Raw genomic sequence first — 258,073 nt, forward strand, 5'->3', positions numbered from 1 at the left:
AAGCAATTCTATGTCAAATTGATTCTTTTGCTTTTGTGAAAAAAAAAAACGAGATACGAGCGAATTGTTAACGACCACAATCGGGATCAATCGACAGCTGCGATGGATTTCACATTGACGATTCGGGACGAGAGAGAGGGAGACTTCCTCCTCGGCCGTGGTGAGTACACGTATGGTCAACGTAAACATAAATTCCCCGTACACGCGTATCCGGTAACCACGATTTATTATCCGTGAATCGAGCCGGAGGGGGCGGTTTACAATGGCCCGGCAAATTGCGCCCGTTTATACCGATGGAGACGTTATAGCGAGTTCGGCGATGCGGACGAACAAGTGTGAAATCAGGTGCATCCATAATGCAAAGGGGTGGGTGCGAGATCTCACCCCCGGTGCTCGCGCTCCCGCGCGTTGTAACCTCCCCTCGTTCCCTCCCTCTCCCCTCTTGCGCCCGCCTGCATCCCCCTAGTGCACGCTGCAAATCAATTAGACACGCGGCGGAACGTTACGTTTATTGTCGATGTATCGAAAAACAGAACGCCCCGTCGCCGACCCTCCGGAAATATCGCGGATTTCGCAGAAGCGCGCGCGCGCGCGTGGATGGGTGGCGTGATGAAACGCGAAATCCACTCGTGGTCGATTTTTCGGAGTGTTTACGGATTAATCGACGAATACGGTTTCTCGTCGACTTCCACGAGGGAAAGCTTTTATTCTCGAAACAAAATGATATTCTCAACTCTTACGAGAATTATATTCACCAGAGAGAAGAGCGCCACATGTATAGAGATTATCTAAATGAATTAGATGGAAAAGAAATTAAAGTATTGCGTAAAGTAGTTAGATATATTATAAATGTGATGAGAAAACGAGTCTTTAGCGTGTAACATAGATACATTATAATTTTTTAAATACAACTTTCGCAGTTATTCCTTTTCCCGGCTTGAAATATGTGTAATATCCTTGCTCGCAAGACCAAACATTCACGATTATGTCTCTCAACATACAAAATAACTTTGCAAATAATAAATTACCTTTAGGGAGCTCTTATCGCGCTGTAATTGCACTCTTCGCGTCGCCTTAACTGTAGTCGATGTTCAATGCTCAACTGTAGGCGTGGTGCTGAACAAAGTGCAAAGTGGCGCAGATCGTTGGGGATGGCCTTAACTTGGTAAGAATTAAAGCGAACGGCTCGAGGGGGTAGCTAAGGGTCGTAGCCTCCAGCGATTATACTAATAGTCGGGGCGTAGATAAGCTGACGGGGGAGCGCGGAGAACGGCTACTAATTGTTTTCCGCCGAAGAAACTTCGTTCAAACGATTCCCATCCGCGTTAAACCATCTATATTTCTAGCGAAAAAAATAAGACCGATAATTATGAAGTATTAGCCGTATCTCCGTTGCGACGAGAATGTGACGGAGAAGCCGATTGCGATGATAAGCAAAACAAACGCATATCGAAGCGATTATATATATATATAATGCGCTACGAAATTAATCTTCTTTGATAAATACGAAGCCTGCGTTTTCGACGCAAATTATACTTGATTATACCACTTATTTCGTCTGATTCTTAGTCTCAATTTTATAAACGTTCTATTATTAAATTTGTCTCCATTTTTTTGATTAATTACATCTTATTATAAAGAATGGCAATTAATAATATACAATTATTGAATTAAAATCTAAAATGATAAAAAGATGTTGTGGCTATTATTATTAAATTCTACTCACAATGTGTAATTGTATAGGAACACAATAAGAAATTTTAATTTCAATAACCACTCGTTATTATTCGAAATTATTCAAGTCTGAAAGTAACTTTTACCGGACCGTAAAGGTGATTAAAAGCGGATCCCTTCGAAGCGATTTAGATAAATCTACGTAATGTTCTCGTGTAATGTTCTTTACATCTCCCAAAATATTCTACGCACTTGACACTCAGCTAGACAACAAAAAGAGTTATGTATCTCGATAACCGAGCCAGATACGATGGTGTACCGCCGATGCGGAAGAAAAGCCCGAGGCGTAAGAGCGAACAATGGCCTCTTTCCTGGCAGGTTGATCCTGCTTGAGTAATGTTGAAATCTGGGGCGTTGCTGGGAAAGACCACCTGACCTCCGCGTCCCTCCATCAGTCGCTGGACCCTTATGGGCGAGTCACGCCCGGTTATAGCAGAGATCGAATGCGCCGCTAATGACGCTGTTGTGATAATGACTATTAAGTCGAAGCTCGAATAATGGATATTGCCCTAAAATCTTCGATAATGTGCACACCAAAGTACACGAAGCGTAGACATGTTTAACGTCGAGTAGCTATTTTATATACATAAAAGAAAACGCATTGTGTTTTAGGTGAATTTAATATTTTTCTCTGGACGGAAAACAAATTAACAATCAAGAAATTACGTTGCTGCGTAAAAGTTCGAGGTATTTTATCGATAATCGAATTCTTCAAAAAAAAAGATATTGCCGAGAAATCCATCACAAATTGGCTGAAAAGTAGCGCACTACTGACCTGCTTGTACTATTTTCCATAAGAGACGCTTCCTCTTTTATACATCGATGTATCATGCTTCAGTAAGAAAACCGCCAGCGTCAAGATGGCTTACACGATTACAACGACGTGACATCGATCCTGAGAAATTGCAGGCGTTATATCGTAGCGCGCGCGCGAGCTCCTGAATATTATCGCGCACGCGGCACATCCTTCTCCCGGAAGTGAAATTAAACCAATATCCGCATTTGCGGGCGCGGTGCCGCATTGCGCTATTTCGACAAAAGGCGCGAGAAAGGGAACATGACGAGACGAAAAAAAAAAAACTGCGCGGAGGGAGCTCACGGCTCCTTCTTACCGTCGCCGTCCGCCGTCCTTGTTCGAAAGTCAGGAAAATATCGGAATTTCGCACGGAGCGCGGGCGTGCGAATGTGTCCCGGGGATCCCGGGAAGAAGTCGTTCTGGGATGGACACGCGGCCGGGTAATGGAAGATGTGATAATTTAGTATGCACGATCGGAGTTTATTTGAATTTTATTGGCGGACTCGCTGTCACGCGGCCGTGGAAGAGTGGCGGCGGCGATGCCGCAGGGGGGAGGGTTCCTTTTTCACTTTATCGGATCGGGGACGAGACGACGCTCCTCCCGTTTTCCCGAGGGGACACTTCCGTCCGACCAATATCGCTCCTCTTCCTCCGTCGCTCGGGCCCTCTCGCTCCCGGCCCGTCTCTTCACCGCCGCGCAACCTCCTTAACCAGCTCTCCCTTGCCTCTTTATCCCTCTCTCTCTCTCTCGCCTTCTATCTTTTACTCTCTCTCCCGGGGCGCTTCCAATATCTTTCTAAGTTCTCGGAGCCGGCCATGAATAAACTATTCTCCGACTTTGAATATCTGAGCGTTTTGCGCGGGAATGGGACCGCCATCGAGGGACCGACCGCAGAAAGGACGGGAGTGGGCGATATCGATTGATCGACATTGCTCGTGGGACGGGAAAATGCCGCAGTTGAAAGTGCGACCCTTCAATTTTTGGAAAACGGTTCCCTCTTAAGGGAAAGAAGAGAGATGATGTATCGTTCGCTTCAACTGTTAACAATTCGAATTCTCTGTCGCCACGAGAGTTAGTGCGACAGCCGATCTTCCGATTATACAGAAACGCATTGCACGGCAAGATGGAATCTTCATTGTCTCTGCACGATAGAAATTATTTCACACGATGCGTATGCCAACGTTTTTTATGTGCAAACAAAAGGTGTTAAAATATGGAATATTTAATTACTTTCGCGCAAGAGAGAAATTTCTATCCACACACTTGCACGACACGACTTAATCTCCGAAGATTCCGTGGACAAAAGATTCAGGGGGGAAAACGTCGTATTTATTAACGCGTCAACAAAATGCGTTGTTAATGCCGAACGACAGGATTCTTTATCCCCGATCTCGATAGCGGGGCGATTAATTTTTCGTGCCGTCGAGGATGATGAAATCAAGCAGTCAGCATAATGAGTAGCGTTGTCTGCCGCGCAATTCATCGGATGTCGCGGGAGCAAGGGGCGCGGGGGTGGCGAAGGACGGTGGGGTTATTAATATTCAGAACGAGAAGCGGGAGTCGAGAGCAGTGCCGAGTGACAAATACCTAGCGCCTCAGCCCAACCCCGGCACGGCTCAACTCTGTAATTAACGCTAATCTCCAGGCCGTTTCTGCGACACCGTACCACCCACTTCGTCTTCTCTCTTGTCTCTCTGTACTTACCGGGGTAGAGGGTGGCTTTAAGCGGGAACTCGCCGGTCGGTTCTCAGACGAGAGAAACTTCGATACTTTCACGTCAAAAAAAAAATAAGCATTGTCGCAAATTTTTTTTTTTTTTATCGCGTATTGCGCACCTTCGTGAAGAATCGATAGTGCAATCGACTGGTCATTTCTTCAGAATTTTTTATCATGCAGCGAAGAAGTGTATTTATTATTTTTAAAGATTTAATAACTGTGGTAGAGCAGGTGCAACGTTGAAATATATTATTTGGTGTTGCATTTGGATCGGCGATAAATGCAAATACTTGCGCATGTAGAAATAGCTGAAAAAATTCACATACCGCATAGATCTCGTACTGTACGAAGCTGGAAAAGTCAGGAAACCAACTCTATTGTTTGTGCATTCCTCCTTCCAGTAAAGTAAAAAAAAAAAAAAAAAGAAAAAAAACAGGAAAGGACGCCGCATGAACGCGGCATCTCGTCGCAGTTCTTGAATATTTTTGCGAACATTACCGCCCCGCCGTTCATTCGTCATGTGCGGTACGCATTTAAATTTACAAAACTGTGTACTGTATTACTAACTGCATACGTGAACTGCGCATAAATTTCTTTCGCCGGCTCATAGAACTCTGTGAGAAATTTTGCGGCGGATGCATAAACTTCAGTTACAAATTATTATAAAAAAAGTTCATATTGCAAAGTATTATAATAATCAGATAAGAAAGGCGAGACATTTGAAAATCCAAGAAACGAGATAACGCATGCGAAGCCACTTATCGAAAATCATAAGTTGAAAGCGTAATGCGTTTCATCGCGCAGTCGACGCAATTTTCAGATTTCATGATCGGATAAATAATCGAAACATCGAGGGAAATGTCTGTCCGACAATGGTCGGTCGTAAAACCAGTTTAACTCCGTTAAGACTCCGAGCATTTTCCCAAAGCTGTGCATCACGCACGGCGAGCAAAACTCGTGGTCGGTTTGAAGCACGGAAGTACTTGATTAAAGATACACACATTCAACGGCGTAAGACCCCCGAACGAGCCAGCGCACCTCTTATCACGAGAGAGATTACTCTGGACAGTGTACAACAATTTAGGCGGAGGGACGAGCGCGGGGGGGGGGGGGGGACGAACGTGCCCAGGTACTTCTGGCCGTCGCAAGCTGTTCTAATCGAGTCCCCCCAAATGCCCGGAAACCGCCGCTGCTTCTTCCGCCGAACGACGCGAGAGCGAGAGAAAGAGGAACCGTAACCGAGAGGGTGGGATGCGAGCGAGAGAAAAGGCGGCCAATCCAATTCCGCGCTCAAGCCCGACCGTCGTGATGGCGGAGGGTGGCGAAAAAACGCAGCCACGGTCGAAGCGCAAGGCGGGCGGTAGGTCTCCGGGCTTTTTTGCGTTTAATCAAGGATATTCGCGGTCGGCTGGCTCGCTATTTCAGTCCGCCGAGTGTTAACCGAGGCGCGCAACCACCACCGAGTATCATACCGCAGAAAGTGGATGAAGGAATCTTCGTCCTTTGACCTCCCGGGGACCCGCTCCTGCCTCACAATCGCCCGTAACGGTCCTTGTTGTAAATTACGCTGCCTCGTTGTTTTTACTTCTCGTGTCATATTCTTGAGCTTTTCGGAACGATCAGTTAAAACGGTATTCGGCGTTGTTGACATATAAAGCGGCTGTAAAGGAACAAAATAAATAACAGATGTCATTGTGAAATCTCGGGATTATGTATTCTCTTTATCAAAATACTATTTTAATACTATACTTAAAATATATATAAGACATAAATGACATTAATAATGTTTTCTAATTTATTTTCATAATCAGCATTTATTAAGCGCGAGGATAGATCATAAACATAACGAGGATCCTGTTCCAATATAATGAATCGGAATCGGATTAATTTTGTTGAATTGGATAAAGACCTCCTGCAAGACGCTAAGGAATCATTCGATTCGTAGAATCTAATAAAATCGATTAGAGGCGCGACACCCCTTTCACTGCCATCATGATAGTCTAGACGTGATGTAGCAGGAGACGACAGCTCTAATTTCGTCCTTAAGTATCAAATATCTTCGCTGTCACTCTCGTAAATTACTTTATCCCGATGACGCGTTGATCGTCGAAAACACCCTCTGAATTTTGAATGGGTCACTGACATCTTTTCTATCGTGAAAATATAATTTTCTATTGCGGAGATTTCACAGCGATCTTCCATAATAATTGTTTGAAATTGTACGTCGCAATTCAAGGAATAATCATGTTTTATCGTTTATTACAAATGTGAAAAATTCTGCGAGAAAAATATGTGATAGATAAAATAACGCAGAACAAACAAAAAGTTTTATCATTACATTTATAAGAGAACCGTCTTCTTTTAAACATGTCCACTGTCGAATTACAAAACAAGGATTTATATAGGTACTGTTTAATTAAAAATAAATTAAAATATGGAAGTTATAATTAAAGAGCACCGCTTACAAGATAATCTCCATTAAACGCTACTTTAGTACAACAGGAAACAAGTGGCGATAATACCCGGATTCCAGGAGTATATCAATGCTCGGATAATGGTGCGAAGGAGCGAAAGGGTTGCTCCTTCAAGGGTTAAAGCCGTGATAATCATGGATGACGCTGGTCGAAACAATGCGCCCGGCATCCGTCGTCCCGGTGCAGGGCGTGAGTTTCGTCTACGGGTTGGGGGGGGGGGGGAGAGGTGAAAAGCGGGGGTGATGTCAGAGTACGGTGATGTATGGCTGAAGCGAGCTCAGGAAATACCATGTGCCCTGCCACCTAGCACACAGCAGTCCGTAAGGATTAGGGTGGCGACCTACTATATTCTGCAACGCACCGTTTCGCGATGCAATTGGATTCCTTTGACCGTCAGCACCCTCCCTTGCAACCCTTAGATCCGTCGTCACCGACCATCGCTTTAACTGCGGGATCATCGTTCTCATATTTATGGAATTTTTTCTGTTGAATATTTTATGCGGAAGGGCATAACTGATTTAGCATTGATGCGATATAATAATCTCTACAATCAATAATAATCTAATTGAGTATTATATATTAAATAATGATATAGGTTTCACGGCATTAAATTAATCTGATATCTAATTCATTTTTTTAGTCTAAAATAAAGTGTAATTAACATAATATTGTTACAATTATAAAATATGTGCAGAAGAACATATTTATGTGCTATATTTTATGAATACTTGAAGACAGATTTATGCATGACTCACACCATTTTTACGGAGTAAGTATCATTCGTTGATAATATTGTTTTTGTTCTTACCGACCGCATTAAGCGCGTACAATTTCTTTACTTCGCCGCAAATATATATTGTAGCGCCACAGGAAATGTATTGAATTCATATATGCCAAGTAAGAAAATAAGAATGCCAGAGGGTCAACACAGAGGGACATTACAGTTTCATATTGCACCATAAAAGAATGACTGATCGAACATCTGTGATAAACATTTATTTCATTTTAGTTTTCTTATTATCGTACAATGAAGCAAAATCATATCATGCTGTGGTCATTATCCATGGAGTGCTCACTGGAAGTGATAGCATGGAACTTATTAGCAACAGAATTCAGGAGGTAAGCAACAAGTAGAGTAAAAATAAAACAAAAGCTGTTATATATATATTGCAACATCATTGTTGGATTCATCAAAATGGCACATTGATTTCCCAATTACAATTCTGCATAACTTAGGCAAATGAATATTTTTGTCTTATTTTTATTTATGATAGAATGTTTTATTGGAATTGGAAATTACTTTGTGTTATTTGTGTGAGTAAATGTACATTATATGATATTTTATTATCCATATGAGTGGCTTATCATCATTCATATATATGTATGTGTTTTACACAGTTTTGCATATCACTAATTGTGAATTATTCATATATTTTTATATATGTTATGGCCATTGTTCTAAGTAACTTATAGATAGATTAGTAAAAATTTTATCTTTCTAATTGTGATATATTTTCACAGATTCACCCTGGAACCCCAGTTTACAACACTGTCAGATTTGCAGGCTGGAGCAGTCTGGAACCAATGTGGCAACAGGTAGAAGAATTAGGCACAGATGTACTCTCCATAAGTGCTGCATATCCAGAAGGAATTAATTTAATAGGTTACAGTCAGGGTGGTTTATTAGCTAGAGCAATATTACAAAGGTTTCCTATGCATAATGTGAGAAATTTTATTTCTCTAAGCTCGCCACAAGCTGGACAATACGGAAGTATGTAAAATTATAGTGTCCAAAAAGAAAGGAACAAAAGCTTTATTCTAATTATAAAATTTTTTGTTTCAGCACGTTTCCTGCATTTGATTTTCCCAGATCTAGTTTGCGAAACTGCTTACGAACTCTTCTATTCACGACTTGGACAACATACTAGTATTGGAAATTACTGGAATGATCCCCATCATCAAGTTAGTATAATCTATATTATAGAATGCATTATATTTTATTATATTAATATAAAAATTTGTCTTTTCAGGAACTATATTATAAATATAGTAAGTTTTTACCATTTGTGAATAACGAATCTGATGGTTTCAACAATTCCGATTATAAATCAGGTCTAACCAAATTGAAACGTATGGTACTTATTGGAGGACCAGATGACGGAGTTATTACTCCATGGCAAAGTAGTCATTTCGGATATTATGACAACAATGAAACTGTGGTAGATTTGCGTGACAGAACTATTTATGTGGACGATACAATTGGTTTGAAAACATTGGATAAGCAAAAGAAATTAAAAATTATTACTGTGCCAGGAATTCCTCATGCTGAATGGCATAAAAATATTTCTATAGTAGATCAATTTTTATTACCGTATTTAGATTAGCTCAATGATACATGGATAAAATTAGAACAATTTTTGCCAAATATAATAGGGAACTTAGATTATTAATTGGGTAAATAATTAAACAATTGTAAATTTATTAATCTATTGCCATGACATTTCTTGCTCTCATTTTATATGTAATCAAATTATAAAATTGTAAAAAATGTAACTTGAGTGTACATGTACAGCATGCGTATTGAGAGATTATGTCATATCATGTCAATAATATAATTTAAATGATATATCGGGAGAGAGAATATAAATCTATTTTACGGCTATGAAATATTCGAAATTAAGAGGCAGAATTATTTGTTATAAATGTATATACTTCGCAAATTGTTTAGGTGTACGACATGTCAATAAGAAAACGTTCATATTTTTACTTATTAATAAATTTATTAATTTTTCTATTATAAAATTAGATCTGTGTTCTTTTGTCTTGGCGAAATTTTTCAGAGTATTTTACATATCGCTGATAAACGTCGTAATATATTTAAATATTAAATATTAAATATTTCACATACATATTCTTATAAAAAATTTTTCGAGAGAATTCTTATTACATATATTCAGTACATTCGCATAATTATTTAAATTTTTTATTATGAGTAAAACGCGTGATGAGGTCTAACGCCCATTTTGGCTGATCTGAAGGAACCATGTGACCTGCATTTCGTACGAGAACCTCGATTAAATTATCAACAATTTTTGTATAACCCGCTATTTCGTTTCCAACCTTCCACATTTTTCTAGGCGTTCTCGCATATTTCTTTGCTCCCGACCATTGTAAATGTTGTAAGAAGTTCTCCGTGAGCGGGTATGCGACGATAATGTCCAATTGTCCGTTGTAGATAAGTACTTTGTAGTGTTCCAGAAGATCTGTCAAGAGATCTGTTATGGATCGCATGACGTCTGCTTTCAGATATTTCTCAACGACGCTGGTTTCATAATGAAAGGTGCTGTTACCAACATGTATAGCATGTCTAACATCGTCTCTTTGAATCCATTCAGACATCCAATCGGAATCATTGCCGTCTTTTGTATTCAAATAGTTAAAATAATAGTCGAAGCCAGTTAAATTGTGAAACAAGGATGGAGTGCTATTTAAATCGCCGTTAAGGAGCAGGTCAAATATTTCAAATGCTTCGACGTATTTCTTCTGTTTAATCAAGTCGCGACCTTTTTGTTCATACATTTGAAACTTCTGTTTTCCATTTAAATCAATCAGACCGATTTGATACAAATAGTCGCTGTACAGCAATTGATTCTCAGGATCGCACAATCCATTGCCGATAGCTAAGCCTTTCAAGTTTATTTTTGTATCTGTTTCGGCATTGAATTCTTTAATGGCATGCGATACTGCTGGCACATATTTGCCAGCATATGATTCACCGGTGACAAAGAAATCATTGTTTTGCAGCTCTGGGAATAACTGAAAGAATTGCACCAGAGCAGTGTGAATATCTTTTCCTACATGAGATTCATTCGTAGCATATCCTTTCTCGTTATCAGTGAAACTGTAACCAGTGCCGACTGGATTATCAATGTAGATTAGGCTATGTCCCAAGTTCCATGAGTATTTCCGCTTCTCTAGTCTTATGTTCTTGTTCACTAAAAATGGACCATTTTCCATAAAAAGACCAAACATAGAAGTTGCTCCCGGGCCACCTTGCAGCCATAGTACTACTGGCGCATTCTTTGGATTATACTGTAACATACAAATTATTTTTATGCAATTTTAATTTGAACAATTTCAGCTTATAGCAAGTATTATTTATATTATTGTAGGATGATTAACTCAACGGCGTGGATTGACAGTAGAAGATAACGATTCGTGATTCTGTGACCCTCGCTCACCTCAGACAAGATGAGACCGGAGGTAGAAATAAAATAAATACTTTTTTTACAACACACTGTAAGTCGTTATAACTTGAACTTCTATATTATAATTACTAATGAAAAGTATAAAAATTTAACAGTCTCTACACATATCACATAATGTCAGACTTGTAGACTGCACGTTGTAATGCATACAGAAGTATTTTCAAGATTTTTGTATTACATGTATATGATTTGTAAAAATACAAGAATATTTGAGGATATTTTATGTGATCGACTTTACAAGCAAATTTTGACGGCGATGAATCTGCTTATTATATGCAAGATTTGATGCAAGATTATTGATTACTTACCATAGCCGGAAAGAACCAGAAAAAGAGATTGGAGTTGTATTCTTTATTAACTGTGAGATAACCCGCGTAACTGCTAACATCGTACATTTCTTCATGCGAGACGATTGCCTTTACTCGCGCTTCCTCAATCTTTCCATTTTCTATTAAAGGCGTCAGAAAAAGCGGCGCACCAGGATTTGTTTCTTCAGCGAGGGGAAATCCTTTTAATTGTGGATATATTTTCATGAATCCATTTGCACTTTCGTGTGATAATATAAAGAGCAATGTGCTCAAAATTAGAACGAATGCACTGATCATGTTGCTGGTTGCGACTGATGCCGCGTCTCGCTGTGAAATTGCTTGACTACACGAACAACTTATCGGCGACTGTCGCCAATAAACTGATATCACGATTCTCTTTGTCCTTGCCGATACCACAGATGACACGCGGTGAGCACGAACAATAACATCCGTGATGACTAAACACGCCGCGCCAAAACATCGCGTTTGTTGGATCGCGTGAGAAAAATTCCTGCAATTAAACAATTATTGGTCCTCATTATTCGAATTTGATGAAAAAACTTTTAGCCATCTAATGTAAATACTTACTAAAATTTACTCTATTGATTTCCGCTAAAGTCCGAGTACACAAAATTATTCTTTGAGGCGTCGAATTTTATCATTCAACGATGCTATTATTTTTTGGTATGATACAAAGCTTTTTATGCGGCACTTTGATGAACAACGTGTAACTAATCAATCTTTCTTTGTTATAAATTAATGTTACAGTATAATATAAGGAGTAATTGCCCAGTGCATCAATTTTCTGATCTCGAACATGGCATTGCCGCCCAGTATGCGATCAGCTGATCGTCTAACCTAAGTTTTACGCTTCTTCGCGTTCAAGTTCACGTTCGCAGGCGAGAGAAGGTTAGCGCGACGTTTACTATATTTAATTCCGGATGTAGTTAATTGCTCACATTGTGCGTTGTAAATTTGCGAATGCTTTGTATATCGTGTGTGCTTGACATCACTAATTCAGTAACAAGATATTTGTGTTTTGTAATTTACGAGTACTGCATTTTTTTATTTGTTATTGTAACTTTATTTATTATGTCTAAGAATGTATTATTATTTTATATTTTTTTTACCTTTTCAGTTATCGTGGTATGTCTACTGTAGACATCACAAATATTTACATACGTTCATCTACAGACATCCAAAATGAATGATTCCTTCTTGGAAGAGCTGGAGTTATTACCCAAAGAAGCAAAGAAAAGCAGTCAAGTGGATCGTCATATAACTACCAGGCATGCTACTTCATCTCCATTACTTCATTTTTCTGAACAAAGTGAGAGGGATAATGTAAAACGATCACAAAAGGATCCTGACATTGTAACAACTCCGATTATTCCTGATGTAAAAATTACAAGCAGCAAAGATTCCTCTAGGGATTCCAAGAAACAATTGGATCAGAATGTAAAAAGACATTCTGTAAATATAAAAGTATCAGAAAAACCTGACAAAGTTACAGGAAAGCCTGTTGATGTGAGAACAAAAATGGACAATGAGAAGCAGCAGAGTATTAGCGGAGAACACAAAGTAAAATCGCAAGATGTAAAATATCTTAAAATGCCTGAAAACAAAATCAGAAACAAAGATCGTAATCGACATTCTGGGTCACATAAGGAAACCACTCATTCCCTGAATACTTCTACTAAAGAGAACAGACGTTCCCCTGACTCTCTCAACAGTCATTCCTCGGATACTTCTAGTAAGGAAAATAGCCGACCCTCAGATTCCTCCAAAGAGACCGGTTTTCGGGATTCAATAAAAGAGAAGGGAAAGTTACCTGATAAGTCGAAAAAATCAGTTTTCAAAATACAAGACCAAGATCCAGTCGCTTTGCTTACAGCTATCAAAGAATTGATAAGCACATATACCAAGCAGGAAAGCACAAAGATTCTACGTACCATGCAGGAGCTCCATGTCAATTCACAAGCAACTTTGATAAAAAGTCTCTTGGACCAAACAGATGATTTAATTATAGAAATGCATCCCAGCAAAGATTCCGCTAGAGTGAGAGCACTGGTTGAGGAGAATGAACGGTTACAGCAAGAGTTGATTGCTTTGCGAATGCAAAACGAGGATCTGCAGAATAAATTAGAAAAGCTTGAATTTTTGAAACAAGAAAATACGATGAATTAATATAAGCGTAATCGCGATCGCGCTTAAATAAATATTCTTTTAATACGCAAAATGCCAATTATGACGTTCATGATGCATTTTAACTGTTTGCCATTTTAAGAAACGTATATCGCATGTTGTAAGACTGGGAAAAAAAAAAGTTATTCTTGCTTGAGGAAATTATATTTACTATTTAACTATTAATATCCATATTTAACTTTATCTAATATTTAATCGTGATAATCTAAAAAATAATAACATGCTATCATTTAAGTATTAATCATTATAATATGATAAAGTATAAGAGGCCTTATTAAAATTTAATTACACCATTGTTAAAATAATTTATTTTTATACTATAAAATGTTAGATATAATAGCTCACATATACGCACACTTTTTAAGAAGAATGTAAGAGTTGTTTCATATTTTCTATAATAAAATATACTTAATAAACAAATTTATATTTGCTTATAAAAATTTATTTCTCTGATTACATTTCCAATTCCGTTTTCCACAGTTCCTAATATTAAGAAAAGTATTTAGAGAATGTATGTTTGAAAATGTTGTAGCGTTGCATTAATGAGCCGATATACATATATATGATATACATTTTTCTATATACATATTATTTAAATATATATTTAAATGTATACAAATATTTTTAATTTCTTTCTTGCGAGACACATTTTTCATTAAATATTTAAGAAGTGGACGTCATGACTAATTTGCCAAACTACATGGCTACATACTGAAACTTAAAAAAACGTATAAAAAAGTTTGAAAAGCCATCATATCGGTGACAAGAAATTCACGATCAATAGCTTACAAATAACTTCATATTACAATTTTAAATGCATATCTAAGCACATATTTCATTAAGCACACAAACTTAAATGTATATATCTAAACACATATTTCATTAAGCACACAAACTTCCACGATAAAAGCACTTCAAAATAATTGCACTGTTCGTTGATAGCTAAACTCATTTCTAAAAATTTTTTATGACGCTAATGTTAACATATTGCAAAAATTCTTGGAAAAAATTATAATGCATAGTAAAAATGCACGTATTATAATAATAACATTTTGTAACTAATAGATATGTGTATTTATTCACGAACAAAGATATTTCTCAAATATTTATATCTATGTTATGCTCTTTTTGGTATATAATTTTTAAGATAAGAACAGTCATTTCGTTATTTTTTATTTTACAACAAATAGGCTCATACTGAATTCCTGAGTTCTCTTACGATAAAAGCTATCTTCTTTTCCACATTTGAAAACTTATACACGAAACTATTATTATATGCAAGTTTTATCCACAACATCATTCACATTATTGAGACAAACTCTTAAATTATATTACAATGAGAAATATGCTTTCTCTTTCTCTTTCCCTCTCTCTCTCCTGCTCTATGTATGTTAACGTATAATATATTTTTATAAATAGCGTGATACTATTGTAAAATATGTAATCGCGAAACTTTGGTCGGAAAGCTAGTTTTTCAGCAATATAAGCTGTTGAGCTTTCTTTGAATTTTTGTGCTCGAAAAATCTTAATAATTCTTATCAACAAAGAATATTTATAAATCAGTATTCATAAGAGAAATATGCAAACATGCATAAACAACGCAAGTTTGTTGTTGCACAAATTCAAAAGTGTTTCTCAAGCTTGAAAGTTTAGTTTCTTTGGCAATTCCATTTTAAACAGGACGTGTGTCCTTGTATTTCTTAATAATGCGATTCTAAAAATGACTTTCATTATAAATGTTATTTTGTTCGTCTGGCAGAGAAAAACCTATTCCAAAGAAATGCATTCCAGGTTTCCCATATTGAGTAATATTTGCACACGTGCAATCAATTATTTAAGAACTTTCTTTTCCTCCTTTCGTTCTACGGTTCAGTCACGATGAGAGTGCTCTTCCTGTCTTCTTCCTTCTCGTCCTTCTTCTTCGTCTTCGTCTTGATCTTCGTTATCGGTTCTCTCCCCTTCTTCAGGTGGTCTCGTCCACCTAACAAAATGATCTTTTTAGAATGATGTTTGATGTATCATTAGTAATCAATTGTATCATTATTTAATCAATTATTACTCCGTCTATAAAGTCTTTTGTGTTAAATTTAAATCTGTTTCATGCATATTCCAAAATAGTTGTGCTTTTACATATAACAAAAATTATAAGCGTTCTTAACATCTATAATTCATACATTATATAGGACCAAAGTTTAACCTGATTAATGTTTCCGGTGATCTGTAGAGGAAGATTAATTTGGCAAACAAGTCTTCTTCGAGACACAAGTCGCCACTCTCGCGGACCAAGTAGATATCTAAGCAGAGACGAAGGATTCTGTCGACGTAAGGCAAATCGTCGAACATGATCTTGGGCGCCATATCACTGACAATCTTTCGCATCATCTGGCTTATGACTATCACCGCCGTGGTATATAATCCTAAGATCCTATTTGCCAATATATAATTTTTAATTAACGAATCATGATAATTAAAATTTTATAAAAATGTCATAATTTTTCGTAAAATTTTGTCGTAAGACTGTCGTTAGATTATCGAACTTACCCGAATCCACTGAAGAAACTTAAGCCCTCGGGGAAGGCTTTATCATTGAATAGGAACATCATGATATATTTGCAGTCATTTAATGGTACATTCATCAAGATGTCCTTGTACAACTGATCTGTGCATTCTTCATGGACTATCCACCATTGTTGATGAGCACAACAATCCTTTTCCGTCGATAACTGAATACTGATGTTTCTATAGATGTAACTGTCGTCTTCATCGTCGTCTATTAGCGCTAGAAACACAAAATATGTAATATTTTTGTTTTTAATACTGTTCTCCAATAATGTTCAAGTATACTTACATAGACGTCGCCCTCGCATTAATTGTGGAACAACATTGGTGGTTCTAGCAGTGACTTTGAGGAATTTCGGGAAAGCGCTTTGCAATGTTATGGATGCATTCATTCCGACAGGATCTTCTTTTAACATATCCACTAACGTTTGTCTTATAGGATTGAATTCTCCATTTACAAAAGGCGGTAATTTTATGTCACGAATTGTCGTGGTGATTCCAGTGGTATCTTTAGCATCTGTTTTTCTTGAAACCATCCATTCCACATGTATAACCACTGTCGTGATGTTAGAAGCCAGTTCTGCTTTCAATCTGAGAACAAAATTATAATTTTTTTTAAACCCTTTTATAGAATAAAAGCTGTGTCAATGTTATCAATCCCTTTTTCAAGAAAAATAATGAAACATTTCTGCTAAATATACTCAGATTTTTGATTATAGAACAAACCTGTTTCTATCGGGTGGCGAAATTCCCCACAGTTTTCTTGAAAAACCACTGAATCTTACAGCGGCTACGTCCGAATGAACGTAATTTTCGAAGAAAGTAACCGCTGATCTATCTGTAGAATATAAATCTGTAAGATGTTTGTATTCATCTTTCTTATATTCCATGATAGAACTGCCCTGCGCCGACATAGAGTAGATGGGCTCATACGGGCCGATTCGTATTTTCATGGATACATCGTAAGGCAAGTTTGATATGCCAACGGTGCTACCAAGCGCAAAGAGGAGCAGAGGGAACCAGATTAAACCGATTATGAGTAAGAGAGCACTCCCGCCTACTAAGTATTTGCTCATTTGTTTTTTCTTTTCTCCTCGTGGCTGAGGGAAGTCCGATTCGACACCCCTCATGCACTAAAATTTCACAAAATGTTATAATTTTTATGTGTTATACATGTGTGAAGAATATTATCATATAACTTAATGTTTCGACGTTGAAGAATAATTAATTGTACATTTTTTTCTATATATAAATATTAGATAGAAAGTGTTTCGTACAAATTATATTTTTTATAATGCGTACCTTGATTTGATAAATACTAGCAAAGATATCTTCCATTTTAAACCAGTCCATTATAGTCATGGATGTATCAGTCCAAATCCAATCCATCACTGCCCGAAGTTCGAAGAGAAACGGAACTAACATAAACCTGCGAGATTAATTTTAAGTCAATACACAGAAATAATGTAAGTACTCTTTAATAAACATTTTACCGACCCTTTGAATAAAACATAATTCACGATGCTGTACTTCTTGCACAGAAAGTTACCCAGAATTCGTGTCGGGTATCCTTGTCGCAATTGATAAGCCGCTAATAATAAATAGAAGCATTTCACCATGTACCATATTTGTGGCGCAAGTTTTTCGTTGAATTGTCTGTAATCATAAATATATGATGCATTCAATATATATAAACGTTTAGAAAAAAATAAAATAATACCTTACCTTTCCGTTACGCTCGGTAAAATGAAAAACATCCATAGATGAATACCAAATACCAAGCAGCACTGGAAAATCAATTTTCCCACGATAGACTTTCTAAGAAAGAGAGCTCTATCGATGACTATTAAAGCAAATTGTAATAATAGCATCAATAGAAAGGGCATAGGAACTCGATTTTCTTGAAAGTAAGCTGCTACTCCACCGTCGCCTTGTTGAGTCTAAAATTAATAAATGTTACATCAATATACATTAATAAATATAAATAATTTTCTCAATTTTACGAAGTGCTCTCTTACTCCGAATGCAGAGAATCCGAAGATCAGCAAAAGAAAGTTGAAGAAGTCACAAAGGAACATATAAGCGTAAACATTTGTTTTTTCTTTGCCGACTGGACTGATAATTCTCTCGAAAAAGTTTTTCATTGGTTCCGCGTATTTTGTCACGCTGCAAAATTAGAAAATTAAATTTTAACGTGTGTTTTAAGATGTTCAAATTCTTTAAAACACTATCGCTATCAATTTATTACACATACAATATTAAAAACTAATATCTTTTTTTTCAAATTAATAAATACACATGTTACACTTAAATGAAAATATATCAATAGCTATTTACGTCATATCCATCGTTTTTGAAAACGATTCACTGAGAGGATGCACTTCTTCTCCTTGCACAGCCACAAGTCTTTCATTATCGTCTGTTGTCGATGGGATACCGTCTGCGTTATCCGTTTCATGGACGCTCAAAATTCGCCCTTGTGGCGTCTTTACCTCCCCATGAGAACTGCATGATGAAAAATTAATAATATATTTACAATCGAAATTTCAGATATTGCAAGCATTAAACATTTTGTTTAGCCATAATTGCGACGTACTCGGTTTCTTCCTGCGTGCTAGGCTCTCCTTGTCCTTTGTCTGCAGACGGTGGTTTTGATGGTACCACGGTTAATTGAGAAGGAATAATTCTCCGCGGTTTTAACGATGGGGCTGTCCATTGACCCAAGGATTTTAGCATAAATCTACAAGTCAATCGTATTATAATATTTTTTATAAAATATGAATTGACGTGTTATTCAATGTATCTTATCATTTACCTATGGAAGAATAGCATAAGAAGTAGCAACAAATCCCAAAGAGCGTAATTTTTCCTTTTCAGAATGCCCATAATTCTTGGTAAATACAGTGGATAATTTGGCGGAGCAACTTGATTCCAAGGAATCAATTCCAATTGAAAAATGCATTTTATTATGACAATGGCCTGAAAATAGCGATTTTTATAGCATAACAGTTTGGTCCTTACACATTTGCATTCAGATTGCAAATTACAAAACTTATTTCTTACCTCGATATAAGCAATCAACGTCACCCAGAAAGTCTTCGAAGGTCGCGGAATTGTTAAAGAGCCCCACAAGAATACCATAAATGGCAACGGCGTGGAGAGTACAGAAGCGTTCTTAATTTGATGAAGGAACACCATAAAATAACAAAGTAAACTAGAGTGTGCCAGGATTCCAAACCAGATAGATGCTGCTAGCTGTATGATAGGCGGTTGATCCACTTCTGAGAGTTCTCTGACTTCTTCGTCTTGTTGAATCGCCAAAGCTTGCGAAAACAGCGTACTGCATACATAAAATCTTCCAATTAATTATATACTTTAGTTTAAACAAATTGTTTAACACAAATTCCTAGAAGAAAGATGATCTGTATATATTTTGGATTTTGTAGCAAAAATATCTTTGGATGCCAAAGTTATACAATAATGTATAAATTACAAGGATGCATCTTTCTTCTGTGGCAAATCAATATCAAAAGCACACTTAAAGCCCAGCTCAGGAACCATGAAGTCACACCTGAAAATAGAGCTGAAGACATTCGAAAAGATTACAGCATTTGCTACAGTGGACATCGTTGGTGTTTCTGTCGTCCACTGTGCTCGTCAAAAAAACACAGATTATTCATTACAAGCCCATTTTTTTGGCATGATCGTGTGTCAGGAAGCGATCCTTTTCCGTTTAAAGAAACGCCACAAAATGTAAATGTAATAAAAGGGAGGAAAGGATAATTGAAGAATTACGTCAATACGTGTTACATGCGAGGACAGGCGTGCAAATAATGCGTTTAAAACAGAAAAAAAGAGACCGAGCACATCGAGATGCCTGAGTTTCACGACACAGTTTTGGTACCTGGAGGAGGACATGTCCAATCCTCGCTCCAAACTCGGCGCCAGGATTCGGATGTGCGGTACCGTCAGCGTGCTCTCCTTCCTGACACAGACAACACCATGCTCTTTCTACGTTTACTTCGTACAGGTACATTTTAACCGCAAATAATTCTCAAGATATCCTCTAAGACATTTACAATTATTAATTCCACCAATCAGACATAATCGAATTTTAAGCAAAAACATAGATTAAGATAAGTGAAAGTAAAATAACGTTAAAGACAACGGAATATTAAATCAAAGGATGATCTGTATTTTTATTATCTCTTCGCCTTATTCTAATCTATCATTTCGGCTAATCGGCCATTATTTTGGATTTTTCTATAATACTTAAAGGACCAAATATCATAATTAAACGTTGATGTCTTGCAAATCATTTGAGATTAACAATTCTGTTAGATTGTTAGAGGCAACTTTGAAATAAAACTTATTTTTCATTCTTGTGACTTTTTTGTGCTAAGTCGATAACCAGATTATATCGACCCCTATCATATCAAGTAATTTTGATCTAGCCCGAAGCCGTTTGGGGTGGCGCGCTATGTACTCTAATAGTCTATCTATTAGGTCAACGACCGACCTTGCACATGGTCTTCCACCCACTACTGGCCATTGACCAGATGACGTAGTACGTAACGTCTACACGCACACACTCAAAAGTGGTGCGCCCGCGCTCGATTTTTAAAACGTTGTATCTCAGCGAAAAATTGACGTAGCGACATGCGGCAAAAACGGATCTTTTCTGCTTCGCGTCCCGCAGATGTCTATGATGAGCATATATGCTCTTATCATGACACCTATATATGTAGTATAATTATCAGTGTGTTTACTTACAGTATATTATCAGTATTATACTTCTGTAGGTACACGTAAAAATTTTATATAAAACAATGGATTATGAAATAAATATATCTAAAGATGTCATCCATCAGTTATACTATATTATACTTATTTGTTTACATAAATAATATTCACGTGTTTAGTTAAAGAGGATTCCAGTTTCTCAAAAATTGTTTAAGTATTGATATTAATCTATCAGTATTTGAATATTTTTTTACATTTTTCTATGTAACTTGTTAAAATTTATTATATATGCCATAGGGACTTACGACAGAGTCAATCCAGCATCCATGAATTGCTTCTTATATTTTTGATACCACGCGAATAGCATGCTGCTGGTCAGAAGGGACATCACAGATCTCACAATCAGCTACATGATTTGTCGTGATTTTTAATAGGGCTCGGATCTTTTCGCCGTAGATTAACACACTCGAGTTCGCGTGAGATATTCAAGCGTAATAAAGCATATTTTAAATGTTTTTTAAATTTTGCTTAACCTTAATTTTCAAATAAATTATGAAATTATTTTTATCAAAAACAAGAAAAATTGAATTTAGAAAATTAGTTTAAAATAAATAAAATAAATATTATTTGTTACAATTATAATATAATTTAAACGTTTAACTAAATTTATAAATAAAATAAAATAGACAAATACAGATAAAATTTAAAAGGATGCAAACATGATCTTGCAAAGAAATGACGACGTCTTATTTGCATCACCTAATACGAATAAGTTGAATGAATTTTTAATGGGGTTAGTATTGGTATAATAAAGTAGAAGTAATCTTAACTACATACAATAAACCATAATTTTACTGTTAAAGCATTTCACAGAAAATGTAAGCCCTTACCTTTCTTCCTGCGGGCGTGATTGGCTTGGACCTTCGCCAGGATCAAGCGTTTCCTCCGTATTGCCGTTCGTAGCCGATCTGTTACACAGCGAGCACATTTACTACTGGCATCTACGTATTTTCTTTTTATTTTGAAATCGCTAAACATTGCATATCGCTTTTTATACTTACACATTATTTAACCGGTATTAGAGTTTTTATTAATTTATGGACTAATAGAGAGGATACCGAAAAAAAGCAACAAAGTTATCACAAGTGTTCTTTGACGGCGACTAATTTTAGAGTATATCTACTTTGCGACATTAAATGCCAAGAAATTAATTCCTTATCGCATAATTTTGTCATAATAAATTATTCACTATCGTACAATCATATGTAAAAGTGAATAAAACAATATTTTTAATCGTTAGTTCACAAATATGTGAAATACATGCGATAAAGTATTAAAAAATAGGGACATAAATAAAATTATGTAATGTATCCAGATAAAGTCCCGACGTTTTGCAAAAGTGGACTTGTACGTCTGTTTATGTAAAACATATGTGCAAATAATAGCCATAAAAATGATAAATAATTTACGCAACTACGTATGTACAAGCAGATGCTTGAAAAGCCAGAAGAATATAGCGTGAAATTAATTAATATCCCTATGAAAGCGGCTTCTGACTAATAGATGATATAAATTTACCTAGATAGCAGGAGGATACAAAATTTTTCGCGACGCTAATAATAATAAATATACAGTCCCTTAATCTTGATAAATAAATTTAATCTTACGATTGGAAGAATTCATGGGAGCAAACTTACCGTTCTTGTATCATAGGTAACGGCTGCCACATTTGATTAATTCCTAGTCGCGTTCCCATTCTGAAATCTGGCTTCGCCTAAACATAATAATCGACACAGTATTGCAATGCGATATTTGACAAAATACGAATGTTTACGTGCCTGCAATTATTATATTTCTCTAAATAACGATTTATACATACCTTTAGAGTTTTTTTCTCTTTCGCTAAAACTTTGCGAATGTATCTGTAATCATGGGAGAATCGATTTAGGTATTTCGTCATTGAAATGAGGGTGCTGTTGATCATCACCAAGAGAAACTTGAAGTATGTAGAGAACGAAACTTTTTTCTTGTCCTCTTTCTCCTCATCGCTCTTCTTGTCTCCCTCTTTCTCTTCTTCTGCATCCGAAGGTTCTGGTGTTTTAGCTAAGTCTGTAATCTCTTTCTCTTCCGTTTCCATTTCTACTGAAGTGAGACTCGTCCGATCGGGACCCTAATGCATTTTTTTTAAATTTAGTTTAACATATTAAACATTGTCACACGGTGCTGAAACCGTGATAGCAAACTTGAAAATAATCAAATCTGTCGAGCGAAATGTGAAAGTGCATATTAAAGTGCATCGTGCAATAATGATTATTCGAGTATTAAGTATTCGAATAATTATTATTTTTCTATAAAAATTCAGAGATCAAAGTCAAGATTTTTAAATACTATTAGATTCAAATTAATATATTTGGTGTCTTGTTAAATTCGTTATCATATAATTTTTTATTTAAATAATTATATATGTAAAATATCGACAGTTTTTAATTATAATCAAGATTTATACAATTGATTATTTAATAATTGTTATATATGTATGTACTCTTACTGTACAATAAGCGTACAATAAGCGTGCAATTACAAGAATTACAATAAATTTAAAAACTGTGAAGTAAAGCTGGTTTGTGTACAATTTTTTTTGTACATCATCGACGAAGTACCTCGTCGTGGATTTGCGATTATAACATATAAATTAATTAAAAGTAAGTACGATGTTAAACGATGCGAAGGCAATAAAGACAACAGCAAGATTTCGCTTCCAATATTGCTTCTACGAAGCCGAGAGCTTAGGAGAGAAGAAAGGAATTCTCATCGAGAACTAAAAGCATCGTACAAATGTGAGTGATCTAATCGCCATTATCACAGAATACATTGTTGTTACCGTTTTATATTATGTGTTATCGTATTATATTATATTTAATAAAAATAATACCGCATAATATATAACAGTAAAAATACTGCAGAGAATATGCGTTAAAATATAAATTAAATTGAATAAAATTATTTTGTAAATTGTATTGGAAAAATACGAGAAGAATAATATTAAGGCGAAAATAATAAAAATACAATAAATTATGTTACTGTTAAGATAAAATAGAACTAAGATATAAATAAAATAGAGGGAATTCACAAGGAGCAGCACAGATTATTTTAACTGAACAAAAAAGCAATAATACAGTGAAACAAAACAAAAAAATACAGTAGCACTAAAAAATGATAAATTTTATAAAACAATAACCAGTAACCAAATCCTATTATTAATGAGATAGACCGCAGTTGATTTTTCTTAAACAGGGAGTTAATAATACATATATATATATTAAAGTTAAATATAAATATATATATTTTTTTAGAGTTTATAAAAAAAAAATGCAAATTTAAATTTTAAATTTGCATTTATATATATATATATATATATATGTATGTGAGAAATAAGTCTCCCTTAAGAAAGTCAACCGCACATTGCATCAACAGTGAGATCCGTCGTTTGCTCGACAGCTTTGCTTTTTGGAGACAGTATTATATAGAAAGGTAAAAAGAGTGACGATTATATGCAGATGAGTGCCTGCAGCGATCATGCAGCCTTTTAAAGGGAAAGGGGATGTCTCACATCGGTAGCCATGGCAGTGTCGGTCTCGGAGCGAGCGCTCAAATAGGACATGGACGATTTCTTCCGTGTCAAAGGTACGCTTCTACGTCGGAGTCTCAGGGCGTCCTTTTCGGTCCCTCCGTACATGGCGACGTGCGTCGCGATCTCAATGTCTGTCTTAATCAGCGTGTTCATCAACTGCAAGGAGACTTACGTGTCAATTCTCGCGATTCACCATCCATCGATCGATTTCGTGCATCGTTGCCGGCCGGACGTGTTGCGTGATCCCCTCCACGAGGAGGAGAGAGAAAGAGAAAAAGGGGGACAATGCGAACTGACAGTGCGAATTGTAGATTTAGAGCGAAAAGATGTGGATAATAATAGCGTATGAGGAGAGATTTTGGTTGCAATCATCACATGAAGAAATCCGCCTATCTTGCAATAGTCCATCCAAAATACTTTTTCGGAAAAATTTCAAAACATTTTTTCAGAGGATTATTATTTTGTAAATTGAAAAAAGAATAATGGCGCTTTCTTTCTATAGACACGAGAAACACACAGAAGATTTTACATGATTAATATTGAATACTTAATGATTTTCGAAATTTCTCCAGACAGCCTCGATGGACTATAATATCTTGATTAGAGAATTAGTAAAACTTAACAAGAAACCTTCATTGTTTCGACCGAATATTCACAGCATAGTCAAGTTAATACCGGAATCCTTGAGAAATCAAAATCAGTGAGTAATCCGATGCATATGTTTCTCAATTTTACATACCTCGGAGACAGTCATTCTCCTTCCCCGTTGCTCCTGTTCGCGGCGATGTTCCTTCTCCCTTCGGTCGGTGTCGCTGTCGGGAATCAAATCGGTGACGTCGTCATCATCCAAATCATCAAACATGTAGTAGTCGCCCGATCTGATAGCTAGTGAAAAAAAGAATTATCGATTTTTTTAACAAGTCTACTCGTGCTCTACATAATTATAAAAGCCACGATAGCCATGCATACTTGATAAAGATTAGAAAAAGGTGCGAGGACGATTAAGCACTTTTTGATTATTATACTATAATTATTACATTTTTCGTATTAAGAACGTACAAATATACACACAAATGTTAATAGATTATTAGGCAACTTATTTATCGATACAGAAGCTATTTACAGGGTACACAAACTTTACGTTAAACTGTTCATCTTATATACAAGTCAAATTGTGCGGAATAGATCTGGGATCATCAGGACATCGGATGTTTTTTTAGGACAATAGCTGTAAAGAATATACATTTACCCTCTCTGTTGGTCGTCGGCGCACGAATTCTATATAACGGCCGCGTTCTTGGATAGAGTTCATCTAATAAGAAAACACAAAACATAAAATAAAGATAAAAACTGAAGAAGATTGATGCAGAGCACATATATATTACAATATATTACACATATGTTATATCAGTAATTTTCAATTGAATCCTTCGATTCCACTCTTTGCAACTGGATTTTTGGGAAATTACGACCTATTAATAAAAAAAACTTTTTTACAAAAAATTTATGTTTTTGTAATCTCTTCTAAAATTTAGAGATTACAAAATAATGATAAGTATTATGAATAATGATAGAGCAAAGGAAGTAAGGAATAATGCAAAAGCGGATGGTTCCAAAAAAAAAAAATTAAAATAAATTAATAGAATAGAGAAATGTATGTAGAAGTATTATTTCTATCGATCTTCAGATAAATAGATAGACCTGCAAATGTATAAACATTTATATACAATGGTATTTTTCACGTTTAACACGAGTCATACTAGCGATATATTCTACTATTCACAAGAGAAACACCTAAAGACACGGCCGCTCTTGTGACAAGACGAACATCGGACAAGGTGAAGTGTTTCATAGAAGATTTAAGTGAGCGTGAGGAAGCGTATGTACAGGACACCGTAGCACACTGGCGACGAGGACGCTGTTGCTGACGAGTGATTACACGTGTGATGCGAGCGCGGGGAGCGGGACGTCGTCGAGATGATCGACTGGCGCGGAGTGTGCAGGCCGCTCGTCCACGGCGGCCCGATCGGGAAGCTGGACTGACGCCGATGTCTCATGGAGGACGTGAGCGACCGATCGGCCGGACCGCGATCGTAAGGCGGGGGCGAGAACACCGGGAACGTCTCGTCCGGCGATGGTCCCCGCGGATTCAGCTCGCTACTGGGTGGCGAGCCGAATGAGATACGGGTCGGCTCGAGGTAGCCCTCGAGACTGACCGTCATCACGGCGGAATTCGGCGTGGGCGCCTGCAACAGGGACGCCGCGCGTGGCGTCAACGGGGGCGGCTCGTCGTCGTCCTCGTCCAGAGGCGTCTGGTATCCTTGCGGCGGCGTGTGACCCGACACGCAAGAACTCACGCTGGGCGACCTCGCCAGCGGCGCCTGTCTCTCTTTTTTGACGCATTAAAGATACAGATATTTCGGGTATTATATCTGCCGCACGTAGTGATAGTGGAGCAATGGAGTGACAGTGATGTTAAGGAAAATGATGAATTTCGTGTTAATATGATGAAATTATTTGGAGATTAAGACGGTTAGAATAATGTCCTAGAGATCTTGAATGAAATTTGTCTTGCTTAAAATTAAAATGCTTGCAATAATATCACTGAAACGAAAGTTAAGTTTTACTTTTTGAAGAAAAGTGATATCCAGCCGGCGATTAATTCAAGATATCTCATGACCTAAATAAAAACTTGCAATCACTTTCTGAAGAACAAAGTTCATCAAAATTAGAGTTCTTCAAGATTGCTTTGACAAAACATTATTTAAAAACAATTGTCTTACCGACTTTGTGAGTCTGGGGCTCTTTGTAAGACGGTCCCTGTATCTTTTGTTGATTGGCCTTGATCTTGTCCATCTTGAACTTCAGCTTTTCTAAAACGGTCTTCTCCACATTCTCTTGGATTTCTATACGCTTCTGATGCAGCTCCTCGAGTAGCTCCGCGCCGCGAGACGCTAGAATGCTCATAGCTTTTGTCTCGTCTACTATGTGGAAGAAGTAGTAGCTTTTGAAGAGTCGTTTTTGTATCAAGAGAAAGCTAAAGCACAATCCATCCCAAACCATGCCGATGTCCTCACGGGAAACGTTACAATCGGCGGGACTCAACACTATGTCGCTAGAACTCTTGAACTTCTTCAGGCATGCGATACCCAGCAACTGCACCAGCCAGCAGCTCGAAGTTTCAAGCTAGTATTAAAATAATTTAACAATTTTTATATTTTTCTACACTTATAGCATGTTTTAGTTCATTATATTTTTAGTTTTGTGTTCAAATAAAAATAAAAATAATTTTTCACTAGTTTTAAAGAAACATGTAAATTACATTAAAAAAAAATTTACACAAGTAATATAAGTTAGTATTGTTGAAAAAAAACTTACGTCTTTGATGAGCACGCAGCCCACACCCTGAAGTAAAGCTTTCAAGAAAATGACAACGACATTATATCCGATCAGCATATTCCACCATTTTAAAATGGTTCTCATTGGTCTCAAGTAAAAATCGCTTCCTTGCCAAAGAAAAACGAACGCGCCAATAAGGTAGCCAAGCGAAAAGACATTTGTTCTCTTTGTTCCAGCCAGGAACATAATCGACAAGGTTACCCACATAAGACTCATCATGCAGCCACGTTTAAATACGTCCAGCCACGACTGAATGTGCGACACATAATCCTTCACAGGATTCACAAAAGTCGGCTTCTCCATATCTTGGAAGACGGAATAATTGTGGCCAGCTACGAAATCTTTGTTAGACTGTAAGAAATATTGGTGCTCGATGTGGAAGACCAGACTTTGCCGTACGATCATCATTAACAAAATAAAGTCACCTGTGTTCGAAATGAAAGAAGACAAAATAATTTCAAATAAAAATATTTTACAGTTCTTTTTTGTTAGTTCACAAATTAAACTTACAAATTAGTTTTTTGGGATTTGGCGGAGAATCTGGATCAGGAAGGTACATCCATTCCTGCAATCCCCTCATTACTTCAGATTCACCCCATGGATAGTCTAAAACAAAGAAAAAAAATTATTTATTATTTGTTCCTGCCTAATTTATCTTTGTGTCCAACGTAAAGACGCATTACTTTACCTATACAAAGCCACGAAGGCGGTGCTACGACAATGGCGTATTGAATAGGCAGAAAAATGATGGCGAAAAATCTGAAAAACGGCCAAATTCGCGCTACGGTTTTTCTTTTCAATGAGAAGAACAACAGCAACCAGATGCTGTACAGAACGGAATAAAAGTCCAGCCTGGTGCCAATCAGGGTAACGATTCCAATGAGGCACATTTCGAGGCCGAATTTATAGAAGCCATAGTTGAAGAGAAACTTGAAGCACTCCGGCAGTCCCTTGTCAGCGTCCGCCCTGGTGATAGTTGGAAACATCACTTGAGGAGTGTCCAATGATTCTCCCTTGCTATGGCGATAAAACCATTGGCGGACTCTGATGATTTTTCTAAAAGTCGTCACGGTAATGATGCCGATGTAGCCTTTCAGCAAATCCGGAAGTTGGCCCGGTCCTGCTTTCTTCATGCCGAACCATTCGGCCATGTTGTAGACGGTACTGCTTGCATTTTGTTGATCGTCATTTTTCTGAAATTATTTAAAATAATGAATTAAATCAAAATGAAAAATTGTATACAAATTTTTCTCATTATGTTATAACGAGATATTAATTTAGAGTCCTTACAGTGCAGTTGACGTTCCAATTGTCATGATTGATGTTCTGGATTTGATACAACATTTTCGTAATCGTAAGAAGCGATATTATGGAAGCTAACACGTTAATTGCTCTTATCTGTATGTTTCTTTTGAAATTAATCATCACGGCTACCGCGACGATGAAGAAGAAATTTATTGCACATACCTGAAACGAAATTATTTATTCATTAATCTTGAAATGCACGAGATAGATTGTGATAATTTTACTCACGTCGTTAGTGCACAGAAGAACGAATGAGATAAAAATAATCTTCTGCATATGAATTTCAAGGAAGAGCCAAGTGTAATTGTAAAAATTTACCAGATGCTTCGTCATTTTTCGAAATAGCGCGATTCTCTCTAATTTTGACATATCTGTAAGCAATTTGAAATAAATTTAATAAATGTATCATTATAATATTGACAAAATAGTAGTTGGTTAAAAAAATAATGCATACGTTTTAATTGTTTCAACGTGTACATCGTATATTTTTCGTTTTCAGTCAGCGTGACATCAGCCGGTGAGGATGTTGGCATATTTAAACTAGGAGAATGTCCTAGACTGGCTCGCTGAAAGCTTTCGGGCCTGAAATTGATAGAGATATCGTAAAATATTGTTATTACGTGTTAACATTTACAACTATTTATACAAACTCTAATCTGTCGATGTTGGTGACTTCGAGAAAGTCGTTGTGGAAATAATGAATCTGAAGCACTGTGATAATGACAAAGAATGTTGGCGTCAGCAATCTCACAAATAGATCTTTAATTTCGTAAGATTCTAGTCCAATATCCATTTGTCTGAATTGATAAAAAATAAATATGAACAGTGGCAGAAATGTAAATAATTAATAAACAAGATAATAATTGAAAGTAGTACTCACAAATTTTCGCTAACACCAATGTATTCCCAATATGCTGGGAAATTCTTAAATTGGTAAGTGTAGACGAGAATCAGCATGATGATCGAATATCCGATAACAGTTAGCCAAAATCCGTACATTATTCTCCTCCACGCTATCCACGATATCTAAAATTTTCCCGATATTCATTTCCGTCGACAAAGATTTGCGATTGACATTTATCGGAATACAATACCTGAAACGTGATAACGAAAACGAGGAACAATAGCATGTAGACTATTCTGAAGAGCGTCATGCGTTCGCCTGTTATGCCGCAGATGAACAGCATGATTGCCACCACGGCGATCCAGAATTTGGTTAATAAGTTTTGCAATAACTTCCCGACGTTTTTCATGAACTTGCTCTTGATCTCTGGCGTCTCGTGAGTCATGGCAGTCGTCGCCGTCGAGACGGACACGTGCAATGGTGCTACCATGTCGCGCAGAGTAGAAGACCGTCGCTGCTGCTTTCGTTCTACCATATATTGCCTCGTAGTGATCCAGAACATCGAAATAAATAGACACTGTGCAAGAACAAGTCGCGCATTAAGCATTATTTTACTATCCATAATGCAAAATGAATTTATTTTTCAAAAGAGATTTAAATTTAATTTTGCAGAAAGTGCACACCTTAACTATTAGATGCCAGCGACCGAGTTCGTCGGCTTTAGCAAAGCCGATTTCCAACATTTTCACGCCGCTCACCACCCTTGGCAATTCTTCGTCCGTCAAATCCATACTGTAAACGAATTGTCCGAGGAGCAGGAGAGTAGCATAGAACACAATAAATGGAGAGCATTTCATCATGGAAGCACGTTTGTTGGGAACCATCCATAAAATCAACGCCCACAGAAGTAAGACGAATGTCGTCCAGCTATGGTACATTATGCTCCACGTCTAAAAGATGAAAGAAATAACAGTTTAGTTACTTCAGTCCTTGAGTTGAATTATAGAATTTGTTTCTAACACTTACCATCATTATTATATTTGAGGCAAGATACGAGGAGTTAACTATTAATTGGAAGATGGAGTACACTGCCATGATTATTTGTTCCAGGATACCTGCCGACTCATCCGGCGCTCCTAATTTGCGAGATTGTTAATTAATTATTTCATTCAATTTTTTTACGCATGAAATCATTATACTTTTACATTTATTACCTTCGCTGAGACTCTGCATTTGTATGCTATCGTCCTGCTGACCATCCTGATTAACGATGATGCTTCCGGTGGTGGAATCTTGAAGAAGCCCCGTCCTTCCGGAACCAAATCGCATCAGCTGTGCATAAAATCAAACGCCTTTATTTTTCTAGTGCTTTGAATAATAATTATCAATGCTATCTTTTTACAAACTTTATCATTACGTTTCTTTTTCTAACTCAATTTTTTTAAAAACTTTTTTTTACTCGTCGACAATAGCAGGCTCATGCAAAGTGTAATGTGTTTACCTTTACCATATTATTAATGTTTATCAAAATCTTGTTAATAATGACGATTGCGTTGTTTGAGATCAATTCGTGCAAACGTACGCCAGATTTCGTGCCATTTGCTCGAATGAAATCTCGAGCAGCTTGGCGATGTCTATTTATATCACATGCATAGGAAGAGTGAATTGTTAATGAATAATTAATTAATCATGCATATTTAATTGGTATACGTACAGGCGTTCGCTCGTCGATTGTTGGTAACGACGAATCTACGACCGGCTTCTAAAACAATGGCAAACTAAACATAGCAGCACATCCAAACGGAAAAGGGTTTTTGCGCAGCATAAAACAACAACTGCACATCTGGAAGGCGACAGCAAATAAAAATACGGAGAGTATTTTTTAATAGGCAAACAATTAAAAAAAAATATAATTACAATTCGCAGACAGAACAGCTTAGGCATAAATTGACGATAAATGAAGCTGCATTATGACTGCTAATAGCGTTCCATATTAAAATCGCTTGTGCAATATTACTGATTGCATGCGTCACATAACTTGAGAAAAATGCGTAGATAAAATTTCCTACAAACAATTAGTAAAAATAAAACAGTAAATAATCAAAAATATTAAAAAAGAATAAAAATTGTAAACGCTCTGACGATTAAATAATTTAAATCACGAAAAAGAGAGCAAAAAAAAACTGCAGTCGATTGTTCGTACTAATTGTATTTATGTTACAAACGTTTCAGCCTATCACCAAGTTATCTTTAACGTAACGAGAATAGATAGAAATAACTAACAAACCACATTAGTATTACAAAATATATTAAAAATAATTACAGTACGGTAACCTACTTACAAACTAATGATGATCTGATGACAAGTTGAAACATTTGTAATATGAATAACAAATACATATAATCAGCACAAACAACCGATGTAACTTCTGTGTTTTATAACGAGAAAAAAATTAAAAAATTATAAATTTAAAAATATTATTTACAAAATCATATATTTAAACGCTTGACAGTTTAGGAAAACATCGAAAAGATAGCGATACTTTTACCGAAATTGACAATTAAATAATTAGAAAATAGAATTGGAATAAAAAATGTAATTTTGGCATTGTGAGTGCAGTACGTAATAATGCGATGCAATCTGAAATAAAATATAGCTGACAAAAAAAAATTGCATAATCAAAAATACATGTGAAAATATCAATAAAATAGTCGGCTCATGTCACGAATCCTTACGCGAGCCTTACGTCGCGCTGATTGCCATCGTTGGGAAGGTGTCCTATGTCTGACGGACACGTGTCTGGACAATGAAGTGTCCAGATTTTCCAGTTTGCCGCTTAATCGTGTTGCGTCCTTCGCCTGTAACGCCTTGTTAGTAAAAGCAAGATATTTTCAACAAAGTTTTCCAGAAATTCGAGTGAAAAGAATCGCCAAAGTTACATCACATTCAGGTATTTTCTAAAATTTTCTAAATGTTAAATAATCTTTTCTATAATTCGACAATAGTTTGATCCCTTTTTAAATTTTAATTTTGTAGAAATATGTATAAGCAATTTAATATTTGGCGATTCCATTTTTATGATCCACTTGACAATCTTGATTACATGCTGACATTTTAAGTTAGTTCAAAAAGTTCTTGTTAAACGTTCAACGGATATTCGCAGTAATATTAATTATTCCTTCCCCATAAATGGATTAATTGCGTTACACGCAATAGGCAGGTGGCGTATAGCTCGGGAAAGTAAAGGTGTCCAAGTTTAGAGCGTACCCCAAGCTCTAGGAAGAGAGCTTCTCAATGAAGAGAAATGCGTTCGATACATTATTTCTAATTCGATAAATTGTATGGACTACACAAAGATATTTAATTCTATCGCTATTCTATCGCAATTAAATCTTATTAATCACAACACCAAATTTCCATCAACCTATAGTAGTTTTTTTATATAGAAATTATTTAGCTTCAAGTATTAAATATTAATCTAACACAGAAATACCACAGTTGCGATAATGATATATTTTATTAATTATAATAATAATTATAAAATTAATAACACTATTACTAGAATATGAAAGATTCTAGATAATGAAGCGTAGGTGTTAAGAACATTTATGCTCTCTAATATACTTCGTAATATCTTTATATATTCTATTCTAATGTCGATTAGCGATTAACAGTGTTTCGATTCAGAAGAAATCATCATTTCTTAGAATATCGTAACCTCGATTAAATAGAAAAATGTGCGAACTCACCGGTTTTTTACTGAGAAACTGCGACTGCAATGCCAGGACGTAATACAGCCAGAAGAGCCGCAAAGCATATCCGTAAATCAACCAATCCGCATCGTCAGTATATTCCACGTCTCTCGGGTCGCTGCAGTTGGTGTGATAAACTGCGGCTAGGGCCAGGTAGCGCGACCAGGCGCTGGACACTGGAATAATCTCCTGCGGCCATTCGTTTTGATACGCGAGCAACGCAACGATGTGAACGATCACGATGACCATGACGATTCTGCAAATCACGGCGAAGCCCTTTCGCAGATTTCTGTTGCAGGCCCAGCACGTGGCGGCGCCGAGGAACACCAGGAAGTAAAAGGCCGCCTCTATCGACGGTTTCAAGGCCGCCGCGCAGCACAACGAGGCTAGGACGACGTAGGTGCCGATACCACCCAGGAAGTTGATTATCTGAATGCGCGTAGGTGTAAGTTATCTTTCACTGAACATCGATTTTTTTCTCGCGAAACGCTTATAGGACATGCTGCGTAGAGTCACATTTTACAGAATGTATGGTGTTGAAAGATTTGGAGATTGCATAAATTATATTAATCACTGAATAATTCACTTTTTAATAGAGACATCGGCTTCCTTTGATATGAAATTACCTTTGTGGTGCTGTCGTCCGTTTTCTTCCGCTGGGAATTATTCTCCTGACGAAGACCAGTCTCTTCCTCCTCCTCGCTAATACGTTTTTGCGTGAGGAAGCGACATATGAAATACACGGCGAGCACGGTGGGCAAAACAATAAATTCCGGAGTCAGCCAGTAGAATACTTCCCATACAGATGCGCTATCTAATCTGACGAAGCCTATGTGTCGGAAGAGTCTCTCCACGAATTCGCCTAAAAATGTATTGTTTTATTCTTTTAAGAATAAGATAATCTTGTGCATTTTATTGTAATCCTTAATCTAATATTTCGTTGTGCTTGAAAAAACATATTGTGCAAACTTATCACATTTACGAAAATTATAAAATGATTACAAACTGTGGAATTTCAAAGGCAATATAATATTTATGTCAGAGTATTGCTTACAATTTTCCAAAAAGTATCCGTAGGGTGGTAGCGCTAGTAGAGCGATATGAAAGGTGATCTGGGCTATAGCTACAAGAAAGGCTAGGCAGATGCAGATCTTTAGGTATATTCCCGTATGACCTGTCATGGTTCTGTGCGTCGGTATTGGGACCATCGGTGAATACAGCATCAGTCCCAAATAAATGATCGACAATCCTACTGGTCGCCATATTGTGCCTAAAAGATTAAAATTCATCTAGATTTAGCACCCAAATTTCGGTAAAATCAATAGTGTTTTAATTATCCTCTGACAGAATTATTTTTAAAATTATTTAATATATAAAAAGATTCATCAATTTTAGAGGTTTTTCAAAAATTGTTATGTACGTAATCAGCACATTATTAATTAGATATTGCGATAATTTTACGAATTATAATTACAGCAGAAATATTTATAGTACATTTTTCGACAGAACCTACTCTATTTCAATTACAAAGTGATTCATCCCACATTTGCTTTAGGGGTTTCATCAAAGAGACCTTTCATCGCCGATTTTACAAGATATACGATAAAGTACATAAACTACATGCAACTTTTGATGGCACGGTGACGACTATTTCTACGTTTGCGAAAAGGTCATTTACGATAGGAGAGAAATTGTTCGTGGGGAAAATTACATCCAGTCAATAACAAAGCCGTTCAAGAAAATGGCACTTCAATCCCTCCGAGTATTTTGTCAAGACCTTTGCTTTTTAATATTTTATTTAGAGCGCAATATATTTTTAAAGTTTACACGTTATGTCTCTATATGCGCTTAAGTTAGAGCCATAAAAAATAAAAGAAGTTTCTTAGATAAATATATTTTTGGCATAAATATATCCGCTATTAAATTAGCACCCGGTATATAGCTAGAACAGACGCACTTGGTTGATAATTAATGCGAATCATTCTGTGAAGTTTAGTCTAACAGCGATAATTACTTTCGCGTAACGAAGCCAGTATTTCACAAATGAGTTGTTTGCGTGCTGGTTCAGTTAGAATATACGTTCTTTGAGATTATCGTATGTATATTGTATCTCATTTTTAGTCGTCGTCTCTAGCGATTTACATATCTATTCGTGGCACGCGTTATATTTGTTCACAGATAAATAACGACATTGTGTCGTTGCCAAGTAAAGTTCATCTCAAACGTGCATAATTTGCGTTAATTATTGCGACAATTGCCATTGTAATTTTATTGATCAAAAATTTATATACAAATTACAGTTTTTACACTTTTCCTAATAATATTTAATTTTTATACAATACAATTGCTACGCGTTTAAGAAATAATGGGTTAATTACCAATTAATTATTTTATGTTACAGCAACGATATTCACTTTTAGTTGTTTGATTGTAATTTATTCGCGCTTAATGACCGTAGCAAGAACGTGAAGTCGTTATAAGCCTCCTATCATAACTCTTTTTTGTGAGGTCAAAGGCGTTCAGGCCTAGCCTAGAAGATTCCACGATCACGAAATTCGTTCCGGAAATAAGAAGGCCGCACGCATGAAATTTTCGCTAATGTTCCTTTCGTGAAACACGAAGCCAGCAATGTTGTAATTAATTATTATAGTTGTGATAGTTTCACAATTTGTTATTGTACACAATGAATCTTTTATTTTACTTATATTGAGTTAATGTAATTTGTACTTTGATAGATAAATAAATAATATTGGTTTTTATCATTTCAAAAATATTATGTAGTAAAAACATGATAATTAAAAACTTAATGTCTATTAATAAATTATAATTATGTGTTCTTATATCAGATAACATGTACAGTCTAGCAGACTAAAGTTAAAATATAAATAACTTTTTTTGTACAAGAGAACTCTTAAATTTTTTTCGTACTTATTTTCGAACTTATGCTTCGATAAAACTGTGATTGGACTTGTTTAGACAAAGTTAGTGAGTTTTGTCGTTTCATGATACGGATATGTGAGTTCAAGCGCCTATTCTCTAATTTTAGAATGTTCTTCAAGCCACTCAGAGACACATGTCCACGTGATGTCAACGTGGAATGCACGAAAATTCTTGCGTATTATCCTTCCCACATATTTTGTATTTTACATAGAAACATATTCGCTTTGATTATATCATTTATTAATTGCAATAATTCTTTTTGAGCGAAATGTGTTTTTTTAGAGTAAAACACATTAAATGCGTTTTGCGAAAAAAGAAAATCACTGAAATAATTCACATAACTTAAAGTCGTTTCTCTCTCTTGTATTAGGAATTAAAGTAATTAAAGATTACGGAGCATAGCAAAAATCATTAGCGATAAACGGCAATGTATTGAAAATATTTCAGCATACAGCAAATTGATAACGCAATGATAAATCTTGACAGTATTACTCTTTAGCTAATAATAGACGGATCGATACAAAAGGTTGATTCGATAAAATTTATTATCTAATTTTTTTGTTTACTTAAGAATACACATTTGTATTTGTAGAGAGATAAGTATTAAAATAAAAATTAGAAATATTTAAAGCATTTAAGAAGTGAAAATAAAGGAGAATGCGTATTATAAATAGCGAACACGCAATTTTCAAAGGAAGTTACATATTGTGGAATGTATTTAATTTATTATCGCGCGTAGCAATCATTTAGCGTGAATTCTGCATAATGTAGGCAGCCAACTCAAGTCGGACTTGTCGTCTATTTTTAGTTATTTTGTTCCAGCATGTTAAAATAGTATTTTGTATTTTTTATTTTACCGAAATATACATCGATACGCGCGAACTGAGATCATTACTCAACTAGAAATGGTGATTGTTACAAGTGTGATGTCACCGATGTTTTCATTATTGTTGTGTCAACGATTCCAGGTATTTCCTTAATGCAAAAGACTACAGCCTTCGACACAGCGACGAGTGAACTTCCTTCGTATTGGCCTTTGTAGCAGGTATTTTTTAATAATGTATATATTTTATTGTATAATACGGCAAAAAATGCGCAATAAAAAACAATATTTGTGTAAAATTGTAGAAAAAAACTTTTATTTTTTGCAGTAGTTGGCTATAAAATCGAATGACTAAGAATGAGTGAGCAAAGGAATGCAACGACTATGCAAAATAATTTAAACCCACCGTGTAAAAATACTTTACGCTTATCTTTGCCCACTCGTATGATGTCAAAGAAACCACGCATGCCATTACTGTCTGTGGGACGTAGAAAAAAAAGGAAAGGAGCAGTTATACGAATGGGACTTACATCCGGCTAAGATGACTGGTAGAACGACCCTGAGGAGGGCCACGTTCAGCCAGTATTTCGTCATGCCTTGAGCTGCCTGGACGGCTTTTCACCCTGAAACAAAGGAGAGAGAGGTGAATGACTCTTCATTTGAGAGTATTAAAATTTTTGGAAGTTCTCGAGTTGCAATGTAAACTCTTGTTGAGATCGATAAAACGCTGTCGTAGTCGGAGATACCTTTAACCTCATTTTGCCGAGAGACGCAGTGCGCTGACGTTCCGCACTACGCCCTTCGTTTTTACGATCACGTTGACCCTTTCAGAAATTCTTTTCTGCAAACCGGTTTTCGCCGCGTGATACGCTCTTCGACGTGTAATACCTACGTCACGTCAGCTGCTCTTACATGATTCTTCTATTACGCTGTCAGAATGCGAGTTTAAATTGACATTGGTATTTAAAATTTGTTAAAATTCCATAAATGTAAAATAATCTTTTCAATTTTGTGCAACAGAAATTGTTTATTTTTATCGATAATTATTGTAATTCAAGATTGCTATTGTCGATAACAATTCATGCATTTTGCGTATGAAATGAGTTGCGATTAAGCAGTCAGAACGAAATGATGTATGAAAGTTCCTGAAATAATTTATGATCAAGTAATTCTGGAAACAAGAGCGAGTATGTTTTGGTTGTGATGGGATTCAGTAAAAAAGAAGGCGCGTCCACCTTAATTACAGACCAATTACATAGGGACGACATTTGTGAGAGGTGCGCCGGTTACGCTTTTATCACATGTGAGTGTTAATGATGTATGCGCCAGAAAGAGGGAAAAACATGACGTTGCGTGACGATATTATTCTACCATATCAATCAATTTTGCTGTATAATTCTATGCAACCTGACAGCAGCTGTTACAATGTATGCGTGAATGAAAAAGAAATAATGAAAGAAAGTGAAATAATAGAATGGTGAAAAATAGATATGACGATTGAATGTGGCGTGTTTAGTTTTTTTTTTTAATTACAACTTGTGATTTGATATCTTGTAATGTAGAGAAAAATTATTTATGAAACACAAAACAAACATAAGCATAAAAAAAAGAAATAAAAAAAATATTGTGAGCAATTTATCGTAAAACAGCCTTAAAGAGTGATTTCTTTCTTAGTGAAGACAAGAAGGTATATAATCGGATGTTGTCAGATAACCCGTAAGGCGCGTCTAATGGCCTTACTTATTGGACTGCACATAAGAAGAATGGGTGGAGTATTATCTCCTTATGATAAATAATGTCTTGATTGAAAGGTATATATGCCTTGCGTGATTCATACTTTTATGACCGTTATATAAATTTCGTTATCAAAATTTCGAAGCTGCTATCGCTAACCTTTTTCCTTTATTTTTCGACGCGCAAATTTTAAGAGCTTAGCTAGCTTGAAAGTTAGATGTAAATAATGCCAAGCGTGACACGCATTGAATGCCAACACGTTCAGACCTTGTGACACGTGTATCGTATTTTAATCAACCATTTAACTTGATTGCTTATTTAAATTGTTAATAATCGAAGTGTTCTATTAAAATTCCAATGCATAGATATGTTGGAGTTTTATAAATGCAATGTTGTTCACACGCGCGCGCGAAGACATTTAAAAGGTTTTACAAAGTACACGTCGATGATGAATATGTTTGTTTATGTGTCGATTTCAATGTTATCTTAAAACATTATGTTTCGATCGAATTTCGCAATAATTATACGCGAAATATGCATACGTTGCGTGCCGAGTTGGTGTGTTTTGCGTACAGATGCGTGCTACAACGAGGAGTTAATTAAGAGAATGCACAACGCTAGTTAAATAAATTGCGCTAAAACATCGCACTGGATTTCTTTGTGTTTCTGATAAATGATGGAGATAGACAAATCATTTCGACGTTTACATATGTTCTACACTAAATTACAAATATAAATTTTTCTAACTCTTTCGTATGTACCTGATTTTTTAAAGCAATTTGGAGAAAGATATATTGAAAAATATATTTCAGGAAACTAACGCATTAGAGACCGTTCATTAATTAATCATTAAGTTTTAACGAAACCCGTAATTGACGTAATTATCATGATATAACTTGGGACATGTGTATTATTTTATAACTGTGAATAAAGTGAGAATAGTAAATTACAAAATTTGTAAATAATGTATTATGTTAAAATAAATATTACGTTATGTAATATTTATTAATAAAAAATGCAAAGAACACACGCAAATGAATTTATCGCTATTTTCAAAGCTCATTTATGTCACGATAGAACTGCAACTGATTCGTTGCGCGTTTTATGTTTCTCCTTATCTTATTCGCAATGATAATTACATGTGTACGTGGGAGGCCTTGTGCACGCAGTTGTGCGATAATCCGACGGTTATTATTAAGAGCGAAAGTGACTATGCAAAGCGTATTCGAAGTGTTTTCCGTTGGTAATTACAAACAACGCTTCCGTGAAGATATATCGCACATGACTCACAATAAGGCATGATAAAATTGAAATTAGATATGTTGATAGCTAAATTACTACGTAACACGACCTTACATCATGGACATTGTTTATTCTTTTTAATTGACGATAGTTATCAGTGTTATGTGATTTTCATTGACACATTTTGCTTTTATTTTACGGTTTATTCAGAGATTTTTGGCTTATTCTTAGAAAGAAATAAACGTAAATCCACAACCATGCCGAATGCTGACTGTACGAGAGAGAGAAAGTTTGCGAAAATTTTGTTTACGAAGTTAGTTTTGTTTTTCTGTCGATTTTGAATCATCAAATAATAATCCTTGTTAGCTGTGACATACATATGTTCGTAACAGTTCTTCCGTTTATTTGTCCACGTAGATTACATGTTATGATGATGGACGATTGTGATAGATAAATCATTTCAACGTACTGTTTTATCAATTTTATCAGTAATGTTTGAATGAATTACAGCAAACTTTATAAATTTGTTATTAATATAAATGTCTTCATTATTTTTTTATTTGTTACAGCAATTCTAGGCCGTTATAAATTTTGACGAAATATCACTCATACTTTTAAAATCGTTCCGTAACGATGCAAAAATATCAATTTTGTCGACAGGTGTTACAAGAAGAATTCTAAACCTGATCAAATAATAATTTTATTTAATCCGACAACACATTTATCATATGTTACGTCAAGTCATGTTTTTCTTCTGACATATTTTATATTCACTGATCAAACAAAATACCTCTCGACTACTTCAAAATCAAATACGCTCGCGAGCCTTTCGAGCACTTTTCTCCCATCATCACAGATCTGCTCCAAACATTAATAAATACTGGAGCAGAAATTCTCAAACATTCCGCGGCTATTTCCAAATCCGCGGCGTCAGCATCCGCATAGGCGTGAATCGTTGAAAACGGCGTGTACCTCGTGCGAGCAAGCTGGTACAGAGTGCGCGTCTCAGAGCATCCCCTTTCAAGGTCCTTTTTCCCTTTCTCCCAGCTGTCCTTAGACCGATCGAACTTCGAAGGGAGCAACATGCGCTTCCCGGCACACTTTTCAGCAATCGTAGATGTAACACACCACTCACTGAAAGTGCTTCACTTACACATTTTCTTATCCAAACACACTCTCAACCGCTGCTTCTTATGGTTTTATGAATGACAGCTCTCTCGTACGCCCACGTGTCATCCCGTACGAAATTGGAGCATCGACCGATACTCGACTCTCACAAACGACTTTGGCCGACTTCAGCCGACGTCGTTGACGTCGGTTAAAGGTACACGATGCCGGTTTGCCACCGACTGATTGGCCGCCCAGACGCCTAGCCAAGGCTAGGCCTGATATTCTCACGTACTCGGTATACGACATGGCTGTAGTGTGCATGCGCGGTATCTTTGTGCGTCATCGACACTAATGTGATTCACCCTTTTCTCATTGTCCGATATACTATCAATTATAATTTAATTTTAAAAATTATTTTTTTATATTTTTTATTTTTAACATATATTGTTATAGATAAAGCATAAATTGTTTGTTTTTATCATATAAAATACACACTTTATAGTAATATATTTTGTGAAACATCATAAAGACAAGCAAGCATGAGATCAAAGAATATCATTTTGTTTATAATTTTTTTTATATTATCAATTTATTATAAAATAAATTTCTTCAATAATAATGTCATGCTTTCCAGAGAGATGGCGCCTAATGTTCTTCATCTCGTACTGTTAAAGAAGCAAGCTGCTGTGTTGCTGTATCGGTTATCACACATGTGATAACTCTATTTTGAGAAAAATATTTACATATGTATAAATAATAAATGTACAATAGATTATTTTTTATAAAAGAAATAAATGTGAAATTTTTAGAGTAAGAATATGAACCCGCTTTTTCAATATTTAAGTCAGTCTTTTATATCAATACTTGTTACTTAAATATCCAACTGTTTCATCATGTAATGGAAAACTGCGAGTATCGAGAAGCTGAATCCCAATGGTACGCAGGTTGCTTTGATCCACGCCCATACACTGTAAATATGCACATTTCAAAATTGCATTAATGGATTGTAAACTGAAAACGCCGTGTCATTAAAAGATTATTTATCTAGTTAAATGCGAGCGCAGTACAGCTTGGAGAATGGATAATGCGTTAAAGAATATATTTTTCAAATACGTGTACATTTACTGATGTGTCTTTACGTGATCTTAATGTCTACTTTTGCATTTTGCATCTACTTGGCAGTCTTTTCGTTCACGTAGTCACACGAAACAGTGCAAAATAATATATTAAATATATAAATTGTTGTATAAAATGTGACTATGTAAAGTAAAGCTTCAAAAAAATGTATAAAAGTAGCTATTCTCATACAGTATTAATACTTAATTAACTAATTATTTGTGCGATCGTCATATTTGTCGACCTAGAAAGCTATTACGTAAAAATGATTGGCATATGTAGCCCTCATTAATACGGAGCGCAACGATTACAGTAACCTACAAAAGAGCTTGGGAAAGACGTGAGCGAATAATTAGGGTCACATCGAAAGTGTTGGATTACTCGTAAGGATTATCTGATACAGTAAACGGCTCCGTTGGAAGAGTTCCGCTGTCGTAAATTACTACGGGCGCGACTGGAACATCATCGCTATTCGTTTTGGTTTGTTCGATCTTAAAGACTACAGCTTCACCGTTAACCACCTACAAAAAAAAATATTAGTGAAGAAACAGTAATATTAAAATAAATCGTATCGAGATATTTCAATGACGCAAACTGTTATTTAACATTATTCAATTTGAAAAAAACTAAGACGATAGTTTCATATATTCTCACCTTTCCGAATACCGTATGGTGATCATCTAGCCAAGGTGTTGCTATAGTGGTGATGAAAAATTGACAGCCGTTGGTGTTCTTCCCAGCATTCGCCATGCTGACGAATAATGGCCCGCTGTGCTTCACCTTGAAGGTTTCATCGTCGAAGTATTTGCCGTAAATACTGATGGAGCCGGTACCATCGCCATTTTCTACATCACCGCCTGTAATACATGCGATTATGCGACAGCGCGTAATATCTGATAAATAAAAATTTTTTAATCAAAGAGAAAATATTGACCCTGAATCATGAACTTCTTTATCACGCGATGAAACGTGGTCCCTGCATATTTTTTCCCAGCTAGGCCAGTGGTAGCGAGAGTGACGAAGTTCTTCACCGTTTTCGGTGCGATGTCGCCGAATAGTCCAATAACTATTCTTCCAGCTGGATGATTGTCGATCATGATGTCGAGATACACCTGATCGGTGACTTTGTATGTTTCGGCCTGCAATAAAAAATGAAAATTTTTTAAAAATACGTATTTGTTTTCTATATATATTTTTTACGCTATTTTGTAGATAAAAAAGATATTAACAACAATTGCAAAGAAATAAATTAACATAATAAATGATTCAACGAGCGAAAGGGTGATTTGATGGCAAGTGTCTGAAACTAACAGAAGTGATACAGAATAGAGCTATTAATTTAGAATGCACTCGTAGCGATGTATTTTAAGTGGCATACATTCACAGAAGAATTGCTCGCGTGTAAACCTAATATGTGCGCGCACACGTGCGCTTACTAAAGCGTAACGACGAGGGAAACCTTATGACATATAAAGGCGACATATTCGTCTGACCTATTACCATTTTGTTGTATTTACTCATTTCTACAACGCGATTTTTCAACACCATTAAATTAAACAGTCCAAATTTCATGGTTTACACATCGATACAATATAGAAAAATAAAATAATAATTGCTTTGCAATTGGTTTAAAATCTTTATAATAAAAATTTAGCATAGTTTAACATGACAAATAAACGTTCTAATTAGTAAAATGTTTGTAAATTTTCTATTTTATAAAAATATATACGTGATGAAGACAGAGATCATTAAAAGAAAGTGTTAGGGATGCTTAGTCACAAAATTTGATACATATATGAATAAAAAACTAGTGCAATAAACAATCCATCCTTAATTTATTCAGACAGTCAGAGTCGCGTATTAACGGTATATCCGAAAAATGTAATTACGATTTGGCAAAATATAATAAAATCGCTCTGAGTTAATTAGCAAACGGTACCTCTGTGGTCGAGGTGGCAGCAGCCACGAGAACGACGATCGTCAACAGGCACTTCATGATTTCTTCCCGAATACTGTTTCGGAGTGATGTGGACGTCGCGACACAGTTTTCTTTATTAATCAGCCTCCGCGATGCGGTTGTATTAAGCCGCGACGCACGGTGCACGAACGACGTGCAGAAGCTGTGCGTCTACCCGCGACTTGCGCCGTAATCGAGAGCTGCGTCGGCGCTCTAAATTGAGTAAAGTAGCCGTGTATCAATGGGCCTACTGCGATAACAAATTCTTGCATCATGCGCTTAGTCTGCAGACGTCTAACGAAAAAATAAATAAAATAAATGGTAATTGGAACAAGCGAAATAGCGACATTTAATATTTTATTTATGTACATACTTCGACAAATTTTAGCTTACACAAGAACTCTTTAAAAAAATATACAAGTTTTTTAAGAAAATAAATTTTACATACGACTTTCTTTACTTTATAGCAGTTTGATGGTTCTAGAAGAAGCTAAGAAAAAATTAAAATTAAGTGTTATTCAAGAAATAAAAAATTGTCATATATTAAAATTTTTTTTTCGGTTTATCCTGCAAGATTATTCAGCGGATTGATTTCGAAAATTGATGATACAAATTGACCCATCTATTATATTGAAGAACATTAGAACATCTCTGATTTGGAGGTCAAAGATCTTTGGCGCAACGAGTTCGACAATCTTCGTATTCTTGATCGAGCGGTGCCGTTACTCCCGATCACCGGCCGTGGTGCGTATTATAAAAGCTGTGTAAGTTCTGCTTTCAAGAGCAGTTTCGGTGACGATGAACCACGACGATCACAACTATATACGAAGGCAGCGCGCGAGATGGGCGATATTGCCGATAATAGCAATTGTTATCTTCGCTGTCGACGCGTCCAGTCTCGGGCGTCAAACGAAAGAGGCTCCTAATGTCAGTGAGAGTGTTCAACAAGCGGATAAGTTGAGAAACGAACAAAAGGAATCGAAGGATATCCAGGAACAGATCACTTACGACGGCGATCAAGTCTGGAGGGTCTACAAGAATAACAGTTCCTTCGATGAATTGGTGAAACGTTACGACGAACACGGTTGTACGTAGCATTTATGTTGAAACATAATTTTTCCTTTGATTCGAAGTAGATTTATACGAAAGACAATAGCTGAATAAATTTCTTTTACACAGCATACTCGATATGGGCGAACAACGCGTCGATCACCGACATTTTCGTGGAAAATCACATGCTTCGAAATGTGAGATCTATATTTAAGAACCTCGGATTGAGACACGAAGTTTTGATCGACGATTTGCAACAGGCAATCAATGAGGAGAATTCTCCCCTTTCGCCGGAAGCGGAAGAGGAACTCGAAGGACGCAAAGGTTTGACGTTTTTATTATATTAATTTTATTTTACAATCATTTTATTATGAAATCGTATTCATTCAGCGTTTGCAATTTTGTCAGTTTTCGATAGTGTTTTTATTAACAGCTTATGGAATTAATTATTGCTTGTACATCGTTCATGTTGCGGCATTACATTCGCTCTTTACCATTTTTCTTCAATTTTTCGATGACGCACAGTGATGATAGAAAAAACTGCGTTATAAATAAATCTGTTTTCTGATTCTGATAATACTTTTAATTATTAAATAAATTTTTAATGATTTCTTGATTAGATTATTTATCGTATTGATTAGATTATTATATTGTAATCTCTATAATTATTAGAACATATCGCGTGTAGAACATAGTAAACACATTCTAAATCGTTGCTTAATTGCTAAAAATTAATTTCATACGGATTTTCCGCAAAAGATTAAAAAAATTACTGTGTTATATTTATATTTGATAAAGTCATAAACAGAAGCGATTTTATCAGAAAGATAACAACTTAAAAATTGAAAGATAACAGACGTTTTCCAATTAAATTCCACTCTTTTTCGACGGGAAGGAACGATTGGAAACAGATCGAGGTTATTGACCTCGAATGAATCCCACACCTGGTAACCCGGTTCCGCTTCAATGCTGATTAACATTAACAGTTATACTTCACTTGTACGTGCGTGTGTAAAGCGTTTGTAAAGCACACGCGTGTAGTCCTCGCACGTACACGCGTTCTGCGGCATTTCGACGTTTTCCCGCGCTCGTTTGCATAGTCGGTCGATCCGATCTCGATGCCGTTATCCGATACGGATCCGACGAGGTTTGATTGCCGATGGGAGTCGCGCGTGGGAAATGCATTTACAAACAACGTCGTTCTATTGCGAAAAATCGCTCGTACCGCTCGCTGCGAATTAAATAGTAATAAACATAAATACTCGCCGACTGTAGCAATGGACGCACATCGTTTCCGTCACCGAAGTGAGGTTTTCAGTCATTTTTTAGCTCGTTACGCTTGGTGGCAGCGAGTCAGAAGTAGTTATCCACGTCCTCGTCCTCTTCGTTATCCCGTAGCTAGTGTACACGGTGGAGGTGGTCCTTGGCATTTGAGGGGTGAGCTTTCTCAAGCGCGCGTAATCCGCTTCGTCGACTCAGAACTGCTCCGATTGTACGGATATGCAAAACATCGCATAACATAATGATTAAAAAAAAAAAGAACCGCTTACTTTCTATCGTGTAGAACTGAATCTACGAAGCGGCTGTTAAACAGACGCATGAGAGCACGGAGGGGGTGCAACCTTTGAATAATCTTCAAGGTATAATCAACAGGTCATCGCATGGAATGGACTAGCTATCATCGTTTGATTGACATTCACGGCTATCTTGATTACCTCGCGGAAACGTTTCCCGAAGTTTGTTCTGTAAGGACCATCGGCGAATCAATCGAAGGCCGTCCTCTTAAGGTTATTCTCGATATCTATTTTTAACATCTACGTTTCGATAGTTTAATTTTAAAATCACGCTGAGAGAAAATGTTGAAAAATTTGAAGGTTCTGAGAATTAGCAACGGCAAGCCGAATGCGCCAGCTCTGTGGATCGACGGTGGCATCCACGCTCGTGAATGGATTTCGCCAGCGGCTGTAACATACGTTATCGATTATCTCGTCGAGAACAGCGAGAAACTCGAGACGGATTATTATATTTTGCCCGTTGTCAATCCGGACGGGTACGAATACAGCTTCAACTCCGAGCGTTTGTGGAGGAAAAATAGAAGGAAGGCCAGCAACGTTGGCTGCTCAGGCGTGGACTTGAATCGCAACTTCGGTTATCGCTGGGGCGGAAAGGGAACGAGCCAGAACGTTTGTCACGATACGTACTCGGGTACAGGACCATTTTCCGAGCCGGAGACCGGTGCTATTCGAAACTTCTTTCAGACCAGCGCGGCAAATTTCAAGGTAAGTTGAAATATTTCACAATTTCCGCAGATTTTACATTGCTTCGATCGATTTTTGCATCCTAATTTCGAATTATAACATAATGCAGTCATCTTTACTGAAACATTTTCCTTGTAGGCATATTTGTCATTCCATTCATACGGGCAGTACATTCTGTATCCTTGGGGATATGACAAACGTGTGCCGCCAGATTACCTCGATCTCGACAGGGTTGGTCGTGCGGCAGCGGCTGCCATGAAGACGGCAGGAGGTGCGGGCAGTGTTTATACCGTTGGAAATAGTGCGACAACGCTTTATGCAGCAGCTGGCGGTTCCGACGATTGGGCGAAGGCATTGCTTAAGATCAAATACACTTACACGTTCGAACTGAGAGACACCGGCAGATACGGATTTATTCTTCCAGCTCGTTTCATAATTCCTACGGCGAAGGAAGCGCTTGCCGCGGTAGAAGTAGTTACGGAAGCCTGCAAGAAGGAGTGATTGTTAGATTGTATGTGTAAAATTGATTAGAGAAATTTGAATAGAATCTCTTCGAATCGAAATTGTTGTTCTATTTTATAGAGTATGCTTGGAAAACTTAAAGATAAGGATACTTAGTTATTAATATCCGGATTATTTTGTGATTTTCTTGTTATAAATGTATCTCTAATTGCAAATAATTAATTGCATGTATGAAAATTCTTAGTATTTTTATGGTACTTAAATATCTGTTAGGAAATATATATCGCAAATATTGTGTATTAAATATTTTGTAAAGATTTATAAATCGCATAAATTTTATAATTTCCATTTATTTTTTATTTCAACTTTCCAATAACACACATTTTTTTGCAATAATTTTTTTCTTACTTATTGTTAAAAACTGGATTTTAGAAAAATTATTTACTTTAATTGTTTTATTGCTTCTATACATATATCATATTTTATCGATAGAGCGTAATCATACTTAAAGTGAATTTAATTTACGAAAACAGTATAAACAGCACGTTGGGGGCAAGTTTCTTTTTCGAGCTTCATCAGCGATAATTTAATGAAGCTTTGTTGATGGACACATTATCATAATTATGACATTTACGCTGTTCATCATCTCATTCTTTTATAGTCATTGTAACACAAAAAACCAAGTATCTTGGGACCACTCGTCATCCACAGACAATGTGCCTGCCAATTTCATCAGTCGGGGAAATATGACAATTAATATTCATCTAGATAATAGTGTTTTTTGCACATTATAACTTAATTTATTAATATTATATGTGTTTCGGTAATATGTGTCGAAGTGTTTTAAAATGTGCAAAATAGCACTCCAGTGTTCAATATTATACACAAATTAACTTGAATTTATTATGTTCTAATAAACAGCGGAAACATAATTTTTAATTTAACTATTTGTACAAATTAAATACAAAAAATATATATTAATAGCAATATGTTTTTGTTTGAGTGAAAAACATATATTAGTGATCATTTAAAATTATCAAAATAAAACCAAAAATGAATCAGTAGAACAAATTTTAAAGTCATTTCATGAAAATGCCGAATATTGGACCTGTGCAACAAAAATATGGATTTTGGTATCAGACAGTCGCTTGTTCGATCTTTGAGAGCTACTAATTCACGTAGACATTACGCAGCCAATGCTTTCTGTTTCGTGTGCACACGATAACTCGCATTGTACTCGATTTAAAAGCGCAAGATGATGAATTGTGTGTCAGCAATTACACATCATTACTTTATGCGTTGCATCCCAAGGGTGACAAATAGTCGATCGAAGAGAGCACCATGGTTACTTCACGGCTAACAAACGATCTCTGCGTTCAGTTTCGCTACGCGACGCGTGAACCTCTCGCAGTTTTCAACTTAAACTCACTGTGAGAGTAGAAAAATCAGAGCGCGTTTATCTTGCTTCGTTTATTCATCGAGAAAAAAACAAATTCAAAAGCTACATTTAGGAAAAAAAAGTATCGGTACAAAACAATCGCGTTGATTTTTGAATGCACGAGTAATGTGATGTATAATTTTTAGATTGCAATTTATGATTTTGATTGTTGTTTTTCGATGACACTTCACTGATCATGTTTCGTCCGTCGTCGAAGTTGCAAACGCGAGTCAAGAACAAAATGCGCAAAAAATGGCGACTGTTTCACGCTACGGATTTTCAATCACTGATGTTTCCCTGCTTCATCATCTGCCGTATCCTCGGGATATTCCCGTACAGTATCAACGGCTCGAATTTCCAGGCTTCCAAATGGCGCTGTATCCTGGCGTCCATCAATATCGTCATTTTATGCGTTAACGTAGCAGAAATATTGTACGAGATGAACATCACCAAAAGGATTAACTTTGCGAATCCAGCCAGGATATTTCAAAATAACTGCTATTATCTTTCTGGTGGTTTCATAGCGATTATCACATACATTCTGAGCGGTCCGCGAATGCGCTTACTGCAGACTGTGATGGAAGTCTCCTCAAGACTGCCGCCAGAATCGTATCAGAAAATAGCCAAGTTCATCCACGCCAAAGATATCATCTTCTTTCTGTTTCTAATTGGGCAAATGTGTCAGTATCATTATGGCAGTGTTTTCGACGTTCTGTACTATTTTATCGGACTGTACATTACACTAGTAGTGTCTTATATGGACATACTGTACATGAATTGTGTTTGCGTGCTGAAAGCCTGTTTTGAGAGGATCAACGACAATCTGGCGAGTCTGCGGAAGATTGCGATGAACGATGAGCCGCATTTTCTTGAGCAGAATCATTACAATCAGAGAAATCCGTTTCTACTGATGGAGCTCAAGGCCCTGAAAAAGCAGCATCTAATAGTCAGCGACGTTGTGCAGAAGCTAAACATAATTTTCAGCCTGCAGCTTCTCGCCACCATGGTCATAAATTTTACCCAGCTCACTTTTAGCATGTATTTCGTAGCAGAATATGTGTTCAAAAAGTACTATTTCGGCCAGGAGAAATCAGTTTTAGATATATATTTATTAATATTCATATTGTTTCATTCGATAAGAATGGTGATGGTGGTTTGGTCCTGCGAGACGGGCAAGAAACGAGCTATGGAAATCACTACCACCGTGCACGACGTGCTCGTCAGCGCCAACGACAAGGAAGTAAAAAACGAGGTAGCAACATGCAATGCGATTTGTGTATTTTTGTAAAAATGTTTTAAAGTTTTGGGACTGACGCGTCAGTTTTTTATGAAGCTGTCATTTTTATTTGAGCCTGTTAGATTTATATAATTTTTTTTCAAGACTGTATTTAACTATTTTGCGATTTGACGTTGCAGTTACAATTGTTTTCTCTGCAAATACTGCATCGCGATAATACATTTTCCGCAAAGGGTCTTACTGTGGACGCGACGCTTCTCACTGCGGTGAGTAATCGATATAAATTACGTTAAATACATGTGTGTTATTTATTCTATGATTGTATTTTGCAGATTGTGGGCAGCATCACAACTTATCTGTTAATCTTGGTACAGTTCATGAATGCGGCGTCTATTTGCGATAAACTGCCATCAGGCAACGCTACGTCAAGTATTTAATGCAAAAAATAATAATTAATCGAAGAAAGGAAAAATGTTTATAGAATATTAAAAATATCTTTTGTTTATTATTGTAAGTAGAACATTGTTGCTGGATTATTTTATGTGCAAATACATTTATAAATCGATTATGTATTATATTAACAATTACTTGTAAGTAAAATTTTAATAAATTTTACTTACTGAAACGCACCGTGTGAGATAAAATAAATATTTTTGAAAAGTATCGTATTAGCTTCATTAAACGCAAAACCATTATTACAAAACTTCGATTTGTCAAGGCCTGTAAAGTATCGGTCAACTTTTCCTCCCAATTTTTGACAAAAATCTTTTTTCAGTAAGAATTTTTATTCGTGAGAATAGACAAAAGTCATGTTTTAATTAATATAACTAAAATTGCATAAAATCTACTTAAATAATAACAAAAAAAGTTTTTTAGTCCTAATCTTGTTCAAGTTAATCATGATGTATCGTTCGGGATGTCCAATGAATGAGCATCTTGCGATATCGTTATCTAATTGCGATTAATTTTTATCTCATATGAAGTAAACGGAAAAAATATGCGGAAAGCTAATAATCTGACTTACAATAGTGTAAATTGATTAATTTTTTTATAAAAGCAGACTTTTCGATTTTAAATTTTAACGAAACAAATACAATTATCGAAATTTGAAGTAAAATAATTATTTTATATCAGGTTAAATTAATGCTTAAGGTTTTGTTTTGAATATGCTTAAAATAAACAATATTAAACTTTTAAAATGCAAACAGTTTATTTTTTTTTACATTTTTCTCTTGCATTGAATAAGATATAACATTTTTTGTTTTCGGTATTCATTGATACGTCGTCGACACAATCGTTACTAATTATTAGACATTTTCTCGTGAAGCCAATCGTTGAATTTGGACACTTTGGTGTATACAGATGGAGCACCCACGGTACCACATGGAATAATGCCCCAGGATACGATTCCAGTGATCTTCTCTTTATTTCCGTAACGCTTGACTAGAGGGCCGCCGGAATCACCCTAAAAATGCGTTAAAAATTTGACACATTAAATTGTCGCATTAATATAAAGTAAAAAAATTAAAATTTTCTGAAAGTTTGCAACTTACGCTGCACGCGGAGATTCCACCAGTCAACGGTCCGGTGCAAACATTGGTCTCATGAACGGGTGAAGATCCTGTCAGGCGCTCGACCGCTTCGTGGCAGGTTTTACGATCGACGTAATGCAAATCGACAATTTGCAGTTTATCTGGCATGTTTGGAATACCGCTTCGGGAAGTGGAGCCCCAGCCGATAAGAATTGCATCTCCAGTTGGCTCGCTTTCTGCCTCCGGCAATTCGATGGGTTGTACTTCACTATTCAGCTCTAATGGAGTACTCAGCTTGAGTAAACCGACGTCATACGGGCCGACACCACTGAAAATTGCAAAAGAAGAAAAATATTTATACAGAAGCAATATATACTCGATGATATGCGTGTGCGTGAAATGTAAAGATTTATTGTTGTCCATCTACGACTTATTTTCCTTAATTTTTAGTAATACTAGTAAATAGTATTTTACATAATTATTAGTTCAATAATAGAGTTAAATAAATTTTTGTATTTGTTATTTATAAAATTTTAATTATTTACCCTTGATATTTTTCATGCACGAAAGATTTCAACACTTTAACTGTCTGTTCAGTGGTCTCAACAATATTAATGTGGTGCTTTCCAGCTTTTACAAGGAAAGTGCCGGCAGAAGGAACTGCCTGAACGCAATGTCCTGCAGTCAGGATCCATTGGCTGTTCAAGATGGATCCAGCGCAAAAGTGCGAAGTGGTTGCCGAGCTTGTACCCCATTGAAGGGAAACTATATAAGGATGCGCATTTTGAGATGCTTCATCACCACCGACCACTTGGGGCGAAAACGCCAAAGACGGCAAATACGGCACTCGCAAGCCGAGACGGGGTCTCTCTGAAATCAAAATTAATAATAATTAGGAAATTATTTGCGACAAAATTAAAGTATATAATTTGAAGAATTTGTAACTATGCAAAGTTGTGCAAAATTAAATTCTGTTACTTTTTTCAAGATTAAAACGATTTAATTAATTATAATGTTAATAATTGTTTAATATATAACAAGATTTTATATTTTACTTCGTACTTTCTAAATGTGATCAACTAATTTAGTTGAAATATATTTTTAGATTGTTATATTACGCAAAAATTGACTTACCGGCGAAAGCCACTGCAAGGAGAGCAAAGAACACGATTGCTTTGGAAGACATCTTGCTGTTTGATGTCAATCCCATGAATTGACTGTATTTTATACCCGTTTCGTTGAGGATATTCGTACGATATCAATAATGACACCGCATTGATAATCGGACATTATATTCATAATCCACAAAAATCTGAAACAAAAATCTAAGATAAGAAAGATTTCGCTACAGACGATGGTTTCTTTGTGACTGAAGATATATTAATATAAACATTAAATCGCAAATGTCCAAAACAATTTGGACAAAGCAATGTCGTGTAGAATTGCATGTATAATATAATTAAATTTTTACAAATTTAGATAGCGATATAAAAAAAATATCTTTCATGAAGCTTGAAGTATTAATATAAAATGACAAATAAATAATGCATTTTCTTCATAAACTATAATTTACTGTCAATATTTAATCAACATTTTGAGCAACAAATTGAATTACATTATGTTATTTTGCGTTTTACTTCTATCTTTAATTAGTGCTAATTTAATCAAATAATAAAAAATTAATGAAATATATGTTAACAACTACAATATTAATTAATTTTGAATAGCATGTAACAGACAAAATTGTCATGAAACATTTACTAAAAAACAACAAATCTAGCGACAATAAAAAATATTATTAATAAATTTAATTTTTTTCTTAAATGTTATTTGTTTATTATTTGCAATTAATATATAAATCACACATTACATCTACTTGAGCAACAATCAGAACATTTTTTAACATTGATTAACTACACCAGAAGTCAATCAAAAAGATTTAACGGGTAAGCACCTTTAACGCGATATCGTTATCTGATTGCGATCAATCATTATTCCGTGTGAAGTAGACATAGAGGTATGCGGAAAGCTAGTAATCTGGTTTACGATAGTGGAAATTAATCTTTTATTAAGATTGATGAAAACGGAATTCCCGATTTCAAATCTTAAGCGTAATCATCAAAATTTAAAATATGTGAATTATAGAGGGGATGTATAAAAGCTTAAAGAAGCTTTTGTGAAAGGTATTTGTTAATTCGGTAGTCTTTCGCTTGCTTTCAACGCGCCACTCTGCGATATAAATAGATCTTCCAATGCAGAATATCGTAGGTATTGTACATATAAAATTTGTATAGAGAAAAAGTATTTATACGAAAAATATTTAATTGTTTCATTAAAAGTTTTATATCAATTTTATATTACTAAGAATTGTTTCTTGTTTCATGTATGTATTTTTTGTACTTAATTCTAATATTTTTATTAATTTACACTTTAATTACTTCATTCCTTTTACACATATATTACTTTTTATCGAAAGTAAGAGCGTAATTATATTTAAAATGGATTTAATGTTTAAATTATAAAACTAGCATAAACAGCTTGTTAGGGACATGTTGCTCTTTAAGCTTATTCAGCGATAATTTGATGAAACTTTGTTGATGAACGCATTATGTGATCGACGCATTATTGTAATGACAACGTTTGCACCGTTTGCCATTTTCTTTATTGTTGCTGAAATATAAAGGAGCACATTTTAGGATAATTTCTTGTCTGCAGACATGATGTACGTAAAAATAATTTCATTAAAATCGGGGGAAAATACATTGATTAATACTAATTTACATAAAAACATGATTTTTACACATTATAACTTGGTTTATCAACATTACATTTATTACGCATATGCTTTTCATCAAATGCACAAAATTCAACAGTACTCTAGTGTATAATATTATCCACAAATTAAATTGCATTTATCATGTTCTAATAAACTCGGAAAAATAATTTACAATTATTTGTATAAATTCAATATTACTAGCCATATATATTTTTATCCGAGTAAAATGTAAAAAAATTGTGCATTAAAATGTCTTTACATATAAATTTAAAACTGTTATAATAAAACCAAAGATATTAAATTTTAAAGTCATTTTATAAAGATACAGATATTGGATTTACGCAATAAAAATATGAATTTGGCATTGAACAGTAATTAATCGGATTATTGAGAAATATTGATTTATGAAGATGTTACACAGTCAATGCTTTTTTTCGTTTGCACACATAAGTTATTCACTTTGCGATCTAAAACCGTAAAATAATGAATCACCTAACAGCAATAAAGCATTATTACTTTACATTCCAGGCATGACAAATTCAAATCGAAAACTGCCATGGTTACTTTACGGCTAACAAATAATTCCTGCGTCCCATTTCGTTGCGCGATGCATAAACTCCTAGTTTTGAACTTAAACTCGTCGAAGATAGATAGACTAAAAAACAAGTCCGTGTTGATTTCTTATTCGTCGCAAAAAAACGAACTCAGAAGTGTTTAGAAAAGAAATATTCGCGCAAAAAAACGAATGTATTAATGCTCGAATACATAAATAACATATAATTTTTAGATTGCAATCTACAATTTCAATTATTTTTTAATTATACTTCACTGATTATGTTCCGTTCATCGCCACAGTTTTAAGAACAAGACAAGAGCAAAATGCGAAAAAAATGGCGACTGTTCCACGCCACGGATTTTCAATCGCTGATGCTTCCATGCTTCACTCTTTGCCGTATGCTCGGAATATTTCCGTACAAAATCAGCGGTTCGAGCTTCGAAGCTTCCAAATCTCGCTATATACTGTCATCTATTGCTCTCGGCGTTTTCTGCTTCTTCTTCATAGGAAATTTCTACGAATTACACATTACCAAAAAGATCCAGCTTAATGGTGTACCCGATACTCTTCAAACTGATTGCTTCTGCACAGTCGGTGGTTTTATAACAATTGTGACATACATTCTGAGTGGTCAGCGAATGCGTTTGCTGCAAACCGTGATGAAGGTCTCTTCAACACTGCCTCCGAAGACATACGATAGACTTTCCAGAATCCTTCACGCCAAAGACATCATCGGTTTTGTTTTCCTTTTTGGGCAAATAGTAAACTGTCGAGATGTCAGAATTATAAACGCCATGTCTAAAATGTTTTCACTGTACATTTTACTGCTGATATTTCAGATGGACATGCTGTACATGAATTGCGTTTGCGTGTTAAAAGCTTGTTTTCGGAAAATCAACGACAATCTATTAAATCTGCGGAAGCTCGCGATAAATAATGAATCGCATCGCTTCATGCATGTCTATCGCGAGCGTGAGAATTCGTTTCTTCTAGTAAAACTCAGAATGCTGCAAAAGTGGCATCTGATGATTAGCGACACAGTGCAGATGTTAAACGTGATTTTCAGTCCGCAGCTTCTTGCTACAGTAGTTATGACTTTCACCGAGATTACTTTCCATCTATATTTTTATGCAATACAATTGCGCATAGTACAAAAGATGCCCATCGTCAATTTGGATAAACAGATTTGGTACTCGCATATGTCCACGGCCATAGTTTATTATTCTATAAAATTAGCGCTAATAGTTTGGTCCTGCGAAACCGGCAAAAATGAGGCTTTGAAGATTGGTACTACTGTGCACGACGTGCTCGTCAGCATCAAAGACAAGCAACTCAAAGACGAGGTAGTAACATATAATTTAATTTGCATATTTTTATTAGAGATTTGGATCGAACTGGAAACGGAACCGACAATCGTAGAAAAAACCGTAAATCGAAAATAATTTAACCGATCCGGTTCCGGTGTTATAAACTTTATAAAATTTCGGCTCAGTTACAGTTTCGATTTGATAAAAAAAATGAAATGATTACGATTACAGTTTCGATTACAGTTGCGGAACGGTTATCTGTTCCAATTCCGATTCGATCTCTAATTTTTAAAATAACGTTTTGCATGTGCGTTATTGTTTTATATTAAAACCAAATTTATGTAATTTTCTTATCAAGTCTGTATTTAACTGCTTTGTGATTTGATGTTGCAGCTACAGCTGTTTTCGTTACAAATACTACATCGCAATAACACATTCTCCGCAAAGGGTCTTACTGTGGACGCAAAATTTATTACTGCGGTGTGTGATCGATCACAATCATCTGTTTATTAATCAATTTTGTCTTATTATATTAAATATATGTGTATGATTTATTCTATAACTGTTTTTATAGATAGTAGGCAGTATCACAACATACCTGTTAATCTTGGTGCAATTTATGAACGCAGCAAATAATTGCGATGGGAAATGGTCAGGCAATGCTACACAAATATTCGAAGTAAAAAATGACAACTAATTAAAGACAAATAAATTTTTAATATTCAAAAATTTTAAATTTTTTGTTATTTATTAATGTAATTGAGTGATTAGCATTCGATGTTTTATATATGTTAAACGCTAAAAAACTCATGTTTCAGTGTTAACAATTAATTGCAAATAAAATAGTGAAAAATTTCTTAAAAAATTTTTTGAATTTTATTTGCTCTTAAACATATTGCACGATACGATATAAATACATAAAAAAATACTTCTTTAAACTTATTAATAAACGCATTATGTAATTGACACATTAATGCACTTACTAATAATTTCATCAGTCGGGGATATAATTAAATTAATACTAATCTAGATAATAGCATTTTTTTCTAGATAATAGCAAAACAATATAAATTGGTTTATTAACATTACATTTGATGCTCATATGACCTTCACAAGAATCTATTAGTGTTTCTCAAAATATGCACAATTCAATAGTATTTTAGTGTTTTATAGTACACACAAAATTAAATTGGATTTATATGTTCTATTAACTCTATTAAAATTATTTCAAAAAAATATTTTTAATATACATTATTAGTGTAAATTAAACATAAAAAATATGTATTAGTAGCAATACATTTTTATTGGAGTACAAAAATGTGCATTAGTGTTTTCAAATTTAAAATTATTATAATTATATAGAACCTAAAATGTAACGTTTTGTAAATGTAATGTTTTAAAATTATTTTATAAAATTGCCGAATATTAAACCTTCGCCAAAAAATGCAGACTTTGTCATCAGAGAATTATTACTAATTAAATTTACTAATCTATGTGAATATTACGCAGACAATGTTTTTCATTTCATGCACACATAATTTGTTTTATATGCAATATAGATGCGCAAAATGATGATCGTATGATAGCAGTTACACATCATTATTACTTTATGAGCTGTATTCTAGCGAAGACAAATACCGATCGAAGAGCGCTATGGTTACTTCATCACTAACAAATGATCCCCGCTACCCATCTCGCTATGCAATACACGTCGCACGTGAAGTGCTTTCAGTTTTGCATTCAAACCCGTCGAGGATAGAAAGACTAAAAAGAGTTTATATCGATTTATTATTCGTCGCAGAAATATAAACTTATATAAAAACTATACTTAGAAAAAGAGGAACATTCGCAAAAGACAAATGTATTAATGCTCGTATGCATAAAGCATAATTGTGATGCATAATTTTTAAATTGCAATCTATAACTTCAATTGTTTTTCATTAAAACTCCACTAATTATGTTTCGTTCATCACCAAAGTTTCAAGGACGTGATAAAAGCAAGGTTAAGAAAAAATGGCGACTGTTCCATGCCACGGATTTTCAATCGCTGATGCTCCCCTGCTTCACCTTCTGCCGTATACTCGGAATATTTCCATACAAAAGCAACTGTTCGAATTTTGAAGCTTCCAAGCCTCGTTATATTCTGTCATCCATCGTTTTTGGCGTTCAATGTATTTACTTCGCAGAAAAACTTTACCGAAGGGATATTATGAAAATGATTCAGTATGATGGCGTACCCGATGTTCTTCAGAGTTACAACTTTATCATAATCAGTGGTTTTATAACAATTATAACATACATTCTGAGTGGTCCGCGAATGCGTTCGCTGCAAACCGTGATGGAGGTCTCTTCAGCACTGCCTCCGAAGACATATGATAGACTTTCTAAAATTCTTCACGCCAAAGACATGATTGGTTTCTTTTTCCTGTTTGGGCAAATAGTAAACTGTCGAGATGTCACCGTTCTAGGCATCATATTTAAACTTTTCGCACTGTACAGTGTACTGCTGATATTTCAGATGGACATGCTGTACATGAATTGCGTTTGCGTGCTAAAAGCTTGTTTTCAGAGAATCAACGACAATCTTACAAATCTGCGGAAACTCGTGATAAACAATGAATCGCATCGCTTCATGCATGTTTATCGCCAGCGTGCGAATTCGTTTCTTCTAGTGGAACTCAAAATGCTGCAAAAGTGGCATTTAATGATCAGCGACACAGTGCAGATGTTAAACGTGATTTTTACTCCGCAGCTTCTCGCTAGCATAATCATGACTTTCGCCGAGATTACTTTCAGTTTGTATTTTTACATAGTAGAATTCCGCGAAAAGGTATCAATTGTCAATCTGAACAAACAGATTTGGTACTCGTACATAACCACGCCCGTAACGTATTATTTTATAAAGTTAGCGTTAATAGTCTGGTCCTGTGAAACCGGTAAAACTGAGGCCTTGAAGATCGGTACTACTGTCCACGACGTGCTTGTCAGCACTACGGACAAGCAAGTCAAAGAAGAGGTAGCAACATATAATCTAATTTGTATATTTTTATAATAATGTTTTGCATGTGCGGTAGCGCGTTATTATTTTATATTAAAATCAAAATTATGTAATTTTGTTATCAAATTTTTATTTAACTGTTTGCAAATTTGATGTTGCAGTTACAGCTGTTTTCGCTGCAAGTACTACATCGCGATAATACATTCTGCGCAAAAGGTCTTACTATAGATATGACGTTTCTTACTGCGGTGAGTGATCGATCACAACTATTTGCTTATTTATTATTTTGTGTTATTAATAAATTTAAAAATATGTTTATATATTATTTATTCTATTGTTTTTATAGATAGTGGGCAGTATCACGACATATCTGTTAATCTTGGTACAGTTTATGGACGTAGCGAATAACTGCGATGGAGAATTATCAGGCAATGTTACACAAATATTCGAAGTAGAAGAATACAACTAAATAAAAAGAAAAAAATGTTAATATTTAAAAATTTTTTATTTTTTGTTGTTCATTAATGTAATTGAGCAATTAGCGATCTATAATTTATAAAACACTGGAAAACTTGTTACGTCTTAGTGTTAACAATTAATTGCAAATAAATAGAAATAGAAATTTCTTGAATTTTATTTGCTCTTAAACATACTGTTTGATACAATATAAATACGATATAAACACATAAAAAAATACTTTTTTAAACTTATTAACAGTTGCATTATGTGATTGACACATTATCGCACCTGCTAATAATTTCATCATTCGAGCGTATAAATAAATTAATACTAATCTAGATAATAGCATTTTTTTCTAGATAATAGCAAAACATCATAATTTGGTTTATTGATATTATATTTGTTGCTTATATGTCTTTCACAAAGATCTATCAGAGTCTTTCTAAATATGCGCAATTCAACAGTATTTTAGTGTTTTATAGTACACACAAAATTATATTGAATTTATTTGTTCTATTAACTCTGTTAAAATTATTTCAAAAAATTATTTTTGATTTACAGTTATTTGTGTAAATTAAACAAAAAATATACATTAGTAGCAATACATTTTTATCAGAGTAAAAAACGTGCATTAGTGCCCTCAAAATTAAAATTATTATAATTATATAGAATCTAAAATGTAACATTTTAAAATTATTTCATAAAATTGCCGAATATTAAACCTTTGCAAAAAATGCAAAGTTTGTCATCAGACAATTATTACTAGTTAAATCTACTAATTTATGTGAATATTACGCAGACAATGTTTTCCGTTTCATGTATGCACAAATAATTTGTTTTATATGCAATCTAGATGCGCAAAATAATAATCGTATAACAGCAATTACACATCATTACTTTGTCAGCTGTATTCTAGCGAAGACAAATACCGATCGAAAAGCGCTATGGTTACTTCGTGACTAACAAATTATCCCCGCTTTCCATCTTGCACGTCAAAGTGAAATGCTTTCAGTTTGCATTTAAACTCGTCGAGGATAGAAAGACTAAAAAGAGTCTATATCGGTTTCTTATTTGTCAAAGAAAGATGAATTTATATAAAAACTATACTCAGAAAACGAGGAACATTTGAAAAAGACGAATGTAACGCTCGAATGCATAAAGCATAATTGTGATGCATAATTTTTAAATTGCAATCTATAACTTCCATTGTTTTTTATTAAAACTCCACTAATTATGTTTTGTCCATTACAAAAGTTTCAAAGACGTGATAAAAGCAAGGTTCGGAAAAAATGGCGACTATTTCATGCCACGGATTTTCAATCGCTGATGCTTCCGTGCTTCACTTTCTGCCGTATGCTCGGAATATTTCCATACAAAATCAACTGTTCGAGGTTTGAAGTTTCCAAGCCTCGTTATATTCTGTCATCCATCGTTTTTGGCGTTCAATGTATTTACTTCGCAGGACAATTTTATGATTTTAAAACGATTCAGTATGATGGTGTACCCGATGCTCTTCAGAGTTACTGCTTTTTCATAATCGGTGGTTTTATAACAATTGTGACATACATTCTGAGTGGTCCGCGAATGCGTTTGCTGCAAACCGTGATGGAGATCTCTTCAGCATTGCCTCCGAAAACATATAATAGACTTTCCAGAATTCTTCACGCCAAAGACATCATCGGTTTTTTTTTCCTGTTTGGGCAAATACTAAACTGTCGAGCTGTCACCATTCTACGCATCATATTTAAACTTTTCGCATTGTACAGTTTACTGCTGACATATCAGATGGACATGCTGTACATGAATTGCGTTTGCGTGCTAAATGCTTGTTTTCAGAGAATCAACGACAATCTAACGAATCTGCGGAAACTCATAATAAACAATGAATCGCATCGCTTCATGCATATCCACCACGAGCGTACGAATTCGTTTCTTCTAGTGGAACTCAAAATGCTGCAAAAGTGGCATTTAATGATCAGCGACACAGTGCAGATGTTAAACGTAATTTGTACTCCGCAGCTTCTCGCTAGCATAATCATGACTTTCGCCGAGATTACTTTCAGTTTGTATTTTTACGTAGTAGAATTTCGCGAAAAAGTGTCTATTGTCAATCTGGACAAACAGATTTGGTACTCGTACATAACCACGTCCGTAACGTATTATTTTATAAAGTTAGCATTAATAGTTTGGTCCTGTGAAAATGGTAAAACTGAGGCCTTGAAGATCGGTACTACTGTCCACGACGTACTTGTCAGCACTACAGACGAGCAAATCAAAGAAGAGGTAGCGACATATAATTTAATTTGTTTGTTTTTATGATAATATTTTGCTTCTGCGCGAGCGCTTCATTGTTTTATATTAAAATAAAATTTATGTAATTTTGTTATCAAGTTTCTATTTAACTGTTTTGAATTTTGATATTACAGTTACAACTGTTTTCGCTGCAAATACTACATCGCGATAATACATTCTGCGCAAAAGGTCTTACTATAGATATGACGTTTCTTACTGCGGTGAGTGATCGATCACAACTATTTGCTTATTTATTTTACTTTGTGTTATTAATAAATCTAAAAATATGTTCATATATTATTTATTCTATAATTGTTTTTATAGATAATAGGCAGTATCACGACATATCTGTTAATCTTGGTACAATTTATGGACGCAGCGAATAACTGCGATGGAATATCGACAGACAATGTTACACAAATATTCGAAGTAGGAGATTAGAATTAAATAAAAAAAAAAAATTTTAATATTTAAAAATTTTTTAATTTTTTGTTGTTTATTTTAATGTAATTGAGCAATTAGCGCTGAATATTTTATGAAATACTGGAAAACTTGTTATGTTTTAGTGTTAACAATTAATTGCAAATAAAATAGTGAGAAATTTATTTGAATTTTACTTGCTCTTAATCATACTGCTTGATGCGATATAAATACATTAAAAAAAAATGATTTAAAGTTATTAATAGACTCATTATGTGATTATCGTATCTGTTAATAATTTCATCAGTCGGAAGTGGACAAAGTGTAAATCAATTAATACTAATTTAGATAATAGCATTTTGGTACATTATGACTTGGTTTATCGATATTACCAGGGCCGCGTTTGTAAAATTTGCGCCCAGGAGCTTGTGATCTTCGAGCGCCTCGATCTAGCCTCCCTCCCCCAATGAGTAAACAGTAAATAATTAACATTTTGAATATTAATTAAATTCTACCGAAACACACTTAAGAACAAAGAGATAATTGAAAATGGAACATTTTTTTATGAATATATAGAAGCTTCAGCGCCTAGGGGCTTAAACCCCAAAAGCCCATAGGTAAACGCGCTACTGGATATTACATTTGTTACGAATATGTCTTTCACAATGATCTATTAGTGTTTCTCAAAATATGCTAAATTCTACAGTGTTTTAATGTTGTATGTTATACATAAATTAATTTGGATTTATATGTTTTATTATACTTAAAAAGTATTTTTTTTTACTATTATCTGTATAAATTAAGCATAAAAAATATGTAATGATAGCAATATGTTTTGATTGAAGTAAAAATATTAGTGCCCTCAGATTTAAAGTTATCATAATAGAACCCAAAATGTTACTTTCTAAAATTATTTCGTAAAAATGCTAAATTTTATGCCCGCGCAACAAAAATTTAAATTCTGAGTCATTACTAAAACAGTCATTACTAATTGGATCTTTAAGAGCAACTAATCTAAGTGAGTGATACGCGGCCAATAATTTTTATTGCATGTGTGCACATATAATTTGCTTTATGTGCGATCTAAACGCACAAGTTGACGAATCGTTTGACAGCAATTACACATTATTACTTTATGCATTCCAGAGGTTTCAAGTGTCGATCGAAAAGCACCATGGTTACTTCATGGCTAACAAATGTTCCGTACGTTTTGTCTTGCTATGTGAAAAGTGAAGCTCGCAGTTTTAAACGTAAACTCGCCGAGACTAGATAGATACATTCTACCGATCATGTTCGGTCTGTTATCGAAGTTTCAAGAACGAATCAAGAATAAAGTGCGGAAGAGATGGCGATGGCTGTTTCACGCCACGGATTTTTATTCTTTGATGTTTCCTTGCTTCATATTCAGTCGCATGTTAGGAATATTTCCGTACAAATTCAACGGCTCGTCCTTTGAGACTTCCAAATCACGCTATATTTTGTCGTCCGTCGTTATCGGCGTTTTCGGCATTTTTCTGTTCATAATGTTCTACAACATGGACATTAGTGGGGACATCCAGTTGGACGGCGTGCCCGACGCTCTTCAGGGTAACTGCTACTACACGCTCGGTGGTTTTATTACGATCGTCACGTATATTCTATGCGGGTCGCGAATGCGCGTGCTGCAGTCCGTGATGGAGGTTTCCTTAACGTTGCCACCGAAATCATATCGGGAACTCTCCAAAATCATTCACGCTAAAGACATTGTCGGCTTTGTCTTCTTATTCGGGCAAATAGCGAACTGTCGAGCCATCACTATCATCCACGCCATGTCCAAACTGCTTGGACTATATGTCACGCTGCTGGTATTTCAGATGGACATGCTGTACATGAATTGCGTTTGCGTACTAAAGGCCTGTTTCCAGGCAATTAACGACAATTTGACGACTCTGCGGGAGCTGGTGATAAACGATGAGCCGCGTCTCCTCATGCGAATCTACGACGAGAGAAACTCGGTTCTTTTGATGAAACTGAAAACCCTGCAGAAATGGCATTTGAAGATCAGCGACACAGTGCAAATGCTAAATGTGATTTTCAGTCTCCAGCTTCTTGCTACTGTAGTTATGACCTTTGTCGAGATCACTTTCAGCTTGTATTTTTACATAGTGCGATTAGTGGAAAAAGTCTCTGTCATCAATCTCGACAAACAAATCTGGTACTCGTATATAGCTACGTCTGTAACATATTATTTTATAAAACTGGCGTTAATAGTGTGGTCCTGCGAAACCAGCAAAAATCAAGCTCTAAGGATCGGCACTAGTGTGCACGACGTGCTCCAAAACACCAAAGACAAGCAAATCAAACACGAGGTAGCAATATGATTTAAATGGTGTAGATTTATAAAAAAAAAATTTTTTTTGGTATTTTTTATGTCATAATCGGCTTTATATAATTTTGTCACCGAGTCTCTATTATCAACTATTTTGTAATTTAATGTTGCAGTTAGAGTCGTTTTCGCTGCAAATACTGCATCGCGATAATACATTTTCCGCAAAGGGTTTTACTGTGGACGCAAAACTTCTTACTTCGGTGAGTCATCGATCATAATCGTTTGCTTATTAATCCTTTTATCTTGTTAATTACGTTAAATATATATGTATTATTTTATTCTGTAATTGTTTTTGTAGATAGTGGGCAGTATCTGTACGTATCTGTTAATCTTAATACAGTTCATGAATGCGAAGCATTTTTGCGATGATCCATCGTCATCCAATGTTACACAAATATTCCAAGTTGAAAATAATAACTAATCGAAGGAAAGAATCGTTTTCGATATGAAAAATACCTTTTTTTTTTTGTTTATTTGTATATTATATTTGTATATTGTGAATAAAATATTATTGGTTGTATTTAATGTACAGAGACATTTACCTAATACTTTTTTTAATTTATAAAAGAATTAATTACAGATAAAATTTTAAAAACAAATATTTTTACCCAAAATATTCTTCCAAAATTTCTGAACACCTGAGATTTATTTAATAAATATGATAAAATATAGTAAACAAAAAACAGTTATAAAAAATTTAAATAAGCCACATGCAACGCTTTTATTTCAAATATTGTTACAAAATTCATAATCTTTAGTTGTCTTTTTTTAAAGATAATTTGCAAATGTAAGATATTTGTATACAATAATTTGTATTTTCAGTAGCTTTCATACAATATAACCATTATTAATTATTAGCAATTTTCTCATCAATCCACGATTTGAATGCGGACACTTTAGTGTACACGGATGGCGCTCCAACGGTGCCGCATGGTATAATGCCCCAAGATACGATACCAGTGAGTTGATCTTCTCCGTCGACACAGCTCGTCAATGGCCCGCCAGAATCACCCTAAAAGCGTATTAAAAATTAGATATGAAATTTTTGTGCTAATAAATAGTAAAAAGGAGATATTGTTACAGTTTACTGCAAATTTGCAACTTACGCTGCATGCGGAGATTCCGCCAGTCAATGGTCCTGTGCAAACATTGGTCTCGTGAACGGGTGAGGATCCCGCCAGACGGCTGACTGCTTCGCTGCAGACGGAAAGATCAACATATTCCAAATTAACGTATTGAAGTTTATTCGGCATCTTTGGCAAACGGCTCGTTGAAGTTGAGCCCCAGCCACACAGCGTTGCATTTCCAGATGGTTCGCTTTCTGCTTCAGGCAATTTGATGGCTTGTACCGCTGCCGTAAATGACAATGGAGACTTCAGCTTGATCAAAGCGATATCATACGGGCCGACGCCGCTGAGAATTGCAAAATATACATATGCATGCATAAATCTGACAAATTTGTATTGTTAATAAAAAAATAATATGCGATAAAATAAACATTGAGTTCAATGTTCTTTATATTTTGATACAAAATCTAATCATGTTTTAAATAAATCATTATTTTATTTTGGACATAACTTATCTAATCGTACACTTCAAATGATAATGCTACTATCAATGTCTAATATTTTATCTTTATAATATAATAGTTTTTATCACTGTATATTTTTTATCAGTATATTAATAAAACATTATTAATTATATATTAAACCAGTACTAACGAATTGAATTGTATTACATAATAAATTTAAATAAATTTTTCTTGCTGTTTTTAATATTTTTATAACTTACCCCTTATATTGTTCATGCACGATGGTTTTGGCCGCTTTGATTATTTGTTCAGTGCTTTCGCGAGCTTTAAGATTGTGCTTTCCAGCTTTGACGGTAATTTTGACAAGTCGAGAAACTGCGTTTACGCAGTGTCCTGCAGTTAGGATCCATTCGCTGTTTATGATTGATCCGGCGCAAAAGTGCGAAGTAAGTCCAAATATACCCCGTTGTAGAGAAACTATGTATGGGTAAGCTCCTTCCGGTGCCTCTTTACCTCCAACTACTTGGGGCGAAGATGACAGAGACGGCACTCGAAGGCCGAGATAAGGTTTCTCTGAAATTAGAATAAATAATTCTAATGTGATTCCAAAATGATTTGCAACAAAATTAATTGTAACGCGTCTAAATGTAATAGAAATAAAATTAGAGAATTTGTAATTATGTAATGTAAAAGTATGTAAATCTTGCTACTTGTTTTAAGATTGAAACGCTTTAATAAGTAATCAATATGATTTTGATAATTGTTTATTAGAACAAGAAGTTATATTTTATTTTACTGCCTACTTTTTAAATATGGTCAGCTAACAATTTATGCATATTGTACAAAAATTGACTTACCGGCTTGAGTCACCGCGAGGAGAGCAAAGAATACGATCGCTTTGAAAGACATTTTGTTGTTTGATACCAATCCTATAAATTGGCTTTATTTATACCCCCCTTTTAGTAAATGTTTTCATATGATATCAATGTCTGCGTCGATAATCCGTGATATTTCACAAGAAATCTATGATAAGATTAAATTGAGAAAGATTTTATTGTCACAGAGTTTTTGCAATATATTAATAGAAACATTAAATCATAAAAATTTAAGTGTTAAGATTAATTTTCGTAAAGCAAAAGTTTTGCTGATTGTAGATTTTGCTCATTTTAACAATACTTGTGCAATTTCTGCGGCAGAATGGTTTTAATAAAATTAATATAAAATGACCAATGTATAAATCACAATTTTACGTAAGATATATTTCACTTATCTGTATTTTATATTGCAAAATTTCTCTGATACAAGTTAGTTTAATCAAGTTCTTTTCACAGAAGAGAAATCGTTGAATTAAAAGAAAAAATATTTGCTGACGCAACAGAGAAAATTAAACAACTTATAAAAGATTAATAGAATAGAAAAGATTAAAGATAGATTTAATCATTCTAATAATAAAAAATTTTAAAAAGCATTTAACACGAAATATTTAGGAAAAACATTAATAAAAATATAATTAAAAGATCTTTTTCTTTATTATTTTACTTAATATTAATTATATTATATTTGACACATAATTCACATGTCAAATTTGTTTAAACCATAATTTACATAAAGACTAGAACATGAAAAGAGGATCGAGTTGCAGATCGAGCATAAGCGTGTTATTTGCAGATATTTTACAAGTCTTTTCTTTATTCAGTTATATGATTGCTTAGTTTTCACTTCAGGTATGTTCAAAATAAAATAATATAGAAAATGCAATGTGCAAATTTGTATATATATATATTGCATATTTATTTGTCTTGAAGTATTTAGAATATTATGTATTCAATTGTTTTTATACATAGTCAACATAATATCATTAATTAGTAGCGATTTTCTGCTGAATCCATGAATTGAATTTGGATACTTTCGTGTATACGGATGGCGCTCCTGTGGTGCCGCACGGAATAATGCCCCACGATACAATACCGGTGAGTATTTCTGAGTTTCCAACTTTGCTTGTCAATGGGCCGCCAGAATCACCCTAAAAGTGTGTTGAAAATTTGATACATTAAATTAAGTCGCATTAATGCAAAGTGAAGAAATTAAAATCATAATTCACTGAAAGTTTGCAACTTACGCTGCATGCGGAGGTTCCGCCAGTCAACGGTCCGGTGCAAACATTGGTCGCATGAACGGGTGAAGATCCTGTCAAGCGCCTGACTGCATCGCTGCAGGCGACAAGATCGAGATACGGCAAACTTACTTCTTGAAGTTTGTCTGGCATTCGTGGAAAGCTGGTGGTTGAGGTAGAGCCCCATCCACACAGAGTGGCGTTTCCAAGTGGTGTGCTTTCTGGTGTAGGTAATACGACGGTTCTTACCTCGATTGAGAGGTTCAACGGAGTCGATAGTTTGATCAGAGCGATATCGTACGGGCCGACACCACTGAAAGAATTAACAGAATTGTATTGTTAAAGAAAAATGATTAACAAAGTTAATTACGCGCGCAATGTTGTGCATATGTCAATTAAAACATCTAATTTCTTGTATACATTATCGTTTGTCTAACAATGAGACATAATTTCTCCAATCGCAAACTTTAAATATTTATTTAACGCAATCTATAGATAGCATTGAAAGTATGAATTAAAATAGAAAAGTTGTTACGTCTGTCTACATTGTCTTTACATGCAATTGTTAGTATATAATAAGTAAATACTTTATTAATTATTTATTAAATAAATATTAATTAATCAATTAACTGTCCTTACAATTAATTAATTAGTTTTCAATATTTTTATTACTTACCCTTGATAATTTTCATGCACGATGCTTTTAGACACTCTAATTACTTGTTCAGTACTCTCAGTAATTTTGATATTATGCTTTCCGGCCTTAACAACAAATTCGCCATAGGAAGGAACTGCCAGAGGACAGTGTGCTGCGGTTAAGATCCATTGTTTGTCTATGATGGATCCGGCGCAGAAGTGCGAAGCAGTCGAAGTTGATGGACCCCATTGAAGAGAAACTATGTGCGGGTGAGATCCTTTTACTGCTTCGCGACCTCCGACGACGTGAGGGAACACAGGCGTTCGAAGACCGAGGAAGGGTTTCTCTGATAGAATTAATAACAGTTTAAAAATTTGCGACAAAATTAAACACGACACGTTTAACAGAATATAACAATGTAGCAATAAAGTTAGAAAATTTGTAACATTATAATGTAAAATTATATCTGGCTATTTGCTTCAAGATTAAAACAATTTAATCAATTATAATTAATAAATGTTTAATATAAAACAAAAATTCACACATTTCACTTTTTACTTTTTAAATCTGACCAACTAATTTACTTGGTTTATATTTTTAGATTATTATATTATATAAAAGGATTTACCGGCGAAAGCCACTGCTAGGAGAGCGAGAAATACAATTACTTTAGGCGTCATCTTGTCGTCTAATGTCAATCTTATAAATGAACAGCATTATATACATTCGTTAAGTGCATTCATATGATATCAATAATGACATAGCATTGATCGTCGATTGTAATTCATAAGAAACTATGATAGGCTTGAGATAAGAATGCTTTTGTTATCTTATTTTTCTGTTACAAGATACTAAATATAAGATACTACAAAGTTTCTTTGTGTAACTTGTATTATTTCTTTTGTAACTTGTGTTATACTAATGTAAGCCTTAGGCTCAAAAAACTTGATTATTAACATTAATTTAGACAAATATAATATCTGACAAATTATACATTAAATCTGTTTAAATAATAATAATGAAACTCTTTTAATAATCAACTATGTTACAATTAATTATGGATTTTCCAACCGTTGAGTACTTCATGTTATCGTTATCTTTAGTTACAATTAATCTTTATTCGCAGAAAATAGGTATAAAAAGTGTGCAAAAAGATAATAATCTTGTTTACGATAACGTAAATTGATTTATTTCTCAAAATTGATAAAAAAAACTTCAATAAACTTTTAATAAAACGAACACGAGATTTCAAGTAAAATAATTATGGATGACATATATGTATAGATATTTTATATAAAAGATATAGAAATTGCAATATATAATTCTTTTTATTTTTAATTCTTTTGTTCTACATTACATAAGATACATTATTGTTGTAATACTTGTTGGTCACTTTCAGTTATTAGCAATTTTTCCATGATTTCGTAATATGGATATTTCAATGTACACGAACAACGCATAGAATAATACTCCAGAAAACAATTTCAATAAATATGCTGATTGCCGTAAAATGGTAAAATGCCTAATGTGAGTAATTATGCATTAACGATGTGCTTAATCCAATCAACGTAGGAAGATACGCGAGTGTAGACGGAAGGAGAACCGCTGACACCGCACGGATAAACAACCCATGACACAATACCAAGCTGAGTAGAATTGTTATCGTCAAATTGAACCAGTGGACTACCAGAGTCTTTCTAATAAGAAAAATACTTAGTGAGCAAAAAAAGTTGTGCAAAAAATCTTTACGTATTTAATCATTTTGTATCTATCGCATCTTTGTATCTGTCACATGAATTTCAGAATGAGATCTGCAAATTGATCTTTAGAATAATTTTGCAACTTTTATAAAGAAAATAAAGTTAAAAGTTAATATTATTTTGTGAATTGATTAATAATCAGATCAATAGTCGATTAGATATCATTAATATTAATCTAACGAATCGTAGAAAAATTAATTTCACTTACGAAGCAGGCAGATGTTTCTTTGACAGCGTCAGTGCAGATTTGCGAATCATAGAGTTGCAAAAAGCCGACTTTTTCCAACTTTTTCAGACAGGATTGATTGTCCAGTAGGGGAATGGTGGCTTTTTGAAGAACCTTAGGAAACGTTGGGAGCAAATTCTTGGAAGTCGAACCCCATCCGGACAACACAACGTTTCCAATTCGCACCTCATTTTGTTGAGGTAGATTGACAGCGGACACTCTCTCGTTGAAAATGAGATGAGTGCTCAGTTTCAGAACAGCAATATCGTATGGAGCAACACCTCTGAAAAAGCGCAATATGATTCAGTTCAAAGTATCGTAACAGACGCAAGTGTATTATCAATTGAGAAAATATTGATTGCGAGAGAATTATTGAAAATGGTGTCACGACATTGTCTCATGACATAGATTGCGGCTTTTGAAATGATTGTATATAATATGACTCGATCTTCAGACTTTTTAAGAGTCTCTACATAGTGATAATGTTTAAAAATAATAAATTTATTTTTTCTATCTTAAATAAATAAATCTTATAAATAAATGTATAATTGTGTTATGATCAATATCACATTAATTAACTTTTATATAAAATTGTATTGTTAAATTAAGCGTATTCTTCAGTGCGAGTGTTCTATTATCGAATAGATAAGATTATTATTTCGTAATGACACAAATATGAATTATTTATTAATGTCTTATGCGATTATATCAACAAAGTGTTATCAGTTCGCATATTTTAGCTTTTGTAAGTTCAAGTTGAACATGAAAAAATTGATTTTTGATGGTATAAATGGCGAAAACGTACCCTGGATATTTTTCGTGAACGTAAGACTTCGCGACATCAACTACTTGCTCAGTGGATTCGGTTTCAAGCAGGACATGCTTGCCAGCAATTACTCTAAGCTTGCCGAGTCTATTGATAATGCAGTGTGCAGCAGTTATAACGTGATTTTCATTTAGGATCGAACCACCGCAGATATGGCTGAACGGGAGGATAGGTGGCAAGCCATATTGAACGGACACCTGGTAAGGGAATTCACCCGGCACAGCATCCTCACCGTCGGTGATTCTCGGCTCCAGGCCGTAGGGTAAGGCCAGAGACGCTATAAAAAATTTTAACAAAAATTTTCTACACATAGTCTTTAAAAGACGAGAACGATTTTTGAGAATTCTCAATACTATATTTTTGTGTTTCTAATGTCATTTTATCACAAAATTTGAGATTGATTGCTCTTATTAAGTTTAAAAATATGATATGTTAAATATTTATCTACCAGTATAATTATTAGAATTACAAAGAACATTATTACTTATGCAACATGTTTGAAACAGAATATTTGTGCATTTTTATAAAATACTTTTTCTCTCTCGTTCAATATTATTTAAAATTGTAGATATAAATTTATTTTATGATAATGACGGTATTATAAATAAATTGCAAAAAATACGTGCTTACCCTGGAATACCAGAACGACGGATAAGAGACACTGGACCAACATTGTCGTTAGATTTAAAGAAACCTAAGCGCCGAATAAAAATTTTCGGTTTATATACCACGAAAAAAAGACGTAATATGTTATACACGATAAGATGACAATATTTTAGATTTATTTGATAATATTTTTAAGTGCATAGATAAGCATATATTTACTATTTATTTACCAATTCATAACAATTTGTCTCTTAAAGAAAATACTAATGCGTATCTTCTTAATCATACACTTGACCATTGTGCAGTGTGCGTTTAATTTTTACTCTCTACGCAGTATAACTTCCGCTTATATCATGAGCAATGCTTTTATTTATTGTATTGCATATCTTACAATTTATTTTAATTAAAATTTAATAAAATAAAAAATTAAATAGTCTAATAGTTTAAGTAAATAAAAATAATAGAATAAAAAGTATTAATTTATTATTATCTGTACAAAAAGCTCAGTATTAATCATTATAATAAATTACATAATATGTATATACTACATAAAAATTATGCTATCTAAAAATTATAAGTATATAATTCTGCATACGCGTGTTTTATATAATTTATAAATAAAAATATACAAATATACTACTGACACATATATTAAAGATATCTTACAATTATTTATTGCATTAAATTAGAAAAATTCCTAAAATTCTTAAATTTGCTATTAAATTTCTAAAGCTAAATTTCCGAAAAATTAATTTAGAAACGTAATTTAGAAACGTAATTCACAAACGTAACACGCGTAAAGGACGTGAAATCTATTACAGCATCTCATGCATTTGTTTTCTAACCCGAGAATTGATAATATCACACGAATAATGTGTCTGGCGTTATCTCCATTTAATTACAGATTTATCTTTTGTCGTCATCATACCCATTTAACTTATTTCGATAACAATACGAGTGCTTGATACGAATGTTATACTTTGTCTAGCGATGTCTATTGCGTAGGTAGGGAGATACCTACATATTTCGCAAAGGACATTAACTCGCTCTGATACATCTAAGAAACTAAGTACATTTGCATCAGAAGCGCGACTTCATGTATTACAGGTGACTAAGCGAGTGATTGCGCGAATACCCGCTCAAATTTTGCGCGCCGTCGGAACTATTTGAGTCACCGGCAAAAGAAACCCATAAGTTCCGCGATCGCGAAGTTCCACTGTGTACGCATATTTTATTCCGGCGACGCCTTTGGCCCAATCATCGGACGATCCTGAAAATGGAACAAGCATACGATAAATTTTCCGTATCGCAATATTATGATTAGCAGCGCATTAAATTAGGTCTGTATTAAGTCCTTTTTTATGAATTGCAAAATTGTATATTGTCGATATGGATAAAGTTGAAGTGTATACCAAAAGTTGGATACATCAGATCTGCCATAGATCCAATTTGATAATGAGTGCCGTGAACTTTTGCAATTGCGTTAATCGCCTTCTTCGCTACGTACACCAAGTCGGTGTAATCCGAAAATTTCGAGCGTGTGTATCCCCACGGTACCAGCCACATTTGTGAGTAAGAATGCAAAGTCAAATACATTCCAAAATGTAAACTTGTTGGTTTCAATATTTATTTCTGAAGAGAACGTTTAAAATAAAATTTCAATAAATCGTGTGGAATGAAATGTGCTCGAATAGTTAAAATTAAATTAAATTAAATCTCGGACAGTTATAGTGTACCGTATATGCTACTTGTTCGCCAGAATATAATCTGACATGGCCTTCGTTTCCGGTTCAGAAAAAGCGTACGGTCCAGAGTAATTTTCGCGACAAGGATCTAAACTGGCCCCGTTCTCTTTCTCCTCGCCCCAGTGGTGTGCAAAATTTCGATTCGGATCAACGCCCTCGCATTTAGTCCAGAACCATCTAGTATAGTGTGTTAAGAACTGTAACAAATTGGGAGGCGACCTAGAAAAGAAGATGTATGTATTGATTTATTTTATTATAACGTAAAGCTTATATCGCTTTATCGTATATTGAAAAATATCTATTGACACGGACAACTCTCTTTTTCTAAAATCTTAAAATCGGAAGTCTTATCGCCTTTATCTAATCTTTGTTAAAGATTGATTTGTAATTTAAGAGATATAAATAATGTGCGAAATTCTTGATAACACATCGCGTTCGAGAGGTGCCAAAAGTCAGATTACATATGCAAATAACGTGCTACGCTAATATTATTTTGTTGTTCTGAATAAGTTATGATACTGGAACAATAAATGTGTTTTCTCTCTTCTCACCTGCTATCGTTTTCGCTTTCCACATGATTGCTTCTGGTTTTCCGCCAGAAACGATCGCCGGTGTGGCTGTACTCATAACCGTCGGGATTAGCGACTGGTAGAATCATCCAGTCCGAATTGTCCAGCAATTTCGAATAGGTTGAGTTCCTCTCAACCAACTGGCTCAATATGTAGGTCGCCACGGCGGTACCGATCCATTCTCGTCCGTGCATGCCTACAAATATGACGACAATTCACCAAAAACACGATATAACGGGACAAGATGCTCATAAAACGTGGGAAGCACGCGGATTCGACGTCGACGAAAATCAGATCGACCGTAAATATTCCACAATAAACTAAATTTTTATGCCGCTGAGAGAAACAATCGTCAAGAGAAGAAAATGAAATTCTTGTAATATCAATGCGTATATTTACAATTACTTTTCAATATTTATCTATTATTGATTTTTATAAACTTATTTTCGGAAGAAATAATCACCTGCAAAAAGACTTACCGGCATCGATCCAAATTGCGGGCTTTCGTTCGCCATCCTTGTTCAATCCTATCGACACTTTTGCCATTTTAATCGGTTGACCCTCGTAACTCTGGCCGATGGTCGTCAATCCTACCATTTTGGGGTACCTGAAAGCCAGATATTCTAAATAGCGGACGATATCTACAAAAATACCAATTTATTAATTTGCAGGAATCAAATTTTTATTATGTTGTTTGACTATACTTTTTATTTATTTATTTAAAATTCATATATTTAAAAAAAGTAGCTAATGTATGTTTATAAGATTACTCGTACACTAAAAATAGTTTACGATGTAAAAATATTTTCAGCTCACACACACACACACGCATGTTTTACCTCCATATCGATGATAACGTTTCCATGTCATCGTATGGCCTTGTGTGGTAACCAAGTCTTCGCGTTGTTCTTTTGACATTTTCGGATTTTGATAAGATATCGTCTTCTATTAATGAGAAACATCAATTAATTTACATTTTACTATAATTATGTTGACAATCAGCGATATCTCTCTTTTCTATTTCTAGAATAGCAATTATTAATAGATCACGTAATTAACCACGTACGATTGATACGCGATATTGATAAAACCTTTTGATATGTGTAAATAATAATTTATTTATTCGTATCATGCCTTGTATCGTATAAGAAATCATGTTAGAAATATCACCAGTAAAGTGTGTCAGCGTTATGCATGAACATCTGCCGTCATTGAAAATGTTTTCAATGATATTGCGTGTAATGCAATAAAGATGTACATAATGTGTGTAATACAATAAAGATGTGTAATGCAATAAAGATATATTATTGAATCATTAATTTCAAGTTTCAGTTGTCGCAACTATCGATAGAAATGGGTTAATATAGAAAATAATCTTTTTAGAATTTTATATTCTAAACATACTTGAAAACTTGTCTAAAGTGCTGAATAATGTAATATTCATGTAACAAATGCAAAATATTAATTTGTCTTACCTGGATATCCGATATCAACACTTTGAAATCAATCTTCTTATCTCTCAAATAATCCTTAACGTTTGCTACGACATCCGGGGCGACGATGATATCTAAGGTTCTAATAAATAAATATAGAAACTAAGCTAAACAGTTGTATAATTTTTTACTGAGAAAGATTACGTACTTGTTGGGGCTTGGAAAAGACCAAAATTTTATGTCTTTGGGCTCAGTGTCTTTCAAATCGCGCAGATCCGCAACATGCTTCTCCTTGTTCGGAAACACTCTGATCAAATGGTAATTTCCATAATTTATTCTTCTGGCACTCGAGCGTGAATTCTTTTTCTCGGTGCCAACAATGCTACTCATGACTGTATTGAGACCACTCGCTACAACAGACAGCTTAAGGACGAACTTTTAATAACACGAGATTTCAAGTAAAATAATTATGGATGATATATATATATATATATATATATATATATATAGATGTTTTATATAAAAAATATAGAAATTGCACTATATAATTCTTTTTATTTTTAATTCTTTTGTTCTACATTACATAAAATACATTATTGTTGTAATACTTGTTGGTCACTTTTAGTTATTAGCACTTTTTCCAGAACTCATAATTTCGTAATATGGATATTTCAATGTACACGAACAACGCATAATATAATACTCCAGGAAACAATTTCAATAAATATGCTGATCGTCGTAAAATGGTAAAGTGCCTAATGTGAGTAATTATGCATTAACGATGTGCTCAATCCAATCAACGTAGGAAGATACGCGAGTGTAGACGGAAGGAGAACCGCTGACACCGCACGGATAAACACCCCATGACACAATACCGAGCTGAGTAGGATTGTTACCGTCAAATTGAACAAGTGGACCACCAGAGTCTCCCTAATAAGAAAAATACTTAGTGAGCAAAAAAAGTTGTGCAAAAAATCTTTACGTATTTAATCATTTTGTATCTATCGCATCTTTGTATCTGTCACGAATTGATGAATTTTAGAATGAGATCTGCAAATTGATCTTTAGAATAATTTTGCAACTTTTATAAAGAAGATAAGGTTGGAAGTTAATATTATTTTGTGAATTGATTAATAATCAGATTAATAGTCGATTAGATATCATTAATATTAATGTAACGAATCGTAGAAAAATTAATTTTACTTACGGAGCAGGCAGATGTTTCTTTGACAGCGTCAGTGCAGATTTGCGAATCATAGAGTTGCACAGAGCCGACTATTTCCAACTTTTTCAGACAGGATTGATTGTCCAGTAGGGGAATGGTGGCCTTTTGAAGAACCTTAGGAAGCGTTGGGAGCAAATTCTTGGAAGTCGAACCCCATCCGGACAACACAACGTTTCCAATTCGCACCTCATTTTGTTGAGGTAGATTGACAGCGGACACTCTCTCGTTGAAAATGAGATGAGTGCTCAGTTTCAGAACAGCAATGTCGTATGGAGCAACACCTCTGAAAAAGCGCAATATGATTCAGTTCGAAGTATCGTAACAGACGCAAGTGTGTTATCAATTGCGAAAATATTAATTGCGAGAGAATTATTAAAAATGGTGTCACGACATTGTCTCAAGACATAGATTGCGGCTTTTGAAATGATTGTATATATATATTATATAATATGACTCGATCTTCAGACTTTTTAAGAGTCTCTACATAGTGATAATGTTTAAAAATAATAAATTTATTTTTTCTATCTTAAATAAATAAATCTTGTCAAATAAAAGTATAATTGTGTTATGATCAATATCACATTAATTAACTTTTATATAAAATTGTATTGTTAAATTAAGCGTATTCTTCAGTGCGAGTGTTCTATTATCGTATAGATAAGATTATTATTTCGTAATGACACAAATATGAATTATTTATTAATATTTTCTGCGATTATATCAACGAAGTGTTATCAGTTCGCATATTTTAGCTTTTGTAAGTTCAAGTTGAACATGAAAAAATTGATTTTTGATGGTATAAATGGCGAAAACGTACCCTGGATATTTTTCGTGAACGTAAGACTTCGCGACATCAACTACTTGCTCAGTGGATTCGGTCTCAAGCAGGACATGCTTGCCAGCAATTACTCTAAGCTTGCCGAGTCTATTGATGATGCAGTGTCCAGCAGTTATAACGTGATTTTTATTTAGGATCGAACCACCGCAGATATGGCTAAACGGGAGGATAGGTGGCAAGCCATATTGAACGGACACCTGGTAAGGGAATTCACCCGGCACAGCATCCTCACCATCGGTGATTCTCGGCTCCAGGCCGTAGGGTAAGGCCAGAGACGCTATAAAAAATTTTGACGAAAATTTTCTACACATAGTCTTTAAAAGACGAGAACGATTTTTGAGAATTCTCAATACTATATTTTTGTGTTTCTAATGTCATTTTATCACAAAACTTGAGATTGATTGCTCTTAAGTTTAAAAATATGATATGTTAAATATTTATCTTCCAGTATAATTATTAGAATTACAAAGAACATTATTACTTATGCAACATGTTTGAAACAGAATATTTGTGCATTTTTATAAAATACTCTTTCTCTCTCGTTCAATATTATTTTAAATTGTAGATATAAATTTATTTTATGATAATGTCGGTATTATAAATAAATTGCAAAAAATACGCGCTTACCCTGGAATACCAGAACGACGGATAAGAGACACTGGACCAGCATTGTCGTTAGATTTAAAGAAACCTAAGCGCCAAATAAAAATTTTCGGTTTATATACCACGAAAAAAAGACGTAATATCTTATACACGATAAGATGACAATATTTTAGATTTATTTGATAATATTCTTAAGTGCATAGATAAGCATATATTTACCATTTATTTGAAAATTCACTACAATTTATCCCTTAAAGAAAATACTAATGCGTATCTTTTTAATCATACACTTGACCATTGTGCATTGTGTGTTTAGTTTTCACTCTCTACGCAGTATAACTTCCGTTTATATCATGAGCAATGCTTTTATTTATTGTATTGCATACCTTACAATTTATTTTAATTAAAATTTAATAAAATAAAAAATTAAATAGTCTAATAGTTTAAGTAAATAAAAATAATAGAATAAAAAGTATTAATTTATTTTATTATCTGTACAAAAAGCTCAGTATTAATCATTATAATAAATTACATAATATGTATATACTACATAAAAATTATGCTATCTAAAAATTATAAGTATATAATTCTGCATACGCGTGTTTTATATAATTTATAAATAAAAATATACAAATATACTACTGATACATTTATTAAAGATATCTTACAATTATTTATTGCATTAAATTAGAATAATTCCTAAAATTCCTAAATTTGCTATTAAATTTCTAAAGCTAAATTTCCGAAAAATTAATTTAGAAACGTAATTTAGAAACGTAACACGCGTAAGGAACGTGAAATCTATTACAGCATCTCATGCATTTGTTTTTTAACCCGAGAATCGATAATATCACACGAATAATGTGTCTGACGTTATCTCCATTTAATTACAGATTTATCTTTTGTCGTCATCATACCCATTTAATTTATTTCGATAACAATACGAATGCTTGATACAAATGTTGTACTTTGTCTAGCGATGTCTATTGCGTAGGTAGGGAGATACCTACATATTTCGCAAAGGACATTAACTCGCTCTGATACATCTGAAAAACTAAGTACATTTGCATCAGAAGCGCGACTTCATGTATTACAGGTGACTAAGCGAGTGATTGCGCGAATACCCGCCCAAATTTCGCGCGCCGTCGGAACTATTTGAGTCGCCGGCAAAAGAAACCCATAAGTTCCGCGATCGCGAAGTTCCACTGTGTATGCATATTTTATTCCGGCGACGCCTTTGGCCCAATCATCGGACGATCCTGAAAATGGAACAAGCATACGATAAATTTTCCGTATCGCAATATTATGATTAGCAGCGCATTAAATTAGGTCTGTATTAAGTTCTTTTTTATGAATTGCAAAATTGTATATTGTCGATATGGATAAAGTTGAAGTGTATACCAGAAGTTGGATACATCAGATCTGCCATAGATCCAATTTGATAATGAGTGCCGTGAACTTTTGCAATCGCGTTAATCGCCTTCTTCGCTACGTTCACCAAGTCGGTGTAATCCGAAGGTTTCGAGCGTGTGTATCCCCACGGTACCAGCCACATTTGTGAGTAAGAATGCAAAGTCAAATACATTCTAAAATATAAACTTGTTGGTATCAATATTTATTTCTAAAGAGTATGTTTAAAATGAAATTCCAGTAAATCGTGTGGAATGAAATGTGCTCGGATAGTTAAAATTAAATTAAATTAAATCTCGGACAGTTATAGTGTACCTTATATGCTGCTTGTTCGCCAGAATATAATCTGACATGGCTTTCGTTTCCGGTTCAGAAAAGGCGTACGGTCCAGAGTAATTTTCGCGACAAGGATCTAAACTGGCCCCGTTCTCTTTCTCCTCGCCCCAGTGGTGTGCAAAATTTCGATTCGGATCAACGCCCTCGCATTTAGTCCAGAACCATCTAGTATAGTGTGTTAGGAACTGTAACAGATTGGGAGGCGACCTAGAAAAAAAGATGTGTGTATTGATTTATTTTATTATAACGTAAAGCTTATATCGCTTTATCGTATATTGAAAAATATTTATTGACACGGACAACTCTCTTTTCTAAAATCTTAAAATCGGAAGTCTTATCGCCTTTATCTAATCTTTGTTAAAGATTGATCTGTAATTTAAGAGATATAAATAATGTGCGAAATTCTTGATAACACATCGCGTTCGAGAGGTGCCAAAAGTCAGATTACATATGCAAATAACGTGCTATGCTAATATTATTTTGTTGTTTTGAATAAGTTATGATACTGAAACGATAAATGTGTTTTCTCTCTTCTCACTTGCTATCGTTTTCGCTTTCCACATGATTGCTTCTGGTTTTTCGCCAGAAACGATCGCCGGTGTGGCTGTACTCATAACCGTCGGGATTAGCGACTGGTAGAATCATCCAGTCCGAATTGTCCAGCAATTTCGAATAGGTTGAGTTCCTCTCAACCAACTGGCTCAATATGTAGGTCGCCACGGCGGTACCAATCCATTCTCGTCCGTGCATGCCTACAAATATGACGACAATTCACCGAAAACACGATATAACGGGACAAGATGCTCATAAAACGTGGAAAGCACGCGGATTCGACGTCGACGAAAATCAGATCGACCGTAAATATTCCACAATAAACATTTTTATGCCGCTGAGAGAAACGATCGCCAAGAGAAAAAAATGAAATTCTTGTAATATCAATACGTATATTTACAATTACTTTTCAATATTTATCTATTTTTGATTTTTATAAACTTATTTTCGGAAGAAATAATCACCGGCAAAAAGACTTACCGGCATCGATCCAAATCGCGGGCTTTCGTTCGCCATCCTTGTTCAATCCTATCGACACTTTTGCCATTTTAATCGGTTGACCCTCGTAACTCTGGCCGATGGTCGTCAATTCTACCATTTTGGGATACCTGAAGGCCAGGTATTCTAAATAGCGGACGATATCTACAAAAATACCAATTTATTAATTTGCAGGAATCAAATTTTTATTATGTTGTTTGACTATACTTTTTATTTATGCATTTAAAATTCATATATTTAAAAAAAGTAGCTGATGTATGTTTATAAGATTACTCGTACACTAAAAATAGTTTACGATGTAAAAATATTTTCAGCTCACACACACACACACACACACACACATGTTTTACCTCCATATCGATGATAACGTTTCCATGTCATCGTATGGCCTTGTGTGGTAACCAAGTCTTCGCGTTGTTCTTTTGACATTTTCGGATTTTGATAAGATATCGTCTTCTATTAATGAGAAACATCAATTAATTTACATATTACTATAATTATTTTGACAATCAGCGATATCTCTCTTTTCTATTTCTAGAATGGCGATTATTAATAAATCACGTAATTAACCACGTACGATTGATACGCGATATTGAACCTTCTGATATGTGTAAATAATAATTTATTTATTCGTATCATATAAGAGTATCGTATAAAAAATCATGTTAGAAATATCACCAGTAAAGTGTGTCAGCGTTATGCATGACCATCTGCCGTCATTGAAAATGTTTTCAATGATATTGCGTACAGGGACGGATTTCGATTTCTGCCGCTCTTAGACTGAATCAAATTTGCCGCCCCTTAATGACAGTGGAGCAAGGGGAAATTTTTTATTAATTAAATAAAAAATAGATAATAAAATAGAAAACAGGTATCTTATTCACACACACACATAAGATTCTTTGAATAATAATACAATAAATAACACATTCTCTCTTGTGCGCGCGCGTTTCCAGTTTTTTTTCTCCAATTCTCAACCGATTTTATTGACATTTTTTTAATGATATTTAATGTTACCTCGAGCATATAAAGACAAAAATGTAAAAAACGTAAAAAAATTTTTAATTTAAAAAAAACTCAAAGAAAAAATTTCAGCAAAATCGATTGAGAATTGAAGGAGAAAAACGGGAAATAAATTTCGCCGAAAACGCCGGAAAAAATAGCACTTGATACGCTCTTTAACAGTAATGATCACGAACATATTTATATTATGATTCTTTTGATCAGAATGTATTTCGAATATAAATCGAGTGTTAATAAATTTTGTTTAAATTCAAAAATTAAAAATTTGCCCCTTTAAAATCTGCCGCCCTGGGCTATAGCCTATCCAGCTTAATGGAAAATCCGCCCCTGATTACGTGTAATACAATAAAGATGTACATAATGTGTGTAATGCAATAAAGATGTGTAATGCAATAAAGATATATTATTGAATCATTAATTTCAAGTTTCAGTTGTCACAACTATCGATAGAAATGGGTTAATATAGAAAATAATCTTTTTAGAATTTTATATTCTAAACATACTTGAAAACTTGTCTAAAGTGCTGAATGATGTAATATTCATGTAACAAATGTAAAATATTAATTTGTCTTACCTGGATATCCGATATCAACACTTTGAAATCAATTTTCTTATCTCTCAAATAATCCTTAACGTCTGCTACGACATCCGGCGCGACGATGACATCTAAGGTTCTAATAAATAAATATAGAAACTAAGCTAAACAGTTTGTATAATTTTTTACTGAGAAAGATTACGTACCTGTTGGGGTTTGGAAAAGACCAAAATTTTATGTCTTCGGGCTCGGTGTCTTTCAAATCGCGCAGATCCGCAACATGCTTCTCCGTGTTCGGAAACACTCTGATCAAATGGTAATTTCGATAATTTATTCTTCTGGCACTCGAGCGTGAATTCTTTTTCTCGGTGCCAACAATGCTACTCATGACTGTATTGAGACCACTCGCTACAACAGACAGCACGGATTCAACTAGGCCAAATAGAGAAAAACCCCTGTCGTAGTCATCATCCGACGACGATTCTCTAGTTGTCTCTTGAGAACAATTTACTTCGACGAGTTTAACTCTTTCCTCTTTTTTATCATTATAATTCAAACACGCTTGCGCTTTTTGATCACTGTGAACATCCTGTAAGCTACACATTTATTACTTTATATAGTTATATTTAGAGCATATTAGTGGTATTGATTCTTTTTTTATACTTTATGCAAATTATAAAAAAAGATATATTACATTATAAATGCGAGCAGGTAAAATATCGCAAGAGTTTATAATTCTTAAATATAACACAATGTTTTGTAGCCTGAAAATAATTGTGTTATTTTTTATGCATAATTTGTAAATAAAATAATCTGTAAAAATATTCTAATCGTATAAATTTCAAACTGTATTTGATAGCATCTCGACGTTTGTGTTACATGCTTTTTGAATATCACGAATACTGAAAACGCGCAGCTTCGCCATCAATTTCAGCACAAAATGCAACATTCTTTCAAGATTAACGTGCTCACGGTCCACTTCCTCACAGGCGAACGAACGAAGATAAACTGGAACGGATAGAACGCGCCGAGCGAAAAAAAGTATAACAATTAGCGTAATTGAACGACGCCGAGCAAAAGTGAGATATAAAGATTAGTAGACAGTCTTCATTACAACAATTACGTGAAAAAAATGTGATAATATATTTAATAAAAATAATATTCTAGAGTCCAAAATTCCAATTGTAATGTTTATATAGAACTGATTGAATATCGGGTTCAATGAAAAAGAAAAGATCGGCTTTGAAATAAAAATCGTCAAATTTCTTCGCCTTGGAAAGTTTATATTTATACGATTACAGTATCAATTGCATTTGTTGTGTAATGAATAACACCAACCTACTACTTTCTTCATCCAGGGCTTTTTCTTCTTGAAATATCCTCTCTTCCAAGTAATCGTAGTTATATCCCGGATGTGTCGCAGTGTTACTATCACGATACGGACTACCGCTCGCCGGATGCAGCACGAGCATTCCTGAAACCCCGAGAATCACGCACAAGATCGACCCAACGCCGGCGCTCATGGCGTGCTTCGATTGCGCCAGGATGCTCGATCGTCTCGAAGGTCTTTCGTTGACTGGCGAACCTGCAGCCGGAACCCGTCGCTCGGTTTATGTGGGCACGCGACGGTTTCACTATTCTGCCCCACGGGCTTGTCTTACGGGATTTTAGCTTCGCGCTGAATGACATTTATTCTTTCAATCGAGCCGCGGTTCAAAGGCTTCCGGGTTAATGGAATATTAAAAAGATTGAATACATTACTGATGCTGAGGTACGGTGACAAATTGTTCCGGCGCGATGCTGATCGTTTAAAATAAAAGAAGATAACTGCGGATTCTTTGTGAAGAAGTTGTAACTTTTGTTAACATGCGGCAAAATTCGAAGTAACTGACAGTGATTTATTTTGATTTCTAGACGCTTTCTAGATGCTAGTGATTAGTTTTCAAAAAATATGAATGTCAATAGATTCTTGGCAAATTTAATAGTAGCTATATGTATATAGAGTATATGTTTGTAATTTGCATTACAAATTTAATTAACAATGCTTATTTTGCCATATTTTTTAAGAAACAATTTATTTCATTTTTAAAAAATGTCACTTCCTTGATGGAAATATTTTGCTGAAAGTACTATGAAATCAATGAAAAGTAAAATGAAAGTTTTTGAAAAATTACTAAATATATTTCAAAATAAATCATAATTTTCCGTATGAAAATTTAATGTAATACTATGAAATATAAGGAAAGTTAAAATATACTGCTGAAAAGTAATAAAAGAGTTTTTAAATAATTATCATTATAAAATTTACTGAATTAAACTGAAAACTGTTACTTTTTAATGAAAAATTGCTGAAGTATTTATGAAATTAATTAATGGAGTCAATTGAGAAAAATTTTCAAATACATTTCAGCAAAATTTCGTTAAATTTTCAGAAAAATATTTCCATCTGGGTTATTTGTTAATTAAATAATGCAGCATAAGTTTTCAGGTGGTGTAAATGCATTCCGATGTATTTGTTTGGTATGACACGGCGAAGAGTAGGTCAGTAAGTTTGCCGTTAGCCAAACACGTTTTCTCGATACTAGCGTTCAAACTGTAATTACTTGTATCGAATGCACTTTTCTGCGTGATGACACCTCACGTTACGTCTTGCGTAATCACTGTAATTAAAATAACATTCTTACGTTAGCAAATATATAAAAATATTTAAAGATTTAAACAGGCTATTTACAACTACAAGCGCAATTTCTCTTTACACTGGTTTGCATTAGTTGAGATTTATAAAGAAAATTAATAATAGGATTCATGTACGAAAGACGACAAGATTAACGAAACTAATTCCTGTAACTTTATTTGTATCTATAAAAAGTAAGATTGAATTTTCGAGTGCTAAGTACAATAATAAACAACTGTAATAAAATGAATCGAGTGAAGAAACTGTCTAAAATGACAGGATAAATAACAAGACTGGATTCGTGAATATGATTTATTGTTGTTACAACTATGCGCGCGTACCCATGCGGCACGCAACGATACAATTATTGCGTAAACGTACGGAGAATAATAATAGAGCGTAAACAAGTAATAATATTAATAATTATTATTATAATGACTGAATGTGTTAAATTAATGTTACGCTGTTAGTCGGGTTTAGGCGCGTACACGAAAGGGAGTCGAGACGGAGAAAGAAAGGGCAGACGGACAACAAAGGGAAGAAAGGACGCAAAGGAAGACACGGTCGGTTCTCCCAAGCGGGCCCTGCGTCTTTTCAGCGACGTCCAATCGCATTCGAAAGCGTCGTTTCGAGCCCGATATCTTCAAGACGATTCATCGTATTTCACGTCCGTTGCCATTAAAGGGCCAAGCGTGCGCGGGAAGGGCTCCCAGGACCAACGTTAACGTACTCCTCGACCATCGAATATACAGCACGAATTTTGACTAGCACGTTGCGTAACTGCGAGTCCTCTTTCCTCTTGATCGCGGCGGTGTGTTCGCAGAGGGAGCAGAGGAAACGCCGAAGTTTCGGCCGATCTTCGTCCGGAAGACAAAACAGATAGAAGAGAACCGCGAAAGTAGAGACGAAGAAGTTGGCGACGGCGAGAGGAGAGCCGGGCTGCTGCGAGCATCGGTGGTCCTCTCGCGCCGTCATATTGTCATAATTACAATATAATCGATTTGATCGTAATAATTGACTGCTCATCGTCGCGCCCGTCGAGACGCTCTTCGAAGGCGGGCGCTCGACGGATACACGAGCCCGAAATGGCAAGAATCTATGGGTTCACCGAAAGAATACGCGCGATACTGCCTCGTCACGTACATACTCCTCGAGTAGCATTTCACAGTTCCTGCGTGACTTCCGAGCTGATCCTAAACGTAGCATTGCTTTTTTTTCCGTCGGTCGCGAGCCGGACGTCAGCTCGCGACGGTCTTCCTCAAGGTGTCTCCTCAAGGCCTCCTTTTAAGGCGACTTTATCTCGCGTCGGCATATTTACAGTTATAAATTATTTATAACGTCATCCATTCATACATCGAGGGAGCATGATACGGGAAATATTTTTTTTTTTTACGTATGTGTGAGTATGTATAATATGCTCTGATAACGACGTAACATTCTCTGCCAAACATTACTCGAGAGTCTCAAGTATAACATGATAATATATGGATTCAAGATGCTCGCGCATTGTTCAACGATCAATTTGTTATTTTAATTTCATTTCGATAATCTTCTCCTAAATTATAATTAAAATTTATAATTGTTAGAATGTTTTTGGATCAGAATCACAAAGTCTGTAATTAAATGTTCTTGAAGAAAACAAAATAAGGAAGTTTATCAGAAATTAAAGCATAGATAGCATTGCTTAGATTAGTCATTAATGCGCGAGTATCTGTTTTGTTATCTTTCGTGTGATAGTTACGTGAATGTAATATGTGTAACAATGTGTAAGTGTATGTGTATTTATTTATGCATGCGCGGTGCGTACATAGTTTTCCGAAATCGAAGGCGCACTCAGTTTCGCGCGAGATACGCTCGTTTCGAATGTTCGATGCCCTTCGTAGATCGCACGAAGGGCACGGTTGATTTTCTTCAACTATGACTACGAGCTATCGATAAGTTCGCGTGCGGCTGATCAATCGTATCTTAAGTGGAGAAAGATGGCAAAATAATAGATTTTAATTTTTGCAAGAAAATTATCTTTGGAAAATGTTAAGATATATATGTATAAATATCATTTAAATATACTTTGTAGAATTAGAAATACGAAATATTAATTGCTTAATAATAGTAAATAGTATACGCTAAATTGTAATTATGTTTCAAATAACAACGCAAAGCAAGATGATTATAGTTTTTTTTTTTTTTTTATAAAATCAATTCGAATATATTAAATAATTAAATATAGTTATTTAGCCACCTTACCTTCTTTAGACCACTCATTATAGCACTCTACTATTCGCTACGTTACATCGCAACAGTGACGATAATCATAATAACAACTTTCTCATCTTGGCTGCATATTGACGCGAGGATGGAATCGATTTACGCATCGCCTCTCGTCCGTTCTCCTCGATCTCATCCCGAAGAGAGGGATCCTCGATCTCTTCGCAGTGCTACCGATAATTATGCCGTCCCTACTGTTTATAACATGAATGTCCTACTGATTCAACGCTACGAAATGCACGACGACTTATTACGAGTAGTCAGTTAACAATAATGATTAATTCGTGCGGTCACTTTGCAGCGGGATCCTTTTCAAGAATCCGCGCGCGTCCTCCGCGTGACAGCGGATTAATGATTTTGTTAATCGATTATATCGATTCATTCGTCCCGTTATTCGTTTCTCGATCGCTCTCCAATCGGATTCTAAACTTTTTCTCGCGTTAGAAGATATGTGTCAATTTTGAAGGTGGAATCGATGAAAATTCGCGGTGATGTTTGTGCCCGTTGATTTTTTTGGCAAATTGTGGCGAGCGAGTAGCGATTTCTTAAACGATGTTAGCTTTGGCGATGGAGCTTCCCATCATGACCTTGTTTACGAAATTGACGATGGCCGTGGCCGGTTGCTCTGGTTCCAATTCGGCGAACACGTGGCACTGATTGTCCGATTTGTGGGCGGGTTTTCTCGCTACGAAGCCGAAGCAGCGACTAAAAAAAGAAATAATGACACTTTCAAGTGTTGTGTTTTAAAATATCAGAGATTTGTCATTATTTTATCATTGATAATTAACACAGCGTGTTAAATTTGGAAAACATACTGAGCGCTAAGTGATCTCCTGATGGCGTCGTCGTTGTCGAACTCCCACGTGCGTTCTTCAGTGTCCAGTCCGCAATAACTTATGTTATTTGTGGGATAATGTCTGCGGAAGAATAACTTTCTCGCATTGTCGGTCAAAGTAATGCCCTGCGTGGAAACTTTGAAGTGAACAATCGTGGCGACCGGCAGCGGTTTCTGCTCGAACAGGCTGGTGACAGCTTTCTTTATGGCTTGCGGGCCGGTCAAGGATTCCGTGTCAACCGTGAAGAGGTATAAAACGTTACATGCTGCAAAGAATAATATTTGATATATTTAAAAACATTTTTTTTTTTTACTCTTAACAAATTAAAAGGCTTGAAAATAAAATCAGTTTAAAGCGTCTAGCAGCGACCAGATTTAGGATTCCCGCATCTCATCTAATCAATGTAATTTGCCTTAAATTGATCTTAATTCGACTGTGAGAAAGTTTATTCAAGCCTCTTCTCATTCCTTCTATTTCAATTTTGCATTAAAAAGTGTGCGCAATCAGTTACCTGCGCCCTGAGCGAGGAGCTGCTGAGTGCTATTAGTACCAGGTGAGTCTAAGGCTCTGGCAGCTGCTTCCGGCTCAGGTAGCAGCAGTTGGCAAGGTAACGCCATCGCCATCAGACTGTGCTGGTAAACCAACGCCGAGAGTGAGCTGAAGACCGGCTCGTTCGCGCAACCCTTTAGTCTGACGCCGCGCGACGTCGGCTCGATCAGGAAGTGCCTGACGAGCTCGCTCGAGGGATCTCGCGGGCTGCTGGGCGCGCCTGGAGGAGGCGTTGCAACTTTCAATGCCAGCCCGAAGGCACCCGGGAACGAGTTGCTGTCTCGTACCACAAATGTACCGGGTGTCGCATCTTTCAGCATCGAGATTGCTGAAAATCGGAGATTTTCTTATGCAATTAGATAGCGTGGCTTAGAAATAAAATTGAAACTATTGCGATCGTTTCATTTAGTGATTAAAGTAATAAATCACTCGATTGTAAAAGATGAGTGGAATAATAAAAATGATTACCTTGCTCCCGCGATATATTGGGTTTGTACCAAATCCTGCTGGTGTCTCGTACGAATTTCACATTAGCGTCGGCTACTTCCTGAGGCTCGGTGTTCGAATGAACGCTGGAACGTCTGCTGTAATATTGGACTTGGAGCGGCGAACCACCGCTGCTGATCGAGGTGTATGACGCAGCGCTCTGCGAAACCCAAAAGGAAAAGCTGTACATCTTCCTCTCGCGTACATCAAAATATTAAATCTAATAAAACGCTGACAAACGTATCTAATTTCAAATCATATCGCTTCAAACTTGAAGCTTGAGCAAAGTTTTAATTCGATTGCAAGTTCCGCGAAATACACGAGCGCTATTTTTCTATTTTGGAAGCGTTGAATGGAACAAACAGCGCGATGCGAACGTAATGCAATATCAGGATGCTCACCTTGGGGCTTTGGGCGAATTCTATGTGGGTCGGTGTTCCAGGACTGCGCGAGACAGCCTGCGGCTGCGACATCGTCGATTCGCTTACCGGAGAAACAGGTCGGTCCTTGCTGTAAAACGAGCAACCGAGCGCAACGTTAGATGATATTCCGCGCGAATATATCGACATTTCCGTGCAGACAGACGTGTGTGTGTGTGTTGGCTGACTCGTGCATAGTGCTGTACATCGTGAGGAAAACACCGGGAAAAGACGGTATACACACTGTTGTTGAGGGAAGTCTGAGAGGCGGGAGGTGCGCCTCCGATATTAAAGGGGACGAACGCCTCTAGCGAAAAGCGGGGAAAATAGGTTGATGGAAAAGAATCTCTTCTTCGAAAACGTCTCGACGGAGGGGAGAGGGGGAGGATGGTGGAAATGTTTACTTTAGTTCCTCAGTAATATAGTTTATTTCGTCGATAACATGTACTTGGGATACACGAGAAGTTTCTATCACACACGATGCAAGGAAGCGCGAGTTCTTGTTAGTTTGAAGGTGCAACACACAGTGTGGCCGGCATACGCGGCCGCGATTTATGATACGAAGCGCGCTAAATCTCCCCTGTTACAACTGCATGGACGTAAGATAAGAAATGGGATCGAATATGTTGCATGAATTCTAGCGAGGCGTGTGATTCTTTCGTTACTTACGAAAAAAACATTTACAATTTGTGACGAGACAGACATTAAAAGGTGCGTTACATGTTATTCGGATTATGAAAGACAGAGAGAGAGAGAGAGGTTCAATGTATGGCGGTGTTTTCTGGTCATATATCGTATTATCGTGTGAAGAGTGATACATTATCTATGATACGATGCATTCCGAGCGTATCAACACGCGCGGTTAGTACAACATGACACAAAACATTCATAGTGCAAATATTTGGACGCGACGCTCTCCGTCGCTGTGATTAACGTTAACGCCATTAATTGCATATTCAATTGCAGAGCTCACTCGCTCGCGCGATTTCTTCGTGTATATTACCTATAGTCGAACGACGCCGATTGGTTAGTGAGCGGCCATCGTTTGTTATGCATTTGTTTAAGCGGCCCGCTTGCCGGGAAACTCAAGCGTCTAGAATCACGAATATCATTCTGCGTCATCATCCCTCTTTGCGATCCTCTGTCGCGTTCACAGAAAAATCTTTCACGCCATACGCGTGGCTTGTGGAAATTATTTTTCGTATTATTTGCAAAATATTCAAGTATCGGATGTGCTGCATCCCAGCGCTAATCATCAAAGTTTAAGGTAAACAAATTGTAATATTGAAAAATTAAAATATGTATATGTCATGAGCGGAAAATGTTTGCATTTTGTCACCCAATATTTTTGAAAGTTAAAATTATCGATAGATAATAATATCAGCATCGAACAAAAATTCCGAAGAATTTTTCCAATCTCAATGCGATTACGTTAAAAACTGTAAGACACGTTGAGAATGAGAGAAAGTGGAACCTACCGCTGTGTTGTCGGACTCTTGGGGGGAAGTCCCGTCTCCTTCGAGACTTCTCTTCGTTCTTCGATATATATCGTTCGTTCGGCGCCGTAGTTCCCGACGTTGTTGTTATTATTACCGCCGGCCTCGTTGTTGTTGTTGTTGCTAACGTTGTAGCTGTTGTTGGACGTCATGTAAGTGCGATCGCTGGCGAACGTCACCGTGGGCGACGCGTTGTTGACGTACGGCGTCCGCGGATGAACCGGAAACGCCGGCGTCTGCGGACGCGAGGCGCCGCTGACGACCGCGCTCCCGGGACTGACGCTCCTCTCGGTCCACGATGACGCCGAGTCATTGTGCGGCTGTGAAATTTTAACGTGATTCGTTGTAATTGCGCGTGCTCGCTCGCGGAGACGCTAGGCGAGATGCGACGAACTGACGAGACATCGATTAACCGCGAACGGAAATGCACAACGCCGTTTTCTGCGCCAGTCTACGCTCTACCAGCCAAGCGAGGCGTGCTTCAAGTGCCGAGACCAATTCTCAATTAGTAACTAATCACTAGCGACACGCATAAAAAAAAAAAAAGAAACAATAAGGCAAATGACTGTTATAAAACATACCGAGTGCTGGATATGGGTTTGCGCGCGGGGTTTGCGTGAGCGGGAGACAAACCTGAGTGCAATTCTGCCATGCTTTGGGCGACTGATTAGAGGAGCAATTAGTAACATTGCTAGGCACACTGGCAGGCATTGTAGTAGCTGCGATCGCGTTGCCGCCGACGGGATGCTCGTTCGCGGCTTTCGGCGTGCTCGGAGATGCGCGAATCGGTGAGATCTCGGCTAGAGATTGAATGAGGCTCACGAGAGGGTCAGGCTGATCGACCACCGCCAGCAATCCGCCGTCCACCTGGTCGTGGCTGCCGGTCGAGCTGTAACTCCCGACGCTCTGATAAGCGACGCGGTTTCTCGATTCGGGCCGTGCGTTTCGCGTCGGCGTCCCGTATTCCTGAATCGCGATCGTCTGCTTCCGCTCGGAGCGATCGTTGCCGGTTTGCAGCTGCTGATGGCGATGCTCGCGCAGCAACGCGTCCGCCCGCGCAAAACTGTCGCTGCGCGATTCCGGTCGCGGTGGTGGTTGCTGCTGCTGCTGCTGCTGCTGCTGCTGCTGCTGCTGCTGCTGCTGCTGCTGCTGGGGCCTCTCGGTGTTGTTGGAACTCGATTGCTGGTTGGCCGCTAACCCTAAGGGTGGCGCGGCCGCTAAGGCCGAGCGGGGGGATGTCGGAGGGCTCTGGAATGCAAGCCAAGCGCTATGCTACATGCCGGCGAACTAGGAGCGTTTTTAATCCTTTCGGTGCTATGCTCCGAGTGCCCTCGATTACCCACGCCGGCGGAGCTTTAAGCTCGAATCGTTGTTAATTAATTGCGCGGGCTAATTAATAGCGCGGGTTAACGCGGCGTAGTCGTAACGCAGCTGCCGCGTCAGCTGGGAATTGTTCCGCGTGGTGCGAAAACGATGAAGGGAACGACCTTCTTTTGATAACGTCACGCAGCGTCGCCTGCCTTCGCAAACAATTTTAATTAAAACCCCGAAAGCATATTTATGAATACGACTTGTGAGCGCGAGGCAACGTGTTACCAAAAAAAGAGTTATTTCCTCCATGACGATGACGTCGCGCGTATTAATCACCCAAGCAAAACCTCTTAGACGACGAAGTAACATTAATTGATATCGCGTTAAGCGGAAAATGAGTGTGTTCGCCGGCTAGAAAAATATTAAGACTTGAGAAATCAAATTATATAATAATTAATTAGTTCATAATGCGACACGACGGATGTTGTACTATATAATTTTCACTTTCTTCTTCGCCGGTGCGTCGAAAGTATAGCACGAGAAAGAGTTAGAAAGGATTTCTATCTTGGATGAAAGGGTGAATCGTCTGACAGTCTACATTTTAGGGGGATTATTTCTTGCTATTTAGGATCTAACTATATGGTATAGCTATAAGATGCAGCGTTGCTGGGGGAGTTTCCCTCGCTTGTTATCTATGGAACCTAAATTGTAGCGTTCGTGCTGCCGCCGTCTCATCGGCGCAAAGCGGGATCGACCGTACCAGCATTTCGAACTCCACACAAATAGCTATTTATTTCCTTCGATATTATCCTCGATCGCCGCGACTCCACTCATGCAATCAATTTCATAATAATCGTGAATACTTCTAATATCCGAGGAATATCGATATTAAATACAAAACACTGTTAAAATCTCATTTATTATATCCCGCGAAATTTTTTGTTCCGAAAATTTTTAGATATCGATTTATGATGAATGTAGTAATTATTTGACTTTTACAGAACACGGTGATGTGATAAAATCGTTAGGGATGATTCCGTTGGAATATTCGAAACGACGGCACGATTCTAACGAGCAATGAGTGCACCCAGCGCATCTAAATGCACACGTGTACTTACCTGACTGTCGTTGTACTTCCGGTACTCGTAAGCGCGCTTCACGGAGACGAACGGTCGTTCGTTCATACTTTCCGCCCGCGGTCTGCCGAGAAAGCCATTTCCGATATTGCCGTTATACTTCCGGCTGCTCGATCTCTGCGGAAGTAGAGGACTAGCTGGTGCGGAGGTGTACAGTACGGCTCTCGACAGTGGCTAATCGATAAATGGCAAATGTCAACTAAGTTAATCCTAGAATGCGTGACTTATCTTTCGTGTTAGTGAATGTTATCTGTTACGAGCGACAGATTGTTATATTAGTTAGCAAAAATGATACTGTGGAGTGTAGGAAAAGTTGTGCAAGTTACGTAAGTAAAAGTGAATTTTTAATCATTTCCGACTAAATAAAGATACATTAATTTTTTGCCAAGTACACATTTTAATTCCTGCATCATTTGTGTGTTTCTGTGCATTCTAGGATTCGCGCTAAAAAACTTGTCTAATAAGTAATAAGTTGCCTATTTTTTTAACTATTGTATATAAAAATTTATGTAAAGAAAATTAAGATCAGTTGACTACCGGATTAATAATTTGCCGCAAGCAATATTTAGCACATCCTTTTATTTGAATGATTTCTTACCTGTCCTGAAACGGAGCTCGCTGCCCATGTGTCGTCATCGTCGTCGAGAACCGCTGAATCGCTCGCGTAACCATCGTGTCTCAATCTTCCTCTCTGCAAGCTCCTGAGCTCGCCGATAACACGGCTTCCGCTCTCCTGCCGCCAGAGCTTACCAGGATTTCTTTCATCTCTCCTAGCAGCGAGTTTCAATTGCTGTTGTCTCAGCCACGATAACCTGAATAATAACAAAAAAACAAAATCTCGATCTTATCTCGAGCTCTTTGATGTCTTTCCGCGAAGCGTATCGCGCACAAAGGCAAGAAATGGGAATTACTTAATTAAATAGAAGTAAAAAGAGCTAGAAGCTTCTCTGATAAATTACTCGATCCTTCAACGGTCGACGACAGAGTCAAGTTTTTCCCTTCGATATTTACGGACTCGTATATTGCGAAACTAGACGTTTTAAGAGCACGTCGTGAGAGAGTAACGCCGAATCGTTGCGACGCTCTTCGCTTTTGTGCCTCGCAACAGAGACCTATCGCGTTACGCGACGCGCAGGTGAAAATACGAGAAGCTGCGCTTTCTCGTGAGGAACACGAGACCGCGACTCCGGTAACAAAGGCTCGTTAGAACGCGCCGGCTCCTTCGCGAATAGACTCGCGGCACTCTGCTATGCCGGATTCTGGACCTCCTACCGCGATCGACGCCGATAATTACACCCTGATCGATGAGGTCGCCCCGGGCCATCGGCTCGTGGCTCCGGTGAGCGCGTTACATCCAGCCCCGTTCGCCGAGATAATAAACGACGGCCGCGGTAGCCAATCAGCGTAAGTCACGGAGGATTTCTTTTTCCAATAACAAAATTTATGCCCGCCCGAACACGTACAACCCCCGGGAGGGTTGTAAACTGCGCCTCGAGAGTGAACTTGCCGGTTGAGAAGAGCGTTAGTTTAAAGACGCATCGCTTTAAATCTTCGGATTCTCGCGCGGCGGTGAAACGCTGGAAAATTCTTTTACTGCTTTTGTGTAAAAAAAAAAAAAATAACTACTGTATAATATTCGCGACGCGTACGTACGCGCGCGCGCGCCAATGTACAATGATTTTATATATTTACATCCAGCACGAAAAATTTCACTCGCTTTGAGTAGCAGTTTCTAGTTTTCAAGCTGGAAAATTACAAATTATTTCTGCCCTACTTTTTCTGAGAGGAAAATAATTTATCTCATGACTTATAAAATTGCATGTCCAAAGATGTGCAGGAACTTCGTGAATGGCAAATGCGGAGCGCCTTTAAAGGCATGAAATATGGAAGAGTTTGGAATCGGTGAGCTCGCATCGACCTTGACCGATTCGTCGAATCTCCCGCGAGCGTTCGACGTTTATTTTAAATAAATCGTTGATTGAAATATTGGTTTGTGTTTCTCGGAAACCAAGCTCGATATGTTATATTATTAAATCGGAGAAGAATGGAATTCTGTGCTTTTTGTATTATTCATGACAAACAACAAATGCTATTTTAACTCCACTGGTTTGTTTACACGGCCGCAATCGTTTCGCAATCGCGAGGAAAGCTCACTGCGTCTCACTTAGAATTTGTTTTTTCTATTAGGCACGATTTACCGCTTTGGATTTCCGAAAGACTTATCGACGAAAATCTAATTTTGCAATCGACATTCTGCGAGCGTGACTTAAATCGTTGATTCCAAATTGATTGCAGCATGCGCGCCGTCATTTGTATCAAGAGAAATTATAAGAGACGCCCGACGCGCACGCAAGTTGAGCGTGCCATAAAATGCAATTGCATATGGATGCTCATCGAGATCTCATCTGCGTAACGATGCAATGCGCATAAATTTGCTTCGTGGATAGATTTTTAATTAAATTGCACTTCGTTTATGTTGTAAAAATTAAAAACAAGTTTCATGAATTTATAAACGTGCGGACTTGACCGTTTAAAAACATATTACACGATAAAGATATGTGTGTAATTAGATTTATTACCTGTGTGTATATATAATTTTATGCATACTGTAGATAGCTGTTAACCGTTTATTTCATAATTTTATTTACTAATTCTCACTTGTAAGTTTAAAAGATAAAGGATGTATTTAATAACAAGTGGTAATAAAATAAATGTTAAATAAGTCGTATCTTTTCCGCATTGTCTGACTAGTTACCACCGTTTCCTACTTACACCGCTTTTTTACAACATCGTTTCGCATGCTTGACATAATAATTTGCATTAAAAGTGTATGAATATGTAAAAGTCCAGTAAAAAATGTGCATGTTGTGTTAACCAGCGACATTTTTATGTGGACAGGAAGGACTTCCGTGTGCAATGGAAAAGTTTAGCTCGCAAAAGTATAGAAGTCTCATCCGTCCGGAAAGAGTGACGTAAGCGCGAGCTTGCAAAGAAAATTATGCGAGACTTTATGAGCGACTTTTGTGCTCTCACCTCGCCTTCCAATGACTTCCGCTTCCGACTGTCGTTCCTCTGGCGCTTCTGATGTTGTGAGAAAAGTTACGCAAAGATAAAATGACGCGCTACTCAATAGCGTGAAGAGAGAAACGGGCAGCGCTTCGTAGAACACACGTGTTTAAAAATAATAACTCAAATAAAACATGCACTGATGTGAGAACATAATGTTACAGACATATAAATGTGTAATACAAATATAAAATTACTTCTTCTAATAAATCTAGCTTTGTAAAGTAATATTAAGTTACAAAATAACATCTATATCGCGTAGTGTCTATTACACGTGATAACAAAGCGTTATTTTATGTTGAGCAGGAAACATTTGATATCTCACTAGCCCGTAGATCATTCCGAGTATATCAAAAGTAGGTAAAATAAATGAAGATAAATGAGATGGTGGCAGAGTGAGATATTCATGGTTCCGCAGGGCCGATTTAATGCGTCTCACTCGTCCGTTCTATATTTATAATTATGTCAGAGAGCGACCAAGCGCCCCGAAATAGGTGACTTCTTCGTCTTAAGCTCCATATTTTTCCCCGACGATACAGTCGTGTCGCGATGTCGCAACCCTCCGAAGCATGCTCATTAAATAACGCGATTTGACAGCTCGCCGTTTTTATTTTCGCGAGAGTCGCAGTGGATAGAGCGAGGATCTCCGATATCCTCGCGCCTGAAATGCCGCGTTTCTTTCACTCGCGAGAAAGTGAACCCGCCGAACTGTCCGTCGATCTCTTCGACCATAAACGTCGTCTGTTTCCCCTCTTCGGGTCGGAAGCGCTTCTTCATAAAATATCCGCGCGAAATCTCTTGCGGTTATACGGGCGCGGCGCAAAATCGTGCCGCTCACGAAGGGAGATCGCGCGTTTATTTTCACTGGGATTTCGTAGTACATATTACGATGTGAATTTTACGACGCAAATATATGCTTCGTCAAACTCAACGAGCCACCATCAACCCTCTGTAAATCAATTGTCCAAAAAGTTGTACACTTTCTTAAAATAAATAATTAAAACTAGAAGCAATAGATTAAAAATCTTTTTATTTTAATTTTTTTATTGAAAAAAATCTTTATACTCATATCAAAAATTAAAAAAAAATGTTAACGTTGAGAACAGCGTCATTTTCTAATCAAATAAAATGCTTAAATGTATAATTTGAAACGTATATGTATTACAAGAATTTTACAGATAATTACAAGATTATTTGTAGTCGACGGGAGAGGATCATACAACATAACGACATCGGTCTTTTTTGACGCGTTTTTACGACACCGCGGCTAAAAGAGTGAATGCTTGAACCGGTATGTTATTTTATAGTCGCGCCGAGCCGAAGAGGGTTAACAGACTCATTTTACGCGACCGCGTGCGTGCTTTCTCCTCCATTCACGCGCGCGGGATCTCATTCGTAAATGTACGGGGCGGGACCGAATCGCGAGAGCCTCGGGTTGCACAAAAAAATTGATGACTTCGAAGTGAACGATGTTACACAGTAACTGTGCATTTATGAAACGCGTTTACGTTTACGGCAACGCCATATAATAAATGATCCCTCTTTCGAAACATTGCTATAACCGTTTAACTTCGGTTTCTGCCGCTCTCATTTATTGTCAACGGCGTGTAGAAAGAATCGCTATAATTCTCGAAAATTATTTATTTGTACCTATTAAGATATTTATAATTTATTTCTCAGACTGTAGAATAATCATTTTTTATTCACAGAACTTTCACCTCATTTAAATCGGCATTAAATAATTAAAGTAATGGAAAAATTAATGAGCCGTACGTTCGCATCGAGCGTTATTTATTCGCGTTCGAGTTCCTGAAATCAATTCAGCAGTATGAGTTCACACAACTTCATTGCCCGTATTTAGCATATGCGTCTCGGGATCTCGCGTCATTCGTAAAATGTCACTGACTGCCGACGAGGACGTATCGCTAAATTTCTACTCCATTCGCGTTACAAACGACAGTGACTCACAACGACCGCGTTTGCCATTCGCGGCAGAAATACCGCGATGTGACTGTGTATGGGTCGGCAATTTATTAATTGCTCATGGTCGACTCGCGGATCTTTCTGTTCCCTCCTCCTCTTTCTCGTCTGTTCTCTTGAGCGCGAAAGCGGTTCTTTTGCGGCGCCCGATACGGACGACGCGTTGCAACATTATACCGCCGACGACGATCGTCTGGAAGCTCTGCCAGAGGTACGGCCGATTCGCCGCGATTCCCCTCCCCCCCCCCCCGCCGACCGCCGCGGAAACCCAGTCTAATCTCTGCTTTCGCAACGTCGCGACTTATCCGCCGCGAGGAAGCCGTTTTCGGCCGTTGACAGCGTGAAACGGGTATGTATCGTGTGTCGCGAAATGTGGAGAGCGTAATTTCTCTCGGAAATGCTAAGACGGTGAAGTAAAAGCGAGGAGTTAACTGTTTGCAGAGAGAATAGAGCTGTGTAAGCGAAATATAATTTGGAACGTAATTGGCGAGGCGTGAATATTCAAACGCTTTCGCGGTTTCCGGCCCGTTTTCGAAGTGCACAGTAATTTGAAGTACGTAAAGCAGTGATTCCCACACAATTATAGATTATACCGTGAATAAATCTTGCAGGGCGAAAAGTCAAACTACTCACCCGTCGATGTGGTCCGTTCCACTCTTGACAGGCCCGTTCGCGAACTCCGGCGGTGGATCCGGAGTATTAGGACTGAGAGGGCTGATGGGTCTCCTAGAATTCTCGCCAAGAATGTCCTCGAAGTCCACGACGGGCGCCGCGCCGCGCACCGACGCCTTCCTCACTAACGAGGGCGACGACAGCTTCTGATGCTTTATCATGTCGGTGGTGGCGCCGTACGAGAACGGCTGACTGGTCTGCCTGGCGTGATACGGGATGTCCTCGTCGATGAAGTCGATGTTGCCGGGCGGCGAGAAGGAATCCGCGTGCTTTCGGTAGGAATCGTTGGAGGACTCGGATATCTTCCGATCCGGGGACACGCGATATTCGAAATCGTCCCGCCGATGCTCGACGCTCTTCGACGAATCTCTGTACTCGTTTTTCAGAGTGCTGTAGCTGCTGCTGGAATTGTAAGGCGGACTGGACTCCTTGCCAGCCCCGTAGCTCCTGTACGAGTCCTTCAAGGTGGAATAAGTAGAAGACGTCGGGTGACTGCTGTAGCTGCGTGTTTCTTGAATGTACATCTTCTCGTTTCGATCGCGATTGTAGTTCTCCGTCGGAGGATCTGGCATAGACTGCGAAACAAATTTTACAATGTAACGTTTGAAGCGTGGATCGTTTCTTCTAATTAGTTAATTCTTCAATTTTGTTGCACGTGTATTCCAAAGATTGAGAATGCAGCAATAATTATCTATATTATAGACGATTAACGATGAAAAAACTTAATTACCTCGACGGTGAGCATCATATCATGGAGAAGCTTGTCGAGGTCTCCGTGAGCCTGATTTTCCGGCTCGGGTTCCGGCGGGCTGGGTCTTTGTGGCGGTGCGCTGCTTATGCCACTGTCCATAGAAACCGTCAAGGGCGAGCCGCGGGCACCTCCTGCTGAGCCCTGATGCACCACGGCGTACAAGGATCCATCTATAGGACCGCAGGTGTAACCCAAGCCACGAGGTGACGTCTGAACCGAGGAGCTCGAAGGAGGTGGCGGTGACAGCGGAGTCTCACGGCCTTCTGGAAGGAAACATGCGCCCGAATATAGTACAATGATGACGCTAATTGAAAGGAAATATATTTTACGCTCCTATCAATTGTTTTTTTCTTTCAATATACTATTACGTTTTATTAAAGAGAGTATAATTCAAATAAGTTGTCGTTTTTTCTCGAAATCAACCGATCGATGCTAAGAATATAAATCAAAGTGGATAAAACATTCTGCATTCTAATTACAATGAGAGTATGCGCGTAGATAGCGCAAGAGTTAAGCCGCAAATAAATTCTCTCGGAGATTCTTCTTGTGCAGAAATATCTGCGGGCGCCCGCGTGAACTATAATTCCGCAAGCCTCGGGAAATCGAGGAGCTTGTTAGAGGAACAACAGCCGGCTATAAATTGTTGACTGACTCTCGAATACGAATCGCAACGAGCGAGTTAAGAATCGTCCATATTGTATATTTCTCCTTCTACCGACGCATCACGCCATTTAGAGCTAATTGCTCGGCCAGTTTCTAGGACGTTAAAATTGTCCATAATTAAAGTGAAACGAAGCACGATTATCGGTCATCGTCGTGCGATTTTGCACAAGCTGCTCTTCGCGAATTTTTTTCCGAAGAAGTTCGAAATCCTACTTTGACACAAATGCTTTTGTCAATCCATCTTTTGTGAAGTTTGTATTATTACTAAATTGACGCGACTGTTTTTGCAATGGATCTTTTACAAAGTCGATGTCGCAATTTAAACAGACAATAGGTCGACGCAATTGCTTTGTTAGGAGCATAATTCCCGGAAACCCATTGCATCGTCGCAAGTTCGCAGCAAGGGTTTCTGGAAGTCCACGACCAGCCATGATTACTTGGTCCCCGCCGGCGTCCCGGCTGCTTTCTTAGGGCGCAACCTCGACGGAGTCTTTTTTTCCCGGTGACCTCGCGACACGGGGCTAACCTACTACAAGAATTACGTCATCCACGCCGCGCGAATTACTCAACCATAATATAACGACGGATTAACTGTAAATTGGCGCAGCTCGAGAAAAGAGAAAGGCTAATGGAATAGATAATATTTTATATTTTAGCGGTAATTAAAAACTATGAAACAGCTTTAGAGTTTGAACAACTTTAAGATTTTATAGCGTAGAAAAGATTATCGTGCCATTAAATGAAATGAAAGATTATTTAATATAAAAACATTGCAACATCGCTTTAACAAGACTGCAACTAGAATTGTATAAACATAAGTGGGGGAAATAAAAAAGGAACATTTTATATGTCGCTAAGGATTTTCCGACACGTTGAAAATCCCATCGGCTAGCCATTAACGACGCGAAAGCTTCTGAGAATAGAATTTACACCGTATAAAAAGAAATGCAACAAGAAATCGACCAAGCGACGGTAAGAAGTTTATTTAACTCGCTGGCGAAGTTGGGTAACAATGTTGAGGATAAAAAGGCGCGAACCCAGCTGTAGATACAAGTAACAAAATCGAGAACACGCCCGTAACCAGGGTCGAACTTTCTGCGAGCGATAAAACTTTACCCGAATGTACTCGCGCAGAATAGAAGTACGATGGGAAAATGGAAGTCCAGATACGGTGGCGTTTATTAAGTTTTCCAAGTGTTAAGCATCCAATTACTTTTCGAGATACCGATCATTCATATTTGTTCGGTGGATAGCCGTGCAGGCAAAGACGACAGGCTAAACTGCACACAGTAACGATTAACACGTACCGCTACATCACGCGCGCATGATACACACGCGGTAAACCCGTTTTCAAGAAGAACGAGCAAAAGTTCGCCTTCGAACAAGCGAGGGGATTAACAGCACGACGAAAGCGCCGCTTCATCGTGCCGGCGAGAGAAGCAGCGTGCTTGCCGCGAGATTCCGCATATATTTGGCGCGGATTAACCATCCGTGCTGTGATATCTCCTACGGCGCCACTCGGTGCGCTCCTTCGCGTCCGGTTTGCACAGCTGAGATCCTCGCTGCTTTATATGCACCGACAACCGTAACGTTGCGTCGGCGAAGAGAGCAACGCGAAACTAGCATCCGGCGCTGTAAAACGTCCGCGGCGAGGCGAGGGATGGTTTCTCGGTGTGAGGAGTCCTTAACGGGTCTCTGCGTCGAGCGTATGTGTATCCGGTAGCGGCGCGGCGTGCGTGTGCGCAGAATTTCGCGGCGGTTTATTTTTCGCCCTGCGCCTACGTCCCTTTTTTGTACCTGTCTCTCTCTCTTTTTCTTTCTCTCGAATCGTTCGCTTTGATCCGACATTCGGTGCGCCGCGGGGCGCAAATGTGGCCGATGCACTTGGCGCCTTAGGCCGCTGTCATGCTCTACGTCTCTCTCCGGTGACAGCGGCGGTGCTCTGAGCTAACGCAATCGCGCTGCTTACGACCGCTGGATTATCGACTTAATTGGAATTCCCAGGGTGTAATTATTCGTTTGGATTGCGCTACGCGCGATTGGACTCGCTGTTAACGTAATTCGCCCGCCGGAATGTGTCCGTTTTTTTTTTCTTTTTTTTTTTTTCCCTCCGCTTGATCGGCGTTGAAATCGCTCTGGCAGTTGCAAAACACGCGTCATGTTGTTTGTATAGCGTGTATCTTACATTTCACAAGTCATATCTTCATCAAGACTGAAATTTGCATAAATTTAGATTTGTGTTTTCCGACAAGAGAAGCCTGGCGGAGGGTAAATATGCAATGCCGCGGCACATGTTGCCAAATTGCTATATTCGTAAACTTGAGGTAGTTAAAGTTAATTAACTAAAGTCTCTTGCGGATGCGCGATGACTCAAGCCGTACGCCATATTTCTGCGTGCGTATTTACAGCTCTCTTAACTGCCACGACCGCAAAACTGTATATCCCGGCTACAGTATCGCCACTGCCAAAAGCCAAAAAAGTGGGACGGGAACTCCGTCGCGATGTTCACGATAATGCGAAAAAATGTAGACGGCCATAACGAATCACGAAAACGCTATTACCGTCGTTACGGACAAACACGCTGCGATAATGACGCGATCGGGATCGGTGATCGGGGCTAATTTAAGATCATCACGGGGGAGATTCCACGAAGGACATCGGATATAATCTTGTAAGGCCGTGCGGGGAGCCTCATTTGAATTCAATCCGCATCGCCGCAATCTCGTCGACACATCGCGCCCGGTATACATCATTTTTATTCGGACGACTCTCGGTTATTATACTCGAACCGGTCGGCGCGTTCTGTCAACGACGACAAATCTACTACCTCGCGCACGGAACGCATTTAACGCCCGCTCGCGAGCAGATCGCACACGGGGCTTAAGATGAGTTTTCTACGGAAATCCTATAAATATGCAAACAACTAAAGCATTTATGCTTATAATAAATAGAACCTTTCGTCAGCTAAAAATATGCATAATAATACGATTGCGTAATAATAAAAGCACGGCGATATGCGCAATATTAATTGAATTTTGATAAGCACAAAAGACGATTACACAATTCGAAACCGGTCCAGAATTATGATTAATGCGGCGTTGCATGTGGCAGGAAATTTTCATGAGTGTACATTTTTAAGAGGCACGAGAATTCTGTCGCCGATCGAAGATTATTACTGTTGCGATATAGGTTTCTTCTCAGAGCACAATGATGGAACTCGAACATGGCCGTCGACGATGTTATATGCGAGGATTAATGATGCTGATGAGGATGTAGTAAAAGTACAAAATGTACCAACGTAATCAATAACGTGTTGTTACGTTAATAACGGTAGCGAAAAAACTTATTTTTTACTCTTCGTTCGTACGTTTTATCAAACGAGATTAAATCCGAGATTGTGAGAGCGAATGCAGCAAAAACCACCTGAGACTACCTCAGATTTTTTCGAAGGATTCAGCCGGAAGGCACGATTAACGATTTTCGGTTGATTTAATGAAGCGAGTTCTCATCGACGTCACGTGAAAGCAATGGTCTGAAAGGAAGACGTAACGCTGCATCGCCGAATTGCGTGCTCCGGCGCATTCACCGGACAGTGTGTGGATTCGGGATTGACGTATCGTTCGGATAAAAGAGAGACGAATGGCCGTTAACGGTCGACCCGATTAAATTATCGGAGGCATCTCGCAATCTCGACATGCGATGGCCGACATAAGCATGATTGAAGCATTTGGTTGAGACGTCGCGGCTAAAAATAGCGACACAACGAAAATGCTAATATCGCGGTATTACATGCCGCACGCACAGACCGCATAATAGCCGTAATAATAGCGCGGTTACGCACCGTAAAGGCGACAATTAAGCGCCCTTAACGATAAATTAATTAAGCTTGGGGCTTCCTCGCGACGGGGAAACGAGCCAGGCTCGTAGCTGCGAGCGCCGCGCCGTATCTCGAAAATGCAAGGGGTTTTCTCGTTAATCACGCCCGAGAGCGGCGCGCGTATAAATTCCTGCGAGCGTTGCGCGCTGCGGCCCGGAAAGCGCGCTCTCGGGCCGCAGCTGCAACTGCACACCGCGGTCGCTGATCACGCGGCGGATAGCGGCGTCGCCGTCGGCCGCACGCTCCAACGCGAATCGGCCGGGGATTTATTGCGCCAAATGATACCGTCGACTAGCTTTCCGTCCGACCCTTATTGCAATTTCTTCGACGCGCGTCGCGCTTTCTGCATTTCGCGCCGCGATGCGCCATGCGCCGCGGCATCAACGACGAAATCGGCCGCGCGCGATTTATCGCCGTCGTTCGTCATCCGCGAGCGATCGCACACAACGGGTGATCGAAGTGTCTCGAGGCTCTACCTACTGGCAATATATGCAGAAGACATTGATAATATGGTATAAATGAAAATTTTATCAATGTATTTCATCCCACATTGAAAGACAGTTCTGAAACATTGCAGCAAGAAAGCCTGAAGCTGTATTTGATACACGAAGTATTGAAAACGACAAGATAGACTTGATTTACAATAATAATAGATTGAACAGCACACATTTTCTGAATGTCTAATTGTCATGCAAATTGCCAGGCTCATCCGATTGCGATGATAATAAATATCGGCGCCGGAAAGAAAAAAATTCGTCAAGGAAGTTTGCGAAAAGTGCAGTTCGCTGCCAAGTAGTATAGAAAAGAAACTTAAATCGGATCGGATAGCATTTATTAAAAGCACCATAAAATATTACCGCCATTTAACGTTGCCCCGATTTACTAGTTTAACGAGTTTTCCCTGTGCCTCGTGGAACAAACAATCTTTCGCGGGAGCGACATAAATTTTCCGGCGCCCTAATATAAACGTCAAAGCAGCGAGCTGCGCAAATACGGAGTGGAGGAGCCGCGATACCAATCAATTAATACTATCGCGAATAATAGTCTCGCGATCATAGAACTGACGGTATCGATGTCGCGATATCGGTGTCGCAATGCGCGTCGTAAAATCGTCTAAGTGGATAAACAGATAAACCTTATCTTTACAACTGGGATACGCCCCATGAAATATCTAAACATCTTCGCGGAAAGCGGAAGTAATGTCGATCGTATTCTGCGAATCGTAAAATAAATCCTCAATACTTATCTTGTTTATCAGAGAATGCGAACATTCAATACAAAGAGCGTCCTGTTCATTTTGTTATATTTTTATGAAAAGAACGTAATGTTTTATTGTATTCGCTTGAACAACTTCGACAATTTATTTTGCCCGATAAACTCTTCATTGCGGCATTTATATAACTATGTGCAGATTGCCTAAAGGGACCATTCTACGGCGATGACGGCGATTACGCGCTGACGCTGCACGGGGCGCATTATTCAGCGTCGGCACTGATGCATCCCGGCGGAATGCATCGGCGACACGCGGCTCGCGTGACCGCCTCGCATGACAAGAGCGACAACGACGATCGCGACCGTCAACTATTTCGACTTCTCTCCTCTTAATGCCGCGAGTAAATTGCACGCATGCGAACCGCACAGCGCGCGTTCACGCGCCGATATATCGGACGATATATGGTAATTAGATTCTCGCGCGGGAACACATCGTTTTAACTGATTCGCGTGCCTGCTTTCTTCTCCCCTCTTGTTTCGCAGATGGTAAATTGTTAATCGCGGTTGCTAACTTATTTACCGTTACACTGCTATGATTTAATCGTAGAGTTTAGATATGGGACAGCGCGACACGCACGAGCGCGAGTATGGAAAATTTAAGGTCGCAATTTCCGACAGGTTTACGACACTCGCTGGGTTTCTGCTGCATGTTCAGATGCGAATGTAAATTGAGACTTTCCTGGCGACTCTCTTACATTCTTGAATTCATAATAAAAATATGAAAAATTCTCCAGAAGGAAGTCTCCATGAAACATAATGCTTATCGGTGATAAGCTCTCGGTAGCGGTTCTAGCAAAATACAGTCATTGAATGAAAATTATCCTTTGTACGAAAATATACAAAAATTCTTCAAATTTTTGTCGCTAAATAATGTCCTCGCAAATATTTCAGCAATTTTTTGAAAGATTTGTTTAAATAACAGTTCTAGCGAAATACAGTCATTGAATGAAAATTATCCTTTGTACGAAAATATACAAAAATTCTTCGAATTTTCGTCGCTAAATAATGTCCTCGCAAATATTTCAGCAATTTTTTGAAAGATTTGTTTAAATAGCAGTTCTAGCAAAATACAGTCATTGAATGAAAATTATCCTTTGTACGAAAATATACAAAAATTCTTCGAATTTTTGTCGCTAAATAATGTCCTCGCGAATATTTCAGCAATTTTTTGAAAGATTTATTTAAATGCACCCATTTAAAAAACCCGTTTCAAATTTTTAATTACAATTTGCCTTCCTAGCAAAACAAAACGGCCGTCATAATTAAATGAGCGACTGATCTGCATAACAAAGCAGTCGCCTACACACGTAAATTTTTCAATGCGTACAATGCGCGCTGTGTTCGCGTTTCAAAAATCTTTTCACTCCGCATCGCGTAACCACTCTATCTCTCCTCGCCCCTCACTGGCTCGCCATCCTTGACGAAGAAGAGACCGTTCGTACATACGTGAGGTACGAAAATTTAGCATCCTTCGTTGGAAGGGTTTCTATTCATCGACATAGCGGGCCGTCATTATCTCCAGGTGGAGAACGAAGAGCGAGGCGGCGGGAGAAGGTGAGCGAGTGGTGCTCGATGCGAAAGAAAGGGAAGAGAGACGTACGGACGAATTACTCGTTTGACGGCCTTATAGAGATTCACGAGACGCCGATGGGAAGTGGGCACCGAGATCCGGTCGGGGATACACGCTCCCCGCAAACGATGACAAAAATGTGAGAAACGGGGGCGTGGTAGCCGTGGGGAACCCTACGAAGAGAAGATGCAAAGAGTCGCGCGAACTTCTGCGAGTTACGATTAAGAATGCTGATAAATAACGGCGTTTTTTAACGCTCGCAAAATTAATCTGCACAAGGCATAAAGGTTCACCAAAGCCAATTAATCATATCTTGTTCGTACGGCAAAATAGTCAACAACTTTTGTAACATTTATTTAAAATTTGCATTTCGATGCAACATCCTACAATTTTTTTAGAAATAAAAGCTTTTAGCTTTTAACGTCTATAATTGCCGATTTAATGTGTTTATATTTGAAAAACCGTTTCACGCGCGTATTTATTATATATATATATTTTTGTTAGTAATTTTTTGCTTATTTAATGTTAATCGTGTTATAATTACTGTATTTATTACTGTCATACCAAACTATTTGCGTGAAACTCTAACAGCGTCGGAAAAATCGTCTTAAAGTCAAATGGACATTCGCACTAAACACGCGAACGATTTCCTAATGAGGACTCGCGCCGACCAGTTCTCCCACTGAAGAGAGAACCGACGATACTTCTGCGGCGATACACTTGAGACGCAACGGTAACGAGAAAACAACGCGTGTTCCGTTCACCGGGAGTACAGAAACGGCACTGTGCGTTGCAAATGCCGTACGATAGTGATCACCACCGCCAGCGTCATTCGCATTAACCACCACCACGGCCGGCTCCGTCATCATCATCGGCGGCCAGGCCTGCGTCCTACGCAAGAAGTTGGCATGGCGATATGGAGTTTCGGAGCTGGCCTCTCTTCGCGCGGCTCCATATAAACGCAGGCAGAGCGCAGTCACGTGCGTGCAGATATGCGAGTCGCGATTTCGCAGACCTCAAATCTTCGCAACTTCTTTTCTTTCGAGATACACATATGGACCGTTTGCTCTCATCCTTTGAAATTCAGGTATGAAAGCGCACGTATATGTGTGTGTGTGATGTATTTGGAACGTTTGCCGTCCGCGTACATGTGGGATTGTATACTCGAATACGTACTTTGAAGTTGCGTTTGTGTAAGTAAGCCGTGTCCGCTTTCGTATGAATGCGACAGCTCTTTAAATACATCATCTTTATAATAATATTAAACATTGAATAAATTTCACTGACGCGTATGTATTAATGAATGTATTATCGAATATTTCATTGATAGTGTTTATCCCACACACACACACACACACACATACTCAAATAGAAAACAATCGGCAGAAGAATGGGCTCGTTCGATTCATGCGTTTCTACTCATACGCGCGCGGCGCTCCATTATGCATTAATAACGTATTACGACGCACGTGTTTCCTCGTGTTACGTGTGCGTGTCTCGTTTGATGGTACGCGTGTCGTTGCGTATTCTCGCGGAGAGAGAGAGAGAGAGACCCCTCTACCCATTCGAACGGCCTCCAGCCGCCGGTCCTTCTACGGCAACTCTTGGCTCACCGCGTAAGCCGGCTGGCCGCGTCGTCTTTCTCGGCGCGGTCGATCGCACACGTCGATTCCGTGCGCGCACACACGCCGCCGTTATTCGGCGCGCACGTAAAAACAGTCCCCGGTAACTTCGGAATCCGAATTAACCACCGTCTGTGATTTGTGCCGCGGCGATCGATACGGAAATTAAAGACCCGCACTCGCGAAACATGGTGCAAATTGCGGTCGTACAAATGACTTGTTCCATGGGTGTTTCATTAAGATACGCGGAACTGCTCGCCCCGATAAGAATCGAGGCCATATTCTTGGAAGCTTAGCTCTGCTGCACGTATTTGCTTTATCGATGACACATTCGTTTATTGATAAAACAATAGAGCGCCTAATTATATGAAATTTTTATGAGAAACATATTTTCCCGAGATTATATTTTACGTACATTACTTTTATATATATAATATATTTTTCATCAAATAAATAAACAAGTAAATGAATAAATAATATATAAGCTGAGATGGTCGTTGGCATTTTTTTCCCTTCTCTTTTCATTCTTTCCTCTTCCCATATTTTTCACGTATTCACAGGCGCCGCGGAAGTATTTTTCGTCTGAGGGGGCAAAATTTATAAAGAGGATACATAATACATTCGTAATATGTATGTGTATATGTATGTAACTCCATTCAAACACCATATAATAGATCGGTGGTATAAATGTGCGAAAAATATGCACAGATTTTTCGTTCTAATTAACTAAATGCGCTTAATTTTCTTCGTTATATAGTGTACTTCAATTGAACGAGTAAATAGCCAAAAAAAAAGAAAAGAAAAATAACTCATTTTTCCACCTTTGATGTAAATATTTGATACTCAATATTTTCGGTCGTGAAATATCTGAAGAAAAATTTCCGACATCGCGTCACCATGCTGGCTGGGTCTTATTAGCGAACACTAATCGTTGCGAATAAACGGTTGGAAAATAATAATTCATCGTCCGGCGATGCGCATGAAAATGTACATATGTATATAGACGAAAGCACGCTTCGCAAGTACTATTCTCCTACTACCATGCGGCACGCGTGCCGTAATGCGCTTCTTATTTCAAACGAACGCACGTATTACGACGCCGCGCGCTAGTCGGAACGATCGTCGCATGTGTGCTCGTGACGAATGCTAATGCGCGCTTAGCGCGGGACGACAATGCGAGTCGACAATGAGGGGGAATTGACACGAGGGTGCATCGTGTGAGGGGGCAATTAGCATTAGCGGATTGTGCGTCGAATCGAAGTGATTGATCGTTTATGAATTATAGTCGTCGTGGTGGCGCCTGGCGATGTTTACGACGGGGGACTTGCTCTCGGCATGAACTTCTCTCACTCTGCCGCGTGACTTTGTCGATGCCGCATTATTCGATGAAATAGAGCTTGACTCCACAAAATTTTCACGAGAGATTCGTTCATCTTGTTTATTTCTATTCATGTATTACATTTTTGTTGAATTTTGTAAGAAAATTATCTTTTATTTAATAAGAAGCTTACTAGTATAATTTGCGATATCAACGAAATATTCTATTTGAACGTTTAATTGGAAGATCCAATTGAGAGATCCTGTTGTTTAAGGAGAAGCTACCTGACACGCGCGGCATTCAAAATCGTATCCGTTGCGGGGACGTATTCATCAGGTAAGACTCGCATGGCACGAGTTTCCGATCGTTTCAGAGTGGTGCGAAAGCGCGCGTCTCGGTCACGTCATGTAATACTGCTGCTGATTGCTCGTTACGACGAACGAGAGCATGCGGATACGACATTTGCATCGCTAGGATACGCCGCGAGTACATATTCAACAAGAATAGGGCGACCTCGCTATCCGGTAGCCTAATAATAACCTGTTAGGCGCCGGGATCATAACGTATAACGTGATACGCAATCGCGCTGGATCTGCATAAACGCGCGTGGGATGTATTTAGGAATAATTGGTTCACCTGGTAGCACCATTATTACGCGCTACCCGCTTGTTTAGCCGTTATAGGCCGCGCTATATACGGATACCGTATGCATTACTGCGACGCCACTTGTAATGCATGAAACTTTGACAACTAATAATTAGTCGCGATTTATTTAAATCGCTTGATATAAACTTTGTTTGATTTTACGATATTGAAGTGTCAACGTTTGCATTAATAACGAGAGATTTATCAATTCCGAAAGTGGTACGCGACGTAAAACGTGTGAGATTAAGGTCGATACAGATTGATAAAGATCAGAGGGTCGGAATAATCAGAACTTGTTGACGTTTCATTCCGTATATTGACACTCAATCAGTGTCTAGGAAAGCGAAATAAATGACATTTATGCGACACTACATATTCTTTCGAAAAGAAACAAATTTGAGATTAGCGACTCTGAGATATTTCTCGTATGTTACGCTACCGCGATAGCTTTTATTTACTTACTTTCGGCCAAACAATTTACGATCGGGAGAAAGATCTACGAGGATCTACGGCGGGTGAAACTACTACTTCGTGGACCGCCGATTTACCACCTCGCGTTCGTCTGAGCGTAACCCGGCTATTTCTACTGTCGACGAGCAACAAGGATAGAGAGCAAAGTTGGTCGGCAAGTGGCGGTGTATTCCTAGGCAACCAATCTGGGACAAGGACGCGTGCACGATTTGTACGTAAGATGACATGACGCATAATGCGTCAGTCTCCGTAAAACGTTAGAATGCGAGGCGGAATAAGATTTATTTGCGCATCGAGAATCAAGAAAATGATCAATTTAATTTATAGCAGCGTGCAAATTTACATTATGTGATTCTGAATATGCAATATTATTTTACCTGCATCATTCTTGAATATTAATCTTTTTCTCATGACTGAAATAATTATCACTATTCCGTTAAATGCACTTTGTAAGATGTTTAAAAATTTTATTTTAAATTAAAAAATTTTGAAATCTTGCTCATTCCCGAAGATTATCTATGTATTATGAGATATACACGCCCCAAATTTAGAGTTACGGCTCTTCCATTTTACGCGACACAGCGATACCGGAAATCTCGATATTGACATCGGCCCCGAGGCAAAAAACGATTTCTCTTGGTTACGTCTGCCCGCAAAGGGCAAAAACACCGCACAATGGGCATCGAAGTGGCAAAATAAAACTGCTGGAGGCAGCCCTGCACGGGGAGAACCGCGCAGGGTTGGGGTAAACAATGGTGACGTAACAGCGGCAAGACATATGACCGAACGACAAGACAATGGGCTCTTGTCTCTGTTCTCTGTCCTCACTCTTTCACCCCCTCTCTTAGCCTTGTTGGGCGGAGGATTTCTCTTCTTGTTTTACCGCACAACTTCTTCGGCCAAACAAAAGGTCCGAGGTCGAGCCGCAAGCGCGGATTTTTTGAGGATCAACGAGTGATGGCGCGTTTTATTTTTAGAGACAGGTAGCGCAGAAAAATTTGTAATCCAAACGGTAGTCAGGCGGTAAAAGCCTGACGCGTGTCAAGTGGTTAAAGTGTGCGATGACTAGGCGATATCGGCTTACCGGCTACCGTTAATCTGTTTAGCATATATTTCGACACCTTATTTCACAATTTATTACATTTCTCCAGCAAAATTTTGTTTCTACTACTCTACATTAATTTTTATGAAATAATACTTGCTTTTCTTATAAAGTAAACAGTAAACTTCAAGTAAACAGAAGAGTTATCAAGGAGAGGATAAGAAAACAGTTTCAGGATATCGACATCAATTTGTTGTCTTTTTATCGTAAAAACTTTGACAGACAAATCTTATGGTAAACGGTTATCTCGACAGCTACCAACTATGGGGTGTGTTTTCTTAAAGATCAAGCTCGGTCTATACTTTCCAAGAACCAACTTTCTCGTGGCGCGGTCTGAAGGCGATTCCCGGAGCGAGAGTAGCCTGGTCAAGCCGGTTCGCCAATTTTGGATCAAAAATTTCTATCCCGCATGTCACCTTAACGGTAGACCGTAAGATTAAGGTCAGTCTCCAATCGCAAGTATCGTGACACGTTGAGCAGATATTTGTCGTGAAATTTTGCAGTATCACGATAGAAAGCGGTAGAAAAAATACTTGATACAATGTATTTATAAACGAGTCAAAGCAATCTTTAACAATAACATGAAACATTTTTTGTGCAAATTTCAAATTAAATTTGATTAAAGATGTGAAAATGGTGTTCAAAATGTTAATACTTTCAAAAAGTCACTCTTTAAAATCTGTCCAAGTAATTCCAAAATTAACAGTGAAATTTATACTCGACAATTTGAACCGCTATATTGATAGAAATGAAACACGAATTGAAATAAAATCAACTTACTCAAAATGCTCGCCACTTTCGCCACTTTGGTAATCGCAATTTCGCAGTTGCCACAATAACGTAGTTGCGCGCAATTATCACGCAATGAGATTTCGTGTATTTATCAATATATATGATAAAAATACTAGAGTTTGTAAAAGAGACACGCACGCACTATTGATCACGGGAGGATCAAGAATCGAACTGAGTACGGTTACGTGGAAGCGCGCGAAAACTGTTAAGCTCTATCCCCATCCATGGCGTCCCGACGCCAAGAATAAACCCGCGGACTCCCCACCACCATGAAAATCATTTATATTGTGCTGCTTTCCATACCTTTTCACGATGCAGCTTCCACGACTTTTGTTACAATTTGATCCGCGTAATGGAGCCTACTTATTAATAAAACGTTCGTTTAATTGCCACTTTTTTATTTCAACTTTATAAATTATTCTATTCAAACGATATATTAATGTAGAATATTCTTAGTTAAATCAATAATTATATTCGTCTCAAACAAACATAAATTTTTCTTCGTTTGTCAACTTGTTTTTCAATCAAAATTTCAATTATTTATGTTCAATTGAAACAGTTTCATCATCGATTTTCTAATTTTGCTCCGCTATCTTTCGCAGTGTTTTAAACAGATCATCCCAAGGAATTAAGCGCACGGATCTGTTTTGTACAAAATTACCCGGAAACATGGAAGATTCATTACGCCTCGCTTCGCGCGTCACCGATCAAAGAAGGAGTTTGAAAACTTTTTCGCGTCGGTTCACGTAATTCAGTGGGTCGTTAAAACGGATCGTTCGCGCCAGCACGGCAACTTATTTTCTGTCGCGTGGGTGCAACGTGTGGGTACCGCAATGCTTCCGTCAGGCGGCTCGTCCCAATGAGAGTTCGTTACACTCGCCGTTTCGCCGGCGGGAAAAGGCTGTTCGTGTCGGTAAATGTCTCGCAACGTGAAAATGCGTCCCCTACATAATCTTCTCGCTGTCGCTTAGCCAGGAGGAAAATCACGAGCGCAGACTCACATTAAATCGTTAGATAAAGTAGCGGCGCAAATCGAAGGCCCGAGCGCCAATTGATGCGGGCGCGCCCGCCGGCGACAAACCACTTCGATGCTTAACGACACGAGTGAGATTGGAATGATTTAAGTGTGATTTAGAATGTCTGAACTCAACGTGGGGACAATTAGGGGGGCGGCTTGGGAAATCGTGTATTGTCCGTCGCGGTGATTCAAAAGTTGCACGTGCGATCAAGCTGTCCTTATGCGCGTAAGAATTCCACGACACGTGTAAAAGATTGATTTGTACACGCGAGAATTGAAAATAGACTTTTCATCCTCGACGACGGTCCAGAAATAATTCGCCGTCAATTTTTAGATAACTAAAATCGAGTGAGAAGCAAATCGGCAATGTGGAAATGCGGACGCCGAATTATGCGGAAGGATCGCGACGATTGATCGCGACCCGACAGCGACAGAGATACGCAGATCTTTTTTGCTCGCCGCGCTGTTCGCCTGTCGAGAAATGGAATTGATTCCAGTTTGGTCACACCCTTTAGTCGAACGGGGGTGGATATCCGGCCATCTACCGGGTCGCCGCTAGTATTGCGGTTAAACTACCGGCATCCAATCAGCCCAACCCATTCACTGATCTATCTGTCTCCTTTCGGGCCGCAGGTCACGCCGCGTTCACGGACACCCTCCATCTTTCTTTCCGGTCTCGTCACTCTTCGTCCCGTAACAAATGGCGTCGATTTAGCATCGCGCGCAATTTGGGTCACAGCTTTATTGGAACCCACTGGCCGATCGCTAACGAAACGAATTGACTCCGAGAGCGTTGGTCGTACGGTGTTGCCGACGCGTGCTTTTGGGAGTATCATGGTGATGATGCAATCGTCTCGATTAAAGCACTATACCGGGCGGAACAAATCCCTACATTGAAATCACCCGCTGCCCCTCGCCAAGCGTGGATAAATCCATGTAATAAGTGTAAATTCCTTTCGATAGTGAACTAATTATTGCATTTGTTGAGAATTGACAAATGAATAGATCTAAAGAGAAAGTAAAATAATGTTTGTTACGATCATTTCGCGTTTTTAATTAAATTAAAAGAATCACATTTAGTATTTGCCGTATTTCTCTTGTATAAAGTTTTAATGAATATTTTTTCCAGAAATTTCCAGTAAAAATAAACTTTTCATGTTATTTGGATCATTATTTCTTCATAATTTCTGTGACGTTCTCGATGCATTCAGAGAATATGTTTCACATTACATTCGTTACGACAACCAATTTATTCATTCATCGAGAAGTCATGTCAGTGCACCGGAGAAAAGTGAAGATGTAAATAGACAGCGATAGAGTAGAAACGTTACACTCGGAAGCGGCTAACTCGATGGACCTTGCCCATCTATCGGGCCGACCTTTGATCTATTTCCAGCCGTGGAAATCGCCCCCGTCGCGATAAACCACCATTTTCCCTCCACTTGACAGAACGTATTTCCGGCGGTATTAGTCAGCCGTTCTAAATGCACTATACTAACTACCGTGCTTTCGTCTAGCTCATTCCCCCCTTCCGCACCATGAGCGCCAGCCAAGTTGTATTTCTGACTAGCTCTCGCTGTCAGATCGAGGTTAATTGGGTGCCATTACGTCGAAAATTAGTACGAATTAGTCGACGATGATGAGCTCCTGGACCGCAGTCCGCGGCTTTCACGGATATCAGTAAATTAATCGAGCTCGTATCATCAAATACGATAACGCAACAGATAGACGGGAAATTATGTTGTAAATAAGAGATACTTTACGAAATTGACCCTATAATAATGTCGTTTGTATGTTTATCTGTATTATAGATTTTGTTCAAGTTAGAGAGTGAAACATGATAATTTTGATGTTAAATGTCAACTACGGCGCGCGTTTCATGTTCCAACTGTCCGTTTATAAAAATACATATTTTTATCGTACATTGCCAAACATTTACATATTTCATTGGCAAAGCAATATAGAAGACCAATGTTTTAGTACACGAACATTTATTTTTATTTTTTCTCCAATCACCCATTTGCAATTTGATATGCAGAACTCGATATCATTCATTGATTTGCAAATTAATCCATCGTTGTTTAAATACCAACGATATAAAACAAAATATTCTATGTTTAATTTTAATTAATCTTTGAGAGAAAATTTCGAAAGAGTTTTATGCTAATTCCATATTTAATTTTCATTCATTTAAAAAAACATTTTAAAAAAACTTCTAAAATAAATAGATCAGTTTTACTTTGTCGTTTGCGTTAGAGAAAAGCCGTAATAAAAATGGAAAAATCCACTCACCGTCGTCACTGATCTCGAGATTTGTGTAGCTGTCCCAGTGCAGAATAGGATCGTGATGCGCCGATGCATGCGGCACGGCGGGCGTCGGCGCCGGTACTGGACCGTCCTGACGCTTTGCGTCGGTGGCAAAGTAGAGTGTCACTACGCTGTCAGGCGGGCACCGAGGATCGTCGCAGGCGACGTCGAGCTCCGAACGTGGGAAAGAGACGACGTTCTCCGTAATTACACACGTATGGAACTGCGGAAATAATAACAAGATATAATTATTGACTGACGTGAAGTCTACGCCGTAAAAATCTTACACAATTCTTTTGTCGAAAGTCATTTATTATTGAGAATGTTCTCTTACTTGTAGATTCTCTGCGATTTGAAACTGATTTGTTGCTTATGAAAATTTTTCACAAGAATTTAACATTCAATTGGAAATTTTTCGATAGAGACACACAATTTGCAACACAACGTGTATGCGAATTGTAGACGTAAAATATGGTAGATAAATCATAACAGGATGCAAGTATGCAAATTTAAATGTGTTTCCGTCGGATCGCGTAAACAACCGTGTGCATTATAATTTCCATTAAGTCGAACATATGTAATCTGTTTTTTTTTTATAAATCTCTAAACTCTAATAAAATAAAACACGGTGTAACATATCTTAATTGCATGTTTTTCCATAGAGTTTTTATGTATCGGCATTTTTACGCAATTAAAGAGTAAAATGTATCCAGCTATTAACAGATTACGACCTTATATCGAGGACCTTCCGAGAATGTTATTTGCCTGTCGGGGACAAAATTATCGCGCGAATATGTTTGCCGAACACATAAATCTAGATCGCTGTCCTTGTAACTATTTACGAACCATTTTACATAAGCTATCATTTATGCCCGCTGATTTCATGCCATGTCACTTGCGTGTTATAATGCATTCATCATAAATGAATCACTGCAACGATGTGCGACGGATATATGTGTGACGGATACAAACGTTAATGAACGTTGGCTTTGTGCTATTTGATACACATTTCAACGTCTCATATAATTAAAACTGCTTTCAGTAACACAAAATTGCAGTCTAATAAGATCAGCCGATAAACACTTTACTAAGAAATATTAAACGGATAGATTTTAATGAAGAAGTGTGTGTTATAAAGTCATAAATATATTGCGTTCTTACCTGGAGAGAAAACATAACCTCTCGCGTCTGCTTCGAGTACACCCTGTGATAACACTTGACCAAGATGTCACCCCTCAGTCTAAGTCCGCCGAGATTAACCGTAAATTCGCGCGCGTTCGTCACGGAATACAGATCTGAGGTGTAGACCGGCGTAAGTCCTTCGTACACTTTGAGGAAGGCTCGACAGCCCGTCGGTTCAAAGAGCGGCACGCCGAGGACTGTCAGATGGGTCAGGTACAATGGCGACTGGCTGATTCTCAGGGAGCCCGATAACAATCCACTGAAGTACTCGATGTATCTGAAAAGATCCGAAAGACCATTATTCTGCTTGACGTTCAAAAATACGCAGGCTGCTCAATTTTTAATCATCAAATTTTGCGACACTCAAAAGTCCATAAATGAATAAATAAAATCGGTGAAGATCATCAAAGCGTGCGGTAACGTCGACAAAACGAATAAACGCAAATAGGAGAGCAAATTTCTCTCGAGTCATAAATGGGTGCACGCATAAGAAACGTGATAAATGGGATGATGGTTCGACCAGTGGAAGCCTTGGCCCGTGACACGAAGAGGTGTGCATGTCAGACGAGCACGCGAACGATGATGCGCGCAAAGCAACGTTCGACATCGTTCGAGATCTCCTCCCAGGCAAGCCGGTAATGGTTTCATATGTTGGCGGGAGAGCGCGGCCACGCTAACGACATGCTAATGCTCGCGGCTCGCGGAATTAATGGAGGAACTCCGGTAGGTAGGAGTGAAAAAGGGCGTAAGGACCGCGAAGAGGAGGCGATAGGACGGGTAAGAAGAAGAAAGAAGCGCCAAGGAAGTTGCCATACACGCGGGCGCACCTCGGTCGCGGTTCATTACGGTCATTATGAATGCGTACGACGACGCGGATGACGAAGACGATGATAAGAACGATGATGACGGTAATGATACGGTAGTTGCGGCAACGTTGAGGTCGATGGCGCGTAATATGCGTGATAAACTATCGAACAAGTCGCGTTCTTTTCGCTAAGCAGAATCAGTCGGGGCGATTCGCGATTGTAAATCGCGAAGAAAACGGAAACGCGAAAAGATGAGAATCAAAAAATGATTAAAAAATTGTTGAGGTTGAACGTTGCAGAAACATTTAGAGCGATTATTTTATTTGTAATAATAATTCCAATGAAAATCCAATGATTCAAACATTTTAATATTATGAATAATAATAATTATAAGAATATGCATTTTTATTGAAATAATTGACTACAAGAATAATTTATTATTCAAATTGCATAACTTTAATAATTCAATATTCACTATTCGAGAAATCATTCTTTAAGTGCAAATGATTATTTAACGTCATCATATATGCAACTAATCGTTTGAATAACTATATACGATATATTTTTGAATTGTACGTAAGAAAATTATCTTAATGAGTTTATCGATGCATTTTAATGCGAATAAAAAAAAAGCTTCTTCTACGAACTATTTAAGTAGAAAAAAGTTGCTATGGTTATAAGTGCGAACGAGATTAAAAGAGACTGCCGCTTGCTAGCTCGTTTTATTACGATCATTATGAATGCACACGACGACGTGGCGATGAAGTAAACGATAAGACCGCCAATGATGATGATGAGAGCTCGCTATCTTTAGATCAACGGTTCGTGCATATCGGTATGCGCGGATAGAACCGGTTGACAGAAACATTCCCAAAACAACAAGAACGCGGCGAAGTGCGCAACATGGTCAATCATTTTATTTTGTTAGTTTCATTTTGCTTCGCGATCTCTCGCAAGTGCGCCGCGATAAATGTGTTGCGATCATGGTGTGAACGAAGCGATTATTAGAGTTGCAAATTTCAAAATCGACGAACGCCGGGTTATTTTGAGAAAGTTCCAAGAAATTTCGAACGAAATTCCGGAATTTATTACGGAAAAATGGTCGGATAAGTACGATGATTAATAGCGTAAGAGGAGCACGCAGGAAAACGAGCAGGGATGATTGAGGATGATGACGACTAGATAATGAGGACTCGACATTTCAGGTCGATGGCGCGTAGAAGGAATAACAAATGGGATGGCTAACCGAGGACGCGTCCTTCTTAATAAGATCGTCGCAGTAATAAACGCCGGCTAGTTACATGCTCCTTCTTCCTGCGATATAAATTTGAAGAAATTGAATGACTTCCGCAATAAACGTCGCACGCGTCGCTGATACGCAGATACGATCGCTTCTGTAGATGAACTTAGCTGAGCACGCGTCGCATCCGTTCTATTTAATTTGAAATTAACAAGGAGCTTTCGCAGAGAAGATAAGTATAAAGAATTATTTTTAAAAATATTCATATAAAAGAACTCGCCAATGTTTGTGTCTTAGAGTTGAATAATAATAAAGCTAGAAAGATAACGCGCCTGCAAAGTACCAATTAAATTAGTCAACCGAATGCGAAATATCATAAAATGAGCTTACGAAATAAGATTTTCTGGTCGATTACTCACCGTTAATAATGTAGGAAAAAGGAAATTAAAATAAATTGCACGAATGATATGCGCGTAAAACTGAATGCGCATCGCGTTTCTCTCTCGATTGAGACAGGAACTGAAAAGTAATAAACTTATGAACTCTGCGCTCAAGAAGCCAAGCCCGCGAATGATTTTACGACGCTATCTGAATTATCCGCGAGTTTGAATACGATAAAGCGAGCTTTAACGTCGCACGTCAACAGGTAATAACGCGCACACGACTTTCCCTCGCTCTTTCTCTCTCATTACCTTCGATGCGACGGAACCTGCAGCGATCCAATCTTGTCATCGAGAAACCTCCTCATGGCGAACCTGTCTAGCGCTTGATCGCGTCCCCCGCAGATGCTGCTGTAGTTCATGTAAGCAGACACTGCCACACCCAGCCGCTCCTTGCTGCCCCTGAAGAGAACGATAACGTTAACGTGGGTACCGCGAACGTGGCGTACACCATCGATTGCGCACTCTTTCGCGAAGTAAGAGGTAGGATACGAAAAGTTTCCGCCGCGGGCCGATCGTGCTCTAATGACGTTATTATTCACGATGAATGGAAAGGACTAACGGGAAGTTACGAGCGCACAGTTTCGAGGGGGCGGTGAACGTATGCCGCGGCAAAATTATGGCTTTTGCGATCAACCGTTTAAATATTATCCGCTGCACAAAAACTAGGTTATGCTTACAAATGCGTATATAAAAGCAATATCCGGCTTGTATCTTCAAAAAATAATTTCTTGCCTCAAAAATCAATTTTTCACCGTTTTCTTTTTTTTCGCAATAAGCGGAGTTCAATAAAATTGCTCGTAAATTAAACTGCAAACTTAAACAGTGTTTTCGTTTATAATTCAAGATTGGTTAAAAATTAGAAGATGAGACTAGATTGCAAATTCACCTTGCATGCAGAACGACGACGCGATTAGGAGCGCCGTTTAGCCAGGAGTCTAGCTCTTTGCAGAGAGCGCACAGTCTCTCCAAACTTGGTGCTAATCCCTGCGGCCATCCAGCTTCCCTCGTATTTGGTTCACCAGGTCGACCAGGCGACGACAAATTAAAGATCTGAAAGCAGTACGTCTAAAATTTCAAGAAAATCCCCAAAGTAAGGTTGAACAGATATCAAATGCAATCGTGGCAGTTTGTTCCATAAAGTAAAATTGTTCCAGTAATTGAGAGATAAGATTTTACTCGACAAAATTAGTTTCTTTAGTATCTCGATCTATAATTATATCACTGCAATAAAAAAAAAACCCTAAATTTTAATATTCTTCTATACTTTCTTCTTTTTATTTCAGAAGAAAAAAAAGCCATGAGAATTATTGGAATTCTCACCATGTAATTATCGGCGTGCTTTCCGCGCAGAAGGGTCGTAGCGTGTTCGAGGACACCCTGCGCATCTTCTCTGTACCAGAGGGCGATGATCCTCTCGGTGACGTAACAGAGCTCCATCACCTCCGTTACGCGACCTCCGCCCTTTCCCGATCCCGTCATCGTCGCATCCGCGCCGACGCCTGGTGTCCTCGCCGGCGTTGACGCCAGCGCTGACGTTTGCACCTGTGATCCGATGATTTATTCAAATTTGGCACGTAAAAAATTGACAAAATTCTATATTCAAATATAATAGCAGATATTCGAAAAGTAGGTTAAATCCAGAATAATTATAAATGTAGAAATAATTTATTATCTCGAAAGAAGCATTTTTTGCGTAACTGTGGATGATTGAAAAATTCTTAAGTGTTATCGTGTAAACTTGCAAAGTGCGGTCTCCCAAAATAATCACATTTTCAAGTCCTTTTTGCATTTCCATCAGTAAAATATGAACTGAAAGAGTCGCTTCTAGTGACGAAATTACATCAGTCGTAGCGAATGAGATTGTCTAAATTCGTTTCGAAGAAAATCTTTTTCACGAGTAGCTTCGTTTTATTCGATTCTACCTAGAAACCTTTCCGCAAGATTTGTTTCTGACTGCAGCAAAACTTATAGTTTTCCCGCACAAAACAATGTACCAGACAACCAAATTTTCTCCGTAGAAGACAGGCTTCATCATTTCTTTAGTCTCTGCATCCTATACAACAACTTCGATACAAACATAATTTACATAAGTAAATTATAATACGTAATAAAACAAACTTGAAAAAAAATACATTAAAAATAATAAAGCATCCGATATTTAAATATTCGTTGCACTCTACAAATTTAATCCCACTGACACTAGAAGGTATTCGATTTGGAATTTTAAATATTCTTTGGCTATATAATTTAAATAATATTGGAATTTAGTATTCACTTGAGTTATACATCACACGCTGTCACCATTTCACAACTAAATAAGAGATCAATTTCCGCAAAGATTTACGATAAAAATTAGCGGAACCATTTGCAAATAACATTAGTTCTATCCACCTTGGAGCATTTCGGCGCGTAGACGATTCTGACGACGGTGTTCTTCGACATGGCGATGTCCTCACGGAGGACACACTATCGCGAAATAGATCGACATGTAATCCCGGCGCTTTAACGGGAACGGCGCGTTTATCCCGCGAGAGACGAGGACGCGGAGATACGTCGGCATGATGCGCTGTGTTCCTCGCCGCGGAACGATACACTGCCGGGTATTGTGTTTCGCCTGGTTCTGCTGGAGATACGCAAGAATATCCAGTGGCCGGTCGGCGGTTTTGCCAGATAATCGCGCCGCCTTCTGCCATGTACGTCTGACGTGTGCCAGCTCGCTCGCGCCAGGGCCGCTTTGCCACCGTCATCGTCGCCATTTCGCGACGTTTATTTGCGCAACGCGATCAAAGGTGCACGTCATTAGCTGGATTTTCAATTCTGCTCTGATTAAACAGCTACGCTGTAAAAGTAATGATTGATGGTGAACAAGGATCAGCCGCGTATCAAAACACCGCTTTCAAGTTTGTGAGGATTTCGTGGAAGCTACATGAGCAACTCTACGCTGTTAAAAAGTGTTCCATTTTTTGCGAGTGTGTATTTTGAAACTATTTCACGCATTTTGCAGTATTTTAGGAATACGTATGATCATTTTGTTAATTGTATAATTCGTTAATTTCACATACGTTGGTATACTCTCGATTTAAATGCCACCCCGTGCTTGATGACAAGTCTGTTCTTTGAACTAAATACCTTAACTTCTTCAGCCACGGTTTCTTCGTCGCCAGTAAATTATCCAAATTGAGGAAAAACTAGACGGCTAAGGTTTTATTAAGAAGCTCTCGATTAAGTTTCAACGCGGGCGTTTCTTGTCGCGGTTGTATTAAAGCGGCCCTGAATGGCAGAATGCGCTCGCGCGTGGACGCGTGATGTAACGAATTCGTGCAGGTAGCGTGACTTCGATTCCCACCGAAGGAGTCACGCCATTCGTGCTGGTGGCCGAGCCAGTGGCTAGGTCGTCTCAATGTTATGCACGGACTTCGAGACGCGCGTTGCGGAAGGCGCGCGGATGATTTGTCGCGCGGAGGAATTACGCGCGGAAATTACATGGAGTGGTGGACGTGCGAACGAGCCGGATGTATCCGCGTTTTTGCCGCAGTCCCTGCGGTTTCTTCCTCGACCGGACGGCAAGTACTTGGTCGGTTAGCCGAGAGCCATTTATAGGGCCTTAACAGTCGACTACTATCGCCGTTGAGACACCTCGTTATTAATGGCACCGGTGAAAATTATTCGCATGATTTATACTGAATTATAATCGTACGTTGTTTATGTTATCTGCCTCGCCGAGCTCTCATGCGCCGGCGAGAAATTTTATCCGGAATAGATAATACGCTGCTTAACAAGCGTAATGCAACCCGTGAATCTGGCAAGTTGGCTTTTCTTTACTGATGTGCACATTATTTTCGACTATTCAGCAATCCCCTGCTTTTGATCCTTTTAAGTGGCACACTGGCACTTCGTTTTTGTATGTCGGATTATAATGTTATAACCAATTATCACGGTGGAAACAATGCCTGTGGCGTGCTCGTGCATGTTAACTGTTATTCTAATCCAGCGACGTGGATACTCGTGTTTACAAATTATACCGTATAATACTAAAATGAATAATATAACAAAATACACACGATTTCTAAGCTTTACTGTTATAAAATACGCAACCAATTTATATTCAAAAGAAGGTGCACGCGGCACGAACAGGTGAAGGATGAATTCATCGGGCTACTCGCGTCTGAAGGCCAAAAATATACAAGGCGGGCAACAATAAACATACGTCGCAAAAAAAAAAAAACAAGCGAAACAAACCGGATGAGAGAACAAGAGCGAGGCGGCTACCTCTAAAAATACTTGGCTTTATGGGATAATAATGCCGCGAGTTCGTTTCTCGCGTACAAGCCTACCCACCCGCTCATAAATCCCTTTGGCCGTTAGGCTCACGTGTGAAATTGCTATTACGTCGTGCGGTCCTACCGCAGCTGTCGCCGCGCAGAAATCGCCGTACCTCTAAAAGTCCTCGGCCTTTCTCATCCGAACATAGGAGGCCGCCTCGACTAACTAAAAGTCACGAAACGAGGATATTGCGTATCGACTGTCAGACATTCGGCGAGTAATAATATTGTCGGCTTGGAATTAAATTCTATAACAAATGGATTGTCAAAGAAGGTCCTATGACTTCAAAAATTCCAAAAGCTTAATTAAACAATAATAAGATTATACAAAATGTAATAATAATTTACAAACTCCAAATAATCATGATTTGACTTTCGTAATTTTAAGAAGTTTTAAGTGCTCGTTTCTTTCTTTAAAATGTCTGCATGGATTAATTTGAAGTGGAAATTCTTATAGAAAAATCTCCTCGTAGAATTTCTTATAGAAAAATCTAAGAAAGTGAGAATTGAATGGTGCAAATATTCAAGCACAAAGTTGGGATTATATCATCCCCGCTATTAATTTGCGCAATTATGAGGGCGAGAAGTCGATGCACGCGGCGAGCCGCGCCACTAATGTCAATTATCGTTAATCCACCTAATTGCTCGCGGTTAATTTCTAATTGGAAGTACAATGCTCCAGCGAGCGGGCTTAATCTTTATCGATTATATTTGAAGGCCGGTAAAGTAATATAGATGGATTATCCTGTTCTGGTTATATCGTCGAACTCATTTGACGAAAGCCATTACACTATCGCGAAGAAACTATGTATAATTCTTGCTAAAAAATACGACGCAATACGTGAACAAAAGTAATCAATAAAAATCCTCAATGTCGCGGGAAATAAGGATGAACGCGATACCAGCTGCGCAATAGTTTTTACCGCAGGTTAATTGTTCCGTGTAATTATCACTCCTCCCACTGCGGCTCACCTTCGCTATTCTTTGCGCAGCCCACAACTGCGATGTAATCACGAATGATAATTTCCGGGACGGATCCGCGCGGGTCAATTAGCGCGGTTAAGTGAAATACGACATTAACCTTGGTGATTGTTCTCACAAAAGGCGTCAATATCCTCCAAATATTCTCGCGCTGACAATAAGTTGATAATAACTTGTATGTAATTAGAATAAATTCTGAAGAAACAATGCTTTTAGTTTAAACAACACATTGCCGTATTCGAAATCTCACTGTAAAAATGCGTAACCTTCTCCGCAAAAATAGCAGCGGTCGCCAGCGAATGTCGCCGTTCTTTTCGCATACATTTCCACAGTAATGACGGTGGTCCGTGCGCGAATAAGTGCAGAGTTTCGCGAATACATTATCTTTCCGACGTCAACACGTACGGGTTATCGCGGTGGAACATCGTGGCTGATACCGACCAACCGTATAATGCGTTGCCTTATTGCTATTTTAGCGAATAATTTTCAGTGGTGTCGTCATTTACACGCCGACCGAGGACGAGTCAGAGGGTCGACAAAATTTTGAAAATATTTTTCTCACTTTTTATACGTAAATCTGAATTTTAAACTAGAAGTTGAACAAAATAAACGTTCTATTCTATATTACTTTCGCAATTTCCAGAAAGGTTTCGACAAAGATAAATGGATATTTGCGTACCTGTCACGTGGACTGATTTACAGAATGGATTTGCCTAGCGAATAGCAAATGAGGAAATACCGACGACCAATGGACGAGAGTAATTAGCCTACTGATTACTGCAGTCAGATATTAGTATTCCCTCTCCGCCGCGGTCTAATAGAAAGTTATTCTACCGACGATGTAAATGGCGGTTTGTGTAATGCGTGTCTCATTTTGATCTACGTAATTATGACTATCATGAATTTTAATCGCGCTACTTTACACGATTTCCTGGATTGAATCTCCAACGCAATTAAATCCCGCATCGTTTATTTACAGAAATCTACACTTCGTGAATCTACATTTCGGTGAATCTACATTTTCGATCTACAAATCTGAATTTCGTACGGATCCGAAATTACGGTCGATGAAAAACGTTCCGTGGTTATAATTCTATTTTAATGCCGGGCGCGGGTAATGAGCCGCCGGTCGGCGTAAAACTTCCGGTGCGTAGAAAAAAATACGGTAGCATAAAGAGACAAAATTTCCATTTAAAAGCGAGGAAAGCGCTAGTTCGAGTTCAACGTTTCGGAAAGGTCGTGCACGTGTCGTCCAGTTCCTGCGTTCCGAAAACCGGTGCTCGGGCTGGGTGAACGACGACGAGTGGTTAAAAATAATTTCGAGCGACCTGCAGGGTAATACGTTATCTGACAGAGCAAGCGAATTCGAATGAGAGCGCAAAACCCGTGCGCTTCGAATGCAAGCGTAATTCTACCACGCGCGAAATAAACGAAGATACGATGTATCTAGAACCGGTCGCTCGTGCGTATCGCCGGTTGTATCGTAATGCCTCTTTAAATATTAAATATTTAAAGAGACAGTTTCAGCAATGAATCGAGCTCTCATCGATGCCGATAAACTGCGCGATAAGATACAGATGTCCTTGGTCCAGCTCGTGAAAAAGATTTTTGTGCGAAATTAATCATTCGTTTTTTTTTTCTGTCTCCGTTTATTCGAATGGTAATATCGCATTTTTTATATTATAATTTATTTATTTATTTATTACGTCAGATAATAGCATAAATTTTAATTTTTAATTTAAACGAGAAACCGATCACGTTGCATAAATAATTGTTGGAAGCAAACAAAGACTTACCTGATGCTGTTTGTTTCGCATGATGTTGTTAACATTTTTCGGCTGTGATTCGTAACCGCCATTGTGCTGTAATCAAAAATAGAGAGCAATTAATTAATTTGTTTGCATGTTGAATAACAAATAAAATAATAAATACAAAAATAAATTACACATTCAATCTTTGTAATCGCATCTAAAATACATCAATCGGGAAGAAATTTTATTAACTGTTTTATGAAATAGCGCCGCGTTGCATTTTAGCGAGTGAATAGATAATAGTTCGGCTTATTAACTTTCTATTCGGTGCTTAGAAAATATTATTACTTCGTGGGCGTTGCCTCGAGAAAAGTAGGTGACATTATTGTTCATTGTTTCGAAATTAATGATATACGGTGTAAGTTGTTTCCATTGTTGCTGCGAAGAAAAATTATGCAACGACAGGTGCCGCGATAGCGCGTTTCGTTCGTTATTCCTAAAAAGACAATTGCATCGCGATATCGATACAAACCTGTCAAAGTCTATTAAATATTTTATATTGAACAGTCGTGCTACGATGCACATGCCGTTATAGGAGAGAAATAAATGGATCTAAATTTGAAAATAAATATTTTCTATCAGCGATATCGTAAAAAAAACTAAAATTGAAAGCTTTATTCGAGAAATAAAGGATCGAATGTCTGAACGTACAGGAAACGTTGTTCGACAAGAGGATTTTCAATTAATTTTTCTATAAACAACACCGGATAAACGTCGGATCAAATTTCTGCTAAGAAATAATCAACTCCGCAGCTGTGAGAAAATACGAGTACGAGCGAGTACGTTTGTAACAACAGCATGATAAATTGAAACATTGCGTATAAACGCGCGCGCGCGCGCAATTCTCACGCACCTCACTCTCGATATGGAGGGCAGTGTGCCAAACAGTAAAGGCGATGCGGTGCAGAAGCGTCTCCGTTTCTTCCCGCAGCGGCGTTTCAGCATTCTTCAAGTTATTGTTCGCCGTGTCCTGCCGAGTGTCGCCGCAGCGGCAGCAATTCGCCCGCAGCCAAGCGCGCGATAGCGAGCTGCTGTTCGAGCTCGTCATCGGTGCGCAGATCGTGCTCGAGGCAACTTTTATGCAACTCGTAATTTCCATATATCGTCCATTAGGCAAATGGCGTCGTCGCTAAATCAGCCAAATGCTCCGACAACAATAACGCAAATGATATCTGGCATCAATCACGCGAAACCGTCAGTTTTCCATCGCAATCTTCGTAATTTCCTTCTTTTTTGTTGAAACGTTGATCCGCGGCAAGAGATAGCCGCGCGCTGTCGATTTCAGCCTAATGTCTTCGACGTCCGGTCAGAAAAATTATAAATCGCGCTCCACGAACGTCGGCGACGTGTATAGAAAAGGGAAATCAATAAGATCCGACGTAATCGGCTCGGTTTATTATCCTACAAGGCCTTCCGCGCTCGTGCGATTACTAATCTTAATTGTCGGCGATGCGGGATTCCAGATATCCGGTGCCACGTGTGTCGACGCGACGCCCGACACGCTCACTTCACAGCGCCGGGGCACCGCCTCTTCTTCTTCCTCCTTTTTTTTTCCTCCACTCCGAAAAACCGCGACGCTTGCCAAACGTGTTTCCCGGATACGGCGCGGATCATCGATACGTCGCTCCCAGGTCAAGTGTCGTATAAACGTGTATGGCATAAAGTAATTTGCTCCACTTCGATTACGCGAGCCAAAACACTCGACCCTTATTGCATCGAGATAAAATGGAGGAGGTTTTATCGTTATCGAACTTTTACTACTATTTGAGCATTTTTATATTTTGTACTGTATATATTTTATACGTGGCATACATATATCGATGGTGTGGAATCTTTATTTTCCACTTGGATTGTGCTTACGTAGCAAGAGATTCCATTACCGAGCGTTTCTATATTTCCTTATCGCAAATTGTTATCTCATATAACATTAATAGATGTATAGATCTGTAACAATTATATATTGGATATTACGTAAATCTCAACATACATATATTTTTATCATTTACGATAGTAACGTAGAATCTCTTCTCCCGAGTTGCTCCAACGCCGTTGCACTGCCGTTACAACATTTACGTATTTTGTATCGCACGTTTCGACGATCTCTCGAAAGCTTCTCCACCTTTTCAATCTCTTATCAGCGCGAGCAAGTGGAAGGCATCATCAAATGTACTTGCCACGAGTATCGCGGGTAACCTTCAAAGCGCCGTACGCAACCACGCCGCATGATGAGCTCCCGCGATCCCACCCTCTCGAGCGCCAATCAATTCACCTGCTCCAGTTTGCAGGTGCGCGCTCAAGGTCACTCGCGTTTCAAGGTACGCACCCTCCCGCGGCCACGCTCGATTCATCGAGTGCTTCTCTCGACCGAGCCACTCCCGGCCGCCGCCTAACAGCTTCTTCCCTCGCGCTGTCCTCACATGTTGACGCATCCGACGAACGGGAAAGTGACACCTTTCGCACTGATCGAAACGAGAGTGCCGATTATCACGCGACCTGGGTCAACCGGAATGAACGTCTGCGCCGCGCGGGAGCCGCCCCGGCGCTGCGGCTGTACAGAGGATTGAAAAGCCTGCATCTCTCCCGGCAGGCCAGGATGGTCCACGGCGGGGTGGCACGGGGTGAGAGAACTCGGCGTGTAACCATAGCGACGATAGTCGGCGTTGCGGCGTTACACGCAGGCCCGATCCTGCGCCGCGCGCGGATCCTCTCCACGAGCGTGCCGAGCTTCCGGAGAGCCGTGCAAGCCGGCAAGAGTGTAGGGACGACATCTTCGAGCGGCCGGGCCGCCACTCCCTTCAAGTATAATTAGGCCACGTCGTCTTGCGTGGAATTTATCTCGGTGGATGAATCTTTCGAAATATTCTCTCAACTGCGGCGGAGAGAGCGATTGCGAGTTAGCCTCCGATGCAAATGGCACTTTGATGATGCGGGCTGCGATATTTATCTTAACATCTATGTATATAGATCGCCGCTCACCGTAATGTCGTCACGTAATGCGTTTCTATGTAACGTTTCCCGCGTACTGAATAAAAATATATATCTAGGAAAATTCTATGTTATTTTAGTATAACATCTCGCCTGTGCAATTCGTTTTGCAAATAATCGTTTTGTTATTTCACTTTAAATAACAATTTTGTGCAAATTTTCTCGCAAAATAATGTTTCAACAGTTTTCAAGACAAGCTTTATCGTTCAATTTCGGAGTCGATTCTTTCTTAATGTGTTTTCCTAAGAAATGGTATTTTCTATTTAATTGTGAAAATGAGAAATTAGATTCCGATCTGTCTGCGAAGTTGCACTTGTTTGCATGTGATGCTATCGATACTTTACTTTAAGTTGCTGAGTGCGTTTCCGCGCGGTCGCATCGCCAATAAGGAAAAGCATAGCTGAGTGGGTCGAGTGTGCCACTCCCATGGAATACAATTAGGCCAACTGGTGATATACACGCAATTTCTCCGATGCCATTTACTTTGCACATACATCTAAATTTTGCCCGTAACACGGGCGCGCGCTTGAACTTGCTAATTTGCGAGCCCAGGAAAGGGAATGAGATTCCGCGCTGCGACGTTAGATGCAATTTTTAATGTGTTTCTAACAAGATTTTCATTTCACATGATGAAATAACTACGCGGGAGTGTGACACGTGCGAAATGACTCCGCGTACTTGAAACACCACACCCCTCTGACGTAATTAGGTCAGACTTTTTTTACATTAAATTTTAATAATTACATGCGTAGCCGTTTTTAAGAGAAACTATACGCTACTTTTAGGAAACACAAGTAAGATACACATATTAATTTTTCAATTTGCGGTCTAAGATATACTGAAACCCGTTAAAATATAAGAGAAAGCGCAAAGTATTATAATTATCTCTAAAATCTTCATTATGCAGAAAAATACCAATAGTCATATGACGAGTCGTTTCAAGCTTACTAAAACAGTACTAAATTGAAATGTTGAAATTTAAATTCACGATCATTTACATGGAGAAGCGATAAGTCAGTCTTTCTATTTGATATTACCATATTATCAAACGTGGATATATTTTGTGATGGAAAAAAATAGCTTTTTAAGAAGAATTCTTAAAAGGTTTTCTCGATGTTTTTATACGTCTTGGCGCAACACACTAATTTCCAAGCGAAAGAAAAAAACACCGACATTTTACGACAAAATAAATCACATAAAAGGGGGTCGATAGGCCTTCGTAGGTGAAACACGTTTTGCCAGGACTAGATAGCCGGATAAACACACAAGGATGTCCTTGGTAAATGATCGCAGGTGGAATATATCGCCGGCCGCCTCTGTCCCGGAGTCCAGATTGCGAAAACTGTGCGATTACTAAATCTGCCGCGTAAAAATGCGGATGGCGCGGCTTCGGCTTGCAAAAAGAGGCGGGTGGAGGTCTTTTCGTTTAAATTCACATTCGTGAATAATAAAACATCAGGATGTGGCATAAATTATAGTATTTTTAGATTTGTTGAAAGCGGTGTGTGTTGCGTACAACTGTGACGTGCTAATAGAAATGTTTAAAATATTGCTATTTGCGGATTAGAGAACGATTTAGCATTATTTGCCGCATAAACAATGGTACGTGGATTATTATTATAAAACAATGATAGCGTGAGGGGTTTATCAAGCTTTAATTGGTTTAATCGCTTAAAATACGCTCCATGTTTGTGCCAACTGAATTGCTAATTAGTGCGTGCAATGCATTTGATCGCGATGTATTTTATCGTTGAAAGGAAAAATCGATGCTCTAAACGTATGCGGTGGACATAATCATTAAGTAGGGATTATGACGAGGGAAACTTCTGCCATTTCTCATAATAATCCGCGGAATCTCAACTTTATCTTTACTATAGTATACATGTATTATAGTATACATGAAATAACATAATTTATTGTAAAATGCATATTAATAAAGCGAGTAAAGAGAGGAGGCACATGCACATGTTTGGAATATTAATAATAATATTAATATTCATGTATATTTTATTTACATCATCGAATGCAATGATACATGCTAAAAATGATATATTTAAATTAATTCTGCATAATTGAAAATAACTTGCAGATATGTTTAACTTGCAATAAAATTAATTTTTAATAAAGAGATATATTTGCCACTAACTTTATTTTAATAGTTCAAAAATTATAATATATGTACATATATCATTAATTTTTAATTATATATATTACAGAAAATTTCTATATTACTGAATGACATGGAAAACATTAATCTATATAAAGAATATATTTGCTGCCCGCGTAAATTTTGTTATAATCAGATATTTTTAATCAGATATTTTATTAATCTTTTTTAAATCGATTAAGATAACGTCAATTTGATCAAAGACGAAAATAAAGTTATTAATATATCAACACCGGATATGATAACAGAGAACCTTTACACCGATGTTACGCGGTAGCAGTTCCATTTTAGCGGAAGAAAGTAATTATTCTTAATGATGTCAATAATAATAAATATCTTATGCGTATACCTATAATACACGTTGCATTTAGCGTGGAATGCAAAGATCAATATGACGTTCATTGAAAACGTAAGCCGCGCAAAGGAGATTGGCGTGATATCCGATTGGCTAATCCGCGCTTAATTGACTTATGTCTCGCAATCGAGCGTCACGATCGAGAATTGCATCGAAGATCAACTAGAGCGCAGCTGCGTTAAGAGAGTACAGATTCCGGATAGCTCTCGTACAGCGAATGGATCGTGACGTTGGAATGAGGAAAGAGTGGGAACGACAATGACGCTCGCAGTCATGTCGCATTAGCGAATGTGTGACAAAATGCCGATTGGAAGTGCGGAATGTAAATTCCGATCGCTAACTGTTAGCGCCCGCATACATTTCTATGCAAATGATTTGTGACGTTTATATATCAATGGTGAATCGATGCGAGTGTTAGCTGTTAAGAAAATATATGAGCTAAAAAGATTGAAAAGGTAACGCTCAAGAGATCTTATCGATCTAAATTACGCAATACGCGATCAGCTTTAATAAAATATTTTAAAAACTTCGAAATTGCGTACATAGCCATGTTTATTTTCTTGAAAACTGGCAAATTACATTTTCAAAATTGCAACAAAAATGTATTTTTCAATTTCGTCATGCTAAAATACAATTTGACATTTATTTACTCAACTCCGTCTTTGACAAGATAAAATATATCAAATTTTTCATCGACGATAAACCATCAATTTTTAGAAAATGTCGCAACTTTGAACACAAGGCACGGCCTTAAATTTTAATATAATATAAACGAAACACGCCACGTGCCTGATCGACTGAAGATGATACTTCAGCCAAAGTTCCATCAGAGCGATCGGAAACTTACAGCCGTGCAAAGTTATCGCGTTTAGTTACCTAATTTTCTCGATAGTACTTATGCACTCTTAGATTAGATTTGCGGAACGTTTCGCAATGTTTGTTTTCGATCTAACAGTATCGGAGTACTAATATCTAGAGGAGACGACCTTCGGCAGCGCTGGTCGCAGTCTTGACTTTACCGAGAAAGCACTCGCGGCAAAATAAGACGTGACAAGACGCGGTCACGTCACATACATATGTATGTATGCACATTCGTACGCGTTGCATGGCGTTCGTCTTAATGACCGACGATTACGTAAAGTCAGGTTTTTACTCACATCGCGGCATTATCTGGGAAATATGCGTTTCTTTTCCCTCTCCTCTCCTCTCCTCACTCTTCCCGCTGCAAAATCCGCGAGTGATCTCACAGGAAGTGACGCCCTTTGTGATCATCGATATAAATATACGCTCACGTGACGCGCCGGTAAAGAACGCCGATGGGCATCGCTTTATTATCCTCTTCTCTTTCCATCCTTCTAACCCTTCTCGCTACGGCCATCCATCGTAATTTCCACACGACTTCGATGCTTTTTCAATGAAACAACTTTGCCGTAAATGCGAGGTAAAGGAGCGAACGATAGCAATCGTAAAGAGCGCGTCGGAAGGAGCTTGTAGCTTATCTCCAGCTTGGTTTTATCACTGACCCTCGACCTGATCATGCAAACGCGTCGGTTTAATCCTTTCATGTGTTTGATTAGTGGCACTAACTGATACAGTGTAGATAGCATATCGTAATTTTAAACTGTTTTTTTTTTCCATTTGTTTTCTGGACATAATGAAATCGTTTGTGATAGTAAATTTTATGTTGACAACGATAAGTGCTGTGATTCAAGAGTTATTTTAATCAATAGATATGTACTTTATAAACATTTTTATTTTCGACTTGGCTATGTCGATCGTTTTTTGCGTGAGTTTGTATTATCGGTATATTTTAAATACTTTTCAATACAAATTGGATAAAATTCGCACATAAAGTTTAATCCAATTCACTAGGTCGATGTGATTGATCAAATAGAAAAGTAATTATCTCCCTTTAACTATTTCACAAAAGACAAAATCTATCTCTTCCGCGAGCGCGATTAATTGAAATCTAATTATCACCGTAGTACAGTTTTCTCTTTCTTTTCTCTCACGACTTTATTCCTACCGCAGGCGAGAATCAGCACGTAAAAGTAGAAATGCGATCACCGGAAATTTCGTAGTCTCGACCGCATGCTGCCCCTCGTTCGTTCTAGATCGTAGTCCCGATTCGGGTTTTGGATTCACGCCAACTATCGAAGACCCCTACTTTCGCAGCAGTAAATCGCCTGCGTCGCGTGTGGCCGTACGAAAAAGGACGAGTGCGAAATGGTCCCGATTACTTACGCCGACTCAATTCGTTTCGAGTAATTTCCAAGCTCCTTGTGAAATTAAATGTCGAAGAATCAAATCGATCTAAACGTTTTGCACTTTAGAAAACATGTAATGATCTTTTATTAACTTTTCAAAAATATATTATATAATCTGCATCGAAGTCTGGACAAACAAAATCGTGAGTCAAAATGTTTAGAGACAGAATCTGTGATCTCTAAAAAACTAAATTCATAAATAAATAAAATTTCTAAACAAAATATCTCTATACAAGTGTAATAAATTCAAGCGTCACATACGGTGTGATGGAGGAAGTAGTAAACATATCCAAATCTTCCTACGAGATTCTGTACTCCAGTTGCTTGCAATATCAGAACTCTCGCAGCGTACGAAGAACGCTCTGCAGATGGACGCAGCGATAGCAGAATTGAATCACGACCCGTTTACGAGATGTGTTCGCGTATTTCGTTCGCGTGTGGCCAGGACGTCCACGTTAACGACAACTCGCTTTCAAGGAATTCACTGACCGCCCAGAAAGGGCGGGTCATTGGCACTACTAGCGCAGGTTTTCACGTTCGATAACGAAGACTTACGAGCGACTTTATGATGTTAAATTTTTACGATCGTGAACGAACTGATATTTTTAGTGATGCGAGATTTCACTCGCATTATTTTCACAAGATCATAAAATCTGACGGTGCATTTAAGATTATTAAACCACTTTTCAAGATTATATACCTATATTATTAAATTATCTTAAACAATTCATTGATGTTCTATAATAAAAATTATACTTGGTTCAGAGTTTTCAGAAATAAAAAAAAAGAGATACCTAAAATTCTATTTTCATGTCACATTAAACAATCGACTATAATAGCCGCAGGACATTGATGTGATGTCTTATTATTTCATCGAGAATCGTACGAAACATCCAGGATTCTCGCATTCGCCGGGACGACGTTTACACATGCGAGAAACTTGTCGCCGAGCCGCTAATTGATGTTCCGACACAAGGGAGAACTTCGTGCAAGAACGTCGTCTATTTGCCTCCATTTGTTCGGCAAGGCGTGTAAAGGGCCTAATGTCGCAGCCAATTACTGTGCATAACAGACGAATCAAAGTGCATCGTCGGGAAACCAGTTCAGCACGCGTGTATCCCCATATCTTCGTTCGCCGTCGGTGCTTCTCGTCCTCTCACAATTGCCTCCGTCGGTCGATGCAACAATCGCTGACAGTCGTAATATCACTCACGGAAGAGAACGCGAGTTCTCATTCAGGCATTGTGCAATACGGTATGATTAATAACGCGCGCAATGGTACTGATGCCGTGTATCGTCGGGAATTACAAACATTCCTCATGGCAAAAATTTGAAAATGCAATAACTTTGCAAATTTCAAGGTATGCTGCATGTTAGATGTCGTATATAAATGTATATGCTTCTCGAAATAAATTATTTACATAATGTATACATGAAATTGAGAGATTACATGTTAATTATCGTTAATTATAAATTAAGGACTAAAGTGGAAACACTAATATTACGCTATAAGTACGCTTCCTATATAACGGGTCTAAAGTGGAATTGTTAACAGCTATATATTAAATTACAAGTCACACGTAGTCTCTTCCCATAACGGATCAAATAGGTCAAAGAGCATCCCGAAGAATTTCGGGCAATACAGTTAACGACTTTGCGTACGCCGGCTGCCTCGGCTCTTGTGAACTTTCCCTGATAGTTCCCATAAGCGCGTTGGTCTTTGTTATTTCACGTGTTAGTCGGAAACTTAAGTCACTTGACGTACCTTTCGAATCTGATCGTTTCCTTCAAATTGTTCTGAACGAACAGAGCGAACTTGTTATGTCGCGACTGCGAGAAACGATTGTCTCGGGAGATTGAGAGTGACAAATTAGAAAGACGTAAGATAAAATGAAGTGGATATAAACAAAGAATAAATGCACTGAATAAATTAATGTCCGCTTTTCGATTAATCTTGTATTTACCGGCTTGCCGCTTTGATAACAATTTATCTCTTACTTCTTATATAATTTTATTCTTATACGTGCGTTGCTCTGCACACTGACGTTGTTTTTCACAATCTTTCCCTGACATAAGATGATTCGGCAATACGCCAGATGGCTGCCAATTCGTGTGATCTAATACAGATTTCATTCTCTGTACATTTCCGCGCGACGACGACACGACGCCTCGGTGGAAAACAAAGCGCGAATCGGCCGAGATGCATTGTTGTCGGTGAAAATATGGTGATAGCAGTTTCATAAATCAATGTCGAGGATATTGGCGCTATCGTAGGATGCTGGCTGATGGATCGGAATATTTTAGTTCGCAATTTGCCAGATGATTTGGAAAGAATTGCGGAGATTATTTAAATCGCGAGCTATCAGGCTCGCTTTCTTTCCGTTTCCTCTTGCATTGATGCACGAAGATTAGTTATATTTTTCTCTGGTGAACTTTGATCAATCTCTATCTGCGGTAAATTTTTATAATCTTGATTCGTAATAAATTTATATCTAATATAAATTATCAATCCAGCAATTGTAATTGCAAAAAAAATAGATTTTTATCACAGGTTTTTTATGACAGGTTCTTAATGTTGAATACTTTTGTAATCCACACACAAATCTCAGTCAATGCGGTAGCGAAAATAAAACAACTGTCCTTCGAGACTATACGAAAAGGATGGGCGTGGTTATATGTGGACTGAATATTGAGACTCTTATGCGACATCCTAGCAATAATCGTTTCCACATATTTTCCATGGATCTATGGAAATGCCGTCTTAAAATTCCGCGTGACGCCAGGGTAAACGCATTCGCCGCGCCGGCGATAAAGTCGAACGAGAATAGATGAGTGACGCAAGGCGCCGTGAGGTCGCGATATGTATTCGATACTTATCCGTAGCCAACGAATATAAACGGGATTCGAGAGAAAATGGAGGAGAATCGATCTAGAACCTCCTAAAAATTAGTGTTGTACAGAGATGAACATATCATTATGTTTTGTTAAAATAAAGTTTTTACTCGAAATAAATTTAAATTAAATAAAAACAAAATTCTTCCATTAATATTTATTTTAGGAATTCCAAAAATTTGCTAACGTTCAAGTTAAATATCGTATTTAATTATCGGACTTTCCATCATGCCTCCGCCGAGGAAAAATTGATTTCGAATTCGATAAAGACCTGTCATAAAAATCCGATGCGGTAAGAGCGGGACATATTGCATAACGTTACTCATATTGTTGCAACGTCTACGCAAGTGGTAACTCGAATATAACGTCGAAATGTAATATCGACAAGCATCGAGAATCGTTGGAAAAGAATCTGTACATAGCTCTCGTCCATAATTACATCCTGAATTTTCACTGGAATTTTTTTTAGATAAGGACAAATTAATATTTTATGAAAAGAGTTATATCAACCGTAGCAATATTCGCAAAAATATTTATCTCCACAATTTATATACATTCCTCATATTCCGCGGACCTTTCTACGATCAGCACGAATGTATCATGAATTTTCATCGAAGCAATTCCTATTTCAAGTGTGTTACACGACGTAAGAACTTCCCAGAATAACATTACACCGTCGGCATTACATCATCACCTTTTTACCTCTTCGAACATTCTGCTCGATTACAAATTATGTCTGCTGCTACATTCCTCGTTTCCACATTCATTTTTACGACTATAACGCTTTCACAGCTGCTACTTTTCACCTTCTCAAACTACTATCGCAAAAAATACATTCATTGCAGAAATATCGAAAGACTTGATCATTAAATAAACCAATATGATAAAAAAAATTCAAAGATATGTACAAAGAAAATTTAATTTCAATTTAATTTCAAATACTTGAAATTTTTCCGATAGAAAGCACAAAAATAATACAACTTTTATCATATTAATTAAAAGAAAATTTGCGACAGAATATAAATATGCTGTTATCAAAAAAAGTATCTCGCATTACGTTATTATTACAAAGTTCAATCACGTTGTCAGTCAAGGATTACTGACGTTCGAGATAAATCGTTCGACAAGGGTGGACGATAATCTCGATCAGTCAGTTTCGTAAACTCACCGCATAAACGACGTGATAATTCCGATGTACACCGCCGTGACACTGGACCGTCGACAGCATGTTGTCGGTCGGCTGTCAACCCCTCCAAAAAAAAAGACGACTATCGGTCGCCGACTATCTCCGCACTAAGCGCAACGACCCTATAACTTAACGCCACATTTGACCGATTCACTGCGCACTTTTTTTACTGCCGATCCACCGATAGAGCGTGAGACATCCCGAAAGTAGCACGCTGCACCGGCATCCCGCAATCGAAGACCGACTGTCACTTCTCGATATCACTGACAATTTCCTCCAATTTTACCCTTTCAATCCGCATAACAATTCGATTGATTCGTTTTAATGAAAGCAAAACGTTTCGTGTGTGATAATTATTGATTAAAGGATCATTATTTCCCGCGTGGATTTCGTCATTCCAAGCGGTTCGTCACAGGTATGCAAAATCATCGACCGAAAAATTCGAGAGACTTTCTCAGTCAGACCGACGACTAGACGGCCCGGAAGGACGCGGCACGTTCGACGGCAAAAGCTGACAGAGTACGAATGGGGAGCTCGCGCGTTTCGGAGTATGCATGGATAGCGAATACAGCGATAGTGCTTAAGCGTATGAAGGACGCATGCGTGATGCCCCGGGCTCGCTCCCGCGCGCTGGGTCCCTTGCCTTCCTCCGCGTGCTCCATCGGCAGCCTCCTTGTCTGACAGTTCCCGAGATTTTTCAATTATCGTCGTCGATGCTCTGACAGCTCGCGTCTTCCAACAATGCATCGCATACCGCGTATTTGCATTCCAGCATCGCGCGGGAGAAAAGAAATTTTTCAGGTGCCGCTTGAGTGCCGAGATTAAATTGACAGCTAGCCAGAAGACACAAATTTAAGTGTTACTTTGTATCATCTTAGAATGCATTAAAATAATAAATTCTTGAAAAATCACTGAGCCGTCATAGATCGCAATTTTATCGAAAAATCTAAATCATGGTTTTAAATTGCACATTTCTAGAAACAGAGAAGGAGACATGCGTCTCCGAGTCTTAATTTCTTTTAAGTATTCAATAAGAAATAATATAAATTTTCGAAAAAATGAATATTATCATAAACATTGTAGATTTAAAAATTCGAGAATAGGTGTACAAAAACTACGTGTTCTCGCTTTTTTTACAAGTAATTTAATATAAATTCTAAATGGAAAGGAGATAAGAAACTAATTAATTTGTTATCGTAGTCCATTACGGTGCAATCTCATTAAGATTCACGGCTCGGACTCCCCGTTTCATTTACGAGCTATTCATAGTAGTGTTTATTAAATTAAATTTCATTACATTCAACAATGGCGCATCGGAGAACCGATCGATCTTATTCCGGCCAAGCTGCGACGCGTAACGGATTTATTTTACGAGTATAGGCGGCAGCTTCAAATTATTATTCCCCGCTGTATCTCGATCGATTATCAATATAGTTTTGATCCGAGACGCTCCGTCACTTTTACCGTCTAAACCGGTTCGCGAGACGGATCATTTGTCTCGATCCGCGTGCTCTCCCGATCCCGTCGTCCCATCGTCGTCCTTGATCCGCGATCGCATTCTGATTGGGTGCAATTGATCAATGGTCTTCCTCTTTAATTTACGAAAATACGTCAGGCTTACTTTCATCGCCGACTGTACACTGCCATCGTCAATTATTATTTGATTCACGATAACGCGAGATTAATGATCCCGAACGGAGGGGTTTAATCATTCCAGCCGATTGTTGCGAAATACTTTAATAAGAATGCGCGAGGTAAGAATGCACAGGCATAATTACAAAGAGACTTTAGAATTCCCTTAAGAAAATAAGTTTTTCGTCATTTTAATAATATTGTGCTAAATTGTGCGACAAGCAACGCGAGCAAATATTTAATTTCAATTGACACAGCTTTTTTTCATTTCTGTTTATTTCTTCAAAGTTGAAGATGTAGCTGTGCTGTTCGACACGCTGGAAGGCATCGTGCTAAATACAAGTCTTACGTTTCATCGCCTAAAATTAGCAATGATTTCTGCACAGGTACAGAAAACAGAAACCGCCGACGTTAAAACAATAACAACGATCGATAGTTCCGAGCTATTTCACATGCCATATTAATAGAACTCAATTTCAACCGTAGCCTAGTAATATCTTAATGGCTTTTATTTTTCAAGAAATCTCATCTGTTTCTGACATTTCGTTTATTATTTTTACCAAAAAAAGTTTATTATAATATAATTTTTATGTCTCAATTGAAAATATTTTTAATTAATGATTTACTTGAAAAGTATGTAAAAATATATTCTACTACTGAATTAAGGCTTGCAAATTTCCGCCTGTATAATTCAATAATGATATGTGAAAGACATTATACGAATAAGGCTTTGTATAAGAGGATCCTTTTGCGGCGTTGTGGCAGCAATGAAGATCGACGATCTTCGAACAAGGAACTTCGAAGAGCCATCCAGGGCGTCTTTTCATTACAACGGAGATTCGCGATCGATAGATCGTCCCGGTGGGCGGTCCGCGGCATCATTTTTTACATGGTTGGTGGGCGACTTTGGCATGATAAATTCTTATTTCTCCCTTTTCTCCGTTTTCAGATACACGACTGGTAATCAATGCGTAGGCGAGACTTTTTAACGAGTACGTTTCATTATCTTTGACAAAGTAATCGTGTATTTTGTAAGGAAATAAATCGCACACAACAGCAGTTGCCAAACTTTCTCCATGCAATTAAAAATTTTACCGTATTGCATATACAATAAAATAAAATTTATTATAATATGTAAGCATTATTCTTTCATTAACAATAAAATTAAAGAAGATAGATATTTCAAGAGAAAAATTTTCAAAATTAACATTTTTGCAAAATTCGCTCTCGTATGATTTTTCAGTGGCGCTAACATGCCGAGATCACGCGAGCACCTTAGCGTGACGATGAGAGAGAAAGAGTCATTAGTCTCGTTGTCGACTCTTTAATCGCTAATTAGCCAACAATTTATCCCAAGCGCAGCTTACGCGTGCACACTTGTCCGTGTCTGTCGTGCGGCGGCAACCCGCGCGAATTTAAATCCAACGCCGTCACGTTGAGTGAGAAATCGCATCGAATTTCGGGATGCAAATGCAAGCGAGAAAGCAATTTCGCTGCGCGCGCGTGTTGGTGCGCGCGTTCACGCATCGTTCGCGAAACCAATTAAAGCCGTTCTCTCGCAGCGAAGGTCGCCGCTTTTAGAGTGCACTGGCAGGGCACTCGCGGAAAGCGCGAAGCGCTAATGCGGGGGCGAGTACGACGGTGATGGTATTGCTGGCGAGCAAAGCGGGTGGAACATTTTTCATGCTTCCGACATAAAATCCCGACGAGAAGCGGAGCATTAATCCTTCAGCGGCGTCGAAGACTCCTTGGCGGACCGGCTGCAGCAAGACAGTTCATAAATTTCGATGCACTTAGAGCGGCACGCCAGCCACCCCTTCGGCGCGTCGAATCGCTACCAGGATACCGGGCGATCGGTAGAAGACGAGGCGAGAATGGATGAACGGAGGTGAAGTTCGGGAAATTGGAGAAATGGAGATGGCAATTGCCGATAGGCGAGATGTATTTAGAAATTTTTATAGTTATAACAAAAGTTGTTTAATGAGGTGTAAAAACAATTATTGAAATTTAAAACAGAGATAATTTTCGAAGAAGTGCTATAAATGCTACTCTCAAGAATGCGAAGTGCAATGTAATAATTATAAGATATTGAATTAAATCATGACATTATTAATAATTTCACCAATCCTTCGTAACAATGAAAAGCTTTCGACAATGAAAAACGATGACGTCACGACGATTAAGCATTTTACTTCGCGAAAGGATTCTTTTATCCCTGGAATTTTCTTCAATAGACTACAATTACTCTACATTCTTATGGATTTATAAAAGTGGCGTTCAAAATTGCCATGGGCCACGATTTGCTGTTGGACAAAGAGGAAGAAATCGTGAAAGAATGTGAGAGATTAGACGGTCTGAAGTTGTGCGTATATACAGAGGCGCGATGTAGAGCAATGACAAATCGTCTAGGCGAAAGGATGGGCTCCCGCTGCCAACGTACGGAAAAATGCAAACTCTGATAAACGGCGCGGAACTCGGAGGAACACTCCGCCTCTCTCTCTCTCTCTCTCTCCTGCTCGCGTAAACTGACACGGTTGCTGGAAACTATGAAAGCCGAGTGGGCTTCTAGAATAAATCGCTTTTATGCATTATGCGGCCTGCGATGTGTCGCCGAGAGTGCTCCACACTCTCGACGACTGCTTTTTACTTTTATCTTCCGGGGTGGTCTGGAAAAAAGGAAACCCGTTTCGCGCTTCCGGTTTAGGTGCCCCGCGAAGAATTCACAACCTTTTACCTCGGGATTTAATAGATTTATTCGCTCGGCTAATAAATCTGTTTAACACATTCGCTGCCACTGATGCATCTGGCATGTCAGCCGAGTTCAGCCCTAATTTGTCATGACTGATGAGGTGCATTAAGATTCCTACTGGGTTTTCAGCATATGTTACCAAACTTGGCATTCAGAAATTGACTCATATGTTTGTACGCGGAAGAGGATTTCAAACTGTCGGAGAACGTATTAATAACATACTATTGATTAGAATTATCGTGCATTAATATTAATTAATGCGGTATAATGAGGGAAAATAATATGCAGTCTCATAATAACGTTCGCAATTTTATCTGATGTATTCCGAGATCGCTTTAGAGCTTTGACGCATGTCCAAATTTAACCAGAAATCATGCTTTCGATGCGTGGCACGCGCCAACCAGATAGCGTCTGGTGCCTGCAGCAAAAGTGCATTTGTCCTGTCGGAGATCGAATCCAGAAACATGCTACAAATCCCAGCTACCGTAAATAAATCGGCAGCGTTTACGCATGTGTGGCATATGTTTGGGACGCATGTCGTCGGTTGGTACTGCACTCTTTCGAAAGGAAAACACGGGAGTTTGGAAAACATCGCGGTGGTAGTTTCAAGTTCGCTAAGAGTCACTTCAGCAACGATTCGCAAGGTCGATTTTCATACGGATGGATTCCATATGCAAATGTAGCGAAACATTGAACGGAAGTACGGTGCGATTTCAATTCTTTTCCCATTTCACGTTAAACAATAATTGGCTTACTGCTATTATCATTTTGCAAAAAGTTAAAAGCATTAACAAAATTGTATTGCAGTCGCTACGAAATTGTAAGCGTGCAATAATTAATCGAATTATATACCTCGTGTAATTTCGAAGTGTCGATAAAACACACATCTGTTATAACAAACGATGATTCAATGTTTATATCCACAACCGTTATCGGAATACGAATCGAGCGTAATATTGCTTAGCGATTCGCAATAACAAATGCTTATACGTATTTAGAGCGTAAGTTTGTGTAACATTGTAGAAATATCGGCTAAAATTCGTAATTCGAAATAAATCGTGTAACAAAGCTCTATTATAATTCCAGCGGAAGTTTACGTCATTATAATTTCCTACGTAAAATTAAATTACGCTGGAAAGGGTTCTCCCGAAAGTTCTGAAAGGTATGCTGATAACAGAACAAAAGCACACCTCTGAGTGTGTATGTATGTGTGAATGCGCTTAAGTGACGATAAAATTACATCGGTTTTATCGAGATTTACATGTGTCGATATATTGATGCTATTAAATACAGAAACAATAGTCGCAGACTTTTGCAAATTTAAAAACTAAATAAAATTTCGCGTGGAAAAAAAACAACAAAGTATCACCTGCACAGTTTTTCATTGTGAGATATTTTTTCACATTTTGCAAAAATTAGAGATAATATGTAAACGTTTAAGAACAATTTTGGTGTTACTCGCAAAAATAAACTTTTGTTTTGTGCAAAAACAAAGAGTGTTATATAGAAAACACGCCGTGATGTACGCTTTGTTGTCTGATATGCAAATTGGTGTAGCAGACAAACATGAATATTTAAAACGTAATAAGTGCCACGCGCAAAATATTTCTTCGCGCAAAGCGTAAAAATTGGCGTGTCTCGGTAAAATTGCGAGTAGCAAAAAGTCGTAGAAAATGCACAGGATAACGAGCATATCCAGCTGTGTCATTATAGACTGCGTTGTATCCTGTCAACGGTCTAACGACCTCCGATCCTATTTCCCGACCTTTCGTCGAAACGGTTAGACGTGAAACACGCGTACAGCATTTCTTGCGCCAATGATGACTGGCAGCTGCAAGATTCTCAAGGATCCGCTACACCTCTTCATTTTTTTTTTTTTTTTTTAATGAACGACCCTCTTAACCTTAAACCTTTTCGGTGGAGTTTTGCGTGCCACAGGGAACAAAGATGAAGGGAGGGAGCGCCCTTAATGGAAGTTTAGTTAAAGCGGATGGAAAATTAGCGTCGGGCTATGCAAGAGGAGAGATTAATCACCGCAATTTAATATTCGCATCGTCGGAGACTATCGGTTGCGTTGAAATATTTCTCCGATACTTTAATTTTCTCGATATTTTATTTTATTTATGTATTACGCAATAACGAGTAGAAATATGAATAAAACAAATTTGATATATATTTCTGTATTACGTGCTTCAATTCAATAATGGCATTTTCAATCTTCGCGTATAAAAAATTAAATACTAATTTTGTGCAATTTCGCATCCGTGAAAATGTTATTATTGCGCTTGCATTTGCGACGCGAAATATGGCTTCCGGTAGTGCTGGAAGACATAATTCACAATACGGCGAATTCAAATATCCGGCAGTAAAAATTGGCGCCCGTCGCGAGCGCGCCGGCCAGCCGGTCGTGTTAAAACGTCGTTCCATTATTCTAGCGGGGTAGTGACTTTTACGAGCGCAGTACCAGCTCTCGCCGTAGTTATCGCGGCGTTACATCGCGTAGTTACATCGAACGTTGCGGTACGAACACGGTGTGGCTTATTCGGCGTTAGTAATGGGATCCGCCGATTGAGACGTTAATTATCGAAAGATGTACTCGCGCAGTTTCTCGATCCGCGCCGCGGGAGCTCCGGCGGAGCTAATTAACTTGCGGCGAGTTTCTCCGCGTCGATAAAAAGAGTCGCGGATTAATCACGATACGGCATATATACGACACCGTCGTCGTCGTCGTCGTCGTCGTTCCAATCGTCGTCGTGAAAGCCCTACAACGGCCGACCGATACCAGACCTTACCTAAGGCAGCTTATTTGCGAGCGGGTTAGTGACTCCTCTCTTTGCATATCGCCGGGTAATCTGGTTCTAGAAGTCTGGTCTCTGGTTTTCAGTGAGAAGCGATTCTCGTGCTATCAGTCACTCTCGGTGTAATCGTTACGCGCACCGCGCCCGTGATTATGACATCTGGTAAATTATGTACACGGTATATATGGCAACACTATTTATAGTAGCCGCGCGATAATGCACTCGCGCGTTTCGACGCGGTGCAGCGCGTAGATAGAGCTTCGATGTGCTGTTAAGCACGGCTCGAGATAACTACGGACTGAATACGGCTGAAAAAATACTACTGTTTTTAAAACAATGAACCGGCCGTGTTTCGCGGTTTCGATTCCGATTTGAAGGAAAAATTAAAAAAAGTTTTGACAAATAAAAAAAACTCGAACTGTATAACGGAGTGCGATGTTAATGACGGATTGTATTTACAATGTTTAACTAATTCAATGTAGCAATAAGCAGCATCGTTAATTGGAGTTGCCTACATGTAAAAAGCGCATATCCGTTTGACGTAATAATATGGCGACATCAATTAGCAACAATAACAGCGGCTGCGGTCTTACGTTCTGCGACTTCAGTCTACGAAAAAGTATTGCGTTATCGCATAATCTTTGTCCAATTATATTCATACTCGGTCTATTTTTGTATAATTATACGTGGATATTATGTTTTCATTAGCATTATATATTCATTAGCGTCAACTGTCTCTATCTTTGCGCCTGAATTTATGTGTTTTTACTTTTCATAACCTTTAAATTTCAACAAAAATCACTATTATTAATGATTACGTATGTCTCGTTTCACGATACCGCAAATCATTAACAGTAAGAAATTGCTGAGATTGCTCTGTTCAGTCATCCATTAAAATAAACGACGAACAACAAATATTTTTTTCGTCTCGGGTTTCTATTACGTAAATGAGAAATTTCTCGGAGAAGCCACTGATATCGATGCCCGCCTTTAATCGATGCTAATATGTTAACGATGTCAAACTGCAATCGCACGCATAATTAAGTTGCGCTCGATAATTTGATTTCCGCTGCAAAAGTCGATCGCATGCAGCATTTTTAAAAGATAAATAATGATGATAAACGAAACTTTGATATAAATGTTAGTTCAATTTGCGAGAAAATTTCTTATTATTTTAATTAAAAGTTTTTAAGAGTCTTTATCTTATTCTTGGATTCTTTTGTTATCTCAATTTTTATAAAAAAAACTATTTTCGCACAATTATTACTACTTCCATCTACATTAGCTGTTTTCATCAGATATGTGATATATCATAATACATCATATCCGCTTAAAGTCTGCTGACCGCGATAGTGCGTGATCATAATTACCTAATTAGGTCAGCGATGTAAAAAAGGTGTCATCGCGAGTTTCTGAGTAATATACAGATCGTTGATGTCACCGTATCAATTTGGATGATGTATCATAACCTTTCGCCAAGGATAAACTCGCCGACAAAATCGGGTAAAAACAAGATTAGCGTGAAGTATTGCGACACAAATGTGCGCGATGTTAACGCAGCGACTTTATTCAACGAGATAAAATCTGTGAAAACGAGATCTTGGAATTCTAATTTATCGTTCGACTGCCGGGCGTTTTATTATTTTTCCGCGACGTGTTGTGTCTCCGAGCATTACGACGGTGTAAACACGCGTGCGATATCACCGCACTTGCAACGTTAATGTATTGCGGTAAGTTTGCAGAACGCATTATTTGCGATTTATCTGATTTGCAATATTGTACCGAACAAAAGATACGCGAATATACTTGTTTTTATCGCACTTTAGATAAATGTTCTCCGAATCTCATTAAATAAAATCTTTCTTAAATGACACGTGTGACGCGCCACGTTTATAAATAATAGCAGTCATTGTGAACTTTTAAAAGTCCGTAATTGCCATTTATATATTTTCATTCTTCACTTCCCGTTCTTTCTTTATCTCCTTCTTTATCCTTTAATAAACAAGACAAACGTAAAGTCTCTGGAGCCTCAGAAAGACAGAAATCAGGGTGCTCCGGAAATAAATTCTAATCCCGTTTCACCGTAACAAACGCCGACGCTAATTTCGCAATTACGTATTCGCTGTCTCGGCCCGCTTCTCCCAACGGCGCGGCCAGGAAGAGATCTTCATCTGCCAACCGCGCGGATAGGACGACCTTAATCCCCCAAACGTCACGTCAAACATTCTCTCGTCGACGCGACGGGCGGCAGTTAATTCCATAAAAGACAAATTCGCGTCGCCGGGAGGAATTCAATTTGTGTTGCGAGTTTTGCATAACAAGTACGCCGCGGTGGCCGCGTATATGTAAGCCCGATAGTTTCTCATTAAGCCACGCTGACCCAGAATCAGACCCCGCAGCGCGACACGGCGCGGGGACAATGGCACTGACGCCGAGGGGTGACCACCCTCTCAACTGCTCGACCGGTGCAATTGCATGTATAGGTAGCATACCGATAGTCTCGCGGGGACAATGCTACGCGTAAGCCTGTATGCGCCCCGGCACGTTTACATATCCCATGTAGTGACGCAAACACTACCGTAGTGACGTAGAAGTGATGCGCAATATACGAAAAGAGCAAATATTCGCCGAACTTTGCTTTCGTCGTTTCATGAGAATGGTATCGAAAGCTTTCTCGGTAATGTTGGCTAATATTGAAACAGAAATGCAGTTTTTATTCGTCAATGTGTAGTAGTTTTCGATATGCAAACCGTGAAAATTCGTAGAATTGCGAAATAAATAAATTTCTAAATTGCAAATACCGCCGAAAGAAAATCTCGCGAGGGAGGCGTGTGGGAAATTCGCTGTGCCAAAGCGTTCGGAAATAGTTTCCTTATCGAAAACGCGAATTTGTATTCAAAAATATTCCAGATGCAGTTGTCGCGCATTATCGCCCGGTCGAAATCGCTTGCAATATTGAATGCATGCACATGTCTCCGCTCGCGTGTATATCGAGTTCTACGAAAAGCTCAGCTGGTGGTTCAATCTCTGACCTATATGGACGATGAAATCTTGAATGGCGGTTGATACACTCCGGAGAGTTTCAGAACGCGCTGCACTTACGCGGCGGCTACGCTTGCACAGGATTTGCACCGCAAAAAGGATATATCGGCGCTTTCGTCGCCTTTCATGTACAAGCGAGATAAAATTTTATTGGTCTGTTGAGGAAAGTATCACCGATTTCGGTCCCGCTGCGCAACTTATAGTTTAACGTTTTGCACGACGGCCGCGTTGGAAAAAATGATTTCTCGTTATCCTCCGCATGGGATCTCGAGTCCAGATTCCGGACGGGATCTGGGCGCTCACGTATTGCGACTGGACTTGATTAACAATAGGTACTCACCGTGACTTGCTGATTAGTCGGACTAGGGCTAGGGCTGGGCGTGGAATTTGGCGTGGAGAGCTCGCCCGACGCGGGGGAGGGCGAGCTTGCAGCGACGCTGCCGACGGTCGGAAATGCTCTCGCCGGATCGGCTTGCCATTGTTTATGGATTTGCTGCGAGGTGTCTCGGAACCGCGCGCCCTGAAACAAAAAGCGCACAATTTCTTGTTAATCATGTCAGTAGTCGAGACGTTTTCTGAATGTAATTAGGAACACATGCCAGTCACTTTACGTCAAATTAAGAACGCTGCAATCATTTTATATAATAACAAAAATTAAAACATATTTTTTTTTATATACATACACAGGCGGTTCTTGAGTATTGAAAAAAATAATTAAACAACTTTTTATACAAGACATATTCATCACGCTTTCGTTCCGTCCCGTCAAAGTGAAAGTACGACGAGTTCTTTGCGCGTAAACACGCATATTACATGGCGTGTATTACAGCGTGTCATCGTGTGACAATTAATACGCGTCGCGGACGCGCTACTGAACACTCGCATCCTTGAAGAACTGGATTGTACAGATTGCTTATGCCTGTACATACGTCACATCATCCGATGACACAGTTCGATTAGTCTCGGATATTTGCCTCTAGACAATCGTATCGAGATCTGTCGCTCCGCTCCGTTGATCCGACAAGTCTATTAGAACAGCGAGCCGATCTACGACGGCTATAGCCGTCAATAAGGCTGCGCTTCTTACTAAATTTTACATCAACCTGAAATACCGTTAGTAGTAGCTATCTAGTTTCACATCATCCTACAAGTAATATCAGCCGGAGCTAAAAGCGTTAGGTTACGAGTAACTATAAATGAAGGCTTAGCGTAGAAGTTCAATTAAATGCTAACAGTTAGAAGCCGATAATAAGGGCTAAAAATATACATTAATTTATTTCTTCTTTTTTTTTTACGTCACGCGTAACAGCACATTTAATTTTTCCGCAACGCTTATCATTTAATTTGAATAAATGATTGAAAAATATGTGTGTCAGGCGTTTAATCATAATGCGCATTCGGCGTAATTAATAGTTTCGTGGCGACTGTCAAGATGACAAACTAGCGGCTAGTGTAGGAGTTCATAGACCCCACGGCCGAAAGATCGCGTGCGCGTGTGCAATCCTCCAAGAACGGCGCCGTTCGTGGATGCGATAATTGCGCTTATGCAACGCCTCGCTGTAATAGCAATTAGCGTCGGGGGAGTGTGCAATAAAGGCCGTATAAGCGGAATCACTCGGAGCAAGCGTGTTCCGAAGGCGGCCTGCCGATCGTTGGGCTTTCGTCCGACGCCGGCCTTTTTAAGACTCGAAATCGCGCGGGGGCCCCGTGTTCGAACGCAAACGTATTATGGGGAGTCAATCTAAAATTTTTCACCCGTGTCAAATCGGCGCGCTCGACTGCCACGGCCTCGGAATTAATTTCACGAGGAATGAGGCTAATTTACATCCGCCACGGCATTCGCCTCGCAATCGCGGCCACATTGTATATAATAATATCTCACGTCGCGCCGTGTAATCTCCCGCAAGATTGCAATGCCGCGATTAAAGGATGCATTTTTCGGAAGCCTCGTGTGTGCCGCGCGCGCGCGCGCGCGTATCGCGCGGTATTACATCCGCGCGCGTGTCGGTCAAAGTGACACTCGCGAAATGGATTGCTAAAACAATCGCTATTTTATACAGTTACATATACGGCGGATATTTTTTTTCTCTCTTAGCATTTCAAAAACGCGCAATTTTTACATGGCACAATGCAGTTAATGGTATAACATTATTCATTGCGATTAAGAACTTGTAATAATTAAACAATGAATATTATATACTATGCGCGATAATTAATATTATAATACGTGTGCGATTTATTTATATATGTAGAATATTGAGTGATATGAATTCATCATCACGCAATGTAATATATTATGTACATTTCATTCAGCTGAAATCTCGATGTTCATGATGTGTGAGAGATCGAGTGAGAACGCATTCGTGTGTGTGTGTGCGCGCTACGCCGATCGTACAAACTCACATAAACGTTCGCGATCGAAACTAACGGGCCGCTGTGATTTAGCCTCCGTCTTTCATGATGCTGCGCCGAGAGTGATCCGGCACGATCGAGATCGTCAGATACGTCCGTGGCAATCCGCGCGATCTATGCGGAGGTCGACTACCGGATACCGGTACAGCGGAACGCGTGCGGGGTGCGATCGTTTTCATCGTAAACAAAGGCGCGGTTTAAATAGCGCTTCAGTTAAATCGCGATTTATAGCGGATAAAGCATAACGTTTGCGAAACGAAACTCTCTCGACACTGTTGTTTGTAATGAAGCGTACAGTTCGTACCGTGACACGGCGAAAATTTAACTGTTTATATTGTGGATTCGTTTAAACTTATTTACTAATCGAGCTCTTTCAAGCTGCACCTGCTTTTATAATCCGCATTTAAAGTCCCTTAATTAAAGTTTCATTTTGAACAAAGAAATATTTTTGACGAGTCCTTTTTTTGCTATAAAAAAATATTAGTTGACAGTTTATCGCTGGAAAAAAAGTCCTTCGTTATCAACCAGTCATCCCCTTTTCTCTCCTCTCTGTTGAAGTGTATAGCCTACCGCGATTCCTCGATAAGATCGACCGTTATCTAACATGTAATCCTCGCGCGAACACGCGCGGTCGACTCGAGCACGCGGCGGAAATTGATTGCATCGCGGTAATGCAACGGGTACGTTGCGATGCAGTTCCGCTTTTTTTTTTGTTCCTTCTTATCCGCGGGAGGGTTGTAGCCGTAGCAATGCCGCCACGAGCAGCGACGTCATTTCGTTTGCGTGCGACGTCGCTCTCTTGTGGATTAAACGCTTCGCGAAATTTTTCAGGATCGAGTGTCCATCGGAGCGTGGAAATGAGCCCGCACGGCTGAGCTTCGCGGCGATATATATCGGGCACAACGTGCAACGTTACTCGACAACCGAGACGACACGCCGCGCTTCTAACCGAGGTTTTGCGGGCACGCCGGGAGTTCTCGGAATTTCGCTGTGATTTAAGGTGCGCTGTTAAGCAAACTCATCTCGTTCTGGTATTTTGTGTCACGAGTCGAACTTTTTAAATTATGCGCGTCGGAAAAAAAAAACGCCGTCATTGATTTGAAAAATTTTCATAAAATGTCGTTTGATGTCAAATTCTAAATAATTTTTTAATCAGTATTATTAAATAAGAATATTTTTTGTACTAATTTGAAGAATTAAAAAATCCAAGTACAAGAACAAGGTGTATAAAACATTTATCATATTCAGAAGAAGCTAGTTTTTTCTCCCTCGAGAGCTATGTACATCATGACGTATTCGTTATTCCCGCGTCGTTAAAATTGAACGCGCTTGACGTGCCGACGAGGTGTTGGCATGCCAATCGGACCGCGTGTCTTCGAGCGACGATACCGAGCGCGCGAGGATTAATCGTACGATCGCAAAAATCGTCGCGGCGCGTCGAGAAGCGGCTGCGCGCGCGGCAAACGCGCGCCGAATTAAAGTTCCCTTCGGGTTCGATGCCGCGGCGCATCTCCTATCGAGCGATCTTACCGCGTACCTCGTCGAAGAGGTCGTCCAGTTCTTTCCGAGATATCTTGGCCTTCATCCCGCGGGCATTCCTCGCGTCGAACTTCCCCGACGTCTCTTTATCTCGACACTGCGCGGAAGAGACGAAACAAGAAGAAGAATCGAGAGGGAAAGGACGAGAAGGACGTGAAGGTCTTGTTTCCTTTCGCTTCTTCAAATGTCATGAGCCGGGCCTCTTCTCTCGCGTTTCTGCGGATGCTCTCGAAAGACGTCGGATGTTCTTAGACACATAAATAGTCGCGATGACGTGCAACAAAACACGAGAAAAGGTCGCGCGATAATGGCCGCGATGGCGCGCGGCCGGTTCTGCACTCTTCGTCCTCGGAAACGCCGCAGTCGCAGCCGGTCACGTCGGTCCATCATTCATCGCCGCTGTTCAACCTCCACTCGATTGGAACACACATCCGGAACAACTCGTACGGAATCGCACTGTCACACGATACGTTGCTTCCGATTCTTTACTTGAACCTTTGCTGATATTTTAAAAATTAAGAATTGACAATTTCTATTACTTGATTAAATAATAATATACGATTAATAAGTATATTATTATTATTTTTGTAATCTTAGATATAATTGGAAGCGGACATTGTTGTATTTATTAATTATTTATTGAATAATTTATTCAATGGAAAATATATAGAACGGGTATTCTCAATGAAATATTTCGAGCGTGTATGATATATCTCGATAATTACTGATTCCTGATTATGCATTCAAAGATTGATAATAATATTCTTTGTGCGATAATATTCAGTATGGAAATTTATTGGTCCATTCGGCAAATCTGGCGATATTTTCCTCGCGCGTCCCGACTTCAGCATACAAATCCACGCCTCGAATTCGCGTGACCTCGTCGATAAACCGCGGAATTCTTTCAGGAACTTTGAAAGCGACATCAATTCGTCTCACGTGTTTGCTCGCAGCGCATGCTGACATTTAAAATATTTCCCTCTCGAAATAAAAGGGATCTCGAATACTATTTATATCCCTTCGCGATTCTTTTACAGGCAACACAACATTTTTCCCTCAGTAAAAGGTTCGTGCGATTTCAATAAAGCTATGTTTTAAAATAGCTTTCTTCACTAAAAGTAAAATTTATTTATTGCGCCAAATTTATTATAAAAGAATTATTAATCATAAATTTTGGAGGAAAGTTAAAGTGCAAAAGTGCGGGTGGAAAAATCACTTTCGCCGTACAATAACGGTTTTACGAGTCTGTGCACTTAAGTCCGCAAGAAAACCGCCATTTTTGTACTTGTATCTTTATCCTCGAAACGTAACTCGCCACGTCCATGCCGAATTATCAAGGGTTCATTACTCTTTCTCTCCAAGCGGCACTTCCGTTCACGGCGTATCGTGTTCCAAGCGGATACTGAACTTCGAATATCGCTGCAGCGATATCGATATATCGGACGCATAAAATGTGTACGGTTTCTCGGTGACAGAACAGCGGAGTGCGGCGATGTTCTCACGACGGTCCTCGATCCAGCCGATTACGATCTCTCGGTTTCTTTTCAACGTGCCGCGCGGAGGATTTCCGCATGCCATTAATCTCGCGGGCTAATGTTAATGCGAAAATGTTCAGTCGACAAGTTCCGCGGGTTTCCAGCGACCCCCCCGATCGTCGGAGGGGGAGGGGGGCTAATAAATGTTCCCCCACTGCGCACTACCGCGCATAGACAAATGCGAGTTGTGATTTACGCTGGTAATAATAATAGTAGAAGTTAGCGCATCCCGCGGGAATATTCGCGACCAAACGACGGCGTTCCGCTCGCGTTTGTAACGGTTATTGCGCGTTCCACAATTTCGTTTACATTACTCTTTATTATTACAAAGCGGAGCAGCACAGCTATAACATTGGACTCGAACGACTGGAGAGATTATCACTCGTGTTCAGCGCGTTAAAACAGCCATTCGCCTATCTTTCGCGCCGCGCAAATGACACTGTGCGCACAATGCACTCAAAAATATGTCACTTCTAGCCGTTCGAAGGCAGCGCGGCGAGATAATCTTTTCTAATTCCCCGTCTCGCCCGCTGGAACATCGCGCGCGAGCACACCGCTGTAATAACCGGCGATATGTTTACCCTGACGTAAACACCTCCCGCGAAGCTATTCAAGCGACCTATCTGGCTAATATCTAAGACCCGTCGCCGTCACCGAAGGCGCGGACATCTTCTGCGAGATGACACGACCTCCGCATTTATCTGTCACCGGTCTCAGTTTGTTGGACAATCGAGGGAAGCGAGTCTCGGAGTGGCCTCTAATATGTCGAGAGAGCGAGCCGAAGGCTTTCTGTTGCCGACGTTCAAACGTCCGACGACAGTACCCTTTAAAACACGTACCTACAGGCGTGATAGATCATGAAAGAGAGAGAGAGGGGCGGCGGAGGAGGAGGAGGAAAAGGAGGAGGAGGAGAAGGAGGAGGAGGAGGAGGAAGAAGAGGAGGAAGAGGAGGAGGAGGAGAAGGAGAAGGAGGAAAGAGGCAGAGAGCAAAGCTGGACGTTTTCTCTCTTCCGCAGCATCGCTTCGGGGAGGATAAACGACCTCGCGCGCAAGATCGAGATTATACTGGCAGCGAAACCTCGACATTTGTACAACCCAGATTTAACAACGAAACACTCGCTTTTTTTCACTGACAAAATGCATTGTAATCCCGGATTCTTCCAGCTGGTATGCACCGGAGAAATATTTGAACGCAAATAACCGAGGGAAAAATTTTATTTCTACGTAACATTGGAAAAACAATGGGTGAAAACGGAACTATTTTATGGATAACTAGAATTAAAAAAGTTAATCGTTATTTAAAAGCAAGATGGATGTTTGCAAAAATGAAAGCTTATTTTCATTAAAATTGCACAAATAAAAACTTGCACATCGATCACAACTTTTATTTCGCTAATCACAAGAAATATATTAAAGCGTTTATTTTTACAGTCAAAAGTTTAATTCGAAAAGACCGTAAATAGCAAAAATAAGTCCAGTATCAAACGAAGAGACTGGTCACTTTTTGACACCGTCTAACAAAGATAAAACCGGTGTATCGCTCTTTGTTAGACCGAAAATTGCGAGTGGGAATCTTCCATTTCCCGAGCAAACGAACCCCGGTGAGGGATTACGAGCGACGAGCAAAACCTCAGCGGTCCACATCGGCTCTGAACCCAGCTGTGCGCGCGACCGTTGCCGCTGTCGCCGTTTGTTCACAAAAGAAATTCAGGTTACATGTCTGCTCCGCTTCGTGCTCGTGCTACGAAGTCTCCTCTTTAAGCGATCGGGCCGCGCGCACGTTTCGCGAGCACATCGGCCGAAGGATACTACATCGCCGGTACTGTTTCTCACGGTTCGCCGTCGGTCCTTTACGAACATTTCATGCATCTATGCGCGGCGTTATCGGGGCCAACAATAAACCGGAGAATTTCAACTGTTGCGACGGGACGACGCGCGCGACATGACAGTTCGCGAGAGAGCAAAATATCGTGTTGCCACATTTAAATGAGGGTGCCGATTCTATCGCGGGACACGACGCGACATGACGGGACAAAGTGCTACAGCGGTTTTATGCAACGAGATTATCGCCGATATCTATTATAAAATGCGACAACGCGCAGCAAAATTATTACCGCGCATTTCACGGAACTGTGCGCGTTCATAAAAAAAAAACAGAATGAAGCTGACTGCATTCTCTCGTCATAATAAATAGAAGAAATTGAAATGCTTCATTTTTTCACTATAAATCTTAATCATTTCCATTGTTAGATTAATTTCAGAGGTGGAATTATTATCAGTTAATAATTTATCACCGTAAAATCATTGAATAATGTAACGTTTATGTTTTACGACACACGTATACATCCCGTTCGACGTAGTATATGGGTCGTTATTGTCCCAGCAGTATTACGTTTCACCGGGACATTGGTTACGAAAAGGTCAATTGACGACTCTAGTGGTCCAGAAAGGTCAGATGAACATAGTACACGGCGACATGTATTTAAAATATTTAGTTCTCCAAACTATTTATCATACGTGATTTCGATGACAAAAACATTTTTTAATTATGGTTGCATCATCATTATTATTATTATCTCCATTATGCTGCAGGTAGAGTCGTCTATGACGTAAGATAAGGAAACAATAATCGCTCTCACGCGCAGCTACCAACTTACGCTACGTGTCGCTGAAACACGTGAGAATGATCACGCGGAAAGCAGGCACGCATAAAGAAGCCTCTATACTTTCCCTTTACGTCAGATACCGTTATAGCAAAGCAAACTTTTCAGAGATCTAAAATAGATAGAAATGAGAATTTTACGCACTTGACCCTTTTTAAACAATTAAACGGGTAATTACAAAAATATGATAAAGATATTGTTCGGCTTTTATAAAATCTCCGATGTTGTTTCTACCTGAAAACGTATTACGTAAAATGCTAATAATATTTGTTATCGCTGCTTGAATTTTTTAAACTCGAATATTAAATGTTAAAAAAGCCAGCATTTCGTACAATATTAAATAATTCTCCGCTGCCTATAATTAAACTTTGAAATGCAGAGCACAAGCTTCACGGACTAATAACCTCCTCATAACAACGTTTCTCAACAGTGATTCAAGATCATCGCCCACGCGTCCGCTACGCATCAGCATCAAGGTATGGCTGAGTGCATAATTCTATCGGGCGATAACCAGTCAGATATAATCGGATCACATTTTTTTATATTGGTTTTGCAACTTCAACCGTATCAGGCAACTTATCTGGCGTACAACAGCTACGCAAACATTTGCATACTTATATTGTTCTCTGCACTTTGCGTCATAATACATGTAACTGAACATACATCTGGCGTTTTTTTTTTTTTTTTTTTGGCACAAGATATTAATGTGCAATATTTATCAAAGACATGTGTACAAGGATGATCCGATAATATCATTCATAAAAAGCTTGACACGTCTCACTGAGTTTCTGAACTTTATCCCGTGTATCATATGTACATGCATGGGTTCGAATGTCAATTTAGAAATCGATATGCAAAGTGGATTATGAAATGAAGTAGATGACCACCGAACGGAACAGTAATTATCGAGATCTCTTTGTAAATGTAAATTTTATTCTTCTCATAATCTTTCTATTCATTTTGATTAAATAATTATTAATCGAGCATTCTACATTTTATCGAGCAATAATTATCGAGATATTTCTGTATAATGTCCGACGCGACAGTCTTGTTTTAATTATGCAATAATATTAAAATTCAATAATTGCGAAATGGAAAGTTTTAGTGCTATTTCCAAATCTTTAGCCTAAAAAATGTCAGTTGATTCGATAATAGAAGAAATCCTTGTGCAACTCACACTTATATACACATCAACCACACATAACACATACTGCGAAGCATTTAATTTCACAATTTATCCAAACACAAATCAGCTCATTAACTTTCTCTAAAAATGTAGTGTCGACAAAGCGTAGTTTCGCGCGGTGTAACGCAAAAATGCAAATTGCTTTGCGGATCTTGCGGACGGATCCTAGTATCCTTTTGGAACTTGTTAAATCTCCCTATTCCCCCCCGAAGCGAAGCAACGCGCGTAAAAACGATTCGTGTGTTTCTCACGCGCGCTCGCGTATGCTTCTCATACGTGCGCTCACACGTGTGTACGTACGTCGACTGGCCGCTCTCGGGTGTATACAATGAGTCGCGCACTCACGATCCGCGTTCACCGGGAGAGACGTGCGTCGCATGTGCCGTTCGCCGTGGAGGACTTCGGCGTGCTCTTCGTCTTCAGCATCGACGTCGTACGTAAGCGAGAGTGGGGACGGCAGCAGCAGAGCTGCAACAGAGATCTCTGCTGCAGCCGCAACGACGCGAACCGTACTTGCGTAATCAATGCGCAAAACTGTCGATGACGATCGAGCGCAGAAGGTTTCCTATTTCCCGCCTCAAGGGTGGTAAAAAGCTGCCGCGCAATAGCGATGTCATATTGAGAGTATTGAAAGAGGAGTATCGAGCTTTTTCGCAATTTCGGATATTCTCCGCTATTCGCAAGCCATGCGAATGGTGTAAATAGAGTGATTGATCGGTGGTAATCGGTTAGTGTAAATTTATCTGTAGGACAGCGGACATATTCCTTTTGAGGAATAAAATGACTTTTATGTCGATGATGCAAATGTAAAGCCGAAATTTTTAGTTATTTTGTTTTTAGAAATACGAATATTATTATAAATATTCTGAAGTAATTTCTCTTTTGTCGTTTAATGAGAATTTTCAAAAAAGTACATTTTTCTTTATCTAAAAAATTATCTCTAATTTTGCTCCAAAATTACTATATAATTTTATAAATAACTATCGCCTGCAGTCACCATCCTATGATTCATTGAACACATCCGGAATGATGATTATAGATCTTATTCGATTAATTTTCCTCCGCTGTGCAGAGAGAAGTCGAGCGTGGACACGCAAGCGAACAAACTGGCTTGTGGCCAGTTAAATAATAATTCTTTGAGGAGTGCAATTTACGATACTGCAAAAATATCTGCCAAATTAATATATTTCCAATAAAAAAAAAAAAAATAATAAAACCTTTAAAAACTTTTGGAAGACTATTTAATTTATTAATTAATGGTTATAAAAATAGTTGGGAAAGTCTGCTGGATTTGTCCCAATAATTTATTTCATAATGAGATTAAGCTTAAATCTATATTATTTTCAGCGCTGCTAAAGATATATCAAGATCTAATTATGATAATAATTATTATTCACAAGTGTCATTTTCATAACGTTTAATTCTGGGTCGCGAGACTATATAGCCGTCGCGAAGTTTACTACAGTGACGAAGGCCGCGCGTCTGTGTTTGCGCTAATAAAAACGTTCGTCGTTGTACCGAAACAAATTACAACGGCGGCAACAGCAAAAGCGTTCCTTCATTTCCCACCAAATAATCACAATATTTTAATATCTTCTAAGTTTATGAATTCAAATAAAGTTATATCTCATTAAGATTAAAATCTGCGATCAGAAATAATTGACATAATTTTATACTTAAATGTCAATCTTCATTCGTTACGGCGTAGATATGTCTCTGAAAGTATCCGTTTAAGCTTTCTTACTTTAATATAAAGATATCTTAAAATTTTTCATTTATCTATTTAATATGCGATCTATATAATCCGAATTTCATCATGTATTATTATTTTTATTTCGAGATATTTAAGATATTTAAATTCACAAAGCTTGGAACAAGCTCTGAAAGCAGTTTTGCATGACAAAACATAGAAACGCAGTTAACGAGTTTCTAGCTAGAAAGAACTGACGGAACCACAAAGTGCGACGTCGCATTTATCACTTCAATATAGGCCTGCTGCGCTTACGTAATGAATCGGACGTGCGATTCGCCGCACGTCGAGGTGACAACGGGTGACACCGGCGGAGATAATAGTCGAAGAAGTATTACGCGTCGCAAAGGGAACGCAGGTGACCCCGTGCGATCGCAATCTTAAACGGGCCGAGTTAATTAGAACCGGAGCGCGCATTCCGGCGCAATTCGGGGTTTAATTAATCCGCTTATCGGTGCGGCTAATCTCGCGCACCGGCTTCATACATATGAGCATCACGTGCGGAGCTGAACAACGAGTCCATTACGGCAAATGGAGCTGCCTGGCAGCGGCTATTGTGCCTTGTTGAACCTTCGTTTGTAACGGTAATGACAGCAGATCGCTGAATATGTTTTATCAGATAAGATTAGGATTTACGTAATATTGACGCGATTAGCGTGACTTATTATCGCGCGTTTATCCACCTTGATCAGTTCCTTCAAGCGGAAACAAACAGTATCTAACCATGTCTAATGTTTGGGGACATAAAAACTGAATTAAATAACTCATCGCGGCGGAATGCACCTCGTCACCTGATTAGTCAGATTAAACTTTGGACCAAAATACACGACATGAGTAATTGGCGATTACGAACTTGATTTCATATCGCAAAAGTATGCATAATTAATAAAGATAGCATGCATTGCGAAACTAATAAACTATGTCAGCTCAAGCATGAGAGATTGAACGATACGTCGAAACGTCTTTAACATATACAGCGCACAGCGCTTTCTTAGATATCACATGTAGTTCGCAAAAATAATGTAGAGGAAAAATCCGTGGTGCGAGGGCTTAAAACAACCGACACTTCCGTCAGGATCTCAACGATCTGTCGACGCGGAGCGAGTTGAAGAGGGCCGGAAAGCGTCGAAGAACCCTGGAGAACGGCGGAGAGAATGAACGTTGGAGAACGTGGGCACGGCGCCCACGTCGCGTCGCGTTCTGCACGTTAAAAAAGTTCGCAGGGTATCCCCACGCGGAAAAGGAGCAATGCGCGTCCTACGCGGTCGCACCGGTAATGCGAGGTCGTTTGCACGAAGCGAGATTTGCGAGGCGTCTCCGTGTGCGAACCGGGAAGATTCGAGGAGCCGGATCGACGACAGCGTGTCGGTGTCGGTCGGTGCAAGGACGGGCGATAGAGCCGCGGACACAATAGAGCCACGAGGAGGAAGAAGATCTGAGTTATGAGACGTCGCATAATTGCACGCCGATCGACCCCGCGGAGGAATGCAATTTGTCTCCCGGATCGGCGGCGTGTATTTGCGAAAGTAATTAAGATGCACGCCGCGAGGCGAGGTCGCATCGGCCCGCTGCAATTGCTGATTGCATTTGAGTCGCGTCGCTTTTAACCCGCGCGCCGGGCAGGCGCTTTAATTAATCGGGAATTTTGTTCCAAGATGTCGGATATACGTTATCTATTTAAATTTCAATTATATGTCGTGAAAAAGAATTAATCACCGATATTACGCAAGAAGAATTATGTGAACTTAATTTATCGAAGATCATAAGCTTATAGATCTTGTTTATGATGCTCAAACATTAAGAATTAAAATGCTTTACTATTTTTTTTTTTTTTTCACATCGTCTGACAATATGTCGAGTTGTAAAAGTAGGACGAAAAAGCGCGAATTCCGCGATAGATCGCGGTATCTTTCTCAACGTATCGTCCCGGTTGTTAAGTCGCTATCGCGCATCATAAAGTCGAGCAGCAACATTTTCATGAACGTTATCGCCGCCACATGGAGCCGAAGGTGCGTGCGAAGCCGAGTGTTATTATGGCTCACGTTTTAATAGCTCCGTCGAGCTGCTCGCTATCAGCGGTGTGAATACAACGATGGTGTCACGCAATCGTCCGGCAAATAATCTGCGTCCTGTCGCGTTACGTTACGCAAAGTTACCGTAAGTCGCTTTTGTATTTTCTACTGATAACGTTCTAATAAAACGCGCAATTTTAATTTAAATTAGAAGTATAAAAAAATTTTTAATACTTAAATTCAATCTTTCGATTAGCAAAAGTAGTAAATCTCAAATAAAAAATGTTATCTCTCCACTAAATTATTGCACTCGATAATTATTTTTCTTTCTTATTTCTAACTGCATTTCCGGGGAATAAATTCCTGGAAAATTTCCTAATAACTGCAATATATTTTAACAGACGTACGTGTGTTATTATTATCGTAGAAAATTCCAAATCCCGCTATTTATTAAATAACTTTTAGCCGATTCATATTCGTGATGTGTTTCGTCGGTCATCCAAGACGTTTGTTCAGTTCGACATCTCGAAAGTCCGCAGAAAGATAAACTGGAGGGGTTACAAGTTCGTAGAGTCAAGTACAGTAGGCACTTGAAGCAGCACTCTCTCTCACCGATCGGTCCAGCCGGTTGGCCAGCCACCCACGTGGGTACATAAGCAATGCGCACACAATTCTGTCGTGTTTGCATTCCTTCCCCCACGATACCGGCCTACCGGCCACTCAATGTATGCGTACGCGGAGAAGAAGAAAAGAAAGAAAAAAAAAAAAAAATGCAGAATGTCGCGAAGTCGCCGTAGAAATTATTACTTCCAGTTACTGCTGTGGCTACCAGAATATTTTTCAGCGAGTGAATAGCTCTGTCGCGGCCCCCCACGTGAGCTACACAAATACGCGTGAACAAATGACAGCTGGTTTCCCTTAGCATAAATACTTGAGATAGTCGCTGATGACGATGTTCGCATAAAATATTGAGGAATGTAGTCAACTTTGCTGAACCCCCTGAAAATACTTTGCCGAACACCCTGAAAAGGGTATGGCATACAGTGGCGCATATTATGCGCCGGAAATGGATGTGTTAGAAATTTAACAAACTCGATGGCCCCGAGATGCGCATGCAGAGAAGAAGTTCTACAGAATTCCATTCCCAGTAGTGTATACAAAGTGTATCAAAAGTTGTACGAAGAGTAGAAGGAGCAACAAGTTTTCATGAAATTTCTTCTCAAAATTCCTCGATGCCTCGCTCTTTCGAAACTCCGTTGGGGACACGAGTTTTATTAAATAGAAAGTGGATATCTCTCTCTCTCTCTCTAACTTAACGATATCACGACAGTCTTTCTACTTTTCCTATTTGAAGTTATACACATAGAAGAGCGCGATCAAGAAGTTCCTTTAAAAGGGAAGAGGGACAAACCGAATGTTGAAAAATCAATCGCGTTCTCGCCGATGAAGAGAAGAGTTTCTATCAACCCGTGGAAGAGAGGTCTCAACTGGATTTCGACTCGCTTTACGAGTCCTGCGGAGGGGCACGGTTGCAAAACAGCGACTGCACAACATCCGATCGACCTAAAAGCGAAATGATAAGCCGTCTCCCGCTTGAATCGCCGACCACGGCTAATTAGAACAGACGTCGACGTAGGATGAATGGACGTCTGACTGTGTTGGCGGTCCCTTATCTTCGTAGTACTACGAAGTATTTCCGTGTTTACTCTCGATAAGACGTCGATCGATAAGGGGAGTTTACGCCAATGTTGGCCGCCTGACTGACCCATATACGCGTGTGTGTACTGTGCGGCGAGCACACATATTCCATTGGGAATCGTTTCGTTACAATTTCCGAGAAGTCTGAGAACGTGTTTAAATGATTTACTGTAATCGATTGTTAGACGACCCACTTCGGCGCGGAATAATAAGACGTTGCGATCTTTCTTAGCCGTATGATTGTGTAATCTATTTTCGATTAAATCGATATGAAATTAGTCTGATTGCAGGGTAATTGAGCAATATTGGCAATGGAATGCAGCGACTGTTTTGATGCATGGGTTCGAAGCACTTATGGTAGTTACTGAGAAATATAAGACAACATTTAAAGTGTACATGTGCATTAAAGATGACAAAAAAAAAAGAAGAAACCACCGGACTGCTTAAGAGCACAAAATGTCTTGTATTAACGCTATTCGACTACTGTGTAAATTACGAAACACGTATGCCGCACTTCAACCCACTCCGCTTTTCATCACCGTTCTAAAACACTTCTCGATGCGAGAGCACTTTGTTCCAACATTCGAGTGCTTGAATATACATGCGGCGTATCGAGAGGACCAGAAGAAAGCTTTCAATTACATTTGATGGCCAAGAAATTGTTCGAGTACCGAGTCAATTGCCAAAGATGTTCTATCAAAAGATTGGTTCGTTAGAAGTCAATTATTTCAATATTATTAGCTTATTATATATTGCGGTGTGTATGTTTAACATCGCATAAATAAATTTTGTTATCAGAATTATTAAAATAAATTAGAGAATTATCAAACCTTATTTTAATTTTAATAATTTAAATTCTAATAACTTACATTATTCAAAATGCCATATCGAAAAAAAAAAAACATGTCAGAATTTTTAGTAAATAGTTTTGGTGTGAAAGATGCTTAAGATCGGATCCGACGAAGGATGAGATTGGTAGGCGGACGAGGGGCGGCGAGGAAAGACGGAAGGATGAGGCCAGGTGAGGTTATTCGCCGATGTTGTGGTAGCTTCAAGGTCGCCGAGATCACGGCGAGGACGTGGTCGATGGACCAATCAAAAAAGCGTACTATCGTTACACATTTCCTTTTTGGAAAATATCCAGCGTGTATTATACTTTCATATTGTTTCTATTCGGAAAGGAATGAAGCTCGTATCAGAAATTGCACGAGAGTTTTCTCCCAAAGTACACACTGGAATCGCGTGGGATATTTTTTCGCGCGGAGAAACCACACCGGATATTGACCAATAATGTCTGAGCTGCGTTCCGCGAGTGGTGGGTATCGCGTGTTATTTAAAAATCACTTAACACGACGCGAGTAAGAGCCTGAGATATTTGCATGCCAAACGCGCTTCCACTCGCCGTTTCTCATCCCCGACTACAGAGTGTACGAACGATGCCGATTTAATGATCTAATATTATCGAGGAGCAACGAAGGGATGAAATTAGCATAACTGGCCGAGAAAGGTGAAAACGAAAGTGGAGGAATCGCCGCGCGCGCGCGTTGCTGGGAAACCGCGCACTCCCGCGGTAAACGAGCATCGTTACCTTGCAGGAACTTGCGCCTGGTATCGTGTCTCTTCTTAATTGGCGGGACGAACCGAAGATTCTCGTACCACCACACAAAATTTCTCGCCTTTAGTCGCGGATCATTACGCCGGAACGCGCGACAATTAATAATTTTCCTGAAAATACGCCCGTTCTTTTACGGCTATCGTCGCCCTTGCGAAATTATTTATGCGACTACACGCGCAAAAATATATCCCGTAATAAAATCTCAGACGCGTATTAGATAACTGTAGTCACCACGGTACTTATATTGCAATATATCACCCGAGATAAATTTTACTTAAGCTGCAATTAAACAGACACACAGTTTTGAGGAATCTCGCGCTCCCGGTAAAAAATATTTGCCGACAGAGAAAATTCCAAGTTGGCCGTAAAAGTAATTAAAAGTTCAGCACATAATTTGCCGCTATGTCCGACTTGAGGTATGCAAGTTTTGAAACAGTCCGCGTGTAACTTCCATCATTTCCCCTCGCACACGTGATGAATCGCGTGTGCGCATACACGCGAGAAATCTCCGGCGATCTAATTGCAGCGAATGAACGATAATAACGAGAAGTATTTCCCATCGCGGCATTGATTCAGGTGAGCCGACGCTTAACCGGACTACACACGGCTTAATTGTACACAACACACGCACACGCCGGCCTAATATATGCAAATATCTCGCCTGTAATTACGCGCGCGCGAGCCGACGCCGCGGCATCGGGCGCGAGCGCGGCGCGCGGTGTCGATCATTAGCCGTCGTAAAAGTCCGCGGCGTTCGAACAGCCGTCGCTTGATTTACTAGCGTTAAATACCGGCTTACGCCCAGCGACCGTAAAATCCCGAACGGAGCGGTTGATGACTTCTTCGGCAACGCAAGGTGGACAGGAGAGTGCGCGCCCACGCACATCTCTTTTCTTCACGCCTTCATCCCGCCGACCGGTGATTCAAGCGCGATAAGATGTCGCGGCTGGAAGACGAAAAAGATTCAACGGCGCAGAAAAAGGACAAAGAGCGCCGTGTAACTTTCTCTTCCGCTTGGTGTTAAATACCTGCGCGACTGAGCGACAGAACAAATGGCTATCGCCCGGTAATTTTCTCGAAATCGCAGAAACTTTGTACGCAACTTTATATCGCAGTCGCGATGCTGCTCAAGCGCGGAATCTTAGTAGTTTTACTGGATAGCGAGCAGAGCAAGTTTCGAGCTGTTAATTAAGAGTGAGTTAATGATGCACCCATTACGTCGATTTTTCTTATTTCGTGCATCTTTTTAATGAATTACGAACTGAATATTACTTTACTTATTAAAAAATACTAATTTAGATGCAATAAAAATATCTCGGTAATTATTTTTTGATGAAAGAGATTAAAATCTTCTTTTGCAACTTTCTCGGAAATCTTCTGCCCTTAATCGGATTGATCGATATGCTTTAATTTCAAGCTTTCTTCAACAGTGTATACTGTAGTTGTAGTAAACAGTTGTTAAAGCGAAGAGTCTGGTAATTACATACAATAGCCTATGATTATGCAAAATCACTTCAATAGCTTTTGTGGAAAGCTGTACACTTAGTTAGTAATTATGCATGTATTATGGTACAATTTGGTTTCATAATTTACATCGTTATTGTATTTGAGCATTTGAGCTCGAAGCACGCACGTGCAGGAAGGCAAAGTGCCGAACGAAGAAGCAACCGCAAATTTTGCATTGCATTACTGCGTTTCTATTTATCGCCGATCGTAACTCATTGACGTCGGACAAACGGTAATATTTGCTCAAAAAGGGACAAGCTCCACCGAGTGTTAAAGTCGTATTTAACCCCCTGCGGTTCGAAGGAGCGACTCAGTAATACTTGGAATATGTCGTTAATTTAGCAGACGGGTTGTCGACGAAAGAGGCCGGCGCAAACGACGACGCATTCGCGGAATTTCATGAGGGCGCGCGTAATTTCTGCGTTATAATAATTCCGCAGTCTGACATTAACGAATTAACTGAGAGAGTGGACGATTGCTGATGAATGGCAAAATGTTTCTGCGAACCAACGGTGGACGTATATCAAGCCGCTGTACGTCAATAAGTGATATATGAGCGAAAGTTAAGATATGTATGTTTAACTCTTTAGTAGTTCATCAGATTTCTTAAACGTTCGTAATTAATATCAGTCGTGAAAAGTAAAAAATTTATGGGAAAAGGATGTGTGAAATACGAGGTATTTAGCATCGCTTTGCGAGGATTTGCAAAAAATCGACATCTGATCACTGCACTATCCGTTACTACTTAATTTATATCAAATGTAATCACAATTATTTCTTATAACAATCGACATTTTATATTAATTTTGCAATTTATGAAGCTAATAACGACTGTCGCAACGACAAATCTTCCAAACGGAATTGCGTAAAAATATAATTTAGTTTTAATAATTATGATTGAATTTGATTGATGTATTTGTGTATTTAAAAAAGTTGATTAATGCATTTTCAAAGATATCAAGAGAACCGTTATATCACGAAAACGTTCAATTTTCCATAACCGCGTTTATCTTCGTCATATATCCGGCATAAATCCTTGCTCCGTCGCCCACAAAATATATCGCAAACTAAATTCATAACAATATGTGTACCCTCGGGGTGTGAAATGCGCAGTTTTCACCCCCTCAGTCACGAAGTCTACGCAATCTATCACGAAGCGGCGAAAGAGTACACACAAGCACACGCAATCTCCGCCGACCTTGGAAGTTCCCTCTTTCTCTCCTAAATCCATCCGTTCCGCTCGCGGACGTACAAGCGTGACAGACGGCGTGAATCCTCGCGCCCGCCGACACTTGTAAACGCGACTTTAAGAGCGGCGCGAGGCGAGACCGAGACACGCCGGGGACAAAGTGGCCGCGGTGTTCGCGGTGTAACGGCCGCGCTGGTTACCGGTTTGTCGGGCGAGGATGCCTACCGTGAGTCACGAACACACGTACACGCCGATGCACGCTCGGCGGTGTGCATCGCGCGTGCATCGGCGGCCGATCCGAGGCGGATCGCCTACGCACCGAGCGTGCAAGGCGTGAATCGCAGCTCTAATCGATACGTGCATGCATCCGATACCACGCGGGCCGCGAATGATCGATCATTGACGATTATCGACGCAGCTGTACGATCAACGATGACGAAGCGAGTGTATTCTCTTCCGGGGTTGAAAATGGGGTTGAGATAAAGACAAACGACGTCGCTGAACGGACGTTGTCACTATTTTTGCGACTAGCAAAATGCATCGTTAAAGTGTTCCGTTATATAAATGAAAATTGCAATTTCTTATCGCGTCTAATACGAATAATTGTAATCCTGTTGGTGATAAAAATTATGACAAGTCGAACGAGAGATTTCACTACAGTTATGCAGATAATGCTTGCACGACTTTCACAATCGATGCGAGCTGACACTCTATTTTTTCAAGACTACAATATAACAAAATAACACTGAGCTTTCAGCGGAGAAGTGACATTGCAAGTGATAATTTCTCTTTTATCTCCGACTATCGCTTAGATTCTATTTACGAACGCCGGCAAATGTCATTACCACTTCTGGTTAATACAACAATTACATTATATATGTACTCCGACTGACACATAATAAATACCTCTGTATCAGCTTAGGCAGAGTGGTATCTTAATATTTATGAGCATATGGCGCTACCTATCACCCTCTGTGCGCTCCTTTCTCTTCTCTTTTTCCTACCCGGGCTCTCGCTCGCACCTCGTAGAATCTCGCGGAAGCCTATCGCGATCAGCATTGCGTCCGTCGAGCCGAGCGTGACTCGTAATGAAAGTTCGCAATTAGCGTCCTATGGCGCTCCGAGGAGTCATGGATAATAAGGAGGCCCGGCCTGACTAGCCATTTGTTAAGATCTTTTAAATAACAGCCTGCGTGTAGCTCGAGGTGAGACAGGTCGGTGTAACGTTACCACGCATATTTATCGCAAATGAAATCTCCGCGGGTAAAAACAACGAAACTTCTACATTCGTCCCGTTTGATCCCTTCGCCGGCAATTTGCGCGAAAACCTTTCCCAAGCTTTCTGTTTTCGAGAACTATCGGAGTTTTTCTACAATTATGCAATCGCATAAATCAGTCATCCAAGTTTATCTTTTACGGACGAATTCGCGAAAGTAAGCCAGGAAGAATATGACCGCGGAATATTTTAGGACAAAATTATTTTCGAGATTCCATTCGTAGCATTGAACAGCGTCAGGACATGGGTAGGCGACCAGCAGACAGATTACAAAACAATTTAATGCGATTAGACTGTCCGACGGGCATTGGGGAGCGGCACTGTCAGTCCGCTGTCAAATTTCGTGGTCGGCAAATAGTACTTTGTAGGGGCGAGTCAAGGCGGTCCAGCCGCCTGATTTATTCACACGGCACTTCTATTTTTTTCGCAACATCCTTTGCATCGATATTTGTCATAAAGTAATTATTGGCTGTTGTCGGCGACAACATATTTTTATTTAACCCTCCTCTTCGTAAAAATAAGTGCTATTTAATAAAAAAATCTCGCGATAAATTTCAGACGAGATCAGTTCCGAAGTTCAATCTTTATGACAATGGCGGTAATTTGTAGAGGACAGAAAAAAAACCGATAACACAGTAGTTCAAGTTCATTTTTCTCAAGAACTGGACTGTGTGTCGTGAAAGATATATCAATAGAAAGAACGGTCTATATAATAAATAGCGTAGAATTATGATTTAAAAGTTCAAATTTTGTTTCAAAATTACGATTCTTAGACTACAGTCAATCGATTTGAAAAATAAATTTAAAAATTACGAAAACAAATAAATATAAAGAAATATTATGCAAATACAAAAGTTATTTAAATCAACAATCGCATTTTCCATTACAAATTGCATATAATTCACGCAACCGTGACTTTACGACAAAATCACGCGTTTGTCGGAGTCCGCCAAAGAACTTCTCGTCTCGGGAAAGAAAAACGTGAGAAGCCGTTTCGAACTAAAGTTATCGGCAAAGCTCCCAAAGCGATTCAGGAAAAGCTCTTACCGGACGTTTCTCCTCGCTTAATCGTTTAACGACCGGCAAACGTCTCTACAGAAAAGTTAACTACGGGTTCGAAACAAAAAGCTCCAAAGTACTGCTTAAAGGTGATCAATAAAATGCGAGAATGGCCGACACTGAGGGTTTCTCGTGATTCAGCACGCTATCCGAGCACCCGTTCTTCCACGATCTAACAGCACAATTGTAGAACTCATTAGAATGGAAAAAAGTCTGCTAAATTAAGGACTAAGTACTCGCTTTTGGAAGTAGTATATCAGTCGTCTTTCCAATCCCTTCCACTCAATTCTAAAAGCTATCGGGAAGGATTATTCAAAAGTAGCAACAGCAGGGAGCGGTCGAGAAATATGTAGAAAGTGAAAAAAGAACGAATTAGATTAGCCACGTGTTTGACGCGAACGACAAAGGTATACTACGAAATCACGAGCGTATTTTCTCTTTCGTCGTGCCGGGCCGCGCGACGCGATGCCCCGAGTGTTAATAATGCTAATGCATTGACCTCGAGCGAAGCGTACCGGCGCGGCACATCAATATTCATTAGCATGGCTCGTCGTGCGCGCCGAATAATTGCGTCCGTCCAGCGTGTAACCCACAAACCCACAATATGTACGACGAGTACCGACGCGCTTTACGCGTGTGCGTGCCCGCGTCTTCGCCCGCTGAAAAGATTCCCTTTTACATGCTGCGTATTTACATATTTACGACATTTCGACTCTTTGTACGCCGCGGCGCCTGATTAATGATGGATATCAAGCTTATTGGAGCGAAGCACCACAATATTCGTGCATATAAAATCAGATTGCAAACACATTTAAATGATGAGGATCATAAATCCTTGCAATAAAAGGACTTTTAGGACTGGCTGGTTCGATGCGATACTCGGTAATTCAAATAATACAATACTGGTGTGATCGAAATTTAACGGCTATTAGAAAGAAATAATTTTTAACGCGCAAAAGTTTTCCTTCTCTTAATAAATTCAATCTAATATGGATAAAAAATTTGTAGAAAAGTTTTATAGATTTTGTAGCGGATAAAAGTGCTTAGTCGTTTTTCAGTTGTAGAAGTTATTTTTCTCGGTGAACAATACTGATACGTTTAAAGCGAGTTGCTTAAAAAGTAACAAGCTTAACGATCAGTTGTCATCAAGGATCATTAATTCCAACCGGCCTGACCTCCTGCCCGACTGCGTATTTGCTCATCGCAAACTGTCAAATTAACAAAGACAACATTATCAAAATGGACAGGTTAATGCTTGTCGGTGACATTACAATTATGAAACCGGCTGGAACCGCGGGAATGAGGCCTTAAAACGCCGGGGAAGCGCCGAAATCGCCAGATACGCCCACTCCGCGCCGTCTTCATTATAATTTATTCAACGATCGTAATTATCTCCCTTTTCAGCGATTTTACTGCGCCGCGAATCTCGAAATTCCGCAGTCCGGTTTTTTGAAACGAAACACCTCGCTATCGCCAAGCGTGGCGAATCAATTTTATGCAAGTTGTTTATGACCTCCTTATGAGCGAACAACGCACGGACGATTCCAATAAGAGGAAAAAAAAAAAGAGAGAAAAAGGGGAAAAAATCGTAAAATATCACTGGTAATCCGAGATTAACTCGACAAAAACCACCAGCAGGTCTGCTGCTTTCCGATTTCATTCACGGAAACTGTAGACACCACGCTGTTTGAGAATTCAGATGAAACCCGGAGAGACTTTACTGCCGCGCACATCATTTCTCTACTTGAACTGCGAATAATCGTTATGCTTCGTGCGCGGATGGAGATTTGTCTTCCGGCCATTTCTATCGTGTTCCGGAATATTCGCAACTCAAATATATGTTTTTGGAATTACCTTGAATCGATTGCAAACACATACTTCTTGCTAATCAGTAAATGATCATATTTGCGTATCTCCTACAATGGCTACACACATTCATTATATATGTATTCAAATATTGAAAAAAGAAAAACAATTTAACGAAGTATAAATGTTTATCGTAAGTCTCGTCTTATAAGTAGCAACAAAAAGTTTTTCGCCACTTCGTAATTTGAAACCAATGTACGAATGTAGCCGAGTTAAAGGAAATCGGCTACTCTTTTCCGCTTTTCCACTTTCCTCTCGCGTGTCTGTTTTTTTTTTTTTTTTTTCCTTTTTGCAGTTGGCTGACGGGCGCGCCCGACTTTCCCGGCGCGTTTCCCATTTCCTCGCTCGGGCATCCGACTTTCGCGCATTACGGTGTGTAACCCGGGGAAGTCCTGTTCGCGAAACTCCGTCCTTTCCGCAGCGGCCGCAAAGTCCTGCGGCGGCAAACGCCCAGGAATTTGGGACGACCGCTTACGTCACGCCGCCGGCGAAAAGATCACGATGACGCGGACACTAAATTCGGCGAGAGGGTCCTTTCAGCGAGGGAAGCGATTATTAGAGGTCGTAAAACTGGTTTTTCGAAATCACTCTGGCGCCGGCAGCGGCCCGTTTGCATTCGCGTGTTTAATTCACGACATTGTGTCGTGGCATAATCTGTCGGGCACGCTTGACTTCATTCAATATTCCATTTCTTCGCTGGCGTAAATAACAGTGGCGGCAGAACGATGCGAATACGGTACACATGTTAAGTGTGCTGTAACTGTATGTTCTACAGCCGCTCTTTATTCCCTCGCAGGCCATCCTGTTACAATTAGCCTTGCAGCGTACACTTGCAACACTATAATTAATTGTGGCGTGTATATATCAATGGAACACGGGTACATTTTAATCAAGCTTAGGAAAGGCTAATACTTATTTATTACTTGTGAAACAATTATCTTTTTGCTCTATATAATTGCCCTGAATTTATTTATATCGAATAAAATCTTAAATTGAATAAAATCTTGCAATCTTTTATGAGTTATAAAAATGCTTGCTCAGGTTAATATTAAAATTGAGAGGTTGTGTAAGAATATTAAGAAAATAATGGCCAACATAGTACTAATTAAAAATTAATTATAGCTTTTTTTTTTAGGTAACAATTTTTCCCGTTGATTAGCATCAATGCATCATCAAGGATTCTCATTAAAATATATACAGCAGCCCATACATCTTTCGTATGCTGGTGAGCATTTAATCCGTGGTACACGTGCCTATTCGAGATACGCGACGAAATTCTCGGAAAGACTATTTCGGCGTGTTTGTGAATTTCAACGGTCGACCTTGACGTCTCGCGCATTCTTCAAACTTTTTTGCCAAAGAAAAAGACCCCGTGATCCGCCGCGGTCAATTGAGCGGACGAAGACGCGAGCGGCGAGTGAAAAGTTCGCGCTGGATAAAGGAGGACGTTCGAGAATCGCCCTCCGATGAATGGATCCGCCTCCATTCCTGATGATTTGCGCTTCGCCTCATTTGCATGCTAATTAATTGACCACAATTACCGGAGGATTTATGGCACCGTGGATGTTCCTGTCACCATAATACTCGTCCAGGCCCACCTTTTTCCGCCTCATCTGTTCATCGAGTATTGCCGATGAAAAATTATTAGCGCTTCCCATGATCTCGTTCGGCAACTTGCGTACCATTTGTTTAGACATCGGCGAAATTATCATCTATTCATCAATGTTCTTCTTGCTCAACGAATTTTTTTTATCCTTTTCAATTAATAATAAAGAAATTAAATTACTGGTGCTATAATCGTACTTGTAGACAATTAGCAACTTTTAATTAGAGTTTAAAAGATGTACTTTTCTTTCGTCCTTCTAATTAAAATTTTATTTTTTGTTTGAATTTTGTTTTAAATTTCTTGTTACCTGCTTATTTTGTAAGTAGTCTAGCTTTCAAACACACGATTTTCGTATCAATTTTTGTTTGTTTTAGTTTATTAAAAATCGCCAATCCTTCATTCAAAAATTAGGCGTAACATCTTCAAGGATCTATGTCAGTCTTCATTGGATGTTCACACGCATCTTGACAGCCCAAGGCTGACTATCACTTGATGCTCATACTGTTTATTGAAACAAATTGCCATTTATAATAGAAATAAGAAGACTCAACGCTTTAATGCAGAGGCTCTCAATGCCTTCGTGCTGCGTTATTTACTTATGCTAATAAAATAGCAGGAGTTTCGTAAATATTACACAAAATATTAAAAAATTAAATTTTTATGTGCTTTTAGAACTTGAGATTTTTTTATTCGGTTTTACACAAGCTAAAAGGTCGTTTTATAGCTACTATTGTAAGATTAAACTTTAACGTTAGACAAAGGTTTTGCGTGACGTAAAACAAACCATTAAGAACTAATACGCTTTAAACGTTAATCAAACATAATCTTCTTCGTTACCTAAGATAAGACCTGTGAGATATCCGGTCAGCAACGGAAGCAGAGCTATCGATTTATTTGCATGCGAAGATAATGTATGGCAGCCAATGCCGCCTTTCAATTCTGCCATTGCGTGCACGAAAAAAAGAGTCCATTTCCCTTTTATCTTTGTGGCTGGCTCGTCGCCAGAGACAGTTTATTGAGGATCAATCTGGCTCGCGCACAATGCGTGTTCGGCAGATGAAAATTGCCCGGCTTCGATACGAAAGGGAACCGCAACCAGAATCCTCACGTTTCGATCTTGCGCTTCTTCTTTTTTTCATCTCCCGGTTGTCGAGCAAAGTTAAAATTGCGGAGTGTAACATAGTTAGGTTCGATAAAAAAAAACCAGCGCGTTGACTGCCACATGCAAAAACGGCACTCTTCAACGCGCAAACAGTGCCGTACCTGTCACGGTCCGTTATCTAATCAAGCGTGGGCCTTATCGCTCTCCCCTGCCGCCTCCCATTCAAACATGACCTCCCTGGAATCGCGAGTCGCGAGCGTAAAAATTATGCTCAGCTTTGCAACGCTATGTACTCTGGTCTCGCAGAGTGTACGATGTAAAATGAGTGTTCGTGATTTACACGATAGCAGTCACGCACGAGATTCTCATTTGACGTACGCTTTGCTCCGAGATTGTTCCAAAGGTATCAAGATCGCTGCGGTTTCATGCCGGAGACAACGGCGGTATATTACGCCACGTTTATCATGTTTGTGGATTTAAAATATAAACAAGCAAATCGAGATTGTACGTTATCAATGTTTTCCTCCGGGCATGATAATGCCGGTTAAATTGCACCATTTATGCTAAATTTCGCGACACAAGGATATCTTGCGACACACGCTTGATACTTATATCAATTACAGATAGTGGAAAAAAATAGCCAGAATAATTACAAAATAATTTGTTTCAAAAATATCTGTAAATAAAATTGCAAAACTTTATCTACAGCAAAACGCGTTACATCTGCACGTAAAATATTAAAACTCGAATTTTACGTGAAGAACAAGTAAAGAATTTATTTTTCGCAGCTACCAATTTCATAATTTCACAATTTTATCACCCGCTTAAGCCCCGTAATTTGATTTGAATTAATCCAAATAATTTCATCGCAACTTCAGACGCTATTCGCGCCGCTATTTCGCCAGGTGAGATCGCAATTGCCTATCGCGCAACACACAATAGCACTTGAACAACTTCAAGCCTAAACTGTTCCGTTGCTTGCAGCTCTTCAGCCGTCGTTGAGCAACAATCGTTGCGGCAGAAATGGGGTCTTTACAGTCCGCGTAAACGTCGCGTAAACGTACATCGCAGCCACCGCCGAGCAGACGTCAGGAATTTCTCTTCCTCGCTAGAGCTATATACATACGCGCGCCGCGCGCGGCGAATTTAGAACGCAACAAGAAGAAATCGCGACGGGCGACACGGGAAAGCAAGGGGCAGCAAGGGAAAGACGGCGGCGGCCGACAGAAGACAGAGAAATCGAGGGAGGAAGAAGCGCCATTTTGATACATAACAGACGTTTGCATCGCTGGAGCATTTGCACGTCCAACGGTGAACGCTCAAAAGAATTTGTATGTCACGAGAACGAAAAAGAAACATTTTTCACTTATTTCGATGTAAATGTAAATCTACTATTCATCGAAAAAATTCAATTTTTCAATTATTCTACCGAAAAAGACCATTTTCTAAATCTTAATTTAATATTTATAACGCTCTGTCACTTAATCGATGCTTTGAATAAAAAATTTAAATTAATTTAAAGGTTAATTATATTCAATAGATAAAAGCAAATTAATCTTTCCGATTTTTAATTGAACTAAAATATGAAGTGGATTAAAGTGATCTGGAAATTCTGTAATTAACAATAATACAATATAGCATGGTTCTCATTTCACAGCAGCACGTCGCGATTACAAGTATTTCCTTATCAATTGTAATCGCGCATCGGTACAAGGATCAACATCGAGGCTGACGCGCCGAGAATCTGAACATCAAAGAAGATCTACGAGCGCTGCGGATGTTCTCTCTTTGGAGCTAAGAACCCCGAGGATCACCTTGAGCGAGGCGGGATTAATCCGCGATTCGAGATCGTCAGTCAAGAACGGAACGGAACGGAACGAACACCGTGATTTAAATATCTAAAGCACATATCGGGTGGAGAGGAGTGTGGAAGAGGGGACAAAAAGAAATGAGGCGGCAAGACACACAACGGGAAGAAAGAGAGAAAGAAACCGTGCGCAATGCGAGTACCTCATTGGTGGAGCCGTGACCGTTCATCTTGCCGTCACCTCTGGTATCCCATTACCGGTCTGCGGCGAAACGCTCCGAGGATCGTTCACCTCCCTGCATCGGTTCTCGAAAATGGCGCATCCCGTCCCTGGCGCGCGCGCGCGCGCGCGCACACTTCCGCGAGGACTCTCGATTTTCGGATGTCTCTCAAGGTCGCCGCGCCGCCGTTAATCCCGGGTTCGACGACCTCCAGCGGAGATTTGCATCGATCTGAGGGGTGACGAGAGATCGATCGCAACGACGACCGGTTGTCCGGTGCAGGCGACTTGTCTCCTTTACGAGCAGAAGAATGAGGAGTGGCCGAGCGCTCCGAGGAACCGTTGTCTCGAGTGCTATCCGCGATCTTTCTCAACAACGTTCACCAGGAATTTCGCACCGTTCGATATTGACTGATTAAAATAAACCTAACTCGAACTCGTCGCCGGAAACCTTAATTCGCCGCACGAGGCGCACGGTTACAGTTTTATATTTAAAAGACCGCGCTTCTTGATCCTGATAGATCACTAATGATTCACGACACATTCACGTTGCTCCGATAATTAGAATCGCGCGTGCCAAATAGATCTCTCGTCAGCATCTCGCAGATCTTTTGATCAATTCAAAGACGAGTTTCAACGTGCTCGCGTCTGCGGCGATCGCCGAAGCCGGTTTCTCGCCGGTCTCGCGGCGGCCGTTGTCGATTGAAATGGAGCAAGAGTCGCGCTACGACGGCGAATCGATCTTTCCCACGTCCTTCGCGTCGGAGCGCTCTTCGCGGACTGGAGAGCGCCGCGGCGCGCGTGCACGAAGCCCATCGCTATCGCCGCAGGTAGACACCCCACCAAATACGCTGCTTGAAAATTCGTGGTCGTAAGTTAATAACCCGTTCTCGTACACGACACGACGTCGCAGCGTGCGCGGGTGATCGTGTGTTAGCGTGCCGATCTCGTAAACGTGCCGAGAAGAAGAATTTCTAAATGCCGCTGACAATCGTTATTAAAGGTAATTGTTCAAGTTTATCCAAAGATGCAGAAGTTAAAAAACTTTGCATATTTCTAAAAAAATTTTGTTTCATCTAAAAATAAATTGCGAATAAAAAGTTCTCTATATTTTTTGCATGAAAAAATTTAGATATATTGCGTTTCTGAATAGAAAAAAAGGAAATCACTTCGAACGTAGCAATTGAAAACAATTTTCGATGGCGGTATCTTTTATACGAGTTTTACGCGAAAAACTGTCATTTTTCAAATAAAAGCTATTTTATTTGAAGAAATATAAATTGCAGCGATTTAATTTTGGTCCAAAAATTGACCGTTTCAATGGATCTGTAAAATGTCATTATTCAAAACTGCGTTTAAAACTACATTCCTGAATTCTTTTTAAATATATTTTTTTATTAAAAATGATCAAACCTGAATCAAAACCAAATTATTAAATATTAAAAAACCCGAGCAAAAGAAAAGTTATTATGTACTTTAACTCAGATTCTTTTAATAGATATAATCCTTTCTGCCTAATCGGCGATCTCGATTGCCAATTACGAGTATTATCAATCATTAATTCGCTCGTTCAATACACGACGCGACGTCCCGTCATGACGCGAGACGAATACGACATTTTTTTGCCAATCGCCGTTCGATTCTCGATCGATCAGCTCAGCCACTACGGACTTAGAAGAATCCCGTTATAATCCTCGCACGCGATCGCATCGCATTTCCCTTCCGCAATCAGAAAAAACGCGGTCGATGTACATCCGAACGGTGCACGTGCGTTCATCGGGATCGATTCGATGTGAAATAGCCGACATCCGATGACGAGAATGAGATGTCGTTTAACTTAACGCCTGCGTATGTAATTCGTCGCTCGTGCTAAATCATAATAATTAACATCTTTTCGTCAAGTGTGTGATTACGCTAATTATACGCCATCGCAGAGATCGTATGATTAGACGAAGGATTCTACGCACGTGTGCGGTTAAAGTTCATCCGGTGAGGTGATTAACCCGACTTGGCGTTTCCTCGAAAAATTGTCTAATTTTATTCTGCGATAAAAATTAAAATGCACCAAAAACAAATAAACTAATAAATAAAATAACTAAACAAAAATTTTGTATCATACAATGCGAAGAAATTGTCAAATTATTTTAAGCGGCTCCGTTATTCCTTACACTCAGTCCCTATTATGGCAAATAATTTCCTGTAATGCCGACTTCATCCAACCAACAAACATCTCACTGCTCCTCAAGCGTGGAAGGGTTCAGTCTCAAAGGGCAAATCGATCTCGTCGCAAAGCCGATAATCCGGCATCCTACCCCCACGTCAAAGTAAGCGAACACAGGCGCTCTATCGAGGCACGACGCGACCCTTTCCCCCTCCACGCCGTATACCCTTTCGTTCATCGTATACTCCTATCCCGCAGAGATCTATCGTGACTCTGCGCTTATGCGAACTATCCCTTCGCCTCCCCCGCGGCTCACCTGGAGCGCTTTCCGCGAGCGCGACCGATTCGCTATTGTGTTACCGCGGTCTCTCGCCACCGTCGCGTAGGGGAACACCGGCGCTCGATTTAATATCAGTAGTGCAGCTGCAGATGCATCGCTGCACTACCGTACGCCCTAAGATGCTGAGACTAGATGGCGAGAGGGACGGGGCGATGTCGTGGAGGTGGGGTCCGCGACGTTACCTACACCGTCTGGTTTCCCCGGTTCTTGCCGCCTATTTACAATCCTGAAAGACCGAGTCCGGTACACACCGCTGGCACCGGCCAGGTATGGCAGTCGCCGCCGGTTTCGTACTTGGCGAGGCTTACAACGCCAGGTCGGACGATGCACCGCGTTGGAGAAAAGCGAGGCTCAGAGCGCTAAAAGAGCTCGCTGCGACCGGCTACCAGGCGTGCGGAGAACAAGGACGCTGCGGGGTTAAGGTTACGGATGATGACGCTTCGATTATTCGCACGGGCTTCCGATTGCGATATGATTTACGCGGAACTCTCCCGAGTAAGCTACAGTTTGATTTCCCAGAGCAGATATTAGATATGTATTTCGTTATTTATTAACAGATTATTTGTGCTATTGTTAAGCAGGTGTGATATACGTCCTGGAATCTACGGAAAATCCGTAGATATCTTCAGAGCTTTTATGCCTTAACGCGAATGGATTTCCGTGTCTTCCTCGCACTTGGACTCTTCTTTCGAATCTTTCCCATCACTCATATGTTCCGAAATAGAGTAAAGAGTAAGGGATCAATTTTCGATCAGTCACGGATAAACGTTCCATCTGAAGTGAGCATCGGAGATGGCTCGCGATATCTCGATATTTCGGAAGAATGTACCGCGTGGCGATCATTAAGCGATGACTTCGTATGCAGGCGAAATAGCCCGGAGGTGTGCGGAGATTTTGGGGCCGATAAAAAAGGAGGAGAGCACCAGGGCGGGTGGAGAAAAAGGTGGTTCGCGTAGACAGACTCGCGGCGAGAATCGTGTGACCTTCGATCTCGAAGGAAACCTCGGGTTCTCCATATCCGACGAATGATGTCGTTCGTTAGCTCGCTCCATCGGCCAGCGGTTCTCAACTCGCCCTATCCGGAGTTCCAGGAGAAGCGGCTTCGGTTACGGCGATGATATCAATACGCGCAAGAGATACACCGAACGAGGGAGGAGCGCGCCGTATCTCGCGCGATACCATTGTGGCACACTAGCGTCTGCTCTACGGGTACACTGTCTGCTAAAAGTTCGCAGAAAATACCGAGGAAAATCTAATTTAGATCCCAACTCCTTAAGTTTACCGCCTACTACGTTCAATTTAATTGCAATATCCATTTCAGAGTTCAAGATCAGAGGACAATGTAAAATATCAATCGCGCGTTTTATCATCGGCAAAGCGTTGCATATGCAAATTCTATATCGACATTGATATTTTCCGCTTATTAGGTTTCTGCTGCTTCTAACCGAGGTGCTGAAGTGTGAAGAGTATCGCGTCACGGTCGAGTAATATGCTGAATATACTCAGCACGCGATCATTATTTATACCGCTGCCATAATCCACGGCAGTTACGCGCTCTCCTCCGCAACGAAGGAGAAAATCGAACGATTCGTCTTAAACGGCGATTCTCGCGCTGAAATATAAACACGTTCCTGTGAAAATGAGCGGCAACACAAGCCGTTCAATAAGACGAGACCGTTGCTTTCTGTTCCCCGGATTGTTACTGCGCCTCTCGCCTCGAGAGATAAAAACCGCCGCGCCGGAATTCCATGTTCGTCACGTTCGCGTCGTGCGTTTTGAAATTCGAAGCAGGTTCCGGTTCCTTCCAGGAGTCACATGGCTCAACTGCGGAGCCCACGGGTCGTCTCTTCGCGGTATTGTTGTTGTTATCGACCTCGTCTCCTTCGTGATATGATGTAATTTGCTCTACACGCGTCTCTAGGCTTCTCGGACTATCTGTACCGCGTCTCCCCTCGCCTTGAACTTAAGACACCGTGTATATCGATATGGGACCACACGCGTGTCGGCGTATATAAGCCTCTTGCGTTTGTAACGAGTGTGCACGCTTTGCACCAGTGGCGTAGAAAAGCGTCGTTGTTTCATTCCAACTGCATTGTGTCGCGTTGTCGCAATAAAATTTTATTCTACGGCTGTCAAAATCAAATATTAATTTACAGTCTGAAACTATAATATAAGTAACGCGTTAAATGTGATTATAAAATGAATTCAGTAATTCTTATTGAATTATTTTGAGAAATTTATAATTTAATCTTTGTATTTAAAAAATCAGACTGTACATTTATTTTATGTCGCAATAACTTTCGCTCAATTATTTTCATTCTGACAGCCGCTTGCGCAAATCATTCGCTTTTTTTCATCTCACTGTGGCCGCGTTTCGAACCTCTACGGCGGATATGACGTAGTATTTTTACGTTGCAACCGGCAGGCAATTATTCGTTTTTCATGAGATGAGAGCGACGTCTGCCGCTCGTAAGCGTAATGAGTCCGCGTTACTAATGATCGTACGTTTGTAATCACGTCGAAGGACCGGATGCCGCCAGACTCTCTGATCAATCGACGACCTTGGCAATTACGGTTCCGTTTATGGCCCCTTGACATTTTTCTAACGTGCACGAAATGTCATTCGATCGCGATCGTTAATTTCGCGGCAGCTTTGAGCTGGCGAATTCGGAGCGACATGACATTTCGAAGAAACGCCAAATAGCACTTATGTACATCCGATATTATCCTCGTCGCGATGAGCTTCGTAGCGTGCGTTATCGCCAAACGCGTCTCCAATTAATTCTTCGTGCGTTAAAATTCTTAGTAATTTGAAGAAAAAAAAAATTAAATTGCTTATCATCGCATTTATTGCATACATAATCGCTGCATTAAAATAAAGGCTTAAACGCAAAGCTATAAACTGGACCACGCTTTCTCGCGGAATAACGTCAGCGACGTTTTATCAACTATTTGCTGGCTACCCGACGAAAGTAACCACCCTCGCGTTACACGGTCCGATAACACGAGCCGCGTAAGCCACGGATTACACTTGCCGGACGTTTCCGCGCCGTTATCCTGAAGTAACGACAGGGTTAATCCGCCTTTTCTGGCGAAGAATGCCGCAACAAAGCGGAACGACCGCGCCCGTCCGCTTTTACCGGAGGAAGTCGTGCACTTCGGCTTGCACTTCGGCGCGCACTCCTCGTGTCTGACGGACATTCCTCTCCATGTCCAGTCAACGTTCATCCCGCCGCCGACACTCGGAGTCGGCACAAGCGCGCGTGCTGGAAAGACGCGCGTGTAGGTACGTTCGGCTCTCTCCATACGCGAGCGTGACATAGGAGTACTCGGCGATACGAGGAAGGTAAGTAAGGCTCGTGCCCTGCCCGGTGACTGAACCCACACAGCATTTCACGTAAGGAGCGCACACGCATGCACCAATACCGATGCACAAAACCGGCGAGCGCACACGCTCATCCGTCCGACACATCGGACCGAAGAACCGTTCGGAGAACCGAGTATCTCATCAGTTAAGATATCGACGCGCTTTTTGGATTAAAGCGTGCGGCGGAGATTTACTGCGCGCATGGGTGGAGAACGATGGAAGCTACTCATTAATTTCTGTTATTTTGCTATCGCGCTATCGACCCCTAGGCCGTGAGAAGGATGATTATTACTGCGAGAAGTAGGTACAACGAATGCAAAATTATGTGACGTTAACAGAGATATTAAGTTTCCCGATGCTTGTTATAGGGTTTCTTATTATCGCTAATAATATACCTTAAACAAATCTTTTTATAAAAAAAATCTCTAAAGGCACTTTGATCATTACGTGCAAGCTATATTATAAGAATGAAATTTGCGAGTCATATTATTTTCTTATTGAATTTCTTGTAGAATTAAATTTCGATTTTAGCGACTTTTTTACGAAATTTCTTTGTGCGAGAAAGCAAAGTACATAAGTTTTTATAGATTTTAGAATATCTTTTTGTTCTTGAGAGAAATGAAAACCGATGCGCGTAATCGCTATCAACTCGAGTCTTGGCTTAACGTATCTCGAAGGCTCGAAGGGTCTGTTTAAGTACCAGGAAGTACGCGGAAGAGTGCATGGCTGGATGGAAGAGGGGCTCTTCATGTACGTGGAAGTGTGTGCTCTTTGCTCCGGTCTGTCATAAACCTTCCAAGAAAGAGGCCTTGATTACGAATGTCGCGCTTAGGAGAAGTGACATGCTCACGACAGTCTAATCGCCGCGTTTGCGTTTGCGGAACGCTCGCAGGAATCTGTCACGTCGGAGAAACCAAATAAAACAATTCAAAAGATTATCTACATACAAAATCACATACCTTGTCTTCGCATGACTTGTGGCAGATGTACTTGCACACTGAAACAAAAAAAAAACACAGATTCAAATGTGAAATTTACGGATTTCTAGTCTCATTGATTTTAATGTTTACATTCGTCGGGGTAATAAACGATAATTTTGATTGAGCGGTGATAATTTTACATGATGCTATATTCGCTCATTTTCACGAGTCGAGAAACGATCTCAAATATTATAATCATTTCCTCGATCCTATATTAATACGCAATTGCGTTAATTATTTGCTTGACGCGGATGCAGCAATCAATCCGACTTTCACGCGTGCACGAACGAACGTGCGTTTCTGCATTAATTGTAGTAATCATCGTGTAATCTGGAGCACAGCAATGAGACTTAATATCAGTAATAACGCTGGTAATATTAATAAAAAGAAAAGTACCGAATTACCCGACAACGGTGCTATTTTAACGAGCGCTTTCCCGGTTAAGCAGGAGCTTTCGTATCTTTCGAGCGATTCAAGAGCACTACTGTGTACCATCCAGAATACCGCGAAGAGCCAGCTGTTACCCGTTACCCTGAAGAGAATGATGTTATCGACTCACCTCGGCAGCAAGAGGCTTGCTTGATCACCGCCTGATGGCACAAATGACATGGTCGGGGTTTGCGTAGCTGCTTGGTGCGGAACACGTGACACTGGGGTTCGAAGTCGCTCTGAAACATAGCAGGAGAGCTTAATTAGTACAATAATTGTTTAGGTTGATCAAGGACGAAAGCGCCATCGGCTGGCGCCGCTTTTTACGCGCCGGCTTTTTCGTCGACATCGATCACTTGATCGCGGGAACCTCTCGAGTCGCGATTAAACTCGTTAAGGCACAGTATTATAAATGGGGAGCTTGTTCGACTCGAGGGGGAAACGCCTGATGCCTGAAACGAGGTCGCAGATCTCAATCTCCGACTACAGCAATGGACATTGTAATGCGATGAAGTATTTATTACAAGTGAAATCATCCTGTTGCTAGACTGACGACGTTTGCGTTTCATATAAATGTGTATTCGTGAAACACCTAATTAAAGAGATAAAATTTATCGATGTAACATTTACTTGTTTATCTGAATAATGTATAATCTGAAAATTGATGATAATTTTATTAACCTATCATTATTTCATATCTTGTCTCGAATAAAAATTAAAAAAGCGATTTACGTAAAAGGATTTCAAAGGATCGGAATTATTGGTATAAGAACGGCATTACTGATGTAACGAACTTATCGTAGGATGAAACGTCAGAATGCAGCACGTGTTCGTAATAATGCCGGCTTTTGCAACCAGCTCATGCGATTAATCACGTAACAAACCGAGGATCAGCTTCGCTTAATCACTGCTCCGAGGATTCCCTCCTGACCGCGCGCGCTTCGCGGCAATTATAATCATTCTCATGTGTGGCTTTTCTGCGGCCGCAGATGGAGGCGAGCTCACGAGCGGACGGGCGGCGCATAAATTGAGAAAACAGAACAGCCATTCATTAGGATCGCGTTTATCCCCGGATACGCTGCCGGCGGAGCGCTCGTCTATGACTTCAATACGACAGTCAACCTGTTAACAGTACTTAAGCCGGTGGGCAGCGCTCTGTCAGTTCGCAAAGTTATGCGCAAATAAGCGCCCGGGGCCCTCCGCAAAAGCGCGGCCCCTCTCCGATTACGTACACGCGATGTAAGACTCTTCCTCGAGAAAACGCGGATAACCCGTCTTTTCACCCACGTCGATCGAATCCCCGGAGAGAAAACGCGGATTTGAATGCGAGTTACCGCGGTAACTCGTATGCCGGCGAGTCGCGCTCCGCGAAGCACGAGTGAGCAATTTTGCATATGCAGATGGCTCAAAAATCCATATAGGATTCTCTCTTGGAGTCAAAATATTGTAACTGATATAGATGGTACAGACACGAGATAGAAATGCTGCTGGTAGAAAAGATTTCGCAACAATTTTTCAACGATATTATTCTTTAGAAAAACTCACATTTCATAAAAATAAAAAAAAAATTAAACCATACAGCACGAAGCGCAATATATGTATGTATAAGCATAGCTTCGTTATAATCCGCGAGAGTTCGCGAATACGTGCATTTTTCTCGGTGTGGATATTTAAATGGACTTAATCATCGCACGCGCAGCAATAAAGCGGTTTCTACTCCCTCGAGCTGCGTAATTAAGACGCGAGAAAAACACATTGCTGGAGAGAAGAGATTCTTCAATGAAGTCCATATCGTTGTCGCGTTAATTTTATTATTGCGGCGCGCGTATTTTTATCAACGTCGACGAGTGTGTCGACGCGGATTGTAAAATTTACTGTAGTCGTCCGATATAATGATGTAATATTTTTTAATTATCAGTTTTATCGATACCGCGGGGCACGCGCGATGAATTATTATAATATTATACGAACTCGGCGCGCAGACTCAAACGAACGTGCTTCCTTATTGGAGATAATATGTCGCGGCACTTTCCTCACCCGTCGTCGTCGTAAACGTCACCACGCGCTTATCCTTTTTATCGGACGATAAAATACACCAGTCGCCATTGTGTTATTTTTCGTCGAGTCCCCGCGGAGTTTTGATCTATGGACACAGCGTTTGTCGAAATTACTCTTTGGCTGGTTTATCGTCGCATAATGATACGCTGTATATCGTCGCACGCACTTTGTCGTCGTAAAAGCTGACTTGCACGAAGCGATTGCACTTCAAACACACACATGAACTCCGCAATAAATATAAATTCTTTAGAAATATTACGTATATGTATTCTAAACACACGATTTTATCACGTCATTATGTTTTGTCATTATACTTGTATCATTTGGCATATTAATTTACTTTAGAAAAGAAGTGGAACCATAATATAATCCAATTGTTTCACGTGGGAATTTGTAAAAAAAAAAAAAAAAACATTCATAAAAATCTCACGCCCTTTTTATCACGAATCTTACAGTTCTGCTCTTCTCTTGCAGTTCCAATGTCGCGTCACTTATAAATTCTGCGTATTTTCTATTTGATAAGCAATAATAAGCGTCACATTAATTATCGTTCAATCGTGACTATTGCGCAGAAAGCATTCCACGCTTTTCAGTGACTATTGGAATCCGAATGGTGCGCGTGAGTGGAGATAAAACGGCTGTTTAATGTCAGCGTTCGATGGCGGTTTTCCAGCAATAATTCAGCCCGTTTAACGTTCAGCACATTTAATTCGCCTGCTAATTATCGAATCCATTCGCACGGCGTATCGCGACGGCATCGCAAAAAGAAAGAGAAAATGGCAACGCAGATATAACAATATGCGCTGCTGTAGAATTTTATTCATTACCTAACGATTGTGAATACATCTTATTAACTAATTGCCAGATTCATTACCGCACCGTAACCTTTGACACCACTAGAAAGCAGCGCTATTGATCACGCGGGGTTAATTGATCTTTAATCGCCGCAGGAATTGGCGGAATCGTTTAAACTCCTCAACTTGTCCATCAATCCTGCAATTTTTAAAGCTTTTTTCGAATTCACATTATTATTTGCTCTATGCGGCACACAAGAAAGCTTCGAGAGACTATTTTTTTATATATTATATTCTGCAATATCAAATTGATTAAATTTTTTACAAAACGTAAAATAAATAATAAAAGTTTACGAAGGTAATCTTTATATAACAATTTGTTTTTTTGATCAATTTTATTAGATGTTTCTTTTTCAATGCTTTGTTAGTGGATTTAATTACGTGAGTAATTTTACTTAGTCGAAATTCGCACGATTAGATGGACGGACTATCCATAAAATTTGAACACGCACACACGCGCATTTATCAATCTACAACTGAGAAAAGTTTTCCCTTGTGATGTTAAATGAAATATACGTAAACGAGACGGCACGGCGGGATTTCGTTTAACGAGCGGGCTGATTTAGGACCGCATATCACACGGATAATCCACCTTGCCGCGGGTGAATAATAACTATATTTCATAATAGATTCAGCGCATCATGCGATACATCACACAACGTGTAATTTCAACGGCGCGCACGTTCAATGGGCGTAATACGTATACATAATAACATTGTGCGGTCTAGCGTAATTTGTGATAAATGAGTACGACAAGCCAGCTCGTTTTAATGAATCCGAAACGAGTCAGATAGTTCTGTGGTTTAAGCACCTGTTGTTTCAATAAATTTTCCGAGAATGCTATTACTATCTGAAAATAAATTGTAGAAACTGTCACTTTAATGGCAGTACAGTTAAATGAGTAAGTTTCTCATATGTAATTACATTAGCATAAATTTAAAAATTTATGGATTTATGACCATAATGACATTTTTCATAAGAAGAAATAGAATAAATTTAATTGAAACTGAATTGTGTGGATAGAACTTGTAAAAGTGACTTCTTCCAGAAGCTGAATGTGAAGAAATTAATAATAAAAATACAAGAATAAATTCTGAAACGTGTAATTAATGCAATGTTAATCAACAATAATCATTTCGTCGAAAACCGAATCCTAAGGCCAGTTTTTTGAAGTAAAACCAAATCGGAACCATTAAGAATATATTTATAGATTTTCTATCTTCGACGGTAACTCACGCAGAAAGCTTGCGTAGAACGCGAGTTCAAAGCTCGGGCAAGAGATTCAAGTGGCATCAAGTGCGCTTTCTCTGTCGCGATACCACGTAGACCGCGGAGCAGCGGATCATTCGAAAGAAAACGAAGAGGAAAGAACGATGGGAGGCGAACGAGAGCTCGAACAGAGCCGGCTTTGTCGGGTCGCGCTCGCGCTTGCGACTCGGAACACTTCGACTTGCATTAACCGCAAAGATACAAAGACGAGAACTCGCGGCCTTCCCCCTGCCTCTCCTCGAGATACGGCCTCTCATGCCTTCTACTTCCTCGACGATTTTATCGTCACATCGAATGGCTCTAGTGGGTGTGATATGCAGGAAATACTGACGCGGGTTATTATTAGAGTAGCAGATAACCCTGAACATTTTCCAACTTTCTTCTTAGATGAAATGCAATTATTTTATTTTTTTAACTTAACTATTATATTAAATGCAAACTATAAGAGCAGTATAAAAGTTAAAAAAAATAAAACTTTATTTGTTAAACAACTGGGGCGCAAGAGAAAATATTTCAGCATCCAAACTAATGGTAAAAAAAGAAATTTTTTACAATTTAAAATCCAAAAAAAGATAATACCACCATACAAGTAGTATACGTAGAACAAATACCCGACGTGTGCTATTATTCAGCCTCGACGACAATTCGCATTAAGTCGAAGCGATCGCCGTCTGATCATACTTGTTCGGTCGTCGCGACTGATCGCGCTGACAAACGATTCGCCAAGGTGGCCGGCTCGTGTCGGCGAGGATGCGGCAGTTAGGAAAAAAAAAACGAACAAGCGATCGGGCCCAGAAACGAGGCTAACGCTCGCAACGACAAGATCTCCGTTCGCATGGCGGCTCGTGCACAGCAAGCGCCTTGTATCGCCGTTGGCACATAAACGCGCGGCCGTGTCTTCGCTCGAGCTTATTTCCTCGAAAGCATCTTTGCGATCGCGTTACTTCGGCGCGGAAACGACGCGTATAATGGAGAACGACGGCGGAGAGGGTGAGAGAGAAGATAAGAAGCTAGGCGGATCTGCCGGAGACACGCTGCTAATGTACCTTATGAATTACTCTCGCACGGTTTTATTTTTCATTCGCGTTGGTGCGCCATTATTTTCGCAGCTGAAATATGTCTTTATATTATCATAAAATATAATTTTTGTAAAATTTTCGAGATCAGAATTAACACACTTTACGAGAAAATAAAGATCGCTGTCCACAGTTTTACGATATTTTCTACAGATAACTTTCAAGGTGAGAGCGGTGGCTGCGCGTCGCGAATACTCGCGACTTAACAAATTGCGGGAGCGTGCGGCGAGATGGGCAGAAAAGAATACGGGATCCGTGCTCGCAGAGCGTGGCGACTTTATATCTGATGGCGCGCTCGTGTCCTGTGAAGCTTCACGAGGTGTGGCGCCGCGCGCTCCGCAATAGTGCGTGATGATGGCAGTCGCAGGCACTAGAGGAAACTATCGATGCAGTTTGTAATTGCTGCCAAGCTTTGGTAATTAATTAATTAATAATTTACATGCTATCAGAGTATCAGAACCGGCTGGTGGATATAATATCAATTCCGCATTCGAGGAGCTACTTAATTAAACATCAGGACTCAATTTTTCCGCAGCGTTCGATCAACCAGATAGAAGACTTGTTTATTTGCGCGTGTTTCAGCGCTAAGACCGTTAGTTAAAACTGGAAATACAGAATATTATAATTTGTCGCGAGTTGCGCGAGTATTTTCTTGCGCGCGATCTTTTTGCTTTTATATCATTTTTGCAAGCGAGTGGCATTCAGTCAGTACCGATAACACATTCCCGATCGTAACTTTGCCTCTTTGAACAGAGCGATAACTCACAAAGTCGCCGTACGAGCATTGGCATTCCGGACGCGACGTTGCTCGTGTAATAAAAAAGAAGACCGGCGAAAGAAAAGAAAAGGAAGACTGCGAGAATAAAGGTTCGAGCGGCATAACAATGGGAGTAGAAAGCAGAGATGCGGAAGAGTAAATAAATATATAGATATCCCGCAAGGAGAATAATGTGATATATCTCTCATGAGAATTATTCCACCTCTTTGCTATCATTTTTACTAAAAATTAAAATGTGCAAAATTATATTTTTTTTAAATTAATATTTTGAGACATTTAACAATTTCGCTATTATTGATAATTTAACTGAAACAATTCAACTTGATATTTAATTCAATATTTCGAAAAAGACAATAACGTATCGCACACAAACTCACGCGTTTCTTGTGGGACAGATCGTAGTAGTCGTATAACTTTGCCACTTCGATAGCTTCGAACCGTCGTATCGCAATTTCACTATAGCCGAATCCCCGATGAGACGTCGGAACCGCAACGAGCGAGCGAAGAGAATGGAAACGAAAGTCGTGGGACGGAGATTAAGAATGAAATGAACACGAGACCGCGCGTGATTGGTAATCCCTTCGACCGGTAAATCCGGCATGGAAATGGAACAGAACGCGCATTCGAGAAACGATATTCGTTATTCATTGGGCACCCGAGCGTGCGTGAGTCCACGCGGTCTGACGTGCGTTAGGCCCATGCGATCACGCGCCAATAAATTTCCATTTAGGGCCCCTCGTTGTTCAGCTCGTCTGGATATTGAGTTTCACGGCGAATTTCGTGATACGAGTCGGCGGTCGACAGAGACGCGCCGTTTTGCCGGCCGTTGACGAGACTGAATGCCGAAGTTTGAGGAATTCTCCTCCTGGTAATATTGCTTCGCGTACAATGGACTTAGTTTGCCGTAAGACACATATTACATCATTAAAGTTATGCTACAGAATTTAATTAGCCGTCTCGCGCATTCAGTTCAGAGAATATCAATCATTCATTGGTCCGAATTAATTAAGCTGTTATTACTGTTACTCTGCTTTTAATTAATAAAGTTATAATAATTTGATCCATTTGTTTAGAAACTTGGAAAAATCAAAGCTGAAATTAAATTTGTTAATTAATACTTTTCAGTTGCGCTCTGGCAATGAATTAAGACTCGTTTTCGCTTCACTTGTACAGTTGTAGCTACATTTAGCTAATAACAACAGGATGTACGGTAGAAGTTCGCTCGTGGTAAAATATAGTACTTCATTACAATGTGCATCCGTTTTGAACTTCCAAGAATCATGAATTTCGAGATGCAATCCGCGTGTCACGCGCGGCAGCTTAACCGAGATGCTGGCTATTGACAATGAACTTGGGAGATATCGCGCAGAGTGGAGATGAGAGATAACTCTCACGGTGCATCCAGATTTCGCGAGTGATAACGCGACCTTGCTGTACTTGCACACCGTACGGCGAGAGATTATGTTGCACGTGCGCCGGACGTCGTGGCGATTCAGCCGGCGACGGTAAAATGCGGCATGACGAACGACCGCGGTTCTATCTCGCGGCATGCCAACCGGTTCCGTCGCGCAGAAAATTTCGCACAGCTTTGCCCGGGATGTCCGTGAATTGAGGTACACGTGCGCCGATGATCGCGCTCGGGCTACCGCGAAGCATGGCTGAGCGCTGCGGGAGGATAGATTACATTACATCTTCGTACAGGAATGCTGCTCCGTCTTTTTTAGCCGAAGTCGGCGTTTCCGCACACGCGATGCTCAGCAAGATGGTCGTTCAATTTTTTCGCGAGTGGAATACCTTTCACATCGATATCAGAAGCGATTCGCGAAGAATTGAAGCAAAGATGAGATTCGTAAAAAAATACAAGGGTCAATGTGTGTCAGTTGTGACTTAAATATGTGAAATATCTATTTCGATGTTCTTGAAATGGAAGAATTAACAAAAAAATACTTAAATAAATAATGAAATGTTCGGAATATTCTATATGCTTCCGAAGATGTTAAGATGAAGACGTTTATTCCCGTTTCTCCCGTTTCTAATCTGCGGAATGAGAGATTGGTTACTCTCGTTCTGAGATATTAATAGGTACAAGGTGGCCTATGAAACACATGGCAAGCTGTTATTAAATTTGATAAATAGGACAGTAATACATACAACGCAGTTCTCCTATTACGTTATCGCATGGACGCAAAGTTCCGATAAATTCGTTCCTCGTGTCCTTTTACCGATCCTCGATAAAGATCGCATCAAATTGCCAAAGACATTTAATTTACAAGCCCACGAATTAGCTGACTTACAACGTAATCAATTTAAGCGTCTATTAAACGCGTCGAGATAAGCGTTGAATTCGCTTTCTCTATTTCTATCGTCTCAACTAATCGCGCCGTAAGAAAACGACCCGGCACATGCGTGTGTGCACCATTTGTCAAGCATGGTCGTGCACAGTTTTTGCAGTCCTATGACTGTTATGAGTGAAATATGGACCACTCGAGCAATCTCGTCGCGCTTTTGTGAGCTTCGGCATATGTTCTTTTCTGAGAACGCCTGATAAATTCGACTCGTTCTTTTTTAGAACCATAAAAATTTTAAAAACAGTTGCCTTTAATTAGAGTGTTATTAATAAAGAATTAAAATTGAGATAAAATTTCGATTATATTAGAATAATGAAATGGGAAGTTCGATCAAAAGATTTGACCCTACAATAATCTAAAATTTTTATCCCAAGTTTTTAAGTTTTACGTTAATGTGCATTAAAATAATCGTGCAAAATCTTTGTTCATAGGTTTGCGATGTTTCATTTTGAATGCAGTGTAATCCTTTGCCACGGACATTTCATGGCCTAAGTTTATGTGAATTTTACATATGTGACAGCCATGTGTAGGCCGTGTAAAGGCTTGGAGAAAGTAATATCCGACTTTGGTTTAAAATGGCTCGCATGACCCGCACTATGACCGTAGCGGAAGGTCGGCTATTTTTCAGAGTACTCTGAGAACGACCATATTGGACCGGTCGCTCCGAGCGAATAATAAGGTGGTTCGAATCCGGCGAAGGAAATCAGAGTCGACCGAGCATCAGTTGAGGTAATCCGACGCCGTTTGTCATCGTTAGATAATCCGCAATGATTTCCAGCGACGACGAAGAATTGCACCAGTATTTTCAGAATGTATTTTCGCGACTAGATATAGAATACGCTATTACGCGAATATGGCGCCGCGTTAAAAATGGGTTTGGCTAAAGCCGTTTCCGAAATCAATCAACGAGAACACGTCAAGGGACGAGTTTATCGTGTTCATCGTTGCGCCGCTGTGCACCGTCAAACGTTTTATAAAATATCATCAAAATTCCAACAAACGTATAGCGGCGCGCATGTATGTATGTTCGTGTGTGCGTCAGCGTCGCTCTTGATTGTCAGGCAGCCGAAACGCCATAAAGACGAGAGACCGTCAGTCGAAGAGACACACGTGTCGTCTGCGCGGGGTATGTTATTACTCGGAAACATCATAATCCTGCATTCAACGCAGATGGACACGCGCACATATGGGCGGAAGGTCGTAGGTATATAAATCTCTCTCTCTCTCCCTTCGTTACGGACGCCCTCGATGGGCTCGTGGAATTTATTCATAGAGTCGGCGGGCCTGTGAACTTGGGTTATTAACAAATGCCCGTATGGAGTGGTTTCCTTTTTCTACATTTTACGATTATTGCGCGACATCAAATCGCCTCATTTTAATTTTACGTTCCTTTCACGGCGTATTACAATTAAATATGGATTGTCCATATCATTCATTATATATCATTTTATATGCCCTTGCATTCTATTATATAAGACATAACCTTTCTATAAAGAAATAATTTTTCACTTTTGTACACATTGTAATAGCAAACGAGGAAAAATCACGGCAACTTTAAACTTATTCTATACATTTGTAACAAATATATTATCGCATATTTACTTGTAAATTTTGTGAGTAAGTATTATTTATATACAGAGAGAGAAAGAGAGAGAGAGAGAGAAAATTTACAAGTATAAGCGCAATAACATTCGCGAACGCATTGAATAACCGACCTTTTATATTTGCACAATACTTCCATGTTTTCTTTCGTGCCTATGAAATATTAAAAGTTCGTTCTTTATTCCCAGTGTAAGATATAGTTCTTTATATTTCTAAAACGAAAAAGACACTTTATAATTCCATTCCCTTTTCTAGCTATGTCTTCCATGAGAGCGCCCCACTTTCCTTCTAACATAAAATGTTCAGCAAGTTCTTGGCAAATTGTGTTTGACCAACCAGAAACAACTGTTGCCGGTCGAAAGTTTTCGAAAGATTAGAGAGAGAAAAGAGTTTATTTACCGCCTGTTGTCTTTCATCTATGTTTTATAGTTAGCCAGACGAGCTGTCGTTTCGTAACATATATCTTCCAAGAGTCTTTTTTTAATAAAATATAAAAAAATATTGCCAAGATAAAGTTTAAAAATTTGTCGTTCAAAATCGATGACATTATAAATAGATTAAAAATAAATTTTTAATCTACGCGCTATATAAATTCGATATTTACCCGCTTCGGCGTATTCTATTTTTATCGATACAATATGGTTAATTTATTATTCTGTGACGGAGGATCTTACACAATCATTTTCCGAGACGTATCTGTCGGATTTTGGGGCCGATGATGAAATATTTTCACGAGTCAGCTCTGTCAGAGACCTTTAAATCTCGTTAGCATGCTAGCACAAGCAGAAAGGGCAGATGCTTACTGGATAATTTACGTAATCCATCAACCGAGCGTTTCATTGTTCTACGGTAGCTGCAGTAGTATATAAGTAAATTGGACGTGCGTTTATATAAGACGTGAAGTCAATCACCAAGTCTAATCATATCTTTATCCTAATCTTCTATCTAAAAATTGTAATGTAATTCTCTTGATTTTCGAAATAAAATGTAAGAAGTGGAATTTTATTTATTTTTATGTCTGTCAATACGTATATTTATATAGAGCTTCCATTTTTGTTTGTTGAAATAAAGTTGAGAGCACACGTTTTGCCTTCGGACAAAATCAGACATGGATTTTTACGCGCTCACGCTAAAGATATCGATGCTCGTAATCCTCTGTTGCTACACATACGCGACGAGTTCTGAACTTGTAGCTTAATAACCGTTGATCGCCGAGCGGCGGCGATAATTGGAACGCTCTCCAGGCTAATTACGGAGAATACACGAGTGAGCGGATGCCGGACGGTTCATAACCTCGGCTATCTGTTTCTCGGATGGGCACACACGCGCGTGCGATACGTCGGCTCACAAACGCGCAAACGTCGGTCTTATATGATCGGCGTGTTTTCATTGCACTAATTCCTTTTGATTATGTCACGAATGCACAATCGTGGCGCCGCGATATGTAAGAACGCTTCTTATCTTCTGAACACTCAATTTGTGGTTATCATTCCGGTGCAGACGATGAGTGGGCAGGTTATCGCGGGTCACTTTACATCATCGTTTTTAATTCTTTTCCTGTTATGAGCGCTTCAATGAAAAATTCATTCAAGAAAAGACTGGAAATACTTCGTAACTTTGTCTTATAAATTTTCAATTATTACAACTGTCACAGTTATTAATTTAATCCAATAATTTTCTAATCTTTTTGCTTACCGCAAATTTCTGCGTATCGTATATTGCATGATTTCAAGCTATCTTAAATAAATGTTTCATTATATTATACGTTAAATGTATATACTTTGACATCACGCTTGTAGAAGTTGAGATACAAAGTCGTTCATTATTAGAGTGGTTTTTCCAGAAGTAATCCGACCGGTTGAGCCATAGCGGAAAAATTATTAGTGTCGTCTGCAAAAAGCTCGCTTATCTACGCAAAATCTCTCTTGCCTACTTTCTCCGTTGTTTATCTCAGTAGAATGGAGCGGGTAAAACGCGTAGAGTGTTAGCGTTGGGCGAGTGACCCCAATAATTTAATGCATATTACCACTGGTTTATGCACAACGCCTTGTTTAGTGGAGATAAAGCGCCGGACTCCAAGACGGAAAGTAAAAAGTGGCTCCTGCGGACTACTGTGGCTTTTTTTTCGTAAAAAGTGAGCAGCGCGCGACATTGCTTGCGTTTTATTGTAATGTTAAATGTAAGTTTTTTTTTGCGTAGCCGGGTGATTTGTTGTATGCATGAATTAAGCTCCCAAGAGTAAAATTTTATGCAGGCGTGTACGAAACACAACCAAACCGTTGTATTAAAGTCGGTTATAAACTCGTGGGAATTAACATATCATAAACATTTATGTTTTTTTGAGATCTAATCTTATAAAATTTACACACGCATAAAATTAGAAATAAACGAAGATATTTTGATTTTTGTTTAACTATATGCCAGATTAACATCAATTATCACAGAATTCCGTTTATTACTTTCATAGATTATATTAATTACTGTTATCATCATTATGCTGCAAATATCTATAAAAATAAAATAGTTTAAATAAAAGCTGTGAGTCTGCAATTTTGACCAAATCCGATGTTACACGCAGGATATTAAACATCGCGCGCGATCGAGAATCGGATGTAAAGTTACCTAGTCATGTGCAAGGTATTATCGTGAATGGCTCGAGGTTAAAATTCCGATCGTCGCTCTACAGCAAAGTTATATAGCGTTTCATTGGGAGCCGCGATGTGAAAATGCCGGCGGTAAGATCTCTAATTCCCGATTAGAAGTCGCCAGCGTCGTTCTTAATGACTTATCGTTAATTAAATCTGCGTTCGATCTTCTCTTCTTTATGCACTCCACGCGGACCCTAGAAACTAGGTTGCAACTTTTTTTTTTCGAAATGTTCTCGATCGGTAAGCGGTTTAATCATTCGGATAATACACTACTTACAGAATATATGCAGTGTTCCAGAACTGTCTCCATCAATTTCATTTACGATTCCCTGACCAACATAGAATTGATTTGTCTAAGAATAATTTTTAGGAATCGTTAATTTTAAAAAATGTTACACACACGACTCTATAATAATAAATCTTTAATCTATTAATTTTCACTGGATAAAGATAAATGTTTAACTAAAAAGATCAAAGTTTATCGATTATAGATCACAACTCTTGAATCATAGCTTTCGTTGAATGTTATACGTCTAATTTAAGAACGGAGATAATCTTTACGATACAAACGAGTCATATAATGAGCGAATATAAATGACGCATACTTTGCGATTTACTGCATGACTCTTGCATAACTTTAGCAACAAACATCGTACTTATGCATGTTGACCTCGGCGTTGTACTCGTGTCTACATGCACTCATGTCTATGAAAGATTACTGGCAAGGACATGATCTCATTTGTCAATATCTTGTTAACAATCCGCGCAAACTAATTCCTTTCCATTAGTACAGGTGTTTTCATTTTATTTTAATAATGATAATTTTCGTGTTGCTTATTCTCAAGTGTGCTATGATTATAAAGATTAACGCGGTAGAAATATAAAAAGTTGGAAGCAACAATATGATAAATTGAATTATATTGTGTAATTATGTGGCCCGAGAAGTTTCTACTAAATTGCTCAATCGTAAATCTTCCAGTTTTTCTGTGGCAGAAAGTACCAATTATTCTCAAGTAATCATCGATATCCCTTCAACGATCTATGACGTTGTCGAACGTTTCTATGCGCGGGGAAAACTCGTCAGATAATAACGGAATAAGGTCTTCATGGGCGTGGAAGCAGAAGACGTATTTCCACGTTGATGAGATTATAGCGGCCACATAAATAACAGAGCGAACGTATTTTCTACAAAGCGATAGCGACGCGATGGAAACTTTCGAATCTAGATCTTTTTCCTTAAATCATTATGTTGCACCAAACAATTTTTTGCCGAGATCCGGAGTTGAGAGTTTCTTTCATAGAACTGTGCATCTGTATATAATTATCTCCGTTTCAATTTGAAATACATCAATTCCGACATTAAAAAATTCATAAATTTCGAGAAAATAGCGAGAAATTATTATATAAAATACAAAAAGATCACTGACTCAAGAAATTTTTTAATTTAAAAAAAATCTTATATCTTAAAAAATATCGCATGCTATTTACGGATTTCTAATCATCCGATCTACAAGAAATTCTATCGGGAATTTATAAAGTATCTAATAATCGATGAATTATTCAAGGATTTATGACAGATCGCTTAACAAATGTTACATAAGATCATAAAGCTATACGTTATAGCGGTCTATAAACGATGAAATCATTCGTTCTAAAGAAGCATTATTGCACCTCTCAATCTGCTAACTCCATTGAAGAAACCTTTCACGTAGAAATGCGTGCCCACTTGTAGACACGTGACTACCAAAGATACCAAGCTCGTCGACGATGCTACGCATCTGTTGGTGAATTGTCGCACATACTACACAACATATGTGTTGTATGTACACACACAGATGCATAGCTATAGGTATCACAGAACCTCCATTCCATTGTTTCATAGAACATACATGGATTTGCTTTCGCAAATAGTAGCTCGTTCGACCGTCGAAGAAAATGCGTGTCTATCGAAAACATGATGTTGCAAGCTACATCATTGCATCAATACAACTGTAAATATTGTAGATGTAAATATTTTAGATGTAAATATTTTAGAAACATAGTATAACTATTATTTCGGACAAATTAAATCAAATTAATAATAACAATAAATCGACGATTTCAAGAAGCTTTAGAAAAAATTTATCTGACTAACCAATCTATGATTTTAAATAACGTAAAATGCAGGAATTTCCAAGGCAAACATTGCGAAAGCTAAAACTATTTTAATTCTCGGAATTATGGTGTTCTGGAAATTTTTATTCGAAAACTTCTGAATTCATTTGAGATATTTTTGAAACCGATCTATTCGTCATCGATTGCGCCAGCATTAATCTAAACCAGATCACCGTTTCTCCGAATCCAGCTTTATGACGCAACATTCACGAGTACAAGCAGCCCTTGTAGATCTATATCGTCCCAGATGTGTGTACCTTTGTCCCAATCGACAAACCCTACACGAAATTTATAGCCGACGATGCAAACACTGCTGTGCACGCACTGCTGTGCGTCACGATCGTAAGTCAGCTTGGCGAGACAGTACGTGCCTTCCTACATCAAGTTAGCTACCGTTTGCGTAACACTATAAAGCTTGCGCTTCGCATAATTTCTATGTTCCACATTCCGTCACCCCGCTACTAAGTGATGCGGTGTCTTTCATCTTGCGAACCATCGCGAAGTATATGCGCGGGAACGTGATGTGGAACGGTCACTTCCGGTGTTCGCTGATCGACGCGTGTAAAAATGGAAATGAGCAATTGTTGCGTACGCGCCGGTCTGGTTAATTAATCGTGAGCTGCTCACAATGCAATAAAGTTGGCGCGCGTTGTACAGCGTTTACACGCGCATAATGCGGCTTCTCTTGGTTTGGAATAATGATAAATAGCGCATAAATCTTGGAACATAAAGTAAAATTAATAACAATTTAATGTGTTGTGCGAAAATCGAATACAATTGTTAGAATTACAGCTATTAAAAATTTTAGAATTGTTAAAACTGTTTGAATAGATTTATAGCTTATTCTGGCACGTAACACATGCATCTACACGTGATAATTTTATTGTTTGAAAAATTCAAACCTTTATTCATTATCTCGCGGTCGAAGCGACGAAACTGTGAAATGTTTGTTCCACAACAGTTATATTAGTACAGTTGTTCTGACCTCGTAACTATTTAGTTGATGATAGCTGTGCGTTAATAATGTTAATTGGTACAGATTAAAAGTGGGTCAATATTAAATAAAGCTAAAAATGCAAACCTATTCAAACGATGTATTAAAGTTCAAGGATAAATTGTTGTTCTTCGTTAAGAGCAGATCTCGAGACTCATTTTATTCTCATCATGTAATATCCGGCAATTTTACGTGTCTTTTAGTACGCGGACAGTTGAGCCTTTCTTATCACGCAACGGCATTTCAATTTGAAGCAGTAAAAAAACTTACATAAAAAGTATTTGCAAACAGTATAAATAAAATTATCATAAAAATAAAGAATTAAAAATCTAAATAATATCTAATTGTAAAGTTTTTATGCCATTTCTATTAATAAATGCATTTATTTCATGTGATTTATAATTAAATCTTACGTTCTAAGATTTAATTATTATGCTAAACAGAAAATTAAAAATGTAAGTTAGCAAATAAAATATACAACTTCTAATATTGCGCGCTGCGATGTCGACATGCGACGGAATGAAAAATGGCACGTTTCTAGGACTTCTATAAATAGTACATTGAGAAAAAGAAACACAATACAAGGTACGGTTCACATACCATCGATAAATCGGCGCCGAACAACTTGTAAATCGCCCTGTCAGTCAACACCGATTGGCAAAACAACATTCCCCCTTATACATTTTTAGAAGTAACGTCAACAGCGAGTGGCGGACGTGTAATTTGACTTGTTAAGCCGATCCATTAAGAAGATATGGCTATCGTCAGTGTCGTCATCGACCCTTCCGCGCGGGCAGATTCGAGGCCGTTTGTTTCTATCGCTAGCCGCGCGGTTAAACACGCAGGATAAGCTTCAAATTCAACTGCTTTCAGCGACCGAGAGATATTTTTGAAAACACAGCGTCTCGCGCTCCATTAGCCGATTGAATCGCTAAATGGAACGCATTACGCGATTTGTTCGCGGTACCATTTCGTAATGCGAGCCCTATGTTTATTATTGCACCGTGAAAAAATACGTCAATATTCATGAAGATAACTTTTTCACACATGTGCGTAATGAAGAAGATTCAACGCCAGACTTTGTTTTACGTCATTGTATCATCAATCAAATTATGTCATCAGATTGACTCTGCTGTAGAGATCGATCTATCGCAGCGCATCAATAAGAAAGTCGCGTTTGAAATAATATCACATTTCTGAAATAATTCTCCCATGCAGATTCTTTTAACGATGTCGAGACGCATTTGTCAGAACAGTAAATAGCCAAATGATAGATTGTAGTCCTGAAAAGTCATGCGATGCCATCGAGAGCCGTTTGAGAGCGCACTTCTCTCGTAACAGCATGTTTCTCAGTCATTATCAGCATCACGTGACTGCTTGACGCAGTACGAGTTAGCGTGAGGTCGCAGATAATTAGCTTGTAGGACTTCAGACAGAGAATGTAAAACCGCCGGTCGCCAGACGGGTCGCGTGTCGCTGAGAAACGAGCGACTTTGAGTCTCGCGATATCGCGCTGCCGCATTATCGATCTCAGACGCAAGGATGAAACATCTGCATAAACGATAAAAAGAATACGCGAAGAGATTAACTTGGAGCTATAAACTTTAACGGCAACGTTCAAAGGACGATAAATGTCCGTCGATAAATCTCCTTTATATCCTGAATATATCACGATTGCAAATTGATACCAGGAAACTTGGTACATTTTCTGAGATGACAACATCTTACAACTCCGTATAAAATGCCAAGAATATTATATCTTGAAAGAGGATATTTCTCTACATAATAAAACATAATATTGCATTTCTCCTATCAGTGTATTTTGTTTCACGGCATTATACTGTGTGAATGGAAATAATGACGCTAATATCTGATATTTTCGGTAGCGAGAATGAAAATGTGTTGCATTAGATGCATAAGATCCGATTATTTCATTTAAAATGCAAACACAAAAGCTTGGCGGTCAATTCATTTGACGCTTCAAAGTTTTGATGTAACAATGAAGTGATGTATAACGAGGCGTGCTTGGAAAGTATGTAATAGCCGAGAGAATTTGCAAGGAAATTGATGCTCTATCAGTCGACCGCCTGACAGCAATTTGTTTTCCCAGACGTCTCATACTTCACGATCTATCGTGAGCTTGTAATTGTTGGACCCCTTACTTTGTTATTGGCTGGGTCACATGAGATCGCGGATGTAAGTGAATTATGGGAGACACTTCTGCGCACGTGCGACAAAGGGAAAGCAATCTTTATAGAAACATTTTAAAAAGTTTTATAATAAATAAATAAATGTTATTAAGTAGTTCCTTGAAAATTTAGGATTCTTTTGTCAAATCATTGAAGAATATCATAACTGTCTCCTCAAATAAAGTCGAGCAAATTAGATCGTTATGAACTTTATGATTTACCGATCAATATGTATTTTGTTTTGACGTCCATTAATAACGTAACACATTGCCCGTATTGTTTAATGATTTATCGACAAGTGATTACAGTATAACTTGTCTCGCTTTTCCTTTCAACCTACGTAATTTAATACAATTAATGACCGCACCCGTACGGCCTTGATCGCGGGTGATTGTCGGCCGATATATCGAACGCGGCATCGAAATTGCGACAGAAAGAATTTGCCGGGAATGTCGTTTGACGTAACCGATGCCGTGATTGTTGCACGACACCGTACCAGTACTACGGGTTGTCGGAAATGTACGCATTCGCAGGTGCATTGCGGATTTAAATATTCCGTGTCGCAATCCAACGCTAAACCGCAATAATATATAAGAAAGTATTTAAATTCTCATATACACGCATGTGCATATTAATGCTAGTTGAATAATTTGTGTGTGAAAAATGCGTATAAAGATACAAGAATATTTAATTAATAAATTGTGACTTTCCCATTTTTCTATTATTATTAAATTATTATTCAACTTCGCTGATTTTTATTCGAACAATTTGCAGTTATTAAACATCAAGCTACATATATAACAGGCAAATTTGCCTAACGCCAGCGATTTATCGAATCCGAATATTCATTAAACCATACATCGCGGCAGATTGGCACATTCCAGCACATGCCGTCGAAAAATCGTTGCTCGCTACACTTCGTTAGTCGTGTTAACCAGCGCCGCGACGCATGCAGGAATTTTAATATTCGCTCTTGTCATATTCTACTTTTCACGCCAAGTTGTTGCTGGACGACTCGTGCGTCGCATGATAAAAAAGGTCTTTGCCAGGCAATTTCTTTGCCCTCGCTAAGAAAATATAGAGGGCAGCACGCGGCTTGGCTAATTAACTTAATTGGTAACTTTGGTAACATACGATGTGACGTGCCGAAGAATCCCATAAATTTTTTGTCAGTCTCGAAACTTATAGCGACGCCCGCATCTTTGAGTTACGACGAGCTATGCGATTGTACGACAGGAACAATTGACACTTTTGACTTGATGAAGAATAACGGTTGCTGTTAACACTTCGAGGCCGACTTCCGCGGTATTTTCCCACCCATGATGCGTTAACATGAGAAAATGAATATAGATTTTCGTATTAAAGCTTTAAATGTTTTGCGTATAAATCATAAACAATAAAAAATAACTAACATTTTTTTAGCATTATTGAAATTGAATTTTTGTACACTGCCATTAAACAAATTTATAATACGAGGTTCCTATTTTTCTCTTGTTTCATAAAGAATATCACTGCACTTAAATCATTCGTAAGTCGAATCGATCGTGCACGACCTTGTGGCATTTCGCAGTCTCAGCATAAATCACGAACGTCATGGTTTCCATGTGTGGTTCTGATAAACCACAATTTCAAGTCTTTTTACGTAATTTAAGACGCTCGTTAAGTACGAGTTAGAGGTTTCTGCAATTTACTTGGAGATTGTTTTCAAAAAGATAGTTTTTTCGAACTTTAATGCTTACTACATGCTAACTATATGCTTATGGCACTACGTATGTTAATATGTGTGTGCATTTATACACATGAATCAAAATGCGAATTCAGGAGACTCTTGAATTACCTTTCCGGATATACATAAATGGTTGACACAAACCTGATATTGTAAGAAAGACGATATTGACACAAGAATTGGTTCGAGACGTGACGATAACTGTTTTTCTACATTTCTAATGATTCACACGGCGCGATAAAATTCACGGCTGACGACTAGTAATTTGACACTTGATGTGCTCGGATGAATAGAATCAGTATCAAGCAGAAATGCTTTGTCGACAGACAGAGATGAAAAAAATGATATTGCGAGTATAATCACGTAATTCTGAATCACAGTCTGCACTTTGTAATGGTAAGTTTAATTTTATGCCGATCGTCATAACTGAAATTTGTACCGTCATAAATCTCAACAAAGAAAATATCCTTTATATCTCGTGAATCAATTCAATATATCTTCCTGCAGAAAGAATACTTCTTTTCTCTTATATTCTGTCATACAAAAAATTTACATTTGCATAATTATTTATTACGTACGTTTTCTTCCTAAAAATGATCGCAACGTAGCGATACTTAAAAACGATCCTTGTCGACATTATGTTTTCTCTCCATATTAAACGCATTAGATTAATTAACAACACAAAATCGACACAGCAGACGAAGCGTGGCGATCACGCTCGAATACCACAATCGTGAGACAGGGGTTCAACCATCATGTCATTAATTAATTATGGGAATCAGCCCGCACGTGAGCGTTATCAGATTGACTTCACTCCACTGGCAGGCAACTCAAATAACAGTAATTTTCGACTACTTTTCGATGCACCAAAATATTTTCATAATTTATGCATATTACAATGCATAACATTTATTACATACTTATAAATTATTATAACTTTATTTTTGTTTATATTATATTTAAAATTTTGCAAATGTGTCTATAAAAATAAAATTTCTTGCTTCACAAAATTCACGAGAGGAAAATCCCCAAATCCCTTCCAGCTTGTCAAGGATTAAAAGTAAAATCCTATAACAACGGTAGAATTATTTCTCTCTCTCGGATTTATTTAACAGCACAGTCGAAAGCACTTTGCTTCGCACATATTGAAAGAGAAATCAAATCCGGTATTTATGCATCTCGCAAACTACCGTCGAGGTTCGTTATGTGCATCGGGTTAATTAACACCCGCATCGAAACGGTGATGTTAATGCCTGGATACACATGACGGGTGCGAAGAAGCTCGACGTGGAATGCTTCTGAGAATTCGTAATCGCCTGTGTAACAAGCACGATCAATTAGTATTTCACAACTGTTTGACTAATTTGGACGGACGATAAATGCAGTTTATAAACTGCATTTTTATTCTACAATATTAAACTCGAGTTTTTCATAACTATTATATAATAAACACAGCTATCATATAGCAAATATTATAATGTAAAATAATTCTTTCTTTAAAAAAAAGAAACAAATTATATCTAGAAAATATTTTCTCATATTGCAAAAATAAGATTTCTCTTTAAAAGTATCTTAAATTATAAACCAGGAAGGCTATTACGATTGTGATCGGGGGAGCACATTGCTTTCCAAATAATCGATTTATTCCAATCAAAATTTATACCATATTAACTTCCGAATTACTTGCAAATTAAAGCATACGATGGCTACATGATCGATACGTTTTCCCCTTTCAAAAGCAGCCTACGCATCCGGATAATATCAAGAAATTACGTGGAGCGAAAGTGGTTAGCGCACGGTAAATTTCGATTGACCGAGGGGGTCAACGATTGGTCGATCAAGTTCAGCAGCCAGTTAACCGACAGTTAGCCTGCTGTCGTCCGGCTAACGACTTAATGACGGGAATTCACCACTTACGAGTTCCTCTCTTCCTTCCCCATCCTCTCCTCTTCTCTTTCTCTCACTCTCTGTTCCCCTTTTGTTCGCAATTCTTTCTCTCTCTCTTTTGTCGGCAATGCTATTCGCGTAAAACAACGCGGTCGACAGACCAGTAACAACGTCGGAAATTAGTCGATGCTTAAACGGGATCGTCATTAACTTTTATTGTGCCGCGTCAACTAGCTATATCGGAAGAAGTAAATTCAGGCAAGTGCGCGCCAAAATAGACATACAACGAGATAATAAATTTGTTCTCCTTAACTAACTTTGTAAAATTATTCCTCTTCCTTTTCCATTTTAAATAAAATTTTATTTTAGACAGAATGCATGAAAAGTGCTAGAAAAGCAGATTTAATTCCTTTTTAACGTATGCTGCTAAAAATTAAGTAATTATTTATGTAATTGTTTAATTGTCAATCGAAATACCTTTAGCTTTTAAATTAATTTGCTTCATTGTCAGCATAATTTTTCGCACGTTTCTGCGATTACTCTTCCTTTCTAGAATAATTGTACTCGATATTACCTCAGTGTTTCTTCGTAATACTAGGAAATGATATTACAACCGCAGACTATAATTCCGCAGGTAATTGCTATGTATTATGTGCAACGGTGGCATAACAGAAACCGCGATCGTCAACTTCGTTTGTCTTCCGCACAATATTTTGTTATTGCTGCTTATGTTATCATAAGACTGTTATGTCGTCTTAAATCGTTTAATTCTTACATTTTTATCTTTAACGACATAAACTTTATTCTGCACTTCTTGTACTTTAATCTTTAATAAAAATGTATGCAAAAAATCTGTTCACAATCAGTCTGACAGTTTAATTATGCGATTAGAAATATAAATATAAAAATATATCGTTGATGTAAAGACGTATTCTTAAGTTGGTTTCATTATATTTGTTATTAAAAGAAAAACAAAGAATCAAATATAAGTATGATATTGTGAATAGATTGTTTGTTTCTTCTGCTTTCCTTTTCACATCTCTGTTAAGTGAATCAATCTACCGAACCGGTTGGCGTGTGAAGATAATCTCGAACGCTATCATCTACGGCACATTAAATTAAAGTTAGACTTTATCCGATGATCGCAATCTAATCTCTCCTTAGAATCCGACATGCTTCAACTGGTATATTCCCAATATTATAACCGCTCCATCACTGCTCAACATTTACAAAGTCCTGATTTGAAATGTATGAAAAATATCAAATATTTTTTGTATAACACTAAATTTGTATCTTTTTTATTTATGATCTTTAAACAGATTTTTATTTATGATCTTTAAACAGATGAACTTTTCCTTTGTCTAACTGCCAATTAGCATCAAATAACATGTCACTACGTCTAACAACCGATAAAAAATCCGTGCTTTGCGTGTTTTAACGCTAAAGATGCCGAGCAATTCTTTACGTAATAAATCGTTCCTTCTTTTGTGTTTTGCAGACAATGAAAACGGACACATTCGTTAGTGAAGCCTTGTCGAACGCTGATGGATATGTGGTTTTGTGTTTTTCAAAGTATATCAAAAGTCGTTTAAGTGTTTCTTGATAGAAATTTTCGTCGAGCGTTTAGATTGAAATTAAAATTAAACTTTCTACCTTAAGTAGATAGTGTTGCAAGTGTAAATTTTCTAAAATGAATGTAAGTACTAATAACTAAGAAGTATTAAATTAAATACAATTATCTGGCAAACTTATATTAATATCTTTATTATTATAAATTTTGAATTACTCAAAAAAGTAATAGTAGGAAAATATTTAATATAACTCCTAACTTGTAATCACTGAACTATGGCTAAGTATATTTTAAAATTAAATTATTGAAGAAACTTAGTCTAAAATTTCTGTTTCTCTTTTTTCAATAAATCATAAAGAAATTTAGATTTAGTGTCTTTGTTTATAGGAAACATTTACTGAGGGCGAGTCCAACGTATTGCAATGGCCGGACTATCTTGTGATCAGCGTAATCATGTCGATCTCTATCATCATTGGAATCTACTATCGGTTCAGCGGCGGTCGACAAAGTACAGCCGCGGTCAGGTTCTAGAAAATCAATTTCTATCGCGGTATTAAACCTATCCGATCACGATAATCCGCACGCGAATCATATCAACGCGCGCCGTTATGCGATTGATCTCTTCTCATGATAAATACCACCATCACGGGCTATCGGCCGTTAATAAATTAAGTCCCATCCGATTTTTCATATGCTCAACGTGTTAATTACGCCGTTTCGCTACGATTTGATTCGATAACTCGGAGAGGACTCGCTGATCGATAATGAATAGATCTTCTATACTGAGTAAAACGATGGATCCTTTTAACAAAACTTTTGCAATCACGAAATAAACATCTGATTGACCGATAGTACTTTCAGACTTTCCTATTTTATTTCTCTTTTTATCTCAAGGAAAAAAGTATTCTGCACTGTGTTCTATTAAATGTAATTTTACAAACCGCGTGCCTTTATCAAAGATTAATTTAAAGTTTTAATTAAGAATGAATATCTTGATCGATGAAGTAAATATTCCAATAAATCGTGTTTCAGCATTTTGCTGACTGATATGACTGAGCGATTATGATAGAACAGTGCGCAGGATTTTCTTTTAGAAATAAAATCAGTATCGGCTCTTCAATTAATTTTATCCGTCACAATAATGGCGAACGTCTAAGGATTTCTTCGTGGAAACATTACGCATCATGAATGATGCTTCGAGCAACATTGCTGCTTAATCGATCGCACAATTATCGTCAACAGGAGTACTTTTCCGCGGACAACTCGATGGGCGTCATACCGCTATCAATCGCGATGATGGCCTGCCAGATATCGGCAATCAGCATGCTTGGAATGAGCGGGGAAACTTACATCCATGGCATGATCCTTGTATTATTTTACTGCGGCGGCATTTTCACCGTGCCAATCATTGCCTTTTGCTATCTACCAGTCTTTTTCGAGTTGAAGGTCGTGAGCATTTATGAGGTGATTGCAAGGACGATCGCAAGATAATCATCTAATAGCTTAAGCAATAGTTCGGCATTGTTTTTTTGACGAAGATCAGCTATATCTTTCTGTTTTCTCTCTTTCAGTATCTGGAAAAGCGATTTGGATTGTATACGCGACTGCTTGTAAGCGGGGCTAACTTTACTGAGACGATGCTACTAACTGGTGTGATGCTTTACGCTCCTTCATTAGCTCTCGAGGCTACCACGGGCTTGTCCAGCACTGCGAGCATTTTGGTACTCGGCGTAGTTTGTACGTTTTACTCCACAATCGGTGGAATAAAGGCGGTCTTGATCACCGATATTTTTCAAGGCTTGCTCATGCTCTTTGCTCTCAGCGTTATCATTTTCATCATTGTTTTAAATACCGATGATGGATTCAGTGGCGTTTTGCAAATCGCACAAGAGGGGAACCGTTTCGATTTTTCTCAGTAAGTTTTGAAAGAGTTTGTTCATCATGATAAGTTTTAAATAATAAAATTAGTAAAAACATTGATAAGAATTTTTTTTTTCTTTTTCAGGATAAGTTTGGATCCAACCGTGCAATATACGTGGTGGAGTCTCTTAATCGGCGGAGGAACAATAGGTTTAGCGTATCTTGCTGTGAATCAAGTGCAAGTTCAACGTTTAATGACCGTTAAGTAAGTTAATACGTCGTATCTCGTAATCAATATTTTCAATGCGTACTATTTCTTCCTCAAAAGTTTTAATTTTGCTTGAAATTTTCTTATTTATGATTAATGTGATCAAAATTATCGAATATGAGATAAATTTCAAGTTTATTGCCCGCAGAGACACAAAAACAGCCATAAACGCTTTACTACTCTGTGGTCCTTTGATCATACTGGTTGGTGTTCTAACGTGCTTCACCGGAGTAACGTTTTACGTGGTCTACAAAGACTGCGATCCCGTGATTTCCGGAAAGATCGAGACCTACGACAAGTTGCTGCCGTTTTACAGTACCGAGAGATTGCCAACGGGATTGGTCGGGTTCGTCGTTTCCGGCATTTTTAGCGCTAGCTTGAGCACGATCTCTGCTATGATGAACTCGCTCGCCGCGGTAGCCTTCGAGGATTACGTAAAACCGCTCCATCGAAAATTTGGAATAGAATTTACTGAGAAGAGGGCTACGTTTACTGCCAAGGCTCTTACCGTTTTTAACGGTATTCTTTGCTTGTTATTAGCACTGCTATCGAGTGTGATGGGTCGTACGTTGATCGCCATCGCTTTTAGCATTCACGGAGCGATCGGTGGACCGATTCTGGGTATTTTTACTCTCGGAATGTTCACTGAGGGTGCTAACGAAACGGGGACCATTATTGGCATGATCACGGCGTTGACCGTCTGCTTGTGGGCTGCTTTCGGGACGCCGAAGCCACACGTTCCGGAATTGCCGGTATCTGTCGAAGGTTGCGCAAATTCCACAGCACTGATGCTTGAACAACAGATGCAATTCAACAGGTAGGACGCTCTCAAGCACCGCGAAATAATCCATCAATCTTCAATGATACAATTTTCCAAATTTTATTGCGCTCAAGATTCTATCTTCTTCACAATACTTCGTAGTTTCAAATTTGATAATTTCGCATACTGAATAATTTTACAAGTGCGATGAATTTAAAATTGCGTATTTGTTTCTCTCTTTTCGTAATTAATTCAATTTACGATGCACTTAAGTACATCAGAAGAGATAGAAGAAATGTATCTTTATCTTGCTTTAAAAATTTATACGGCAAATTTTGTTTCACTGAAAGTTTCAACTCGGGCGACGTCTGAGTAATGCTGAAATGTTAGCATCGCAGCTCTATCGTGAATAAATCTGATACGGATTTACAATTGTCAACCATTCATCTTGCACACTATAGACCGATGAATCGATACGAGCATAAATTTATCTTAACTGAGGGAAACAGATAGGAGAGAGAGAACAACTCGACTCGGCGCATGGCATCGCGTGCTGATTAGAATATGAATTATCGACGCGCCGTAAATCGCTTTATCGCGACTCTATGAAATTCGCGAAGCATCGACGCTGTTATGTCATGTCGGCGTAATTAGCCGGTGAGTTAAACACCATTTCCCGATTTCTTTCACGCTCCGCGCTTTCTCATGCACGATAAGCTCGCCATTCGACATTCCCACGGTAGTGAATGACGCTAATTGCACCGTTAATAAACTGAAATTACGGTTGTCTCGCGGAATCTTCCGCCACACCGTTATTAGCGGGATTAGATATATTATTGCGTTTCTTCGTCAGCGGGAATTCGCGTAAATTGACACGGCTCCATTTTCAATAATACAAGAAATTGAGAAAGCGTAAAAGTTAGATGGTCCGATTTAAGCAAAATAATCTTCGTAATAATAGAGAGCGATAAATGCATTTCTCGCGAGTGTAATTTAAGCAGCAATAATACCTTCATCGTTTCGCTCATTAACCACGTTTTACTGAAGAAAGTATTGGTATAAAGAAACTAATGAAAAGTATTTTGTTCAATGCGTAATATACATATATGTGTGTGTCAAAACATAATTTATCAAACAATATTTTATAAAGTGACGTTTAATTAATTTTTCATAATTTATCCCTTCTTTCTTTTGCAGCACTGTACAACTGGATGAATCGTCATATTTTTATTTGTATCGAATCTCCTATTTGTGGTATAATCTCATGGGACTGATCATTACTTTAGTGATAGGATATACGACGAGTTTTATAGTACGACGTATTCAACGCAAAAATATCATTGAACACGATCCAAGTTTGTTTGTGCCATTTTTGGCCAGAAGGATTAGACGACGACGCCAAGACGCACAAAAAACTGCGAACAGTCAGCTCTTTGTCTTAGAGCCTGTTAGATGATACTCATATAATTAAATAATTCACAATTATTTGAGAACAGGCATGTGTAACTTATTCAAGTTGAGCGATTAAATTGACTTAATGTTAATCTAATGTAATGATACTATTAAAATAATCAATTGACTGCAGATACTTTTGCAAACACTAAAATACTAATAATAATACTTATTGTAAGATTTGGTTATTTTCTTATTGTATTATAAAATAGCATAATGGAATAAATAATTGCATTATGAATATTATAATAAAACTGTATCGCTCCTTATTGTGTAAAATAAAATATTTGCTGACGTTTTTAGCATTTATTTTTAACGTATGTTTGAACATATTTTTAGCTCAAAAGATTCGAATTATTTGATGTTCAACCTTAAAATCTGAATTGTCTAAATTGTTCGACTATCTAAAATTTTCTATACTTGCGTTAGATATTGAAACAGTTTTAACGACACAATATGATAATTTTTGTTTTCAAAATAATTTTCATGCCAAAAATTTATTCAGTTATGGCTTTAGGGTGATTACTCAATTATAAAGCAAGCAAAAACCTGTCCGCAAATCGGCGATGCATCGGCGACAGCATCCGTGATGAATGCAGGTAAGCTTGAACGAAATTCACGCGTACCACTTTTTCGGCGGGGATTCTCTCTGCATTAATTTGCAATTTAACGAAGAACAAGTAGTGGGAAAGAGTACGAGAATGTGGCGTGTGGGCTGATTCAACGACGATGAGCCGGCGATTTAAACGGAATAATTCTGCTGTGCTGCCGTCGAAATTGGTGCAACTTATCTCGTAATCGTCCACGGCCAATTATCGTGTTCAGCACGAGCAGGCTTTTAATTCGTGTAATCGAGGTTCATCTGTACACGGGAACGTTGTTGCCCGCTGCGTGGCATTTGATCGGATGGTGAAAGAAAGATGAAGTAAATTGATACATTGCCGGGAACTTATGTTCGCGAATTGCTGTTGCGACAGGTTTACATCGCAACATTATGCAAAACGTCGTACTTCTTTATTTCGCGATCCTCGTATGATAAATTAATCCTGTAGTGACATTCATTCAAATTTTTATACGTCATAAATTTAAATAAAGTATTATAAATTTTACGCAGGAGGAATCGATGAATTTTTGTTTCATAAAATGCGGCGTGTGATATCAATTTCTCCCGTTTATCTCTGAAATAGCGTAACGCAAATTTTGAAATGCTATGAATTTAAATGAGGCAAATACAAGTTGACGCGATCTACGATCGCAATCTATGAGATTTCAAAACCCCGCTCACGTTCCGAATAACATTTTCAATACATGGCACATGCGACGTAAATTCCACGAATCGAAGCGCAAACCAATTTTCCCCGCGCGATCTCCCTCGGAACATATCGTCCCGATCTACACGAGGGGACTTGTCCGTTATCGCATGTGCATCTCGTTGCATTTTCACGATGACTAGACTTGCAGCAACGCGAAGGGACCGGCTGAGAGGATCCTTCGGCTCGAGGATACCGGAGAACGATGCCTATAGAAATGCGCATACGTACGAGAGTACAATGGCTGAAACTTTCGTTCCACCCCCGCCTGTCCTCGCCGCGCGCGCGATTTGCAGACTTGCATTTAAAATTGAAATCACGGTCCCCGACCTCGGCTTGATACGCGCGGCACTCCACGTCCAATCTTGATTATCGGCGCGTTCTCTTTTTTATTTTTTTTTTTTTTTTTTTAATTTTATTTCCTTCCCTCCCTTCCGAGCCATCTCTTTTTCCTGCCATCCATCTTCGCTGCTCGCGTGAACCGCATGAATATGCATGAGCTGTCTGGCGCGCGGCCAGGACGAATTTCAAAGCAGAAATCCTGCCGACCGGTTCATTCATTAACACGGCCGGACGTGTTTACGTTACGACGAACTGTTTACTCTCGGGGGAAGAGAAACTCCGAAGCCTTCGAGAGTTCCGCGGTTGAATTTATTTAGGATTACGATCGAATAATGGAATAATACGGGGGTTGTCTCTAGAGACTGCGGTATGTAATAATTTCTTATTCAAATTATAAATATGTGATATGTGTTCACGGATCCGGTATGGATAATGAAAATCGATGAAGATATTCCAGCTTTATTTGGCATAATAGTACAAAACGAGATAAAAAAGACGCGAACCATGTATGATAAAGAGACATTTGAAGTCATTATTGCAAAGTTTATCGAGGCAAAAAATGTTTTTCAATTCCGAGGAGACGCTATTCTGTCATTTTCATTACGCAAAAAAATTCGTACTTCGTGTCGGATCTTGGGTCTTCCGCGATAACCTATGCAAAAGACAGTTCGTACACTCGCGTGATGCAGAATTCAGCGGCGTAGCCGACCCATGCATTATAGGGAATACGATATCCATCTCGTGTCGGGATTTGCGGATCTTACCGTCGCTGCGGCACGTAGTCGCAGCGAAACGGCTCGAAAAACAACGGCTTGGCTTGAGAACTCAGAATCGCATATAGCATGCGTGCTACTTTGAACAACAACAATCGGACCAGCTTTATCCAAAAGTCACGTATATTATTTTTAATTAATAAATATTATAAAGGTTTTTCGATAAAAATAAATTTCTGATCGATTACTGCCCCCAATATTACTCTAATTGTACGTTATTTCAATACTGACGTAGAAACTGGTTCAGACAATATAAATCTGAAGAATATTGTAAAAATGGTAAAGATAATAGCTTGAAATAATTCGAAATGTTTCAGATATTTCTCAGAATTTATATCTGCTGGACATCTCTTCAGCTTTTACATCGTTTTTGCTCGTTTCCCCGGTTGTATAAACGGAACTACCATTTTCTGTCTTTTGCCTGAGCTCGAACCCACGATCGGCGCCGTATTGACCGAAGCCTAGACACGTTATTATGGGAAGTGCCCCGGGGTCTTGGTTGCAACGGATGGTACAAGTTACGAGATGGTCAGTTGCAGTTGCCGTGCCTCGCAGCGGACCCTTCCTGCCGATTTAACCGCAAAACCGCCCGGCGGGCGGATCTCTTATCTTGAGCTTAAGTGCAGCTTGCAGCGCGCCACCGTGTCCCGATCGGCCGTGTCCGTAACGGCGCCATGAGACTCACGAACCGAGCCGTGTGAAATGATAGCTACCGGGAAGAAACGCGGCACAGGGGCGGATTTAATGCGCCACGAAGCATCCCGAATTGACTTGTAAAACGGAAAGAGTAAATCGCGCCCGGGAATATCGATTCCCGCTCGTTTTAGATACGGACGTGATGGCGCTCCGATGCTCATACGTTATCCCGCGAGAGATGGAGATACGCGATGTATACGCGAATATATATATAGAGCCATGGGAAATATAGTAGTTTCTGGACGATTGGAGGATAAAATGCATGATACGATAAAGTAATTTGATTCCTCTCCTAAATTTCCTATCAATTTCCTATCCACTCACGCGGCATCTCGTAATTTAAAGGTGTAACAATCTAAGGACGTTGCGCAATAATATTTGTAGAAAAAGTCCTAATAACGATATAAAGTGATCTACAACCTGCACGAACGAAAAATACTCGTGTCGCTTGTTTGCGATCGAACTTACGAGCAACGCAGTATTTAGAAATGTCTTACTGCGGTGGAGCGTTAGTTTACGAGCCATCTCTGGCAACGCAGCTGATACTTCCATCTGCCGCGGTCTTATTGCTCTCCCGCATTTATTGTTCGGAGCATTTGTTGGCACTTTGTCGGCGAGCTCGTTATACCAAGCGAAAGGTGTTCGACGTATCGAACTCGATCGGTCTATTGTTAGCGGGTGTAGTCACGCAACAAATACTCGACCTTTCGAGATCGGCAAATCGTTTCTAGCCCTTCGGCTGCTAAGTTCGGTCGGCAGATACGTTTTGCAAATACTACTTTATGCAATTATCGTAATATCTCACGCGATTTATCATTTTATTTTCCATTTCTCAAATTTTCAGTTAAAGTTTCTTTTAAATTTAAATTATTATCCAGATAATTATCAAGCAGTCGTATAATAATATATTCTTTAATAGGAAAAAGTAATAAATGAGGGAGTAAAAAATTTATGCAACAATAATATTAATTCAGTGCCACCCAGCGTGATGGTTGTGACACCACACCACGTGTTTTTACAACCGGAAGAGCAGTTGTCAGTTACAACCCATAACTGTGATACTGCATAACGTTCGGTGCGGCTTGAAAAACAACCCTTAATCATTTTAACGTCCCTTCGTTGGGGAGAACTGTTCAAACAGCAGGTCGACCGACATTCTCACGAGCCCTTTTTAGGGTACGGGCGCGCCTACATCAACAAACATTCACCTTTTAAACACGACTTCTCTTCAACACCACGATATTCGTTCGTTATCGGGCGTGTCGATTACGTTTTGAAGCACATGTCTGTCGATGACACGTACGCAAAGAACGCTGCGCACAGCCGCGCGAGATTAATTACCGTCGATGGTAGAACTGATTTCTCTTGCCCGGAAATGGCATAATTATAGCGTTATATTACCGCATTATCGCTGCAAAAATGGATTGTTCATAATGTGTTTGGTAAGCTATTGGTTTGGAAATTATTTATGGATTGAACTATGTATGCAGTTTTTCAATATTTCGTGATTGCGATCAAATATTGATAGATGCTTATTATATGAATTACAATTAAAAAATTCCAGCTAAAAGATCCGATAAAAAACGCATGACTTTAACGCGGTATCTTTAACTCGATGGAGATTTATATAAAGTAATTACAATGTTCTTTTTATTATACACGCATAAAATTTAAAATCTCTTGAATGGTAAGGATGACTTGTGCCAGAACGAAGCTTAAATTAACCCCCCTTTCTCACCACGAAATAAATTATGGTGTTTCATGTATAACTACTTCTTCTAACGCGTAACACGTAGTTATCGAAGATTAACAGTCGTGACATTTCGTCCGTTAATATGAAATCAATTTGCCGTTGTAAACTATGCCTTTGCGGTACTGTAATAATAATAACCCTTTGAAAGGTCGAGTAAGGGTGCACAGCAGAAATTGCATGCGAGTAGGAAAACGCTGTGATCTTTAATAAGCTCCTTTTAACTCCGAACGGCGCGGAGAAATTACGAAGAACGAGTCATTTTCTCCAAGTGGGAAAACTGCGTCGATTGGAAGTAATTTCAACGATAAAATCGCAAATATTCTGCCGCGCGTGAAAACGGCCGTTTTCAACAAACACGTCAATTTGCTCACATCGGTATCGCTATTGCGCCAATCGATTGCGATGTAATAACATCCAACTAGGCTTTAATTAAATTGATTACACCTTTGTTCTCACTCGACCTGCATTGTATGCCATTACCGGCGAAATCAAAGTAATACTAGATTCGAAAACAACCAAAAAGATGTGCCGTGAAAAATTGCTTCAACTATTATTAAACGCGCCTATCAGTTTGTAAATACAAACAAAATAATTAGAGATTTTCCATATCTATTATCGGATCTCTCGAAAAAGTCGATCACTGCATTTCATTCGCGAACACGTTCGGCTTGGAGAGACCGATCGTCGCGGCAAGCTCATAAATTGGCTTTATCAGTAATCAGAAAATTCGACTTCCTGGTAAGAACGAGCGCAACATCGTCGTACGCAGCGGCGTTCTTCAAAGCGACGTCGTTGCGTACGGATGTGTGCGTATACGCGGAACGATCACATAAAGCCGTTCACCGTGAATTCCAAACGAGCCCGGTCTATAAAGTCTAGTTGATCAAAAGAGCATATACTTTCTCTCAAGTCTTATTAAATGATAATATACATTCGAAGAAATATAATCGTTTTGTGAGGTAAACAAAATACTTAAAAGTTAAATTAAAATGATTCAAATTGCCATTTAATAATAGGTATGACGCATCAGTGATCGATTTCAAGAGAATCCCGCATGATTTTGGCACGTTTCCGCCGCTTATGTAATGCGGTCGTTGACCATCTAAAATTAGCGATTGGTTTATTCGTGTTATTGGTGTTCGGGCGCTGATTGCTATTATTGCCGGAAACCATGAACGAAAATAATATTTTCGCGGAATTATTTTCATTTTCTAAATAGAGAATCGCGAAGAAAACTTAGAAGCTTTCTTTAAAAAAATTTATTTACGAAATAATTGGAATCATTTTGTCCTTTAGATTAAAAGTTTTAATGATTAATATAAATTTCATTGATTTGATAAAATAAATTTACACATTAATTAAATATATTTCAAAGAAAACATTTAATTAACTCTATAGTAAATTGTTAATGAAAGAGCTCACTTATGCTCACATTATCGTAAGTTATTTTTGCTTGATTACCAATCCAGAACTAGATTAATGTCTTAGTAAATGCACATCATCGTAAAGTACTTGACTTTTTTCGACGTCAATGTTCTAATCGTATACTATTAATCATTCGGCTACACGATAATTATAATATGATCGTAATGTAGCAATTAATTCGTTATGACAGCAGTTATGGTAAACATATATTCTACTCGATATATGTATATTTGTCCTGTACTCAATAGAGTAACACGATCTAAGGTGTGGCGACTCTAAGTAAGCCTCGATGATCCGCAGCCGGATCGCTAAGCTGCAATCGTGAAGCGTATAACGTCTTCTTAAAGAAACGCGCAAAGGTATGCATCCGGTTTGTGAAAGAAGCCATCGTTACCCCCCTGTAACTGACCGATTATGTAAAGCGAGTTTCCACGGGTGGGCTCGCAGACGCGCTGATATTCTTATGCGAGGCACACAGCCTCGTCTTTCACGACGCGCAATTGCGTGGGTGTTTCTACGGATCCACCCACTGAGATCTATCGATTTCTACCGCGTTCTCAGTAACTTCGTCAAGCAGCGTTGTTTGTATCCTTTCAACCTTTGTGCAGAATAACGATCAAGGAATTCTTTCAAATAATGTAAATCCGTTTGCTCTCTTTTGCAAAAACATTGAACGAGCAAGCTTATACTATTATAAAAATGAAAAAAAGAGTAAATAATTTAGATATTTGTGTATATGGAAATTAATGGAATATTATATTTTCAAAATTTATATCTTTAGAATTTTAACCTTCAAAGAACAATTTTTATCTCTACATTTTTTCTATCTATATATTTATATTATTCATATTTCTAAACGTTGTAATTTCATACTTTAAGATAAAATAATACATATGTAATTATCTATATGCATATAATTATGCATTGTACGTGAAACTTTTTAGTGTTAAAATTGAGAGAAAATAATTTTATATTTTATTATTTACTAAAAATGCAAATCACAAATAACATGATCGTTAAAATACAATTTTTAATTGGATAGTAAATATTGCGCCAATAAAAGCGTTATCTGTCGGTGATCATCTGATAGCATATAATATCAATAATGTATGTAATCACGCAAATATAATAAATTAATTCACTCACCAGCCATTGTAGCTCAGCTAAGTATGTCTTTTGAAGTATCTAAGAAAATTAATAGGCACATATTTTATTTATTATGAATTATTGCAAATTTTATGCATATTGCTCATTACGCATTGTTTAATTACTTTTATTTTTATTAAAACATTATTGTATGCAAGAAACTGCGCAAATCATTATAAAAAAATTTTAATGTTGCAATAAAGATTAATATAAATATCTTTCTAAATATTTTTAAATATCTTATAGCAAATATTTTATGTAATATTGATATGTAATTATACATATGTTCTTATAGATTATGTACGATTTATTTTAATACATATTTAAATAATTATACTCACCAGGTAGGTTATTGCAATTGGCTTCACCCGCTGCAGATTTTATCTTAAGCAGCTTCACCAAAAAATCGATAAATACTGGAAACTCGCACTAGTTAATTACACATACTTGTTAATTACACGCACTACTGAACGATAATCAATTCGCGCACTGCAGATACTCGAAACTCACGGATTCACGGTTACGCAAAATATATAAAACGCAAAACATGTAAAATTTACTTTACATCGTAACGCGACGGCGCGTATAATTACAACACGATTATTATCGCCTTACATATACCGCAACCGACTTGATATCACGGATACTGGAAGCGAACACGGCGAATAACATCGATCTTGGCAATTCCGTGGAGATTGTCAGACATAAACATCCATACAACAATTACATTAAACCCGACTTAATTCTGACGAACTGAATTTTCAATACGTTATATCTAATGAAAAGTACGTTTGAGCAAACATAGGAATCATTTTGCATATTTATGACATCAATTTTATACTTGCCGAGATTATAACCTCAATCCGTGACCCGGTCGCCAGACCACCTGAAACGCCGTTAATAGCAAACATCCGCGATAAATAATATGTTCCGGCAATCGTCCGCCACTTTGATCAATATTCTCAACAAGAGTTTACATTCAACATGCATTTATAATATGGATAAAATACACAAATTATCGCAAGATGTTCGCTTCCCGCTTTCCGTGATCGAGGTGACGTAGAGAGAGAGAGAGAGAGAGAGAGAGAGAGAGAGAGAAAGAGAGAGAAAGAACAGCCGGAATGTTGCGCGCATAGTATCACTTCAAACGATTTCGATATATCTAATACCAGCTTCAGCTGCGTCTACTCCGTACTAATTCACGCACGAAACGGTAAATGAATTTATTTTATCTATTTTTACCACTACTTTATTTATTTATATCTATTAAAAGAGCATAACAAACACGCGAAATTTTGTCAACTAACTAAAATAATTGGCGATTATGGAAAATCAAATAATATTTAGCGCAAGCACTCAGAAACAACGTTCTGACCATCGCGACGCCGTGAATAGGTTAGTTCTTTAGTAAATATAGATTTTGATGTCATAGATATCTAAAAATAATGCATATATTTGCAAAAGATAATCAAAACGTTTTTCATATTCGATATATAACATGCTGAAAGTTGTCCAAATTAAATTGTGTGGAGTATAATTGTCGTTTTGTGTTTGTTTCAGTCCGCGGTTTAATCGTTCGTTCAGATAATCAATGTTCAACGAAATGCCGTTAATCGCGAACGCCAACAATAAATAGTATATTCCGGCAATCAATCATTGTTATAAGAGCAAAATATACACTTGTTACTTTACGAATATGCCAGATAAAGACACAATGTTCAGTGGGGTAGCTAGTCGGTAGGGTAGTTGGTCGATGGGTACGTTGTAATATCAGGAAGTACGCAAGGAGACCGGTAGAGGCGCGTCAGGAAATGCAACAAGTAACGGTTTTATAATTAAACTACTACTTCAATTTGTACTTAATTTGAAGATTATTCGTATCAAATTGGCGTAACAACATACAAATCTCTTGTCGGAAATGTCGATTGAAGTTACAGGCGATTACCAAAACGTATTATTTGTTGCGGATACTCACGATCAACGGCGCTTCGTCGATTGCTTGAAAGTACGCCTAAATTAAATAGGTTATATAATCAAAGTAAATATATATTTGTGTGCATGCTATAGAGAAAATAATCTCTCTGTTTGTTTAAAAAGATCGAGCACGATATATTTTTCATTAGATTTAATATGTTAAGAATGTAGTTTGTCATTAGATCGAGTTTAACGTTGTTGCATCGTTGCGCGTTCGTACCCGTGAATTCCGTGAATCGCCAAGGCAGCCGTTGTTTGTTTTGCTCGCTTTAAATGTGTGTATAATAATACGCCTGGTCTATAATTATATGTGCGTGGACGCGTTTGGCATAAGTACATTTCGCATACCGCGACGTATATGCGTAAAATACGCGACGTGAATCCGCGAAAAGTGAAAGTGAAACGTGAAATGCTTCGTAAATTAGCTTCTGTTCGGTAGTGCATAATTAACAATAATTGTAAGTGTTTGAATCTTCGGCGAAACTGATGCGGAACATCTAAGGCAGAATCTTCAGTAGGTGAAACAAATTGCAATAAGCCGGTGAGTAGAATTGTTTGTTTATATAATAGAAAATTAAATACATAATAATCAATGCGCATAAAATATATGATAATTTATAATAATTAAAATATACAATTATTTTGCAAGATAAAGCTGAAAACGATCTTGCTTGGAGTACAATTTCATCTTTGTCTGCAATTTACATTTTTACAAATAATGAAACGTGAAATTATTTCCTTTTTATCTTAACAGTAAAAAATTTCAATTTGTACGCAATTTGCATGCAATTTTGGGTAACAAAATTACAAAATATAAAATATAAATGATATAAACATGTATGTATAGAAGAAATTTATGGTACCATAAATTACAAAAAAATTAAATTTAAAAACTATAATTCTAAAAATATAAATTTCTAAAATATAATTTCAATATAATTTTAACGTACATAAATGTATTTTTTATTTTATTTTATTAATTTTATTTTATTAATAAATTTAATTGTCGAATGTTTTTGCGAAAGAACGAATTGTTAAAGTACAATTTCAGATACATAATTCTCTCTCTCGTTGATGCAACGAAAAGATTGCATTGATTATTGATACAATTGCTTGTATAATTGTATAATTGATTCACTTTTATGACACTTGTTTTACTGACGAATTTTTTATTATCGAATTTAATAAAAAATTCGAGATTTTTTAAAATACAATATATTTTAGAAAAAGAGCTCTTTTTGCTAATTCACGCAAGCTGCATTTTACACATCAATATTATATCTCTATAATTTCTTTTTAAGATTCTTAATTAAGTAAAAATTAATAATATATTTTATATATCTTTTAAATGTGTGTGTGTGTGAAAGTAAAAGCGTGGTAACTTTTTTCAACCGCAGTAAGTTAACACGCGCAATTAAGTTTGGCTAGAGTCCATGTGTTTCTTAAATAAGCTTTCACGACTTTCTACAGTCGTGTTTTATTTTTGCCGTCAAACGAATACTATTCCAAGAAACCTATCGTATAGTACCAATGGACACGGTTCTCGCTCAACACGAAAAGCTCTCTTGACTATAAGGCTAAGCCATTGTTCCCATAAGATGTTCGCACGTGTAGAGTAACGTGTAGTAACGTATTGAAACGTGAAAAGGCGGGATCCTCTTCGGGAGTCAGCGTGGAATATTATCTGTGACTATCCCTGTCGACCGCAGCGTCCGTTCAGTCGACACGAGCCGTAAAACTACATTCTTTGTTCATGCGCGCGTGGCAGTTGTTTATCGCGACTCAAAATTATGTAAATTTCTCAAAGTTCTCATCTCTTGTTGAAGTACCTTACTGATATATTCACAAAAATAATTTTCAATATATTTATAGTTTCCATCATTTCCGTTTAAAAAAATAATCAACTAAAACATTTTTTAAATTGTTTAATTGGGAAAACAATATAATTATTGATTAAAAAATATTTTTCTTTAAATAAAAGTACTAAAAATAAATAGGTTTCTACAATATTCTATAGAATATTGTATTTTACATCGACAATAGATTTTTGAACACGACATTCTTATTTATCTCACATATTAAATGTCGTCTTAACGAAAGATTTTACGTGATGCAAGAATCAAAGAAAAATTCTTTTTTGCAAGCACAATAAATTGTTTGAATCGAATAAAGCTGGTGCATATCTATATGATTCCGAACGCGCTAATATGTTGTTATGTCGCGAGAGCACGTTCGTCGGATATAATAAGGATTTTCCGTTTATTCGATGATAAAATTCGTGTGTGTATGTTTCCTTTTGTACCGAGCATCCAAAAAGATTTCATGGAATGCAGGGAAAGGTCGTTATGCTAATACGACCCTTTCTCGCCAGCGATATATAGCATTGCAGGAAATGAGAATTGAATTAATACATTCAAACCTCACGTAGCACAAGAACGCCTTAGAATTTAGATGAAATCTGAATACATGTGTACATCTCAAAGTCAGATTTTCAAACTTTGACTCTTTACCAATTTTTCCCGTGAGTATTTTGCTTCAGCGTCGTTTATTTTCTTATTCTTAACTTATTATTATTGAAACCTGCTGATTACACGAAGATACATAACTTTGCATTATTTGAACAAGATATCGGAAACGTAGCCTAGCAAACTTTTCGATATTTTGCTTGAGTAAAAACATATAAATAATTTTCAGTGTGTAAAGAAACGTGGAAATATTCTCAACGTTTAGCGCTAAATATATTTAACATACCGATTTATTTATATTACCGCAGTTGTGTGGTACAAAATGCATGATGAAAATACGAGTCTTATCTAAGAAGGACTAAATTGCGAAAGTTATATATATGCAAATCGTTTCGCACGCGAGGATGCGGACTAAATTGACGTTCCTGTGCAGTCGATTGCCGTTCGCTCGGCGGATTTCGAGTCACGATCGCGATAAGATTGAGAGCCGTTCCCGAGATCGCCTCCTTCAACATATGTCGCGACTGACGTGACGCGGTCTCGCGTAAAACTTCTACGGAAATCATGGCGTACGTGAGAGAAAAATGTATGAGAACATCGAGAGAATAGAGGTACACGAACGGAGGCTTGATAAATACATCCAAGACGCGACGCGACGCGACGCGCCGCGATGCAAGCCGATACACGTTGGGAGTTAGCGTTATTTATGGGCGATTTAAGCAGTAACACGACACGATGCGGGTGTGTCCGCGCGTGTAGTTCCGCGAAACATTCGGCTAGCAATGTCTGCGCGAGATGAGACAGCCCGAGGGTCCTAGATACGCTTCCGAGTAATCGGCGAATGTAAATACTATCATTGCTCCATTTCGCGAATCATGTTCGTTCACATGTTTGAAATCAGGGGACAGAAAATGAAATAAATAGATAATAATTGGAAATAGATATGCAACTATTATTACGTTTAATCGTAAATGTATTCAGTAACAAATATGTTGCTTTCCCGACAAAAGTTATTTATGTTAATTAATTGTCACAAATATTTGTAAAATTATTAATGATACTGCAGTTATTATTCCTTTTCACGCACATGGAGAAAATTTGTCAATTACTTAATGATTACTTATAATCTATGATCTTTAGTTTCCGTCAAAAGTTTGAACGAATGTAGCGTATAGATTCTAACAAGGCTGCGATTAACGCACGCTTCTTTGAACGCCCACGAAACCGGTTTTCTTTTTTCCGTAGGTGTCGTCGCTGCCCAGATGCGCCCTATGAAGGGCGTCGTATTTGATCATGTATACTTCGCCGTTAGGGCGTAGCATAGGTATTCAAGAACGAGAGAATACGTTAAAAGAAAGAAGGGTGGAAAGAACAGTTCAAAATCCGAATGTTCCCGACCTGCTCTAATCTGCCTGGCAATGAAGATCCCGGGAGTTTTCTTTCTTGCCTGTCCTCTCTTCTTGCCCTTTTTTCTTTATGTTCTTCCCTAACGAACGATATGACATTGCGATTCCAATCGTTCGGACAACGTAGCACTCAACTTAAAAATTTTCTTGATCGATTAGAGTTATCTCGTACTTATCTTGTACTTCAAGAAAAAAGAAAAGAAAGATTAGAAAGAAAAATACAGACAATCTTCGTTTACATTGAGTAGCTGTTCGATTTACGATCTCGTAAGATACGTCGTGCAGTTCGTTACATAAAAAATCCGATTTTATAAAAAACAATTTCTGAAAGGCTGGAAAATAATTCAATAATAGTTCAGGCAATATTAAAAGATGTAGTACAACTACATTTTTTGATTTATGTAAAATTACACATAATTATATAACCATTTGTTATATAATACACAAAATTAGTACAGTGTATATTAGCTTAAACTAAATTTTACAATTCATTATTTAATAAACTTATAGTTTTTAAAAGAATTTCGCCTAAGAGCTTTTGAAACGCTAAGCGTTTAACACGAACTATTTCATCTTTATTGAGGAAATTTAAACCACATGTCGCACACTGGTAGGAGCAATAACATAGATAATGGGCGCCGATTTTTTCGTGCAACGTCAGGAAACATGTTCTTATGCAGGAAAATCACGTCTGATAGTCCTGTTAACTGGATTTAAGTAGAGGTGAAATTCGCTACGGCTCGGACTCCGTATAAATCGAGTCGCACGATGGACGCAACAAGCGCGGGGGGAATAGCGCGGTCAGAATAACCGAAGATAATGACCGTAATGACGTAACCTCCTGAATTGTAGAAAATATAGTTTCGACGAATTGCGCAGGGATATCACCGGATGATACGTGTCACGCGAATCACGATTACTGCGAGAATACGGTATTGGTAGTTGCTGCAAAAACGATAGACTTTTGTGGCGGATTTCATTTACGGTTTCTTAGTGATGTAATGAACAGTGATATGTTGACGCATCATTAATATATATAAGGAAATCAGTAATTTTGTCGCCTATAGAAGAATAGATTCTTCCATTGTGAAAAATCTAATTACAGCCTGTAAGGCATAACTAGTTTTTCTAGCAAACAAGTGTTTTGCAGTGTTTTTTAAGTTTTAGTAAAACAAGATATTGCCCAACTTTATTATGCAAAGAAATAATTATAATACAGAGCACACATAAGCTATAATTTCGCTATATTGCATAATACAATTTTATATAGAATGTATTAGTTTTACATTATTACTTTAGATTTGAGATTACCAGAATTTTTAAATAAATTTCTTGATTATATATTTCATAAATTTATTTATCTACAAGATTTCTATTATGAACTTATAAATTTGAATTCTAATTCTCAATCTTTATGAAAAATTATCAATTGCACAAGGAAAAGAGATATCTCTTCCAGAAGATATCCCTTTTCTAGATTCCTGGTCCTTCGATGTTCTCTCTCTCTCTCATCCGGAAATTCCGTCCCGTAAATTAATTCCAGCCATAAATTCTGATCTTCACCTTTGTTCTCGAGTAGCAAAGAGGATCGCGCGCCGTAATCGTGATTTTCGTGGGAATCCAAGCGGTCGTCTTCACCGTATAAGTCAGCACGCGACCATTACGTACACTTTGATCCTTCGGCTCGATTGCGCGGCTCTTGTCGAGGCTAATGGTCCAAACAGGAAGCGCGAGCATGCTTACACATTTATCCAGACCATCGAATTCCGTTCTCCTTTGCATACGCATTTTATACTTTCGCAGCGATGCATTTAACGTCTGACGGAAAACGCTTTTCTGAAATGTAAAATTTTCCCTTGCGGCAATTAATTAACATAGCATTTTACAAATTTGGAGAAATTTATTTTTAACATTATAAAACTATCTTTTTATCAAAATTTACATGTATATATTCAAAATAGCGCACCATAAATACTTTGTTATTGATTCTTAATTTACACGTAGCTTAATTCAAATTATAATCAATATATATTTTTATTGTAAATATATCATTATTTTGATCGAACAATATAATCTCAATCAAGTCAAGTAGAAAGCAAATGCAATTATTTTTTATGGTTTAAAAAAACATCACTGGAACTTCCGACGCAAAGCAATTCGATCGAAAGGATTTTCTAGCAATTTATAGCGGCCCTAAATTGTGCACACCTTGATATCGGTGCACTTTAGTCCGTTTGGATAGTGGCCCATCGTTTAGTTCATCCATTATCCTTAGGCCCATGGCTCGTTCTCGATATCGTTGATGAAGTGAAACGCTCGGTCAGCATCGTAACCGAGCAATATATCGTACGGTTAAGAGCTCCTCCGTAATTCTGAAAACGATTATGCGATATCCATACTTTTAATGTTGAAGAGTTTATCTGCCTCTTAACGGTTGATTGTCCATCGCTGAGTGCTGGAGTTAGCGACGCCGACGTTACATTTCGAAAGTGTTAATTCCTCTACAGGTCGAGGCACTTTACTCGCGTAAAAGCACGAGATCTCTCAAATTGAAAAAAAAAATCATTTTTTTAAATATTTAAAAATTTAGAAAAACCGATTGTGACCGCACGCGTATATTTGTAAATGAATTAAAAATGTAAAAAATACTTTGTTTCGAATTGTTTTGTTTGAAAGGTAACAAAATTCCCAAGTTTTGCGTAACGTAGGAAAATTTATTTATTTACTTCGAAACATTCTTGCATAATTCACGAAGAGCTGAGAATACTTATCGAGAAAGTAAAGCAGAAGCGCGTTACAGACGTGCGTCGTTCATAATTCAAAGAAAAGACACTACTTGGACGCACGAGGGTGCCACCGAGGAGCCATGCAAGTCCTATCTGATCGATTTAGTTAAACGCTTCACTATATTATCCTTAACTGATCTTCACCTTTCACCTTCTTATACACGTAGACTGTGTTTCTCGCCTTTCTCGGCGCTTCTCCACAGAACTTTGTTCTCCATAAAACATGCAGTGGAAACAAAAATAAGCGCAGCGTCACGTGAAAACAAACAACTGAGCAAAACAGATCTATCAATTTTAATATTTGCAATAAGCAGGAAATATTCGAGTGATGGTAGATTAACAATGAAATGTGATTTCTTAATTTTTATCAAATTTATTTATCATAAAAATCTCTATCAAGCTCGTGCAAAGAAAAAAATAAAAGCATTTTAAGTTTTTCTACTCAAAGCAATCTACACCTGCAATGTTCATCTAATGTTTATCGAAATTAAATTAAATCCAGTGAATTGTTTTTCGAAATCACCGGTCGCCTTCCGAGACCTGTCTCGTCTCGGTGGGCGCGTAGGCGTTCGAGGGAAAGGACTACCGCGGTTTGTTCACCGACGTAGAGGCCCTTAGCTTCTCTCGCATTCCCGGATACGCTGTTAATTGTATGTGAAGGACAGAATCCATTCATTACTTCGGTTATTTCATCCGGCAATGGTGGCCGAACGGCACGCAGAGGTTCTACGCGACAAATTCTAAATCCCTTTTCTGGCTTGTTCTCGTTATTGCCGCGATCCTCTTCAGAAATCATCCGGCGACCCGCGCTCACCTCAACAACCGCGACAAGGAGGGTTTCGTTAAGATTACTAGAGATCGTAACGATCCCGCTAACGTGGATGCGGAAACATATGCTCGAGAAATATTCCGGTACGACCCGACCGGAGAAAATATAATTGCGGAGCTCGCGGAGCCGAGGTCGCGAGCGTTGCTCCGCGCTCGCCCGGGGATCCGGTTGTTCCACTACGATTTCGTTCGCTTGTGTTATCTGTTTACGCGATGCACGACACAATTGTCTGTTTTCCAAAGCTGTGCCGACGAGAGAAAATGTGATTACACGGGATCGGGCGAGATTGCGTCGCTGTTTGTACCTCGGATAAATATACGGGTGTGCATCGCTTCATTTTTATGCATGCTGTTGATTTATCTAATAAGCAATTTTGAAGGAAATTTGCTCTTGCATTTGCTAAAAAAAATATAAACGACATAGTTTAAAAAAACTTTTGCTTTTAAAAAGTATAAAAATTTGATGAAACCGCTTCTTTCTATTTATTACGCATTTATGAGTTACAAAATAACTGTATCATAGAATCATAGTAAAATAATATTAAATACTTGTATAGAAATATTTATTCCATAAGCAGTTTCTCTATTCGAGCGAAATCAAATCGCGATAAACAGCAAGTAATTCAGAAAGCGAGCGGAAAAAAATCATCTAGCAACTTTATTAAATCAAATTTCACGTGAAAAAATGTCATGATATTTATAAATAGCTTTTTATAATCTCAATCAATCGATCTCTTATGTATCGAGATGTGATATTGATGTCCTTTGATGAAAAGTTTAATGTTTACCGCAAAGTTGAGTTAAAAAAAGCGCTTTAAAGCCTATAATTAGATTCCGCTGTTCGTACCGCCGCTTGCAGATAGCCCCGCGAAGATTACACGCTCTTGTTAGCGGATCTCTTTCTAAGCTGGAATGATACGAGCACAATAAACATAATAGCGCGTTAAAATATTTTAGTTTGAAAGCCTGCGAGCGCGGGAGTGCAAATAAGACGAGAGCGTAGGAAACGACGACGTATATCAGTCGTAAACTGTTTCTGTCAGTCGCAGATAACCGATCATAAATTAGGAATGCGTCGTCGTCGCTGCGAGAGATTTTTCCCACATTGGCCTAAGTCGATCGTAAACGTTTTGCATTCGCGAAGAATCGTGCAAGGAAACACCGCGCTTTACTACCTGACATTTCCCGGTATTGTCTGGTGAATTATCATATTACACGTACGCGCGACGGCATACCGCTCTCAGATTCGTCTTTTTGCTGATATGAGTTATTCGCCTGATGAACTATCACGCTTACGTAAATCAAACGGTACACTCGCCGCCACCGCGATCGCCAACTATATGCAGAATACATTTATGCTGGAATGACGCACATCTTTTCATATTTAAACAATCATGCAATATGAATATTTAACGAGGCAGGTCACAAGAAAGGACAAACGTGTAGATAGTTATATAAATATTTAAAAAATTATAGGAAATTTAAATATCAATAATAACAATAACTAGATCGAGAAGCGGAATCACATAAAATGCTACATTGCTTTATCGTGAAATAACGATTAAATGTAGAGATATACTTTTATACTCTCACAATCCGTCTCATGTAGAAAACCAAAAGCAATAATGACGGGTGCAACGGTACGTTAAGCTTTGCCTGACATACTAAATGCACGTCATTCGCCACACACGGTGCTGTCAATTCTTTTGAAGCCAATAGTAGTTCAGCTGAGTGGCGCATCAATTATTCAAAACAATGAGCCAACGATTGGACGCCGTGCGTGGAGGTCCTGCTTCTCGATCGTGGCTTCCTTATTGCCATCGCTCAACGTCCAGTCTCGAAGATCTATGTACTAGACCCACGTCTCTCTCTCTCTCTCTTCTTCGAGGCATGAGAGACTCAGTCGGAGAAATCGCGGGGATCGATGAGAAATGACGGTGTCGTCATTGGAATTTGTCATCTCGTGTTGTTAGAAGCGTGCAATTAATATGCCGGGAATCGTTTTGCACGCGTAGCGTTAATGATATTCCATGATAGGGGATGATTATAGGTTGTCTGATGTAGAAAATATCTATCTTCGTATGATTCCACAATAAGGCGTTTTAATGAAACATCCTTGACTCATTGCGTATAATAAACATTTGCTTGCTGTAGCATTTGATATATTAATATTTTTTGGAATATCATGATTATAAATTAATACATGATAAGATTACAAGTCCCACTTAATCTTCAAAAGTTATGAATAATATATTCTACTTTCCACACGACTAATGAAGGATTTAGTGCCATCCATATGGTTACAATTAAATGCGATAAAAGCTATTGCTTCATTCCCACATTGAATCACGCATTATAATAATCTGACATTGGCACGGAACATTTCCTGCCTGCAAACATCAATTAACCTAAAGAACAATGCAGCATATAACTTCGCCGTCTCCGCGTGGAACAATGACGTATAAGAATATAAAGCATTGTAAATTTTATTAACTGATTGTCGCGGTGACAATAAGCAATCGGAATGCATCAAATAATATAACAATAAAACAATTTCTTTAAAGTATTAAATGCAAACGTACTTGATATTCAACAACGCGAAATTATATTCTGATTGTACGTCATTAAAACTACATTTCGCACATAAATGCAAGCGCGATTAAAGCAATACATCACTAACCAATACTTAAAAGTCGCGTGGCATATATTTTCCTGACTAGAGCACCTGCGAAAGTTTCACTCGCCATTGTTCGTGATTAATAGCGAAACGTCGAAAATTAATTCAAAAAAGGGTCGAAAGGGCACGGCTTTCTCCCGATGCACGCTAAAAAACCTAATACCGTTTCATTGAGAAAGTTGATCCTTCGCGGACAATACTGCACAAGAATACGTCGCATGTCCTAATTGCAGAACTTTTAATTGCGAACCGTTGTGCAACTGCAATTAAGGAATCTTGAGAGATCGACCGTCGTCAGTGGCGCAGGATTCGAGGCGTCGGTCGTGATATCGCGCGATTTAATTTCCTCGTACCTGTCTATTCGTTTTTTTTTCTTCTGCATTTTCTGCGACTTAATGTTCGTTAAGAGTCTATTTAACACCGTCGTGTTCTTTCTTTTTATCGAACGTCACTCCATATTTAATCCGTAACTGGAAAGGCAGCTCCGCTCAGGCGGCGGCAAAATGAACACGCGACTACCGTTCGGAAAACTAAATGGGTCATATTTTTATAAAAATGTAAAAATTTTATACAAACATATGTAATACATCTGTTGACATCGTTATTTAATCAGACAAGTAGAAATATAACACGATATCTCGCAACACTTGACTTTGAATCTAAAAAGAGAGATACAACGATATAAATATTTACAATATCCGTTATCGATTGAATGCATTTTTCTCTTAGAGGAAAGTGGCGATAAAAAAAAGTTGAAGATAATGCAAACAGTGTAACTTATGATAATGCTTGCTTTGTGTTATCTGAATATATTGCGCATAGTTTTACCAGAATTTTTCGATAAGATCGACGTATCGATATAGCTTTGAGCTATTTGAAGATAACGTAAATATTCCGACTCACATTTTAAGACCACTACAAAAGAGTTATCTCTATTACTTGACTTATTACACAAACGAATCAGTTTGACGTTTCAAATTAAAAGGCGCGTCTGTTTGAGCGTCAAGCATTCAAAGAGGCAACGAGAAAGAAATTTATTAATGCAATCGCCTTGGCCTCCACTCGGAAGCTCGAAACTTGCAATGCAATTTATTTGCAGACGGGAAACGAGTCACTCACTTACAATACAACCTTAACTTCAGACGAAGGCGATGCGATCGCTTTATAGAGTTAACGGCGCGTGTTCCTAATAATACCATCTAGTATTATTATTATTACTAAATACGGAAGTATTTTTTTAATTATTCAATCAAGAATTTTTATGTATCTTTTTCATTTATTACATAACATGTGGTGACACATTTAATATCTTTGTAAAATAATTTAAAAAGAAAAAAAATTTTAATATAAATTAATAAGTACATTTTTCAAAATTCTTGCGGAGTGCTTTATGTGTAATATCATTGCGTTGAGTCGTCTCCGCAATTTTGAGTGCTACAAAAATAAGCGCGACGAGATTGCTCCACGATGTCGCTATGCAGACAGACAAGAGAACAAAAACAGTCGTTATTTTTAACATTTATATTCGGGAATGAAGGAGTCCTTGTCTTTGCGATAGACGTCCTTGGTGTCAAAAATAAGACAAGGGTGAAGCCGCTGCGTAATTGACTCACTCGTTCTAATCTCGTTAGAACGACTCATTCCGGATTTTACCGTGATTAGCATCAATTATTGAAAAAAAGAAGTCGTTCTACGTCGAAGAGTTTGCGGTTTGAGCCTTGATAATAATAAAACGAAACATCGCAACTTTTAATCGCAATTCTCAACACAAATTGAGTATTTCAAATACATTGGGAAAAGAAAATTAAGTAGAAATTATAGTAAACAAATCTTTAAACAAATTGGCATCACTTCCGCAGGTTGAATTGCACATTATGCGAGATTACATTATCAAAATAACAAATTTATACCCGAATCGGTAGATTCATATTTTGCGCGGTTGATTTCTATACTCTGCACAATATTGCATCTATTGAAACCTCTCATAACTGCATATTACGACCAAACAATTTCTGAAAACACAGCAGACATGATAATCTTCGTCGAAAGGTTAGCAGGCACGCTCACGATTTTGCAAGCCCGCAGGCTTGCAATTCGCGTAGAGGATTAGGAAATTCACGTAATCATCGCGATCCCTGGATCATCGACCCGGCGTATACGCGCGAAGCTATCAATTACGCATTATATACGTGCACCTGCTATAGATTTTCATACGAACCGGCTCGCCCAAAGATTTGGTTTATCCGATATCCGTGAAGAGAGATGCTTCCATTGTGTGTTCGTGTTTTGGGAATTGGAAAAGCTACGTAGTAAGGCAATATTATGACAGCGCCCACGAGGTGTAAGAAAAATACGTATGCGAAGAGCAAACAGCGTAAGGTATTGAGCAAAGCCCGAAGTAAACGTACCGTGAGCCGAGTGAGTTCACGCGCGTAGGTAGAACCGACAACGTGCGAAGACATCCAACCTTTCGCGCGAAAGATATTGCATCGCTCGCTTGCTGACGCTTCGAAACTTATTGTTAGAGAGTGTACAAAATTAACACGACAGAAAATTTTTTCAACTACATCGATGTGCATTTAGAAGCTAAAAGATTCATCTATCGAAAAACTTACTTTACTAATATTTTTGTACGCGTTAATGATGTGATATTTAATTATTATAATATATTTTGCGCGTGAAGTTATAATAAAAAATAGCAGGGAAACATCTGATTACTTCCGAATTAAGCCGCAATTATCATAATTGCGGTATCTACTATTCCTTATATCTTTATACTATTCTCTTAAACTGAGAGCTATATGTGTAATAAATATGCGCACCACCTTAATTCCGACGTAATCACATCTTGATCGGTCACACGAGCAAATATCATCCTGCGTGAGAGAAACACCAACTTTCCACGGAGGGAACAAATTGCCGCGTAGGCGGTGGAAAAATCGGCCGTACCCAGAGGGTCCGCTAATTTAATTGCCGGTCTTTACATCGCGAAGGAGCGCGCACGACGGTGGGCGGTATTTCGTACGCGCGCGCAGGTGTACCACCGCGCGTCCGTATCGATAATAGTACGGTTATAATAACAGAGAGCGGCTCTCTCATGTATGAGCGTTCCGAACGCCGACGCGTCGCCGATGGAAAGCCGCGGTGGTCGGACCGGACTTTAAAGCACCGGCGGATACATGCGTCAGGAAAAACATTTTCTCGTCGTGTGTATATCTCTCGTACGATCTTGCTTCATAGACTGGTCGCAAGATTCTTCACTCCTCTATCGAGTGTCTCTATATCAACCGAGAATTACGTGCTTAGAGATAAAATCTCTGCATTAGCACGGAATTTATCTAAAGCTTTGTATATTTTATAATCATTTTTTTATTACTTGAAAATCAAGTATCATAAAAAATAATGCTATAATATTTTTAATTTGCGAAAATAATTATTAATTCAATATATTAAAAAGATTGGAGAAGATATTAAATTATATAATAAACATTGGCTTTGCGAACGAATGAGATTTCATTGCTACTGACTTCTATCGCATACATACGCGCGCGAATATTAATACGCATATATACATAGATAATTTGCGTTTCATGTATTTACGTCGTTTTACGTGGATAGAACTGGCGCTCCTGTTATAATCGTGCCGAGGACTATCGCATCGTGTTTAAAGTGCCGCTTTAATAGAAATCCTGCGGTGTGCCGTCGTGGGTGGCTTAGTATTATTTAATTATTGGTCTCTTAATGCTTGTCATTTTTTCTTTTTACTTACCGGCGGTCTTACTCGACGTATTTCCGCTCGTGATTAGCGTTATTCAAATCGAGATGTCGAATCGAATAATAAATTCTGCATTTACATTTCGTCGAAATTGAATTCTCTACTCTTCCTATTAAATTCAGTGGAGTCGTAATTGATTAAAATGAAACGCTGAAAACTTCTACCATTCCGCGCTTTCGTAATGAGCGATCCCGGCACTCGATTACCGGTGCGTTTATTTTTGCAACTTGTGTACGCACGTTTCATTGTAACGGCGCCGCCGCGAACCGCATGCAAATACGGAAGCGAATGACGTGAATTGATCACGTAACGAATTGCGCGTGAATTTATTTCCCGTCGTTACCGCGCGGCTTCATGATTTATCCGCAAGGATCATTCCACTCGAAATGTACAATTCGTCAATTAATGTCTTTTTCAACACGCCGGTGTATCCTAATGACGTACTTTGATAGTGCACAGGCTGTTGAGACAGCTTGTCCGATACATATGGTATGCAGAGACCAGAAACCTGAAACACGAGCTCTTCGCACGAATGCTGTGCCACCTAGATAGTATTTTTTTGCTTCCTGGGTTGTAATTTTATCTCATCGCTCGTGGAAAAAAAACGTTGTCTCCATATTTCGGTATTTCATAGCATAGTGCTGCAATAATGTAACGTATTTAATTATTTTCCAACTACAATTGTTGAAATTAATTCTTACAGATTAACAATTAATTATAACAATTTGTCCCAACGTAATTATAATTATTATTATTGGAAATTCCCTACATCCCTATCGCACGCTGCGAATTAAGCTTCATACTGCAAATGTATTTTACAGAGAGTATCAGCTTAAATCAGATGTTTCAATTCTCGTTATATCACGGAACACATTAAATTCGTGCAGCGAATATTCGATTTGCAAATGAATAATTTGCAAATACTTCTTCAGAACGAGCGTTCTCGGTATTGCAAACGCGCTTTTATAACGATTGCGAAACAATATCGCAATGATATGGTACAAAAACAGTTTTAGCGTGCAGCTTGTTGTAATTTTAACAAGTGGCTAACACCGCGTCTGTTATTACCAGCTTAATTGCCGAGTCGTGCCCGAGATATCGTCGAATCGATGGCGGTACCCGCGGGGCGTCCGTCGAAAGGAGCCCGGAACCGAGGAAAAGGCCGTCGTGGAGAATTAATAAATCAGTTAGCCGACGGGGAAGAGAGATGTTGACCACCGCGACGTCCCCGAGATTTTCTATCTCTCGATCTTACGGCATCCCGGGACGAAAGAACTGCCTAATAACCGTCGTTTTAAACGGAAATCCTCCTACGTTCTTTACATCGACATAGTTTCTCTCATTTACTTTTTCTTTTCGTATTACTTATTACAGCTATAAATATCTCTGTTTAATTCTACTTTATTGACTTTATCGAACCTAATATTTGTGAGAAGAGTAGCTAAGTATTACGAGGAAAGAAATGGGCGGCGCTAATTGACAATTAGCGTTGGCGAACAAATACTGCAATTCCAAAAATGATTTGACCTTTTTGAGATGTGTTCACTCAGAAACATAACGATGTATAATATAAGAGACAATACAATTTTGGGAAAGATTAAACCGAAACGTTGAATAAAATTTCTTTTGTTTCAATATTAAAATCTAATTAAAAATTTGTATTTAATAATCATATATTTGCATGCATCATAAAAATTGAGATCAAATCTAATGCTAAGCTTGTATTTACGAGAGTGATTATCAACTACGATCTTCAGACGAAACCGCAAAATTCTAATCCAGTTCCAATTATCATAACTCATTCGGAACATTGCGAGGCTATTTCCTCTCTTAATTGCAATTACTTAATTACTCGGGAACGATCGTTACTTGAATACCGAGCGTCATTTTATAAGCCAATCAAGCGAGCTAAATTTTCCACGAGCATAAGAGGAGCACTTCACGTTCCGCCTATACATCGTAATCATGAAGTACCAATAAAGCACGAACCAGAATACCTTCCCGTTTGATTCAAGTCGCTTGTTGAAAAAACTGATAACCTCAAGGCGGTAGGGCCATGTGCCATCGTCTTAGATAAGCCAAGTAACATCACAGTTTTTATTCCCAGCCTCATTATAAATTGAATTATATGTTTTCAACGAGCATATGAACAACGCATATTAAAAAGTTTATATTGTAAAAATGTACAATCCGTTTTTATATATAATGCATATTATTTTTATTTTATTTACACGACTGCAATTTTTTTATATTCTTTCAATTTTTGGATATATTTTGGAATATTTTTTCGATTTTGTTATTTTAATCTTTACTAAAATTTCAATATATTATATTTTTTTGCCTCGAAATTTGAAGAAATTCTTTTAAAAAAGCCGGCGGAAAGAATTGTGCTCTGCAAAATCCTGTCAAAGAAATAACTCAAATATATTGAATTCTCATTCGGTTCGCCACGAGGTTCGCCGCGAGAAAGTCGTACGGAAAATCTTTCGAGGAGAATCTTACCTTGACAAGCAGGTGAATCGGTTGACTGACGCTGAGTGGCTTGCCCCGCCTGGCCTTTCCGCCTCCGCCGCCCAAACACTTTATCCACGGCATTCCTGGAGCGTTTCCTCGTATCTGCCTGTTATTCGCAATTCCTTCTTCTCTTCCTGCTTCGTGTTCGCGATTCTCCTTTGCCTTCCGTCTTTCTTTTTCACTGTTTATTCCCAGGACTTTTCGCTCGTCTTCTTGAGGCTTTTTAGTGTTTGGTACATTGCGTAACCAACGATGACTGCTTCTAGTTTGAAGATCTTACGATCGCAGATTTTTTTTTAATAAATCAGTCACATACGGTTTTCGACGAGAAACCGGGAAATTCAGAACTGTACCCTCAGGACTCTAAGAACTTTATAATAATTTAACGTGCACTCTTGATATTCTCTTTGACGTTCTACGCGGATAACTTCCTCGATAATGATTCAGAGATCCTGGAGATGAATCTTACACAATTTACGGAAATTTTTCTCTTTAGCGAGTTCTGAAGAGGATATCTTCGCCAATGTGATTTTTATTTTCTCGGCGGAATGAATCTTTACTTCATGGAATACTTTTTCAAGTTGTTCGCGAACAGGATCTCCGCGACTCTGGTTTTCGCATTTTCACGAAAGTCGCCGCGGGGCACGAAACTTTAGGCGGAATAAGTGCGCGTGAGTGAAATTGTGAAGATCCTTCCGGAACGCTTGTAAAGAATTGGTATCGTTCCGGGCGTAGTGGAAGTTTTATCTACACGGTAACTCTAAACGCTCGATCTCCTCGAGGATTTCATAATGGCCGTGTTCACACCTTCGTGAAATCTTCAGGGTCTGTCGGCGTAAACCTTTTGAGAATATCCGCGGAATATCCTCGTGCGAGATACTAAAAGCTTCAGCAGAGATGTCTTGAATAACTTTCCGCCTTTCTTCCAGCTTTGTTTTCGAGCTCTGTTTAAAAGCGTTCAATTTCGTTTCATTCCGTAGAACAACGATAATTTGATACGAGTGTGATCACAATTAACATTCTAGTAAATGCAATCAGCAATGCAATGAATACGGCTACCGTACAATTCACTCGATGAAAATATTCAATTTTACAACTGCTTCGTTATTCGATCTTCTTTTCATGAATGAATTGAAATGTTTGTTATAGTTCACGCAGATATATTTGTAATCATTTCCTGTTGCATTTTTCTTGATTAATGGAGTCCTATTTATTTCTACTGCGTAAGTGAAACGTTAATTTTCGTTTTCTATTATTACAACGTTGTTCATTAACAAAGTAACAAATAGAGTCGCACTCGTCAAAACTTTCGGTTTGTAATTTTAGTTCGTTTGTTGTATCAATTTTTCAATTTTTTTTGTTTTGTCTTGCGTTGAGAATCCGCGAAAAAATCACACGTCGGTTTTTCGTATCAATATGACAGAATTAAATTCGACGAAAGATTGCGATCATTAAACACATCTCACGTATTCCGAAAACCGATTTTGCCCATTTGATTCCGTCGCATTTCCGGTGCAATCCATTTCTGTCATTCAACACGATGGCGTGAGTCCACAACGGGAGGGAAGAAACGGGAAGAAAATATTATTTTGGAGCTGCGCGCGAACGTGTTTTCCTCCTGGCTTTTCCCTCACGTGGCACCGCATCGGCGTGAAACGAGCGACGTCCGCTCTCGCGCGCGGCTCTCGCAAGACTGGCGGCTGTCCAGTTCGCTATCGTCGATTTTATACGCGCCTTGTCAGCGCACTCGGGACTAGATCCCGGTTCGCGTTATTGTGGAAAACAGTGAAGATGAATACACTGCGTTCGATCGATCCTTTAGTCTCGCGATGCGTTATGCATTGTATTTCGAAAAGTGCAGCAAATACAAATTGATACTCTGTGAGCCACGCCGCGAAATTGAAAAAGATGCTTTACTACGTAAAATTATTATATATTATAAAAAATATCGAAAATCTAGATATTTAAAATGTGTTAAATTACAATAGTCAAATTACAGTCAGTCTCATGAAAGTCTTCCACTTTTCATCCAAATACAAATCGTGCTCTGATTTTTGTTATGAAATATTCATAACGTCTTTATCATCTATCTACAGTTATTATGTATGTGTCGTAAAGACTTATTACATTATCGTATTACGTTACACGAGCACACAACACTATCAATTCTTATCTCACAACAGAGTTAAGTCAAACGAACATCCTGTGAAATTCAGATAGTCTTCCATTCTCATCGATCACGATATAAGACAGGGTCTAGTTTTCTTGCCGCGTAATATTGCGTCGAAAGGTCGTTTTAGTTTTTCATTATGGCCCGAAAACTTACGGCAAATTTGTCGTAAAAAATTTAGCTCACTCTCGTTGCCAGTGTCGTGACTCGCAATATTTCGTCTTAGACTTTTTCGTTGCACTAAAAATACACCATCACCAAATCAATAATTAATGAATATACGCGCTTTGAGCAGTAATGCACGCCGTTGTGTCACGAAGATATTACAAAGATAAATTGTCCTCTTCGAAGACGCAGCGGAGTCAAAAATTTGTCCGATAAAAAGCAGGCACTTTTACGAAGAATAGGATTTGATTAAAAAATGCTGGAATCTCTCTGTATTCCTTCTTTTTACTCTTCTCTCATGCATCACATCGTATGAGATGTGCGCGGTTTGCTGCTACATCCTGATTGTTACGGTACACGAAAGTCGTGTGTCGTATCGCGTGCCGGTTGCCATTATTTACGGCTCGATCCCGTATTACGATATAGGGGCCTCACGATCTCCTATCGAGGCCCACCCTGGGTCAGTGGCACCCTCCCGTCGCGGAATGCGATCCAACAATTAATTCTACGTGTTTACACCGATAAGCTCGTCACCGATCTTCATCGTCCACTAGAAAATACTTTTCTTCCGTCTCTATTTTTTTTTTATCTTTATCAACTTTTTCTTTAGCTTGATTAATTGATCAGCGATCAATATTGTACATGCGGGACACGTCAATTCGATATTGACATAACCGATCGAATGAAAAATCGAATTGAGAACAACGCGTGCGCATTCGGTAAACAGAAAGAGCGTGTATTTTTTACGCACGAGACGGTCCCCATCGACCAGTTGGCTCCGCGGTCTGCCGACGACTGACAGAAAATGCCAGCCGGCACTACGAAGAGAGCCCGGAGAGCGGCCCTACCGACAACCGGCCCGAAGGGACCAACAACAATCCATGTCGAATAGCAACCGCGGCTGCAGCATCTGCGACCGCCTGGAGTCTCCGCGATGTCTACGCGGTTTCGAGGTCGCCGAGCATCGATTCGGTTCCGGTTATGCCGCGCGTTTACGGCACAACTTCCGCGGGGATTACGTCGGAGGAAGTTGGCCCTTTGTGTTCCGACAGCATAGCGCGCAGGTGCATCTATATGCACTCCCGGTTTCGCAAGTTAAGCGCGCCGAATGGGGGTTTGTCAGATAGTTAAGGTATGCGGGGATGAGCGCACACAGCGTTACCGTTTATTGCTTTTGTCTACAGAGTCTTTGATTAAGCTAACATTTCTCTTTACGTTATTTGGATAATATTATTTTCATCATAAGAAAATCTCGCAGTTTACAGAAAATGTTGCGACTTTAGAGAATATTCTGCGGATTATCGCAACAAGATAGTTTTCGCTTGCTACAAAAATGTTAAGAATGAAATATGCTTATTGTGCCTTGCATATCTTTTTACTCCCAGCAATAAAAACATATGTCCTGATAATCAATAATAAAATCAGGCGCTTTATCGTTTAAGACGCAATACTCCGATACATGACTGTGTTACAAGAAGGGTATAAACGGAGAACACGTTTGCATCTCGTCCTGGTACAACATACGGTGCTCTTTATGACAAGCACTCATAAAGTCAGTGTCGTAATAATTCTTTTCCATCTATAATATGAAGCTATACCGATAGAATAGTTTTTTGAACAGAGCATAAATATAGTATTCAAAACAAGATTTTTAGCGTAACGAAATAATGTCACGTTTAAACCTGCTAAATTACTGAAAATAAGAGTTAATGATATATTAAGATAATTTTAATAAAAGAAACTGCTCATTAAAGTTGCTTATAAAATTCAGAAGCAGAGTAGTAGAGAAAAAAGAAATATATATAAATAATATAGTGAACAGTTCAATATAGTCAATATAGTTAATATAGTAAACGGTTCACGTAATTTGTGTGAAAGTTGACTTAAAGTTTTCCAAAGCCTTCTGCTACGTTAGTCCGGTTAACTGGCACTAAAGTTAATGGACTCGAAAGGTCTTTTCTAGTTTAATGACTTATGGATCGGCCATCGAATTTTAGTTAATCTATTTATACCACGCAAATTTTCGAAAACCGATGATGAAGTACCGCTTGCACTAGGTGCATTAGCGGCATTGAAACGCAACCCAATTTTGCAGGCTCAGCCATAATTATCGCGCAAACTCTTGTCGCGTTAAAGAGCCGCTGAACTCCTATCCTCGGCAGTATGATTTAAAGATCACTGGCTCGTGGTCCTCGGAAAACGAACGAGCAATTTTCTGAGCAGAGATTCTTCGTGCGCGGCGCCGAGTTTTCTCGTCTTTCTTCGCGACGTCTGCGACGGTGGAGTCGCTAATTAAGTTTGCACAGCACTACCATCGCGTATAAGACGGAGTAGTATGTAACTTTCTGTTCAGGGGAAGGTAATGCCAGTGGAATACTTAATATCGGACGCGCAAGCCACGATACTTACGTAAGTACATACGCGCGCCGTATACAGGTCGTTTTATCCTTTTCGGAATATCCTCTTGTGTAACATCCATTCGGAGGGATGTCGATCTGCGAATTGAAAGATTTTAATATTTTATTGAACGTTTCCATTTATTTACACAATTCATATACGTGACGTAATCCATGCAAAATCAGATAAACCAAAAAATTTTTCCACAATCTCATATCTTTCTCGATTACGCAAATATTGGCGTTGCAATAACGGTATGCCATTTCTGAAAAATGATTAATATAGCATGAACTTCAATCAAATTTCATGTCATACACGAAAATGCAATATCGTGTAAATCGATGCATGACAACGTATCGAACCGAAGTTGCATGTTCTGCTCGTCTTCCTCGCTCAGCTCGCCGGCGCGCAACAAAGTCGCGTTTCGCTATTAACGCGAGACACAACACAGCTTGACGTAACGCGAACGCTCACCCCTTCCTTGACTAAAATGCAATATCGAAGTGCTCCGAAGTGCACCTATATGCATATACCGGTGCTGCCAATGGCGTATGCAGAGGGAGAAGTTGCAACCCGATTCGACGCTATAGCAGAGTCAGCCAATTTTCACAAGAATCACTTTGTTCTTGTCACTTTTTGCATGTCTCTGGATAGCCAAAGAACTGAACTTTGGATAGTGTTTCCAATATATTTGCTTTTTTCTCTTCAAAAGCGAATTTCACGTTGCCATACTATTCATTAAAATGGATTTTTCTACATTGATTTTATTAATAATATTTTCCAGAATAAAATATATAAGTTTGAGATAAAAAAAGATTGAATTTGTATGCAATAGAAAAATAGAATTTATTCCGAAGCTAACGTTAAATAAATTTCACATCTTCAAATTTTTAGATTTGATTTAAATTATTCACGTGTAGGGAATGCAAAGAGAGTGCTTGAAAAATAATTTCGTACGGCAGCTCGAGGGCTGTCCTAGCAAATTAGCAAGCTAAAAAAACATCGGTTCCGCGAATGGCTCCATTAATCTCCCGATATTATTAGCTCTGAGATCCCCGTCTGATTCACGTGCCACTCCTTCGACGTTCTCCACGAGCGGTCGCAGAACGAATCATTACGCCACTGATCAACGCACACGCGTACACGCGTGTACAGCGCCGTGCTTGAGAACGGCTGAGCTTGATGTTAAAGTAGTGTATCGCTCTCGGAACACATATCGAGCTCGCAGAGGCCACACACTGGGATCAAGCGTGGTAATGCGGCGTCTGTAATGCGGTACACGCGGTTCCACGATAGCGAGTGCTTGCTCGATCCAGAGTGCGGACGATATAAAAAGTTTTATTCTACGTGACTGCGTACCACGTTTACTCGTCGTTCCCAAATGTAACTTTAGTTAAAGTTGTATAGAGAAGCTCTTTATAAAATTTCAAAGCGTGGAAAAAGTACATGAACAAAATTATTTCTTAGCCTCGCTAAAAATATTCTCTCAGCCTCGCGCAACTAGATTAGTTTTAGCAATGCTGATAATGCTAATAATAATTTTCTATATACTTTACGAATGCAAAAAGGCACATGCGAAAAGTGTGAAAATGCAAAATTCCGAAAAGAGATAAATGTAAAAACATCAATATGCAGAAATGGAAAACTTTTCCACTGACAGAAAATAGACGCAATCTTGCAGGCGAGATATAAAGCAGACAGCAAAGTAATTCGAAGTTGCTGCACTGCATCGCCAGGATTTATGTGAAAATCAGCTCTGCGTTTCGTATTTTTCTGGCTATTAAAAACATTCAACGCGTTAAAAAGCATTCTATTTTTCCGCTGCACTCGCGCACCTTATGCGATGCGAAACAGTTACACATACGTGAATTGTCATCGGAGAACGGCCGAATGAGACGCACAGCTATGTACACGGCTTTTGTGCCTTTTTTTTTACTGTGTCTCGCTTCCTGCTGCAATAGCGACCTACACCTGTGATAGCGACAAAGACAGATGGGATACAAGAGCACCAATAAAATTCGCCACACGGTGCGCGCGCGGTTGACAAGCTATCTATTGTTGGAATTCATTATTTTTATTTTACATCCTACATTGCTCTGTACTATTCGACATAATAATATTACCATGTTAAAAAATATATTATTATATTATTATATAATTTGAACAATCGTAGATGATAGTTTTTTAACTCTTTCAAAATCATATTTAACATGCATATAATATTTCAAAAATCAATATTTCGGATACATTCGCGCACGGTTTTTAGTTGCTAACAAATTTAACGTTACATTGTGTCTTTCTATAGATTTTTTAGAGATTATTTAAAAAACGCGGATCTCGCAGAATTTGGAGATAGAATATTTATATTTTTCCTTTTCAAACACACATAATCGCGATATTTGCTGAAGAATGCAGAGCTTTGCTGTGTTCTCATTTTTCATCCGCCCGTCAGTTCCGCAACTCCCATCCAGTGCAGAATGCAAGACGATCGCAGTTTCTCCTTTTTCTTTACTCTCTTTACCCACCCACAATCTTAAACAAATAATAGGCCATGGGCTGTGTGGGTAGAAGCACATGGTGAAAAAAGAAAGAGACGCTTGTATAATGGCCGCATGACGTGCAATGCGCTCGAGCAGAGCCGAGAAAGCGAGGTGATTTGCACCGGCTTTCTCACTTACATCGGATTAATGGCGATGCCGAAGCGGCTGGACGTTAGACTAATTACGAGAGAAATTAAAACTGCTGCCGAGAGTACATACGCGACATGTCACACGCCAGACATACTTGTTTATGTACTAATAAAATTTTATAGATAAATATTTTAAATTGTGCAATAGATCTAAAAAATCTAAAAAATTAGAATCTAAAAAATTATATACAATTAAAATTTTTCTCCCGTGACAGTAATGTAAAAATATATAGTTTATTTAAATATAAAATTAATTAACAATTTTATAGCTCTTGCACAAGTAAACTTTTTACGAGACGATACCGGAAAAACGATAATTTAATTGTAAAATATCAAAGATAGCAATCATAATATTAAATTGTGCGTTCGTTGAACGTTTTTGTTGTACATACACTCTTGTAGATTAATCCGGCTAACGTCGGCTTACCTGAGCGCAGCTGGCCGTGATAAACTATAACGGCGGAGAATAAATCAAAACACGCCCAGTATAATCGCGAGTAGTTGCTTAGCGTTTTTATTCGAAATTTGGTGGAGACGTAATTCTCTGGGCATTTGCATCGGGGCCTTGCTTGGGCCAGCGCGAAGAAATTGAAAAGGGTAACGCGTGCCCTTAGGCGACATACGCGGTTTCATTTATCATTCACCAAGCCGGCAATTATTACCTTTTCACAATTTTACCCGGTCAAATACACACTCGTGAACGCATGGTTCACGCGTATATTATTTACATCGGAATGTTTAAGATACTTTTTGTTTAACAAATCAGGACTCTGTTCCTGTATGAATAAAAAATGATAATACAATTGCTCAAATCATAACAATGGATTAAATGAAAACAAATTTCAAAATATATTAACGTTTTCATAACATTTGATATTGTTTTCTACTTATACATATATAATGTATTGTAACACGTAAAATCCTTTTCAGAACTTTCTTAATGAGATAAATTGAGATAAATTTTCCACAACACATCTATCCAGTATAGAAACTAGTTTATAAGGATTATTTATAGTATAAAAAATGTATCTCAATTATCTGAAAATATGAATGAATATAAACGTGAAACGATTCTGTCGCATTAAATTGGAAATATCGCTCTCATTAAGTGCGGCACGATCGATTGGAAACCCATACGCAAATCAATGTTATTGTACGATTCATGGATCTCTCGAATTCCAACATGAACAGTCACAGCTTTCGCAGGCGCAGATGCATTCAGATAACAAATGCGACTTTAATATTTCAGCGAGAACATATATATGTCGACACCCGACTGATTGCGACGCATATTTTCGAAAATACGATTGTTTTAAACGATCTTTATGTGCAACGGAGTTGTGGATTTTGTTGGATTTGATAATGTTGCCGGCGCGTTTACTTTTGTTTATTTAATTTAATTTTAATAAATATTTGCGTGTATTTACATTGTTGCTGAAATATTAAATTTTTTAACTTCTAATGAAAACACTGAACAATTTAACTACAATTTAAACTGTTAATAAATTAATTGTAGGAATAAATTATAATCACGACGCAATTCCGAGAAAGCGTCGAGCAAAACATGCCAAAATCCGCCGCAACTTTATGTTACTGTGGAAATTAAACGATCAATTATCACGATGATCAGCCATTTGTGCGTATCTTACAATACGATTAAGCGTCCGCCTTCCTGATAATTTCTCCATCTTAGTCGGAGGCGCCATATTTGGCGGCGAGATAATTTGCAATAAATCATCGCGCGATTACGCCTCTTCCGCGATTCCAATTTGCACGATTCTTACGGCCGACGGTCGCGTGGCATTGTGCATTATAAATCCTCGTAAGGAGAGATGAGGATGGCCTATAAAAGCGCGTTTTCTCCATACCGTTTCGTTACCCGGTGACGCCTTTTCAGCGTCACGCCCGATCTTGATCTGCTTGAAAACATCAAGTCCACTACCGTTACGCTCGTTCATTACGTCTTCATCGGGAAATAAAGCCCACGCTTTACCGTCATTTTACTGTCTGAATCGTAGGCTGTCAAAAATACGCATAGTATTTTTCAAGTGAGATTAAAGCCCTCTCCGCTGTTCCGTAAATTTAAAGCGGCATCTTCGAAATGTTTTATGTATGGTGCCTTTAATATTGATGATATTCAAAATGTTTTATTGTGGTTAATACTTTTATACCACCTTCGTTAATTCCTGTTTACAGCACTTGACGATTGGAGAAAGGTCGTTTTGAAGAGAGAGAGAGAGACTCCTCGACCACCGTTCGAGCTGTCGTGATTCTCACGTAGATCGTAAATTTTATTTATAAACCGGGCAACGTAAGATTTTCAGCCTCGTAAGAGCCTCGCGAAAATTACCAGGAAAATTATTATATTTCAAATCATTACTCCCGGAACCGATTCACGTTACGATCGGAATTATATGTTATAACAGAGGTCAAGTTTGCATAATTTGAAAGACGCCTCTATAATACGCCTGATAATCATTCACCGTCCCTCACGTGATGGTTGTTGCCGTATACTGTGTGCGGCTCATCGAATGGTGTGTAACACCACCACCGGACTTAACCCGAATCATTATTATAATATTATCGTTCGCACAGCGCAGTAGTAACAGCGCGTGTGAATTTTATATAAATCCTGACTATTATTACCGAACGGCCTTTGAGTGCGGCAGGACGAGCACGCAAAATGGTTGCCACTGGCCGAATTATTTACGAAAGTTAAAACAATAATTATGTATATACGCTACAATTAACAAGCACGCTGGAATAATAATGATGGCAATTACTGAGTGCTTCTCAGATGAGATATTGCACGAAGAAACCGCGAAATTATTCTCATCTCGAATTTATTTATAATAAATTTCAAGGATAATGCGTTATTAATTATAGATTCATTGTAATTGTCGGGAAAATATTGATCTAACAATCTATAAAAAATTAAAACTTTTGTACACTTTTATTTTTGATTAATGAGAGAGATATGTAGGTGGATATTATTAGATTAATGGAATAGTAGTACGCACAACTTTCTTCCGTGCGTGCATTTCATAGTAACGATGCGCTAAACAGAAGCTTTTATCGAGAATCAAGCAACGGTACTGCTGGTATACCGACCGACATATTTCCCCCTGAATAAGTAAGAATGCCGTTCGAAAACTCGCTTCCTACGTGTCCGTCCTTTGTCGTCGCGATCATTCTTCGACGTTGTATTCTTGCGTTGGCTCATAACGAGATCACCCATTCACAGGCTTCCCGTTCATTCAAGCCGGGAAGTGTCGAGCCGCCTTTTAATCTATTTTTGACAGATAGGACGCGTGCCTAGCCTCACACCTGGGCATCCTGTTTCCCACATCTGTGCACTCCCGCTATTTTGCAGGCTCACCTTTCACAAATCGATCTCTTTCCCGGATTATGACCACCCGGAATCTTCACCCGATATCCTTTGTCCCTTACTTCGTGCATTGCATTGCGTTGCGCATCTGTGTTTCCTTCTTTACGGAACTTAAATTATTTCCTAAACAAAATTTTGAATAGCTTTTAGCGCACAATATTTTTTTTTATCTGATAGATCATTTTTACTTGTTTTAATATGAATAAAAATAAGTAAACTTTTGCTCCTTACTTTAAAAACCTTTTTGTGAAACATGAATGTAGCACAAATGAATGGAGCATTTCATTGTTAAAATGCAAAAAAACAGAAAAAAGGCGAAACTAACATCCTCTCTGTCTCCACAAAACGCAGGGATATTTCTCGCTCGTGTACACTGCATGAATGTATAATGGAGTATCCGAATGTTCTCTGAGTGAAATGCAAACGGATATATTTCTCTCAAAGCGCATGTAGTCGATCGTCCTACACTTTCGTGTAACTTAGTGATATACGCGAACAACAAATATTCATGCGTTTCGTGCAGAACTGAGACATTGCTTTCATTTATCTTTCTTATCTCTTTTATCGTTTTACGTTTTACTCTTGCATTCGTTTTTTACATCCTATCTTTAAATAATAGTAATTCGTTATTAACATTATTCAAATTGAAGTAGTTTATTTTCGGCAAATAAATAAATTTCATATACAATTCGATCTTATTGCGATAATCTCACATAATGAACAAGGGAGATATAATTATAATTATTAATTTTTGATAACATTTTACTATTTCTACAACCTCTGAAATCTAAGCACTATTCGTGGATTGTTACATAAGGATTTTAATACGCTATGCTATTGTGCAAGAGAAATTCCGATCCCAAATTCCGCTGCAATTGACTCGACTAATCCCAAAGGACCGTGACATGGACGAGAAATAGGCCGAAAACTTTCCCAGTCAAACTTTAATTGGGCATTCAGGCTATTCAGGTTATACCGATGTTATTATCGAACCAATTCCCTCGAGAAATCGTCGTTCCTGTCACGTGGTGATGGAGCCGTTTTTTTACTCGTCGCGTACAATCCTCTGTTGACCCACGTTCCACGTTCACAAACGATCGTAATCTCGTCTAATCGTAAATTCGCGATAGCTCAATTCGATGATATCAGAGTAACGCCTCGACCTAAAATTATAATGGTAAATTGCGCGCTTAGCACTTTGAATATCGTTTATTTTGAGATCAAAAGACATTTAAAGATAGCATAATTTCTGTTTTGATTTAATATTGAAATAGCAAATTTTTTATTTAGAAATTCCCGTTTCTGTTTAAAAATTTTGCAAAGAAAATCTGTTATCGTTCTATTATTTCCCAATGTAGAAATTCCGTCCACGTATAAATTGTAGGAGTGAACTCTTTGAACTGTTGAAGTTCTTCACGGCCCACGCTGACGCCGATGTTCGTCGGTCGAAATAGAGATGACTGCGTAGCGACGTGTCGTCGTGCGCGTATAACTAGCTTGTCTCACGCATAAATAGTATCGTCTATGCTAAATGCGTGCTTTGCGTTGGCAAACGTGATCGCACGCGTGTTTGGCGAACATAGTCGCGCTTATAACGCAAGATGAATCGTAGATTTTCATTGTCACTAACGCTTCATAAAATATTCATCTTTTTTATTTTATTTTATACTTTTTGATATTTAAAATGTTTATAATGCTTGTAATTTTTTGTATCAGTGGATTAAATATTGTACTTTTAAAATGTATTTTGATTTTAAATCTGTGAGGATACTAAAAGCATATTCCAATTTGAAAGATGAACTAATAAAGTAAATAAATGATGAATCGGGGTTAGATTGCCACATTTGAACCTCGTAATGACAATCATATTGAGCGATGGGAGCTAACTCTTTCTCAACGAAACAGTCCGCTTCCGTTTGCATATGCCAATCGACGCGTTCCCAATACGGCGCAGCTAGATAAGAAACAGTTATATGTGATACAATATATAATTGAGCACACTAGGCACGTGCAACTAACAATAGATTCACGTACGATAGATTCGCTGTCCGTTGTTTTTTATTTCGTTTTACGAAAAAGATTCAGTGTTGTTATTTTTGCAGTATATCTTGGAACACTAATATTAACTAGTATTTTATACTTGATAAAAACCAAGAAAAATGATTAATTATCGTCATATTATTATTCCAAAAGTGCGCCGTTACATCCACGTTTTAACTCTAATCTACTGTGAATCGTTTTGAAAGCTTCCGTAAGCTAAACGATCACTCGCTTTCCTTTTTTCCCCCGAGCAATTTATTTCTTTCGAGTAGCTCAGACCACAAACTGCGGGTCGAATAACTACTAGGATTGGCGCCGGTGTGACTCATCATCTTCCATGTCACCGGCGATCTGTTTCCGCCACCCGTTATATTAACCCAGACACGCACAACGGCGGGTGCCCCGTCGCGCGCGCCGCGCACAAACAATAACGATAATGACTTAACAGGCCCATCTGCTACTCAGGTACGAACACGGGGCGAAAGAAGAAACGGGCCTGATGGAAGTCACTGTCAACGGCTTTAAATGATGATAATGGAAATCAATCTAGCCCTCGTGACGTGCGTGCGTGCGTGCATCGCGCGTTCACGCATGAGCGATTTCTATCGTGCGTTCGTTGGATTTAGTAGCCGACGTTTTTAATTACACGCAGTAATTTTCTTAGAACCCTACGACGTGAAGGATGATTAGATTATATCATAAGGATATTAGCTGGACGCTTCCATATGATTGATTGACGTAACTGTTGTAATAGAAACTTTGGGAACTTTTATCAAGATTAAAGTTTATATTTTAAGATCATCATAGTTGTTGTTAATATAAATATGCTATAATAAAAAATTAACTTAATATTATACATATATATAAATTATAAAGTTATCAAAGTTACAAGTTGTACGAATATATATTCCAAATTGTTAAATTTCTTTAGTGTGGAAAAATTAAGGCTGACATTCTTTTAAAAAACCATTTATGTTTCCCTAATAAACAAGTTATATTTTAATTGTAATAACGTTTGCAGGAGGAAATCTCCGTGTTTGATTAACTTTAGCTAGTCAATTTTCACCGTGTAACGCGCGATGCATCCTCAATGTGCGTACTGTCGATGCACGCCCGATGCTATGATACGCACGACTTGCGCCTTTCAGAGCGCGGCTTTTTTTCCGGCGCTCTCACGCCGCCAGTGTGATCATCGACGGACAAAGACAACAACCGGAAGTTTCGCGCGGAACGGGATGCGGACGTTTTTACAGAAAGCTCGCGGAAAAATTGGTCTCTGCGCAATAATGCACACACGCGTGTAGTAACACGGGCCGGCACAATGCGCCGGTAATTGATCGTGAAAGGGTTGGCTGACGGATCTTCCAGGAATGAATTTGTGTCGACGAAATGTCGCCACTTTTATTCCGTTTAACGAACAATCGAAGTTATTTTCAGCACGTGTTTTACGATTCCACGAAAGTGAGTTCGACGCGTGGATCGCGTGACAAAGCGTGTGCCGCGTGTCTCTCTATTATCGTTGCTTTCTGCTTTAAGTCTGATGAGGAAGACGAGGTATTTTGCAAGTTGAATTATCCTCATCGATGAATCATTACTTTTCATTATATTTCATTTATCACATCTATTAACTCTTAATTAATCATAGCAAGTTAAATGAAAATAAATACCTGCGTAACGTCAAACGAAATTAAATGCAACGTTGATTTGTATTCAGCACTTTGTCTAGAAATTGCACAATTGGCTATACAAATTCGTTTTAATTTAAACACATTTATAACAATTATCCACTGAAAGGACTATAATGAATGAAATGGAACGGAATACTATCCATCTTTTACGAGTCTGTGACTCACCTTGCCAGGTGAGGTGCGATTCTCGCCCAGGAATAAGGGACAGAAAGGGACCGCGCCTGGCTAATTTCGTAAACTTCCGATGACGCCCCGCCATAATTACGCGGCATCATTTCCTTTATGCGCTTTCCGAGAAAGCGCTGCGCTTTTATTGAGAAAGATACTCTCGCGATCACCGTACTGATGCGCCTTTGTTCGACGCGGAAATGTGTCGTCATCGATAATTATGTAGATGCCGGTCAGCTACACCAACGGCCGACCTATATTTTTTTCCCTTTTAACTCGCTTCGCGATCACGCCCCGTGAAGAATTCCGCGTCCGCGCATACATTGAGAAAAAATGTTCAGCCAGTTGGAAAAATTCCAGAACTTGCATTATGTAAAATCGCTGACAGCATAAATCTAATAAAATAAGTTGAATTTACATTTATAACTTATAGTTTGAGAAAAAATTCAAGAAATTTTCATATAATCTTATATGAGATATCACTTGGAAACTCATAGTATTATTGTTTTTCCGTTTTTCAGAGTTGTAGTTTCACACCTTCTGACTGGCGACAAGACTGCATCTGGACTTGACGGCAATAAATATCGACCTCTCTCGAAAATCTCCCCTGCTACGCAACTAATGGATATTTTCCACATAATACAAGCACTTCGTAAGGATGTTTCGACGAGCATCGACCAGGTAAGTGCACATGTGTACACACGTGTTCGCTAATGGTCGCGTATTGACGGCGCGCCGTCGACTCAAAGCAAACCCAGTGGGTACGAATAACGAGCCATTGTGTCGATTCGAAAATGTACTCTCCTCTTACCCGCATCTTCCTTGGCAGTCAGTATAACAAATAACAGCCATTATTTATATTTCAACATTGATATAATGACGTTAATTTTACCGGCTCGAGCGAATCACGTGCATCCTCTTCGGAGCGCGGAGTTTGTTACTAAATTATTTCAAACTATTAATTTGTTGAACTAACGGTTTAGATTAAATTAGCACACGTGATTTGCACGATGATAACAGAAGTGTTTGTATCGTTATTTTATTCTTATTCATTCTGACCGCATTCTTTTCTCAATCACGCCAATTTCTACTCCATTAACTTTACGCGATGAATGCTCCACTTAACAATCTCTCACGTTAATCTTGATGATCAAGTTTTCTTCGAGTCTCCGTCATCTGTTTACACATTAGCGTATGCACGAAAAAGCGTCATGGCTTTGTTTACGTTCATTAGCAAGCATTCTAAAGTGGAAGCATGTGTTTCTCCGCACTTTTTTTTTCGAGTACTTTGTCGCTAAAGAGAACGCGGCGCGTTTCGCTTTGTGCGCACGTCACAAAAGAGGCACCGTTGTGCCCAGTCCCGAATGGGCAACTTCGTAACGGCTCTTCATTATTCGCGATGGATCGACGGCGAAGTCGTGCGTGAAAATCATCACAAATCGGCCAGGTGGAAAATCGCACGCGCGCGCGCGCGCGTTTGCCAGAATGAATCCGCGATGTTGATCGGCTTCGCGATAAAATCGCGTGATAAATTTACATTGACGCAAACGTCATGACAATCCGAAATGCAGTTGCATGCTTTGCAAATGGATAAATTATGTGTTTTACTTATTCCTCACTCAAAAAAATATTTCGCTGATGTAGTTAGATTTCTAGATATCGCAATAAGAATGTATCGCTATTTTTCGTATCTGTGAAAACATTGTTTGTCACATATAGAATTTATAGCAGTAATGTTCTAGCAATAGCTTCTGAAAAATTTAGGTACCATTGCTAAATGTTATTCATTGCATGATCTAACACGTGATTGATTTTATACAGATAGGCGCTTTAGAGAAACTTTCTTTTTAAAGTTCACAAACAATACAGATATATATTCTGTTTCTGTCATCTAAACTGATTAAGTAATTACATATGCAATATCACAACAGTTGCTAATCATTTATCTGTTTTAGTTAATTTTTTACACCTAGAAAATTTTAGCTATTATTGCAAGATCATTTTTTTGAGTGCTAATTATTGATAAATTATGTGTTTTACTTTGTATTGCGAGCAATATGTTAAAATGTATATTGCTAATTTAAATATAAATGCATTTTTGCTGTAAAAATACAAAGATATATATCTAGATAAATGTTAAGAACAAATGAATTAAGATGAATAATGATAAAGAATTTTAGAGGCTATTTATATGTAAAATAAATAATACGACGTCGTGAAATTACGATTATTTTATGAGTCATTGTGGGGAAAATTTATTATATAGAATTGAATAGTTATTAATTCACATGTCACGAATTTAATTCGTTCTTTCAATGGTCAGAGTAAAGTGGGTTGAAATTTGCATATACGTGATATGCTATGTTTAGAAAGAAAAAGCATATTTTACGAGTAACTCTATTATCGGCGTCGAACGTTGCAAAATGCATAAATTTTATGGCGATTATTCATACTTTGCGATAATTTTTATCACATCTAACAATGAGTTTTGTTGAATACGCTATACCACTATCTTTCCGTCTTTTCTTGCAATAAAAATTTTTAGCAAACAATAAAAACAGAAAGTAATAAATTTCAAAAAATAAAAATTTAACGTTTGAAATAATTGTTAGTAAAGTTAGTAAAGTTTATACTTCATATTAAAATCAAATTTTTTTAAAATTATTTTTTATTTCGTTAAAAGATTAGAAAAATATTTATTGTGATTTTGTGACTTTTCCTCCTTTTTATATTTTAAAAGAGAGAGAATTTATAAATTATTTTTCATAAATAAAATTGATCTCTCTCTCTCTCTCTCTCTCTCTCTCTCTCTCTCTCTCTCTCTCCAGGAGAAAGAATTCTCAACACGTGATAAAGTGTCGACATCTATTTTAAACTCGGAACTATATCGTATTGCATATAATTAAATTCGTGCGTATTCCGTATTTTGGCGATTCACAATTTGCAAATGCAAATCGCATGCATTAAACCGATGCTGTTTTGAAAAATAAATGTGGCTATATATTTTTAATTTTAAAATGGGTTCGAATAGCAATATTGAACAGGAGTCGGTAAATGTGCTGCACAGAACGTCGGGATACTTGATCTCGGGTTTCTTTCTAGTATCCGCGTATGATATTAGAGAAATTCTTTGAATGCATTTTAATTTACTAAATTTTACAAATAGATATCACAATGTTGATATGCCAAAATAAAACTAATTTTGTCATATAATAAATTTTATGCGATATAAAATACTCTACTAATGAAAAGTT

The 258,073-nt window shown here is 38.5% G+C and overlaps 19 protein-coding genes and 1 pseudogene across 37 annotated transcripts; 9 read left to right on the forward strand and 11 right to left on the reverse strand.

The window, feature by feature from the left end:
- The first annotated feature begins 7,584 nt into the window (after positions 1–7,584).
- Positions 7,585–9,523, forward strand: Ppt2 (palmitoyl-protein thioesterase 2). The gene is made up of 4 exons (XM_012374570.2): positions 7,585–7,840; positions 8,243–8,492; positions 8,565–8,683; positions 8,752–9,523. Exons 1-4 carry the CDS (start codon positions 7,688–7,690, stop codon positions 9,103–9,105), a joined length of 876 nt encoding a protein of 291 aa, XP_012229993.1. The 5' UTR covers positions 7,585–7,687; the 3' UTR covers positions 9,106–9,523.
- Positions 9,482–11,594, reverse strand: LOC105676560 (venom serine carboxypeptidase). The gene is made up of 2 exons (XM_012374566.2): positions 11,298–11,594; positions 9,482–10,813 (listed from the first exon to the last, which is right to left on the reverse strand). Exons 1-2 carry the CDS (start codon positions 11,592–11,594, stop codon positions 9,692–9,694), a joined length of 1,419 nt encoding a protein of 472 aa, XP_012229989.1. The 3' UTR covers positions 9,482–9,691.
- Positions 11,595–12,065: 471 nt separating this feature from the next.
- LOC105676561 (peptidyl-prolyl cis-trans isomerase G-like) lies at positions 12,066–13,922 on the forward strand. Of its 2 annotated transcripts, none has more exons than XM_012374567.2 (2): positions 12,066–12,206; positions 12,436–13,922. In XM_012374567.2, the coding sequence occupies exon 2, from the start codon at positions 12,501–12,503 to the stop codon at positions 13,482–13,484; it is 984 nt and encodes a 327-aa protein (XP_012229990.1). In that variant the 5' UTR covers positions 12,066–12,206; positions 12,436–12,500; the 3' UTR covers positions 13,485–13,922. The 2 variants fall into 2 exon arrangements, with proteins under 2 accessions (XP_012229990.1, XP_067208268.1); XM_067352167.1 differs by lacking the exon at positions 12,066–12,206 and adding an exon at positions 12,210–12,349.
- On the reverse strand, positions 13,923–41,821 carry Piezo (piezo type mechanosensitive ion channel component). 5 transcript variants are annotated; one of them, XM_012374359.2, is made up of 40 exons: positions 41,448–41,821; positions 38,030–38,122; positions 34,791–35,006; positions 34,363–34,598; positions 33,734–34,165; positions 32,720–32,851; positions 31,698–31,745; positions 31,198–31,315; positions 31,010–31,119; positions 30,667–30,933; positions 30,234–30,560; positions 30,020–30,165; positions 29,790–29,936; positions 29,594–29,721; positions 29,368–29,510; positions 29,125–29,301; positions 28,523–29,027; positions 28,345–28,440; positions 27,814–28,259; positions 27,219–27,621; positions 25,685–25,747; positions 25,175–25,320; positions 24,415–24,591; positions 22,684–22,974; positions 22,502–22,578; positions 21,695–21,772; positions 19,966–20,046; positions 19,125–19,401; positions 18,877–19,040; positions 18,658–18,801; positions 18,399–18,566; positions 18,080–18,227; positions 17,787–18,001; positions 17,559–17,717; positions 17,364–17,490; positions 16,788–17,194; positions 16,351–16,652; positions 16,044–16,281; positions 15,700–15,927; positions 13,923–15,483 (listed from the first exon to the last, which is right to left on the reverse strand). In XM_012374359.2, exons 2-40 carry the CDS (start codon positions 38,091–38,093, stop codon positions 15,372–15,374), a joined length of 7,743 nt encoding a protein of 2,580 aa, XP_012229782.1. In that variant the 5' UTR covers positions 38,094–38,122; positions 41,448–41,821; the 3' UTR covers positions 13,923–15,371. The 5 variants fall into 5 exon arrangements, with proteins under 5 accessions (XP_012229782.1, XP_067208264.1, XP_067208265.1 ...); XM_067352163.1 differs by lacking the exon at positions 31,698–31,745 and having other exon boundaries at positions 32,720–32,842; XM_067352164.1 differs by lacking the exon at positions 19,966–20,046 and having other exon boundaries at positions 32,720–32,842.
- A 592-nt stretch (positions 41,822–42,413) lies between these two features.
- On the reverse strand, positions 42,414–44,870 carry LOC105676255 (peptidyl-prolyl cis-trans isomerase, rhodopsin-specific isozyme). The gene is made up of 5 exons (XM_012373991.2): positions 44,641–44,870; positions 43,636–43,840; positions 43,356–43,558; positions 43,083–43,222; positions 42,414–42,553 (listed from the first exon to the last, which is right to left on the reverse strand). Exons 1-5 carry the CDS (start codon positions 44,695–44,697, stop codon positions 42,457–42,459), a joined length of 702 nt encoding a protein of 233 aa, XP_012229414.2. The 5' UTR covers positions 44,698–44,870; the 3' UTR covers positions 42,414–42,456.
- A 550-nt stretch (positions 44,871–45,420) lies between these two features.
- On the forward strand, positions 45,421–48,770 carry LOC105676634 (carboxypeptidase B). Of its 2 annotated transcripts, XM_067352166.1 has the most exons (6): positions 45,421–45,745; positions 45,838–46,032; positions 47,038–47,145; positions 47,362–47,495; positions 47,583–47,987; positions 48,105–48,770. In XM_067352166.1, exons 1-6 carry the CDS (start codon positions 45,457–45,459, stop codon positions 48,465–48,467), a joined length of 1,494 nt encoding a protein of 497 aa, XP_067208267.1. In that variant the 5' UTR covers positions 45,421–45,456; the 3' UTR covers positions 48,468–48,770. The 2 variants fall into 2 exon arrangements, with proteins under 2 accessions (XP_067208267.1, XP_012230102.1); XM_012374679.2 differs by lacking the exon at positions 47,038–47,145 and having other exon boundaries at positions 45,422–45,745.
- Positions 48,771–50,005: 1,235 nt separating this feature from the next.
- LOC105676211 (uncharacterized) lies at positions 50,006–51,688 on the forward strand. The gene is made up of 3 exons (XM_012373948.2): positions 50,006–51,118; positions 51,283–51,369; positions 51,436–51,688. The coding sequence occupies exons 1-3, from the start codon at positions 50,063–50,065 to the stop codon at positions 51,538–51,540; spliced, it is 1,248 nt and encodes a 415-aa protein (XP_012229371.1). The 5' UTR covers positions 50,006–50,062; the 3' UTR covers positions 51,541–51,688.
- A 4-nt stretch (positions 51,689–51,692) lies between these two features.
- Positions 51,693–53,162, reverse strand: LOC105676212 (glandular kallikrein-3, submandibular-like). Its single transcript, XM_012373949.2, has 2 exons — positions 52,657–53,162; positions 51,693–52,568 (listed from the first exon to the last, which is right to left on the reverse strand). Exons 1-2 carry the CDS (start codon positions 53,056–53,058, stop codon positions 52,404–52,406), a joined length of 567 nt encoding a protein of 188 aa, XP_012229372.2. The 5' UTR covers positions 53,059–53,162; the 3' UTR covers positions 51,693–52,403.
- A 2,636-nt stretch (positions 53,163–55,798) lies between these two features.
- LOC105676213 (uncharacterized) lies at positions 55,799–58,437 on the forward strand. Its single transcript, XM_067350862.1, has 3 exons — positions 55,799–57,310; positions 57,668–57,754; positions 57,849–58,437. Exons 1-3 carry the CDS (start codon positions 56,291–56,293, stop codon positions 57,969–57,971), a joined length of 1,230 nt encoding a protein of 409 aa, XP_067206963.1. The 5' UTR covers positions 55,799–56,290; the 3' UTR covers positions 57,972–58,437.
- Positions 58,438–58,798: 361 nt separating this feature from the next.
- Positions 58,799–60,894, forward strand: LOC105676214 (putative gustatory receptor 2a). The gene is made up of 3 exons (XM_012373950.2): positions 58,799–60,290; positions 60,434–60,520; positions 60,619–60,894. The coding sequence occupies exons 1-3, from the start codon at positions 59,232–59,234 to the stop codon at positions 60,739–60,741; spliced, it is 1,269 nt and encodes a 422-aa protein (XP_012229373.1). The 5' UTR covers positions 58,799–59,231; the 3' UTR covers positions 60,742–60,894.
- An 848-nt stretch (positions 60,895–61,742) lies between these two features.
- Positions 61,743–64,649, forward strand: LOC105676215 (uncharacterized). Of its 2 annotated transcripts, XM_012373951.2 has the most exons (3): positions 61,744–63,014; positions 63,158–63,244; positions 63,348–64,649. In XM_012373951.2, exons 1-3 carry the CDS (start codon positions 61,965–61,967, stop codon positions 63,462–63,464), a joined length of 1,254 nt encoding a protein of 417 aa, XP_012229374.2. In that variant the 5' UTR covers positions 61,744–61,964; the 3' UTR covers positions 63,465–64,649. The 2 variants fall into 2 exon arrangements, with proteins under 2 accessions (XP_067206962.1, XP_012229374.2); XM_067350861.1 differs by having other exon boundaries at positions 61,743–63,014; positions 63,158–64,649.
- Positions 64,650–64,691: 42 nt separating this feature from the next.
- On the forward strand, positions 64,692–66,395 carry LOC105676216 (putative gustatory receptor 98a). Its single transcript, XM_012373952.2, has 3 exons — positions 64,692–65,791; positions 65,925–66,011; positions 66,110–66,395. Exons 1-3 carry the CDS (start codon positions 64,733–64,735, stop codon positions 66,230–66,232), a joined length of 1,269 nt encoding a protein of 422 aa, XP_012229375.1. The 5' UTR covers positions 64,692–64,732; the 3' UTR covers positions 66,233–66,395.
- A 112-nt stretch (positions 66,396–66,507) lies between these two features.
- LOC105676587 (trypsin) lies at positions 66,508–68,357 on the reverse strand. Its single transcript, XM_012374609.2, has 4 exons — positions 68,200–68,357; positions 67,603–67,915; positions 66,918–67,224; positions 66,508–66,823 (listed from the first exon to the last, which is right to left on the reverse strand). Exons 1-4 carry the CDS (start codon positions 68,249–68,251, stop codon positions 66,659–66,661), a joined length of 837 nt encoding a protein of 278 aa, XP_012230032.1. The 5' UTR covers positions 68,252–68,357; the 3' UTR covers positions 66,508–66,658.
- A 751-nt stretch (positions 68,358–69,108) lies between these two features.
- LOC105676588 (trypsin) lies at positions 69,109–70,876 on the reverse strand. The gene is made up of 4 exons (XM_012374610.2): positions 70,721–70,876; positions 70,132–70,438; positions 69,462–69,768; positions 69,109–69,365 (listed from the first exon to the last, which is right to left on the reverse strand). The coding sequence occupies exons 1-4, from the start codon at positions 70,770–70,772 to the stop codon at positions 69,201–69,203; spliced, it is 831 nt and encodes a 276-aa protein (XP_012230033.1). The 5' UTR covers positions 70,773–70,876; the 3' UTR covers positions 69,109–69,200.
- Positions 70,877–71,025: 149 nt separating this feature from the next.
- On the reverse strand, positions 71,026–73,215 carry LOC105676589 (trypsin-1). The gene is made up of 3 exons (XM_012374611.2): positions 72,884–73,215; positions 72,061–72,361; positions 71,026–71,789 (listed from the first exon to the last, which is right to left on the reverse strand). The coding sequence occupies exons 1-3, from the start codon at positions 73,213–73,215 to the stop codon at positions 71,628–71,630; spliced, it is 795 nt and encodes a 264-aa protein (XP_012230034.2). The 3' UTR covers positions 71,026–71,627.
- A 796-nt stretch (positions 73,216–74,011) lies between these two features.
- Positions 74,012–77,695, reverse strand: LOC105676217 (carboxypeptidase B-like; annotated as a pseudogene).
- LOC105676284 (trypsin-1-like) lies at positions 77,693–79,976 on the reverse strand. The gene is made up of 3 exons (XM_067351758.1): positions 79,208–79,976; positions 78,465–78,781; positions 77,693–78,187 (listed from the first exon to the last, which is right to left on the reverse strand). Exons 1-3 carry the CDS (start codon positions 79,629–79,631, stop codon positions 78,026–78,028), a joined length of 903 nt encoding a protein of 300 aa, XP_067207859.1. The 5' UTR covers positions 79,632–79,976; the 3' UTR covers positions 77,693–78,025.
- Positions 79,977–80,543: 567 nt separating this feature from the next.
- Positions 80,544–86,712, reverse strand: LOC105676276 (carboxypeptidase B-like). The gene is made up of 9 exons (XM_067351499.1): positions 85,616–86,712; positions 84,484–84,873; positions 84,317–84,416; positions 83,070–83,175; positions 82,702–82,863; positions 82,208–82,421; positions 81,649–81,876; positions 81,325–81,509; positions 80,544–81,182 (listed from the first exon to the last, which is right to left on the reverse strand). The coding sequence occupies exons 1-9, from the start codon at positions 85,798–85,800 to the stop codon at positions 81,007–81,009; spliced, it is 1,746 nt and encodes a 581-aa protein (XP_067207600.1). The 5' UTR covers positions 85,801–86,712; the 3' UTR covers positions 80,544–81,006.
- Positions 86,713–87,249: 537 nt separating this feature from the next.
- by (blistery) lies at positions 87,250–241,846 on the reverse strand. 11 transcript variants are annotated; one of them, XM_067351477.1, is made up of 22 exons: positions 240,103–241,846; positions 186,882–186,990; positions 186,302–186,339; positions 151,774–151,953; positions 129,346–129,411; positions 123,567–123,788; positions 123,133–123,296; positions 122,496–122,645; positions 119,737–120,034; positions 118,561–118,798; positions 101,898–102,178; positions 101,129–101,742; positions 96,048–96,261; positions 95,432–95,623; positions 93,636–94,250; positions 92,985–93,322; positions 92,510–92,599; positions 91,489–91,597; positions 91,070–91,247; positions 90,564–90,929; positions 90,032–90,317; positions 87,250–89,921 (listed from the first exon to the last, which is right to left on the reverse strand). In XM_067351477.1, exons 1-22 carry the CDS (start codon positions 240,193–240,195, stop codon positions 89,762–89,764), a joined length of 5,001 nt encoding a protein of 1,666 aa, XP_067207578.1. In that variant the 5' UTR covers positions 240,196–241,846; the 3' UTR covers positions 87,250–89,761. The 11 variants fall into 11 exon arrangements, with proteins under 11 accessions (XP_067207578.1, XP_067207581.1, XP_067207577.1 ...); XM_067351480.1 differs by having other exon boundaries at positions 93,825–94,250; positions 101,898–102,181; XM_067351476.1 differs by having other exon boundaries at positions 101,898–102,181.
- On the forward strand, positions 209,859–214,565 carry LOC105676352 (putative sodium-dependent multivitamin transporter). Of its 2 annotated transcripts, XM_012374153.2 has the most exons (7): positions 209,860–210,030; positions 210,292–210,423; positions 211,147–211,368; positions 211,476–211,819; positions 211,910–212,029; positions 212,181–212,849; positions 213,990–214,565. In XM_012374153.2, exons 1-7 carry the CDS (start codon positions 210,025–210,027, stop codon positions 214,246–214,248), a joined length of 1,752 nt encoding a protein of 583 aa, XP_012229576.1. In that variant the 5' UTR covers positions 209,860–210,024; the 3' UTR covers positions 214,249–214,565. The 2 variants fall into 2 exon arrangements, with proteins under 2 accessions (XP_067207599.1, XP_012229576.1); XM_067351498.1 differs by lacking the exon at positions 211,147–211,368 and having other exon boundaries at positions 209,859–210,030.
- Positions 241,847–258,073: the final 16,227 nt, after the last annotated feature.

This window comes from Linepithema humile, chromosome 3, assembly GCF_040581485.1.
Source record: "Linepithema humile isolate Giens D197 chromosome 3, Lhum_UNIL_v1.0, whole genome shotgun sequence".
Lineage (NCBI taxonomy): Eukaryota > Metazoa > Arthropoda > Insecta > Hymenoptera > Formicidae > Linepithema > Linepithema humile.

Bases quoted from the DNA above. Each gene is read 5' to 3' on its own strand.
- Ppt2 (XM_012374570.2), top strand. From the start codon at position 7,688: ATGACTGATCGAACATCTGTGATAAACATTTATTTCATTTTAGTTTTC. The intron at 7,841-8,242 runs GTAAGCAACAAG...ATATTTTCACAG, and splicing joins TTAGCAACAGAATTCAGGAG to ATTCACCCTGGAACCCCAGT. The intron at 8,684-8,751 runs GTTAGTATAATC...TTGTCTTTTCAG, and splicing joins GGAATGATCCCCATCATCAA to GAACTATATTATAAATATAG.
- LOC105676560 (XM_012374566.2), bottom strand. From the start codon at position 11,594: ATGATCAGTGCATTCGTTCTAATTTTGAGCACATTGCTCTTTATATTA. The intron at 10,814-11,297 runs GTAAGTAATCAA...TGTATGTTACAG, and splicing joins TCTGGTTCTTTCCGGCTATG to TATAATCCAAAGAATGCGCC.
- LOC105676561 (XM_012374567.2), top strand. From the start codon at position 12,501: ATGAATGATTCCTTCTTGGAAGAGCTGGAGTTATTACCCAAAGAAGCA.
- Piezo (XM_012374359.2), bottom strand. From the start codon at position 38,093: ATGACGAAATACTGGCTGAACGTGGCCCTCCTCAGGGTCGTTCTACCA. The intron at 34,599-34,790 runs GTAAGCAATACT...ATACATTTTTAG, and splicing joins CGGATACTTTTTGGAAAATT to GCGAATTCGTGGAGAGACTC. The intron at 20,047-21,694 runs GTAAGGGCTTAC...TGTCTGTGTCAG, and splicing joins TCACGCCCGCAGGAAGAAAG to GAAGGAGAGCACGCTGACGG.
- LOC105676255 (XM_012373991.2), bottom strand. From the start codon at position 44,697: ATGAAGTGCCTGTTGACGATCGTCGTTCTCGTGGCTGCTGCCACCTCG. The intron at 43,559-43,635 runs GTCAATATTTTC...CATGTATTACAG, and splicing joins AAAGAAGTTCATGATTCAGG to GCGGTGATGTAGAAAATGGC. The intron at 43,223-43,355 runs GTGAGAATATAT...TTTTTTTTGTAG, and splicing joins ACCATACGGTATTCGGAAAG to GTGGTTAACGGTGAAGCTGT.
- LOC105676634 (XM_067352166.1), top strand. From the start codon at position 45,457: ATGAACCACGACGATCACAACTATATACGAAGGCAGCGCGCGAGATGG. The intron at 45,746-45,837 runs GTACGTAGCATT...TCTTTTACACAG, and splicing joins ACGTTACGACGAACACGGTT to CATACTCGATATGGGCGAAC. The intron at 46,033-47,037 runs GTTTGACGTTTT...GTCATTTTTTAG, and splicing joins GGAACTCGAAGGACGCAAAG to CTCGTTACGCTTGGTGGCAG.
- LOC105676211 (XM_012373948.2), top strand. From the start codon at position 50,063: ATGTTTCGTCCGTCGTCGAAGTTGCAAACGCGAGTCAAGAACAAAATG. The intron at 51,119-51,282 runs GTAGCAACATGC...TTGACGTTGCAG, and splicing joins ACAAGGAAGTAAAAAACGAG to TTACAATTGTTTTCTCTGCA. The intron at 51,370-51,435 runs GTGAGTAATCGA...TGTATTTTGCAG, and splicing joins ACGCGACGCTTCTCACTGCG to ATTGTGGGCAGCATCACAAC.
- LOC105676212 (XM_012373949.2), bottom strand. From the start codon at position 53,058: ATGGACAACAATAAATCTTTACATTTCACGCACACGCATATCATCGAG. The intron at 52,569-52,656 runs GTAAGTTGCAAA...ACGCATTTTTAG, and splicing joins GTGGAATCTCCGCGTGCAGC to GGTGATTCCGGCGGCCCTCT.
- LOC105676213 (XM_067350862.1), top strand. From the start codon at position 56,291: ATGCGAAAAAAATGGCGACTGTTCCACGCCACGGATTTTCAATCGCTG. The intron at 57,311-57,667 runs GTAGTAACATAT...TTGATGTTGCAG, and splicing joins ACAAGCAACTCAAAGACGAG to CTACAGCTGTTTTCGTTACA. The intron at 57,755-57,848 runs GTGTGTGATCGA...CTGTTTTTATAG, and splicing joins ACGCAAAATTTATTACTGCG to ATAGTAGGCAGTATCACAAC.
- LOC105676214 (XM_012373950.2), top strand. From the start codon at position 59,232: ATGTTTCGTTCATCACCAAAGTTTCAAGGACGTGATAAAAGCAAGGTT. The intron at 60,291-60,433 runs GTAGCAACATAT...TTGATGTTGCAG, and splicing joins ACAAGCAAGTCAAAGAAGAG to TTACAGCTGTTTTCGCTGCA. The intron at 60,521-60,618 runs GTGAGTGATCGA...TTGTTTTTATAG, and splicing joins ATATGACGTTTCTTACTGCG to ATAGTGGGCAGTATCACGAC.
- LOC105676215 (XM_067350861.1), top strand. From the start codon at position 61,965: ATGTTTTGTCCATTACAAAAGTTTCAAAGACGTGATAAAAGCAAGGTT. The intron at 63,015-63,157 runs GTAGCGACATAT...TTGATATTACAG, and splicing joins ACGAGCAAATCAAAGAAGAG to TTACAACTGTTTTCGCTGCA.
- LOC105676216 (XM_012373952.2), top strand. From the start codon at position 64,733: ATGTTCGGTCTGTTATCGAAGTTTCAAGAACGAATCAAGAATAAAGTG. The intron at 65,792-65,924 runs GTAGCAATATGA...TTAATGTTGCAG, and splicing joins ACAAGCAAATCAAACACGAG to TTAGAGTCGTTTTCGCTGCA. The intron at 66,012-66,109 runs GTGAGTCATCGA...TTGTTTTTGTAG, and splicing joins ACGCAAAACTTCTTACTTCG to ATAGTGGGCAGTATCTGTAC.
- LOC105676587 (XM_012374609.2), bottom strand. From the start codon at position 68,251: ATGTCTTTCAAAGCGATCGTATTCTTTGCTCTCCTCGCGGTGACTCAA. The intron at 67,916-68,199 runs GTAAGTCAATTT...TTCTAATTTCAG, and splicing joins CCTCGCGGTGACTCAAGCCG to AGAAACCTTATCTCGGCCTT. The intron at 67,225-67,602 runs GTAAGTTATAAA...TGCAATTCTCAG, and splicing joins GTGCATGAACAATATAAGGG to CGGCGTCGGCCCGTATGATA.
- LOC105676588 (XM_012374610.2), bottom strand. From the start codon at position 70,772: ATGACGCCTAAAGTAATTGTATTTCTCGCTCTCCTAGCAGTGGCTTTC. The intron at 70,439-70,720 runs GTAAATCCTTTT...TAATTCTATCAG, and splicing joins CCTAGCAGTGGCTTTCGCCG to AGAAACCCTTCCTCGGTCTT. The intron at 69,769-70,131 runs GTAAGTAATAAA...TAATTCTTTCAG, and splicing joins GTGCATGAAAATTATCAAGG to TGGTGTCGGCCCGTACGATA.
- LOC105676589 (XM_012374611.2), bottom strand. From the start codon at position 73,215: ATGTGTAGAAAATTTTTGTTAAAATTTTTTATAGCGTCTCTGGCCTTA. The intron at 72,362-72,883 runs GTACGTTTTCGC...GCGCTTTTTCAG, and splicing joins GTTCACGAAAAATATCCAGG to AGGTGTTGCTCCATACGATA. The intron at 71,790-72,060 runs GTAAGTGAAATT...TTTTCTTATTAG, and splicing joins AAGAAACATCTGCCTGCTTC to AAAGACTCTGGTAGTCCACT.
- LOC105676284 (XM_067351758.1), bottom strand. From the start codon at position 79,631: ATGTGTAGAAAATTTTCGTCAAAATTTTTTATAGCGTCTCTGGCCTTA. The intron at 78,782-79,207 runs GTTGATATAATC...CGAACTGAATCA, and splicing joins ATGCGAACTGATAACACTTC to TATTGCGCTTTTTCAGAGGT. The intron at 78,188-78,464 runs GTAAGTAAAATT...TTTTCTTATTAG, and splicing joins AAGAAACATCTGCCTGCTCC to GGAGACTCTGGTGGTCCACT.
- LOC105676276 (XM_067351499.1), bottom strand. From the start codon at position 85,800: ATGAGCGCCGGCGTTGGGTCGATCTTGTGCGTGATTCTCGGGGTTTCA. The intron at 82,864-83,069 runs GTAAAACATGTG...GTATTTTTGTAG, and splicing joins ACGTTATCATCGATATGGAG to ATATCGTCCGCTATTTAGAA. The intron at 81,877-82,207 runs GTGAGAAGAGAG...CTTTTTTTCTAG, and splicing joins GAAAGCGAAAACGATAGCAA to GTCGCCTCCCAATCTGTTAC.
- LOC105676352 (XM_012374153.2), top strand. The intron at 210,424-211,146 runs GTCAGGTTCTAG...TATCGTCAACAG, and splicing joins GTCGACAAAGTACAGCCGCG to GAGTACTTTTCCGCGGACAA. The intron at 212,030-212,180 runs GTAAGTTAATAC...TATTGCCCGCAG, and splicing joins CAACGTTTAATGACCGTTAA to AGACACAAAAACAGCCATAA.
- by (XM_067351476.1), bottom strand. From the start codon at position 240,195: ATGCCGTGGATAAAGTGTTTGGGCGGCGGAGGCGGAAAGGCCAGGCGG. The intron at 122,646-123,132 runs GTGAATTTGCAA...CGTTCTCTTCAG, and splicing joins GTCGTCGTTCTGCATGCAAG to GGGCAGCAAGGAGCGGCTGG. The intron at 94,251-95,431 runs GTAAGTACACGT...CTTGCATTCCAG, and splicing joins GGAAGTACAACGACAGTCAG to AGCCCTCCGACATCCCCCCG.